A 288,358-nucleotide genomic window follows, 5' to 3' on the forward strand; every position below is an offset into this window, starting at 1 on the left:
GTCCTCCAATCATGCCACATGACCCTCTTAACATCTCTGATGCAATAACCAGAGAGGGGATAGTCATCCCCATTGTTAAGATGCAGATACAGAAATTCAGAGGGGCGTGCCGACTGTCTCCTATCACATGGCAGCAGCAGGGGGCAGAGCTGGACAGTCCCAGCTCCATCCTGGTTCTGCTGCCACGGGTCTGGGGTGCGTTACTCCCCGGCTCCTTTCTGCTGGCTCTTTTTAATGGCCGGACTCCTCTTGGGAGCCCTGTCCAGTCCAGGCCTATCCAGCTGAGAAGGTGCAGCACCTTGGCATTTTGAGGGACACGTACAGGATGCGGCATGGAATGTCTCTGAATTTGGTATCCTGCCGATGGTAAGCTTTAATTTCTAAAACACAAGAAAGAAGAAAGTTAAATGGCTAAAGATTGTCTTTAAGACTGTTGCTTCCCAATCTGTCCTCATTCATACCCTTGGGAGCTGGTTTTGAAGAAAGTCCTGCAGTGAACTGTAATATCTGTGCCAGAAGAAGACAGGGGTGACTTACTTGGCTAGTTAGGTGGAAGGTGGATTTTTATTTTCTGGCATCCATGGGCCTGAGCTTTTAAGGAAGGATCCAGGTAGCATTGATGGTGCTCTAAGGGGTCCAGTTGCACCAAGAATTAAAAAGTCCTCTTGAAACAAATGAATCAAAATGAAACCACCAGACAGGACTCCCCCAGACAAGATTGGGAGGAAATTTAAACTTGATCAGTTTCTCCTGCAACCTATCATGTCCTTCCCCTGCACACACCTTCTCCCCTTCCTTTGAAAATCTCAGTTCTCCCCCCTCCCAATCCCTGCCCTATCCCCACCCCAACCTCCAATTCCCTCATCTGTAGCATAACAGGAAGGAGAGTAAATGGGATTGGCTCAGGCACTTTAAAACATCAAGGGCCAATGGCTGTTCTTCCTTTGGTTCCACATCTCCCTTTTCCAATATTCTTTTTCCTTCCAGGGACTATGTGTTTGAAGTTTAAAAGAGCAGTGGATACACATCAACACAAAGAAATCAGGAATGGTGGCAGTGGGAAAGTAAGGGAATTTTCTATCTTCCAGATAATCTTGAAGATGAATACTGCATATTTCTCAGTAGCATGTAGGGGCTGTTATCAATTAGAAAGGGAAGGCAGAACGAGTACAAGAGAAATGCAATGACTCCACAGTCTAGAAAGGCAGTCAGGATAAACTGCAGTCAGCAACACCCAGGTACAGTTCCTGGATCTGCTCACAGGCAAAAACCCCTTTCTTGGCTTCTGAATTAATGCCTGGATCTTTGGGTCAGAGTAGTGTTTGGTAACCTTCAGAGGAGTTCAGAAGCTTATATTGACCACTTGGCCCCAGTGTATGTGGATCCTTTTTTTTTTTTTTTGAGACAGAGTCTCACACTGTTGCCAGGGCTGGAGTGCAATGGTGCAATCTCAGCTCACTGCAACCTCCACCTCCTGGGTTCAAGCGATTCTCCTGCCTCAGCCTCCCCAGTAGCTGGGATAACAGGTACCCGCCACCTTGCCCAGCTAATTTTTTTGTATTTTTAGTACAGACGGGGTTTCACTATATTGGCCAGGCTGGTCTCGAATTCCTGACCTCATGATCCGCCCACCTCAGCCTCCCAAAGGGCTGGGGTTACAGGTGTGAGCCACCACACCCAGCCCAGTGTGGATCTTTGGCAGAGAAAATGTACTATAGTTACCAGATTTTTGGACTGGGGCCCTGAAATCTTCTTTTCCACCATGCAATCTCCTATCCAGTCTTCAAAACCCAAGCCAAACACCACTTTCTTTGAGACACCATCCTGGCCTCCTTCATGTAGATTTACTCCATTCTACCTCTGTGATCCTATGGCCCTGTGTTCATATCTCAGGGCACACACTGTATTGCAAGTAGCACATAACATGCCGGCTTCATCCACTAATCTGTGAGCTTCTTAAGCTCAGGCTGAGGCCATTTTTGTAGCTCTTGAATTTAGCACAGTATACAGCACCCAGTAGATGCTCAATAAATAGAAAGTGAATGGGTCGGGCACGGTGGCTTTCACCTGTAATCCCAACATTTTGGGAGGCTGAGGTGGGCGGATCACGAGGTCAGGAGATCGAGACCACGGTGAAACCCCATCTCTACTAAAAATACAAAAAATTAGCCAGGCGTGGTGGCGGGCGCCTGTAGTCCCAGCTACTCGGGAGGCTGAGGCAGGAGAATGGTGTGAACCCAGGAGGTGGAGCTTGCAGTGAGCCGAGTTTGTGCCACTGCACTCCAGCCTGGGCGACAGAGCAAGACTCCGTCTCAAAAAAAAAAAAAAAAAAAAAAAAAAAGGTGAATGATGTGTACTTGCTCTGCTACTAACTAGTTATGTATCTTAGACAACTCACTCACTTGTCCTCACTGGGATTACTCATTTAGGGTAATGAGTAACAGGGATGGCACAATTTGTGTGACCAACAGGATTATTTCATAGTGCAGAAGAGGTAAGACACGTTCTTAATATAGATATGCTACACAATCACAAAATTCCCAGAGCTGGAAGAAATTTGGAAATCATCTAATACAATGGTTTTCAGAAATTTGAAGCCAAAGAACTGTTTCTTAAGGAAAGCTAACAGGAAAGTCCAATATTTTGGACTAATCTTTTTTCATAAAAGATAAATGTAAGCTTCTCCAGTTGAAGACCCAGCATACTCTCTCCTTCCTCTCCTCTCCTTTCATCTCCGTCCTGGGGATGCAAGAAGCACAGTTTGAAAACCAACCTCTCACTTTAGTGAGAATAAGCTGAAGCCCAGAGAAGGCAGTGAATTTCCTAAGGTCACAGGGCTAGTTAGAAAGAAAAGTAGACCAGGGAACAAATTAACCCGTGAAGACTGCAGTGATAATGCAGGACAATAGCTGGTCCTTGAAAAAACAACATACTTAGTGCATACCCATATAATATTAGGGGTGGTCTGTTGTTGTTGTTCTTTTGAGACAGGGTCTCGCTCTGTCTTCCAGGCTGGAGTGCAGTGGTGCAATCATAGCACACTGTAACCTTGAATTCCTGGGCTCAATTGATCCTCTTGCCTTGGCCTTCCGAAGTGCTGGGATTACAGGTGTGAGCCACTGTGCCCAGCACCACATATTATGTTTAATTCTTGTAATATTCTATGAGGAAGTTAGGGCTGTAACGATTTCTGAGATGAGGAAACTGAGGCTTTAAAAAATGGCTTGAATAACATTGCATGGTCAGTTGTAGTAGAAGTAAAAGTAACTAGTAGCTTTATGGAGCACCTAATATGTGCCAGTCACCTTTGTAAGCACGTTACACATATTACCTCATTTAATTATCCAACAACCAGCACCATCATTAGTCATAATTTTACAGAAAAGAAAACTGAGGCACAAATTGGTTGAAGGAGCTGTTTTGGAATCCCTGCACCAGTCTGATTCCATGCAAGCTCTTTTTGCTACATCATGCCGATCTGAGGTCCTGAACCCAGGTGCTCTGTCTCTTAGCCCAGTGCCTTCTCCAAATGCTACTTGATATGAAAGAATCCTGAAAGAGTCCTGAAAGAACATTCTGTTATTTGCACTTGGTGGTGGAAGAATGAAGAGCCTTATTTGTATTCAGGGTACTTGTCTCAGACTCCATCTAAGACGTTGATCTTTTTCCTTCTGGGTACTGATTTGCCCTGTTCAGGGCTGGTCAGTATGACTCACCTCCTTCTGGATGGACCGGGTGAGAAACAAGGAGACCTCCTCCAGGCTCTGGGGCTTCAGGCCATTCACTGCCAACAGATGATCTCCGTGGCAAAATATGCATCCCAGACGTGGGGGGCCTTGCCACTGGGACACACTGCAGTGGGAATACAACATCCAACACCAGTGTGAGGCTCAGCTGGCCAGGAAGGCAGGGCACGCATGGAGTCTACAGGGTCTCCTGATTCTAGGTCACGTGGCACCACCTCTGAAGTAGACTATCTCCTTCTTTTTAGAATATTGTTTCCTCTGTCACTGCAATAGGAGCCTAATCCTTCCTCCAAAGCCCAGCTCAAATTATAGCGCCCTTACAAAGGCCCATGAAATCCTACATCCCATTCCTCTGCTGTAATTCATCTCCCCTACCTCTGGACTTCTATTACATTGTGTGAGTACCTGATTTGTTACATTTTTAAATAAAATGCATTTTACATTTACTTGTTTGTGTGGCTGTCTTTTTTTTACCAGGTTACGTGACCCCAGAAGTATGATGTCACCTTTTTGTTTGTTTTGTTTTTTAATTTTTTAAACCCCATGGTTCCAAGTAAAGAAAGAGTGCTCAGCGTTTGTTGGAAGTGAGGGTGTAATGATTACACAATGAATATCTAATGAACAAATAAGTGAATTAAGGAATGAAGCAGCTCAGTTATGGAGAAGTCCACAGTTTCAGTCAAGTGTGTATTGACCCTTAGATGGTGGACTATTTAAAAAAAATGGAAGATGTGGTTCCTCCCTTCTTAGAACTAGTAAGACAACTAATGTGTAGTGTTTACATTAAAGAGCTTTCTTCCCTTATGAAGGTGAAATCTTCCATTAAAATAAATTACAAAGTCTTTTAAAAAAATGCCATATCAAATAGACAGTGATTGCTTTAACAACATTCTCTGCCACTCAGTCTTTTGTGTCTGTGTCCGTGACTAGCAGTTTTTGTTTTTTGTTTTTTTTTAACCTTGTATCTGGAAGTCTTAGAAGCTGATATGCTTTCTTCTTTTAGACCTCTGATTCTTGTTGACTTCACTAATTTCACTCATTCATCAAATACTCATTGTACAGTGATTGGAAATGATGTCCTTGGGCCATCTGTATCCCCGCCCATTCTTCCTCCCTTCGAGGAGTCACAAATGGCTGCTTCCTGAACTTTTGGGTCCTGTTATTCTCCCCTTCACCTCCCAGCTGACTTTCCTGCACAACAAGACCCTGATTTCTGCCTCAATCAAAGACTTTTTTGTAACAACAGCGAGACAACAGTCCAAGCTCCCCCGCCCCAACCCTAGTCAGTGTTGCCAAATACACTATTTCAAGATGTAATTGTTGTCTTCAAAGCTTCCAGCCCCATTTATAATCCACAACAGTCAAATCTCCAACCTACCATATCCGTCCTGCGGCTTCTGTGAGAGCAAGGTAGTTGATGACATCAGGAGGAGAAAGGAAAATGTTCAGTTTCTCCACTTGGCTTTCATCAGGGATATTACTATGAACAAGATATTTGTAAAAGTCACATCAGGCAACTGGCCCTGGCTCTCAAAGCTGTACTTTCTGAGTAGACTTTTGGCCTCTATTTCTGAGATGATATTATCCAGGTAAAGGTTGTCCAAAACATTTGGAGAATAATATAAATTTAAGTTACTGAAAAATCCTCTTGGGATTGGTAGTGGATGGTATGCTATGGGAACGGAGGGAAAAGTGGACTAAATTGGTTATATAACTGTCCACATCAGGCCAGTCTACATATTTCTCTGCTAGAAATGATTCCGTAGAAGAAGGCATGGAAAGGAGTTAAAATTACATCAATCGTACCAAATGCTCTTGGTATCACTTAAAACCTAAATAACCCCCTCCTGGTCTATAACTAAGCCTCAGGCAACTTGCATGCCCATAATTACACTCATGGGAAAACTGAGTGACATGCTACTCAGATTGGTGTGGATCCCGAGTCCTGGGACCTGAAAGAGTAGCCAAGGGGGAATTTTTTAAAATAGCTGAAAATGCCACCCCCAGCCCCGGGAACTGCTTTACTTCAGCTCTGTCATCCCCCCTCCTTGGCCACAACATCAATGACAGGGAGAAGATGGTCAAGTTTTTGGCTGACTTGGAGATTTTTAGCAACAGCTTTAAAATTTAAATTCTAAGTAAAAAAGTGGGAGGGAGACTGCCTTGCTCTTAGGGCCCATAAAGTTTTAGAAATTAGGGTTTTACTTGATTAATATAGACAATTGCACAACAGTTAGTGAGGACGACCCCTTTTGGTCATTTGTGGTCTGTGCTTCCATATCGGCAGGGGAAAGACACCAATCAATTCCTGAGCCTTGTTCTTGCAGGTGGAGGCCCCCATCCTGGGTCTCTGGAAGGGTCTGGGGTTCCTCTTTGCTGCTATCCACAGACTTATGGGACGTCTCTTTGAAAAAACTAGAGTATAAGAAGTTAAAACAAGCCCTATTTTAGCATGTGTTTTTACAGTGTTCCCCTGTGTGTGTCAGATTGAAGTAGCTAACAGCCATGTGAAGACTAGCAAGGTCTTGAAGTATGTCCAACTATCAGAATCACAGTCCCAGCTAGAATCAAATCCAACAAACTTTCCTTCTAAAAATAGATATGGAATAAAAATTACCCTTTACAGTGTTTGGAGGACGGAAGTGAGAGTGTGAGAGACATAATGCAAAGTAGAAGATAACTTCCTCAGGAGACAGAAAAGGTCCTGAGGATGTCATCGGTGGTTTTCTGTGGGTAGAGACATGACTCCCTTTGTGTGTTGAGATGACTGAATAATATGTGGAACCTGGTCTGTGGTAATGTTTGGCATCAGTTTATCAACTATTGAAATGAACTGACAATCATTGTTCCGTAACAGCAGATGAGCAAACATCAAATTTTTAAACGGCACTTTGACTTACTAGGATTCCATTGGCTCATAATGACACTCGATTCTTCCAGAGGCCTGGTCTGGACCATCAGTTTCAATGGATTCACCAGAATCACTGGAAGCAATGATATTATCCAACTGTAGATAAGAGGAATGGATGTAAGAATCCCAGTTTACCGATAAGTCAGGTACCTTCTTATTTCTAGTATTAACAGCTCTGGGCTCTAACATAGAGGTACAGTTTCCAGTGGATGAAAGTGGTTCTCATTTGAGAAATATCAACCAACCTTACCTCTGTGAGACTGAACCAGCAAAGCTTCTGGAGGACTCAAAGTCAATTTTCTTCTCCTGGATCCCTCATGCTCCTGTTACAAATGTTATTTCTATTGAACTAAATTGCTATTTATCTTTCTGTTTCACCATTAGGCACTTAATGACATGAAAGCATTTCCCCAATCAGTTCTACTATAGGATCATGGCACTTGGCTGGGACAAAGACTTTGACCCAGTGTGAAGCTGGTCTCAGGTTACTATGCTCACAGGCAGCCCAAGTGGCTCCAGGGACGCTACAATGTTCTAGAAAAATACTGCCCTTAGGAAGCTCTCAATAGCCCCCTTAGAACAAAGACAGTCACTTGTGGCAATGATTGCTCAAAAACCCTAAGGCCTACCTAAGTTCACTGTTAACCCATGATGGAAAACTTCCTTCCAGTCAAGCCAGTCTTCCCATTGGCCCCTTGCAAATGGTGCTGTTCCATCGCCATGTTCATGCTGTCTTCTTCACCTCGAGTGCCATCTTTCCTTTCGGCCTACTGAAATCATGTTCAGGCCTGGCTGAAGTCCCACAGCCCCCTCTGATCACCTCAGCTACGGCAGAGCTCTCCTTTCTCTCAATTTCCATTGCATAGTTTTTTACTTATGTATTTATTTATTTATTTTTGGTCTTTTTAGCTTAGTTTTGTCTGCTTTACTAGACTTTACTTATCATAAAGTACCTAGCAAAGGCGAGGCCTATAACTGATGCTCAGTACACATCTGATTGGTTGGCTGGACTATCATAAAAGACTGCATCCCAGGAAACACAAATATGAAAATATTTTGGTGAAAGAAGAACTCTGTGCTCAAAGGAGCTTGGGAAATGCCATGTGTTGTATCTGGCTTGACTATTTACAATGAACCACTCCATACTAAATGCTCTGAGAATTCTGCTAAGAAGCTTGTTTAACTTATTTTAACTGGGTGTTTCCAGAACTTATTTGACCCCACAATGTTTCTTTTATATAAACATACATCACCATCTTACAGAAAACCCCCAGTTTGGGAAATGACGCAGCATTCCCACCCTCCATTCTGTCTTCCTATCTCTCACTTCCATTCTCTTCCCTCTATAGTCCATGGCAGATATAGCTGCTTGGTTAATACTAATGGAGGATAATTCAGGTTTTGACACTTCCCACCTCAGAAGCCATCCCTTCCCCTATGCTGTCTACAGAATGAAGTCAACTTGGCATTCAAGACCCATCATGGGCTGGCTCTTTTCTTCTGTTTATCTCCCACTATGCCTTTCACGCACTCTAGGTTGCAGCCTCACTGAACTATTCCCCATATGTGTATCAAATGGCACTTCATCCCGGAAGCCTTCCTTGACTCTGATAGAGAAAATCTGTTCTTTTTCTATTGCTTCCGGAGCATACGGACCACGTCTTTTGTGCAGCATTATCCTGTGGTAAATGACAAGACTATGCACTCTGACAGCAGGTTGATGTCAGGCTCATTACTTTAGCCACTATGCCCAGTACAGTACAGTGACTACTGCTCAGAAGTCATTCAGTAAGGGCTTCCTACTGATCAATAGACTGATCGATACACAGCACACAACTGATCACCCAAGGACCTTGGCTCACATTATTCTTTCTGCTAAGAATGCAGAAAGACTCCTCAAGGCAATCCCCTACATCCAAATTTTACTCATCGTGTATGGTCTAATGTCCATCTTATCCCTGAAATCTTCCTGATCTTTTGTTTGAAAGTCATCTCCTCCTCCCATTGCCCATGCACCCCTGGTATTTTATAAGCATCTCCCTTCAGCATAGAACCCTTCTGTCTTGTATTACAGCTGTCTCCTAGTCAAGTGTCAGCGCCATGAGCACGTCATCTGTATTTGATTTACCTCTGTGTTCCCACTGACCATAGCCTAATATTGCACAAAAAGTGCATGGCAGGGTAAATATTTGTTAAAGAAACAAATGATGAATGGACAAGAAGGGGTTACCTCTAAAAGAACACTTCGAGGAGTAAGATAATGATTCTCTTCCTTCACATCTTGAGTGGTTTCTGATAAATCTTGTAGATGAGCTTGCCTAAATCCTGGAGAACTTTGTTCCATTAAATGCTGAAGAAAAGAGATAAAAATGCTTTGCTTTTTCTTTGCAAGAGATAGAATTAAATCACATACATTCTGGAAAAGCCATAATAAATTAGTTGGGTTAAAAAAGACAAGAGGAGCTTCCAAGATTACATCCAGAAGCTCACACAACTTGAACTTACCTCTTGAGTCTGAGTCACCACTGAGGGTGAAAACATATAAGCACATCACTCAGGCTTTTTTTCTCTACCATTTGGAACAGTCACTCAGAACAAGTGGTTTTCTCCCGTGGGTGGTATTCTTTTTTTTTTTGAGACGGAGTCTCACTCTGTCCTCCAGGCTGGAGTGCAGTGGTGTGATCTTGGCTCACTGCAACCTCCACCTCCTGGGTTCAAGTGATTCTCCTGCCTCAGCCTCCTGAGTAGCTGGGAATACAGGTGCACACCACCATGCTTAGCTAATTTTTGTATATTTTTTAGTAGAGATGGGGTTTCACCATATTGGCCAGGCTGGTCTCAAACTCCTGACCTTGTGATCCGCCCGCCTCGGCCTCCCAAAGTGCTGAGATTACAGGCGTGAGCCACTGTGACCAGCCCTGTGGGTAGTATTCTAAGTCACTAAGCTCTGGAGTTGCCACCCTCATCTTTTTCCTGTAATCATCCAGTGCCATTTAAGAATATAATTAACCCAGAATCAAGGCATTGCACCTTTCCTATTCCTGCTCCATATTTTTCTTTTGTGTTCTGTTCACACACTTCTATTGTTTCCATAGCAATGGAATTTGGTTGAGTTGATCATGTGATAGTATGAATTATAGGTTTCCAGTTGATCTAGATTCAACCACTATTGCCTCCCCTTCCCCATAGATACACAATATTCTACTAAAGTAGCTTCTTTGCATGGCAGAAAAATTCCAAGAACAATGCCTCAGAGCAGGGGGTTTGGAAAGACCCTGAATGTTCTCTAGAAAAAAAAGTCAAGTTATAAAATATAGGTATGTTTAAGTTCTGTCCATGTTTTAAGCTCCAAGCTCATGGAGCCAGATCATGCTGAGTTGGAGGTAAAGGAAGCCCGCTTAATTTAACCAAAAACACCACCACCACCCAGCAAGGCAAATGGTACTGTCAACTTGAGCTGGTTTAAAAATCACTGGATCTATAGTGTGAAAAGGCAAAATGACCAATAATGTTATCTCTAGGGGGAAGGAGATATCATGAGTGAAAAGCAAGAGGCACTTACAGAAAAGGGTGAAGCTTCCTAACTGCTACATACCACCGTTTCTACCCACTGAATGAAGAACTGAGGTGAGGTGTTTGGCATGGTGAATTTGATATGCTACAAAAAGCTTTCAGAATAGTTGGAGAGCTACCAACTAGATAAAATAAGGGACTAGAACTCATTAGATGTGCTTGGTATACATGGACAGGGCAAAGTCAATGGATAAGTCTCTAAGAGACAAAATAGTGTCCGTGCCAGAGAACAAAACCACTCGGCATGTTTATGACTAATATCCCAAGTTGGGAACACTGCAAATCCAAGAAAGCTGAAAGTCCAATTACAAGTCGCTTTCAAGAAGCAGGTACATTATATTTTATGTCTTCAAATGGATTTCATTAGAAATGAGGATGAAGTGATAGACAGCTATAATGAATGAGAAGCGAGATTGATCAGGGTAAAGGGAAGAAATTAACAAGAAACTCAGCCTTTGCCTGAGGAGTACAGACAGAATGGGCAGAAATCAGGTAGTGTCTGGGAAATCTTTTGGCAGAGGGATCTGTGCCCTCTGTGTGAAAGAAAGGAAGCAAGTTGCCAGCTAGGTTTTGGTTTAGCAAAGGGGTCTTACCCTAGCATACCCAAAGCATATCAAGAGCATTCAAAATGAATGAATACACTGAGAGGTATTCAGGGCAAGCCCTGAGTGAGGCTCATCTGTGGTATGGGATAAACATCAGGGCTAAGAATCATTCTTATAGTGCATCGGGCTTTGAGGGAGGTGGGCATGGTTAAATTCAATTGCTAATTGGTAGGATTTTTAAGCATTAGCTGACTCCCAGGTGTGGTGTCCTGAGAAAGAAGTGAGCCCCATTACCTTGTCTTGGAGACCATTTCTTGGTGAGCTGGAGCCAACAGCCTCCCATGTGCTGGAAGGGCCAAGGAGAGGGCTGGGGTAGAAGAGGGTTCTTTTATTACCCAATGAGAGTTCCTCCTGCTCACAAAAAAGGGAATCAGTCAGGGCACAGTTGATCTCTGGGATGAAACAGCAGCCTCTCTGCTGGGCTCCTTGCCTCCCATATTTCCCCACAGTGATCTAACATTCATGCCGCTGCCTGCCAGCATTATTTCACCAAGAAAAGAGCCAAACTTGTCTCTCTCCTGTTTCCAAACCCTTGAGGACATTTAGCCTGACCCTCAGAGATGACCAGCGTTTGCCTCAACCTGTCTTCTCAACTGTGTCTCTTTCTGACACCCTCCACCCCAGTTCCCTTTGCTCTAATCACTTCAGTCTACTTGAAGACATGCCTTGATTTCTCCTTCTCTTTGGCTTTTGCTGTAAGCATGGGACAACCTAGAAAACATGTCAAAAAGATACCTAGGGACCAAAGTTCCATCTATAAAGATCTGCCCTGAGAAATGACTTGGGAACATTAGCAGAGGCCTTTTTGAAATAAATTTAAAACTTAAAACTATTAAGCACGTACATGAAAGAGACATATTAAAAATGCAAGGTACATGTAAAACATTTTTATAGAAACTGCCCTAGATTTAGTCATTCAAAAGGGAGCTTGTCATGCACCTTGAATAACAATGATGGAAAATACTATATTCTAGCTACTACTTAAAAATGCCACAGTTAACTTTTCTTCCCTCTACCACAATAATAAAAATCTGAAGTGTCTGTACTTTAGCTCTCTCACAAAACACAAAAGAGTTTTTTTCTGTTGTTAATCATAAAAAGTAATAAGGATGTACATGTTCTCACTTATTTATTCCTTGTATTAAAGCCAGTTGCTAAGGAGGCAAAGGAAAGCTACCACTGTTTTCTGTTGAAAGAGGGTTGTGTTCAGGTGCCCTGTTATTTTATTAGTGATATGGAGTCACCTCTGTGTTCTGCTGTGTTGCTTTTATATCCTGGCGAAATGATGACATGAAGGAGACCCAGTCTTTAATCTTCTCCCTGTTGATAGGAATAAACTTTCAGCTGGCATGTGGCAACAATAGTGCCTGTACTCCTTTTGAACCAGAGAAGGATTCTTTTATGAATGTTAGAGTGGTGGTGAGAGCAGGTACCAGCGAAATAAGAATTTTTCGTAAGTGGCTTAAATGGCCTCACCACCTCCACGTTTGCACGCTAGAATTAATGCTCAGCCACCTCTGCAAGGAAAGCTCAGAGAAAGGGAAGAAAAGTAGAAAATAATAGTAGTAATCACAGGGTTTGGGGCTTTTGGCTTTGACACTGATTTCCTTTGTGTTCTCAAGCAAGCCCCCTAACCTGTCAGTGCCATTTTTGTGTAACTATGCAGGTGGGCCTTCCCTTAGGGAGTGCATGTGTTGATGAAGAATGTGCTTGAATGAATTTGTATAATCACATCTTTTCTATGGACTCACAGGACAACTTAAAAGAAAGCTTTGGTCAATCTGAAACAGATCAGGGTTTTTTGTATGTTGGCTTTGGCACTGTCCGCCTCCTCTGCACAGTCTCTCCCACACCAGCTTTGCCTCTCCCTCAAGCAGATAATCATCCATGAAGAGTCCACTAGGCACTTTGCTAGGACCAGAAGCCCCTCTTAAAAACTGCAGACTCCTTTGGGGGCAAGCCTAGTTTGTCCCTAATATATGTAGCTTGTGTAGATGTTTTTGTATTGGGTTCTTTTACATGGAATGCTTCTGGTGTGATGGTGACTGTTATTGGTTGAAATGTACCCTCCCCGCCAAATTTGTGTGTTTCTGTTCCATATCCCAATACCTCAGAATGTGACCTTATTTGGAAAGAGGGTCGTTGCAGATGTAATTGGTCAAGATGAGGTCATACTGGAATAGAGGGGGCTCCTAATCCAATATTACTGATGTTCTTATAAAAAGGGGAAATTTGGACACAGAGCTATGCACACAGGGAGAACACCATGTGAAGACTGGAGTTATGTTGCCTCAAACCAAGGGGACTACCAATAGTTAGGAGAAGCCCCTGGAACAGATCCTTCCCTGGAGTCTTCAGAGAGAGAACATGGCTCTACCAATACCTCGATTTCGGACTCCTAGCCCCTGGAACAGTGAGACAATAAATTTCTGTTGTTCAAAGTTACCCAGGATGAGGTACTTTGTTACGGCAGCCCTAGGAAACTAGCTCAGTAACTTTTCAAGATATTTTAACAAATAATGAAGATTGCCAAGATGGCATTTGAGGTTTGTAGCATGGGTTCAGAACATGTTTATTGGTATAAAATGTTTTGTTTTTTGGTTTGTTTTTATTTTGCATGTGGTAGACATTCTGCGTTGTCTTACTTCTCTCACCTGTCATGGCCGATGAGGAAGTATTCCCTGTTAGTGGTTCTGATGGACATGACCTCATCAGGGTGGCATTTAAACATCTTCTGCACAGATTGCATCTTTTCCTGGTTACTTATGCCAACTTCTACACTGGAATTTCTATTAGATATAGATACAAAGTATTAAACCAAGGTAAATACAGAAGTAGAAAACTGACTAATATTTTATATTTGGATTCAAATGGAGTAAAACTTTAGATGTGCTGGATTCATGTTTCTAAGATTGTTCAATAATTTTAGAAGATAAGTTTGGATTTTTTGATCTGGTTAATTGAAATTATTTTGTTTAGCCTAAGATTCAAAAATTTCTATTTTAATTGGATTCTTGATTTCACAAATTATGTTTTTCAATTTTGGGGTGCACAATTTATTAAAAAGAAGACCAAAAAAAGCTGAGCTAAATATTTTTTAAAACTCTATCTTGACTTTATAAAATGACAATTTCATCTGCTCCCTCTCATCCACAAATTACGTGAATCAAACTCCTTAACTGAATGCCTGTTAATTAAAGACTTACCAAGTATGACATACAATATGAAACAAATATTCAACTATCTTTTAACTCAAAGTGCTCACTAATTTAGCTCCTATTCAGTCACAAATATTATAATAAGCTTGAAGCAGTTTCCTTTGGTCAATTATGTAAATTTCAATTTGCATGCAACTTGTTACTGTTTGACTTTATAGTATTTGTTGTTAAAAAAGTTTTCTTGCTTGGATACACACTGATCAATTTCAATGGAACCTCGGTGATGATGGTCTTTATAATAGGAAAGACTAAAGCTCTTTTCCCCAGCCTTTGACAGGATGAAAAACCGCTTTTTCCAAGAGGTCTGAAAAATAAAAAGATTTTGTCTTAGTTAAATCTCAGAGGAAAAGAAAGGATTTTTAAAAATGCTCATGAGGCTGGTGGGAGGCTTGTTAAATCACAGCAAATACTTACCACAGAGAAGAATAGCTGAGAAGGTGGTGATTTAATAAAGTAATCTTGTTTGCAGACTTCATTTTCATAAGAAAATGTAAATTGCTTGCCTAATAAAAGTGAACAGAACTCAGTTTGTTCCTCATAAATTTCTGAAAAGAACTGCCTCAATTGGAAAACACTGTTTATCTCTGGAAAGACCTTCAGATTATTCAGTAGTTATGGAAAAGGACACCTATAATAACCCAAGTAAACAAAGGACCAAATGTATGATTCTTATTCCTCCACAGCCGAGACCTTCATTCAAACAACATTTGAAACCATGTTAATTCAGCTCACACCTGTCTGGCTTTCTGTTTCTAGAGTATGTCGTTGGCTCTCTATGTGTGAGCAAAGATTTGGCTCTATTTCCATTGCAGAAGCATGATAATTCTGCATTGCCCTTTGGCTTAGCAAACAAAAGCAAAAGCACCTGCTATTAAAAATGAAGTGGCAAAAACTATTTGGGGAAGGGGGACAGGTAGAGTTGCTGTAGAAGTTGGAAAAGGAGGGAAGGTAAACACCGTCACCTCCCCAGAATTACTGGATACTATCGTAATAGCCCCAGCTATTACCAAATACTGTATTACCAAATCTTGAGTCTGTTTTCACTTAATAAAGAGGCTCTAATTTTTTAGTAAAGACTGCCCTTTCCAAAACTGAGGACAAACTAAACCTATAGCCTGGATGTGAAAGCAAATCCAAGCTAAAACAAAAACAAACCCAAAATGAGAAAAACAAAAATAACAACACTGTGTTTAACAACATTGTGTTTTTCTAAGTAGTGAATGTAATACATATTTATTGTAGACATTTTAGAAAATATAGAAAATATTAAAACTGCCTATAATTTCATCACTTATAGAGAAGCAGTTAACATTGTAGAAACTTCTTTATTTAATCAATTCTGCCACTCCATTTTCAATAGTGAGTGGTTTTGCCTTTGTCTGCTATATACTGTCTCCCTCAAGTATTCAAGAGTGTTGATTAACACATGTGTGTGCTGAAACTACCTGAGGCCAGAGAAAGAACCATTAAAAAACATCAAAGTTTCAGAAAAAGTGCCTGTTACCTCCAGCCAGACTGGAAAAACTTATAGTTTACAGGGCTTTGGGTAGAATACTCAGGAATGTCTTGCCTCTACACTAATTACTAGCTCTACACTGAGCACTGCTCCAAACCCACCTAAAAAAATCATAAAAGACTTAGAAGAAAGTTGTTTCCAAAAAATTTAACTGCATCCCAGAACAGAGCTCAAGATTCATAGGAATACAAAGATATTCAGGACCCAACAAGGTAAAATTTGCAATGTTTGGCAGTCAATCAAAATTTACCAGCCATACAAAGAGGAAGGAAAACATGATCAATAATGAGAAGAAAAGTCAATCAATCAAAAGAGGCCTAGAACTGACACAGATGTTAGAATTGGCAGAGAAAGTAATTAAAGCAGTTATTATCACTGTATTTTCAAGAAGTTAGGGAGAGATATAAAAGATATAAAGAAGACCCAAAGTGAAATTTTAAAGATGAAAACTACAATGTCTCAAAAAAAAACAGCAACAACACTGGATGGGAGTAAGAGCAGATTAAATATTGTACAAGAAAAGATTAGTGCACTTAAAGGCATGGCAACTGTAACTAACAACGTAAACAAAGAGAACATAATTTAAAACTCAAAAAGGGCACCAGTACACTGCGGACAATTTCAAGTAGCCTAGTATATAAGTAATAGGAGTCCCTGAAGTGAGAGAGGGGGAAATAAAAAATATCTGAAGTAATAATGCTAACAATTTTATAAACCTAAAACTGTAATCCCAGAGATTCAAGCAGTTCAATGAGGCAGGGCACCAAGATACACAAAGAAAAGTACATCAAGACATGTCATAACTGAATTGTTCAAAACCAGCAATAAAGAAAAAAAAAAAGTAGCCAGAGGAAGAAAAGACCTATTGCATACAGAAGAAAGACAAGAAACAGAGAAATTGATTTCTCATCAGAAAAAAAATGCAAACAAGAAAAAGTAAAACAATATATTTAAGGGTTGGGTGTGGTGACTCAGGACTGTAATCCCAGCACTTTGGGAGGCTGAGGTGGTGGATTTCCTGAGATCAGGAGTTTGAGACTAGCTTGGCCAACATGGCGAAACCCTGTCTCTACAAAAATAAAAAATTAGCCGGGCGTGGTGGTGCAAGCCTGTAGTCCCAGCTACTTGGGAGGCTGAGGCAGGAGAATGGCTTGAACCTGGGAGGCAGAAGTTGCAGTGAGCCGAGATAGCACCACTGCACTCCAGCCTGGGCAATAGAGTGAGACTCCATCTCAAAACAAACAAACAAACTATATTTAAAGTACTGAAAAAATACTCTCATTCAAAATTCTACATTCAGCAAAAATGTCTTTTAAAAATGAAGGCAATTTAAAGACTTTTTAGATATACAAAGGCTGAAATATTTCATCATTAGGAGGCTTACAGCATAAAAAATGTGAAGGGAAGTCCTTCAGGAAGAAGGGAAATGATAACATAAAAATCTGAATTTAAATGGTAACTACTGGGGAAAATGTATAAAATTATTTTCTTATTATTGGAAACATTAAAACATTAATTGTTTAAACAAAAATAATGACAATGTATTGTACAGATTATAACATATGTATAAGTAAAATGCATTCCAACAGTAGCATAAAGACCAATAGGGAAAAATGGAAATACACTTTTGTCAAGTTCTTTTATTATATGTGAATTGGTATACTATCACTTGAAGTTAGACTGTGATGTGTATAAACCCTAAAGCAATCACTAAAATAACAAAACAGAAAGTAATGACTAATAAGCCAATAAAGGAGATAAAATGGATTCATAAAAAATTCAGTTATTCCAAAAGAAGGCAGAAAAGGGTGAAAGGGAGAACAAATAACAAATGAGACAAATAGAAAACAAATGATAATATGATACACTTAAACCTGATTGTATCAATAATCATGTTAAATGTAAATGGTCTAAACACCTCAATTAAAAAACAGAGATGACCAGATTGGATAAAAAAACAAGACTCAACTCTATGCTGCCTGTAAGAAACACACTTCAAAGATGAAGATACAAGTAGGTTACAAGGAAATAACTTGAAAAAAAGATATGATATGCCAACGCTAGTCAAAGAAAGCTGGAGTGCCTATATTAACATCAATGTAGATTTTACAGCAAATAATATTACCAAGGACAAAGAATATCATTTCATAATAATAAAGGGATGAATTAATCCTAAGAGGACATAAACATTTAAACATATATGCCCCTATAACAGAGCCTCAAAATGCATGAAGCAAAAACTGATAGAACTGCATGAATAAATGGACACATCCACAATTATAGTCAGAGATTTCAATATCCCTCTCTCAAGAATTGATAGAACAAATAGTGCTAAAATCGATTTTTTAAATTTTGGATGCATTTTTAATGTTTTAAATAATAAGTTTGCTAAGAGTTTTCAATCAAGAAGAGTAATGCTGGCCTTATAGAATGAGTCGAGAAATATTCCCTTCTCTTCAATTTTGTAGAAAATCAGCAAGAATACAGTAGACTTGAACAACACTACCAACCAAATTTACCTGATTGATATTTATAGAACACTCCACTCAATGACAACAGAGTGTACATTCTTCTTAAGGGCACATGCAACATTTATTAATATAGATTATATTCTGGGCCATAAAACAAGTCTCAATAAATTAAAAAGCATTCAAATCATATAAATCATGTTTTCAGAGCACTATGAAATCAAATTATAAATCAATAACAGAAAGACCTCTTAAAAGATCCTGAAACAAATAATCTCTAAATTTAAAAAATCCCAAAAATAGATTAGAAAGTTTTTTGAACTGGATGAAAATTAAAACACAAGATATCAGAATTTGTGGATGCCACTAAAGCAGTACTTAGGGAAAAAATTTTTTAATGCCTATGTTAGAAATGGCCATGTTTGAAAAGAAAAAAAGTCTCAAATTAATTCCTCAGCTTCCACCTGAAACTGAAATGTTTCAGGAAACTAAACTAAAAAAAAAACAAACAAAAAAGGAACAAATCTAAAGTAAATAGAGGAAGGGAGATAATAAAGATAAAAGTGGAATTCAATGAAAGAGAACACAGAAAAACAACAGAGACAACCAATGAAACCAAAGTTAATCCATTAAAAAGATTAAGTTAACAAACCTCTATGTAGGCAGATAGACCAGAAAAACTGGAGAGAAGACACAATTTGCCAATATTAGGAGGAGAGAGGGGACATATCTACAGAGTCTACTGATATTAAAAGGATAATAAATAAATATGGACAACTTTATTCCAATAAATTTGGCAACTTAGGTAAACTGAAAAATTCCTTGAACTACACCAACAAAGGTCACTGAAGAAGAAATAGATAACCTTAATAGCCTCCTATAGTTATTAAAGAAATTGGAGTTGTAGTTAAAAATTCTTCATATAGGCCCAAGTGGCTGTACTGTTCCCTTTGATCAAACATGTAAGCAAGAGATAATCAATTCTACACAAAGGCTCCCAAAAAAATTGAAGAGAAGGGAATATTTCTCAACTCATTCTGTGAGGCTAACATCACTCTTCTTGATTGAAAACTCTTAGCAAACTTATTTAAAACATTAAAAAATGCATCCAAAATAAGTAAAAATAAATAAAACATCCAAATTGAAAAGAATGAAGTGAAATCATTTGTTTGCAAGTGACATAATCTCATATGTTAAAAATCCCAAAGAATCCCCAAAAACTACTAGAGCTAATAAACAAATTCAGCAGTATTCAAGAACAACAGACAAAAATTAGCTGTATTTCTATAAACCAGCAATAAATAATCCAAAAATAAAATTATGTAAACTGTTCCATTTACAATAGCATCCAAAAAAAGTACCTAGGGATAAATTTAACTAGGCAGATAAAAAGACTGGTACACTGCAAACTAGAAAAATTGCTGCAGTAAATTAAAGGAGACATAAATTAACGGGAAAACATTCCATATTTATGAATTGGAAGACTTAATACTGTTAAGATATAAATACTACCTAAGGCAATCTATAAATTCAATGCAATCTCTATTAAAATCCCAATGGCATTTTTTTCTTGTAAAACTAGAAAAGCTAATCCTCAAAATCATCGAAAATACCAAGAGGCCCTGAATATCCAAAATAATCTTGAAGAAGAACAAAGATTACATACACTTCCCAATTTCAAAACTTACTACAAAGCTACAATAATCAAGAGTGTGGTTTTGGTATAAGGACAGATAAGACACATAGGCCAATGGAATAGAATTGAGAGTCCAGAAACAAACCCATACATTAGTGGTCATGGCCATTCAATGGGGAGAGAACAGTCTTTTCAGTAAATGGTGCTGGGCCAACTGAGTATTCACATGCAAAAGAATGAAGTTGGACCCCTATGTCATCCCAAATAATGAAGTTAACTCAAAATAAATAAATGACCTTAACATGAGAGCTAAAACCATAAAACTTTTAGTAGAAAACGTGTAAATTTTTATAATCTTGGATTTGACAATGTATTCTTAGATATGATACCAAAAGCACAAGCAACAAACAAAAAAAATAGATAAACTAGACTTCATCAAAATTAAAAACTTTTGTGCATCAAAGGATATTAAGAAAGTGAAAAGACTACCTACAGAATGGGATAAAATATTCAAAAATCATATATCTGGCCAGGGCCTACTATCCAGAATATATAAAGAACTCTTACAATGCAACACAAAAAGACAAACAACTCAACTAAAAAGTGAACAAAGAACTTGAACAGACGTTCTTCTAAAGAAAATAAGCAAATGGCCAATAAGCACAAGAAAAGCTGTGCAGTGCATTTAGTCATTAAGGAAATGTAGATCAAAATTACAATAAGAAACCACTTCACGCTCACTAGGATGGCTATAACTTTTTTCTTTTTTTTTTGAGATGGAGTCTCACTCTGTGGCCCAGGCTGGAGTGCAGTGGCTTGACCTTGGCTCACTGCAATCTCCGCCTTCCAGGTTCAAGTGATTCTCCTGTCTCAGCCTTCCGAGTAGCTGGGATTACAGGTGCCTGCCACCACGGCTGGCTAATTTTTGTATTTTTAGTAGAAATGGGGTTTTGCCATATTGGCCAGGCTGGTCTCGAACTCCTGACCTCAGGTGATCCATCACTTCAGCCTTCCAAAGTGCTGAGGTTACAGGAGTGAGCCACTGTGCCGGGGTCTACCTTTTTTTCAAAAAGGAAAATAACATGGAAAATAAAATGGTAAGGATGTGGAAAAACTGGAACTCTCATACACTGGTGGTGGAATGTGTAATGGTTCAGCCACTGCAGAAAACACTTTGGTGATTTCTAAAAAAGTTAAACACGGGCTTAGTATATGATCCTTCAGTTCTACTCTTAGGCATATACCGAAAAGAACTGAAACAGGTACTCAAACACGTACGTGTTCACACAAGTTCAAACAGCACTCTTCACAATAGCTAAACATGGAAACAGCACAAATGTCCGTCAATAAATGGATCAGCAAATTGTGGCATACATGGACAATGGGATATTTGTCAGCTGTAAAAAGGAATGAAGTAATGATACATTCTACAATGTGGGTGAACTTCAAAAATGTTATGCTGAGTGAAAGAAGCCAGCCACAAGAGGTCAAATATTGTATGATTTCATTGATGTGAAATATCCAGGCTACATAAATCCCTAGAGATGGAATGCAGATTAGCAGTTAACAGGGGCTGGGGGGAAAGGGAGAACAGGGAGAAACTGCTTTGTGGGTAAGCCTTTTTCTGGAGTGATGAATGTGCTAAATGCCACCAAACTGTTTGCTTTAAAATTGTTATTTTTATTTTTCTTTAAATTCTTTTAAAAGTTAAAGAACCATTGTACTCTTTTTGTTTGTTTATTTGTTTTTGAGACAGGGTCTTGCTCTGTCACCCAGGTGGGAGTGCAGTGGAATGATCATGGCTCACTGCAGCCTTGACCTCACCATGCAGCCCCAGGTTGGTCTGGAAGTCCTGGGCTCAAGTGATACTACTTCCTTGGCCTCCCAAAGTGCTGGGATTATAGGCGTGAGCCACCACACCTGGCCTCCTAGAAGGAGGTCAAAATATCAACGTCAACAGGAGTCTGGAGGAAGTAGATTCCAATACTCCTCGATGATTTTGAGGGGTTCAAAACTTCCTTCGGTGGAGGAAGTCACTGCAGATGTGGTGAAAATAGCAAGAGAACTAGAATTAGAGGTGAACCCTGAAGATGTGACTGAATTGCTGCAATCTCATGATGAAACTTCAACAGATGAGGAGCTGCTTCTTATGGAATATGAAAAGAAAGTGTTTTCTTGAGGTGGAATCTACAGCTGGTGAACATGCTGTGTTTATTTTTGAAATCACAATAAAGGATTTAAAATATTACATAAACTTAGTTGATAAATCAGTGTCAGGGTTTGAGAGGACTGATTTCAATTTTGAAAGAAGTTCCACTGTGGATAAAATGTTACCAAACAGCACCACTTGCTACAGAGAAATTTTTCATGAAAGTACAATCAATCGATGTGGTCAACTTCATTGTTGTCTTATTTTAAGAAATTGCCACAGCCACGCCCATCTTCAGCAACAACCTGCCTGATTACTCAGCAGCCATCAACATGGAGGCAAGACCCTCTGCCAGCAAGATTGTGACTCACTGAAGGCTCAGATAATTGTTAGCAAATCTTAGCAATAAAATATCTTTAATTAAGGTATGCAAATTATTTCCCTAGACATAATGCTATTACTCGACTACAGTATAGTGTACGCATAGCTTTTGTGGAATCCAATAAATTCATGTGACTAGCTTTATTGTGATATTTGCTTGGTTGTGGTGGCATGGAAACAAACTTAAAATATCTCTGAGGTATGCCTGTATATGTTTCATATCAAAACTTCTATCAAGTTGTACACTTTAGATATATAATAGCTTATTGTATGCCAATTACAATAAACTACAATAAAGCTGTTAAAAATATGACCAATCAGCCAACAGTGTGGTGCTCACGCCTGTAATCCCAGCACTTTGGGAGGCCAAGGCGGGTGGATCACGAGGTCAGGCGCTCAAGACCAGCCTGGCCAAGATGGTGAAACCCTGTCTCTACTAAAAATACAAAAAAACTGAGCCAGGCATGGTTGCGGGCACCTCCTAGCTACTCGGGAGGCTGAGGCAGAGGTTGCAGTGAGTTGAGATCGCACCACTGCACTCCAGCCTGGGCGACACAGTAAGACTCCATCTCAAAAAAAAAAAAAAAAAAAAGACCAATCTAAAATGCGGATCTGACCATGCCACTTCCATACTCAAAATGCTCAAAATGCTTCAGCGGTTACCTGTCATATGCGGTCAAGGTCTGGCACAATATGGCAACACCTTTCTGCAGCCTCATCCTCTATTTTCCCTTCTCCTACCTTATAAGTATATTCTGCTCTGACACATTCTGCTTCTATACCATTTCATTGCTTTGGCCATGCCATTCCTTCTGCTGGAATGTGCTCTTTTTTCTGATTTCTTTAAAATCCCTACTCCTCCTATAGGGTCTAGCTCAAATGCCTTTCCTATAAAACCTCTCTGGATTCTCATTACTACTTATATGCTTTTTCTTCTTCAGACTCCATAGCATTTGTACTTATTTCATGATTTCCATCACAGCCTAATCTTAATTTCCCAGCACAGTGACTTGCATGTGTTTAAGTTCTTGACAAGATTTTATTTTTTTTGAGACAGAGTCTCGCTCTGTTACCCAGGCTGGAGTGCAATGGTGCAATCTCGGCTCACTGCAACCTCTGCCTCCCAGGTTCAAGCAGTTCTCCTGCCTCAGCCTCTTGATTAGCTGGGATTACAGGTGCACACCACCACGCCCAGCAAATTTTTGTATTTTTAGTAGAGATGAGGTTTCACCATGTTGGCCAAGCTGGTCTCAAACTCCTGATCTCAAGTGATCCACCTGCCTCAGCCTCCCACCAACAACATTTTAAAACTCTGAGGGCAATGACTCTTATTTATTAATCTGTGTATCCCCTGCAACACAAAGCACAAAGACTCACTAGTAATAGGTGCTTTGTAAACATTTTTGAGTTGAATTGGATAATTTAACTTCTAAGTGACTTCATCCTAAACTTAGCTTTTCTATCCACTCACCTACAAAGAAGTGTATGAATAAGAGCAAGGATATTTGAATACCATACATTGAGCTACCCTCATAATAAGCCCTGGTGACAATGCAGGCACTTCTCTAAGTGTGAGTTTCATGTAAAATCAAGAAAATATTCTCCTATCTTTGCTGGCCCATAGTTTGCTATTAACATCATCTTTGGGCAATGAATGGAAAATTTGGCTCATGAAAATAAGAACATGCTAAACTTCTGGACAGGTAAACTCTTACACAGTAATTAATTGAATCCAACAGTTCCTGCTACACTCTCCAAACCAAGAATCATTGTCACAGAATGCCACCCATTATCCCCACCAAGACTAGGTTGTGGGGCTGGACATGGTGGCTTATGCCTGTAATCTCAGCACTTTGGGAGGCTGAGAGGTGGGGAATCACCTTAGGCCAGGAGTTTGAGACCAGCCTGATCAACATGGAGAAATCCCATCTCTACTAAAAATACGAAAATTAGGCAGGCATGGTGGCATATGCCTTTAGTGCCAGCTACTCGGGAGGCTGAGGTTAGAGGATCGCTTGAGCCTGGCGGGTTGCAGTGAGCTTAGATCGTGCCACTCTACTCCAGCCTAGGCCACAGAGCAAGACTCTGTCTCATACAAAACAAAACAAAAACATACACAAAAACCACCAAGTTCCGTATCCTGGTTAGCTTGAAGGAAACTGTGGGGCATTTTCAATAAAAAGATTTCTGCTTCTGCGATTATACCCCTCGGGTACCTGGACTCTTCTGAGGTTTGGGTTCCATGATGGCTGTGTGTCCTCCCCTGTCAAAAGGAAGGGTTAGTGTTAGTCCCCAAACAACACTATGTGTGTTTCATTGACCAGCCACCGCGTCGGTGAGTATCAGGATTGTGCTCACGAATGTTGCCGAGATGGGTTATGAGTCTCCCATTCCCATCCTTTCTTTAGTATTTCCTCCCCTGTCCCTGAGGCTGACGGTAGCTGCAGTAACGGGGACGCGTCTAAGCAGCTTGTCCTCACACAGTGGGTGGTTCTGCGGAGGTGTTGTTGAGATGACTGAAGGAGCTGTCTTCCTGGGACTTTCTCTGTTCTTACAGCTTTGGTAAGAGAGCTGGGGGATGGCAACACAAAGAGAGATAAGAACAGGGCAAAGGGCAGGATGCCATGGAGCCAACGCAGCCGAGAAAGCATCACTGGCTGAGGACCGCCAGGCATAGTGGCTTACGCCTGTAATCCCAGCACTTTGGGAGGCTGAGGTGGGCAGATCATGAAGTCAGGAGTTCGAGACCAGCCTGACCAACATGGTGAAACCCCATCTCTACTAAAAATACAAAAATTAGCCAGGCGTGGTGATGGGCACCTGTAATCCTAGCGCTCGCCTGTAATCACTCAGGAGGCTGAGGCAGGAGAGTCGCTTGAACCCGGGAGGTGGAGGTTGCAGTGAGCCGAGATCACTCCACTGCACTCCAGCCTGGGCGACAGAGCAAGACACCTGAGGCTAACCTGGAGAAACTGAATCTGAGAGGCAGCGTCCTTTCTTGGCCAGCTGCTGGCGATCCTATGACCATCACAGGATGGAGAGAAGGGACTCCCTCAGGGGAAGGGCTGCAGGGCAAGTGAGGTCTTTGAAACCAGGAATTTGTTATGACTAACTTTTACCTTAAGTTAGTAAGACTCTCAAAATAGAAGGCCCTGAAAAGGGAGGTGCCCAAGCAGCCCCAAGTAAGATGGGGGAGGAGGCAGAGGCCCTTGACCCTCCTGACCTTTCCCTTTCTTCAACATAAACTCATTCTTTCTTCCTAACATGTAGATGACCTATAGTGATTCTTTAATTACGTGTGTGTATATGCATACACAGACATGAAAAAATACATATATTCAGGCTGGGTGCAGTGGCTCACGCCTGTAATCCCAGTACTTTGGGAGGTTGAGGCAGGCGGATTGTTTGAGGTCAGGAGTTCGAGACCAGCCTTGCCAACAGGGCAAAACCCCATCTCTACTAAAAATACAAAAATTAGCCGAGCGTAGTGGCAGGCATCTGTAATCCCAGCTACTTGGGAGGCTGAGGCAGAAGAATCACTTGAAACCAGAAGGCAGAGGTTGTAGTGAGCTGAGATCACATCACTGCACTCCAGCCTGGGTGATAGAGCAAGACTTCATCTCAAATAAAAAATATATATAATACAAATATATATATATGTTCAGAGATGGAAATCCTAAGATTAAGACAAGTCCTAAAATATGCTTTTGGTGGTTTGTCAGAGCATTTGGGAGCTCTTTGAAGACCAGTGGGATGGCTTTCCTGGACCCTGGAATCATACCTACCCTGCCCCTAGGGAAAGATTTTCTCCCTTAAGGTATCCTATATAATCACAGTAGTGATCATTTGAACAAATTACAACTTTTCTGGGGCATCTGAAGGCATATGTTGAAGAACTGGTGCCCTTAGCCCTCGCCTGCTGTAGCAGGCACACTCAGCTCTGCAATGAGCTATAATGCCTGGGAAAGATGCCAAGCTATTGAGGCCAAAGGCTGTTGTTTCCTGGAAGCACAATTCTGTGTGAGAAAGAGAACGTAACCTCTTCAAAACCTTGCCCACTCCCCAAAAGGCATGGGTAATATTTAAAAAATTATCCCTGAGATTTTGTATCAAATCCATGAGGTTCTTTCCAATTTCAAGGATTTCACTGCCTGAAGAGCTGGGGACAAGTGGTTTTCAGCCCATCACCTTTCCCTCTGTCCATGTTTATAGGACTTGGCCACGCCCCCTATGCAGCTGTTAGCCTAATGAGTGATGGCACTCAACGATCCAATTGGAGAACTGTGCAGGAGAGATTAGCTGTGGGTGACATATTTTAAAGCAGTGTGTTTACTGCAAGCTGTTTTTGAGCTGCTCTTTGTCAAAAAGCCAAAAAATCATTTTTAAAAATAAAATATTTCTAAAGCCTTTGAAGTTTATAAAATGCATTTGCACACATTATTTTTTGTGTTTCAGAATGGCCTTATTCTGAGAGGGCTCATTTTACAAATGAAAAGCTGCATTTGAGAGAAGACTGAGGTGACTTGGACCTAGGTCCTCTGGCAGAACTCCACACAGCACCACATTCATGCTCACGGACACTCCCAAATAACTTTTGCCCTCCCTGTGCCCTGTGGATGTCAAAGTGTGCTTTGGAGGACATCTCTGTCCTTCCAACGTCTGCAAAGGGCCCCAGAGTCATGCGTTGCCACCATTCCTCCTCCATCTCCCCACCCACCATAAAATGAGAGGACAGATAAGGCAGTAGGGTGTGGTGGTTTAGAGTGTTAGCTCTGGCATCTGGGTTTAAATTTCATCTCCATGAATTATGAGGAATGTGATCTTGGATACTTTATAATGCTTCTCTACACCTCCATTTCTTCATCTGTAACATGAAGGTTATTACTACCCTCATCAGATTGCTGGGAGCCTCACTTGAGATACCCTGTTGATGGGCACTCCTCAGTACATAATAGAAGCTCAATAAATGCTAGTTCTTAGGTCCTTTCCAGCTCAGATATTCTATGAGTCTATGGTTGTTTAAAAATGGGTAGCAATTTTTGAGTACTTAATACATTCCAGGCACTTCTAAGCAATATGTATATGTTATGTATATGTATACATATAATAATTTCACATATACATATAAAATCTCATCCTATCCTCATAACCATACTCTAAAGCTTGCACTGTTTTTACAATGATACAATGCCCATTTACAGACGAGGAAATGGTTATCGGAGAGATTACACAACTTGACTTTGATCATGTAATTAAAAAGAAGCAGAACCAGAATTCTAACTTGAGAGCTGGCCTTAACTACTTTGCTTTTCCTCCTAAGAAAGTAGAATTAAGTCTTTTCATAGTTCTGCTTGTATTTCTTGTCGTTGCCCCCAAACAAAAAAGAAAACCTTTCTGATTTAGCTGTTTGATCTCATTCAGCAGAAGCTCCCCGCAGCCACTGCCTAACCTATTTATTATAACATTATTTTGGATTTGGTGAATACAGTATACCAAGAAGTCAGTCCTATTTCCCTCTGACTATAATATAGCCAAGAAGCTTATGAAGAAAGAGCCCATTGCAGAAAATATCTGCAAAATTTTCCATTTCCAATTTTGCAATTGCTCAATTGTGAAAAAGCTTCTAGATCATCCCAGCCTTGGGAGTCCAAACCAGATACACCAAGCAGTACTTACTGGAAGCCAAGAGGTCGCTGGTCCAGTGCTCAGTAAAGTGCCTTGTCCCGAGGATTCCTGAACTCACTCCTGCTGACTCTGAGCCTTGGTAAGGATTAAGCACAAGCTCTGCCTGAAATCTGAACCACCAGGAAGTTCCTAAACTAATATCCTTGAGCAGATTTTATTCTTGCCCCAAATTGAAATGGAAACTATGCCCTCAGGGGAAGTTCTGCGCCTTCATACCTGTGGCTTACCACAGAACTCTCCTTGGCGTCCCAGCTGCCTAGCACCAAAAATGAAAGCAAACACATTAATAATAATAAATTCCTGCCAGACTTTGGACCATGGTCACAATAACCCTTATTGAGAACAACACCAATTTACCCTCAACCGTCTGCGGTGACTACCATTGAAAAAAAATCTCTATGCCTCCCTCAGCCATATCTTAACCAGTGTCTTCCTGGGAAGGGTAGAAAGGGTTCCGTTGTACCAGATGAGGAAACAAAAGCCTGGCTTCTCTAACACACTTGTACATGCCAGTGGTTTCCAGGAAGAGCTGCTCATTCAGCCATAACAGAGTGTTATCATCAACAGGGTGGCGCTAGGCATGTTCCCCTGCACAGCCACCAACAGCAATTGAGCAAACCATCATTCTTAGACCTGGTGAGTGGTATCCAGCCACCAAAGGATCTTAGGTCTATTTTCATGTGTATTACAGATTTCTAGGGGAGAGGAAGAAGTGATAATGAACTTTATCCTATTCTATTACCTTTAGAAGTAAAAGTACATCATTTTAATCCTCATCCTCACGAGGGTAGCTGGGCTGGAATCAGCTCTGCCATGGATCCATTGTGTGGTTTTGGCAACTTAACTGGAGTTCTCTGAGTCTGTTTCCTCATCTGCAAAATGGAACAGATAATACTGACTTCACAGGATTTTTTTTTTAAGTTAAGTAAAATTTCACATATAAAAAGCATCTAGCACAGTGCTTTATCCACAGTTAGCATTCAGCAGAGGGTGTTTCTTTGTTTTTCTCTTTTGCATCCTATGGAGGGTAGATGTTATTGGTTTCTTCATTTAGCAAACCTAGCTGGACTTCAGGCATACAGAAATTATTGATATATTGTGTGCTTCCTGCACAGGACAAGTTTTGCTTGATTTAGGAAAAACAATTTCTTAAATCTGATATAGTTTGGATGTCCCCTCCAAATCTCATGTTGAGATGTAATCCCCAGTGATGGAGGTGGAATCTGGCTGGAGGTGTTGGGTCCTGGGGGTGGATCCCTCATGGCTTGGTTCTGTGTCTGAGATAGTGAGTTGTAGTGAGGTCTTTGTTTAAAAGTGTGTGGTGGCCAGGCGCAGTGGCTCACGCCTGTAATCCCAGCACTTTGGGAGGCTGAGGCGGGTGGATCATGAGGTCAGGAGATCGAGACCATCCTGGCTAACACGGTGAAACCCCGTCTCTACTAAAAAAATACAAAAAATTAGCCGGGTGCGGTAGCGGGTGCCTGTAGTCCCAGCTACTCGGGAGGCTGAGGCAGGAAAATGGCATGAACCCCCGGGAGGCGGAGCTTGCAGTGAGTCGAGATAGCGCCACTGTACTCCGGCCTGGGCAAAAGAGCGAGATTCTGTCTCAAAAAAAAAAAAAAAAAAAAAGTGTGTGGCATCTCCCCCAACTCTACTGCTCCCACTCTCACCAGGTGACATGGCTACTCCCGCCTCACCTTCCACCATGAGTAAAAGAAAGCTCCCTGAGGTCTTCTCAGAAGGTGAGAGATGCCAGGACTATGCTTCCTGCACAGCTTGCAGAACCATGGGCCAATTAAACCTCTTTTCTTTATAAATTATCAAATCTCAGGTATTTCTTTATAACAAGACAGAGATAGACCTAACAGTATTTCCTGGATGTTCTTTTAGGCTAACTTTTGATAATTCTGGAGATAGTCTTAATGTCTTTACATTAGAACTTTAATCAGATACTAGTTGTAGCTCTAAGTAGTTCTTAAAAATCTTGTGCTGATTTCCACTTACTTGGGAACTATAAAGTCCAGACAGCCCATTGTTATAATATAGAGACCTAACCAAAAAGGGGAAGAGGGAAAATTACTGTAAGACTTGTGTTCCTTTGGAAACGATACCGATGAAACAGTTAGATGGGCTTTCCATCAGCAACCTGTTCATCTGTCTGTCCCTCCACCTGTCCCTCCACCCCCACCCATCCAACCCACCCTATTCTAGACCTTTTTGTATTATTTTTCCAACAGTATTACAAAACTCTTTGGAGGAAGAAGCCTAACAAAGCTATTTGTACTGTAGATGAAACCATGAAATAAAAACAAAAAGCAAGCAAAAACTGGCACAGACACCAAATACCAAACTTGCAAAACAAACATACCTATGAAACACAAGCATAGGTTTTTTAAAGTTGTGTCCAATGACCTGTAAACAACGTATCAATTACCTGTGACAAAAAGCAATCACCTGTTCATCTGAAAGATCAGATGAGTTATTCCATGAATTTGTTAATTGCACTTTTCTTCATGAAGATGCTCTTGAGTTCTGCTGCCTCTTAACCAAAACACAATTGAACAGTTTATATGGCATGGCAATACCCACTACTTATTGGGGACTTTTGTTTTACATAGAATATCTCATTTAATTCTATGTTGTTGCAGGATAAATTTTATTAATCCTAATTTTAAAATAGGAAATTTAAATTTAGAGAGATTAAATACTAGCTGCATGATCCTTAGCTAGTTAAGTGACCCACAGAAATCAGACTGGTCTGTCTTGACTCCGAAGCCTGTGTGTGTCCTTTCATACGCTACACTATGTGAGTGCTGGGCTTGAGATCAGTTGGCCTCAGGTCTCGGCCTACTCTGACTGCGTGACGTTGCATAGGTTGCCAGATATTGGGCCTCATAATCCCATTACTGTCCTTCCCCAAAGAGCTCTAAGTACCCATTCATCTCTGATTATGATTATGCCTTTGAATCAAAGTCAAGGGCTTATTAGCGTGCAGGCCATTTCACTCCATGCTGCATGCACATTGTCCATGTGGATAGTAAATGTGTCTTTGTCAGTGACACTGGTAAAGGAGTGACATCAATGACATCACTTCAAAGCATCCTTACTATACCTCTTCTCTGGAAAAAAGAATTCAAGGAAAGCAAGGAGAAAGCTGTACACAGAACAAAGTAATGACAAAGGTATCTTTTAGATTATGTTAAAAATGGTATCAAACCAAGACCTATTTTCTATCATGTTTGGTAGTAGTCTGAATCATCTGATGTTTGTAAAGAGAAAGGAACTGATGATATAAAGCATTTTGTATAATTTTATATGATTCTCTTCCATGACTGATTTTGGAAATTGCTCTATAGTTAGGATTGCTTTTGGCTGTTAAAAAAAAAAAAAAAACCCAACACTCAACAATAGTGGCTTATAATTTATATATCATACATCATGCAAGAAGTCTGGAATGAAGGATTTCCAGACTTATTTTGATGATTCAGTGATGTTAGAACTAAGGTTATGTCTCTGATTTTCTTGGCCTTTTCCATATGGTCAGAAGTTGGCTGCCATAAGCATCATGTTTCCACAACACACTATCTCAAGCAGCAGGGAAGTGTTGGGGGAAAATGAGCATTCTCCTTATGTGCCTTTCACTTCAGGGAGAAAAATTTCTCCTACAAGGCCTGGATAAGACTTTCTCTTACATCTGATTGGACTGATCAGCTGTTACCTCAAGAAGACCAGTCATTGGCCAAGAGGAAATGAGATTTCATTGGCTTTCATCAATCATGATAATTCCCTTGCCATCTGAAGAAAATTGGGGTTCTGTTAGCCAAGAAGATGGAGCATGACTGTTGCAGACATTATCATCCCTCTCTCCCTCCATCGTCCCCTGCCTCCTCTCAAGATCATTTCCAAGAACTCTTACTCCTGGTCTCTGCACGCTGAGCACCTTGACCTTTGTACATGCTGCTCCCTCTCTCTGGCCCACTCTTCTCTTGTTTCTTCTGCTGGCTAACTACTACACATCCTTCAGCTCTCACTCTAACATCACTTCTCAGTGATTCCTTCTCTCCCCAGACAAGGCCAGATTCTTTATGACACATTATCATGGTGCAATGTTAACTTCAGTACACATTTTGCCATTTGTAGTTTTAGACGCATTTGTCTGATTATTTGGTTAATGTCTGTCTCTTCCCCTACAAGACTGTATAATCCATTAGTACTCTGTCTGTTTCTTCTGACCAGTGTATCCCCAGTAGCTAGCTTAAATGCCTATCCATTCTTTATTTATTTACAGTGTGCCTACTATATGCCAGGTGTTATAGATAATAGAAAAATGGAAAGATTAGTGTTTTTTGAGAGCTCATAATTTGACCAGGGAGATCCAGAGAAAACTAACTTTAATACTCCATTGGTAATCCCTCCTACTTCACTGTTGTACCTCACTTATTTTATTTATTTTTTTATTGTACTTTAAGTTCTAGGGTACATGTGCACAACGGGCAGGTTTGTTACATATGTATACATGTGCCATGTTGGTGTGCTGCACCGGTTAACTCGTCATTTACATTAGGTAGTTCTCCTAATGCTATCCCTCCCCCATCCCCCCATCCCACGACAGTCCCCGGTGTGTGGTGTTCCCCTTCCTGTGTCCAAGTGTTCTCATTGTTCAATTCTTATGATTACGCTCTGGACCTTGGAACTACCCATTCTTGCGTGACCTTCAATAAATTTGACTGTCATGCTCCACTTTGCAACTGCAATCTCCCTTCCTTCTGTGCTTTTCATTTCTTCACTTCAGCCTCTCCAAGACCTTAAGATTCTGGACCCTTCCTCATTCGTTCAATACGTCTGCTGAGATCAGTGTCCATTAGCAGCTGACACTGCCACTCTCTCAACCCCCTGCAAAAGGAGATGAGCTGGGTTGAACTTTGCACAAGAATAACCACTGATGGGATCAGGGTGAGCACCTTACCCTAGGACTCTATTGGCTGGCTGTTGACCCAGGGAGAGGCCTGACACAAAGAACTTTGCTCAGAAGAGGAAATGGCAGTGATCCAACCGTTGCTGAAATTTTCTCCTCTTTGCTTCCAAGTTACTCTCTCACTTGGTTCTCATCGATACTGATCTATTTCTTTGTTTTGTTTGCTGGGTTCTCTACCAGCATGCAGTTCTTACTTTTTGGAGTCCCCAGAGTTCCTTCCTTAGATACTATATTTCCTTACTTTGCAAGTATTTCTCAATGCTGGAAATACTGTGGGTCCATTGAGGTTGGTGACCATAAATTTGGCAAGGTTCCTGATGTGTGATTTTCTCCAGTGGCCTTCAGCTGTTCAGGAGCAGGCACGGGGGATCCAGGGCCTGGGGTTCATTTCAGCTTAGCATTTTTGCTAGGAAGATGCCACAGAAGGAAAAGGGAGCAAGGGAGTTTAGGATACTTGCTAAAGAATGCTCAAAATGTTGACTCATGGAATCAGAGGGTCATAAGGAGGAAATAACTAAAGAGATAAAGAGATAAAGGAGATAGGAGGATATTCTTGGGGAGGGGCATCCTGGGTAGTGATTCCTGGTAAGATGTGCCATCAAAGACAGATGGTACAAGCTGACTGAAGGATAGGAGGTAGTGCTTGGAGAGAATATGTTTGATCGATCTTAAAATAGAGAAATTACAAGGCGCAGGTGGCTTAGCTATGTAGCATAGAAGGTCATTGGTGACGAGGAGGTCAAGGAACTGAGGGGCTAAAGTGTTTGGCCATCCACATGGATGTCCAGTTGATGGAGCAAAGTCCTTTTAAAATTCTCTAAACATTTTAAAAACATGAGAAACAGAATAAAGGTAATTAACTCTACCTGCTTCCCCCAATACACATACATACCAGTGTCCATTTTTGTATTTGGATTCATTTGTTAGAGCAAAAGCAGATATAGATGCCAAAAGAGGACTTCGAGATCCACAGAAGATTGAAGTCAGAATCTTCCTTATTTAAAGAGAACACCTGGGTCCAGTTTCTGGGGATTAGGGAATGTATACAGGTGATAGAGGATGGCCCAAAGATTTCGGACTGCGAGTCAGCCAATGAGACCACCGCTGGGGCAGAGGGAGGGGTGATGAGTTCTTCCTCTTTTTTCTTTCCTTTCTTTCCCATTATGGCCCTGAATCTTAGTAGTTCCAACTTGGTTGGCACTGGGCCAAAAGGGTCAGTGTTGGTAAGGAAGGGGAGGCAGTGCAGTTGAAGAAAAAGTGGAGTAGGAAGGAAACCCCCAAATTGACGGTCCTGTGCTTGGCCTCTTTCCCACCAGCCCATCACATCTGTAGGGTGTGGTGTAACCCTGGAACCCTATGTTTCCTAGAACTCTTGTTGGTCAGTGATGGAGCTTCCCTGCTGCTCTGGATCTAGGAGCAGCCCAATTTTTTTTTTTTTTTTTTTTTTTTTTTTTGCACTTCAACTGCTCTCATAACAGAAGCAACCCCATTTCATTTCTGGGACCTGGAGAAGAAAGAACATATTCCATATGGATTCTATATGAATCATGAATTTGAAGAATCAGGTAAAGCCCATGAAATCAGACCACACATCCCACTTGGCATCGTGTTTTATTCTTCTAAAGTTTTTTATTCTTCTGAACTCAACTTCTAAACGTTTATTGTTCCAAGAGATGTATATATTTTTAAAACGTTTTCATTCCTTTCACCTTCTATTTAAGTTGAAGGCAGTTAATAAGAAAGAATATTTCCTTTCAGAATTTATTGGTACCACTTGCATAACAGGCACAGTTGGGAATTTTGAAAAAAGAATTAAACATAGACTTTGCTCTTGGGGACCTTATAAACTAATATGGCAGATAAATCTGTACAGAACTAATGTGTCAGTCAGGGTCCCAGCAGGAAACAGCATGCTCAAAGGATTTATGGAAGAGAGTTATTGCAGGGACTGTCTACAGAGGTGGAGGCAGGGTTAAAGGAGCAGCAAGGAATGGTGGTGGGATGGTGGTGTAGCAAGAGTGGGAAGACTTTACCTCCTCTAGGCTTGCAGGGATGAAAGAAGGGAGAAGTGTTACCCAATTTTGATGAAAGCGGAAGTCATGAGATAAACCTACACTATAGGGGTAGTGGCCGTCGTCAAGATATATGGTCACTTGTCCAGACCATGGCCCAACATGGAGGGAGCAGGGGGGCTGGGGTGGGGTAGGATGGGAAGAAGCCAGCAGAAGAGATTAACGAGAAGTGTTCAGAGGAGCATGTGAAAAACCAGGAGTGTGTGGCATCTAGCAGGAGAGACAAGGTTTGGGTGGGTGGGGGGCAGCCACCTCACATGCTGCCAAGAGGAAGGGTGAGATGGATTTGGTAGGGTAAGGACAATTGTGGCTTTGGCGAGAACCATTTGGTGAGTGGTGTGGAGCAAAAGTCTGATTGGAGCAGGTTAACTAGAGAAATGGCCCATCTGTTGAGGACCTCATGGCAACAAATGGTGGAGGACAGCGGAGAGGGTCTCTGGAGGGGCAAGTGGAGATAATCCAGAAGCAGTATAATATGAGGATATTAAGCGGCCAGTGCTGTCAGGGCAAGGCAGAGCAAGTGCATGGGATTCAGAGGAGAGAGCCATTCTCCCAAAGCGGGAAGAGAAAGAGACAGAGGGAGATCTCATGGAGAAGACGGTGTCTCGGCTGGGTCCTACAGGCTGGTGTGCCCAACAGTTTCCATTTAATGCTCCCCCCCGCCTCCACGTCTCAATTGCCCTGGGTACCCATGTAACTCGTGGACAGCAGACACACTCTTGACCCCAGCAATGGCCCAGTCATGGTTCAGAGGCAGAGGGAGCCTCAGATGGAAACTGGGTCAAAGGATCCCTCTCTTCCTCTGGGCAGGGGACTTGGGGATGGGAGAGCATTTTGCTTCCATGAGGGAAGCCAGCCTTGCAATGAAGATGACACAGGACAAGGGCAAAACTGAAAGTCACAGAGATACAGAGCAGCAGTCAAGATGACTTGGCAAACTGGGCCAAACTGTGCTTGAATTCCATCCTTCCTCTGCACTTTCTCATTATGGGAAACTAAAAATGTCCTAACTGTTTAAGTCAGTTTTCATTAAATTGTTTTGTGAAATGTAAAACATCCTGATTGAGAGCTATTATGGTTTGGACCTTAGGTAATTGGTCCAAGGATGAAGATGAGGGGAGGGAGTTTGGAGGCAGAGAAAATATAAGAAAAAGGAAGGTGACTCAACATAGCATAGTATTTACTAGCATAGAGTCAGGCTTCCTGGGTCCATTGCTATGTTCTGTGATTTGGAGAAGATACTCAACCTCTCTATGCCTCAGTTTCCTTGTCTGTAAAACGAGAATGATGATAGTATACTTGATAGAGATGTTATGAGAATTAAATGAGCTGATACTTGTAAAGAACTTAGAGCAGTGTTTGGCATAGAGAAAACACATTATAAGTGCTTGTCCAGTGAACGAAGGGCCTCATGTCTATACTTTACAACTGAACTAGTACATGAGTCCCACCTGTAAAGAGAGGGGCTGGGCTCCCCTCAGAGTTTGAAGACTCTCCAAGTACTTTATATAGTGACAATATGGGTGTCAGGTAATTCTTTCCATGTTTCATATGAGTAAATAGAGGTTTCAGGAAGATCAAAATCATTTAAGAGAGAATCTGATAATAAACATCATGATGGAGTTAAAGCCCAGCAGACCAAGAATTAGGACCTGAGTTTATGCTTCTGCTCTGCTTCAACTCACTGAAGACCTCAGGTCTGTCCCCTTCTTCTTAAGGGTATGGGGGTTGACCAGATGATCTTTAGGTACCTAACAGACCTAATAGTTTCATAATAACACCACCGTAATTGATTCTACAGTTTAGCATTTACAAAGCATTTGGACAGCGTCTTCTGCTCATACAAAAACCTTGTCAGACAGGCAGTATGGATATTATTTTCCCTGTTTTACAACCAAGAAGGGAAGCCAGCTGATGAAAGCTTTCATGTCAGGTAAGTTATCCCTGAGGGTAACAGGAGCTGAATCGCACTGGGAAACTCTGGGAGCTGGTGGGAAACACTTGCCTCAGGGTTATTCCATCCAGTGGGGAGGGAGCTGGGGTATTTATATACCAACCCTGCCGATTGTCAGAGGACATTAATTTATTGGCATTGCTAGACTGTCATACGTGTAGCAAAGTGGCCTCAAGGGACCAGAGGAATCCTTGGGGCAAAAACACATGGATTCTGGCAGTTGAGAAAAGGCCAGTGCACTGACATGATTAGTGTGAGGAGATATGGGCAGCCACCATCAGCATCTGCTACAGTCTTCTTGGGAAGGTGCTCTTGCCATCTTTACTTGAAAATAGATGTGTAAAATGTGATTTTAGTTGAGTACATTGCTATTCTGAACTCAGTTGCCTTACATGGCAAAACCGACTTTGCAAATGTAGTTAAGAATCTTGGGATGGGAAAATGAAACTGGTTCAGGTAGAATGGGGATGCCTGTAACCTCAAGGCAGGCCCGGCATAATCACAAGGGTCCTTACAAGAGGGAGGAGGAAGGCCAGAGGGGGAGAAAATGTTACTCTGATGGCTCTGAAGGTAAGAGAAGGAGCCAGGAGCCAAGGAATGTGGGCAGGTTCTAGAAACTGGAAAAGGAAAGGAAAATGTATTCTTTTCTAGAGCCTACAGAAGGAACCAGCTCTGTGGACATCTTGATTTTTTTTTTTTTTCTTTGAGACAAGTCTTGCTCTGTCACCCAGGCTGGAGTGCAGTGGTGTGATCGTGGCTCACTGCAACTTCTGCCTCCCAGGTTCAAGCAATTCTCATGCCTCAGCCTCCTGAGTAGCTGGGATTACAGGCGCCTGCCACCACGCCCAGCTAATTTTTGTATTTTTAGTAATGACAGGGTTTCATCATGTTGGCCAGGCTGGTCTTGAACTTCTGACCTCAGGCAATCCACCCACCTTGGCCTCCCAAAATGCTGGGATTACAGGCAAGAGTCACTGTGTCTGGCCCTTTTTTTTTTTTTTTTTTTGAGATAGGGTCTCTATTGCCCAGGCTGGAGTGCTGTGGTATGATCTTGGCTCACTGCAGCCTGAACCTCTGGGGCTCAAGCCATCTTCGCACCTGAGCCTCCCGAGTAACTGGGACTACAGGCTCATGCCACCATGCCTGGCTACTTTTTGTATTTTTTTTAGAAATACAAAAGGTTTCACTATGTTGCCCAGGCTGGTCTTGAACTCCTGAGTTCAAGCTATCCTCCTGCTTTGGCCTCCCAAAATACTGGGATTACAGGTGTGAGCCACTGTACCCAGCTATGCTGACATCTTGATTTTAAACTTCTGACCTCAGTAACTCAAAGAGGATCAATTCGTGTTGTTTTAAGTCACTAAATTTGTGATAGTCTGTTACAGTAGCAATTGGAAACTAATACAGAGAGAGTGGATATTGGGTGGGTTAATGGAAGAGTCTACCACAGATATCTAGCAGGTATCTTAAACAGCTTGCATAAAACAAATTTTGATTTTCATCATTCTTACCTCTTGCATCAAAGCTGTTCCCAATCTCAGGAAACAGCCCCATGTCTTCCACCTGCTTAAGCCATAAACCTTGAGGTCATCCTGGATTTCCAGCCTGTTTTTGTTTTGTTTTGAGATGGAGTCTCGCTCTGTCACCCAGGCTGGAGTGCAGTGGCTCGAGCTTGGCTCACTGCAACCTCCGCCTCCTGGGTTCAAGTGATTCTCATGCCTCAGCCTTACGAGTAGCTGGGACTAGAGGCTTATGCCACCACACCTGGCTAATGATTTTTAGCCTTTCCTCACATTCCCACCTCAAATTTATCAGCAAATCCTACTGGCTCTTCCTCAGTAGGTGTATACTTATCCCCAAACTCACTGAGTTGTATATATTAAATATGCACAGCTTTTTGCATGTCAGTCATACCTCAATAAGGTGGTTTTTATTAAAAAAGGCCATGCCCAAATCGGATGCCTTCTCACGACCCATTCCACCTGCCATCATTTCCACCTAGGTCATGACTGCAGCAGCCTCCCACCTGGCTGCCTGCTCCACTCATTCTCCCGCTAATCCATTCTCCAGAATGTCTTTCATAATTGTGCATCAGATCCTGTCACTCCTCTGCTCCAGTCCCTCCAGTGGTTTCCTGTTTCATTAGAAGGAATCCAATGTGCTTGCCACAGTTGAAAGCCTGACTGATCTGGCCCTACCTGCCTTTTTCCCCTGCTTCCAGCACCCTGCTCTGAAATACTGCCTTTTAAAAAATTATTATTTTATTTTATTTTTCCATAAGTTATTGGGGTACAGGAGGTATTTGGTTACATAAGTTCATTAGTGGTGATTTGTGAGATCCTGGTGCATCCCTCAGCTGAGCAGTACACATTGCACCATATATGTTGTCTTTTATCCCTCATCCCCCTCCCACTCTTCCCCCCAAGTCCCCAAAGTCCACTGCATCATTCTTGTGCCTTTGTGTCCTCATAGCTTAGCTCCCACGTATCAGTGAGAACATATGATGTTTGGTTTTCCATTCCTGAGTTACTTCACTTAGAATAAGAGTCTCCAATCTCATCCAGGTCACTGCAAATGCTGTTAATTCATTCCTTTTTATGGCTAAGTAGTATTCCATCACACACACGTATATATCTCACAGTTTCTTTATCCACTTGTTGATTGATGGGGATTTGGGTTGGTTCCACGATTTTGCAGTTGTGAATTGTGCTGCTATACACATGTGTGTGCAAGTATCTTTTTCGAATAATAACTTATTTTCCTCTGGGTAGATACCCAGTAGTGGGATTGCTGGATCAAATAGTAGTTCTACTTTTAGTTCTTTAAAGAATCTCCACACTGTTTTCCATGGCAGCTGTACTAGTTTACATTCCCAGCAGCAAACCCTGGCTCTCCTGATGCTTCTCAAAGAGGCCCAGGTGGTAGCTGCCCCAGGGACTTTGCATCACTGCTTGCTCCACTGAGAACCATGCTCTTACACACAGTCACGTGATCCACTCCCTCACTCCACTCCCATGCTGCCCAGCTGTATTCTCAAAGAGACCTTTCCCAGCCGCTCTGTCTGACGTGGACTCCTCTCTCCCACGTCACTGTTTCTGAGCTCCTTCTCCTACTTTATCTTTCTTCATAATGCTTCTCTGTCACTCTCTCTAGAACTGTCTGTCCTCCCCACTAAAAGATAAATCCTACGAGGACTAAGATTGTTTTGTTCAGTGCCAACAACAGTGCTTGGCACATAGTTCAATAAATATTTGTTAATTGAAACGCACACACACACACACATATGGTTATTTATATGATTACTTCCTTTTGGATGTCATGGACAGTTAAGGGTAAGTGGTGACTTCCCACGTAGCTGTGGTTTACCTAGAACACAGATTTGTGCATTTTTACAGAGCCACCCACATCTCTTATATCTTTATGCCTGAAAGAGAAATTGGTCTTCAGCTCCCACAAGTCCTGTCAAGCTAGAAGAGAAATTGTGAACCAACTGTAATTTCATTGAAAGTACAAATCCTCCAACACAGTCCCTTTCAATCACTAAAGGATCTTTTTGTGCTCTCAAATGAGCGGGATCATTGTCCCTATTGGGTATGTGGGACACTGTTAGGTGCTGGTTGATTAATTACAGCAAATTCTTACCTGGCATTCTTACTTAATCAACTATTTCTAGCACATACCCAAATTTCCTGGTTTTTAAAACGATCATGCTCTTTTGCCCTTGGTACTTATTTTAGTGTTTTAAAACATACATTTTTGAAAAAGCTGATAGGATATATCTATTTTTTTTTGCAAATTCTCTCCTTTTTGTTTTGTTTTTTTCTTTCCTCTTCCTCCTCTTTTAACCAGTCTCATAAAGGGTGTAGCTATCCCTTAGGACTCTCCTTATGCTCTAAAGTTTCTAAACTATTCAACTTACCCTTTTGGGACTATTCTACCACTGGTGATAAGCTTGGCTGCAAATGGGAATCGCCTGGAAAGGTTTAACAACACTGCTTCCCGGGTGCCAGACTGAGAGATCCTGATTTAGTTGGTCTGGGGTGCTGCCTGGGCATTGGGATTGGAAACCTCTCCAGGTGACTCTAAGGTGTTGCTGGTGTTGACAGTCATCACATCTAGTCCCTCTCATTAGAGTCTTTAGAACTCCTCTTAAGAATCAACTCCATTGGTTGGGCACGGTGGCTCATGCCTGTAATCTCAGCACTTTGGGAGGCCAAGGCAGGTGGATCGTCTGAGGTCAGTAGTTCGAGACCAGCCTGGCCAACATGGTGAAATCCCGTCTCTACTAAAACTACAAAAATTAGCTGGGCATGGTGGCCCATGCCTGTAATCCCAGATACTCGGGAGGTTGAGGCAGGAGAATCGCCTGAATCCGGGAGGTGGAGGTTGCAGTGAGCCGAAATCACTCCATTGTACTCCAGCCTGGGCTACAGAGCTGGGCTACTTTATCTAAAAACAAACAAACAAAAAACTAAACTCCATAGATTCCTTGAAATGTTCCATACTTCCTAAATTCACAAAGACTTGCCTTTTCCTTGATGACTCAGTTTTCATAAGAACACCCACCAAAGGAAATGTCTCCTTACTTGATTTTAGATTTTTTTGGGAGTTTGCAAAGCCATTTTTGTGTGTTATTTCCCTGGCTCCTCCCAGCATCACTGTGAGGTGGGCATTCAGAGTTAAGATGAGGCAATGGAGCTAGAGCAATGGTCTACAGAGTTAGGCTAGGGCTGCCAAACTTAGGGAAACAAACAAACACAACAAAAAATAACCCTAGCCAGGCATGGTGGTGCACGCCTGTAATCTCAGCTAGTCGGGCAGGCTGAGGCAGGAGAATCATTTGAACCTGGGAGGTGGAGGTTACAGTGAGCCGAGATTGTGCCACAGCACTTCAGCCTGGGCAACAGAGCTAGACTGTCTCAAAACAAAAAACAACAAAAAACCCACCCACACAGGACACCCATTTAAATTGAAATTTTAGATAACAAAAAAGTTTTTAGTATATTTTTTGCAATATTTGGGATATATATATTAAAAAATGGTTGTTCTAGCTGAAATTCCAATTTAACTGGGCATCTTCTATTTCATATGGCAACTCTACGTATGAAATGTGTTCCCTTCTAAAGCTCAGGCCAGCATCTTATGCGCTTCTCTTTCCTGCCTATGATCTTCAGCAGCTTGACTACACCCGCTTTTGGAAGACGTTCTTCCTCTCCACTGCATGGGTAGCCGTTATCCTCAGAAAGAATCTCTTCTGTATGTCAGCATCATCTGCATGTCCTTTTTTTCTTTTCTTCATCCTAATCTCCTTTCTGTGGCCTCAATTATTGATAAGATCAAGCTGGTTTAAGAAACACAACCCAACATTTACTTGACTTTTGCTTGATGACTCAGTTTTCATAACAACACCCAACAAAGGAAATGTCTCCTTATTTGATTTTAGATTTTTGGGGAGTTTGCAAAGCCATTTCTGTGTGTTATTTCCCTGGCTCCACCCAACATCCCTGTGAGGTGGGCACAAGACCTGTGGAGGTAGGTATTATTTCCTAGGTACTCACATAGGACTAATTCTATTTGAGGATGAAAGAAGAAAGGTTTGGAGAGATTAAGAGACTCCTCCAGGTCATATAGCTTGGAAGTGCCAAAGTTGGGATTTGAACCTGGGGCTGTCTGACACCAGGGCCTTTTTTTTTCTTAATTAGCATGCTAGGAAAACAAGAAGATGGTATTGAGGACCTTGTGGCTTAGCTATTCAAGTTTTCCAGACTTGCTCAGTTTGGCTTTCTGCAACTCCTGGGGTTTAGAACAATCATTGGATAAACCTTTTCCATTCCATGTGGGTGGCTCGAGAGATAAAAAGTGTTGACAATGTAGCAACCCATAAGATGCATACATATTCTTGGAAACCTTATTTTTAACCCTGATAAAAAAAAAGTGTCACCACAAGGCTCTTGAAGAAAGATTTCAGCAGTCATTGCCAGCAAAGTCAACACTAAATCAACCCAGGGACATGCTCTTTAAACACATTTGCTGAGGCTAAGGGGCAAATAGTTTATGCTGATTCTGGGTAGCTGGCCACAAATATGCGTCAGAGGCTTTTTTCCAAGTGTTCAGTATCTTTTTTGGTATAATCTTCTCCTGTGCTTTAGCCCTCTGTAAATATTTGTGCAATTAATGTATGCTGGCAAATGTCTCAAGAGGAAAGCAGGCTACATTATGCCAAGCAAAATTGTAATTAGCAACACAAAAGAAAAAGAATTTGTCTCTTTCATCTCAGTGCTTAAAAACTGTCAGCACTTAAGGCAGCTGGAAGCTTCAGAAAAGATAATTTGCAAAAGCTGATTTTCCTAAGCGTTTGAGAAGGGGTCCTATACCCTAATATATTTTTGAAAACCACATTCACTTGAAAATTCTGTGTTCCCTTTCCTACTTAACATTAATCTAGTTAATTACAAAAGGTGCTGTAGAGAAAAGTTCCTTTAAAAATGTCAACCTCAAAATGTTGTTAAGGGGAGCATTTTGCATTGTGGCACCTATGAGGCACTGGAGGAGAGGGAATACATGAGTGGCCCATCTTGTCTAGAAATGATTGCCTAAGTGATGCAATCGAGAGGAAGAGAAAGAGGTGTGCCTGCTGACACCAGCTGGAGAAGCCAGTGCACCTGGACCCATTCACTGAAAGCTGTCTGCTGATCCACCCCTCCCTCACACTTCACAGCCTTCCTCAAACCAGCCTGGCCAACATGGACTTGGCGTTCCTGTGCAACCTCTGGAAGTTTCTGTACAAGAATGCTCCAGTACTGAACTCATTTATGCCCTGAATCCTTTGCTATTCAATCTGGGGATAGGATGGCTAGCTGGGTCTGTGAACAGCCAATGCACTGCTGGTTCCTGGGTGATCTTTTACAGCTGTTTAATTTGGGCTCTGCTGCCACTCCTGCAGATTTGCAAGGAGTCTTTTGGTATCAGAATAAAGCATGTTGTCTGAGGACCACCTGCCTCAGAATATCTAGGCAGGTTGGTTAAACATGCAGATTCCTGGTCTCCACCCCAGACCTATTGATTTGCAATGAGGACGCAGTGGGGCATAGTGATTTCCTTCCTAAACAGATCTTCCAGGAATTATCAGGCCATCTTCTACCTGCTAACCTTAATTTCCTCTCCACCACTTTCCCTTCAGCCTTTCTGGGAGGCTGGAATGGAAGATGATGAAAATATTTCCTTTGGAACCCCTCTTGGAATCCTCAGGCAGGATACACCTCCTCTGTATTCCTGGGTAATGTACACATGACTCTGTTACAGCCACTAAGCCCTAGAGTGATTTGTTCACCTCATTTGGTATGAGCATCCTTTCTTGGTCATCTTTTTAGTCCCATCCTTATATGACATCTGGCATCTAGTAGGACTCTTTGAATGTTTGCTGAATAAAGCAATTGCTGATCTAATCTCTTCACTTCTGGGAGACCTCAGGTTGAAAGCATAGACTGAAGAGCACGACCAAGGAAGAAACTGGGAGGTAGAAAGAGCAAGTGAGGCATCCGGGGGGCATCTTCCATTCTTGCCCGTCCGTGAGCCTCATGTCATCGTCATCATCATCATCATCATTCATCATCATCATCTTTGATATCTACTACTCATTGATTACTTTGTAACTGAGTGGCTTAGCTTCAAACACTGTTTTAAGAACTTTTTTTCTTTCCTTTCTCACCTTATGCTCCCATGCCTATGCACATGTATTTACCTAGATTCTTGTTAAGCTCACAACATGCTCACTTATCTGGTCATGTATTTCCTTAGAAGCTTCAGGGGCCAAATCTTGATATGGACGAGGCATCTCTGGAATTCTCTCCCCAGCAGGAGATGACTTCAAGGACGGAGTTCACTCCCAGTGAGACATTAACTGCACGATCGACTGCAATTAATTTGTAACCTGGTTGGGCCCAAGATGGCACTGGCTAGAGCAATAATTCAATATAAGCCATAGGAGTGAAACATGCCACCTGGCACCTCCTAGCCCCTCCCACCTCTCTGTATTCCAAGTCTCTATTCTTAAACTGTTGCCCTCTCTCCAGAAATTGAAAACGTGGCAATTTTCAGAAAGGATTCTGACCTTTTCCCCTTGTTGGCAATGGATAATAAAATTCACTCTCTTTTGATCACTCCTTGTTCTTGTTATTTTGGCTTCTTGCCGTAAGTGGTGAGCAGCTAGACCCTCTTTCGGTTACAACTTTGTGCCAGGCATTGCACTAAGCATTTCATATACATTATCTCATTAATTTTCACACTACCATCTTCATACATAGATGAGGAAACTGAAGGACTGCTTAAGGTTATGTGAGTATTAAATGGTTAAATGAGAGTCAGGATTAGAACTTGGATCAGACTCAGAGCCTAATTTTGAAACATGAATGATTAAAAGCACCTCTGCTAAAAAGTTTGATGCTATACTAATTGAGATCTGCTTAAAATAACTGAAGCTAGAACTAGCAACGGAGACCAAACCTATCTCACCATTTACACTTTCCTCTTTCCCAACTCCTTCTTGAATCTTATTTACTTGGGTCAGACCCTTAAAGCTCGAGAAATACTCAGCCTTGTTTATTTGCAGCCATAATCCCATGTGCCTTCCAAATTTAAATTCTTTGACAGTTTGGCTTTAAATGATTACAACAAATTTGTTAGAAAACTGCAGTGCCATAAATATTCATAGTGCCATAAAAACCAAAACTTAACGCCGAAGCAAACTCATCGTATTTGACTTTTGCGTTTTCTGATGTTTGTTGCGTACTTTTAGAGAGCCGTTCATGCATGAACCTACAAGCTAATGGAGTTTCCATGTCTATATCAGTACTGTGGTGGTGGCTGGGCTTTCCAAATATGCCCTTGGTGTGTTTGTGTTAATGATTTATGAATCAAAAAGAATTATTTGCCACCTGACCCAAAACAAAGCCCTGAGGTCTATCAAAAAGGTGACCTATGGCCTGAGGGCACACTGTCAAGGAGAAATAGTAATTCTCCCAGTGTCCACTGGGCTCTAGGAATAGGACAGGTGGAAAAGACAAGCTCTGAAGCCTCAGTGCTCAGCAGTCCTGCCACCAACAAAAACATGCAAGACATGGCTCCTTTAATCCTATTATGTTTATGAAAACATTTTAAAGACTGCAATTCACATTCACAGACACTTTGAGATCATATAAATAATCCTTTTATGCCACTCAGCAAAGGCTTATTTAACATGGAGCTGGGCAAAGAATGTAAAACGTGTACTATGTACTTTAAGGGTATCGTGGAATTTTAAAAGAGGAGAGCTTGAAAACCTGTCTTCAATGAAAGCTCCAAAGTATTCTTTTATTAATCCTTTGTAGGCATGTACTATCAGCTCCATGTTCAGTGCAGAGGGGAGACCAAAAAAATGTATATATACATATGGTCCTTGCCCTCAAAACAGAGCTTCCTAAACTGTAATGTACACATGGACCACTGGGGAATCTGGTTAAAATGCAGATTCATGTTGAGTAGGTCTGGGGCGGGGTTGAGAGTCTGCGTTTCTGACAAGCTCCCAGGGGATGCTGATGTGGCCAGTCCAGGCACTCGCTCAGTGTTGCAAGACACTAAAATGTTTACAAGCAAACAGTGTAAAGTAGCTTTCTGATCTGCATGTCTTCGAAGAATTCTTCAGGATACCTGGGCTGCTGCTATTTGTCCAGTGGCTAATTAACACAGAAGAATTATTGCTATAAACTGATGACCAACACAGCCTCTTACCTGGCCAGATGTTTTCTGGAAAAGGGCCTGAAAGATGAAAAGCTGGCGAAAATGGCGTGCTTCGAGGAAGCCAAAAGCAATCAATCCTTGGTCACCAGAGTAGCTGGTAATAAAAGATTTCAGGTGACGCACTGCAAGACTGGGCAAAATAAGGGATTTGTCAGCCAGTGTCTAGGACATTTTGGTGGACGTTGTTTTCTTTCTCAGAGAGGCCTTGGTTTCCTCGAGGTTTTAAATCATGTAAATTCAGTGACTGCAGGACTTTCAGACCAATTTGTAGCAGTTCATATACACATTGGGCTGATGACGGCTTGTGGAAATTTGCTCAGAGAAAAAGCCCAGGGCAGAGCCCAAAGCTGTCTGTGAATGTATTAATAGTTAAAACATTTAAAAAATATATTTATTTTTTTCCTTTTTTTTTTTGAGATGGAGTCTTGCTCTGTTGCTGGAGTGCAGTGACAAGATCTCAGCTCAATGCAACCTCCGCCTCCTAGGTTCAAGCTATTCTCCTGTCTCAGCCTCCAGAGTAGCTGGGACTACAGGTGCCCACCACTGTGCCCGGCTAATTTTTGTATTTTTGGTAGAGACGGGGTTTCACCATGTTGGCCAGGCTGGTCTCAAACTCTTGACCTGAAGTAATCTGCCCGCCTTGGCCTCCCAAAGTGCTAGAATTACAGGCATGAGCCACCATGCCTGACCCAATAGCTAAAAATTTAAATAACCTAATGGCACCTTGAGGAAAATGAAAATCTGAACAGAAATCCAGCTTTGAGCTCATAAATCCAGTGGGGATGCTGTAGTCTGCACTGTCTTCCCATAGGACAAGGGCAGTGCCCTGTATGATACTCCGGGGAAGAGGAACTGGGGTTGTCAACAACGATGAGAATTGGGAATGTATATTCACCAGGACCGAGGTCTCCTTTACGGTAACTTGTCATCAGAATTACGGAATATAAAAAGTTTGGAAAGTTTAGAATGAAACTGGTATCACTGAACACATTCCCAGGTTGAACTCGGATTTCTGATCTCCATAAATAAGCATCTACCCATGGAAGTATTCAAGGACTAAAACTCTTTATTAAAAATCTAAGGGATATAAGGTAATATTCATTATCTGTAAGCTATAACTTCCCAGAGAATTCAGGAAAAATTCATCCTGACACTTGAGAGCATTTCCTTCCCTTTAATGAAGGTTACAAGGCAAATAAGTAGATTGTATGGTGTTTACTTCAAATTGCAATGCACTTAGGCCCTACGGGATAGAGACCTTTATTAGATAGCTTATTTTCCAAAGAACAGCCTGTGAATTCTGGGAATAGTAGTGTAGACGCTTGTTATGATCTCTAATTTTGAACATTTGGAATATTTTAGATGGCAGGAAACCAAGGACAAGTCTAGTAAACGCACCCAAAATTAGTTTTCTTACTTGAAAGAAGATGCTTTTATGTTATCTGATTTTATTGCCAAAATTAATAAATGGCAGCCCATCACAAACATCTTTCTAAATTGATTAACCCTTTATGTGAAGAGTCCTGGCTTCCCAAGTGATTATTTACTTACTAGTGTACTAACTTCAGAAAAATTATATACTATGTGTTGAGGTCAAGTCAATAGGGTCAATAATTCTTCTTCTTCTTCCTCTTCTTCTTCTTCTTCTTCTTCTTCTTCCTCTTCCTCTTCCTCTTCTTCTTTCTTCTTCTTCTTCTCCTCCCTCTCCTTCTTCTTCTTCCTCTTCTTCCTCTTCTTCTTCTTCTTCTTCTGTCAAGTCAATAGGGTCAATAATTCTTCTTCTTCTTCTTCTTCTTCGTGTTGAGGTCAAGTCAATAGGGTCAATAATTCTTCTTCTTTTTCCTCCTCTTCCTTTTCTTCTTCTTCTTCCTCTTCTCCTTCTTTCTTCTCCTCCTCCTCCTCCTCTCCTCCTCCTCTCCTCCTCCTCCCCCTCCCCCTCCTCCTCTCCTCCTCCTCCCCCTCCCCCTCCTCCTCCCCTTCTCCTCCTACTCCTCCTCCTACTCCTCCTCCTCCCCTCCTCCTACTCCTCCTCCTCCCCCTCCTCCCCTCCTCCTACTCCTCCTCCCCCTCCTCCCCTCCTCCTACTCCTCCTCCCCCTCCTCCCCTCCTCCTACTCCTCCTCCCCCTCCTCCCCTCCTCCTACTCCTCCTCCTCCTCTCCTCCTCCTCCTCCTCCTCTCCTCCTCCTCCTCTCCTCCTCCTCCTCCTCTCCTCCTCTCCTCCTCTCCTCCTCCTCTCCTCCTCTCCTCCTCCTCCTCCTCCTCTCCTCCTCTCCTCCTCCTCCTCTCCTCCTCTCCTCCTCTCCTCCTCCTCCTCTCCTCCTCTCCTCCTCTCCTCCTCCTCTCCTCCTCTCCTCCTCTCCTCCTCCTCCTCTCCTCCTCCTCTCCTCCTCTCCTCCTCCTCTCCTCCTCCTCTCCTCCTCTCCTCCTCCTCTCCTCCTCCTCTCCTCCTCTCCTCCTCCTCTCCTCCTCCTCTCCTCCTCCTCCTCCTCCTCCTCCTCCTCTCCTCCTCCTCCTCTCCTCCTCCTCCTCTCCTCCTCCTCCTCTCCTCCTCTCCTCCTCCTCCTCTCCTCCTCCTCCTCTCCTCCTCTCCTCCTCTCCTCCTCTCCTCCTCCTCCTCTCCTCCTCCCCTCCTCCTCCCCTCCTCCTCCTCTCCTCCTCCCCTCCTCCTCTCCTCCTCTCCTCCTCCTCTCCTCCTCCTCCTCCTCCTCCTCTCCTCCTCCTCCTCTCCTCCTCCTCCTCTCCTCCTCCTCCTCTCCTCCTCCTCTCCTCCTCCTCTCCTCCTCTCCTCCTCCTCTCCTCCTCTCCTCCTCCTCCTCCTCCTCCTCTCCTCCTCCTCCTCTCCTCCTCTCCTCCTCCTCATCTCCTCCTCCTCCCCTCCTCCCCTCCTCCTCCCCTCCTCCCCTCCTCCCCCCTCCTCCCCCCTCCCCTCCTCTCCTCCTCCCCTCCTCCTCCCCTCCTCCCCTCCTCCTCCCCCCCTCCTCTCCTCCCCTCCTCCTCCCCTCCTCTCCTCCTCCCCTCCTCTCCTCCTCCCCTCCTCTCCTCCTCCCCTCCTCTCCTCCTCCTCCTCCCCTCCTCTCCTCCTCCTCCTCCCCTCCTCTCCTCCTCCTCCCCGCCTCCTCCCCTCCTCCTCCCCCCCTTCTCTCCTCTTCCCCTCCTCCTCCCCCCCTCCTCCTCCCCTCCTCCCCCCTCCTCCTCCTCCCTTCCTCCTCCCCCCCTCCTCTCCTCCTCCCCCCCTCCTCCCCCCTCCTTTCCTCTTCCCCTCCCCCTCCCCCCTCCTCCTCCTCCCCTCCTCTCCTCCTCCCCTCCTCCCCCCTCCTCCTCCCCTCCTCTCCTCCTCCCCCCCCTCCTCCCCCCCTCCTCCCCCCCTCCTCTCCTCTTCCCCTCCTCCTCCTCCCCTCCCCTCCTCTCCTCCTCCCCCCCTCCTCCTCCCCCCCTCCTCCTCCCCTCCTCTCCTCCTCCCCCCCCTCCTCCCCCCTCCTCCTCCCCTCCTCTCCTCCTCCCCCCTCCTCCTCCTCCCCTCCTCTCCTCCCCTCCTCTCCTCCTCCTCCCCCCTCTCCTCCTCCTCCCCCCTCTCCTCCTCCTCCCTCTCCTCCTCTCCTCCTCCTCCCCGCTCTCCTCCTCCTCCCCCCTCTCCTCCTCTCCTCCTCCTCCCCACTCTCCTCCTCCTCCCCCCTCCTCCTCCCCCCTCCTCTCCTCCTCCCCCCCTCCTCCCCCCCTCCTCTCCTCTTCCCCTCCTCCTCCCCCCTCCTCCCCCCCTCCTCTCCTCTTCCCCTCCTCCTCCCCCCTCCTCTTCCCCTCCTCCTCCCCCCTCCTCCTCCTCCCCCCTCCTCCTCCTCCCCTCCTCCCCCCTCCTCCTCCTCCCCTCCTCTCCTCCTCCCCCCTCCTCCTCCTCCCTTCCTCTCCTCCTCCCCCCCTCCTCCCCCCCTCCTCTCCTCTTCCCCTCCTCCTCCCCCCTCTCCTCTTCCCCTCCTCCTCCCCCCTCCTCCTCCTCCCCTCCTCTCCTCCTCCCCTCCTCTCCTCCTCCCCTCCTCTCCTCCCCTCCTCTCCTCTCCTCCTCCCCTCCTCTCCTCTCCTCCTCCTCTCCTCCTCCTCTCCTCCTCCCCTCCTCCTCCCCTCCTCTCCTCCTCCTCCCCTCCTCTCCTCCTCATTCTCCTCTCCTCCTCATTCTCCTCTCCTCCTCCTCCTCTCCTCCTCCTTCTCTTCTTCTTTCCTCCTCCTCTTCTTCTTCTTCTTCCTCTTCCTCTCCTCCTCCTCCTCTTCTTCTTCTTCTTCTGCTTCTTCCTTTTTTTTTGAGACAAGCATCTCACTCTGTCACCTAGGCTGGAGTGAAGTGGCTCGATGGCTCACTGCAACCTCCACTTCCTAGGTTCAAGCGGTTATCCTGCCTCAGCCTCCTGAGCAGCTGAGACTAGAGGTGCCCACCACTACACCTGGCTAATTTTTTTGTATTTTTAGTAGAAGTGGGGTTTTATCATGTTGCCCAGGCTGGTCTCGAACTCCTGACCTCAAATGATCCACCCACCTCGGCCTCCCAAAGTGCTGGGATTACAGGCGTGAGCTACTGTGACCAGCAAATAGGGTCAATTCTTATCCTGTTTTCTCATTTCTCCATTGCCATAAATAACTTCAAAAGGAAAGCAAACCGGACTGGTTAGGAACTAAGCAACCACATTTTTAATCAATAAATATGAACACTTGTTTTTTAACCAGTTACTATTAGGCAGAAAAAAACAGTCATTTATCAAGAATTCAAAAGATAACACCATCTTGAAAACAAAGTGCCAAAAATCTTTGCCATAAACTCTTCATCACTTATAAAACTAAAAGTAACAAATATTTACTCAAAATAAGCCTTGGAATAATCTAAAAAGTTCCAGATATATTTTAAAGCTATAACAGATTTTGCACATAAAGCCAAAACAGATTGTTTTACACATACATAGACTATCTGACAACCCAATGAATAAAGGATTGAATGGATATATTGTTGAGCATTAGTGATTACTTATGTTCACATTATGGGCCAGGCTTACATCCACTTCTTGTTCTTCTCCTGCCTCACTGTCCCTTGCTCTTCCAAGGTCCTTGGTGAGGTGGCTTCCAGGTAGGCCTGGGCAGTAAGGTGCTGGTGGAAGATGTGAGGGCAGGATAGGTGAGACCAAGGTATTCTTTTATCTGACTCAGCTCACTCCATCTCAGTCAGTGGCTTTGTTCTTGTCATGGCTCCATTTTCCACAATCCATTGGTGGTCCTAACTCCCACTAGGCAGCCCCCACCATGGTTTCAGCTCCTCTGGATGATCCCACTACTGGACTCAGGAAACCAAACCTCTTCCCATTATCCTTGTAGCCCTGGGTGTGGTAACAGCTTCTTGCTGTTTGGCTTCTCTTTTATCATCTACGTAAGTTAATTACCTGTATTGAATTCCCTCTGTTGAAACACCTAGAATGGTTTCTGTTTTCCAGACTGGATCCTGATGGATACATATCAGAATCATTAAGCTTTTTCTCCTCTAACTCATCTGGGAATTTTTGCATGAAAATCTGCCCTAAGCCAATGAAAAATCATTCAAATCACACTCAATACCCACATTCTGCAATAAGGATCAGTAAACATCCCCTTGGCTGTGTTTTGTCAAACATTGGGATTCTTTTTGCCAAGTGCAAACATGACTCTACCACTGTTACCACCAATTACAGTACACACAGCCATGAGCTTTCTCCAGAGGTCACTTTTGTTGCATGTATTAAGTCTAATAACAAGGTAAAAGACATACAAAGAGAAAATTAATCTTGAGAAAGTTACACAGTCACCAAATGAATAACATTATAAAAAAAGTCTCTGAAAATTCAGAGAACAAAAGACAGCACCAGAAAGTTTCTTCCCTGTTGAATCAATACATTTTCCTGAAATTAAAATCCTGGAGAATTTCTGAATATTTCAAGAGCATTAAAAAATGTGATTCATTAACGAGTGATCCATTGCTTCTCAGCTAGAATGTACCCCTGATATGGCTATTGACTGAAGTAGAGTTCCTTGGTGAGCATGGAGACCACACAGGGGATCTGCTTCTTCTCATGGAAGCGTGGGTCATCAGACTGAGACTCAAAGTGCCTGGCAACTCTGTCATTCACCCTGGTGAGGATCTGCATGATCTCCAGGTCTTTTCCGTGCTCCTCCAGGATGGAGCAGAGGGCTTGCACAAACCAGGAGCCTCTTCCTGGGCTCCTCCATGAGTAATAGCCTTCAACAGGAAAGAAAGGAGACGATCAAGTCAGCTAATTCTGACAGCTGCTCCATTCACCAATGAGAATGGTATATGGTGCTTTCACACCTGCTTTTCAGAAATGATTTCACTCTACTCTGCACACAAGTCTTTAAGAGAATTATGCTGGTGTGCTCAGACAGCAAACATCTGAGATTTAAGGGCTGGCATGAAGATGCTAGAAAATGCTTTGGGTATTTCAGCATGGAAATCCCATGACAACATCACTAAGGGCCAGCATTGGTGGATGTTGCCAGGGTACTACTCCCCTGTATTAGCTTTGATGGAGGTACCCACCTGATAAATATCAGATATGTGGGTATGAGACAGATCTGCACATGCAGACTTCCAAAGGAAATGCTGGAGGTCTATTCCATAACTCTGGAACTCCTCACTACCCTTTAGGGGTCAGTGGTACTTCCTAATCCAAGCCTACTAGAGAAGGAATTTGCAGGGAACCTCAAGGAATTCTAAGATGTGTTCTGCTGCTGGCATACGTGGGAGTAGAGTTGGACCTTGCTGAAGAAATCTAGAGGCACAAGGAGGCTGAATGCCCAATTGTCTGAGGGGCAGGGCCAGGAGAGCCTGATATCCTGGGAGGGCAAATCTCATCCTATAACTCCCTAACCTAAAACCATTTCCTTGCACCACTTTATCTGAGTAAAGTTCAGGCTGCTTGACACAGCACACAGGTTCCACCATGACAGGGCCACTTGCCTATCTGTCCTGGTTTGACCCTGGCCATGCCCTGTCACATCCTGTGCTATGGACTGAACTATGTCTTCCTAAAATTCATTTATTGAAGCCGCATCCCATAATGTGACTGTGTTTAGAGGCAGGGTCTTTATGGAGGTAATTAAGGTACAATGAGGTCACTAGGGTAGGGCTCTAATCCAAGAGGATTGGTGTCCTTATAAGAAGAGACACGAGAGACCTCACTCAGTCTTGCTCTCAATCTCTGCCATATGAGGCTATAGCAAGAAGGTGACCGACCATTTATGAGCTGGAAAGGGAGCCCTCACCGGAAAGCGACTTAGCCGGCACCTTGATCTTGGACTTCCCAGCCTCCATAACTTAGAGAAATAAACATCTGTTGTTTAACCCACCTTGTCTAAGGTATTTTGCTATAGCAGCCCAAGAAGACTGATATACCCTGAGATCCAGCCCTGAGTTTTACCAAATGCACTGGGCTATCTGGCCCCTCAGCACTCCGTCTGACAAGCCATCCTTCTCTTACTCGTGTTGTTTGAAATTTTAGGCTCAGTTATAGCAGCTCCTTTTTTTTTTTTTTTTTGAGATGGAGTCTTGCTCTGCTGCCCAGGCTGGAGTGCAGTGGTGGGATCTTGGCTTACTGCAAGCTCCGCCTCCCAAGTTCACGCCATTCTCCTGCCTCAGCCTCCCGAGTAGCTGGGATTACAGGCACCCACCACCATGCCCAGCTATTTTTTTTTTTTTTTTTTTTTTTTTTTTTTGTATTTTTAGTAGAGACAGGGTTTTGCTGTGTTAGCCAGGATGGTCTCAATCTCCTGACCTTGAGATCCGCCTGCCTTGGCCTCCCAAAGTGTTGGGATTACAGGCATGAGCCACCGCGCCCAGCCCTGCAGCTCCTTTTTAACATAGCTTTTCTCATCTGCCTCCTCGCTCAGAGCAACTACAACTCTACCACTGGGTTTGTTTACACAGACATATGCCCCATTACACCACCTCCCTCTCAAGAGCAGAAAGACCAAATTATTTTCTATCTTATGCCATCCTTAAAACTTGTGAAGTTATCGCTCTCACAAAATCCCATCTGTAGATCCTGCCAGAGCTGGTTTTCCAAACACATCAACCTATTTACTGTAACCAGTACCCTTGTGCCAAATACTTGACACAACTACTATTACAGCTGGGAAAATTCGAACTTTTAGTGCTGGTTTGTACCCAAAACAAAGGAAGGACTTTCATTGAACAGACTCAGTCAAATGTGGTGCTTGGTAAATAGTGAGTAGGCTTGCCCATTGCTGGCGTCTGGTATCTGTGTACAGGCTGCAGTGTAAAGGAACCTTGGCTGACTCACACCTCTACTGTGCACTGAAATCTCTACCTGACTTTAGGCATATCACTTAGATTCATCCAAACTAAAAATTCTTTTATTTTACCTGTAAAATCAGGACAGGAATAACACCTTTCCTAAATACTTACAGTATTATTGTATTTGAGAAAAAACACATGAAAGACACTCTACATTGTAAAGTACTACAGAAATGTTTGTCCTTATAACTACTAAAATAATAATAATAATAAATGAGATAATTCAGCTTTCCTGGAGAAAAAAGTGAATGCATTTCTGTGGTAGGCAGAATAATGGTGCCCAAAGATGTCCACGCCCTAACCCTGGAACCTATGAACATGAAAGCTTATGTGGAAAAAAGGACTTTGCAGATGTGGTTAAGGGTATCGGATTGACATGGGGAGAGGATCCTGGAGTATCCAGGTGGGTCCCATCTAATTACAGGTGTCCTTTCTCAGCTGTGGTCAGAAAGAGAGCATGGTAACGACAGAAGGGTCAGAGAGATGCAAAGTTGCTGGCTTTGAAGATGGGGCCACAGCCAAGGAATGCAGGCAGTTCTAACACACCACATAAAGGCTGGGAAATGGATTTTCCCTTGAGCCTCTGGAAGGAATTTAGTCCTGCCAACCTATTTTGGAATTCTGACCTCCAGAACTGCAAGATAATACATTTGTGTATTTTAAGCCACTGTGTTTGCAGTAATACATTACTGCAGCAAGAGGAAATGAATACAGTCCCCAAATCTGTGTTTTGATGATGAAATGGACTGAAGTATGCTTGGCAGACAATGGATGTGATACCTGGAACCGTGGAATAGGCGAAGAGGAAGTCAGCTTCCACTGGGATCTTGTATCGAGGATTAGCATCTGTTTCATTGATGGGCCCCGAGTCGGCCTGGATGCCATCATCGAGCTCTGTCCCTCGGCAAGCCTAAGTATCAAAGCAGACATCATTCCATGCAGGTGGGAACAGAAATGTACGTGCTGTTCACTGCTGTGTCCCAGTACCTAGAATTGTGCCTGGCATACTTAGGAGCTCAATGATAATTTGATGAACAGATAAATGAATGAATGTGTTTCAAATTACTAAGCAAAGCAAATAAAAGTATTGCAATGTCTTAAAGAAACCTTCATAATTTGTGTCTGGGTGTGGAGGCTCACACCTGTAATCCCAGCACTTTGGGAGCCTCAGGTGGGTGGACCACTTGAGGCCAGGAGTTTGAGACCAGCCTGGCCAACATGGCGAAACCCCATCTCTTCTAAACACACAAAAATTATCCAGGCATGGTGGTGCGTGCCTGTAATCCCAGCTACTCAGGAGGCTGAGGCAGGAGAATTGCTTGAACCTGGGAGGTGGAGGTTGCAGTGTGCCGAGATCACACCACTGCATTCCAGCCTGGGTGACAGAGTGAGATTCCATCTCAAAGAAAAAAAAAAGAAAGCTTCATAATTTGTGATCCAGTGGAAACACATATGCTAACCATTCAGAGATAGAAAAATAAAACCCTAATTTGAATATGGAAACAGCATTTAGATTTGTAAAAATGATGCCATCCCCGTCACTCTGTAATCTTTTCCCATTTTCAAGCGTATTGGCATTGAAAAGAGATTACCTGAATGAAGAAGAGTTTGGGTTTCTCTAAAAGAGTTTTGCATCTATCTCCCCTAAAATGGGCTGTCAAATCCTTTATTGGTGTGACACCGTCTTTCCCATAAATTACATTTTCTTCTCCATGGCTTAAGAGGATGCAGGCGAAGCAGGCGGCATTTGTATGGTCCTCTTCAGAAGCTGCAAGCAAATAATATGAACATTGAAGAATTAAGGTCTAAGTTCTTGGAAGCCTCAGATGCAGCATTTCCAGCGGCAGCCTGGCAGCTGCCTCTGACTATTAGAGGGGTACAAGGGAGGGGAGGGTAGGAGCCGGGGACTGGGCTCCTTTCAAAGGATCAGACTTATCTAAGAAGTTAAGAGAGAGGGATAGGCACAGTGTATGGGGGCTGATGGGTGTGGCCCTGCTGTTGGCTAGTTCTATGACATCAGGAATGTTACTGAACTATTTTGTGCCTTGGTCTCCTTATCTGTACATTGAAGATCAATATTAACTCATTAAATGAGTTAGTATTTGTAAAACAGGCCACATAATAAGCATCATGCAAGTGTTTGTTAAAGACAATAAAATATTATACTAAGTGCAATAAGCCAGTCACTAAAGGGCAAGCATCGCATGATTCCACTTTCAGGAGGTACCGTGAGTAGTCAAGATCACAGAGAGAATATAGAACGGTGGTTGCCAGGGCCTGGAGGGAAGGGGAAATAGCCAGTTAGTGTTTAATAGAGATAACGTTTCAGTTATAGAAGATGAAAGAAACCCTGGAGATGGATGGTGATGATGGTGACACAACCATGTGAATGTCATTCTGATCTATACATTTAAAAATGGTTACGATGGTAATTTTACGTTATGTATATTTTACCACAATTAAACAAAATTAAAGGAAAATAAATAAAAATGCTAGATTGGCTGTCCATTTAGGATACTGAGGAGAGCAATCATAAACCATGTAGCTAGTTGGCCCAGCCAGAACTCACCAAAGGTTCTATGATACTAACTAACCAGCTATAGGTTAACTAACCATTACTTTTAATGCCAAAAACCGCAATTACTTTTGCACCAACCTATAACTAGCTAATACACATATCCTTTCTTCTTCTCTATGATTAATGAGCGGGAAGGAACAATATTTAGAATTTCCTGAGCAAATGCTACATGCAGACACTGATCTAGGTACTTTACATGAGTTATTTTTAATTCCTACAAGACTGGAAGTAGGCCTCATTTATCTTTATTTCACTGATTTAAAAAAATGGAATCTCGGAGAGGTCTCATAACCTTCCCCAAAGGTGGTACAACACGTTGGAGGCTTGGGGCTGTTTTTCAAGCCCAGGACACTGCAAAGTCCAGCTACCTCACCAGTTCCAGGCAGAGCAAGAGTGGCCTCTCCCATTCGAATTACCAAGACACTTTGCATTATCTTCCCAGTGATTCTTGTATTAGTTTTGACAGTAGAGGTGCAAGGCGATGGTGATGAAAGTTTGAGTTCTTAGCTTATTTTAAGATTACATAAATTAGGACAGTTAGAAAATGGGAGTTTTGTCTTCACTGGAACTGACTGCATGTAAAGTCAGAAAAAATAAATGCTTTACTAGTTTGATAGGACAATAAACAAGAATTCTCTGATTGTGACGTGCTCTGGACTTGGGCATAATGAATCATCTTTCAAAAGAACAGAAACGGCCGGGCTCAGTGGCTCACGCCTGTAATCCCAGCACTTTGGGAGGCCAAGGCAGGTGGATCATGAAGTCAGGAGTTTGAGACCAGCCTGGCCAGCATGGTAAAACCCCATCTCTACTAAAAAAATAAATAAATAAATTAGCCGGGCATGGTGGCACGCATCTGTAATGCCAGCTACTTGGGAGGCTGAGGCAGGAGAATTGCTTGAACCCAGGAGGTGGAGGTTGCAGTGAGCCAAGATTGCACCACTGCACTCCAGCCTGGGCGACAGAGTGAGACTCCGTCTCAAACAAAACAAAACAAACAAAAACCAAACAGAAACTACAATTGGGACAAGTTAATACGCCTATCTGGGCCATTATACTTCTCAAAGCATGCTCACAAAATTCCTCTTGGCTCACAAGCTTCCTCACTCCATCCCCAAGAAACAGCAGGAGCTGGTATCACAATCTGCCTTTCAGGAAAGCAAGAAAATCAGGATGATGTGGTTGCCTTGCCTGAGTCACCTGTTAGAACTTGGGCCAGACCCAGATCTCGGACTCCTGACTTCTAGTCTGGTCTAGGACATAACCTACTAGAGTATAAAAGGTCAGCTTGTAAGAGTCAAGTTGGAGGAAATTAGGAAAAACGCTTAGTTTTAAAAAAAAAAAAAAAGATGGTGGGGACTTTTTTTGTTTTAGCTGCGAGGTTAAGAAAAACAGCAGTGATTTAGATTGTGTTCCTATCTACTTCCTGTGGGTCTGTGCCTAGTGAATTGATAGGATGTTACTTTCAAACACTTGCCCTAAATGCCAGAATACCCTAGGTGGTATCCATTAGAGAGGGTGGTGTAATAGGAAACGCATTTGCCCTGGAGTCAGAAGACCAGAGCGTGGGTTTCGGTTCTGCCCCTACTAACTGCACCCTTCAGTGTATCTTTCATCCTCTCTGAAGCTCCACCCCTTCTTTTATTTTATTTTTTATTTCATTTTTATTATTTTTTGAGACAGAGTCCTGCTCTGTCACCCAGGCTGCAGTGTAGTGGTGCCATCTTGGCTCACTGCAACCTCTGCCTCCCCGGTTCCCAAGTTCAAGTGATTCTCATGCCTCAGCCTCCCGAGTAGCTGTGATTACAGGCGTGTGTCACCACACTTGGCTAATTTTTGTATTTTTAAGTAGAGATGGGGTTTCATCATGTTGGCCAGGCTGGTCTCGAACTCCTGGCCTCAAGCAATCCTCCTGCCTTGGCCTCCCAAACTGCTGGGATTACAGGTGTGAGACACCGCATGTGGCCCGCCCCTATATTTATAAAAAGAGCATAATATTCTGTTGCCCAACATTGCAGGCCTTCTGTTAAAGATCTAATGAAATAATTTTGTGAACATGCTATATAAAAAATAACAGTTCTAAAGTATACGGGAATTATTATTCTCTATCTGCCACAAGGGAAAAGTTTACACTTACACTTCATTCTGGAAAGGATGACACAGATTTGTTACTTCCCAGGAATGAATCTTTTGAAATTGTGACCATTCTGTATATGAATAATCTATTTCTCCTGCTGGACTTTAAGCTGATTTCATCTTTTTACGAAGAGATTGAAGGCTCCTCAAGGAAACCTGCCTACCCCAGGACAGGTACGGACGGTCAAGAGGGAGGGAGGTTTCTCACACTGAAATTCCTCTGCCCTGCACAGCCATTCTTCTGAGATGGGCCTGGCCACGGTGGGAGCATCGCCTCCCTTGGGTACAGGAAGAAGACAGATGGAGGGGCGGTAAGGGCTCAACTTTTCTTTTTTTGAGACAGGGTCTCACTCTGTCACCCAGGCTGGAGTGCAATGGTGTGATCATGGCTCACTGCACCCTTGACCTCCTAGGCTCAAGCAATGCTTCCACCTCAGCCTCCCAAGTAGCTGGGACTACAGGTGCATGCCATCATGCCTGGCTAATTAAAAAAAAACAAAACATTTTCGAGATAGGGTGTTGCCATTTTGCCCAGACTAGTCTTGAACTCCTGGGTTCAAGCGATCCTCCCACCTTGGCCTCCCAAAGTTCTAGGATTGCAGGCATGAGCCACTACTCCAGGCAGCACTCACCTTTTTTAAGCAGATCTTGCATCTTGGCACAAGAGCAGTCATTATAGACTATCACGTCAAAACCCAGGCTTCGGAAGCACTTGAAGAGCGCCTCGGCATCTTTGTCTGTTCCGTTTCGAACGCCCATACCTGTGGGAATCAAGCAACGAATCCACAGGTGAGCATCCCCTGGCTGAATACCACATGCGGGTGCCAGTGGGCCGGGCACTAAATGTACTGGCGCCAGCTGCAGCAGAAACACTCCAAGTACATACAATGCCTTCCAAGGCCACAATTTAAATGAATTGAAGCAAACTCAAAGGGGAGGCTAACAGTGCAGCCTGCCTACAACAGGTGAGCCTCCTGGTAACACTCAGCTCCCACCAAAGCCAAGGTTACCCTGGATTCTTAGCCCTTTGGTCAAAGCTCCGCATCAGCTAATACATGTGGTGGGGCCTTAGACTGAATGTTCTCGATTTCCGCATAACCCTTTCCCCTGGATACAGGAACCTTGCCTTCAGGGGGGCTGTCTGCCACAGTAGGGGGGTACAGCATTTCTCCCATAAATGTCTGATACAAATAGGAGAAGATGAAAGGGAACCGGAAAGATGAGCCCACGCCCTCACACCTACCTGTCACTTTATCAAAGTTTTTGTTGTTTATTATGATGCATTTGCCCAGCTTTTCAAAATTCATGTTGTACTGATATGTAGGTACTCGGTCCCGGGTGGTCTTGATGGATCGCATGGAGACATTTTTCTTCTTCTTACTGGGGAAATATAAAGTTCCCTAGTCAGGGGCTGTGGAAGAAGTGTGTATAGTAACGTCTCTTCATTTTACTACTAGCGTGAAAGCGTGGGATGCCTAAGAAAACTGCAGTATCCTTGAAGAAAAGACCTGGCGTGGACAGACGGCTCTGTTTAATTGTCATGCTTAAGTGGAACAGGGTCCCCCGGCAAATTTTATTAGACGCCAGAGAAATGCAAATTAAAATCACAATACGATACCAGTACACACTCACCAGAATGGCTACAGTGTAAAAGACGCAAAATGTTCAGCTCCCTGGATTATCAAACATTGCTGGTGGGAACCTACTTTGTACACCCATTGTGGAAAACCAGCAGAATCTACTGAAATGGAAATATACGTAACCTATGCCAGAGCAACTCCCCTGGGAAAAGCAAACACGTTCACTAAGACAGGTCCACACGTTACAGCAATACCATTCAGCGATGGCCTCCAACAGAAAATAATCTGTACGTCCATTCACAGTCAAATGCACACATTGTTGAACCTTCATCTAATGAAATACTGTAAATAAACCACCACAATGTGAAGCAACGTGAATAAACCTCACAAATATAACACTGAGTGAAAGAACTGACATACAAAAGGGTATATACAAAGTTAAACAGAACAAAACTAATACCTAGGATCAGAAATCTGGAGATAGTTTTCCCTACGGTGGAGATCAGAGACCAGAGGGACATGGGGTCTTTCTTGAGTGTGAGTCATACTTTGTTTCTTGGTGTGGCTGCTGCTTACATGTGTGTTTCTGTTGGTGAAAATTTATCAGTATGTGCACTTTCTATGTGGATGTTATGTTTTAATAACATTTACATTAAAAGGGGGAAAAAGGAACAGAAGGATTACAACAAAAAAGTAGGCTCTTTCCAATCTCCAGACAACTGGTGGTCCAGTTTGCCAAAAGTCTAGCAGGTAGGCACTGTGGTGGGGCATGAGGCACCACAGAGTGGGCAGAGCGACACATTTCCAATGAGGGTGGGAAGCCGTCTTGCCAGCCATCCATGCCAACGTGAGCTCCAGGAGGGAGACATTTCTCTGTTCTGAAAATCACTGAATCCCCGATAGGGAGAACAATGCCTGGCATGTAAGTTGCTCAATAAATATTTGTTACATAAATGAATGAACAGAATCCTATCCACTTCATTTTACAGATATGGAAACTGAGGTCCTAGGGGAGACAGGGATTGTCCCAGGTCATCCAGCTAGTGATGGGCGGGTCCGAGTCCGCAACACTGTCCCCTGGAGTATTCAGTAGAATGATCTGCCCGCCCTTCTCCCACGGCGCCCAGCCAGCGTTAGAAGCAGCAAAATAAAAGTCAAAACCCAGCTTGTTACCTGACAAACATGGGGTCAAGGGTACTGCACTTGAGTTGTCATGGACTTTTATGGTTGGAGTTTCTCAGAATCTCTGAAAGGACACGGCCCTCCCCCTCTCCGCCCCCACTCCTATCTTACTCCCAGTTACAGACGAGCTCTGTATGTCTAAGCTGCAGATGCTGTATTGCTGTTTTTCCCCTTGAACATGACTTTATCCTCCACTTTCGGAAGGTCAAATTTCTTCCACGATGCCATTTTACTTTTAAAAGAGAAATATCCTGAATCTTTTTGCCTTCTCTCGGCTCCTCCACTGTTTTGTGTTCTGTCTGTTTTACAGGGTGACACTGGGTTTTCTTCACATTTCCTTCCACAAAGCAGCAGCACAAAAGAGCGCTGGACTTGCGGCTAGTCGGAGCTCTGCATCCACCCGCCCCTGTGACCTGACCCAGTTGCAGAAAACCAACTTCCTCTCATGTGATGCAGTCAGTTGCATGCAGTAGGTGACGCATTTCATGACTGTCGCAAAATTAGATGGGAGGTGCAGTGGCAGCAGGTACTTCCTGTGGTGTATCCCCACTCCCTGCCCCTTAGAGATGTGAGTATCAGCAAAGGGAGTTTCTGCACTGTTCAAGGACACACCATTCAGGCAGCAATAGGATTTCCTTATTGCCACCCTGTTAATGACTGCTATTGACAGCGTCCTCTGTACTTTTTAAAATATGTGTGCACAGCCTTTCAAACACAAAATCTCTGGTCTTCAATAGGCACCTCAGAGGTAGGTAGAGGGGGGATAATCATGCCCATTTTACAAGTAACAATAATAATTAACATTTGTCAGTGCTTACTAGGGGCCCAGGTATTGTTAAAACTCTCATCTGCATGTCCTCACTGAATTCTGATAGCAACTCAAAGAGGGAGGCAGATATCATCGTAACCCCCTTTAAGGATGAGCTGCAGAGGCTTGGGGTTGGGAAGTAACTAGCTCAGCGTTGTGAGGGGGCACAGCAAGTCCAAATCCAAGCAGTTGGCATGTTAAAAATCTCCATACTGCTCAAAGCAATCTACAGATTCCATGCAATCCCTATCAAAATACCAATGACATTCTTCAGAGACAGAAGAAAAAATTCTAAAATTTATATGAAACCACGAAAGACCCAGAATAACCAAAGCCATCCTGAGCAAAAGGAACAAAACTGCAGAAATCACATTACCTGACTTCAGATTATACTACAAAGCTATAGTAACCAAAACAGCATAGGACTTGCATTAAAAACAGATGCACAGACCAATGGAAAAAAAAGAGAAAATCCAGAAATGAATCTATGCATTTACAGTAAACTCATTTTCGACAAAGGGGCTAAGAGCATACATTGGGGTAAGGACAATGTCTTCAATAAATGGTGCTGGGAAAACTAGATAACCATATGTAAAAGAATGAAACTGGACCCCTAACTCTTGCCATATACAAAAATTAAATCAAAATTGATGAGAGATTTAAAGCTAAGACCTGAAACTATGAAAATACTAGAAGAAAATGTTGGGGAAACTCTCCAGGACATTGGTCTGGGCAAAGATTTCTTGAGTAAGACCTCCAAAGCAGAGGTGACCAATGCAAAAATAGTACCCAAGTCCAAAAGAAGTATATTTACGTAGCTATTTCTTATTAATACCTGCCACCTATGGGCCAGGAGCTTTATAAAATCACTGCATGTTCTCACAGCCATGCTGCCTTTGTGTAGATAAGAAAATTCAAGTTCAGAGTTGGTATGTGATTCCTGGTGATCTGACCCCAAAGGGTGTGCTTTCTCTACTAGACTATTTTTTCTTTGAGCAAACACTGTTTTTGATACCAAAATTCAGGACAGGATTTACTCATCCTCCAGGTTACTTTTGTGGAGGGTGGAATATAATCTGTGACCTTTCTGAAATTAGGTCTCCTGGCCCAGTTAACCCCTCTACCAAGGTAGCTTCAGGATGGGCTTCAACCAGTGCTCTCTGCAATCCTTCAGAAAATGCCAGAATGGGATAAAAGAAAAGAACACTGAATACGTAAAGTAGAGTTTTTATTTATTTATTTATTTTTGAGATGGAGTCTCTCTCTGTTGCTCAGGCCGCAGTGCAGTGACACGATCTCGGCTCACTGCAACCTCCGCCTCCCAGGTTCAAGTGATTCTCATGCCTTGACCTCCTGAGTAGCTGTGATTACAGGTGTGCACCATCACGCCCGGCTAATTTTTGTATTTTTAGTAGACAGGTTTTCACCATGTTGCCAAGGCTGGTCTTGAACTCCTGACCTCAGGTGATCCACCCGCCTCGCCCTCCCAAAGTATTGGGATTACAGGCGTGAGCCACTGTGTCTGGCCTAAAGTAGGGTTCTCAACATGTCAACTGAATTTCAGAGCAAGCTTCCTGGGTCCTGCAGCTCATTTAAGGCTATTCAAAGATCCTAAGACTAGCATGAAGTCTAGCAGGCTGGAAGTCACCGTTTATGCACTAAAATCCTTTCAGAGATAAAGTCCTACTTCTTTCTTCTGTGGTATGGATCTCTATGATGATATCCAAGTAAAAAACAAGCTGGAATGTTTTAAAAGCTGTCATTAGCTAATCCTCAGTGATGAGCAAAACAAAACTAGCAAGCATCCTTTAAGAGAAAAACAGAATTAGATATGTTATGTAAAAAATAAAAGGACTCTGGTTCTATCAGAATAAAATTTGGAAAATTAACTGGTTACATAAAAAGAACACAATAGGGGAAGAAAGAGAAACACTTTAAGAAAACACTGTCCATGGTTATGAAAAGTACCTTAAAATTGAATATGAAATGTGGTCCTCACTCCTGGTAAATATCTCAAAAGGGTGATACCTAGCCTGCCCCTAAATTGAACTCTTGTTCTTCAAAATGAACTTAATATCTGCTTCCTCCTTCTGGATTTGAGTCCGCCAATATTAATGTCTCCTTCTAGGCAAAAGAGCTTAGCTAGTCTGCCCCTAAAATGAACTCTTATTTTTCAAAATGAACTTGGTATCTGCTTCCTCTTTCTGGATTTGAGTCAGTCAATATTAATTTTTCCTTCTAACCAAAATAGCTTTTTGTTAAACCCACATCTTCCCAGACCACAGATGTGTGTGTGAGTGACTATCAATTCAATCCCTTCTTAGGAGGATGAATTGAATTCATCCTCCTAAGAAGAGCTGGCCTTGGGAAAACTCCATCCATAGCTTAACTTTGAGGAAGCAAACCCCGATGATTAAAGCATGTAACTGGAGACAGACAAAGAAAAGGTGCAAATGATTGTCTAGAAGGCATCAGGAGGAAAGCACCAGAAAAAAAGGGGGAGAGGGACTAAAAGTCCACTGCTTATAGATATATTCTGCAAGAATGAGAGTCCAAGAGATTAGGCTTCCACCTAAGCTGTGATGTTTTGGGGCACCTTCTTTCCCCCGGGGATTAAATCCCTTTCATCCCTATTCTCCCTTTGAGGCTACAGTGAGAGCCACCATATTGGTAGAAAGTGATTTGCCATCCTGCCCCCTTGACCCTGCAGCCACCACTGATTGGTCCAGGGGGCACCTGATCCCCAGGCTGGGTCAATCAGCCCTCTTCCCTGGGAATTTGAGAACTGAAATTGAGAAAAAAGAGTCAGTCTCTGTCAAGGTGGTTAAAATGAGAGTTGGTGGCTGCCATGTTTTACCATGTGGCCTGAGAAGCCAAGAGCACAGACTGGCAAAGATTGGGCAGAACAAAGCCAATGGATAAGAGAAATGTGGGAATGGAGGAGGAGAGTGGGTAACATTCACCAAGATTCCTGTGAGCCTGAGTGTTCCTTTAAAAAGAGAAATCAAGCTGGGCACGGTGGCTCACGTCTGTATTCCCAGCACTTTGGGAGGCTGAGGCGGGCTGATCACCTGAGGTAGGGAGTTCAAGACCAGCCTGGCCAACGTCGTGAAACCCTGTCTCTACAAAAATTAGCTGGGCGTGGTGGCTTGTGCCTGTAATCCCAAGCTACTTGGGAGGCTGAGGCGGAAGAATCACTTGAACCCGGGAGGCGGAAGTTGCAGTGAGCCGAGATCGTGCCATTGCACTCCAGCCTGGGTGACAGAACAAGACTGTCTCAAAAAAAAAGAAATCAGATTCCACCATCACCACTTAAAGCCCTTCCAGGGCTCCCTGTGAAACTCCGTTCCAGGGTTTCCGAAGCCTTCAGGGTGTCCCTGCTGGCCTGTCGGCCCCAGTCCTGGTGCAGCTCTCCCCTGCACAGCTCAGACCTGCTTGCGGAAGATCACAGGGCATGGCAGGATCCAGAGCAGCCACGATGGCTCCCATTCAGTGGAGCTGGCCACTATCCCTGGGTCTCTTGACTCTGCACACAACAACCCTAGTTCATTGGGCATCATGCTGCTTGCTCCCTCAGGCCGGCACCCGGGAACGCTCAAGCTACATCATCTTCTGACCTGATGTCCACCATTGCCTCCTAACTGGCTTCTCTCCAAAGTGAGCTTTTAAATAAAATGGTAAGGCCAGGTGTGGTAGCTCATGCCTGTAATCTCAGCACTTTGCAAGGCCAGTGTGGGCAGATCACTTGAGTCCAGGAGTTCGAACAGCCTGGGTGACATGGAGAAACTTGGTCTCCACAAAAAATACAAACAAACAAATACATAAATAAATAAATTTAGCCAGGCGTGGTAGTGCACGCCTACAGTCCCAGCTGCTTGGGAGGCTGAGGTGGGAGCATCACTTGAGCCTGGGAGGCAGAGGCTGCAGTGAGCCGAGATCGTGCCACTGCATTCCAGCCTTGGCAACGGAGACCCTGTATTTAAAAAAAAAAAAAAAAAAGATAAATCCGGTCAGATTAGTTCCTTGCCCAGAGCCATCCAGTGGTTTTCTCATATGCTGGGAAGGAACTCCAGGGTCCTGACCACAGCCCACAGGGCCTACATGAGTTACTACCCCTATTATATACACTTTCTCCTTCCCACTCCTGCCTCAGCCTCAGGAGTAGCTGGGATTACAGGTGCACACACACCACCACGCCCGTGTAATTCTTTTTGTATTTTTAGTAGAAACGGGGTTTCGCCATGTTGGATAGGTTGGTCTTGAACTCCTGACCTCAGGTAATCTGCCCACCTCGGCCTCCCGAAGTGCTGGGACTACAGGCGTGAGCCACCACACCAGCCCCTGCTTTAACTTTTAAATTCATCACCTGACCTCAAATTACAAAGCTATGTTGTCTCCTGCTAGAGTGTAAACTCTATGAGGGCAGGACCTGGACTACTTCACTGCAGTTCCCCCAGCTTCTACAACAGTGCCCGACACATAGCAGGTACTCAACGGTGTTTTGTGAATGAGTGAAGAGCGTTTCATGCTGAAGAAACACCATAGTCAGAGGCCCTGGGCCACCTCTGTTTAGGTGCAGATCAGCTAAATGGAGCTGCCGTCCTGCCTGGTGACCAGCAGGACATGTCAGGGGCAGGTGAGGGAGGGGCACACTGGTACCCGCACTTCCATTTTGCCAATTCTTGTTGCAAGGCTGCTGCAGAGACATTCATTAGGTACAGCCTCATTAGGCTCAAAGCTCACATATAGGAAGAGAACAGATTTCTGAGAGGGAGCTAATTCAGGGCAGCCCCTGCCTGCTGATTCTGCAGGAACACAGGACAACTCTTTTGCTTGAGTATTTCTTTCAGGTGGGAGACCTAATACTACTTGGAAACATTTTTGGAGTAATAAGTTTTCTTCCCTCATTTCCCCTGACTCTCCTATTTCCAATGCTGAACCTTCATAGCACACCTCAATTACAAGAGCTATCTGGCAGACATAAGCTTATTCAATTAGTTGCTCGCTCCCATAATAACCGGGTTGGATCATAAAGGGAGGGTTCTTTAATCAAAATCACACAGTACAGTAAACAAGAATGAGGAAGCTCTTTATGTTCTGATATGGGACAGTCTCCAGTAGGTCGCGTTAAGTGCAGAACAAAACCAAATTGCAGAACAATGGCAGCAGTGTGCTACCTTTTGAAAAAAAACTGAGAAGAAAAGAAAATATGTTTAGATTTGCTCGTATCTGCATAAAGAGACACTTGAAGGATGGTGCAGTAGATAAATCCATGGATTCAGGGGCTGGGCTGCGAGGATTTGAATCCCTATTCTACTGCATAGCTGTGTGACTGTGGGCAAATTACTTAACCTCTCTGTGCTTGTGCTTCCTCATTTGTTAAAAGGACAAAATAACAGCATTTGCTCAGAGCCTGTAAACAAGTTAATCTTCACAAAGCATTTAGAACAGTGTGTGTCCTGTTGTAAGTGGTAAATAAACATCATGATTATTACTGTTATTGATACAGGAGATAGAAATTATTTAGGCAGATAGTAAGGGTATAAGAGTCCTCCACAGAATTTCCCTTTTAACAAAAAGCAGGCCCCAAATCATTTCTTTTTTTTAACAAAGAGCAGTCTGAAAAATCGAGCTGCAGACATAGATATAAGCAAGCTGGAAGCTTGCACGGGTGAGCGCCGGCAGCTATGCCAGTAGAAAAGGGCTACTTAAGGGTCAAGTATGTTTAACATGGAGGCTCCACTCTTCCCTTTTCTTTGTCACCACGTGTACAGCAAGGAAATGGGTAACATGGCACTGGCCAGGTAGAGAACCAGCTGCATAATAAAAGATGAGGGTGGGGTGGCCAGCTTTTTCATGCCCTATGCAAATGACACACCTAGCCCTAAACAGTTTTTGGTGCCCTATGCAAATGGCACACCTGGTTCAACCAATCTTTTGCACCCTATGTAAATCAGCCACCGCCTCCTCAAGCTCATCTATGAAACTCCTTGCATTCCACTGCGGAACCAGCAATCCATTTCTCTTGGACCCCTCTCTGCAGCAGAGAGAGCTCTTCTCTTTCTTTTGCTTATTCAACTTCCACTCTGAACCTCAGTATTTGTGTGTCTGTGTCTTAGTTTTCCGTGGCCGTGAGACAATGAATCTTGGGTATTTACTCCTGACAATGATGCCGGTTCATTATTATGTCTATCTTTCAGCGTGGTTATCTGTTTTACAGGGAGCTGGAAGCAGACAGTAGGCAAGAGTGGAAAGAACTCTGTGTAACTTTTTTATTATATGCAAATAAGTTATTCAAAACACTAAACTAATACTTGCCATTTAACAGTTAAAAGTCACTTGCTTGCTACAAACGGATTTCAAGATCTGGCTTATTTTGAAGATCACTGGATTCATACTTTTTTGTGCTAATTGAGGGGGCTCCCTAGGCACCCCATTTTTCTATTTTTCACTGTGACTTTATCCCTCTGCCTAGCCTTTTAAACTTCTTACTCCTCTGTGTCAGCAATAACAACAATAATAAATGCAGTTATAATACACATCATTTTTTGATCATTTACCACTTTACATATATTATCTCATTTAATCTTCAAGCGTTCTATGAGATATTAACTCCATTTCACAGAGAGGGATGAAATCAGCTTGTCCAAAATTACAAAGCTAGAGAGGAATAGCGCCTGGATTCATTCCAAGGTGTAACACCAAGAGTTTCTCATCTTTGTTAAAATTCAGATTCCTATGCTTTGCTCTAGACCTACAGAATGAGTCTCAGGTCAGGTGTGGGCATTTTCCTGGGATGATCTCCAGTAAGTAGCGTTAAGCACAGAACAAAAGCAACGTGCAGATCAATGGCAGCAATAGAGGGTCTGAGCATCTCGGACCCTCTGAAGCTTGAGGGTCATGACGACATGCCTGTCTGTCCACTGCATGGGCCCTCTTGGCTCTGACCTCTCATTGCTGTCTCTGATCTTCTTTCAAGCCCCTCGCCTACTTCCAGAGCCCGTGGAAGTGGAGAAGTTGATGGAAGATGTTGGCCCCACATTCCTGCATGGTGCCGATTCACACTCCCGTGTGGGGCGGAGAACACCAGCTCCCTCTACTGCATCAAACACCTCTCCAGCTGTGCACAGCCTTTTGGCTCCTTGGCTCTTGGCCAGAAGATGGAACCTGACATACCTCAGGAAGCACGGTCTCTGGAAGGTGCCCCTCTGCAGCAGTGAGGGTGTATTTAGGGCCACGGGGGCAATTTACAATTCTCCATGGAACCTGCAAGGTCTCCCAGCAGTGACAGCTGAGCTGAACATTAAACTGAAATTCCTTTAATGCCACCACCAAAATCCTTCCAGGAAATGCCCCAGCAGGCAGTGTCATCCTTAGAGTCTCCTTCCTTTGTAACAAACTGTGTAGAGTCCCCAGGGCAGCCTAGGTGTGAGCAGTAATTCACTCTCAGCACAGTCAGAGGTCCCAGCAGGGAATAAAGAGTTACTGTCTGTTTGGAAATCAGCTGCTGGAGTCGAGCAGGTCATCAGATAAACAACTGCTATTGGACAGAAGAAAGGGCCTCAAGGGCTCCCAGGAGATCGTGCTAATTAATTAGCCAATGGCACAAAGAAGGCAACAGTCCATAGCTCAGCCCAGCAGGTTCTCCCAGGGGTGGGAGCTGGGGAGGGAATAAGAAGGAAAATAAAATGCTTTCAAAGGTCCAGATTAGAAACTTCTTCAGCTGGCGATCATCCCCAAAGACATGATTTTCTAAAAGTGGCTGTTCTTATTTCTCCAGGTTCCTTGGACCTCACTGCAGAAGATGCTGAAGTATGTGAGAACTGCTGTATCCCACCAAAAGGAGGGGCAGGAGGAAAAGGCTGCTGAGATTCTTTCAAGTCCAGATCAATGGGTATGAGTCTTTCTTCCGAAGCTGATGAACGATACAAACGGTGGAGGAACCACTTCAGATATTTTTTAAGTCACCATGAAGAAGTGTGAATATTTTTTAGGCTTATGTTTTACAAACTGAATAAACAATCATTATCCCACTGATTCTGCAAAATACAGACGAGAGGCAAAGAAAGACAAGGCAAATAAAACTGGCCAGCGTATTTTTTCCTCCAGAGTTTATCACTTCCCATTCTATCCATCCTCCTCTTTTTCCTCTCTTTGCTAATTGCTGGTGCAACTACCTTTACTTTGGCCCTGTTTATATTCTGAAGACTTTTACTAAGATTACTTTGCAAAAAAACATAGGATTCTTGTTTTGGAACCTGCCATTAAGTGCAAAGTCCAAGATAAACCAGAGCAGTGAATTAAAAGTTCTAAATCCGCTTAAAAGCTTCTGTGTTCCACAATTCACTGCAGATTTAAAAAAAGAAACCTGACTACTAAATCACTATGCTTAGAGCCAGATGAGCAAGATCGATCACAATACACTACAATATCTTGGTAGAATGACTTATTAAGTGCATTTAAGTGTGCACTAAAACGCAAAGGAAAGTTAACACAGCAGGTTGAACCCAGTGCTTCCTAACCATCCCAAATCTTTATGTTGAGCTTTCTCGCAAATATGGGCAAGTACCATTATCTTCATTTCCAGATGTGTTCAGATAAGCATAAATCTCTGCTAGGAACACAAATAATGCCAGCATCAACTATCAGGAAGGAACCAGACTGTCCTAACTTCTTAGGTAGAAAGCCATTTCTTGCAACTTCTAATTTCACAGTGTGAGGTCAACTCAAGTCATTTTCACTACAACAAAGTCAAGAGTCAAAAAATTATAACCAAGCTCTCATGATTATTTAGATGAAAAGACCTCCTTGAAGCGCCTACAGCAACTTGTATCAGAAAACATTATAGGATAAAAATATTCTGCCTACTTTACAAAGTGTAAAACCTTAGAAAGAGTACAATGGATTTTTACAATCCACTCCGGGTGCAAGTATAATTTTCCCCATCATTGGAGTGGATAAATACAGGTTTTATCCTCTTATGGATCCCCTGGGCTACTCAAAATGTGAATTATGCCTTTCTATATTTGGAAAGGAATATAAGCATGCAAGAAGCCCACTGCGATTAATTTTCTAAAGCATCACCATGAATAGGATTCCCAGTAGCTCTATCTGCCTGCAGACATTCATCAGCATGAAAGTAAACACACCACCAGGCTCACATTACCCCAGAGCTGCTTCATTCGGAACTGGAGCTCTGGTTTTTGTAGCCACTTTGTCTAAATATTTTTGGGATGATTCATTCATGGTCTCAACATCTCAACAGAGGGCATCCCCACAGTCCTAACATATCAAGGCACAGGGCAAGACAGAGAAGAAAAGAAAGAGTGCAGGTAGTACCTAGTGTCTCCATCCGAAAACAGTTCCCTTTGCATCAGAACTAGGCTGTGCCCTGCGACGACAGGAAGTGAGTTTCCTTCTTCTCTGTAATAATAAAAACTCAACATGCTCGGAGCTCAGCAGGGGATAGAAGACTGGCACAGGCCGCCTGGCCCTGAAGGCCTGTGACTGAATCAGCAGTGAACTGCACGCTGGAGTTTTCCATAGGACCATTCAAACTCGGGCTGGGAAGGTCACACTGGCCTCTCCCTTCTCTGCTGACCGGCAGAAATGCCCCGGCTCCCCATTGTAGCATCCCCCAACCCTGGGATGGCTCCCTGTGGAAAAAAGCAACTGTCTGTGAGCATGGGGTCCAAAGGAAAAAAGACAAAAAAATTTCCATCAACATGCAGCCAGGAGCACAATCTTTAAGAGCGAAAAATTGGAAACAGGGGAATAGCTAAGCAAGAGACAGAGTATCAACAGAACAAACCATCACACAGTTAAAGTTGATGAGCATCACACATGGTTAACCCACCGAAGTGCCAGATCTACAACAGGCTGCAAAACAGCACTCACATGATGGCAAAACATGTCAAACTATATGTAAGTTAATCAACAAAAACAGGAAGTGAGTGTGTGGTGAATTAAAGAGTTCAAGTTCATTAGGTTATGTTTTTCCTTTAAAGGTACTCAAGTGAACAAAAATAATAGGAGACCACGGAAGCACACCAAAGCCCTTCATTTTCAAATGGGGCATACAAACATTTTTCAATGATCTTGCATAAAGTGAACGATCCAGGAGTTGCTGTATTTCCCCATCTCAACCCTCCAAATGCAACAAGGAAAATGTGAACACATAAAAACCAAACACTTATAAAGTGAACTGCTCAGCAATGCTTTTCTCAATTTGTTGGTTCAGGACCACAGTCTAGAAAGGGTGTGACGCTGATAGAATGGGGTTAGGACACCTGCTACCCTGCATAAGCCTCTCGATCATGTGCCATCCTCAGGTCTGTGAATAAGAGAGAAAATTCGCTCTATATATTTTTTCTCTGAAATTCAGTTGCAAAAATACAGACATGGGGAAGCAAACTCAGTTTAAAAGAGGCTAAGGAGAATAGATCCCCCTCCCCAAAACATACCAACCTCCACATTTCCCTTTCCCCTAAAAACAAAACAAACAAAAACAACAAAAACCAGTAGGGTCCCTAACAATAAAAACTGACAAATGACTTTAAAACAAATCATCCAGAAGGAATAAAAGGCTGAATTGTCTTTAAATAGCCTAATAGACTGAATGGAAGATACGATAGGTCTGTGTTACGGCTGCAGGGTCCAGCATTAGAACAGCTAACATACTTCAGTCCTTAATCACTCCACCCATCTTTTCCCCTTAAAACTGACCACTGGTGGGCAGGGTGGCTCAGGCCCATAATCCCAGCACTTTGGGAGGCCGAGGCAGGCAGATTACCTGAGGTCAGGAATTTGAGACCAGCCTAGCCAACATGGTGAAACCCCGTCTCTACTAAAAATAAAAAAAAATTAGCCAGAAGTGGTGGCACACGCCTGTAAGCCCAGCTACTCGGGAGACTGAGGCACGAGAATTGCTTGAACCTGGGAGGTGGAGGTTGCAGGGAGGCGAGATCACACCACTGCACTCCAGCCTTGGCAACAGAGTGAGACTCCGTCTCAAAACAAAACAAACAAAATTCTCATCATCACAGATCCTTAAGAGAACACCAGAAGCTCAGGGGTTAAACATGCAACGCCACGCTCACATTTCCTATCTGTGATCACGTTTATGTGAGAAGCAACTGGTTATGTTTTCATAGTACTTTTCTATTACTAGGCTTAATTTTTCTCTGCTAATAGTGTTCTAGGTTTCTATTACTGTGAAAAGCTGATGATTGACCTTACCTTTTCACTTTAGAGTTAATTTTTCCCCTCTAGAAGAGCAATAACTGAAAAGAATGGGAGGTATCCCACACATGCAGAAGCTACAGCTTTGCAGTTCCTAGACCTCCGCCCACGTTTTGGTGTCCTGCACTTGCTGCTCCTGAAACGTGCACTTGGCCCTCTTCACTGGAAAGTCCATTGCTTGCCCTGCTGGGACAGCTGTCCCTATACCATCCCTCCGCCACCGGAAAGCCCACTGCTTGCCCTGCTGGGACAGCTGTCCTTATACCATCCCTCCGCCAAAGTGAAGCAGAGAGGAAGCCGTGTACATGAAGAAAATTTGCTGACCCACTTGGGTGGAAGGAAAAAAGCACTCTGTGGGTGGATGAATGTGGATGAACAGCCTGGTGCCACCACAGTCGTGGGTGCCACCTGACTCTGGGGGGAAGCACTAGACCACAAGTTAGGCCTGTGTCTCGGTCCTGGTCCTGCTGGGTGGCTACGCATCACCCCTCTGGTCTTCCTTTCCTTGATCATAATGAAGGGAACTAGGTAAGTTCTCCCAGTGTTAAAATCATGATTCTATGATTTCTTCCTCAGCAGGCACATTCAGGTAATTCAGGAAGCTGACAGTTACTCTGATTCTCATAACAATCCTGTGGGCAGAGATCAATATCTCTATTATGCAGATAAGGAAGCCGAGGCACAGGAAGGTCATGTGACTTGCTATAGTCCCTCAAATAGTAAGTGGGAGGAAGGGCCAGGATCTGAACCCCGGTTGTCTGACTCAACATTGCTACTTCTATTATTTTACATAGTGTCATCACTGCTTCAAATACAGCATTAAATCTTTATCATTCTCTATGTACAAATTTGGGAGACAGGCATCCAATTTTCTGGCAGCTGAATTTGAATCCTTCCTTTATTGAAAAGTAAATGCCCTGCATAAATTTCAATGTTCGCATTTTTTTTAGTGGGCCCAGATCTGGCCCCTTTCAATCAATGGGCATCACGGCACAATTTTTGCTTAACTTGGAACATATTCTTTGGAACGAATTAAGGTCTGCCTTCTTTGTTCTTGTCTCTGATTTGAAAGCATTGCGTCTTCTAAAACAGTTTTTTAACCCCTCTCCAAATGAAAAAGCATGCCACTTGAATCTTCCTTATAATTATACAAATAACATATTTTTTATAGGGATGTGTTTACATATAACACTCACTGGTGAAGAAGCCCAAGATGCCTCCAGGAGAGAGAATTATAACCAAGTGGCATTTATTAACCACCTCCAGGGGGCAAAGGCTGGAAAACACAGATGATGCCAAGGGTAAAACCCATGTGATCCGAGCCAGTGCCTGGAAAATAGGGAGTTTAGCGAATGTTGAGAATAGATCTTTTCTCCTGCTCTCTTCCACTGGGAAACCAGAAGGGTAAACAAACTCCTCAGCAGAGAAACACGAGATTCCACGGAAGCACAGGGGAAATCTGAGACTGCGTGAAATCTGTCTTCCCCTTTTTTTCCTTTTCTTGAATTCTGACCTTGAGCAGAGCTCAGAAGGGAGCCTCTGATTTCTCAGGTTCCTAGGAGAGAACATCTTCTAGGCTGCTGGCCAGGGCTTGGTCTTGGACCTACAATGGCTCCTTGTGGCCTATGCTATTAAAACCAAACTCATCCTGTCCAGCAGATTTTGCCCACTTTCCTAGGCAGAAGCCACATCGGTGGCCTTGCCTGACCATCATCTCCACCCTGGCCCTGAGGCTCCACTGGTCCCCTGATACCCACCCTGCTTTTCCTGACAACTCAAGTTTCAGCTCCTCCTCCAGTCCTTCCTTATCCTTCCCTCCTCAACCTCCCACGTGTCCTGCAATTCAGCAATTAGTTATTATTTTCAGTAGCTGTGCCTAGGCATTTGGTTAAAACTTTGACTTTATATCCAGGGCAAGGACTATAGGGTTATATTTACATCAAGAGAGAACCCTCTTCAAGTGCAAGGAGGATCCTAGACCCTGTTCTATAAACTATGGTTCATAATGAATATGGACTGGCCCCATAATGATTTCCTCTAAATAACTAAAAACCTGAATGCTTTACTAATTTTAAAATATTTGAATTTTTTGTGCTTTTCTGTGTTTTCCAAATGTTCTTCAATAATCAGAAAATTATAAAATCACTAAATTTATTATAAAGAACAGGTTGGATTTTTAGTGCCTATGGACTGGAAATAAAACGATGCTGTCCTGCCATCTAGTGGCTGTGAGGCAAAAAAAGGCCAAGACAAGTCTAGGGGCTTGAAACTATTAGTATTTGAAACCTGTGAGTCCCATCCTGGCTTTTTGGGGAAGGGGATATTTCTTTCTGCAACCCTGGATCCTTCATGTCTCCAGGGGAGGGCAGGTGGGCAGTCTGGTCCTTGATCAGAGTCAGGTCAGAGATGCTACTGCCTCCTCCACTGCCTAACAGTGATTCTGAGCTGCTTAGAGAAGGGAGCTGGAATGGGGTGGGATGGGATGGGAAGGAAGGTTGTAGGGGTGCGGGGGGGCGGGGCACCATCAGCTGCAAGGAACATCCAGAGGAGCCAGTGGCACACCCATGCATCGCACCCCACCATCGGTCAGTGGGTCACATGGTGCTCCTGAAACTGCAGAGAGGACCTCGGGATACTGTTTATTTTAATGACGTCAACATCAGTCATGCTATGAAAAAGGTAGAGGGACCAGAATGTAGACCCTCCAGGCTTATTTATCTTTCCAGAGAACTTAAAGCTGAGGGGTGGGGGGGACATACCACAGATCACATCTGTTTTTGCAAAATAAAAGGTCTTTTAGGCAGAAGTCTTCTAGCAAGGTACTCAAAAACTTTCCCAGGGGTGCACAGTCTTAAGGGAAGAATAAATAGCCAGGTCCTAAACTGCCGCTTGTATTTTTTTCTAAAACTGGTCTGTCAGAGATACCACTTTTCCCTTGCCCATTCTCCCATCTCCCACCATGTAAAAGAAAGGCAGACTTTCTCACCCACCCTGAACCTCACTTACAGGGTGATGAAACCTCCAGGTCATCCACAAAGAGACAAATAAGATGTGTCTGTGAGTCTCCTTGAATCAGGCACTGTGGTGGGGCTTCTTACTTATACATGAGTCTGATAAAGGTGAAGTATGTGACTAGTAACGGGGGTATGTGGGACCACATTGGGCTGTTCCAAATTCAAATATAGGCACAACTCAGACATACTGTCGGCTCAGTTTCAGACCACCACAGGAAAGCAAATATTGCAATAAATGGAGTCGCCTGACTTTTTTGGTTTCCCAGTGGGTAGAAAAGTTATGTTCACACTATACTCCAGTCTGAGTATACGCAACAGCATGATGTCCAAAAAATACATAATTAAAACATACTTTATTGCTAAAAAATGCTAACAATCATTTGAGCCTTCAGTGGATTGTAATTGTTCGGCTGATGGAGGCTCTGGCCTCAGCACTGATGCTTGCTGACTAATCTGGTGGTGGTTGCCAAAAATTAGGGTGGCTGTGACAATTTCTTAAAATAAGACAGCAATGAAGTTCGCTGCATCAAATGATTCTTCCTTTTATGAACAATTTCTCTGTCGCATACCATTCTGTTTGATAGCATTTTATTCACAGTACAACTTCATTCGAAATTCAAGTCAACAGAAAGGTGATTGTCCCCTAGCCCGTCACACAATGCACGTTCGTGGCAAACCTGACACTAAACCATTCAAAGATGGCCTGCTTCTGGGTTGGGGTTTCGTATGCAGCAGAGCAGCTCCCTCACTGTGATCTATTGAAAGTCAAGCCCTCAACACAAGTGTTCGTTAAAAAAAAAAAAAAAAGGAAAAAATTTAAAAGAACACAAACAAAAAAAGAGTTAACACACACACAAAATTCAAGTCAATCCTCTCAAACTCTGTGGCTGCTTTACCAACTAAGTTTATGTAATATTCTAAATGTACATTTCAAAAATGTATCAGCACATTCACCAGCAGTAGATTCCATCTCAAGAAACCACTTACTTGGCTTATTCATAAGAAGAAACTCCTTATCTGTTCAAGTTTTATCATGAGATTGCAGCAATTCAGCCACATCTTCAGGTCTACTTCTAATTCTAGTTCTCTTGCTATTTCTACCACAATGCGCACATCTGCAGTTACTTCCTCCATTGAAGGAAGTCTTGAAACCATGAAAGTCATCCATGAGGGTTGGAATCAACTTCTTCCAAACTCCTATTAATGTTCTGACATCCTCCCATAAATCACAAATGTTCTTACTGGCATCTAGAATGCTGCATCCTTTCCAGAAGGTTTTCAATTAACTGCCCAGATCCATCAGCGGTAACACTAGAACTATAATGTTATTCCCAGCATTATTTATGGCAACTATAGCCTTATAAAATGTATTTCTGAAATAATATTTCTCAAATAGTAAGACATTATTTCTCAAGTAATAAGACTTGGAAGTTGAAATTAGTCCTTGATCTATGAGCTGCAGAATGGATGTTTTAGCAGGCATAAAAACATTAATCTGCATCTTCACCAGAGCTCCTGGGTGACCAGGTGCAATGTCAGTGAAAGGAATCTTATTTTAATGAGCAGTAGGTCTCAACAGTGTGCTTAAAATATCCAGTAAACCATGCTATAAACAGGTGTCATCCAGGCTTTGTTCTTCTATTTATAGGGCACAAACAGAGTAGATTTAGCATAATTCTTAAGAGCCCTAAGATTTTCAGACTGGTCAATGAGCATAGGCTTCAACTTAAAGTGACCAGTCTGCCTAACAAGAGAGTCAAGCGTCCTTATAAAGCACTGAAGCCAGGCACTGACTTCTCTAGCTAGGACAATCTTAGATGGCATCTTCTTCCTATAGAAGGCTGTTTTGTCTACACTGAGAATCTGTTGTTTAGTGTGGCCACTCTCACCAATGATCTTAGCTAGATCTTCTGGATAACTTGCTGTAGCTTCTACATCAGCACTTGCTGTTTCATGTTGAACTTTTATTTTATGGAGAAGGCTTCTTTCCTTAAACCTCACGGATCAACCATCACTAGCTTCAAACTTTTCTTTTGCAGCTTTCTCACCTCTCTCAGCCTTCAAAGAATTGCAGAGTTAGGGCCTTGCTCTGGCTTGGGCTTTAGTTTAAGAAAAAGTTGGGGCTGGTTTGATCTTCTATCCAGACCACTCAAACTTTCTCCAAGTCAGCAATAATAAGCAATAATGTTATTATCCATGTGTTCACTGGAATAGCACTTTCAATTTCCTTCAATAACTTTTCCTTTGCATTCACAGCTTGGCTGTGTGGCACAGGAGGCCTAGCTTTCAGCCTGTCTTGGCTTCAACATGCCTTCACTAAGTTGAATCACTTCTAGCTTTTGATTTAAAGTGACAGACATATCACTCTTCCTTTCACTTGACACTTAGAGGCCATTGGAGGGTTATTAATTGGCCCAATTTCAATATTGTCTCAGAGAACAGGGAGGCCCAAGGAGAAGGAGAGAGACAGGAATGGCCAGTGGGTGGAGCAGTCAGAACACACTTAACATGTATCATTTAAGTCCGCTGTCTTATACAGGTGTGGTTTGTGGCACCCCAAAGCAATTACAATAGTAACATCAAAGATCACTCATCACATTTACAGAGATTATCCTGGGCTTGAACAACAACAACAACAAAAAAGATTGCTGATCACAGATCATAGTAACAGATATAGCACTAATTAAAAAACTTAAAATATTGTGAGAATTACCAAAATGTAACACAGAGACACAAAGTGAGCATATGCTGTTGGAAAAATGGAGCCAATAGGTTTGCAGGGTTGCCACAAACCTTCCATTTATTAAAAATGCAGTATCTGGGCCAGGTGTGGTGTGGCTCATGCCTGTAATCCCAGGACTTTGGGAGGCTAAGGGGGTGGGTCACTTAAGGTCAGGAGTTCAAGACCAGCCTGGGAAACATGGCAACATCCTGTCTTTACTAAAATACATATAAAAAGTAGCCAGGCGTGGGCCAGGTGTGGTGGCTCACGCCTGTAATCCCAGCACTTTGGGAGGCCGAGGCGGGTGGATCACGAGGTCAGGAGATAGAGACCATCCTGGCTAACATGGTGAAACCCCGTCTCTACTAAAAATACAAAAAAAATTAGCCGGGCGTGGTGGCAGGCGCCTGTAGTCCCAGCTACTTGGGAGGCTGAGGCAGGAGAATGGCGTGAACCTGGGAGGCGGAGCTTGCAGTGAGCTGAGATCGCGCCACTGCATTCCAGCCTGGGAGACTGAGCAAGACTCTGTCTCAAATAAATAAATAAATAAATAAATAAATAAATAAAAATTTGCCAGGCGTGGAGGCGTACACTTGTAGTCTGGCTACTTGGGAGGCTGAGGCAGGAGAATTGCTTGTACCTGGGAGGCGGAGGCTGCAGTGAGCCAAGATCGCACCACTGCACTCCAGCCTGGGCAACAGAGTGAGACTTTGTCTCAAAAAAAAAAAAAAAAAAAAAAAAAAAGAAAGAAAAAAGAAAAGCAGTATCTGCAAAGTACAATAAAACAAAGTATCCTTGTATATACTGAAAAATGTATTAAAAATATATATAATAGAATGAAATGGAAGTGATGATGGTTCTTGTTTAATGTCTTTGCCTTTTTCATCCCCTTATTATTTCCAAAGTTTTTTATTGTTGAGCTGGAGTCCTGTGTATTAATCTGTTCTCAAACTGCTATGAAAATGCTACCCGAGACCGGGTAATTTATAAAGAAAAGAGGTTTAACTGACTCACAGTTCCACATGGCTGGGGAATCATGGTGGAAGGGGAAGCATGGTGGAAGGGGAAGCATGGCGGAATGGGAAGCAGACACGTCTTACATGGCAGCAGGAGAGACAGAGTGTGTGTAGGAGGAACCGTCAAACACTTATAAAACCATCAGATCTCGTGAGAACTCACTATCACCAGAACAGCATGGGGGAACCACCCCCATGATCCAGTCACCTCCCAGCGGGTCTCTCCCTCAACACATAGGGATTATGGTGATTACAATTCGGGATGAGATTTAGGTGGAGACACAGAGCCAAACCATATCAGTCCTGTGAGAATAAAACAAACACTGATTCCAGGAGGTAAACATGGGGCTGGGCTTGGTACCCTTTCTTTCTTCCTTTCATCCTTCTTCCCTTCTATCCATCCATCCATTCATCTATCCAAGAATAAAAATTTAGAATTCAGAAACAAGATGACTGTCACAAGGATACCTAATAACATATTTATTGAACTGAAAAATGGTATCAGACCTTTACTGACAGCAAACAAGCGTGGTATGGCTAACTGGTTTGACAGGGACTGGCTCTGTCAACTAGATTATAGAGCAGACAATTTTCATACATGAATGAGCTGCATTAGCAGCTCCAACGTCTTGACAAAAATACGTTTAAAAAAGCATATGGTTTAAAAGCATTTTATCAAAAAAAGGATACTGACAAATATTTATTAATGCTTAATTATCTTTTCTGGAACATTTTGAGTTAAACAGACTGCCTCTAAATAAAAGAAGAGCAAATTTAATTTACGACTGTTTGAGAAGTTTGGGTACAAGTTTTTTGGTGTACTTCCCAGAAACTAAAAAAATTAAATACCTTTAAGGCTGAATAATAATTCGTTTTGTAAGTTAGATAATTGCCAATTCTTTACTTCCAACATAATTAAGGAAAGACCTAATCAAATTGTCATTTTTTGGTCCAGAACTCAGAAGGAATTCAAAGAATTAAGTGACATGACTATAACAAAACTCCTACCATCTCATGTATTTATTCATGATTTCTCAGTGCTTCTTATCTCTAAAAATGAAAATCAGGAAAAAGAGGTAATATCAAATTCTTTCTTATTCCAGCAATAAGTATTATTTGTCCATTTCTTTAGAAACTAACTTATTAAGAGCCCCTTCATTCCATTATAAGTTGAAACTTCAATGCAATTTCTATTTAATAATGATTTTGATGAATGACAATTTAATAATATTAATGATATATTAACATTTATTTTTTAGATCAACTGTGAATTCATTAAAGCTGAAACAGTAACTTAGTCTAGGAGAACTTTCTTTTAATACTCATGATATCTAGAAAACTGTCTTAAAATTTATATGGATACACATATGCATACGTGTATATGTTACATAGGTATACGATGTGGTGTGATGAGCAAGACTTTCAAGCAACTAAATCTATTACATCAGAAGAAAATGTGGAGAAAAAGAGAATGAAAAAACCAAGCTTGAGGGGAAAAAAGACATATAAAAGTTCTAGCTGTTACAGGAGAGCTGTTCATGTATTCTTTTAATGGATAAAGGTGGTTATAAAATCACTATGGATGTAGATTCCACTGGGTACATTTAAAGAAACGACTTTGAAATGTCAGTATTTACAACACACCATTTATTTTAATAATTTCTGGGAAGTACATCAAAAGGCTTTGCTGAGCTGGAGTCCTGTGTATTAGTCTGTTCTCAAACTGACTTTCAAAATGATTATTAAATGATTCCCGTTTCTCTTTCACTTGTAGACAACTTGCTGAAGTCAAATACTCAAAAAGGGTTGGGAAGAGTGAAATATTATTACATTTTTTGCAACTATCTTGACAAAAATGTGTATGTTACCTTAAAATATACACATAGCTTTACATTATTTTGAGCACATATAAGCAAAGGCATTTGAAGACCATTGCTCTAAGGGGCTTTCCCTGGGGAGTAAGTTGGCCTGCACCAATTTCTAATGGTTTTAGAAAGTTCCAGGAGTCAGAACTGTATTTTCTGGTCATTTCATTGGATATTCTTGACTCTATCTGGCAAACAACAGAATCTGGGTCCATAGTGTTGGGGTTCTCCCACTTTTCCAAGTCCTATGTTGGATGATATGACCTAAGGTCTGCTCTGGGGTGTTGGGAGCCTGGCTGCCCACCCACCACCAGCTCCTCCCCTCCTGAGTACTGCCTGGGAACACTCCCTAACCTCGGCCTTTATCCCCCTCTCTATCTTTCCCAGTAGGACTTGGCTTAGGGAATCCAAAGAAGTGTGATGTGTCTGACTCCTGCTGCCTTCTGTCTGTCAGGAAGCTCCACTCACTGTCCATCCATGATCAAGGTTAAGGGAGGGTTTGGGGTTCCTCCATGTCCTTACAGCCCTACTTTTATTTTTTATTAAAAAAAAACAAAAAAAAAAACTTGTTTTTTTGAGACAGAGTCTCACTCTGTTGCCCAGGCTGGAGTGCAGTGGTGCAATCATGGCTCATTGCAGCCTCGATCTCCTGGGCTCAAGTGATCCTCCTGCCTCAGCTTCCCGAGTAGACAGACTACCAGCATGCGAGACCACACCCAGCTAATTTTCTTATCTTTTTTTGTAGAGACGGGGCTCTCACTATGTTGTCCAGTCTGGTCTCAAACTCCTGGGCTCAAGCGATCCTCCCTCCTTCGCCTCCCACAGTGCTGAGATTACAGGTGTAAGCCACTGCACCACACTAGCCCTACTTTTAAATGGGAAGCACACAGCAGAACCTTTAAGTGAGTGGTGCTGGCATTGTTTAGTTTCTCATCTTAGCTTTACTATTTACTAACTATCAGCAAAAAGGCAAGCTATTAAACCTCACAGCACCTGTTTCCCTACCTGACAAATGGTGATAACAATAAAACTAAATGTGCAATTATGTAGACTAAATGCAATAATACCAAGCAGGCATACAAAAGTTTAATCAATGAAGCTATTATATTATTAAATGCAAAATTTAGAATTTTAAAAGTGAGCTCAAGAAAGGGAAAGGTAGGAACTAACGAACAGGATGCAATCTCCCTTCCATCAGTGGAATGCCTCAGGAGACACAGGGTGGGCGTGAGTCACCCTAAAACCTCCTGTCCCTCAGCCCTTGGATTCTGTGTTGTCAAACTTGGTCCCACTGGCAGCAGAAGCCCAGGCTCTGTTCTGAAGATGCCTGCAAATCACCTCTAATGAGAACAGCCCCTGATACCTGGGAACTGCTACCAGATACTCAGCCGCTGAGCAGGAGACTCCCAGTGGTTGCTTTTGTCCATTCCTGGGCTTGGCCCACAGACAAGAGGGTGCACATGAGGACACTAGTGTTGCTGCATACAGCTAGCAAGAACCTGTGCAAACCTCATGCTCAGCATGAACCTCCTTCCCTGAATGTCCCCCTCCCCGTGGGTGGGTGGAGATGGCAGAGGCATGGCAGGCTGACGTGGTCCAGGGTCCCTGATTAAGCAAACTTACCTGAAGAGGGACGGTACAAACGAGGACCGGTCTGGCTTAGCATCCACTGAATCTTCATTTGCTGAATCCCCAACCCCCTGCTCTTCAACACAGCCCTGATCGTCTGCCATCTGGGAAGAGAGAAAATAAGCCACAAGGTCAGTGGCATCACTGATACTGCGATTTTTTAAATGACACTCATTAGGTGATACAGTTTTCCATTATGCCTAGGGGTGAGAAGTTTTGCATATTTAAGCTTCAAGGTTACTGCCCCATTAATGCATTCAAATATGTGAATAGGCTTACATTCCAGAGACTACATATATGGTAGCAAAGAAAACAAAGTCCTTGCCCTCAGGGAGCTTCTAATCCAGTAACCACAATGGAAGGTCTGTCAAGGTTTACAAAAATGAAAATTTCCCCCTAAATTTCTAGCAGGTCACAAAGTGCTCATACACAGTTCAAAAGCAGTGACAACCTGGGGTATTAGGCTCTCTTTCTATGTCAGATGCTTTTACACGGTTCTACACAAAATAGATTTCCATCAAATTACATTCCAGCTTGAGAATTTTCAGGAGATCCCCATTAACTATAAGTTCAAATCTGAAGCCATCTCCTCGGATTTTAAGGCCCTTTCTGATCTAGTCTGGGAGTCAGCATACTATGGCCCAATACTTGTTTCAGTAAATAGAGTTATACTGGAAAACAGCCATGTCCATTCATTTATGTATTGCCTATGGCTGTTTCCTCTCTATGAGCAGAGTGATGGCCACAAAGCCAAAAATATTTATTACCTGGCCCTTTCCACCCCCACCCTCTGCCTTCATTTCCCACATAGCCTTCGTATGTGGCTTGTTTATTTGCACTCTGCTGTTTGGCTCCTATAAGACAATATAAGTTCATCATGGCAGAGGTAGCTGGAACACAGAAGGTGCTTACTAAAATATTTAATTGAATGGAAGGCTGGATGAAACACACACCCTAAGGGGAAAGAATTAGCTAAAGGTGATTTGGCTGGCCCAAGGCAGAGCCAGTATTAGAATCATTTTTTTTTTTTGTCTTTGAGATGGAGTTTTGCTCTTGTTGCCCAGGCTGGAGTGCGATGGTGTGATCTCTGCTCATTGCAGCCTCCGCCTGCCAGGTTCAAGTGATTCTCCTGCCTCAGCCTCCCAAGTAGCTGGGATTACAGGTGCCCACCACCATGTCTGGCTAATTTTTTTTTGTATTTTTAGTAGAGACAGGGCCAGGCTGCTGGCCAGGCTGGTCTCAAACTCTGGCCTCCCAAAGTGCTGGGCTTACAGGTGTGAGCCACTGCACCTGGCCAGTATTAGAATCATTTCTCCTAAATTAAGTCCTGTTTTCTTCCCTATGAAGGGATCAGAGATCAACTTTCAGAAATAAAGAGAAACTTTAGACTCCAATCTCTACCTGGTCCCAACTGTTACTAGAAAAGGGTCCTGATTCAGACCCCAAGAGAGGGTTTGGACCTCGCGCAAGAAAGAATTAAGGGCGAGTCCATAGAGTAAAGTGAAAGCAAGTTTATTAATAAAGTAAAGGAATAAAAGAATGGCTACTCCATAGGCAGAACAGCAGCGTGGGCTGCTGGATTAGGGATACTCATAGTTATTTCTTGATTATATGCTAAACAAGGGGTGGACTATTCACAAGTTTTCCAAGGAAGGGGTGGGAAATTCCAAGTACTGAGGAAGTGCCTCTTTTCAGACCATATAGGGTAGCTTCCAGACGTTGCTATAGCATTTGCAAACTGTCATGGTGCTGGGGGGAGTGTCTTTTAGCATGCTAATGGATTATAATTAGTGTATAATGAGCAGTGAGGGTGACCAGAGGTCACTCTTGTCACCATCTTGGTTTTGCTGGATTTTGGCTGGCTTCTTTACTGCAACCTGTCTTATCAACAAGGTCTTTATGACCTCTATCTTGTGCTAACCTCCTACCTCATCCTGTGACTAAGAATGCCTTAACCTCCTGGGAATGCAGCCCAGTAGATCTCAGTCTTATTTTACCCAGCCCCTATTAAATATGGAGTTGCTCTGGTTCAAATGCCTCTGATACAATCTCTGAGCAACTTCACTGAGCAGGCCACGGTTGTCAGGTGCAGTTCTGTATTCCAGTTAGGGCTCACCCAGGGATGCTGTCATTAAGTTGGAAAACAAGAAGGCGCCTACTTTACAGAATATTTTGTGCCGCTGAGCACAACAAGTAATGACTTCTGGAGGTGGGGAGAAGAAGGAATGCAGTTCAGAAGGAGGTGCCCAAGGAGGCAAAGTGACGACCTAGTGGCCTTGCACTCTGAATGGCATTATGGTGTCACCTTCCAGCTTATCTGAGGGTGAACTGGGAAGAGGGGAGGGAGCTAAGAAGGGAAAGTCCTACTGCCAGGTCTCTATAATGACCATGGGAAGTCAGATGGTCACCTTGTTTCTCAACTCATCATGAGCCTCCCTTCATCATCACCAATGTGTTTCTGGTTGGGAGGCAGATTTTTCAGATTAGAACCCAAAGTTTCTCAAAAATGGAGATAACCCACAGAGGAGATAAGCATAAGGCCACACATGCAGGAAACACCTGATAGCTTCTCTTGTCTCCTTTACATAGACTTAGTTACTTGCCAATATAGACTGTTATTAACACAAAACACACATATTTTCAAAACTAGTGAGTCAAAGTTTAAAAAAAAAAAAAAAATCCACCAGACAAAGACACTAACTTTGATATGTGGTGTTAACCAAGTTGGCCCTTTTGCTAAAGTTAATCTTAAAGGCTCAATCTAGGGTATATGATGACAACACAATATAACCACTATTTTTAAAAGAAAGAAGAAATGTCAGTGTGATAGCAGAATAAGAGGTTCCAGCTTTCATTCTTATATAGAAATACTGATTTCGGCAACTACATCTATGGACAAGAATACTTTTGTGAGGCCACAGGAGTCCACTGAGAAGTTTCAGCACAACGGTGGAGCAAAAAATCTAAGAGTGGATGCATCAAAGAGTATAATAAGAGCAGTTCACTTTACCCACAACACCCCTCCCCTAAGGTGGCACAGCTCAGTTCCAAGAGAGGTCCCTCCAGCTCACAATTCTCCCATGGGGGAAGTGAGAGTGAAGTGAGCACCCAGCTTTCCCAGCCCAACAGGATGTTGTCTAGGAGACGCACTTCTGTTTCATCCCACCCAGAACACTGAGGGGAATAGCATGGCTGAATCGTCTGGGGCAGCTAGGAGCAAGGAGAAGCAGCAGCAGGAGTGCAAATAGTGTATGGTATCAAAAGCCGGCTATAGATTCTGCTACCCAGCTCATGGATTCTACCCTAAGACCCTCCCATAAACCCTGCAAGACAACTGGCCTATGTACCCCTTCAATCAGCTGATATGTACCTCAGTGCACAACAGTCTGTACACAACCACAGAAAATGCTTGGACCTCAACAGAAGGTAGGGATATTAGCAGCCAGCTCAACTTTGATGGATTGAGAGAAGACATATAACTTTGAACATTTCAGGGTACTACCCTATGGAATAAACAGGAGGCTTTTAGCACAAGATCTGGCTTTGCAGGACTGAGAGAATACATACAAGCCCAAAGAGGGAACAAGAGGTGTGGAGCAGGTATATCTAAAGAAAAAGTGTGAGAGATCCCCAGAATCTCTAGCTAAGCTCACTGGCAAAGGTCTTTCTCTCCTAAAGCCAGTCGATAAAGACGGGAAGAGGTGACTGCTTCTTCAAGTGTGGACACACAATGTGAGGCTTCAAAGAACACAAATAATCAAGGAAATATCACACCACCAAAGGAACAAAATAAAGCTCCAGTGGCTGACCCCAAAAAAATGGAAATCTAAGAATTATCTGACAAAGAATCCAAAATAATCATCTTAAAAAAGCCCAGTGAGGAACAAGAGAGCAGACAGACAATTAAATGAAATCAGAAAAACAACAAATAAACAAAATGAGAAGTTCAACAAAGAAATAAAAACCAATAAATGAACGAAACAGAAATTATGGAGCTGAAGAATACAAAGTCTGAAATAAAAAATTCAACTGAGAGTTTCAACAGCAGACTTGATCAAGCAGAAGAAAGAGTCAGTGAACTTGAAAACAGAACATTTGAAATTAATCGGTCAGAGGAACAAAAAGAAAAAGGAATGAAAAAGAGTGAAGAAACCTATGGAACTTATGGGACACCATCAAATGAACCAATATATGCAGTATGGGTGTCTCAGAAGGAGCAAAGAGAAAAGGGTAGAAAGTTTATTTAAAGAAATTATGACAGAAAACTTCCCAAATCTGGAAAGGGAAATGAACATCTAGATTCATGAAGCCCAAAGAACCCTAAACAGATTGAGCATAAACAGGTCTTCACTGAGACACATTACAATCACTGGTAAGAGTCAAAACAGATAAGGAGAAAATTTTGAAAGCAGCAAAAGAAAAGCAACTGATCTTTTTCCAAGATGGCAGATTGGAGGCGTTAGCATGCCTCTCTCACTTAGGAAGATAAAATAGTGCATAGAGATTCATGCTGTGTACTTTTTTCCAAGAAGCAACACAGGAACTTAATAGGAAAACTGAAAGAAACCACAGAGCCTTTGAAAGAAGTGGTGGGCTGCAGCCTATACTGTGAACCAGGTGGAAAATTCTAAGTCTCTGGAGTGTGAGGGGGATAAATTGTCTCTGGGACATACACTCCCACTGGAGAACTTGGCAATCCAGGCCACAGGGAAAGGTCTTAACCCTATCCAGCACTGAAGCTGATTTAGTGAGCACTGGGGAATACATGAGAAGGAACAGCATTGGGATGTACATTGCATGTGCTCTTGGTCTCCAGCAGGGATAGAGGGAAGTCATTCCAGGTCCTACCTCACAGGTGACCATGTGGACATCTTCCAGCTAATTCAGTAGTCTGTCATAGGTTGAGAGAGGTTCCCAGTTGACATTTGTGATATAATCTCGAGTGACGATGAACTCCCTTGGCCAGAACCGAGGGGTGACTGGGCAGTGGGTTATACTCACGAGCACAAGAGCTGGGTACCTTTGCTTCTCAGGCAGACCAGAAGGGGCGTGGTCTGAAAGCCATGGTATGTCTCAACTGGGAAGACTTATGGCCTGAGGCAGTTTTGAGTTCTGAGAGCAGAATGCCTGGAACCTAGCTGGCTGCTACTAGTGGAACACTACGGGTGTGAGTCCTACCTTGCCAAGTGCATAGGAACTGGGCAGAGCTTACTGTCACCTGCTACTCCCCACTCCCTGTGTGGACTTTCTGTGCAGTACAGGCAGCTGCGCTCCTCCCTGGAACATTACCCCTACGGCAAGAGGACTGCCCTCTTATCCCCACTGGGGCCTCTGCTTAAGCCCATGCATGGAGAGCCACAGCATGTACTTACGTGACCCAGCCCCCACCTGGCTTTGTCCCTTTACCCCCTACTCCATAGCTTAACACAAAGGACAGAAACTTTGGGAAGCTCTATGGCCTCGCCCATTGTCTGAGACACCAGAGTACCTTACCTGAGTAACATAAGAAGCACAAATCCCACTGCTACCACCGCAGCTGGTGTTCTTTTCCAAGTGCCAACTCCTGCCTGGAGGCCAACCAACACAGTCCATTATAGCATCTGCTGGCAGAATAACATAGCACCCAGGAAGGAGAAAACTTATGCATGACCCCATCTGTCACCACTGCCTGCATTACAACCAGCTAATCAGGAGGTCCTGAGTCTGTCCACATGACCAGTTCATTCCTACTATACCTAGTGTTTGAGAAAGCCAACACACTAAGGCTATTTATAAAGAATCTCACAGAGTCTATGTCACTTCCCTGCCACCCCCATCAGAACAGGTGCTGGTACCTACTGCTGGAAATTTGAGGGCAGGTCGCATCACTGGACCCCTTGCAGACATTCCCCGGCAATTTCCTGGAGTGTAGCAGCCCCACTGGGTAGCTAGACCCAGAGGAGCAGCAGCATTCACAATAGTCTGGCCCTCAGGGCTCCTACTCCTAGGGGAAGGAGGAGTGCACCACATCAAGGGAGTAACCCATGGGACAAAAGAATACAGATGGCAAAGCTTGAGTCCCATAGCTTTCTGCTTGTGGGAAGTTTTTTTCAGCAGAGGCACAGGTGCAATGCTGAACTCAGCAGGGAAAATCTGTGGCTCTACTACAACAGTCAAGCAGCCCTGGTGCTTGTGACAGGTCTTGGAGAAGGAGACTTTTCCTCCTCACCCACCACTGCAGCTACAGCTTGGGCTTCTCCCACAAGAGCATGGCATGGGTGCATCTGTAGACAGCCTTTCTAGAACACTTCAGGGTGACTGCATCCTCATAGAACAAGTGCTCTCAAGGTTCAGCCTTGCATAAGGGGTAGTTATAATCCCTCTCTACATGGAACATCAGCATTTCTGCAGCTGGAAAGTGGTGTCTGCCTGGTTTGAATGGACAGAACACTGGGTCAGGAGTGTGAATGCAAGGCAGTTTTTTCTCCTGCTGGCCTGGGAGGGGAGCTGGGGTAGCCCCTTCCTTCCCCCTGAAAAGACCTCAGTGTTTTTCACTGACAGCTTCTCCAGCCGCCTACTCAAGGCTGGGACCTCTGCTCACCATTAGGTATTATATTTATCTACCTGTTTTAGGCACACCCAGTTTTTACCCAGGGACAACTCCCATACTGACCTGAAGCCTGAACTGTTCAACCCAGTAAGTAAAATACTGGAGGAATGAATGAATGAATGAATGAACAAATGAATAAATAAATAAGTGCACACCACTGGGGATGAGCTTCAAGAGACTTTTGCCATTCCAACCCCACAAGAGACAGTAAACCTACTCACACACCAAGCACATTGCTACTACATCTGAGAAAACCATCATACAAAGACTCTCTATAACCAAAGAACTTATACAGAGTCTTCACCGCCGAAAGCACCCAGAGCCAAATTAGGTTACAATAAGCTATAATCATGGAAGTCACATCCATAAGGTGGAAAAAAGGAAATTAAAAAGAAACAGTTGAATCAAAAATAAATTCAAAAATAATTAGAAGAAACAGTCTACCCAAATGAGAAGGAACCAGAAAAATAATTCTGGCAATATGACAAAACAGGGTTCTATAACACCCCCAAAAAATCACATTAACTTCCAGCAATGGATCCAAACTTAGATGAAATCTTGGAAATACCAAATAAAGAATCCAAATGGTTAATTATTAAGTTACCCAAGGAGACACAAGAAAAAGGTGAAAACCAATACAAAGAAAGTTTTTTAAAAATTCAGGGTATGAATGAAAATTTTTCTATAGAGACAGATACTTCAGAGGAAAAAAAAAACAATCAGAACTTCTAGAAATGAAAGACACATTTAGGGAGTTACAAAACAAGTAGAAAGTTTTAACAACAGACTAGACGAAGTAGAATAAAGAATTTCAGAGCTCGAAGACAAGGCTTTCGAATAAACCCAGTCAGACAAAAATAAAGAAAAAATAACTAAAAGAAATGAATAAAGTCTCTAAGAAATATGAGATTATGTAAAATGGCCAAAGCTAAGAATCACTGGTGTTCCTGAGGGAGAAGAAAAAGTAAACATTTTGGAAAATTTATTTGAGGGAATAATTAAGGAAGACTACCCTAGCTTTGCCAGAGATTTAGACATCCAAATACAAGAAGGCCAAAGCCCTACGGGGAGATTCATGACAAAATGGACATCTCCAAGGCATACAGTCAATAGGCTATTACTAACATCAACATGAAGGAAAGAATTCTAAGAGCAGTAAGACAAAAGTATCAGATAACCTACAAAGGAAAAGCTATCAGACTAACAGTAGACTTCTCAGCAGAAACCTTATAAGCCAGAAAGGACTGGGGCCCTATTTTTAGCCTCCTTAAACAGAATAACTCTCAGCCAAAAATGTTGTATACAGCAAAACTAAGTTTCATAAATGAAGGGGAAATAGTCTTTCTCAGACAAGCACATGCTGAAGGAATTTGCCACTACCAGATCAGCCCAACAAGAAATGCTTAAAGGAATTCTAAATGCTGAAATAAAAGGTCAATATGCAACAGAATAGAACCTCTCAAAAACATAAAACTCACAGGGCTTATAAAACAATAACACAATGAAAAAAACAAAGTATCCAGGTAACAATCAGCATGATGACTGGGTCACACCTCAATGTTAATGTTGAATGTACATGGCCTAATGCTCCACTTAAAAGATACAGATTGGCAGAATGCATGAAAAAAAAAAATCACAAACCAAATGTCTGCTGTCTTCAAGAAGCTCAGCTAATACAAAGGATTCTTACAGAATCAAGGTAAAGGTGTGGAAGAAGATACTCCACACAAATGGAAACCAAAAGCAAGCACAAGTTGCTATTCTTATATCAGATAAAACAAACTTTAAAGAAAAACAGTTTAAAAACAAAAAGACAAAGAAAGTATGATAAAAGGATTGACCCAACAGGAAGATATTACAACCCTAAATATATATGCACATAACTCTGAAGCTCCTAGGTTCATAAAACAATTACCACTAGACCTAAGAAAAGAGATAGACAGCAACATAATGATATTGGAGAACTTCAATACTCCACTGACAGCACTAGACAGATCACTGAGGCAGAAAGTCAACACAGAAACACTGAATTTAAACTACACTCCAGAACAAATGGACCTAACAGATATTTATAGAACATTCTACCCAAGAACTGCAGAATATACATTCTTCTCATTAGCACATGGAACATTCTCTAAGATAGACCACGTGATAGGCCACAAAATAAATCTCAATTAATTTTTAAAAATGAAAATCATATCAAGTATCTTCTCAGACCACACCAGAATCAAACTAGAAATCGACTCCAAAAGAAACCCTCAAAACTGGATAAAAACAAGGAAATTAAACAGTCTGCTCCTGACTGATTTTTGGGTTAACAATGAAATCAAGATGGAAATCTGAAAATTCTTCAAAACGAATGATAACAGTGACACACGTTATCAAAACCTTTGGGATACAACAGAAGCAGTGCTAAGAGGAAAGTTTGTGGTGCTAAATATCTACATCAAAAATTCTGAAAGATCACAAATTGATAACCTAAAGTCACACCTCCTGGAACTAGAGAAGCAAGAACAAACTAAACCTAAAGCTAGCAGAAGAAAATAACAAAGATCAAGGCAGAATAAATGAAATTGAAACAAAAAATACAGAAGATCAATGAAACAAAAAGTTGCTTCCTTGAAAAGATAAACTCAGGGGACCATTAGCTAGATTTACCAATAAAAGAAGAGAGAAGATTCAAATAAGCTAAATCAGAAATGAAGATGGAGGGCCAGGCACAGTGGCTCACACCCATAATCCCAGCACTTTGGGAGGCCAAGGCAGGTGGATCATAGGTCAAGAGATTGAGACCATCCTGGCCAACATGGTGAAACCCTGTCTCTACTAAAAATACAAAAATTAGCTAGGCATGGTAGCACGCAGCTGTAGTCCCAGCTACAGGAGGCTGAGGCAGGAGAATCGCTTGAACCTGGGAGGTGGAGGTTGCAGTGAGCCAAGATCATGCCACTGCACTCCAGCCTGGGCGACAGAGCGGGACTTTGTCTCAAAAAAAAAAAAAAAAAAAAAAAAAAAAGAAGGAAAGAAAGAAATGAAGATGGAGACATTACAATAATGTCTTTGTAGTAACTTGGATGGAACTGGAGGCCATTATTCTAAGTGAAGTAAGTCAGCAATAGAAAACCAAATATCTATGTTTTCACTTGTAAGTGGAAGCTAAGCTATGAGCACACAAAGGCATTCAGATTGGTATAATGGATACTGGAGACTCATAAGAGGGGAGAGTGGGAGGAGGATGTGAGATTTTTAAAAACTACATATTGGGTGCAATGTACACTACTTGGGTTACAGGTGCACTAAAATCTCAGACTTCACCACTACACAATTAATCCATGCAACCAAAATCTACTTGTACTCCAAAAGCTATTGATATATACATGTGTGTATATACACATATATATGTACGTACACACACACATGCACACACACACACACACACGGAAAAGCAACTCATTACATACAAAGAAACGTCCATAAGACCATCTGGTGGATTTCTCACCAGAAACCTTGCAGGCCTGGAAAGTGGGATAATATAATCAAAGTGCTAAAAGAAAGAAACTGCCAACCACAAATATTATATCCAGTAAAGCTGTCCTTCAGAAGAAAAGATAAATACTTTTCTGAGACACATGAAAATGAGGGTGTTCATCACTACTAGACCTGCCTTACAAGAAATGCTAAAAGGAATACTTCAGGTTGAAATGAAAGGACATTCTTTAAACTCACTGGTAAAGGTAACTGTATAGTCAAATCCAAAATATGCAAATAATTTACAGGTGGTCTTTGACTTACAGTGGTTTTACTTAAGATCTTTTGTCTTTCTAATGCTGCAAAAGCAAAACACATCATGTAGAAACCATACTTCAAGTAACCATACACCCATTCTGTTTTTACTTTTAGTACAGTATTGATAAATTATATGAGATATTCAACACTTTATTATGAAATAAGCTTTGTATTAGATTCTCATGCCCAGCTGTAGGCTAATGTGATATAAGCATGTTTAAGACAGGCTAGGCTAAGCTCTGAAATTCAATAGATTAGTTGCATTAAAGGCATTTTTAGCTTATGATATTTTCAACTTACATTGGGTTTAGAGGGATGTAAACCCATCATAGGTTAAGGAGCATCTGTATTAGTTGTGCATAAATCACTTTGAACTCTACTAAAGTTAAAAGACTAAAGTATTAAAAACAACTCTAGCTTCAATAACTATAGCTATATACTTGTTGATGGATATACAATATAAAGAGATGTAAACTGTGACATCAATAACATAAAACATGGAAGGAGAGAATAAAACTGTAGAATTTTTGAATGTGCGTGAAGTTAAGTTGTTGTTACGGTCTGAATGTTTACGTACCCTCTAAAATTTATACATTGAAATCTATTCACCAATGTCATAGTATTAGGAGGTCGGGCATTTGGGGTATGGTTAGGTCAAAAGGGTAAAGCTCCATAAATGGGATTAGTACCTTTATATAAAGAGAGCTGCCCTGCCCTATCTACCATGTGATAAGATATAATAAATGAACAAGGAAATGAAACTTCACTATACACTGATGCTGTTAGCACTTTGATCTTGAACATGCCAGCCTCCAGAACTACAAGAAATATATCTGTTGTTTATAAGCTACCCAGCTTATGGTATTTTGTAATAGCATCCCAAATGGACTAAGTTGTTATCAACTTAGAATAGAAAGTTATAAGATGTTTTGTGTAAGCCTCATGGTAATAACAAAGCAAAAACCTGTAGTAGATATGCAAAATATATACAGAAAAGAAACAAAGCATATCACTACAAAAAATGATCAAATCACAAGGGAGGGACGCAAGAGAGAAAGAGAGAAACAGATGAACTATAAAACAGTCAGAAAACAATCAAAAAATGGCAACAGTGAGCCCTTTACCTATCAATAATTTCTTTAAATGTAAATTGATTAAATTATCCAATCAAAATACATACAGTGACTAAATAGAGTAAAAAAATAAGATCCAACTACATGATATTTACAAGAGACTCACTTTAGATTTAAGGACACACATAGGCTAAAAGTGAAGGGATAGAAAAAGATAATCCATATGAATGGTAACCAAAAGAGAGTGGGGGGGGGGGGCTATACTTATATCAGACCAAATAGACTATAAGTAAAAAACTTTCCAGATAAAGAAGGTCATTATATTATAATTATAGATATCAATTTACCAAAGATATAAAAACTGTAAATATATATGCACCAACATTAGCACACCTAAATATATAAAACAAGTATTAACAGAACTACAGAAAGAAACAGCAATAGATAATAGTAAGGGACTTCAAAACCTCACTTGCAACCATGGATATTTCATCCAAACGGAAAATCAATTAGGAAACAGTGGATCTGAACAACACTAGTCCAAATGGACCTAACAGACATATATACAACATTTCATCCAACAGCAGCAAAATACACATTCTTCTCAAGTGTACACAACATTCTCCAAGATGGATCATATGCTAGGCTACAAAACAAGTCTTGATTAATTTAGGAGGATTAAAGTCATATCATGTATCTTTTCTGAACACAATGGTAGAAATCAGTAACAGGAGAGAAATTAGAGAATTCACAAATATGTGGAAATTAAGCAACACACTGCTCTTCTTTGAGCCAGAACAACAAAACTAGAAAACACTGATGAAAGAAATTAGACATAAATAAATGGAAAGATATTCCATGTTCACAGATTGGAAGAATTAATATGTTAAAATGTCCATGCTGCTCAAATTGATCATTGAACGGATTCAATGCAATCCCTATCTAAATTCCAAAGGCATTTTCACAGACATATAAAAAACTTATAAAATTCATATGTAGCTACAAAAGACCCCAAATAGCCAAAGCAAACTTGAGCAAGAACAAAGCTAGAGGCATCACATTTCCTCACTTCAAATTATATTACAAAGCTATAGTAATCAAAACCGTATGATACTGGAATAAAGCAGACACACGGACCAACGGAACAGAATAGAGAGTCTGGAAATAAACCCACACATCACGGTCAACTAGTTTTTGACAAGGGTGCCAAAAAATATTCAATATGGAAAGGATAGTCTCTTCAATAAATGGTGCTGGGAAAATTGGATATCCACATGCAAAACAATAAAACTAGACTCTTATCTTACACACAAGAAAATCAACTCAAAATGGATTAAAGACTTCAAAATAAGACCTGAGACCTTAAAACTGCTAGAAGAAAACATAGGGAGAAAGCTCTTTGACATTGGTCTTGACAATGAGTTTTTGCATATGATGCTAATGCACAGGCAACAAAGGCAAAAATAAACAAGTGGGATTACACCAAACTAAAAAGCTCTGCACAGCAAGGACACAATACAAAAAATGAAAAAGCAACCTATGGAATGGGAGAAAATATTTACAAACCATATATCTGAAAAGGGGTTAATATCCAAAATACACAGGGAACTCACACAACAGAATAGTAAAAAAATAAATTACCTAATTAAAAAAATGGGCAAAGAACCTGAATAGACATTTCTCTAAAGGCAAACAAATGGGCAACAGGTATATGAAAAGGTGCTCAATGTTCCTAATGATCAGGGAAATGCAAAGCAAAACCACAATAAGATATCATCTCACAACTGTTAGGATAGCTATTTTATATGTGTGTGTGTGTGTGTGTGTATGTATATGTGTGTGTGTATAAAGGTAAGTGTTAGCAAGGATGTGAAAACAAGGGAACTCTTCTATACTATTGGTGGGAATATAAACTGGTACAGCCATTATGGAAAACAGTCTAGAGGTTTCTCAAAAAATTAAAACCAGAAATCGCTTTATGATCCAATAACCTCACTTCTGGCTATATTTCCAGAGAAACTGAAATCAGGATCTCAAAAATATACCTGCACTCCCACATTCACTGTAACATTATGGAAACAATCTAAATGTCCATCAATGAATGAATAGATAAAGAATATGTGGTATACACATACAATGGAATATTATTCTGCCATAAAAAGAAGGAAATCCTGCCATCTGTGACAAGACGGATGAAGCTAGAGAGCATTATGCTAAGTGAGATAAGCCAGACACAGAAAGACAATTACTGTATGATCTCACATCTATGTGGAATCTAACAGAGTCAAACTCATACAAGTGGAGAATAGAATGGAGGTTGCCGGAGGTTGGGGGTGGGGGCAGCAAGGAAGAAATGGGGAAGTGATAGTCAAAGGGTACACAGTTTCAGTTGTGCACGATGAATAAATTCTAGAGATCTCCTATACAGCATAGTGCCTATAGCTAACAATACTATGTGGTATACTTACAATTTGCTAAAAGGGTAGATCTTATGGTGAATGTTCTTACCACACAAAAAATACTAGTTTTGGCCAGGCGTGGTGGCTCACGCCTGTGATGCCAGCACTTTGGGAGGCCCAGGCAGGCAGATCACAAGGTCAAGAGATCGAGACTATCCTGGCCAACATGGTGAAACCCCATCTCTACTAAAAACACAAACATTAGCTGGGCATGGTGGTGCACGCCTGTAGTCCCAGCTATTCGGGAGGCTGAGGCAGGGGAATCGCTTGAACCCAGGAGGCGGAAGTTGCAGTTAGCCGAGATTGCGCCATTGCACTCCAGCCTGGTGACAGAGCGAGACTCCATCTCAAAAAATAGTAGTAATAAAAAAAATAATAATAATAGTATTAAAGGGTGTGGGAGGAAACTTGAGCAGGTGGTAGCTTTGTTGAGGTGGTGGTGATTTCATGGGTGTATCTATCCTTATCTCCAAACTTGGTAGGTATGCATACACTAAATATGCCTAGCTTTTTATATTTCAACTATACCTTATAAAGTGGTTTTGAAAAAGGGGAAGATCCTAAGCAAGATGGCTCCTAAGGAAGCCAAGCCTTTGTTTTGATATTATTGGGACTGCTGAAACTTTTGGAAACTCTCCTTCATTCATTCAATGGATATTTACCAGAAGTTAGGAATTAGAGATATACTTGTGAGCAAATTGACCTGGGCCTGCCATGTTGAGAAACAGACATGAAAAAAAGGATGGCGTCTAGTTTGAAATGCAACTGTGGTGGGTGCCTTAAGGGTGAACAATCTGTAGCCATACCAGGGAAACTCAAGAGCCTCATAGAAATTAGGGAAAGTTCTCAGGGGAGGAAATGTCTGAGACCTGAGAACTGAAAAGTGGGAAGCAGAGAGGGTAAGTGGGAGCAATGCAGGCAGAGAGAACTGTGCACTCATTAAACATTTGAAATGTTCCACCAAACGATGGGTATAGCTTAAACTCCTCACCCTTCTCAGACACTAAGAGAGGGCTTTGGACTTAGCTACTGAGATGTAAAATTCAGGCTGATTTCTGTGGCTCAATGATGGGACGCTTTCTAGAACTTTCCCTCCAAACAGTAGGCCATGAGGTCTTCTGTCTGAAACCTACAGAATCCTTCTGGGTTGATGCTGAACACTGTCTGCAGTGACAGAAAGTGTCTCTTCTAACAACCCAAGTCAGCAGTGGTGGGACTTGGCTCTTTCAAATCTGTAAAGCTAAATGTTAGTTACTTTCTTATTCCTATGAGACTGGGCTTGACTTTTGGAACCTCCAAAGAGCAATCATAGCCCAGGGTGGTAACCAAGTTGGGATGCCTGATCTCAGACACATCATTTCAGTCAAACCAAGACCTGGTTTTGACCTCTTATTTCCTCCTTTCATCATCACAGTGCACCAAGAAAATCCAGACCTATCTCAGTTCTGCCAAGCTGCCCGGAGAGGGTACGCCTGGCATTATTTTCTCATATCTGTTCCCTTTTTAGGGTCCAGGCTGCAAAGAGCAGTCATTTGAGGGAGATTGCTTATCCCACTGTTAAATATGTCTAAATTCTCTTTAAATGAATTAATATATGAGACAGTCAATGCACTAACAATGCCAGGCACATAGTAAATCTCAGTTAGTCACTGTAACTCTTACTCTTACTATTCGCCACCAAGATTGTCACTTTGCAGACTGAGACCTCATCTTAATCATTTTTTTTTTTTTTTTGGATCATAGAAAAGTGTCAGGTACATGGCAGGCACCAAATCCATTTTTCTTTATAAACCTAAATTAAATGTATTTTCAAATCCTTCAGCCCCTTGAATAAACTGCTGCCCAAACAACAGAACCAAGGAGACCCAAGAGGGTGGTTGAGAACCCTGAGATCTGGGGCTGAATCAGTTCTTCCACATATTAGCCATGGGACCTCAGAAAAAGTGCTCAACCTCTCTAAGCCTCAGTTTCCTCATCTGTAAAATGGGAAAACAATGATACCTATGTCACAGGTGGTTTGGAGGATCAATGAAACAATGCATGTAAAATGCTAGGCACTGGGTGGCACATTCTAAATAGTCAAGAAATATTCCCATTATCACCACTGTCCACGAGACTAAGATGATATGCAACTGTCAACCTTCACCGATATTTAAAAACCACTTCCATATTTTAGAAAGATTCTGCAGAGACTGAAAAAAAATTCCTGCAGTGATTATTTCTAAACATGTTGAACAGGGGCCCACATGTTGGGGCAACTGGTACACAGCTGAGTAGGAAATCACTGCCCAGCTATTGTCTGAACTTTTTACTTTCATGAAGGGGGAAATGGACTGCAGCTGCTTCCACTGAAAAGTGACATCATACAATTTGTAACTCACTTCTTGCCCAAATAAAAAGAATCTTCCTAAAGGGCACACAGAGAAGACCTGAAAACCTCCCCCTCTTGCCTCTAGCAGCTGGGAGGGGGAAAGGGAGGCTCTGCCGGGCACTCAAGCGCTCCGCTGTGTCACCCGAGGCTCATGGCACTGCTAGACCAGGGCCTTTACTTTGGTATTGCAGAAACTTTAGCTTCTTCAGAGACGTTAAGTAACCTGCCCAAAGCCACACAGTTTACAGATGGCAGAAGGTGGACTGTGAATCTAGGCAATGGCGGTACCAACGATGAAGGTCAGGCCGGCGAGACCCAAAAGGAGGAAATAGCCTGTAAGTTGAGACAACAGGGAGGGCCACGTCAACTAGCCCAGGAGCCCAGAAGTTCAAGAGTAAAGATCTGGAAATGATACACCCACAATCACCCACAAGTAATTTTACTGCTCCATAAACCGCAAAGCTGTCACCTGGAGCCTAACACTCCACACGTCTAAATGTCTCCTGCCTTGCTTCCACCTCCTCAAGGTCCCTCTAAGAGCCCTGCAGCAAGGACGCTCAGCTCCAGTGTACTCAGCCTTGACAGAGCCACTGCCGCGAACCGCGTACCGTAATCAACTCTGTCCACCCCGCAACAGTCAGCGGGGATCACCGTGGTTCCCATTTAACAGAGAGAAGGTTGAGGTCCCACTGCCGGCAGGCAAGAGGCGGGGCCCGGAACCCAGGCAAAGGAGCCCTCGCTGTTAGCCGCGGTGCCAGATCACGAACCCTCCTCTCCTAAATCTCGAATAGTCCCCCAGCCCCCGCCCCCGCGGCTAGGAGGGAAGGGAGGACAAGCTAGCAAGAAAGGGATGGAGACAGTGGAAAGGGCCCTCTTCCCAAAGTTTCAGCGCAGGCTGTCGGGGCCACTCTGTCCCACTCAACCAGTCTCCCCTAGACCACGCTGGAGGCGGAAGGGGGACTAGGAAGCCGGCAGGAAAGCGGCGAGGCAAGGCGCGCACGGCCGGCGGGCTGCAGTTACCGTTCCTATGGCGGTGGGGCGCCTGGGGCTGGCACAGTCTCTCTCTGTCGCTCCGCGGCGAGGGTCTGGGGCCTCTTTAGCGAAAGCGAAACTAAATACCCCGGCGCCACGGAGGGAGGAGCCGCCCCGGACAGGGCCGGGCGGGGCTTGCGCCGCCCCTGGCTCCGGACAGTGCGCTCGGCAGGCGTGGAAGAGCCCAAAGCGACCCGTGCCGCCGTACGCATAGTCCTTGGAGGGCGCTCTCTGCAAAGCTGGCGGCGCGCTGTGCAAAGGTGGCCCCTCGCTCTACAAAGTTGAGCCCGTGCACGGGAGAGCGCCCACAGCAAAGTTTGCTGTTTTCCGGAACAGCCGAGCCGCCGCGGGCTGTTCCGGGAAAAAAAAATCTGCCAAACTGACCGCGCTCCAAGTGACTCAAAGAGCGCAGATTTTGCGGCGGCGCTCAGTGATGGGGCGCTCCTGTGGTCACCTCCACTTCCCCGCCCCCAGTGTAGAACTCGACCTGGGCCTTCGCATCAACTCGCAGGCCCCTTTCCCATAGCCAGAGGTTCTTGCCTAGCGAAACCTGGATCCCAGCTGGAACTGCTCGCGTCCACCCAGGGGACTCCACGCCTGCATCTGCATGCGTACCCCACAAGGCTGATACGCTTCGGGCCCGCTGTGGTCTCCTAGACGTTGCTTTGCGGGGGGCGCACTCCTACGCGCGTGGGCGTAGGATGCTCTCTCAGCTTTGAAAGAAGTACCCACCTGGCAGCCCAGCTAGCTGGTGGAAATGGCTGCTCCTGGATCTTTCGGGAAATGTTTGTTGTGCGCCCCCATGTGTCAGGGACTGGGTATGCAGCCGGGAGTCAGTCAAACACGGGAGAGACCGAGCGCTTCCACGGATTCTAGTTCACCCCAACCCCACAGCGCGCGCGCGCACACACACACACACATGGATTCCAGTTCACCCTGACCCCACAAAACACACACACACTCATGCATTCCAGTTCACCCTGACCCCACAACACGCACACACACACACGGATTCCAGTTCACCCCGACCCCACAACACACCCACACACAAACACAAATTCCAGTTCACCAAATCCACCACACACACGGATTCACACACATACACACATATGGATTCCAGTTCACCCTGACCCCAACACACACACACACACACACACACACACACACGTCTTTCTTGACCCTGGCTCAGGGAAGCAACTAAACTCAATCACACTGAGGTGTAAAATATCTGAGAAGAAATTGTGGTTTTATTCGTATCAGAGACACGGTATTTACTTTTAGGAACCAACAAATCCTTGCGTGAATGGACTACGTGCTTAGTGGTCTTATATCGGTCAAGAACGCCATCTTCTCTTTTTGTTTGCTTGCTTTCCCGTGGACCTGAGACTTCAGTATTTGTCCCTCAAATCTCTCCAGGTGAGGACGCTTTCTTGGTTTGAAAAAAAAGACTGACCCCTGGCAAGTATAAGGGAATAATTATAATTGATTAACTTATGGGAAAATCCTGAATCCCTGAATATTTTTAACCAGCAGTGACACAATTTCTAATGTGGCTGCCCTAGTCTTTTTTTAATACCCATGTTCCAGAAACGTTGGAGGTAAACTAAGCCATTTAGACACTAAGATAATTTGCTTTGTAAAGAAATTCGAGGCAGGGCATGGTGGCTCATGCCTGTAATCCCAGCACTTTGGGAGGCCGAGAGGGGTGGATCACGAGGTCAGGAGATTGAGACCATCCTGGCTAACATGGTGAAACCCTGTCTCTACTAAAAATACAAAAAATTAGCCAGGCATGGTGGCGGGCGCCTATTGTCCCAGCTACTTGGGAGGCTGAGGCAGGAGAATGGCGGGAACCCAGGAGGCAGTGCTTGCAGTGAGCCAAGATTGCGCCACTGCACTCCAGCCTGGGTGACAGAGGGATACTCTGTCTTAAAAAAAAAAAAAAAAAAAAAGAAATTCGATTGTGAGTCATCTGAGAAACAAAGAATACTATTAATAACGCAATTAAGTTACTCTCTATCTAATTTGTAAATCTCGGATCTTGCAGGTTATTTGTGAAATATAGTGAATCAGTGTTAGAGCTAAAAGAGGCTTTTACAACTAATCTCTGTTCATTTCGTAAAGAATCTGAGGCTCAGCGAAGTTGCCCTATCACAGATTTGCTAGTGGCAGAAGTAGAATCAAATTGCCTTTAAAAAATGAATTTTCCATCCACAATAATGCTCTATCATAAATTATGTCATGTGAATGTCACAATGTGTTGGCATGCTAGAATTCACAGCTGGCTCAAATGGAGAGGTGGTTCCAAAGGAAACTTTTTTCAGTTCCTTATTGTTGCAGGAAGTCAGGGACCCCGAACAGAGGGACAGACTGGAGCCACGGCAGAGGAACATAAATTGTGAAGATTTCATGGACATTTATCACTTCCCTAATAATACTTTCATAATTTCTTACACCTGTTTTTATTTTAATCTCTTAATCCTGTTATCTTCGTAAGCTGAGGATGTACGTCACTTCAGGACTACCGTGATGATTGCGTTAACTGTACAAATTGATAGTAAAATGTGTGTTTGAACAATATGAAATCAGTGCACCTTGAAAAAGAACAGAATAACAGCCATTTTAGGGAACAAGGGAAGACAACCATAAGGTCTGACTGCATGTGGGGTCAGACAAAAAGAGCCATATTTTTCTTCTTGCAGAGAGCCTATAAACAGACGTGCAAGTAGGAGAGAGATTGCTAAATTCTTTTCCTAGCAAGGAATATTACTATTAAGACCCTAGGAAAAGAATTGCATTCCTGCCGGGGAGGTCAATAAACGGCCGCTCTGGGAGTGTCTGTCCTATGCAGTTGAGATAAGGACTGAAATACTCCCTGGTCTCCTGCAGTACCCTCAGGCTCACTAGGATTGGGAAACCCCAGCCCTGGTAAATTTGAGGTCAGACCGGTTCTCTGTTCTCGAACCCTGTTTTCTGTTAAGATGTTTATCAAGACAATATGTACACCACTGAACACTGACCCTTATCAGGAGTTCTGATTTTGTCCTTGCCCTGTTTCCTCAGAAGCATGTGATCTTTGCTCTGCTTTTTGCCCCTTAAAGCATGTGACCTACTCCCTGTTCATACACCCCCCCCCCCTTTTGAAATCCTTAATAAAAACTTGCTGGTTTTGCGGCTCAGGTGGGCAACACGGTCCTATCAATATGTGATGTCACCCTCAGTGGCCCAGCTGTAAAATTCCTCTCTTTGTACTCTCTCTTTATTTCTCAGACTGGCTGACACTTAGGGAAAATAGAAAGAACCTATGTTGAAATATTGGGGGTGGGTTCCCCCGATACTTATTGTGGGCTGGCATGAGAAATTCCAAAGTTATTGCTCTAAGGCTGGATTATCACAGTATCAACAAGAAGGATATACAGAAGGGACGAAACCATTGTGAACTTTTCCCTCTGTAATAATTGCACTGACACTTTGGATCCAAATGATGTTTTCTTCTAAATATACCTCCTTTGTCTCTCCAGCCTTGGGCCATGCCATTGTTTTATGTTTCCTTTCTATATTCACATGATTGTAGCATGAGCCTTCCCCCTTATTCCAGAAAAGTCCCCCAGCCTCCCCTGTTGGGATGGTTTCCAAAGGGGATCATAGGTGCTCTTGGGCCAGCCCCTCCGAATCTTCCCTCCAGCCCTCCCCTCTGGTTGCTGGTGAATTCCCCATCCACACCCTGTTGGGCATAGCATCCCTGAAGGGATGCCACCAGTGATTGCTTCTCCAATTCTCCACTGGATAGCTCAGGCCAGGCTATGACTTTATACAGGACTCCATGAAGGACATTGCAAGATTAACAGAAATGCCATTCTCACCACCCACAGGCCGAACCCAAACCCTGGCCCCTGCTGAGGTCCCAGCAGGCTTCTGCCAGGTGGAGAGAGTAGGAAGCTCAGGGCCCAAGAGGAATTCCTTTCTTCCCTGGAAGAAGGAATTCATGTTGTACCTGTTATTGAATGATTGCCGCACAACTTCAAATCCACCCTTTTTGTCTGCTGTGTGAAAATTGAACTGGGACATTTAAGTAGTTTTCCTTTGCCTGTGGCCTCATGTTAAGCTTGGTGGGTAAAGGGCATTGGAGATTCATTATAGGATGGAAAGAGTTTTGCTTCCTGGTTCTGGCATGTCTGGTGTGCTCCTTCAGAAGGCATGGTTTCTCAGCACCAGGTTCTTGGAATGTAGCTGGTAGCCAGAACACACAGCAGCCATCAGATTTCCCTGGCACCTGCTTCAGGTGGTTTTGTAGAGAGTTCATCTGTTACCAGTGGAGGGTCTTGACTAGGAGTTGTCCAGGGTCTTGGTGTTTTGAACAAAGAATTGGACAAAATGCATAAACAAAGGAATGAAAGAATGAAGCTACGAAAGAACAGATTTGTGAAATGAAAGTATACTCCACAGAGTGGGAGCTGGCTGGAGCAAGTGGCTCAAGAGCACTGGTTACAAAATCTTCTGGGGTTTAAAGTACCTTCTAGAGGTTTCCCATTGGTTACTCAGTTACACCCTATGCACACGAAGACTTAGCCCCCAACCAGTCTGACTGGTTGCAGTAAGGACGCAGATACAGAGGGAAGACCATGGGAGGATACAGAGAGAAGGTGGCCATCTACAAGCAGAGAGAGGTCTCTGAAGAAATCAACCCTGCTGATATTGTGATCTTGGATTTCTAGCCCCTGGAACTGTGAGAAAATAAATTTCTGTTGTTTAAGCCACCAAGCCTGTGGCACTTTGTTATGGCAGCCCTAGCAAACTAACACATACGTTATTTGCAAGGATATCTGCTATTGCTACAGTTTTCAGAGTTCTCTTTACTTCTTACTAGCCAAACTCTTGATATTCCAACTCGCTGTTACAGTGTATAATTTGTTATACAGTTGATCCTCCATATCCCCAGGTTATGCATCTGAGGATTCAACCAACTGCAGATCAGATATACTTAAAAAAAAAGCAAAAAATAACAATACAATAATACAAATGACATAAATAAAAAAATACGAGGTAACAGCTACTTACATAGCATTTACATTGTATTAGGTACTTTAAGTAATCTAGAGATGATTTAATGCCTATGGGAGATTATATGTAGGTTACATACAAATACTATGCCATTTTATATAAGGAACTTGAGCATGCATGGATTTTGGTATCCTCAGGGGCCCTGGAACCAATACCCCCATGGATACTGAGGGATGCCTGTGTTAATTCAGCTTACTGTATGGTTTCTCACTCCTGAGTGGACCCAGATGGATATCAATCAAGCCTGCCTCATTTCTGATTCTGTTGCCTTCAGCAGTGTGACTATCCATTTCTTTTTCTTTCTTTCTTTCTTTTTTTTTTTTTTTTTTTGGAGATGGAGTCTCGCTCTGTCACCCAGGCTGGAGTGCAGTGGCATGATCTCGGCTCACTGCAACCTCTGCCTCCTGGGTTCCCACCATTCTCCTGCCTCAGCCTCCTGAGTAGCTGGGACTACAGGCACCTGCCACCACGCCTGGCTAATTTTTTGTATTTTTAGTAGAGATGGGGTTTCATTGCGTTAGCCAGGATGGTCTCGATCTCCTGACCTCGTGATCCACCCACCTCGGCCTCCCAAAGTGCTGGGATTACAGGCGTGAGCCACTGTGCCCGGCTGACTATCCATTTCTTGATGCAGAGGGGAACTTCCACCCCACACACAGGGTGTGTCATTGTCTCCTGGCCCAGAAAAAGGTAACCGCAGCAGTTGAGTATTATTATTCACACCTGAATAAGAGTCTACTGCAATCAAAGCCCAGGCCATATAGGGCTGAACTGATTCCTAATCCTTTCCTCTGCCTTCCTCTCCACTCCCTCTCCCCAAGAGCATCAGACACAGTTGCTCCTGATGCCCTGTGATTGCAAACTACCACCTGCAGGTCACCTGTGGTCTGTTTTTGTACCGCACACAAGCTAAGAATGGTTTTTACATTTTTAAAGGGTTGTAAAAAAAGAAGAATAAGAAAAAGATGATGCAACAGAGATTGACTGTATATGGCCTGCAAAGCCTAAAATATTTAGTCTGACTTCTTACAGAAAAGTTTGTGGATCCCTATCTTACACCAAGTGACACAATCCCATCTTCAAAGCAAACAATGACTGTGATGGTTAATATTAGGTGTCAACTTGATTGAATTGATGGATGCCTAGATAGCTGATGAAGCATTGTTCCTGGATGTGTCTGTGAGGGTGCTGCCAGAGGAGACTGACATTTAAGTTGATGGTCTGAGAGAGGAAGACCCACCCTCAATGTAAGTGGGCACCATCCAATGGGCTGCCAGCTTGGCTAGAACAAAGCAGGTGGAAGAAAGGGGATAAGCTTGTCTGCTGAGTCTTCTCCCTCTTTCTCTCTTCCCATGCTTTTCAGCACACTAGGCTTCTTCTCCTGCCCTTGGACGTCAGACTCCAGGTTCTTCAGCCTTTGGACTCTGGGACTTTCACCAGTGACCTCCCAGGGGCTCAGACTGAGGGCTGCACTGTCAGCTTCCTTGGTTTTGGGGCTTTCAGACTTGGACTGAGCCAAACTACTGGCTTTTCCCTTTTCCCAACTTGTGGCCTATCATGGGACTTTGCCTTGTAATCGTGTGAACCGATTATCCCTAATAATCTCATATATATATATAATATATATATATTATATATATATATAATATATATATTATCTCATATATATATATGATATATACATGTATATATCCCCTATTGGTTCTGTCCCTCTTAAGAACTCTGACTAATATATAACTTTAAACAAGAGTGGTTTCAAGCCAGATTTAGGTTTGATGAGATGTAGAATTTCTCTAATTTTCCTGGACACAGTACAGTTTCTATAAACCAACAGATAACTTGCTCAACCTCTCAGAATGAAGCTTGGGCATTACGTAACCTCACCAATGTTTAGGTTTCCCTAGGGTGGTAAGAGCTCCTTGCCTAATTAAGGTCACCACCATCTAGTGCTCAGGCCTTAATGACTGCACAGAAGAACTTCAGTCTGAGGTTGCTGAACCCCCATCAGCCAGGACCCGTGGGACTTTTCCCCAGGAGAATAGCCCCAGTAACTTCTCCCAGGGCACTTGGAAGCCCCCAAGGATAGGGGTGAGGGTGGTGGGCAAGGGCAGATCTGACCTGAGAAAGCATGAGAGCTTGAGACAAGGCCCTGCTTCCTGAATTCTCCACCCCAAGTGTGTCGACACAGCATTGTACAGTGCAGAGGAGTGGATGGATGGAACAGGGTTGACACCATCAGCCTGGAAGAGCAGGACAGTGAAAGTTCATGGTGCATCTCATATAAGTACTTTCTCTTACCCTGTCCACTGCCAGTTTCCTTGAGTGACCCACTCTGGGGGTACCTGGTATCACATCCCCTCTGCTCACCCGTATTATCTCCATGCATGTCACCAGTCCCTCCTTACACCCCCGCAGCAGCGGCCCTCCACTTCCCTGCCTCTTGGCTTTCTTCAAGCTGCCTAAGTCCATTAAGCTTGTGGAGAGAGGTCTCCCTTAAAGGTATAGGGGAGTTAATGACCCTGACAGTTGCCCTCAACCAATGGGGGATGAGAGTTGGGTGGATGTGTCCTAGCCACCATCCTTCAGTGGGACCATTCTGAAGCACATTCTACACAAATCTTCAGAGTGTCCCCAGCAAGATTGTGCTCCAGCTGTCCACAGTGGTATAATATCTAGTTTAGAATATGCTCTTTACTGACTCTTCTCTTCTCCCTGGCTCATTTGCCTTAAACCCTCACTCCTGCCTCATGGGACCTCCTCCCAAATAACTTCCCTGTGCCTATTGCTGAGGGGGGATCCTAAATTAAAACAGGAACAAACCCCCAGCATGGGAGGAACACCTTCCGTCTAATTTGAGCGACAGTGACAGAATGAAGGGTCAGAAGCTGTCCCTTGATTTCACATCTCTTATCATCTCTCTGTAGTTTCAAAACTAGTTCATATGTACAGCCCTGGAGGGCCCTGGAAATGGTGCAGAGTTAGAAAGGATTACCTCATATCCTGGATGACTCAATCCAAGTCCAAAAAGACCTCAACCGCCTAAAGCAAGGCGACCACCATCAACAGGATGAAACTGAAAAGAGGTAAATAAGGGGGACTACAATTAACTTTCAAAAGGAAACCACTTGCCCACATACTGAACATAAAAGTCATTAATGTGAAACAAAAAGCTCCCTATGAGTCAAGACTTAAAAAAAGCCAGAGCAATGTTGGATGGTGTGGGCCGAAGCTCCCAGATCAAGGCTCCACAAGGCTCTGCAAGATCTGGCTCCAGCTCACCGCCACCAAGCCCAAGTCCAGGACTCTGCTGAGAGCACAGTGCATCAGACACCTGGAAGGGCTGCTTTAGATTCACTCAGCCTCACCTTCCGTAGGCCCTTTGCCTACTTGAGCCGGTTCAGCCTCGGTAGTGGCCACTATCTCTGTGAGGGCTCTGGCCATAACCAACAGTGTCTTTGGCCTTCTACTTCCCTTGGTGTTTTCCTGTTGATATTGAGGTGTGAGATGCCATTGGACTCCCTGTGTACATACACAGCATGGAATTAACAGCCAATGGGGCAAAACTTTCACCAATGGGAGACAGGCCCCTTCCTTCCTCTGGTAGATGTTCCTGAGTAGCAGTTGTTTATATGGCCCCTTGGAAGATGGTCAAGCCATTCAATACACTTTATACCAGCTGGTGGCTTCCTTGAGAACAACCCTTATACCGACTGTTCCCTGCCCTGCATTTCCTGCCTTCTAACTCTTGCTCCCTGGATTATACTTCCAAATAAAGTCCTTGCATATAAGCCGTTGACACAGGTTCTGTTTTCTGGAGAACCCAGGGTAAGACTGATGTTGTGTGAATCAACTCCTAAGGCCAAAGGAATGTGGTGTGCTCACTGGCTTGGCTTGGATGGCCTGCTGTAATCCCTGCGTCAAGTGGGAGGGACTTAGGCCAAGGAGCAGGAGGGGCTATACATAACATGAGAAGGGTGGTGTGAACCAACCAAGGCTCCACTACGCAGTGAAGGCTGTGTTTGCCTTGCCCCAGAAATGGGTGTTTACTTCTAGTTCCTTAAACTGTCCCATTTCTAGTTCTATGGGGTTGTTTCTCCTAGCAATTTCTGATGTCTAATAAATCAGAAGTAATGGTACAAATCCAGTTTAGCATCTTGCATTTTGTAATTCTTGTGTTCACAAATGTGACCAACCCGTTGTAACGGCTACAGATTGCAATGACAAGCTTAGGCAGAGAAGGAATGTTGCAAGCTTCTTTTTTAAGTGAAATGCCCCTGATTCCTCAGCCCTTTCACTGGGGTACAGTTCATTTTCAGTGATTATTGGAGCTTCCACCCCACCCACTAGGTAAGGCTTGAGAAGCCTGGTGCAGAGCAAAACAACTGGGGAACCCTGCAGATCTTTTTGCTGTGCCCGTTGCTGTTCTCATTTGCTCAGGCTGGTGGCAGCCCTCCTGCCCGATCATGTTTCAGTGTGGGAGTCTTTGCTGAGCCTGGAGTCCCTGCTTTGAGTCCTCTCCCCATGCTGAGAGAGCCCTAGCCCCATGTGGGAAAACCTGAGACTCCTCTTTCCCCTTATACTCATGTGGACTTGAACGCTACTCTTCTTCATTGGCTTTAGAGCTTCTTCCTACCCCCTGGCTATCTCAGCACAATCCCAGAATACTACTGATCTTGCTCCACCCTACCTGGGGACACCAACCTAACCTCAGAGCATTTAGGGCCAACGTCACAAATTGGTAACCTGCTGGCCAAATACTGCCCACGACTCTGTTATATTGTTTTATATACAAAAGGGGGAATTTCATGTGTAAATGCAGACTTCTGGTGTGCTCAGAATGTTTGGAAAATATTCTGGAAAAATCAGAATATTTGGCAACCGGGAATGTTGATTCTTTCATGATGACAGTTGGCTGGGACTGAGGAGCAGTTGCCTGCTTCAGATGGGATGAGTGCTCATCTGTTTTGAAAAGTTCCTACCATTATCTAGACTTCATACCTGGCCTCTATAGGCATTTTGGTATGAGTATTAAATTTATTTCATTAATCCAATAAATCTTTATTAAGCACCTTTTATTGGCAGGCCTTTTTCTAGGCATGGGGGATATAGAAGTGGCAAAAAGGACCAAGGATCCTGTTTAGATAGAACTCGTATTTTGATGTGAGAGACACGATTTTTAAAAATAAAAACATTAACATGTAATATGTCCCGTTGTGATTACCACTATGAAGACCATCAAGAACGCTAAGAGTAATGGAAGATAATGAGATAGGATTGGGGACAGGTGAGGTGCCATTTTGTATCTGGTATTTCTATAAGGTGATAAGGTGACATTTCAGCAGAGACTGAAGGCAATGAGAGGCTTCCCAAAGCCAGGAAGAGAGATTCTGTCTTCATATCACCCCTTTTAAGGCCTGTGAGGCAAGGGAACAAGCACAAAGGCCTTCTTGGAACATTCTAGAATAAAATACAGAGGCCAAAACACCAAGAGTTCTCATTTGTTTTTAGTTTTGCGTTCCAGTAGAAGCTAAACACAAATTAACACCTTATTAAGTTTTTAGTTTCACTGTTGTAAACGCTTTGGGTAAGTAAAGTTAAAATTCAAGTGTGATATTTATCCATTTAAAGGAGTGAATCAATCCTATTTTATTTTCTATATTTTTGGGAGCTGGCCTTTCTGCTTTAGTCATAGGACGCATAGAGCAAGCTTTTCTAATTTGATTGTTGGATGACGGTGTGGCATCTTCCTTTAGGTTCTTTTCTTGGGTCATGATCACAGCTAGTGCTAAACCACTCCATGCTGCCTGATCATACACCAGGATTTGGTTATCCACATAAACATGATGCTGTTGTGAGTTCATTTTTCTATTTAGAGAAGCATGTCAGCTAGAAATACTTCCACCTTATTTCCCAGACGCATGCGTGCTGAGTGAGTGGCCAAAATAGCCCCTTGAGTAAGTGGCAGCTTTAAAAGCCATCCAACTGCTGACTTCAAACTAGAAGGTCAGCAAAGGAAAGTAGAAGTTGGATTCTGAACGATCGAGGTGCCCACAGGAATTTTATAGTGGTCGGATTTTGAAGACTTGAACTAGACTGGGGGTTCTCCTTGCATTTCTTGCCTGTTGCCTATCTTTGTCGTCTCTCTTCCGGCTTCGAGATGAATGTGCAGGCTTGCTCTAGGTGTGGGTATGGGGTTTATCCTGCTGAGAAGATCAGCTGTATAGATCAGGTCAGTAGACGTTTCTTGGCTTTTGTGAATAATAACAAACAGGAAATTGACCTTCTCACATATGGACATAGGTAAATATGGAAATTTAATTTTCAGTTAAATTGTTTTGAACCACAAGAAAAAGTTACATTTTCTCACCTTTATGTAGTTCTACCCATTTCTATTTCTTCTATGTTGTCTCAAAAAAAAAAAACAAAAACAAAAACAAAAAGGTATCCATTTATTTAACCATGAATGTTGTTATAGCTGTGTGTGTGGTTTTTAATTTTTTTAAAATCACCATTTTATCCTCGAAGTTCATTTTTTTACCCTAAAATATATAAGAACCTTGAGTCTGGGGGGAAAAGGTAATTGCTAAATCTTCTGTATATGATTTCTAGATATGGCATAAAGCCTGTTTTCACTGTGAAGTTTGCAAGATGATGCTGTCTGTTAATAACTTTGTGAGTCATCAGAAAAAGCCATACTGTCACGCGTAAGTGTTTGATGCCCCCACCACTACCTCTTGAGTTTTATTTGTTTTTCAACAAGGAGCCAACTAAACGTTCAAATCATATACCCCGGAGTTAAATCCAAGAAATATCTTCTCCCAAACTGTTCCCTTGTATCCTGTCATTAAAGAGACCTAAGGTGGGGTTTTATGCAATGGACACAAAATTTCAAATTTCTTCCAGTAAAAGATCAAATATATCCGCTATAACCTCATGTCAAATTATTAAATACTGTGCAGAACAATATAATGGCCATAAATATGCATATAGAGCTTTGAAGTATTTTCTTTTAATTAATTTCAGAATCCTTTTTTACTTTCTTCAGAAAGTTTTCAAGTGATCATTTCCAGTTAAATTTAGGCTTTCAGTTATATATGTTGATTTTATTTTATTTGCTTTTTTTTCTGTAAGATGCATTGCCTGGAAAATCATGAACTTAATTTTTAAGTTTTATATTTATTGATTTTTTAAAAATAACTGTTATTATTTAAAAATAATTTTAAGAATAGTCCCTCAATCATTTGGATAAAGTACATTTCTAATTTTGATTTATACCTATTTGTTATAGCCATAACCCTAAGAACAACACTTTCACCAGTGTCTATCACGCTCCATTAAACCTAAATGTGAGGACATTTCCAGAGGCCATCAGTGGGGTAAGTTATTTAATTTTCAGTGGGATGGAGGGTGTGGAGAATGGTTGGTTACTGGGTAGAAACATACAAACAGATAGAAGGAATATGTTCTAGCCAGGAACAGTGGCTCACACCTACAATCCCAACACTTTGGGAGGCCAAAGCAGGCAGATGGTTTCAGCTTGGGAGTTAGAGACTAGCCTGGGCAACATAGTGAGACCCTGTCTTTATTTCTTAAAAAATTAAATAAATAAAAGAAGGAACATGTTGTAATGTCCTACAGCAGAGTGGGATGACCACAATTAACAACAATGTATCATATATTTCAAACTAGCTAGAATAGAAATGATAAATACTCAAGCTGATAAACACCTTAAATGCCCTGTCTTTATCATTACACATTCTAATATGTAACAAAATATTATATGTACTCCATACATATGTGCAAATATTATATATTGATTAACAATGCTAGGCACATGTTAAGTTTTTAAGTGTCTCTGTCTGCATGTGAACCTGCCCATTTCCTCCACATATGCATGTAAAGTGCATTTGAGTAACAAATGTGACTGTTTGTTCTCCCACAATATTAGGAGCCAATATACAGGATAATCTAGATTGAATAATTGAGGTCCTTGATTTCAGTATAATCTTTGTGTCTTGACCAGCTCAAGACTGTCTCATAAAATGATGATAGTTTATAGAGTAGGCTCTGCATATACTAGGTGCTTAATACGTAAACAATGCGTACATAGTTGGAACATATTACAAGGATCTTGACTTTTCCCTGTGACATTCTGGTACATAAAATTAAAACCTTTAGTTTCACACTCTTAAATCTCTCTGAATTCAGTCATTGCTTACGATTATTGACAGCCCGTTTTCCCCTAGGGGAGGGGATAGGTCAAAGATGTTTTCCTTTGGAAAGGAAGTTTAGTTTAGGAGGTGTGGGATTGAGATGGGGAGATAAACATGGAGGCCACGTTGCCAAATCCAGCCTCTTGAAAATCTAGTAGTGGAGTTTTGTCAAATAACCAGTTATTGACGGAACTCTTGCACCTATTAAAATGATGAATCATTGAGCTTCTATAACCCATGCCTACAAGAAGTTGCTCTGTGGGATGAAGTTTTAGTGGCTTTCTAAAATTAGAAAATTACCCATGAGGTGAAAGACTCTCTAGTAATCCCTCTTTACCCAAGATTCCCTTCCTAATGTTGCTCCACCTCATACTGACTCCCTTCCCTGCCCAGCTGTCCTCCTCCCAAGAAACTGTGTATGAGATAGAGGTAGTGACCTTGCTGTGTGGCTCTCTACACATGCTGCCAAGATACCTTATTTTCACTAAGTGCTTTGAACTAATTGTGAGTTTATTATTTCCTTTATTTAACAAGCATATATAGCATTTACTGTAGAAGCACTTAGTTCATTTAACGTATATCGCAACCCAATGAAGTTGATACTACTATTATCCCATTTTATGGTGAGGAAACGGAGGCTTGAATTGTTGCTCAGACATCATTGCTTCCTAGGGATTCACAAGTCTTAAGAATTCACAAGCAATCCTAGGTTACTAAGAAGCCTAATTCTTTTAGGACTTTGTTTTCATCTCTTGGTGTCTGAGGACAGCTACGTTAAATTACAATAAGTATTGAATCTAGCTCTTACTTAAACAGAGTGCTAAATACTCTGCTAAGTACTTTATATTATCTCATGTGGTGTTGACAAGAACCTTCTGTAATATTCTCATGTTATAGTTGAGGAAACTGAAGCTCAGAGAGGTTAAGTAACCTGCCTAGTTTACCCAGCTGGTTGGGCACAAATCCAGATCTGTTTAACTTTAGGATATTTATTAGTAGCTCTCTTTCATATATACCCAGAGGGTGGCAAACTCTCCAGAAGACAAAAAGCACTTGTTTATGTTTTCAAATATCCATGTTTCTGCAGTTGTGTAGTGAGGATTTGACAGATAAAACATGACGAGATGTACTTTACCTCAGAATGCTGTATGCCTTTATTACACTGTCTACAGAAAGTTCCACAATGTCTGTATTTTTCCTCTAACTGGGCCGCAGCGGGCATGTCTCCACCTTATAATCACACAACAGGTCACACACTATTTTCCTTTTTTTGAGATGGGAGTGGACTCACATTATTTTAACTGTGTATGACAGGCTCAACCTGGAGCAAGGCTAGGATTGTTGCTGGTTCTATTTCCAGCCACAGACAGTGATGTGAGCTTCCCAGGAGGCCTGCGTGTGTGTATTTGTTTGTGTCTATGTGACAGTGTATATGTGTGTATATATATGTGTGTGTGCATCTGGGGAGTGTGTATATGTGTGTATGTAGGTGCGAATGTGTGTGCACACGCATCTATATGTGTGTATGTGACGTGTGTGCATGTGTATGTGTGTGCACATGTTCATGTGTATTGTGTGCATGTATTTGGTGTGTATGTATTTATGTGTATGCATGTATATGTACATGCATGTGGGATACGTATATGCATATGTGGTATGTATATATGTTTATATAGTGAGTGTATATATGTGTGTATGGTGTTTATGTACGTATGTATGTCTGTATGTGTAGATGGTGTGTGTGTGTGTGTGTGTGTGTGTGTGTATGTGTGTGCGTTGTCTACTGAGATCACTTTCTCCTTGCCCACCAGGGACAAAGTAAAATGGACAACCATATCCCTTACAGGGCCCAGCTCTTACAACTGCCCTAGGGTGTGTTATGAATTACCTTTTCACCTCCTTGTGATCTCTGAGAGACTTTGACAATTGAATAAAAAACAAATTCATTGTGAAAGTGCTAAAATCAAAAAAGGAAAGAGATTTTTCAGTGATGGTGATGAAGGAGAAAAGTAAAGATTTTAAGCTGGCATTCAAAGCAGATTTGCAGGTTTTTGTTTCCTAAATGTCACCCTTTGAAAAATAAATAAATACTTGCAAAGACAGAATTTCCTGTTTGATAGGTGTGAATGGAATTTTTAGAAAAATAAAACATCTAGGGTTTTCTTCTATTCGGAGAACGAAATTTAGCCCTTCATGCTTCCTTATCCCACTGGTAAGATTTATGGCATTTTTTCCTCTTTCTATTTCCTTGATGTAATCATGAATCTCACAAAAGGTCCCTGAGGGAGGCAAACCCTCCCCAGTGGTAGATTTGCACTGGGGAAGGAGGACAGCAAATATAACTTTCTAGAAGTGGACAGAATATCTATTTTGGTCATGTGTTTCTGATTCCTAAAGTACATTGTTCTGAAGGAGGGCAGTTCCCCCCAACCCCTACCCGGGGGACATTTGTTAATGTCTGGGGACATACTGATTGTTGTGACTGGTGTTGATGGGGTATTATTGCATCTGGTGGGTGGAGACCTGGGATGCTGTTAAACATCTTGCCATGCTCGAGGCAGTCCTCCGCAACAAATAATTAACTGGCCCAAAATATTGGCGGTATTATTGGTAGGTAAAAACAAAAAACAAACAAACAAAGCCCACTTTAAGTTTATGTAATGTTCATTTAATTGTTTCTTAAAAATACAAGGAAAAAGCATGTAAAGATCTCTCAATGTATATTTTAAAAATATACACATCAAGTAGCCTTAAGCAGTAGGAACCCTGGAAAGTCAATGTCAGAACGTGCCCTTGATAGGGAACAAGAATTCTTTGGGTTTAAACTTTCCTCTGAGTTTGTTTTCTCATTATGTTTAAAATTAAGAATTTAAACTTCAGCTTGTAAAAATTTCAGATTTCTTTCTTTCTTTCTTTTTTTTTTTTTTTTTTTGAGACAGGGTCTCACTCTGTTGCCCAGGCTGGAGTGCAGTGGCATGATGTTGACTCACTGCAACCTCCGACTCCTGGGTTCAAGTGATTCTCATATCTCAGCCTCCTGAGTAGTTGGGACTACAGGCGTGCGCCACCATGCTCAGCTAATTTTTTCTATTTTTAGTAGAGATGGGGTTTCACTGTGTTGGCCAGGCTTGTCTCGAACTCCTGACCTCAAGTGATCCGCCTGCCTCAGCCTCCCAAAGTGCTGAGAGTGCAGGCGTGAGGTACTGTGCCCGGCCAAAATGGCCAATTTCTGGGCCTCACTTCCTACCTAACAAATTTTGATATCTTAGTTTGGACCTAAGACTTTCTGATGTTTTTTCTTTTATAATTAGTCCTTTTTACATTTAAGAAATCTTTGTCTATCTCAAGGTTATGAAGATGTTACTGAGAGGTCAGTTTTCCCCCAATTAATCTATACATTCAAGGCAGTCCCATTCAAAATCCTGGTGTTTTTTTGTGGAAATGGACAGACTGATTCTGAAACAAATATAAAAACACAAAGCTTCTAAAATAGCCAAGAAATCTTGAAGAACAAAATTGAAGGACTCACCAGATTTCAAGACTTACTCTATAAAAGCAGACTTACTCTATTAACTCAGCATAGAATTGGCACAAGAAGAGAGAAATAGACTAGCGGACTCCAACACGGTCCAGAAATAGGGCTGCACGTATACGGTCACTTGACTTACGAGAAAGGCATCACTGCAATTTAACATAGCAAGAATGAGCTTTCAATAAACAGTACTGTAGTAAATGGGTATTTATATAGAAAAAAATGAACCTTGACCCTTATCTATACATAAAAATTAACTCAAGGTGTATTATAAATCAGGATGTTAAAGGTAAAATTGTGAGGCATAAGAAGAATACCTTCATAAAATTGAGGAACCAGCATTTTAACAAGCTCCCTGGGTGATGGTTACACGACTAAAATTAAGAACCACTACTCTAATGCCCAGTGTTTCCTGAGGTTACTCTAATTTGTATTGTGTGATAGGTTTATAAAGACTTTATCTCAGTCGCTTTAATCGCACTGCTTCAAAGAGCTTCGCACACAGCAGGTGCTCTATATGTGCCACCTGGTTTGTGGTGCAGATGAAACCACAGGAAGACTGACAGCACAGTGTGCCTTGTAGCACAGTGAAGATGCTTTGCAGTTGAGACTTAGCAAAATCCCCCAATTTTAGTTAGGAATTGTTTGTCTATTTTTTTCCCTCTTTTCTGATGGAAATGTTACTGACAACATCTTCCTTGTGCAGATCCATGACCAAGAAGATGGTGAACAATTTAAATCAGCTTTTCACTGGGACATGAAATCCAAGGATAAGGAAGGTGCACCTAACAGGCAGCCACTGGCAAATGAGGTGAGAGAAAAGTGATAAGTGGGTTGGAAAAAGAAAGAGTGACATACTATGTCAATTGAATGTATTATTATTATTACTTCTAGAGAAAACCAAGTAGGTTTCCTTTCATCCAGTTTGTAATTCCAACTGTCTGTGGAAGACCCCAATCAGCATGTCCTAACATCACCTGAACTCTATCTGCCCCAGACCAGGTTCATTGTCATCCCCTTCCAACCACTGCATCTCTATCACCCAGGTTTGAAACCAAGGCTACCCTTTCTTTCTCTGACACTTCACTCAGCTCCACCCTTTTCTCTCCACTCTCCCCATTCTGATCTACATCATTTCCTGCCTGGACCTTTACAAGGCCTCCCAAGGTGGCTGCTTTCCCTCCTCTAGGCTGGCCTCTCTCCAGCCTGTTGTGCTCACATGGGTCAGGAGGCTCCCAGCTTCCTAGGTGTCCCTGACTTACTCTTCCCACCTCCGCTGTCTGTTGACAGACTCATTATTTCAGAATTCCTTAACCATTTATTTTATTTACACACATAATATACACATAAGAATTTGCATTATTCTTATTATAAAAAAGAAATCCAAACAGTACAAAGCTAACCCTTTATCCACCACCTCCAATTCCAGTTTTCTTTGTAGAAGTACCCGCTTTCATCAATCTCGTGGGTAGCATCCTTCCAGACTTTTCTCTATAGATTTGCAAATAAAACTATCTATATCCATCTTTCTAGAATTTACATTTGGACATGCTTACTACCATTTATTGAAGGATCTTGAATGAGTTATTTAACCATTCTTTACTTCAACTTTCTCATCTGTAAGGTGAACTTCAAACACTTCCTAACATAATGATATTGTGGTGATCAAAAGATCTTAGAACAATGGTAGGCACAATAAATATCAGCTAGTATTATTTGTTATTGAAAATTATATATGTATATGTGTTATATAAACCCAAAAGTATCTGAGACAGGTCTCAACCCATTTAGAAAGTTTATTTTGCCAAGGTTAAGGACATGCCCACGACACAGCCTCAGGAGGTCCTGATAACCTGTGCCAGAGGTGGTCAGAGTACAGCTTGCTTTTATACATTTTAGGGAGACATGAGACATCAATCGGTACATGTGAGGTGTACATTGGTTCCATCTGGAAAGGCAGGACAACTCGAAGTGGGGGCTTTCACGTTATAGGTAGATTTAAAGTTTTCTGATTGGCAGTTGGTTGAGTTATTAACTAAAGACCTGAAATCAATAGAAAGAAATGTCTGGGTTACAATAAGGGGTTGTGGAGACCAAAGTTTTATCATGCAGATGAAGCCTCCAAGTAGCAGGTTTCAGAGAGAATAGATTGTAAATATTTCTTATCAGACTTAAAGTATGTGTTGGTGTTAATACTGGTCGGTAGGCTTTTCCTGAATTCCAAAAGGGAGGCGGGTATAATGAGATATGTCCGACCTCCCCCTTCCCATCATGGCCTGAACCAGTTTTGCAGGTTAACTTTCAAATGTCCTTGGCTGAGAGGAGGGGTCTGTTCAGATAGTTAGGGGGCTTAGAATTTTATTTTTGGTTTACAGTATATTTCTATTAAAATGTATACTTTTTTTCATGAAACAATATGCATTGTTGTAAGTGTGTATTTTTCACTCAACAAATATCTTGGAAATATTTCTACATCAGCACCCTTTTAAGCTATCATGAACAGGTGTATCATAGGTGCACCATTAAGAATGGATGTACAAGGCCGGGTGGCATGGCTCACACCTGTAATCCCAGCACTTTGGGAGGCCAAGGTGGGTGGATCACCTGAGGTCAGGAGTTTGAGACTAACCTGGCCAACATGGCCCATCTCTACTCAAAATACAAAAATTAGCCAGGCATGGTGGCACGTGCCTATAATCCCAGCTACTCGGGAGGCTGAGGCAGGAGAATTGCTTGAACCCAGGAGGTGGAGGTTGCAGTGAGCCAAGATAGTGCCACTGCACTCCATCCTAGGTGACAGAGCAAGACTCTGTCTCAAGGGAAAAAAAAAAAAGAATGGATGTACAATACCATACTATCCTATTGATAGACAGGATTATTCCAAAATTTTTTTGCTATTGCAAAGTTGCTAGGGACACTCTTGTTCAAGACCTCTTTTGTACACAAGTGAGTGTTTTTCCAGACTAGATAATGAAGAAACAAAGTTGCTAAGTCAAAGGGTATGTCCCTTTTAAATTTTAATGGAGGCTCAAATTGCATTCTAAAATAGCTGTACATTTTATACTCCCAAAGGCAGTGTGTGAGAATGCCTGTTTCCCAACATTCTAACCAGCACTTGGTATTGTCAGATAAGTGTTTGGACAATCTGCATCTTGTTTCAATTTAGATGTCCCTGATTGCTAGTCAGGTTGAGTGTAATTTCACATATGAATAATCTGTCTTTCCGGATCTCCAAAGGCTAGCTCTACCCAACCTGTCCAACTTGCCCCCCTCCAGCCCACCTGGCTCCCCATCTCTTTCCCTTGGGTCCAATCAAACCCAGCTCCTCACGGTCCTAATTGCTGAGCCCATCACTGCCTTCATGCTTTTATTCATGGCAGCCTACATTCCTGGAATTTATTCAACAAATAATTATTGAGTCTATGAGTTGCTACACCCTGTTCCAAGCTTTTAGGATGCATTAGTGAACCAAACATGAAAATCCCCGCCTTCATGGAACTGATCTTCTAGAGTGGATGCCATTCTTTCTCCCTTGGCCTCTGCTAACTGCCCTCAGCCCTGGAAGTACAGCTCAAATTCTATCTTCCCCCCCCAAATGGGACCCATCTCTTACACACTGCTTTTTAAAGATTCTTATTGTACTTATCACTCAGACAATACACTTAAACACATATCTTTTTTCTAATTGCTATTTGTTTCATGTTAGTTTTATCTCACAAGGTGGTAGGTCATGAGTATCTTAAAAGAGAAACTGCCTTTCCTTTTTTTTTTTTTTTTTTTTTTGCTTTTATTTCCATTGTCAGTTGTCAAGTACATAACAGGTAGTAGGTTTTTGACATTTGTCTGAATAATGTTGATTAATCTCAGATTACCTGTCCACAGTGATTTCCCCTCCTCCTCGCCCAATCCTGATGCAATGGTATGCAAGAAAACGTTGTTACATTCAAAATTTTCCTGTGACATAAGTGGCTCTCAGAAAGTTCAATTATTTAGAATCTTAGGTCATTTTCTAGCCTGAAATAAATGAACATTTCAGTTAGCTGAGACCCAGGATTTACCAATAGGAGTTTATAATGTTTAAGAATATCTCCTTTTGGCAATGTATGTAAGTGTTGCTGGGAATCTGGGGCATGTGTTTATATCCCTTCATGTGCTTCCTTTGTAGAGAGCCTATTGGGCTGGATATGGGGAAGGGAATGCTTGGTGCCCAGGAGCTCTGCCAGACCCCGAAATTGTAAGGATGGTTGAGGCTCGAAAGTCTCTTGGTGAGGTAAGCACCCTAGAAATTGCTTTAGGAATTGGTTTAGCAATTACTTAGCAATGAGTTTGACTGTTCCTTGGCTTTTACAATTGTGGTAGACAGAATGATGCTATCATCCCCAAAGATACCCATGTCCTAATCCCTGGAACCAGGAGGGTCAGAGTCAGAGGAAAGGTGATGTGGTGACAGAAGCAGAGGCCAAATCCATGTAGGGCAGGAACTAGAAATGTGGGGGCCTCTAGAAGCTGGAAAAGGCAGAGAAACAGATTATGTTCTAGAAACTCCAGAAGGAACCATCCCTGATGGCCCATTTTAAAGTACTGACCTCCAGAATCGTAAGAGACTTTAGCAGGCTTTCACATAGGGAAGACAGTTTTAGCCCGGATTGTGGAAATCCTCAACCATTTTCACAGGTTACGCTCCAGGTAACTAGGTCCCTCCTGGTTACCTCTAGGTTCACTTACTGTCTGAAGAATCTACTTTGGAAAACACTGTTAGTCCTCATGACTTTTCCTTTAGAAAATGGAAAGAAAATGCTAGAAACACAAATGCTAAGGTGATAAGTCTCATTAGGAAAACTAATCATCAGAGATATTAAAAAAGTCAGAAGGAAAGAATAAGAGACATTTTACTTCCAATGCTGTAGGACTCTTGCTAGCAGACGAGTTACAGGAAAGTCACCCATGTATTAATTAATGGCTGTGTTACCTACAGGCCTTAGAGTCAAAGGGCAGCCCTTGAGTTGTGCCAGGTCCCCATATTTTGATATGAACATTGAAGAGGAGCCCCTTTGACGTGGGAAATATGAGTTCTTCAGTGCTGATGGTTTTATTCAAATGGCCAATTATAAACCATTTTAAAATTTATTACAGATGATTGAAATATTTCCCAAGAACTTTATGAATCTAGTTTCATTGGTTTTATTGCAGTTTTCTTAGTTGTCATTCAATATCATCTCAGTTCTCATTCTGACATTGGTTCTGACCAACAGGAATATACGGAAGACTATGAGCAACCCAGGGGCAAGGGGAGCTTTCCAGCCATGATCACACCTGCTTATCAAAGGGCCAAGAAAGCCAACCAGCTGGCCAGCCAAGTGAGTGTCTAGGTGCTTTTTCACCATTGATTATGCTAATTTTTGTCATTAATGAACCCCCGTGATTTAGGGAAAAAACAGTAAGAGAGTGCTTTGGGCAAGTAGGTATCACTAGTGTCATATTACAGAGAAAACTGTGTTCTTACCTTTTCCCCATCAAGTATTCTCTGTGCAGTGATTGGACCATGTCTATAAAATACAGAGAAGACTGTGTAGTTCACCCAAAGTCTGGACCACATGATTTCTTGAGTTTGCTTTAGCACTGAAGACATTATTATTTTTTATTTTTATTTATTTTTATTTTATTTTTATTTTTATTCTCGACTCACTGCAACCTCCACCTCCTGGGTTCAAGTGATTCTCCTGCCTCAGCCTCCTGAGTAGCTGGACTACAGGCGCGTGCCACCACATCCAGCTAATTTTTGTATTTTTAGTAGAGATGGGGTTTCACCATGTTGGCCAGGATGGTCTCAATTTCTTGACCTTGTGATCCACCCACCATGGCCTCCCGAAGTGCTGGGATTACTCGCATGAGCCACCACATCCAGCCGAAGACACTAATTTTTAACTGGATGTCAGGTTCACCAGAAGAGTAGCAAAGTTTATTTGTTAAAAGCTCAGATTTTGGAGCCAGAATGCTGAAATTTGAATCCTGGCTCTATCCCTTAGTGCTGTGTGACCGTGGACAAATTATTTAATTTCTCTCTTCCTTGGCTTCTCATTTGTAAAGTGAGGACAACATTAGTCCTGCCAAATGTGATTATTATGGAGATTAAGCAAGTTAATATTTGTTGGAGTGTGGCAGTCCCTGGCACACTCCTGGACTTAGCACATTGGCATGGATGCTTTTTGAGGAGGAGCCTGTGAAACAAGCCACAGAAGACTTGCCACAGGTTTGCATCGAGTGTAGCCTGATGGTGCAGCTTTAGGAGAGCCACAGGGAGAGGTCATTGCAGAGGCTGTGAGGTGGGTGCGCCCTTGGCAATACTGTCTTCTCATCAGGTGGAGTATAAGAGAGGGCACGATGAACGCATCTCCAGGTTCTCCACGGTGGCAGATACTCCTGAGCTGCTACGGAGCAAGGCTGGGGCACAGCTTCAAAGTGATGTAAGAAAGGAGGGAGGCCAGTCCATCACTGATGGGCATTTGGGTTGATTCCTCATCTTTGCTGTTGTGAATAGTGCTGCAATGAACATACACGTGCATGTATCTTTATAATAGAATGATAAAAAGGAAAAAGATCATGTCCTTTGCTGGGACATGGATGGAGCTGGAGGCCATTATCCTCAGCAGACTGATACAGGAACAGAAAACCAAACACCCCATGTTCTCACTTATAAGTGGGAGCTGAGCAATGAGAACGCATGGACACAGGGAGGGGAGCAACACACACTGGGGCCCACAGTGGGGAGCTGAGGGGGAGGGAGAGCATCAGGATAAATAGCTAATGCATGCTGGGCTTAATACCTAGGTGATGGGCTGATACGTACAGCAAACCACCATGGCACACATTTACCTATGTAACAAACCTGCACAACCTGCACATGTATTCTGGAGCTTAAAATTAAATTAAATTAAATTAATAAAAAAGAGAGAGAAATGAGGTAGGCCAAGATGTAGTGGTTTGCACTTAAGATCCCTCATTCTTTCCTTGCTTGGAGGTGGAGGGAGGGAGAATATATGAGATAGTCTAGCCCTGCATGGGTAACAAGAAGAAATTCCTGAGGTCAAGGATGGTTGGGTTTGATAAGTCAGTTAGCAGAGACCTTGCAAAAACACTTCTTTAAAGTGAAAACTTTAGATTGGATTAGTACCAAATTAGATGTAGCTGAGTAATCTGAGAGAAATCTCTCTTGCCACTACAAATTAGAGAACATAATTTCTAAACAACTTTTACCACTTGCCTTTACATAATCCAAATGTTCCATAGCATAATAAGATCAAGAACTTAGTGTTGTTCTGAATGGGACATTGAAGCACAAATCCAGCTTCTGCTTAATACATGGTTTCCTCTTGCCTTAGCCTTGATCTGGGGTTGGGAAGACTCTTGTGTCTCCCAAACATGGCTGACAACTCCTTGAGGGCTGAAGACTTATTACTCTGCCCAGGCCCAGTGCCTGGCCTGCACCAGGTGCTTAGCAAGCTTGTGTTGAACTCCACATTGGGTGTCTCCATGTGCCAGGCACTGTGCTGGGTATTGGGAATAAGAAGGTGAATAAGATGCACATGGCCCATCAAACTGTAAGCCAATTATATGCCATATGAGCTATGACAGGAGATGGGCAGGATGTCATGGAACCCTTAGCAGAGCATCTCACTAAGATCATCTGATAAACAGTGGAATTGGGGCATGTGATTCACATTTTCTTTCATTTCAGGTGAGATACACAGAGGACTATGAACAACAAAGAGGGAAAGGCAGTTTCCCTGCGATGATCACACCCGCCTATCAGATAGCCAAAAGAGCCAATGAGCTGGCAAGTGATGTAAGCGTCCTTGACAATGTGGTCATGTTAGGGAGAAAGAGGAATGTGAACCTGGGTCTGGGGAGTCCAACTTCCTGTCGACTTCTGCATTTACCCTTAAGCCAGGGAGTAGTTTTCCTTCATAGTTTTAAGTCAATTTTACCAATGACAATGACCTGGCACTTTTATGTCTGAGACATACCTACTCCCTAGATCCAAGCAGAAAAAGAACATTCCATTAAGACATTCACTTTTGGCTCCTGTGCATGAGAGTCAAATTCACCGAGTTTGTCCTTTGCCTTCCAATAGGTGAGGTACCATCAACAATATCAAAAAGAAATGAGGGGAATGGCTGGTCCAGCCATTGGAGCTGAGGGCACCTTGACAAGGGAATGTGCAGACCAATATGGCCAGGTATGTGATAAAATGATCTCCTGACCTGCTCTTTTCCATGTTTGGCCCCTTCTAGGCTGTGACACAGCTATGACCATTTAATCAGGGGTGGGTCTGTGGTTTATCTTTACCTTATTTATGAAAGGTAGATTTTCCAGGATAGAAAGTAGTGGACAAACAATTGCACAGGGCTCAACTTAACCCACTTAGGAAAACAGATTGAGGCACTTTCATTTTTAAGTTAATAAATGACTTATACCAATATGGTGGCTTGGCCAAGAAGAAAGCATTCTTATCTGTCCATTGAAGAACAGTCCCTAGGACTAAGATTGGCTAAGCTTAGCTGGTCTCTATCATAAGCAACATAGAGATCAAAATGCATCTTGAAAAATATTGAGCATTTCACTGAGTAGTGGGGCTCATTTTCTTAGAAAGTGAATTTTTTTTATCTAGGTTGGTATATAAATCAGTATGCCAGAGAATGCAAACGCTTTTTCCAATTTCACTTCTCAGATGAACTACATCTTGACAGGGAGTAAAAAAAGATTAAGATGACAATCACAAGCTAATTATTATTTGCACATCCCTCTGTCTTTTCTGGTACTAGCCAGGTGTTGTAGGGTAGAAAGGAAGCATTATTGTTCACAGCTGCAAGTAAAGAACATTGGAAGAGCAAGTGTGTGTATTGGAAGAATATATTCCATGGATTTAAGTGATTTTTATTCATAATTGGACAGTTGTTTGAATTATTTGTCAGTAAGTAGACTCTCTACAACATATATGATTTAGAAAACCACAATGAATTTGTTTCTCTTCTTTAGAAAAACACATTGCCATAGTTAGGCATATGCTCATATGAGTCTTAGGATGTGTGTGAAGGTTGGTTGGGACTCCTTTGAAAATGTCTGCCAGAGCAAAAATGCTTGGTTTTGAATTTAAAAAGCCATTTAGTCAAATTCTCTAAGTTAATTAAGTGGTCTTTTAGTGCTTTAAACCAGTGAAAAATGTTTTCACTGGTTTTGTATTTTAAATATATTGTTTGGAAAGCTCAGGACAACTTTTAAAACTCAGCTTAAAAAAAATATCTGGCTTCTATATTTGGCAAAAACTATTTTGTCCTGTATTTGGCCAAACCTATCTACCAGTAGTTATAAGACACATGTATCATTTCATATGTGTACCTAGACATGTCTGTAGGTACAGATGAAATGTAACTTCATAGTATCATAGCTGGTTCTTGATTAGTAGGACGCTTTGATTGAAGTTTTCAGTCCTGAAAATAACAAATGCAAGAATCAGAGTGGGTGTTGTTTGATAGCACTGTCAGCAGCTGTTGAGAGGACTCAGTCTAGCATGGCATTTCACTGTTGTGATTTAGCATGACTCGCCAGGGCATGAGAAGGAGGGAGCGAGAGAGAAGCCAGCAGGCAGATAACTATAAATATCTGTAGTGCCTTAAATGCCAACCAATTCATTCTTCTTTTTAACAAGTAACTCGACTTGTTAAAAGGATTATACCATGTAATCAACAGGATTAGGTGTCTTGAAAAAAGATTAACACTTACAACATACGTACATATATATATATATATATAGAGAGAGAGAGAGAGAGAGAGAGACAGAGAGAGAGAAACTAAAATAAAGTTACAAACAAAACTATAGAGCAGAGTGGGCAAAGCCATAGAGCAGGTTACCAAAGAATTTGAGAACCTTTTAAAAAAACTTAACCTTTTTTTGCTTATTACATTTAGCCGGAACCTTCTGGCAGCCAGGCAAAAAGGAGAACTCTGGCTAAATGGTTTTCATTGTTGGATAACAGGGAGCCCGGACTTTCTAATCTGACCCAACTATTTTATTTTAGAAAATGTGTGTGCCACAGTCCAAGCCCTGGTGCTGGAGCTGGGCAGGCCCCTGGCTTGGAGGAGGCCACAGAGAGATGGAGTTGTGAGCCTAATGGGGGCACCATATGGGCTGTTTCCGATTTATGCAAAAAGTACAGTGAAAACACAGAGGACTCTGCCTGGGGCAGGTCCAGGGGTGAAGGAGGACTCAGGGACTTCTAAGAGGAGACTGTCTCTAAGCTGGGTCTTAAAGTACACCTGGCTGCCAGGAGGGGTTGTCCATCATGTGATGACAGTGTCATGAAAGAGAAGGTTTTCCTTTCTGGGAGTGGATGGATGGTGTGGGGAAGATAAAAGAAAGGATTGAGACAAAGATTATAATCCTTAGTCTAAAATATACGTTTAGTCCCATTTCAGATAATCGTATGGTAATTCGAAGTTTTTTCTCCCATATTACAAACATTATATAATACTCCTTTTCTGGTTACATGACACATACCGTTGGGGAAGGCAGTAGCACTGGGGGAGACAGTACCACTAGGGGAGACAGTACCACCAGGGGAGGCAGTACCCCCAGGGGAGCTCTCTTCATAGATCTGCCACTGGGTGTGAGTAAGGTAGTATTCGAGACCTACTGGAAGACAAAGGACTTCCCTGGTTGTCAGTTAAAAAATGAATATTTCATAACACATGAGCCTGGGAGAGTGGTAGAGTGTCTGATTTATCCAGTGGAAGTAATGATGATGAGCATGATATCAGCTGCCATTATTTAGTGCTGACTATGTGCTGGGCACCAGTAAGTGGGCCTGACTCCAGGGTCTGCCATCTTAAAAGGAATGTTTAAACCACCACATGGATATCACTGGAATACCCAAGGTGGATGAAACTCTGTGAGAATAGGCTCTATGAGTGACCGTTGCTGAACCCTGCCTATCTGGGGAGGGAAGCATTACTCACTGAAGTTTTTGACGCATCCAGCAGGGTTACCCGGAGGAGTATGAGGAGCACAGGGGAAAGGGCAGCTTCCCGGCTATGATCACTCCAGCATATCAGAACGCCAAGAAAGCCCACGAACTTGCTAGTGACGTAAGTATCATGTAGGTGTGACCACAGAGCCAGAGGCAGAGAAGTGAGACTTTGAAGGCTGTGCTTACTGAAACCTACACACAGGTACATTTATTATAGCTGAGCCAAAGTAGAATGTTAGCCCTCAAGTCCCATCCAAATTTATGATGCCTGCTTTGGCCTCATTTGTCTGCTTCCAAGGAGATGGACGTGGACAACCAGCATAGCTCGCTTGAGGCCATTTGAAGCAAGTACAGAGGCTGGCCAGCCAGAGTGGGGTGTTAGGAGAGTTTGCCAAATGGCCCAATTAGAAATTGAGTAATTTAGGGGAAGAGCTGATTAAAATAAGTCATATGATTATCAAACTGGGTGTAACCCGGTGATGAAATGATTTATATTGGCAGAATGTTAGCCTGCTGGCAGTCCTTGAAAGGCAGGCTATAATTAAACTTGGAAAAGTGACATGCTCACTGCAGATCTTAACATGCCAACTGGAACTTGGTCTCATCAGAACCTAACATTCATTTCATGCCCCTTGCCATTTTCTTTTTCCTTCCTTTTCCTTCACTGTCTTTTCTTTCCTTTACCAAAGAACTATTCACCTATTACCCATTGACCCATAACAGCACCATCCTTGCCTGACGAAGGAAGTTAAAAGACATTACTCTGCCCCTCATTAGCAGAGAAATGATGTTTAAACTAAGGGCAGAATGGGTTTGGACTGACAACTTTTGTTATGATTATTTTAAGACTTTTTTTTTCCATGCAGAATTAGAGTATAAAGTGTAAAAAGTGTGAAAAGGGCCAGGAAAATTTTAATAACAAAAAAGGACAAAGTAGTTTATAGATTTAATGAAGAGAAAAGGCCATGTGAATTTTTTTTTTCCTTCAGAAAATTGTATTAAGTAAATGTTGACATTAAGTCCAGGATAACTTTGGAGTAATTCCTCTCCCAGAGCATGGAAACATCAACTCCAGCCCCGTTTTGTGTGTGTTTTTTTTTTTCAGATAAAATACAGGCAGGACTTCAATAAGATGAAAGGCGCTGCACATTATCACTCGCTTCCAGCTCAAGACAACTTGGTTCTCAAACGGGCTCAGAGCGTAAACAAACTCGTGAGTGAGGTGCGTATGGGGGAAGAGTCACACCCATGAGCATCACCTCTTTTATCTCCTATAGTCAGTGAATGAGGTGACCCTATAATAAAAAGCTCTGGTTAAAAGTGTGACACTGGCTGGCCAGGTGCGGTGGCTCACGCCTGTGATCCCAGCACTTTGGGAGGCTGAGGCAGGTGGATCACCTGAGGTGGGGAGTTCAAGATCAGACTGACCAACATAGAGAAACCCCATCTCTACTAAAAATACAAAATTAGCTGGGCGTGGTGGCGCATGACTGTAATCCCAGCTACTAAGGAATCTGAGGCAGGAGAATTGCTTGAACCCAGGAGGCAGAGATCGCGGTGAGCTGAGATAGTGCCATTACTCTCCAGCCTGGGCAAATAAAGCGAAACTCCATCTCAAAAAAAAAAAAAGAAAAAAAAAGTAACACCACCTATTCTACCCATTGATTACCAGTTTCCAAGAACAGATATACATTAAAATGCAATTTACAAGAGAGCCTAGAATCAAACCAATTACATCTTCCTCTGGTGGTTCAAAAGTTACTTCTTAAATCCTTCCAGGGCTGTCAATATTCAAAAGTGCCAGGCAACAGGCTTCTAGTTGCCAGAAAGAATACTGGAGGATCCATCTTTAAAAAAAAATCAGACATCTGAAAGATGTTTCAAATGTCAAACCCCTCTCATTCTCTTATTATTGAAGTCTGAGTTCCGAGAAGCTGTGTATTCCATGTGAATTTCCCTTACCTTACATGCCGCACTGGCTGCCAGAGGGGTGTGTTTTGTTTGACTTGCCCGCCATTTAAGATGTTCTTATTGTGAGGACTGTTTGGCAAGGAAATATCCCCTCTAGATCCTCATATCCTTCTCACGCCCTAGTGTGTTCTTCAGGGCATATTCCCTCATTTGCATCTCTTATCTGGACTCTGAAGGCATTTGACTTGGCAGCCTCTGGCAACGGGAACAATTATGGCGATTCAAAGCACTCACATAACAACTTATCTGCAACTCACAAACAGATATGCAAATATCCAAAAATATTTTCCATCTCTAACCTCTAAAAGCCGGTCCTTTACCCTAAACTGTTAGTTAACCCGTGATCCTCTAACTTGGGGCTGCTCTGAGTCACCAGCAGTGATATTTTCCTAAGCCTCATCAGGAGCCTCAGATACTTTGAAGTGGTAGATGGCTGCTGAGGCTTTGGAATCTGCATTTTAAACAACTGTTCCAGATGATTCTGGTGCTCTAGACCAGAGGTCAACACACTACAACCTCAGTGACAAATCCAGCCCACAGGCTGCTTTTTAAAATAAGTCACATCACATTGTTTCTGGATTATCTGTGGCTGCTTTGGAGCTACAAGGGCAGAGTTGAGTATAATAATTGACAAAGAATATGTAGCCTGCTAAACCTAAAATATTTACTGTCCGGTCATTTATAGAAAAAGTTTGCTGGCCTTTGCTCTCACTCACAGAACACTAGACCTAGATGGGATCTTTTCCAGCATTAGGCTATCACTTTGTCACATGCCTGGAAAAGTGAAGTGTCTAGTTCTGGGTGGTAGAGACTTTCAGGGACAGAACTGGATCCACACCACTCAGAGTGCAGTTCTACCACCCAGGAATAACACTGTTAACATTTTGGCCTTTTTTTTTTTTTTTTTTTTTTGAGAGGGAGTTTCACTCTTGTTGCCCAGGCTGGAGTGCAATGGTGCAGTCTTGGCTCACTGCAACCTCCGCCTCCCACATCAAGTGATTCCCCTTCCTCAGCCTTCTGAGTAGCTGGGATTACAGGCGCCCACCACCACACCCACTAATTTTTTGTGTTTTTAGTAGAGACGGGGTTTCACCATGCTGGCCAGGCTGGTCTTGAACTCTTGTTTTAGCCTTTTTCTATATGAATATACTGTAACTGAAGGGATGAATATAAAAATGTGTTTATAGAATTAGACATACCCCCACCATATAGTTTTATAAGATATAACAAACTGAGGGGTATTTCCTTTGGTAAAGAAGTTGCAAGGGAACCTTCCATTTCTTTACGTCCTTATGTTTAGTCAGTAAGACAAACCAGCCATCTATTAGTGGTAGTTGGCCTTAACTGCCTCTTACTAATTACCTGAGGTGACTTGGAGTCTATTTAATAAATGTAGCCTCACATCCCACATCCATGCACCCAGGAGAGCTCAAATAGCCAACTGATTTTAAATTAGAAGACACTGCATCTGAGTGGTCTCATTTATTATACTGCTTGTAAAGTAACTTTCCTCGTTGAATTGCATTGAAGTATATCTATAAAGATGTGCATACATCGTAAATGTATAGTGGGAAGGATTTCCTTAAGTGGGACACATCTGTGTGACTAGCAATCAGATCAAGAAACAGAACATGCCCAGACATCCTCCTAAGACATTTCCGTTATAGGAAATATGATTTATCCCCCTAATACATTTCCCCTCAAGAGTAACTACCTGGGTCGTAAAACCCGTTTTTCCATTTTTTGAGTTATGAAATCTTATAGTATTTGTTCTTGAAAGCGACTATATACTTTTAATTTTCTGAATGAAACCAGTTATTTACTATTTATTATGATTTGTTTTTATAAAGGAAAATATGTCCTGCTAACTTAGCATATTCTATGCTTGATATGTTAAAATCTTGGGTTGAAAGTTTTCTAAAAATATCTTAGTCAAGTCCTGGGACATTTTCAAGAGTGACTTCAGATTTGGTTCTATTGTGTGTCTGGTGTTTTGATTTCCAAGGTGGAGTATAAGAAGGATCTGGAAAGTAGTAGAGGTCACAGTATCAACTACTGTGAAACACCTCAATTCAGGAACGTGAGCAAGATCTCAAAATTTACCAGTGATGTGAGTTGTTAACGCTAAGCTTTTGTTTGGGCACTTTTGGTGAGCTTAGTCTTTAGGTCTCCTAAGAGGGACAGTCTGTGGGAATGGATCTATGTGTCTGGGAGAAGCATGGCCTTTTAGGCATAAATGCCTGGGTTTTGGTTAAGGTTGCCTGCTGGGATTTGTCATCATAGTGTTCAATTCTGTCACATCCCCGATCATGACTGTGAGTCCTCTGGGCAGAACCTGTCCTCTCTGTCCCCTTGCTTCCCTTGTGTGCAACACAGTGCCCGGCTCCTAGTGATGAATGCTGGTGAGGGGGCCTGGCTGAGCATGTGACGTCCCCTCTCAATGTGACTTTGTGCTTCTGAGTTAATATGACCTCATTTCACCCTCAGAGTCACCTGGAGAGCAAGATGTTATTTCCCTATCTTACAGATGAGCAAATATGTACTAGAGGGGCATTCGCAAATTTGGAGAGTCTCAGAGCAGGTCTGAAGATGTATCCTCATGGACATCAAAGAACTATACTAGATAGTGTGCTTTACTTTTGCTTAGTTGCACAAAATAGTAGAATTTAAAATTGCAAGGGACTGTGTAAGGCACAGTGAGGAATTTATTTTGCATAAATGTAGTGGTTTAAGAGCCAACATACCTGATTTCACAGTTATTAATAGCAAAGTGGCCAATTTTGGGCAGTTGTTTAAGCTCCCTGAGCCACTCTGCCCAACTCTAAAATGGCGATGATAATAGTTCCTTCCTCCTCGTAGAGATTAACTCAGATAAGTAGAATCATGTCTGATATATAGTCATAAGTAGTATTCTGTTTAAATACTAGCAGTACCTAGAAATGCAATGGCCTCCCAGGTTAGGTGATTTTGATACCCTAAATTTCTTATTTATGACCTCTTGTCATCCTGTTTTGGTCTTCTCTTTATTTAATAAGTGGCATTTGGCACATAACATTATTATTTCACATAGTTGCACTAGTGACCAATTTTTACATCACAGAATTTGGCAAAGCTCAGGTTTTGTCCTTCATATATTTAGAAATGGAGGTAATGGCATACGGTGATTTGTACCAGCCTCAGCATGGGGCTTTGCATGTGACGCCCGCATAGTCAGTGCCTGCCACTGTCTCATGGTAAATTTTCACATTGGAAAAATCTGGTAAATTTAAAACTAAAAATGTAAAAATGAACACAGAAAGTAAAGTCCGTTTTGTACTGTCTATGCTCATCTGATCCCGTGTTTCCTTGTCTTTCTGTCTTACTCCAACTTCTTGTGCTGGGTTGAAATTTACGTTATTAAAAAAAAGTTTGCCTTATTTTTTATTCCATGATACATTGACTATTTAAATGGGTTATATTTAATCATTTATGCTTTGGATTTAACGCATTAAGATGAGCAGTTTATCTTCAACTACTTGTGAAGGGAATGCTTTGGTTGAAAACTTTGTGTTTCCATGTAGAATAAATACAAAGAAAACTACCAGAACCACATGAGAGGCCACTATGAAGGAGTTTGTATGGACAGACGCACTCTGCATGCTATGAAAGTTGGCAGCCTGGCAAGCAACGTGAGTCCTTTTATGCCAGGGCCTGTCGGGATGAAGTGGGGCGGGGCATGAAGAATTCAGCCAATTCTTTTAAAATTCCTCTTAAAAAAAAAATCTGTCTTCTATTTTAAAGACTGCGTAATGACTGACCCAAAAGAGTTTCTAAATGTTAGCGGATACAACCAAGGCTAGGCAAAATCCCTGAAAATTTTCAAAGGCTTCAATTTGTTTATCTTAGCTTTCTCTAATTTGAAGAGTACTTCAGTCTATTATAATGAATCCAGTGTGGTTAACACTTTCAATTTCTGAGAGAGAAAGAGAAATGAATAATTATGATTCTTATTCCAAATTCCCCAGGGTTCCAAAGCTTTTGTGATTTATTTGGAGTTGGTTGGTTGGTAAGCTGGTTTGTTCCTTCATTCATTTTTTTGATCATTGTATTCATTGAAAACCTACTGTGCTCTGGCAATGGTCAGGGTAGTGGGATAACAGAGTAGATCAGGTCCTTGTTTTCCCCTGTAGCATACAATCTATTAATCTCTCTTTGGCTTTGTCAATCCAGTTTATAGATTTACAAATGCCAGATTGTAAATCTTGAAGGGAAAGAACACTTAAAGGAAACTGATTTCATTATTAAAACATTCGAATGTCAGATTTTCTCTGCTTAAGAATGTCGATTTGATCTTTAGAAAAATAATTAAGTACTCTGAAGACTCTTGACCTTTCCATCTATTTTCTTGGGGTTAGCCAAGGAGCTCTTCCATTGCCTATCCATGTGCAAATGCTTCTTTTCAACAAAAATGACAAGCAGCTTCATAATTAATAAGAAATATAAAGTAAATGTGCTACAGATGGAAGTTAACTAATTTGGGACTAATTAAGAGGAATTCAGATTCATTAAAGACAAAAGTGTGAACATAATTTAATTTTCCTTGAAGGTGATGAAACTGAATTCATTTGTTTCTGGATGTTTAAAAATATTTCTTATGGCATTCAAACAAAGCCAAAAGAAAGTAGAAACTGATTTCTCCATTCTTATTCTTTTCTTCGTGTTTTAGGTTGCCTACAAAGCTGATTATAAACATGATATTGTCGACTACAACTACCCAGCCACTCTCACACCTTCCTATCAAACAACAATGAAACTGGTGCCCTTGAAAGATGTAAGTTCTTTTCCAACAGCTCTTTCTGCCTCATCACTTGTCACTTCCTTCCTGAGGAGTGATTTGTAGGTAGCAAGATGGAAAGAAACATGATACAACAGTTCATAGGAGGTTGAAGGGATTGAGGAAAGGGAAATCCTTTTCCATTTTCCACTAGGAAGTTCATTTATGCATGTTTGCACACCCTTAGATTTTCAATGTGAACTAGGGACAACTCTAGTTTTGTCTTAAAAATAACCTGAGGTTCAGTTTTTCCTCTTAGCATTCAGTGAGCTTTGTCTGCTGGGCACATTTCAAATGCTTGTTCCTTAGCAAGGATGACTTATTTTCTTTCTTTAAAAAAAGGTTTGTTATGTGGTATGTTGAGTTGAAGGAAGTAAAATAAAATGTCTACATACAAGTTGAGAGGAAGTGGTAATATTGACTCCATTTTTTCTCAGGATCACATGGAAAAGTATATGTGTCCCTTAATTATTACAGCAGCGATTTTATTTATGGTTTGGCTTGTTCCAAGCAAAATGTGTACAATCAATTAAATTTCTTGTTTCCTGATTGCAAGAATTTTACTACATGTTTATTATAGAAAATTTAGAAAATACGGAAAAGTACAAAGAAAAAGATAAAAGTCACCTACTAGCTTAAAAAGTACTTAAGGTGGCTCAGAAGTAGGTTGTATTGTGGTTGCCAGTGAAGGTTATCTCCAATCAATCAATAATTTAACAAATAATTCAACGTATATTTATGAATGTCAAGTGCTACTTTCCTTTCCTTTGGGATCAGTGCAACTTTAGAAATTGATTGAGGTTTTGCTACTGGTAGATAAGTCTTTGAATCTCTCTCTCTCTCTCGCTCAGAGTTGGGGCAGTAGGATCCAGTTGGGTATCTCCAGTGTCCAACCCAGTGCCCACACATCAAAGGACAATCATTGGCAAATTATATTTATTGAATGAAAGGGGCTTTCCAAATGTGTAATAAAACAGGAGGTAGGAAGCAGAGGAATTTATCAGGGGCCTAAACTTTGCTTCTCTTTTTCTCAGAAAGTTTGGTTGGATTGACTTGACTTACTCATTTCACAAAGTTAAACTTGACCACTACCAAAGCTACATTTTTTTTTTTTTTTTTTGGCTATATACATTACCTGGGAAACTTGCAGATCAAGGGCACCTTATTAAAATTTGAATATGTGCTTTTGCAGTAGGATTCTAGAAATCATGCCTAATAAGTAGCACAAAGAATGCAAGATACACTCCCATTATGACATGACTTGCTACTACATTTATCTAGATAAAACTCTGAGTCAAACCAGGCACCTGGAAGCCCACTCAGGGAAGTCTGATACAGACTTAAACCAGACTGAATTAGAAATATTAATTGAGTTTAGAGGTGGGTTCTAAACTGGCAGCCCATGAGCCACATTCACGCTATGGAAGTGCTTTGTTTGGCTACACAGTGGGTTTTGTTGCTGTTGTTGTTGTTTTAATTGAACCAACATGTGGAAGTTCTGATTTTAGACAAAAACTAATATGCCCACCTTTTCTTGAAAACTCTGAGACATTCTGCCCTAGTTCCTGCAAGGCAGCAATTGGCTGGGACTAGGTGGTGGCTGCTCTCTGTTGCTGTGCCTCCTTTAGCTTACCTTTCTGGTTCTGATGTGAATTTGAGTTTATCACCCATAATGTAGGGATTTTAGTAATCAGGAAGCTTGGGGAATCCATTTACAAGAAGAATTGTGGTCTCTCTGTCTGGTAATCTTAAAGGTGGTGAAATAGCCATGAAATTAAATAAGCAAGCATGGGTTCTTAATTTGAGAGCATTCCCTTTAGATAGAGTTTATAAACACTAATAGAATTAAAATGAGACTCTATCTTTAGCAAAAGGAAAAAAAAAAAAGCCTTCAAAATGTAGACTGAAGCAATGGCCAAGCATTTGTGATGTTGCAAAGATGTGATTAATCATGGAGACTTTTAATTGTGTCCCACAGAGTAAAGTAATTGTGCTCGGTAATATACTTAATGCAGAATTATCAGGAAGGAATAGCCATTTAAAAATATAGTTCTTGTGACATTTTATCATGCATAATTCTGAATTCTGATAGACTCTATTATGAGATGATAATTTTGCCTTCCGAATTAATGCATTAGGAAGTCACTGCACTCTAATCTAATTAATAGTTGACATTGAAATGACTTTATATTTCCTAATTTTCTCTACACACCCCATGTCCAAAACTCAGAACATGCAAAAACTTTTCTCCTTGAATCATTAACTAAAAAGCACAAAATGATTTTTTTTTTTTTTTTTTTTTTTGAGATGGAGTTTCACTCTTGTTGCCCAAGCTGGAGTGCAATGGTGCGATCTCGGCTCACGGCAACCTCAATTCTCCTGCCTCAGCCTCCCGAGTAGCTGGGATTATAGGCATGCGCCGCCACACCCGGCTAATTTTGTATTTTTAGTAAAGACGGGGTTTCTCCATGTTGGTCAGGCTGGTCTCAAACTCCTGACCTCAGGTGATCCGCCTGCCTCGGCCTCCCAAAGTGCTGGGATTACAGGCGTGAGCCACCGTGCCAAGCCTAATGATGTTTTTTAATCTCCAAATCCAACAAAGCACTCCATGGCCCATTGTCAGGATCACTTCGTCATTTCTAGGTCCTGTTCTAGAAGTTCACTTGTTAGTCATTTGCTTGTTTCTGGAATGCATTTCCCTGTCTAAAAAATGCTAACTCTGGCTAAGGGGAACCCCTTGCCCATCTGTAAAATAGCAAGTAATAGCTCTAAGCACACTAGCTTTGGCAAACCAGGTTTATAGAGTACAGGTATAGAGCCATCTTGCGAGGCAGACTCCTGGGATTTGAATCATAGCTCTGATACTTACTGCCTGGATGACCTGGAGCAAGCCACTTTCGGTCTCTGTGCCTCAGTTTCCACATTGTAAGGTAGGGATAATAACAGTGCATAACCATTGGGTGGTGGGAAGGATTAAATGAGTTAACATGTGTGATGTACTTGGAATGGTGCTGGGTGCGTAGTAAGTATCATGTGTTAGTCATAATTATGATGAGCTGGTATTAGGACAGGCAAAAATGAAATGAGTACAAGACCCAGACTCAGGGAAGTCATGCAGTATACAAGTTAGTAGCCAGTGGGCCCAAAGTGGCTATTAGACCTAGTTCTCTTGGGTCACTGGATTTTTTTTATTATTTTTATTTTATTTTATTTTTTTTTGAGATGAAGTCTTGCTCTGTCACCCAGGCTGGAGTGCAGTGGCATGATCTTGGCTCACTGCAACTACCACCTTCCAGGTTCAAGTGATTCTCCTGCCTCAGCCTCCTGAGTAGCTCGGGTTACAGGCACGAGCCACCACGCCCGGCTAATTTTTGTATTTTTAGTAGAGACAGGGTTTCACCATGTTGGTGAGGCTGGTCTTGAACTCCCTACCTCGTGATCCTCCTGCCTTGGCCTCCCAAAGTGCTGGGATTACAGGCATGAGCCACTGCCCCTGTCCCAGGTCACTGGTTTTAAAAATATTGAATTATTTGTTAGCATTTAAAAATTGCAAGATTTTGCATCATAATATGGATTTCTGGTTTCTTTGGAATAACTGGAAAATCTGGCTTCTGTACACCCTATCGGTTGCATGACAACCATCTCCTAGAGCTGGGCAGCAGCTGCCTCCCTTTGCCATAGTCCTTTCAACTCCTTACTTCCCCAACAGTAAGGCCAAGCATTGGGCTTGTACCCAGCTAGTGGTCTATCTGGCTCCCAGAGACATTTGTGACTTTTGGGCTGCAAAGACTCCCTGAGGTGGGCTGTCATCTCAGGGAGGTGGCCATAGGAAGTAGCAGCAGACAGGAGGAAGACAGAAGAGCAAAGACATCAGGCTGTAGTCTAGACAGACAGGACATGATAGAACAGTACAAGAGTGGCCAAGGTGTGGGCCCCTGGGGAGAGCAGAGCCAGCTGCCAGAGGAGGATGGCCAAGGCCATAGGTGAGGTCCAGGCAGAGATAGCAGTAGATAGTGGTGACGCAGAAAAGGGGTGTTGTTCTTAGGCAAAAACCAGGCCTGAAGAAGTTGCCACACTGTATGGGATTCTGGGTGGGGCCCTTGGCCTTGGGCAAGAAAAGAGAGACATGAAGGCTGTGAATGAGGTGTTCAATGGTGATCATGTCACTTTGAGCCAAGCCAGGGGAGCTCAGCTGGCAAACAGGCCCAATCTGGAGCCGATGGGCACAGAGATTCAGATGTCCAGAGGCACTGGGTCCGTTTGGGATCCTGGGAGTGAGGACCCATCTGAGATATCTATATGGGCAGGGAATGTCTGAGTTTGCTCACTCTGCAGAGTAGAAACCCCACGACAGTTTGTTGAAGAAATAAATGGATGGGCAAGTGGATGAATGAAAGGACCCAGGTGAACATAAGGGAAGGAGAGCACGGTTAGGGATAAGTTTCCTTCTTCCTCTTTTACCTGGATTTCAGATAACCTTGGTTAAATTCTAAAAGAGGGCCAGGTGTGGTGGCTTACGCCTGTAATCTCAGCACTTTGGGAGGCTGAGGCGGAAGGATCCCTTGAGGCCAAGGGTTCCAGACCAGCCTAGCCAACATGGGGAAACCCTGTCTCTATTAAAAATACAAAAATTAGCCAGGCATAGTGGCGCACACCTGTAGTTCCAGCTACCAGGGAGGCTGAGGCACGAGAATCACCTGAACCCAGGAGGAGGAGGTTGCAGTGAGCTGAGATCATGCCACTGCACTCCCACCTAGGTGACATAGCGAGACTCTGTCTCAAAATAATAAATAAATCAAAATAAATTGTGAAAGAGGTTATCTGCTATCCACAATCTCTCCCTCTTTTCTTTATCCTAGCTCTACTTCTACCTGCATAGGTTTCTGGGGCTCTCACTCAGCTCACCTTAGTGCCTCACCCCTTGTTGCCTACTATCCAGCCTCAAACCTGTTCCTTTACTTCTCTGCCCAAGTTCCCATTCCCTCTGCAGTGGATCTTGGTCAGGTGTGTTTGGAGAAAAATAAGATGATTGGATGCATATATTCTTGTGTGCAAATGGCTAATAATTCTTAATACTTGAAAGGGCAATTTGTATTTTCAAAGGGGAAAATTTACTAGTCCTTGATGTCTTGAGGTGGGAACCAGGCAGTCAATGCATCCAGCTGCACTGGGGATTCTGCCTCCTCCTCCTTTGAACCTGCATCTCCTATGAAAGAGCTATGCTTATGGCAATTTCCTTGGGGAGTCTGGCAAGGTGGAGGTGAGGGCCAGGCAGGGGCTGGTGTACAGGGTGGGGACATGTTGGGGCCACCTACAGGGAGTCGCTGATGCTCCATTGCCTCCCACTTGAAGATGCATGTTTAACTTGGTTGGACTTTTTGTTTTTCTTTCATTTTACTTTTTTAACACCTCTTTTTTGGTGAAGTATAAGATGTATATAGGAAAGTATACTATGTGTGGATATATGGCTTGAATTATTTATAAAATGACCTCCAGCATATATTTTCATTGGGAATGAGCCCTAGGCACAGAATTGTTGAGACATAGGATATGTATATGTGCCCAAATGCCATACTGTTTTCCAAAGTGGTTGTACCAATCTGCACTTCTGCTAGCACCATTGTGAGAGTTTTCATAAGTCCTCATCCTTTGCCAACACTTTGTGTTACCAGCAGTTTTAACTTTGGCTCTTCAGGTGGTGCGGAGGGGTATTTTGTGGTTTTGGTATGCCTTTCTCTCATTGATAGTGTGGCTGAGCATCTTTCTCTATGTTCACTGGCCAGTTAGTTCACCTCTTTTATGAGTTGCCTGTTAGGTGTCTCACTCTCCAAGGTACTGTTTTTCTATCTGTGGGCTTGGAGTGTCTGTCAGTATCCAGTTGGAATATTGGACTCTTTTTCTACGTAGTCATGTGAGAATTGCCACTTTATTGGGCTTGGTAAAGGGAGCTAAGCAAATCTTCGAGAAAAGAGCAAATGACATCTTTTTGTGCCTGTTTTTACCTAGGCCAATTATAGGCAGAGCATCAACAAGTTGAAATACAGCTCAGTGACTGACACTCCACAGATTGTTCAAGCCAAAATCAATGCCCAGCAGCTGAGTCATGTAAGTAACCATCCCCTGCCCAGCTGGATGTGGGATCTTGGAATTGCTGCTTTGAGGTCTCTGGACATCTGACCTCCAAGGATTTGACTTTCATAAATGGTGACACATGTCTTATTATAGCCAGAAAATGACCCCCACTTCTTTTAAACTTTTTATTATGGAAAATTTTGAATGCATGCAAAAGTAGAGAGCATAGCATAATGAATCCCCATGTACCTGTCACCCATCTTCAACAGCCATCAACTCATGGCCACCTTGCTTCATCTATATGCCTGTCCAATTCTCCTCTTCCATATTATTTTGAAGCCAATTTCAAGTATTGCATAATGTAATCTGTAAATATTTCAGTATGAATCTCAAAAAGGTAAAAAATAAAAAACATATTTATACAATTTTAGCATATCACATAAAAAACTAACAATAATTCTTAGTATCACCAATCATCCAAAGTTCAAGTTTAATTTCTGGTCAAGACTGCTTCTCGGATGATGCTGTATTCATCCAACAGGAGTCACATGTCTGATTGGCTCTCTTTTGTGTGTGTGATTTAAGATGGCTTTTTGTCATTGTGGGCAGGCATTTAATAATTACCCTGCCTATAACAAGATATTCAGCACTGCAGCAAATGTTTTTTAAAAAGTTCAATATTCTCAAGTGCGTGTAAGCGGAGTTGGTGAAGCAGTCATAGGGAACTCTTTTGCAAACTCACAACTTCAAGTGCGCCTTTGAGTTTCTTTACTTTTCGTTTGACACCTTCAGTTCATTAATTTAAAACATTCACAAAAAGTACAGGCTGCCTTGTAAAATGCCTTTTCTGGAAACTTCTTCTCAGCTATGGGTCTAAGGGGGAAAAAGCTATGGGTCCCTAAAGTTCTCTGTCTGCCCATATAAAAACCCTACAGATTTATTTTAAATCCAACAGGTGAATTACCGTGCTGACTATGAGAAAAATAAGTTGAATTACACATTGCCCCAGGATGTTCCTCAGCTGGTGAAGGCCAAAACCAATGCCAAACTCTTCAGTGAGGTAAGAGAGTGATGTGAGGAGAAGGTAGAGGGGGTTATGGAGCGATGTGAAAATGAAGATACTAGGATGGTCCAGCAAGTGGGAAGTGTCTGTCCCTGAGAGAAAGGCTCATCAGAGGCATCCATCAAGTTGTAACTTTGAATTTTGCTATGTCATGGCATGTGGTAGTTTACTAGTGATAAATTGGTCATGGCCATTTGTTCCCATTATATGAGCATGTGTACAATCTATGTGTGAACACACACACACATACACCCCTACATCCTCATCCTCATCACCCTGGTGAACTGGTGATTTGCTCTGTGGAGGAAATTTAAGTTTTAAGAAGATCAGTCTGCATCATCAGATTCTCCCTGGAGTCACAAGTGGCCTATGATTTGGCTTCTAACTCTAGATGGAAGTTTTTGGGGCAGGAGAAGAAAATAAAAGGAACTAACATTGTTTAAATGCCTGTTCTATCCTGGGGCAGGCACTGCATATGTGGAATTATCATAAGTCCCAGGAGGTATTGTAGGGGCACAGTTGGTGGCATAGGCTTTGGTGTCAGAGAGACCTAGGTTCAGATGTTGGCATTGCCATTTTTAAAATTCATGTAACTGTAGGTGAGCTCTTTAATTTCTCTGAGCCTCACAGGCCTAATGTGAAGATTTGTGGTTAATGAGTAGAAATCATTTAGGAAAAGGCCAATATTTTTATTGCCAGGGCAATGACAATACCCCACATTTATGTTACACTTCACCAGTTTAAGATCTCTTTACATAGATTCTATCCAATTTATTCTCACAGCAATCCTGAGAAAGAGAATATGATATTCTCTTTGCAAATAGGAGATTGAGGCACCAAGAGGTTATTGGCCAAAGTCACATGATCAGAAAACAACAGAGCAAGGAGCAACACATGGGGCTTCTCTTTGTCCTATTCCATTACCACTGGCCTGCACGGCTCTACAGCAAAGGAATCAATTAACTGTCTTAATAATTACTGTTATCATTTTGATAACAACAGCCGAGACTCTGGTCTGTAAATAGAGGAAAAATCCAACTTTGCTTTAAAAAAAATCTTTGATGTTTGGCAGGAATATGGGTAGCAACTCCTATTCACTTGTGGTTTTGTTTGTCAGGTTAAGTATAAAGAAGGCTGGGAGAAGACAAAGGGGAAAGGATTTGAGATGAAGCTGGATGCCATGTCTCTGCTGGCCGCCAAAGCCTCTGGGGAGCTTGCTAGCAATGTAGGTTTCCTCTCATTAGCTCAGGAATGCATAAGAAATTGTTCCAATAAAATGTCAGTGGTCCTGCCGAAAAAAATAATGACTCTTAACATTGTAAACATCGCAATACTTTAATCTTCTTCTGGATTTGTGAAAGACTGGGAGGTGTTTTTTTCAGAATTTCTCCCCTTGCACTTGTTAAAACCAGGGCCCCTTAGACGGCAAAGTTTCTCTCTCACTCACAGTAGACCTTCTTCTTTCTCTCAAGATTAAATATAAAGAAGAATATGAAAAGACAAAAGGCAAAGCCATGGGAACAGCCGACTCTAGGCTTCTGCACTCCCTGCAGATTGCTAAGATGAGCAGTGAGGTAAACTCTTTTCTAACCCCCAACCTCTCACTTACAGTTGTGTTATTTTAAAAGTTTTTCCTGGGCCTACTTCACCTGGGGCTGTAACCTTTTTATTGATTTCTACCTGCAACTCCTTTCTTTCCTGGCTTGCATAAGAAGTTTGTTTGGTTTATTTATTTTGCCAAAGCATACTATTTTTTTTTAAATAGATGAGGAGTGTGGCCCTAAGGGTGACAGCATCTGATGATCAAGGTACAAAGGTGTTCAATTGCATTTATTCATGTCACAAATGTTTGCCAAGTGACTACTATGGGCAAAACACTGTACGAGACCCTGGGGCTATAAGAATGAACAGCACGTAGTAAGTTTCTTCCTCATGGAGCAAAAGTGTCCTGCTTATTGTGGCGCTGTCTTGGTCCTGTGGTTACAACACTTATGGTATTCAAATATTTAGCAAGCTGGGGCCTCCCAGGCTCCAGCCAATCAGAATGATGATGCTTGTAAACAACTGTAATAGCTGGAGAGGAACCTTGGTAAATGTCACTTACCAAGAGGCTTTGGGGAAGGAGAGTTCTGCTAGAAGAGACAGACCTGGTTTCTAATCAAGTCTTCCCTGCTGATGCTGAATAGGGAAAAAGACACAAAAGATTGCCTGCTCCAAGCTGTGAGGCCAACTTATGCTGCTGTGATGGTACAGTTGTATGTAATTATCCAATAAGTCATTAAAGAGCCATAACTTTAATAGAATAAGAGAGCTGGCATCTGGGTTGCCATTTTGGCTGTGTCTACAGAACAAGCCGAGTGAAGTGCATAGTCATGAAGCATAAAGGGGCATTGAGAATTTGGCTTCAGTTTAGACAGAACACATTGGTGTTTCATATTTGCAGTTGGAGCAGCTGGGGGTCAAAAAGATTGGGTCTTTCCCAAAGCAATATGGTAGTCAGCAGTAGTGGTAGAGGGGTAGCAAATTAGAGCCTAGAACTCTTATTACCTGGCATCACACTCCTTCTACTATAGCACACTATCTTCCCCCATCATCACCACCATCGTCACCACTATCACTATCACCTTCAGCATCACCATTGTCATCGCCACCATACCATAATTACCATCACCATTGTCATCACCACCATCATCAATCACCATCATCGCTGCCATCATCAACATCATCACTATCATCACCACCACCACTATCACTACCATCATCATCACCACCGAACCACCATTGTTATTGTCATGCTAATATTTATGAAGTGTTTGCTATGTGACAGTCCCTGTACTAAGCATGTTTCAGCTATTATTCATTTACTTATCACAACAGTCTCCCAGAGGGAAACAAGTCCTTAGAAAGGTGACATAACTTTCCAGAGGTCACCCTGCTGTTAGAGGGAAGATCAGGTTTGAACTCAGGCTTGTCTGGCTCTGCAGCCCAAGCTTCTTTATTCTATCTCTTAAAGCATCTATGAGAATTAGGAATAGAGTTTTCTCCTGGAGAAGCCTGGTAAAAAGGTTTAGCATTGGCAAGAGACAGTCCTCCCAGAAACAAAGCAGGGTGGAACCTCAGCTCCCTCATGATGCTGCCTTTCAGAGCCAGGACTTGGGCATTTCTGACAGAAGGGTGGCAGTGCCCAGAGTGCCGATTCTCCTGCTCCCGAAAGCCTGGAAATCTTTCCTGCATTTTCACATCACTCCTGCAAATGGTGGGCTGCAACTAACAAAACGGGCCTTGTTTTGGTATATTCAAGGTTGAATATAAGAAAGGCTTTGAAGAGAGTAAGACCCAGTTTCACCTGCCCATGGATATGGTAAACATCAGGCATGCTAAGAAGGCCCAAGCTCTCGCCAGTGACCTGGACTACAGGAAGAAACTGCATGAATACACTGTGCTGCCTGAAGATATGAAGACTCAGTGGGCCAAGAAGGCCTATGGGCTTCAGAGCGAGGTGAGCCTGCACATTGCCAGTTCTCTTCATGCATCTCTTGCAGTTGGACATGCTTTCAGAGTGATTTCAAACCTGTGCATGAGTCCATTACATAACTTGGAAGACTAGGAAGAACTGCAGGAAATGTACTGGGGCCAGAAAGGGCAGATGGGGAGGTAGGTATATAGTTGACACAATGGAGACTGGAGGGCTCACAGCTAATGCTAAAGTCAAGATGTGTTGGTGATGGGGATGAGCCAAGGAGAAGAAAATGTTGAAAATGGTAAATAAATCTTGGAAATTTAGCAGGTTGGCAAAAAAAGGCCCTTGGTCAACATATATGAGAAACCTTCTTTTTGCTAAGGTTGTGGTGTCTCAGCAGTAAGGTAGAGCATGCTACTCTAGTTACAAGGTGGGCCCAGGTACCTCCCAAGTGGAGATCTGCCTGACCATAAAGGAGCAGGGAGCAGTTCTTCTAGGAAGGCAAATGCAGGATCAAGATCTTCCTAACTCTCCCATCAACTTTGTCCTGTCTCTGTCCATGTGCCCAATGAGAGCTTTGTGGTTTTTCTCTTGTAGCTGCAGTACAAGGCCGACCTGGCATGGATGAAGGGAGTCGGGTGGCTGGCAGAGGGGAGTCTCAACTTGGAACAAGCCAAGAAGGCTGGACAGCTGGTCAGCGAGGTAACCTGTGCTTGGGCCTCTGGCCTCCAGTAGTCCTCAGCCCCTGACTCATGCAGGGTGATCTTTGCCTCTAATTCCCTTTCTCTACCCCAAGATTTATTTTGGGTGTGATTCAAAGTGGTAGTACTTCATTTCACACCTGTAGCACATTCTCAACTAACTTTCCACACGCTTAAACTTCCTGAGATGGTGTCATTAAAGAAGCCTACTGATTTACTTTAAGTAGCAGTTACATCCAAAGAATAATTTGGTTTAGAAAGGCGTAACATATAGCACCTGGGAAAACAGCACGTCTTAGGTGAGCAGCATGTGATTCCTTTTGAATCAGAAAGTCCAGTATTTGGAGGATACCGTTTTCATTATGCCTGTGCCTTAAATTCACCACAGATTTCAGGCAAGTCACTTAACCTTCCTGATCCTGTTTTCCCTCATATAAAAATGAAGAGGTTGGCCTGTAATCCCAGTACTTTAAGAGGCCTAGGTGGGCAGATCATGAGGTCAGGAGATCAAGACCATCCTGGCTAACACGGTGAAACCCCATCTCTACTAAAAGCACAAAAAAATTTGCCGGGCGTGGTGGCACTTGCCTGTAATCCCAGCTACTCAAGAGGCTGAGGCAGGAGAATTGCTTGAACCTGGGAGGCAGAGGTTGCAGTGAACCGAGATCGTGCCACTGCACTCCAGCCTGGGCAACAGATCGATACTCCATCGAGTATAAAATAAAATAAAAATGAAGAGGTTGGATCAGATACTCCCCCAGGTCCCTGCAGCTGTAAGCCTTTGCCTCTCTTTACACCATAGAAAGCTGGCTCTGGCAGCAGGCAGAGGAGGACGTTTGAAGGACATTTCATTTGGAAGTGTCACTATTTCAGGAACTTTGTTTGGAATCTTCAAAGGGGATTCTTGTTTCAGGGCCAAGAAGGCTGAGTCGGTGTATCTCTTGCAAATGATAATAATGGTGATAATAATAGCTGCCATTTATGGGCTGATAATCATTATTGAATCACCACTTTGGGCGTATTATATACATACTGTCATGTACAGATCACCACAGTCCTATGTGATTAGATGGTATGATTATCCTATTAATATTCCCATTTTACTGATGAAGAAATTGAGGTTGAAGTTACACTTTAAGTAAGTAGAAGAGCTGGGATCTGTACCCAGTGTGTTTGATCTGCTGCCCCAGCTCTTGACCATGAGACAGTATTGTATCTCAAAAGCATATCTTGTAATTTACTCTTATATTTCCACTGTACTCACCCTCCTCTGAGACAGAGACATATTTAGGATTAGAATATAGAATGAGGTAGAGAGAAAGGCATAACCCTTTAGCACTTTTATTATCTAGCTTCTTGGAGACCAACTAAAGTTCACGCGGCATGGGGAGTTTTGCCAGAACCAGACTGTGAGCTCATCTCTGATCTCCCTGCCATGTGAAGCTTTTGCTTCCACACGCCGTTTTCAGCGGCCACCTTTCCCAGCAACTTTGGCAGTTTCAATGGAAAAGCCAGAGGAGCTAATCTTCAGGAAAGACAAGAAGTCTCTGAGGGGGGACAGAATTAGCACATTGAAAATTTGCCAATTAATTTGTGACTGTGAGATGGGGACACTATGAGGACAAGACCTCAGTGATCTGGAAAATCAGAAACTGTGAAGGCAAATCCCACCTGACCGCAGGCTTCTGTCTGCGGCTCTGTGGCTCCTTCCTTAAAGCTGCTGCTTCCTAGACAATCATGATAACCCCATGGCGATGGCTATGTCCTAACACTGTCCCAGGGACCTGACTCACACGTAAAACATGGTGATGAAGCCTCTGCTCCCCGCTAGACTGAAGTAGCTTCTACTGTTGTCCCCACTGTACTCTCTAAGCAAGGGTAGCTCAGGTTGGATTGAGTGATGTGCTGGAGGTAATGAAGCCGGAAGGATGTACAGGCAAGATTCGGACCTCAGTCTTCATCATTGTAAAGTCCAAGTTTCCTCCACCTCACCCTCCTATGTCAGGTCTATATTTATAAAATGTATACCTCCCCAGGGCACACGGTGAAATACAGGGCTACTGAAGAGGAAAATTACATTTCCCATTCAGTAATAGCAACTAAATCAAGTGCACTGGAGCAGGCTGTCTCAGGGCTGTGTGGTTCTGTTCAAGCTGCAGGACCAACTAGAACATTCCTCCCAAGGAAATGCTTGGACCACAGAAAGAATGTGTGTGTGTGTGTGAGCACATGTGTAGGGCAGTAGGGGCAACCCAATCCTAACGCTGTGGGGTCCCTTTCCTTTGGAAACAGAAAAACTACCGGCAGAGGGTCGACGAGCTGAAGTTCACCAGCGTGACCGACAGTTCGCAGATGGAGCATGCCAAGAAGAGCCAGGAGCTACAGAGCGGGGTGAGTCCTGGGCTGCCCTTTCTCCACCAAGCTGCTGTGTCATGGGCCTGGGGGACCTCCAGGGACAACAGCAGGTGCTGCCCAGGCACGATCCAGAAGCCAAAGAGCCTTCCCTTTAAACAGGCTGGACCCAGCTTTCCTCAGGCTTCCAGGCTGTTTCTGGAACTGGACACCAGGCCCCTTGCTTCATCTACCACCGTCTCCCCCGATTTTATTAGGGATAGATGCAGGGCTGACTTTATTCCTTTTCAGCTTCCAGTATTCTCTAGTTCCTTTTTCCTTCTGACTCCTGTCTCTCATCAAAGACTGTCTAATTCTGGAGCCAGGAGAGAATTATCTTGGAGGAGGAAAACATTTGCGTTTGGGGTGTGTGCAGGTCACACCCACATGAGCTTATTTATGGGGACAGAACAAAGAAACACCACATACATTATTTACAGATTAGTTCTCTACACCACGCAGGACCATAGTTGCTGCAATCTGTCCAGGACCTTCCTAGCTTTCCTTCCTGAAGGTCCAGGTAAGATATACCTGCCAGAAAGGATACTATCAGCATAACTCAGAGTCAGCAGAAAGCCACTGTCAGGAAATCAAGTTAGCGATTGAGGGGAAGCAAGGAGAGAAAGAGAAGAGTGATAAGTTTGTCATGGAGGAGATGTCCACGCATGCTCACTTTCCTGGTGTCAGTACCCGTGAATGGATTAAGGTTGATTATGGAGGGGCAGGAGGCAGAGTATGCTTCTTATTTTTCCCACCGGGGGAGTCTGTACTAATCTGAACCCCCTGGTGGGGTATTTTTATGGCCAGAGACAGTGTAAATAGCAACAGCTTGCAGAGGTTGATACCATCCCAAAGGAAAGGTGTGAAAACAGAAAGCTTGGCGGGGTTTTCAGATTGGCTCCCTGCCGCATTTTTCTTCCAGCTCCTCCCCACTGCTTCTCCTTCTCTCATCGTCTCTCCTTGACTGTATCCTGCCACTCAGAGTCTGATCTGGTGGGTTTTGTAATGGACTTTCTGTGCAAGTCAGAGAAGTGCCAACCAGACAGAGACACTATGAGGGATGCCACCCTGCCCACCTCGCCCTTGCCACCTGCTCCTGACTCAATGCTCTTTCCCAACAGGTGGCCTACAAGGCAGGAAATGAGCAGTCTGTCCATCAGTATACCATCAGCAAAGACGAGCCTCTCTTCTTGCAGGCCCAAGCCAATGCTGCAAATCTCAGCGAGGTACAGAGAGAGGAAGTGGGCAGCAAGAACTCTGCTCCCCTTTGTGTATAGCCACCTGGTAAACCAAGCCCATCAGCCATGGTATAGTGTCTGTATCAACTGAGATTACATATATCTGGTTGTAAAAACAGCTCACCCAGCACATCTGGCTCTTGATCAGTGTTTTAGGGGGAGAGGAGGACAGCTTTCACAGGAATGAGCTAGTGGAGGACTTGAGCTGCTGAATGTGTCCTGGGGTTAGAGGTAGGGGTTATTCTAGGTGCCAGAGTTGAAACAGCATAATCGTGGTAGAGGGGAGTAAGAGCTCAGACATTTGCTGCAGATGGTCAGGGTTTGATCCTTGGTTGCCACTTACTAGGTGTGTGACCTTGGGCAAATTCTTTGTTTCCAGGTGTCCCATTGGTAAAATGATACCAACATTAGTCCCGTCCTTACTGGGTTGGCATCAGGTTTCAATGAGTCTCTAGACATCAGGCACTCAGAGGCAAGTGCACAGTGGTAGCTGTTAGTCATGAAAGCATCCATAGTAGGAGAAACAGAGGTTAAATTGATTCACATGTAGAAAGGGAAAGGAGGCTTCCAGAAGAAAGATCTTGACATTTGGAGATAGGAGCAGGAGAGAGAACAGGAGGCACAAGGAAAAGACCCAGGTGGACTAGAGGCTGGGGAAAGGCAGGAGGAAAGAGAAAGAGGTGCAGCTGGAGCTGCTGCTGGCAGGGTGGAGTGTGTGGACAGAGATGGAGAATAGACTTTTCAGAAATGTCGCTGTGTTGTGCGATGTTGTCCTGCCTTTGGCATGTTTTTGAGACTTCCACGACAACTCCTAGTATTTGTTAAGGCTTCTGGAGTTTAATTTCTGCTTTTTTGGATTCAAGCCCTATGTGTTAAGAGGCCTTAAGGCAGGAAGAAGGCCTGCCTGTATTCAGACTACATGATTTCTGTGGCTCTCAGAGAAGGATGTAATAATCAGTATTGCTTTCCTAGAATCGTCGTTAGAATCTAGAGAAATGCTCTCACGTGAGAACCCTCTCACATGAAAACCCACTCACCTTCTCTCCTAAATCCCCTTAGAAACTGTATAAGAGCAGCTGGGAAAACCAGAAAGCAAAAGGGTTTGAGCTACGTCTTGACTCCTTGACCTTCCTGGCAGCCAAAGCCAAGAGGGACCTGGCTAGCGAGGTGAGTCTGTCCCCAACTTGTACGAGAGACTGCAGGATCCTGCCTTTTTATACCTGGGAGATTCTCTGAGTGTCTGGGCAGGTTCTTAATCTCTCTGAATCTCAGGATTCTTATCTGTAAAATGGAGATGATAGCAATCACCGTGCAATGAGATAATCACATCCGTGCCTATCTATTCAATAACTGCTTGCCACGCATTGATTTTCAGTAAGTGAGGACTTATTATTTGTAGTAGTAGCAAGAGTAAGAATCCAGATTTCTCACTTTACAGATAAATTGATGCCCAGAGACATTCCACGACTTTCTAAAGATGTTGTGGTCTGTTAATGGTTAATACAGGCTCTGGTGTCAGATAGACCTTGTATAAAATCCCACCTCTATCATCCATTAGCATTGTTACTTCAGGCAGTTTAAAAATCTCAGTTAACTTGCTGGTAAATTGGTAATTGCAAAATAATGACAACGAAATGGAATGAATTGATGTACATGAAGTGTTGTATAGCCTAATGCAAACTGTTGGGAGTTGGATGTGAGAGAAGGAGCTTGAGCCAGGATGTACGTCAAACTCTGCTTCCTTCATCGAGAAAGTCTTGCTTCAAAAAAAGATCAGCTGAACCAAAAACAACTGGCTTGGTGATGTGGTTGGTTTACATTCTGACACAAGCTCTTTATCTTGTTCTTAGTTGGTAACATTTTACAAATCAGCACTGGTCTGTGGATGCACTTGAGTTACACAGGCTTGTCCCGTGCTTGGTTTATACCAAGTGTTCGATAAGTGGTGGCAGATATTGATACTGTTGTTGTTGTCAGAGCTGAGAGTAGAACCTGAATCTACCACTGGCCGGAGCGATGATAATGTTGAAAATCATGCCCCACACTGGTGCCTTCTGACAGTTTTCACAGCTTTTTCATATTTATTCTTGCTTCTGGTCCTTGTCACTCTCGACCTAGTGTTATTTTTCAAACAATGTGCTCCTTTTTGCCCCTCATACTCCCCCAAATATATATGTACTCCAGTTATCTTTTAATTTGAGTTCCTTTCATAAGCAGCAGTTGTAGTTTGGCTATTCTGTATGTTTTTCATTTCATGGCTACTTTTATTTATAACCCTGAGTTTTCTGGCAGCTGAGGTGAAAAGGGAAATAATGGGTAATAATATTTTCTTTCACTGATGAAAGAAAATATATCGGATGTTCAAAAAAGGCAAACTTTCATATGACTCTCATTCTAATAGGATTCTGTCCAATGGCTTTGTTTTAGCTCTCATGCATGGAGTCTGAAGCCTAACAATTCCTTTAGGAGATTCTAATGTATCTCTGCTCTATTCCTCTTCTTTAGGTGAAGTACAAGGAGGATTATGAGAGATCCAGAGGGAAGCTCATTGGGGCAAAAGATGTACATGGAGATTCACAAATGAGCCACTCACTGCAAATGTCTAAGCTGCAGAGTGAACTGGAGTACAAGAAGGGATTCGAGGACACCAAATCCCAATGCCACGTCTCCCTGGACATGATCCACCTCGTGCATGCCCGCAAAGCTCAGCATTTAGCCACAGACATAGGCTACAAGACAGTGGCACATCACTTTACGGCTTTGCCCACAGACATGAAGGTGGAATGGGCCAAGAAGGCTTATGGCTTACAGAGTGATGTAAGCTCTGTGTGAGTGTGTGCAAGTGTGTGTATGTGTGTGTGTTGTGTGTGTGCTAGTGCAAGTGTTTCCCTAAGCCATTCAACGCAAAAATTTATGCTATGGGACACCTGTTTCTGGATCCCTAAGTGGCAACACTTTACTTTGCTAATGGTTTAACTTTTATTCAAACTAGGCCGATTTTAGATTCTGTGCTAACACAGAGAAGAAATCATAGAGTTACTTTTTCCTTCTTGGAATCTGGCCTACATATGTTTTCCAAGTTTTTTTTATTGCCAGCGGGGAGGTAGCTTTGTGTCATTCCTAGCGGTGGCCTGCTAGGGGAGAGCATCACTGATAACTCACTCCGACTTTGATAGTCCCCATTTTTGGAATGGGTGGGTTGCTAATTTTCAATAACCCTTTCCCTGTACCCCTTATCCTCCCCTCCCGGTTCTGCTTTCTGTCTTCAGGTAACTCTTGCACGAGAATGGGGGTGAACTGAAAAGGCAGGTCAGCTGCAGCCAGACTATTACACAGGAAGGTTGTGTGTGTGTGTGTGTGTGTGTGCGTGTAGACACACCCTTCCTGGTAGAGCTGTTTCATGATAGATGGTGATATACTAGTTTTAGAGAAGTGTCCATTGAAATGACTTTCCATTAAAACTACTCATTCAATGGCAACTAAAGAAATGAGAAGAAATACACCCTGCCCCCCACCGAGGTGGCTAGGAAGGAATTGGCACTGTGGGAAGCCTCCGCTGTCTTGTGAAATTCCCTCAAATAGCACCCGCCTGGGTTCTGTTGTGAATTCTCATTTTCTTGTCCCCCGTGTGTCATTTTAAACAAGAAAACTGGTAATGCAGACAATGAGGATGTGCTTCTTTCCGAGTAGACTCGTCCGTAATGAGGGGCAAGTTTGGTTTGGCCCCTCCTGCGTCACCCCCAATAGTGTTGGGCGGGGCCTAAAGCCACTGTCCCAAGGGATGACTCCAATTAAAGGGGAAATTAATTGACTTTTGGGAGCCCTACCTGTGACTGTGCAGAAATGCATAAGACAAAAGTGGCATCTAATTTGACTCAGCTGGCACCAAGGCTGCGTTGGGAGCTGCTAATAGCCCTTTAAATGTCTGTGCACCAACAATGGCCTGCTTTTTTTTTTTTTCTTTCTCCTTTGTCAGAACCAATACAGGGCCGATGTGAAGTGGATGAAAGGCACAGGCTGGGTCGCCACCGGGTCATTAAATGTGGAGCAGGCGAAGAAGGCAGGAGAACTCATTAGCGAGGTGAGATTTCCTGACAGCCTGTAACAGGCCTGGCTGCATTAGGCGTGCGGCGTCTCTGTATAAAATTAAAATAATTTCCACTCAAAAGGCAAAGAAAAAGGCAAAGCCACATGAAAGACCTCAAAACCCAGACTAGGGCTGGTAATTAGAGGGAAACCACATACGAAACACACACCAGTAGGGGCCCTGGCAAAAACAAAGTGGGTGACAAATGATATTATGAATAATAATGACAATCAAACAGAGCTCAATTGCTACCCACCAACTTACCTTTTTAATGAAGCAACACAGGAGAGATGATGAAAAGATACATTTATGGCACCCAAAAAGCCCTTTGGTGACTTTAGGCACATTTTCTTCCTCTCCCTTTCTGCCACAGTCAACAGTTTTTGAATATTCACGTGGTGGCCACCATGTGACATGGTTCTTTTTTGAGGGAGGGTCTCACTTCAGTTTACTCAGTTCTGCCTACTTATAGCCACCTTGGCTATACCCTACAGCACCACTGCTTGCGAAAAGAGTCGTTTCTTCATATTTCAGGACGGTGTCATTGAGCAGCTCTTTCTGAGTTTCTCAACCTCGGCACTATTGACATTTTGATTTTTCTTTGTCATGGGGTTATCCTGTGCCCCGCAGGACATTTAGCAGGACGTCCTACAAGGATGTCAGTAGTGCCCTCTGTGACAACCAAAAATGGTTCGAGACATTGCCGAATGCCCCCCCAGGGAGCAGAATTGTCCCTGGTGGAGAGGCACAGGACAAGGCTCCCAGGAAGCTGGACACCATCAGACCACTCACACCCGTGCTCTTTATGTTTGCTTGCGGGGAGACTTGATCAGAAGACAAGTGAGCATTTGCCTAGTTGTCTTCAGAGTAGCCTGGTCTTTCTGGACTTTTCTGGGTGGGGAGCAGACCATAATGGCCATAGTCCCACAGGATGTTCGCTTTGGCAATGAGCCTCCTGGATTTTTTTTTTTTTTTCGAGGAGGAGGCTTTGTTTCTGAACCTATAGTTACAACAGAAAGACACCCTTGTTGGTTTTTCAAACACACCTGTCCAGCATTAGTATTTTTCCACGGAACAGCATTCTCACTACCTGGCACAATGCAGAGTTGACTTCAAAAAGTGGCCTTATGCTGATCGGCCTGATTTTTAGGGACCTTGGTCAACACTCAAGTTTCAGAAGACCCTGGGAACTCCGTGGGGATAGCACTGCTCTAATTTGTTCATTCTAGTTCAGGAGAGGCCCTCTGGGAGGATGAATGTGAAGAACTTACAGGAATAAGTTTAGGCTTGAGGATTCATGATCCCAAACTCTCAATATTGGGCTCACTCATAAAAGGAAATGAAGACTAAAGACCATATTTGCATAATTTAGATTTCAGGATGATTTCCTTCATGTGTCTAAATCTGGCAGCCAAGGGATCTTCAGGGGACCGTGTATCCCACAGTTGTTAGTTAGCCACCTCATTTTGCATACTTTCTCAACAATTTGCTTATCCTCTTTGATGGGCTTGTCTCATACTAGTCCTCAAACTTTAGTGAGTAAGGCAAGACGTCTTTCAGCAACTTACCCCCCCATCTCATGTCAGGCTGTCACATTTACAAGTTAGTGTCGAATTGGGCCACCTTCTTTTATTTTATTTACTTATTTTTGAGATGGAGTCTTGTTCTGTTAACCAGGCTGGAGTGCAGTGGAGCAATCTCAGCTTATTGCAACCTCCGCCTCCTGGGTTCAAGAGATTCTCCTGCCTCAGCCTCTTGAGTAGCTGAGATTACAGGCACCCACCACCACACCCAGCTAATTCTGGTATTTTTAGTAGAGACGGGGTTTCACCATGTTGCCCAGGCTGGTCTCGAACTCCTGATTTCAGGTGATTCGCCCCCCTCAGCCTCTCAAAGTGCTGGGCTACGGGCGTGAGCCCCTGCACCCGGCCTGGGCCACCTTCTTAACTTCCAGAAAGAATGCCCAGCACTGTTGAAAGAGCCACAAAGCACACGCACACCTATGATCCAAAGCAGAGGTCAGAAAGCCTTTTCTGTGAAGGACCAGATAGTAAATAGTTTTGGCTTTGTAGGTCATATGGCCTCTGTCACAGCTAGCTGGAAAATGGCCATAGGCAACACGTAAGTGAATGAGCATGGCCATGTTCCAATAAAACTTTATTTAGTGAAACAGGTGGTGAGCTAGATTTAGCTGGCTATTGATCTCTGTTGTCTTAAGACAACCCAGTGTACAAAAATCCAACCAGATAAAGAAGAGTGTGTTTAAGACAATTATTCTGCTTTGGAAAGCATAAACTCTATGACCTCATTGAAGTAATTATGGTTTCAGTCTCCTAAAAATGTACCTTGATTTTTAAAAAAGAAATTAATTTAAACAGATTTTCAGAATACTTCAAAATTGGGTATCTAGGTCTTTGCCAGCATTTTTGTGATTTTTTTTTTTTTTTGCTTCAGTGTCTTTCAAACTGTGTGTTGACTCCTTTCAGTAATAGCACAGTTTTTCCTGTTATTGTAATATTTTAAAAAATTATTTCCTATGTTAACTGAACTAGGCTTTAACGTGACTGGACGGCATACACTCGCGAGCTGCTAAATGTGAGGGTTTTGACTGCGATAATGTCTGTCAGTATTTTTTCGTGGAAGGAAAATAGAAAGCTTAAATGGATAAATGTAACTCTGAATGCTCTTTCTTGCTTAGAAGACCCAAACTAAGATATGTAAACAACTGCGACAAAGTATTTGAAGTCTATAAAAAGAATCCTTTTCTAAGTGTGTATCCTACAGTATTTTACTAGTATAACCTAATTTTGAGATGTTTTCTTTGCACCAGGTAGAAATACTTTAATGTTAATTGACATGAGGTTATTCTTAAATTGAAACAAATATTAACCTGAAGGCACCTAGGATATAAAGATGGAGGAAGCAGAATAATAATTATGTTCACAAATTCACTCTAATCTCAAGCAACCTATGATTTTCTCTTTCAAATGGCATGAAAGAGCAGCACAAAATTCACAGCTTTGATCTTTTTCTGCTCAACAGAAGAAGTACCGTCAGCATCCAGATGCTTTGAAGTTTACCAGTATTAAAGACACTCCGGAGATGGTCCAGGCCAGAATTAGTTATACCCAAGCAGTGGATGTAAGTGATAATGTATATACATTATGACTCTAAGAGTGGGCTCTTCTTTCAACACAGCGATTGAAGCGGAGGGGTTCTTGGATTTGCTCCTTCTGTTGTCCTAAGGATGAAGGCGCTCCCTGTCCTTTGCAGAGCCTCCCTTAGCGGGGGTGCTTCCTCATTAGGATGCAAATGGGGGTGTTACTGCACTTAGAATGCCAAGTGGGGCTCCACCACCCTACTGCCCCAAGATGCTCTCCCTCCTTCCCATTTGCATGTCTCACCGATTCATTCGTGGTGAGGCCGTTTTCCCCTCTCCTTTTGTCTGAAAGTGTTGTTTTCAGAACTGGGTGAAATTCTTGGTAATTGGAATCCTGACGCTGTGCTCAGAGCTCTTTAGGACCCAAGGGCAGCAATTGTTGCTCTATGAATTTTCCAGGGACTTTGAACATGATTTGGGTCTGATTTATATACATAACTTTCAAGCCATTTCCCATACTCCTTTATGATGTGAAACCAAGATTTGACCCTTTTCCCTCTGTGGGAAAGGTTGGCTGGGGTGCAGGGTTGCAGGGTCGGCTAGAGACTAAAGTGAACGATGAGGTGCTGAAAAAAATCACTTTGTGATGTAGATTAACCCTGTTTGGCTGATTCTGCTAAGAGATACCCATGGATCTTTGTGCAGGGCAAACCTGGCTTTTAAATACCTTTAAACCATTCAACTTTCCATGGGGAAAATTTACAAATCTTGGGGGCATAGGTTTCAAAATTCTCTTCCTTGTTTCCCAATTGAGCAAATGATTCTGGTTGTGCTTTATTTGACAGGCATTCTGAAACAGCCTGAGTGCCTGTCAGAATCTGGGATGGGATGATTTACAAGCTTATGGATTTAGGAATTTATAACTTCTTCATAATCAGCCCATCAGAATCAAACTGAATTCTGAGAAACACAGATGGTCAAACAAGAACCTTTGTATGAAGAAAAACAATACCTGTTTCTTCCTTACCCTAGCCAACTCTAGGGGGCACTGCTGTGATACGTAGAAACTTGGATACATCTGATAAGATTTGGGATGGAAAAACCCTGTTTGGAAACTTTCTCTGGTGGCTGATGCCAACTGTATGTGTCATTATTAACTACCAGGATATCCAAAGCTTGGGTCAGAGTTCTGGGTAAATAGAGTCCCAGACCCACCCAGGAGACATGTCTTAGGGGAAGAATATTTGAGACGGGGGACCGGAGGAATATTGAGATAGGGAGGAGAAAACCTCGCCTGTGCAAGAGCCATCTTCTTGCTCACCTTCTGTATCTTGATGCCCTCTCATAGCTGACAGTTAATGACCAAATTATTACTAGGTGTTAAGTAAACCTCTTTTTCTCATTTGACACCCATCTGAGCAGTTTACTATGAGTGGAGCGTTCACTGAGGGGAACGCTTCAGCTTGTCATGTTCTGAGCTAGGAAGCAGAGCTTGGAAATGACATGCCTGTCACCATGCTAGATGTAAAATCTGGGTGGAGGCAGGGTGCCTGAGATCACGTCTCTGTGAGGAGATGGCAGCTGCAGCAGCTTGGACTCTTGAAGCGTAACCTGGCTGATGGCTGCATGGAATGGGGTCTAGGTTTCATGCAAAACCTCCCTCCATCCACAGAGATTATACAGGGAACAAGGAGAAAACATAAAGCATCATTACACGCCGACTGCTGACCTCCCTGAAGTCCTGCTGGCCAGGCTGAATGCCATGAATATCAGTGAGGTGAGGCTGACCCAAGGGGCACGGGTTTTAATGACGGGAGAGCGGGGCTAGTCATGGGCAGGCACACAGTGCCCTGTGCTCAGAAGCCCCCGAGCTGGTTTCATGTTCTGCCATCACCACCTTGAAATATGTGATATTTTTGAACAAGGGGCCCCACATTTTCATCTGCACTAGGCCCTGCACATTATGTAGCTGGTCCTGCAGAAGAGTCCAGCTCATTTGAAAGAATGATCTGGGGACATTCTCTGCCTACTTCAAAGAGCATTGGTTTGGAGGAGCTGGAAAGTGGGAACATCAGAATATAGCTGAGTATATCCAGTGGCTATACCAAGGGAAGACTTGGGGCTTAACTCCTCCTCTCCAAAATCTGTCAGCTCCCCTGCCCACCATTTCTGTTCTTTGATAGAGACGTCTGACTTTTCTTTATCTGATATAAAGCACTATGCATATGCAATCTCATGCGTCCTTCCAATCAAATTGCTGCTTAGAAAAATCTGTGCCTGTTTGACTCTAAAGCCTTTGCTTCCTCTCCCCTCTATGCCTCAACCCATTCCCCTCAACCCCATCCCCTGCCCACCTCCAAAGGTGTGCACGAGGCAGGATCCAACTCACATGGGTTTAGCTAAGCCACCATGATCTCTAACTCCAACTGGCCAGGGAGGGAGGGGACCCACCACAAACCAGATTCCCAATTTGGTAAGCCAGAGTTTAGGAAACCACCAGGTCACTCAAAGATCTTTCCTTGTGCACCTCTTCCCGACAGACGCGTTATAAGGAATCCTGGAGCAAACTTCGAGACGGTGGCTATAAACTGAGGTTGGATGCCCTTCCATTCCAAGCAGCAAAGGCTTCTGGTGAAATCATAAGTGATGTGAGCATTCGCCCCCATTCCTCTGAGAATGTTCAACACTAACCGGTTTTCACTCCTTTTGCCCGTAACCCATGCCTTCTTTTGCCTGTGGATAATTCCCTGTCCTCTCTGAACTGACTGTGTCAGGGCAGTCAGATAATGACCAGTGAGAAAGAACATATCTTGCAACAAAAAATTCCCCAGCCTGGGATACAAAGCCAAATGCTGGACTGTAAACATAGGCCCTGGGCAGATGAAATGCACCCTCCACCAAGGTGTTCATAAAGACAGTCCACGTGAAGAGATGGCTAACAATGCACCCACCTTCCTCCAGCGCAGGGCCGCCCACGTGCTAATGCGTCCTGCCATTTCACAGCCGAGCCCTTTAGTCATTGGGAGTCTTGCATATGAAAGAATAGCCCTTTTGACGACTCCCGAGCATTTTCTTTTAACTCACCCAGTTACTGTCAAAAGAACAAAACATTTTCACCCAATGCCCACCTCTTCCATTCTGTGTCCCTTATCCCTGAGCTGTTCCTCTCTCCCGCTCTCTTTCCCTTTAGTACAAATACAAAGAGGCATTTGAGAAAATGAAAGGACAGATGCTTGGTTCCCGGAGCTTGGAAGATGATATCAGCCTTGCACATTCAGTGTATGCGACCTCACTGCAGAGTGATGTAAGTGGGGGGAGAGGCATCAGCCGCTGCGGGCCCCCCACCTGACAATGCTCACTGCACAGCAACCTAACCTCATTTGTCCTTCTGGACGTGGGTATTGGTTCTGTTGCTAACTTGCTATGTGACACTGTTAAATCACTTGTACCCTCTGGGCTACACCTTCCTCCTCTGTAAAAATGAGGTGCCGGACTGGTTGACCCCTTAGTTCCCTTCTGGGCTGGGCATTCTATAATTTTCACCAGTGGCCACTGGCCACTGGTCTGGACTTGACCCTGGGCTGGATTTGGCCTCCAGGGGTGTTTCATTTGGTCTGCAGAGTGGATTAATTGCAAATTTTTAAAAATGGAAAATTTTATATAAAAGTGTTAGGCTTCTGGCCAGAAGCTGGACCTGGATTCCTTAAGGCTACAGTTGGTTGAAGTGGCTTCCTGACCAACAGCTCCATTTAGAAGGGATCCATGCAGTGGGCCAGGCAGCCACCCTCCTCTTCACTTCCTGCTTTACTCCTTTATGCTACCTGCCTGGCCCCTGTAGGCATCTGAGTTTGCAATGACCTTGTCATTGTTGGTTGTGACCCTCTGGAGGCTGGCAAATGTGTGTAGGCACTGTCTCCTTGCACATATATGAGTTGGCTAACGTTGGTGATGAAATCTGTATCCAGCATGTTACAGAGGCTAAGCGGTTTTATGTACAGTGTCTCAGTTAACTGTCAGACTATCTCTAGGAACTCCATCTTGTTATTCTTCCTTATTTTCTCACAGGGAAGTAGAAACTCTGAGTGATTCAGTCCCTTGTCCAGGGTCAGCTAGATAGGGGCGGAGCCAGGCCATGGAGCCAGCTCTACCTCTCATGGTCTTTCCACAGCTTCACATGTTCTCTGCCATTTTGTATTCTGCCTCAGTTTCCCCATTCATAACTTTTTTTTTCCTTTCCATCTTGAGTTGCTGACCTAAGAATATGAGGTGGGATATGAACTGTCCTTGGCATTATGCTAGGGGTGAGGACAGAATGAATGGAAGTGGGGGTAGGAGGTCAGGGAGGGGTGGCCAGAGCAATGAAAGACAATGGAAGGACAAAGGAGGATGAGGAAGAGGTGGTAATTCTGCATCTGATTATTCTCAGAGTTTCCCAGACCTTTAAACACAGCTCCTCCAAGGACTATAGTCGCACCTATGGTCTGGAATGGGTCTTCCCCTCCCTCTCCTAGGGTGTGTGTTGGGTTTTGGGGAATGCCTATCCCTGAGGCCTAACTCTCCAAGCATCCTCCCCACTGCTCCTGGCTCCCACGTTGACTAGGAAAATCACTGAATGCTTTGAAGAAGCTCTTCCTAAGCTAGTGTGAGAGGAGAATCCCTTGTGTCTGAACTCGAGTGGGTGATGGGAAAAAATATGGTGGGCAGGGAGCGATGCATCATCTTGCCTCTGAAAAATAGAAAGATCTAAAGATTTGAGCAAGGGAATCACTGACATTATTTACTGTTCCTTGAACTTTTGTATGTTCCTCAAATGAGGGGACCATGGGCCTTCCTCATCCAGATCAATGACCTCCAGGAGCTGGGGGTGGTAAGTGTCAGGGCCTAGAGACAAGCCCTGGTTATTAGGCCAGTCTCTGCAAGAAAGGAGCACTGGCCGTGCCAAGAACTTCCCCCGGGCTTACCTCCAGACAACTGCATTGCAGTTGCCCTCCCTGATGGTCCTGTTGCAAATAGTGGCTTTGAAATAGCCGCTGTTGCTCTGTCTGCCCCTCCAGGTGAATTACAAGAAAGGCTTTGAACACTCAAAGGCGCAGTTCCATCTGCCGTTGGACATGGCTGCCTTGGTGCATGCCAAGAAGGCTCAGACCCTGGCCAGCGACCAGGACTACAAACATCCACTGCCCCAGTACACTTCCTTGGCAGAAGACCTGAGGCTGAGCTGTGCCAAGAAAGCTCACAAATTGCAGAGCGAGGTAAGGAGACCTGGCCTCTTTCTCGGGGGCCCTTCTTCTCTTAGGACCCCAGGGTGGTGACCTCCAAGCTCCTGTTGGCTCAGTGAAATCTCTGGAAGTGAGAAATCCTAAACCCAAGTCTTATTTTGAAACCCAGTCTGAGTTCCTGCACAGCCCTTAAGCACAGTTACGCAAATCTAATCATAACCACCATTTATTATTTTTTGCTGCACTCTAAGCATTGTTTTATGCATTATCTCACAATCAGCCCATATCATTAGTTTATCCTCACTTTACAGAGAAATTACAGTGAAATGCAGAGAAGTTAGATATCTTGCCCAAGATCACACAGCTATAGTGAGAAAGAGAGTGCTGGGATTTGAACTTGAGGTTCAAATGACAAAGATGCCCTCAAGGTTCATGGCCGTGCATGTTTAAGATTTGCCAATGGTATTGCCTCTGGCCTCAAGTCTCAGGATTCCTCTTGGTGCTTCATGCATTCCTGTGCCACCTGCCTTCTGAGGAGGGCTAAAATCTGTTAGGAGAGGCTGCTCAGAACCTGTCAGGACTGACGCACTTCAGGGAGCAGAGAGGGAAATCAGGGCCCTGGAGACCCTCCCTGGGTCCCTTTGAGGAGTCTTTGTACTCCTCGGACATGCATTTCTCACTCCTGATCCCGATTTCTGAAGCAGACAGGCCCAGGAGGGTCAGGAAGCATTGGAGACTTCTTCACTCCCAAGGAGAGCCAGAACGTTCTTCCCAACAGGCATCCACATCCTGTTCACTACTCACCTTATTTCCCAGCTTGCTAGGTTTCCATGCTATGAGATTTGCAGGTAATGGGCCCACTTAGGAAAAGAAAACTCCGCACAAAACCTCTTTCCTGGTTTGGCAGTGCCTGCTATCTGAGCGGCACTCAGATCTGGGTGTCTGTCGTCTGTTTGGATTTTACGCCTGTGTACAGCGTTTACTGAATGACATAAACTGTCAGGAACCTGAGAGCAGCTGTAGGAACAAGGGAGCTGCCATGCTTATCTCGGGGGCCCGTTTGTCACTTGAGCGGAGCCCTCGCTTGCCCTACCTCTGGTTGTGATAGCGATTGGAAGGCAGCACGCCCAGGGGGCGCCTCACTGGCTGAAGGGGAGTGAATCTGGGGACTCTTTAAGCTGTCAGCCCAAATCACTCAGGTACACACACTGGCCCCCACCCACACGAACTCAGGCAGTCCTTTGCCAGATTCTTTTGGATTTATTTATTAGTTCTTTCTTAACCCATGATTAATTAATACCACCCGCTGCTGCTGAGTTTTGTTTTAGAAGACCTGTTAGACCATTTCCACATTTGCCCCAAGACAACTGACTTTCTAACCACAATCCACTTCAGTGTTTATTTTTTGATAGCCCGCATTAAAATAAAAATCTGTCTCGCTTCCGTGGAACAGCTACTCTGAGACAAGTGACAGCAGAATTATTTTCTTCTGACCTACATTGCTTCCCCCCTAGTGAGCATTTACCAAGAAGCGTTTGTGCGTTGGCTGAGTTTAATATATCCGGAGGGACGGGTTCAGCCTTGAGTTCCAATTATGACGCTGTCAGATGCTGTGTCATGAGACCTCTGGTTTTGCTTTGCTTCCTTGTTCTGAGAGCTTGGCTTTTCTGATTCTTTGTACTTATTATTCCTTCTAGAATTTGTACCGGTCAGACCTGAACTTTATGCGAGGCGTTGCCTGTGTCATTCCAGGCACGTTAGAGATTGAAGGGAGGAAGAAAGCGTCGGAACTCATCAGTGAGGTAACTGCGGATGCTGGTGTTGAGTGTCCAGGACATATCCACAGCAGAGGAGAATCAGTTTGTTTCTTTCCTTTTTCTTTCTTTCTTTTCTTTTTTTTTTTTTTTCTAATTTGAGATGGAGTCTCGCTCTGTCACCCAGGCTGGAGTACAGTGGCGCGATCTCTGCTCACTGCAACCTCTGTCTCCTGGGTTCAAGCGATTCTCCTGCCTCAGCCTCCTAGGTAGCTGAGATTACAGGTGAGTGCAACCATGCCTGGCTAATTTTTATATTTTTAGTAGAGACGGGGTTTCACCATGTTGGCCAGGCTGGTCTTGAACTCCTGACCTCAAGTGATCTACCTGTCGTGGCCTCCCAAAGTTTTGGGATTACAGGTGTGAGCCACTGCGCCCAGCCAATCAGTTTGTTTCTTACCACTAAAGCCAGCTGGATGTTAAACTCTTAGCAGCAGTGACTCACTGCCTAACCCCTGGGCTGGACTTTTTTTTTTTTTTTTTTCTTATTGGATTCTCCATTCAGACTGCATGCCATTTAAGACAGCTTTGAGGATATGGAGTCAGTTCCTCTATTAACATATAAGGATTATTCACTGGCCCATGAGATATTCTTTCCCTATGTCCCTTTGAAGAGTGACCCTGTGGTACAATGCAAACAAAGCAGGCTTTGAAGACCAACAGAGAGAGACTGACATTCCAGGCCAGCACTGATTTGCTGTGTGACCTCAAGCCAGTGACCTACAACTCTCTGAGCCTCCACTTCTTATTTAGTCAAATGGGTATACTCAGACCCCTCTCTTTTAATTTTTGTGAGGATTAGCAGTAATATAAGCACTGTGCTTTTCTGGCCGCTGTATATGAAATGGTTACTATAAGCTTGAAATGGTGATAATTTCTTGTTAAAAATACAGAAGTCTTAGAATTCTAAGCTTTCTGATTTCCTGGGGAATCTTGCTCACCCCTGGGAGGGTGACGGGACTTTTATTCATGGTAGATGCAGGGACAAGAGGGGATAATGGAAGGTACTGGAAGTAATAGGTGTTCGGCAGTCAGCCTGAGTGCTCAGATAAGCTTATGTTCTGCCTGCTAGGGGAGTTTAGATTTAACCTCATGCTTTGCTTTTCCAGTGAAATCTCTAAAGCAAGTGGTCTCTGTACCTCATGGTGCATCAGAACCTTAAAAAACCTTAAGAAATGCAGAGGCCTGGGCCCCAGTGACTAATTTACTGAATCCCAGTCTCTCAGGGTGGGGTGTGGGCACACCTATTTTAAAGTTTTATTTTTTTATTTATTTTTATTTTAGTTTATTTATTTATTTATTTTGAGACAGTCTCACTCTGTCACCCAGGCTGGAGTGCAATGGTGCAATCTCAGCCCACTGCAACCTCCACCTCCCAGGTTCAAGCGATTCTCCTGCCTCAGCCTCCCAAGTAGCTGGAATTACAGATATGCACCACCATGCCCAGCTAATTTTTGTATTTTTTAGTAGAGACAGGGTTTCGCCATGTTGGCCAGGATGGTCTCGAACTCCTGACCTTAGGGGATCCCACCGCCTTGGCCTCCTAAAGTGCTGGGATTACAGGCATGAGCCACCATGCCTGGCATGTCTGTTTTTTTAAAGCTGCAGTTTGTGGTATGCCATCAAGGTAGAAGAGCACTGGTTCTCTGTCCAGCAAAGATCTGGAACAAACACAAATTTAAATAGCCATGTTCACATTTGTGGCAAAGGACTAAATCTCCCTTTCCCATTTAGAAGGTTCTGATTCGGTCCATCCTATCCTCCTCTCTGCTTCCTCATCCCAGTGAGTTTTGGGGTCACAAAGGCAGGTGACAACCTGGATTCTGGAGTGATAGATTTTCAGCCTTTGCAAAACAAGGCTTTATGGCTAATACTTAAAGAACTGGTTCTGCTTCTGGTTTTTATCCCTTACGGAGCCGTCTTCTTCCCTTCTTGTGTGTGAATTCAGAGTAAATATCGGCAGCATCCCCACTCATTCAAGTACACAGCTGTGACAGACACTCCCAACCTCCTTCATGCGAAATTCAGCAACCAGATAACGAATGAGGTAAAATCTCCTGATGGCTTCGGAATGGTCTTTTTAAAAATTGCTAGATTGTTAAAAATACACCTGAATGTGTGTGGGGTGAGAAAGAGCATGGGTGTTTATGTGGAGGTTTGGAAAGAAAAGAATGTCATCATATGGAACCTAAACATTTTCCAGAGGAAATGAAAGCCCAGTTGGGAATCTGGGATTATCTAGTCTCGCTTTCCAAGTGCAATCCCAGACCAGCTACATAAGCATTGCCTGGGAGCATACTGGCAAGGCACAACCTCAGATCTACTGACTCCAAATGGTCATTTGACAGGATCACAAGATGATTCTTTGGCACATGAAGGTCTGAGAAGTACTGGTCTATATTTCATTTGTTCTATCTAGGCAAATATTGGCTAACCAATTTTACATTGTCAATCTGATGTGGGAGGATTTGTGATTATCCAAGTACAGTTAAATTGGAAGATGTTTGTCAGGCTTCTCAATTCTCTACCTTCTCCTCTTCTCACTCACCATTTACCCAATTTACACTTTCGTGTATCCAGCAGAGGGCAGATGCAAGGGAAGGAATCTCATTAAAATTATCATTCCAGCCTCATTGATTCTACTTCTTCTTAGTGGCTCTCTTACAGGTTCGAAATAGGCGAGCTTGGCAGAGAATTACATTTTGAACCACCTTTAGGTTTTAGGATTCTCCTTCTGACTCTATCTTTAGTTTTTAAGATTCTCCTTCTGACTCTAACTTATAGAAGTCAGCTGAGATTTGGTTATTTACACTATTAGTTCTTACTTGCTCCAACTGAAAAGCAAGAAATGGCAGCTTGGGATAAAGGATGGAGTTCATGACCTTTTAGAGTGACAGTATCACTTTTCAATTCCTATTTAATCTTTTCTGCCTACTTTATGAGCTTCGTGCTGTGGGATAACAGTGCCTTCTCTGATGGCCTCTGGCATTAGCCAACTCGGCAACCACAGACCCATTTCTTTTTTCTTTTTCTTTTTCTTTTCTTTCTTTTTTTTTGAGATGGAGTTTCGCTCTTTCACCCAGGCTGGAGTGTAGTGGTGCTATCTCGGCTCACTGCAACCTCCGCCTTCCGGGTTCAAGCAATTTTCCTGTCTCAGCCTCCTGAGTAGCTAGAATTACAGGCGCCTGCCACCATGCCCAGCTAATTTTTTTGTTTGTTTGTTTTGTTTGTTTGTTTGAGACAGAGTCCCGCTTTGTCTCCCACGCTGGAGTGCAGTGGTGCGATCTTCGCTCACTGCAACCTCTGCCTCCTCGGTTCAAGCAATTCTCCTGCCTCAGACTCCCAAATAGCTGGGATTACAGACGCCCGCCACCACGCCAGGCTAATTCTGTATTTTAGTAGAGATGGGTTTTCTCCATCTTGGTCAGGCTGGTCTTGAACTCCCGACCTCAGGTGATGTGTCCACCTCAGCCTCCCAAAGTGCTGGGATTACAGGCATGAACCACCACGCCCGGCCCTAAGTTTTGTATTTTTAGTAAAGAAGAGGTTTCAACATGTTGGCCAGGCTGGTCTCGAACCCCTGACCTCGTGATCCACTGGCCTCATTCACCCAAAGTGCTGAGATTATAGGCATCAGCCACCACGCCCGGCTCATAGACCCATTTCTAATCACAAGAATGGATGTTTTTGTACAAGATGAGGCCATCCAGGGCAGCACTGGTGTGATTCACCTGTGGAAAGGATCCTGCAGCTTTAGTAAAGGGTACAGGCCTGGGTTTGGAGATGTCCCTTCCACCTCCCTTCTCCTAAATTTCCCAGGTCTTTGTATGATCTTTATACTCTGTCCTCAAGGACAAAGTCTACAATATAAGGAACCTCAGGAGTAATCTTAAATTTATTTTTCTTTCCCTGGCCTATTATTCAGCAAAGCACATTGCCATTCCTTACATATTCCTTTTACATCACTCGATTTGACTCATGAATGATTGTCTTTATTGAAATAAACATCTTCCCCAAGACTGGAGATGTCTCCATGACACAATGAATGGTTTTTTGCTATTGTGTCTCCTCAACTGCCATTGAGGGACTTCCAGCACTGCAGAAATGCACAGCACTTATCTCTCGCATTATTATTATTATTATTATTTTTGGCCCAGCGCCTCTATAAAGCAGCTGGAGAGGATGCAAGACACCAGTATACAATGACCCTGGGTCTGCCCGAGTTCATCCGAGCAAAAACGAATGCAGCCAACCTGAGTGACGTAAGCCCTTTTGTTGCTTAAGTTCAAGCATGCTCCAAAGCCATATATGTCTGCATCTGTGAAGTAACCCAACACTGACCTTTCTGGCCTTCACAGAAGCTTTTTAAAATGTGTAGCTTAGATGCCCATGTTAAATATACCTTCTCACAAATGTGAGTCCATGAGTGTACCCAGGGTGTGTACTAATGAGATTTGCTGCACAAAACAGAAATTGATTCTGGAACACTGTGCTATAAATGAAAGGGGTGGCCTTTGCTCGTTGATTCATGTAATTTTTTTTTTAAAGATTTACATGTGTTCCCACTTTAGGCAAAATACAAAGAGTCCTGGCATAATCTTCGTGCTCAAGGCTACAGGCTGACAATAGAAGCGCTCCCCTTCCAGGCTGCCCGGGCCTCTGGAGATATAGCCAGTGATGTGAGTTGAATGATATGACCTTCCATCTTGCCTAATTTCTGTTAACTTCATGTAAAACAATGTCTACGGTGGATTTTCCTGAATTAAAGCAAATCTATAACCATGCGAGACAGGATGTCACCTGCAGAATATATTAGTTATGAATGAGATTCTTTGAGGGGGGAAAAGAAAGGCTCTGTTAATCAGAAGCTAAATTCAGGCAAAGGTCTCTAGCAGGAAGGAGTTGATGATTTATTTCTAATTGCAACATCTAGGCGACAGTCCCCTTGTAATGCATGAACTGCCTGTCTTCTAACTCCACCCAGGCTTAGAACGAGAACTCTTGATAAAAATTGCAATATAGCCGGAACACATCTCCCTCTTGGCTCTCTGTAGTTTCACGCATTGGTGTTAGGATTTGATGGCTGTGTTTCACTCTGTTGATAACGTCCATAGCTTTGGGACATGAAGGTGACTTTCTCTTTCCCACAAACAAATCACAGAAAAATGTGGACTTCAAATAAATGGATCCTGTCTTTTGGGTTTAATGTTTTGCCAAGTGCGAACGGATAAAGCACAAGTTTCTCTTTCACCCTTTTTGATAAATTCCTTTTGGCCATAGGACATGTAAGGGGAGTGAAGCCCTTCCTTTGGTTCTGAGGATCTGATTTTAATTAGATAGGAAGAATGGAGCGATGTTTTAATTGTTCATCCCCCAGGGAGGAAGGCACACTCTCAGGCCAACCCCACTGTGGTTTTTCTTATAATTATCACCTCCTAGTGTAAGAACAAGTGATTTTTCTAGACTCTGCAATGAAAATGCACAGATAGAATTTGACCAGCCAGCCCTTTCTTGCAGTTTCTCTACAGACATGACTTTGTGAAGGAGCGAGGGAAACTCATAGGGCCCCAGAGTGTAAGAGACGACCCCCAGATCCAGCACTGCCGGCGCATGGGCCAGCTGCAGAGCGAGCTTCAGTACAGGAGAGGGGCGACCAGCAGCCAAGCCCAGTTCCATCTGCCCATGGACATGGTGCACCTGGTCCATGCCAAGAATGCCCAGGCTCTGGCCAGCGACCACGACTACAGGACGCAGTATCACGAGTTCACAGCACTGCCCGAGGACCTGAAGATGGCCTGGGCCAAGAAAGCCCATGCCCTGCAGAGTGAGGTAGGGGTGGCCTTGTGGAAGGCAAACCAGCCCCCAGCCTTTCTCCTTTCACCAAACCTGGGTGTCAGTCTCTGCTTCTTCCTTAGTCTTTTGGGCTCTCCTACCCCTATGTGCCTTCCCCAAATAATGATTTGCTGGGTCTGTGTCATTTAGGTTGGAATCATTCATTGACTCATTCAACAAATCTTTATTGAGGGCTAGCACAGGGGCTCACACCTTCAATCCCACCACTTTGGGAGGCCGAGCTGGGCGGATCATGAGGTCAGGAGTTTGAGACTAGCTTGACCAACATGGTGAAACCCTGTCTCTATTAAAAATACAAAAATTAGCCAGGCATGGTGGCATGCACCTGTAGTCCCAGCTATTTGGGAGGCTGAGGCAGGAGAATCGCTTGAACCCGGGAGGCAGAGGTTGCTGTGAGCTGAGATTGCGCCATTGCACTCCAGCCTGGGTGACAGAGCAAGACTTCATCTCAGAAAAAAAAAAATCTTTATTGAGCACCTTCTGTACACTAGCCACCATTCTAAGCCCTGAGAGTGCATCAGTTAACAAAAGAGTCAAGAAATTCCTGTGCTCAGGAAACTCCTGTTATACTGGAGGGAGATTAGCCATGGTGAATACATGAAATATGTAATATGTCAATGTTTATACATGCTATGGAGACATATAGAACAGGGAAGTGGGGCAGGAGGTGTGTGTGTGTGTGTGTATGTGTGCACATACACATGTGCCATTTAAAATAGGGCATTAGGGTAGTTCTCATTGAAAAGCTGATATTTGAGCAAAAGCCTTAAGGAAAAGACAGAAGGGGATAGGGAACTCCAGGAAAACTGAATAGCAAGTTCAAAGGCCAAGGACTTGAGTAGGAGCAGCCTTGGCCTGTTTGAGGCTGAAGTGATGGAGCAGCCTTGGCCTGATTGAGGCCGAGTGAGTGGGGATGGAATCACAGGGTCTGAGCAGGGCCTAGGCTCTGCAGAGTAAGGATGAGGGTGGCGATAAGACTGTAACCACCGCCGACTCTCCCTGACTGCTTATCTTCGCTTTTAAACTTGTGAAAGCAGTCTGACGTGGGGACAGCTGTTACTCCTGTTTTAGAGATGAGGTCATGTGGGAAGTGCCGAGGGAGGGTAGGCTCCAGAACCCATTCTTAACCATGCTGCTCTCTTGGGGGGAGCTCAGAGCAGGGAGCCATGCCCCTCACAGCACAGGCATAGACCCTGAGCAGGGGCACCAAGCAGGCTGGTGGGGAGCGCTGGCCCCTCCCACATCATGGTGCAAGATTCTGGAGTCAGACTTCTGAGATTCCAACCATAGCTCCCCCACTACTGGCTGGGTGACCTTGGACAAGTTCACGCCCTCTCCAAGCCGCAGACATGGTAACAATGGCATGGGACATGACAATAATGACAATGGGACTGCGTTGCACAGTGTGGCAGGCACTGCGCCTCACATCCTCTCTCTAGGCCATCAGCATCCCTAGGAAGAAGGTGCTCTCATTTTAGAACATAACCAGCCATCTGTGTCAGGGTTTCTCAACGTCTGCACCTTTGACATTTTTGCAGGCTGATTGTTTTAGGGGCCTGTCCCGTGCATTTCAGGATATTTAGTAACATCCGTGGTCTTTATCCTCTAGGTGCCCATAGCACCCTACCCCCCAGTGTGACAACGAATGCCTCTAAATCTTGCCAAACAAATGTCCCTGAGAGACGAAGTTATCCCCCGTTGAGAATCTGGTTCTCAGCAGAGAACTGGTCTATATGAATCGGCATGATACCTGATCCATAGAAACACTAGAATAAGTATTAGCTGTTTGAATACGTTCCTTGCACCAAGCCCCTCAATTCTGGTTGCCTTCAGGGCAATGACTACTGCTAGATTAATTGTAGATAGCAATAAGTGGGGTATTCTAAACACAAAATCAATTATTATTAATTGCAGTAATGATTTTGTTAATTTAATTATCATTGCATTATTAATCACAGTTTGCTGGAACTGCAATATCATGTCATTCACCATCAAGCAGAGTGTAGAGTAGGGTGCCTTCATCTGGGTCCCACATAGGGGATTTAGTTACTAAAGTGCCAGCCCAAGTTCCACTTACAAAGTCCTTCCATTTGCTAAGCAATCCTGAGGGCCCCCAAAACAGCTGATAGCATGACTCTCTGGTGCCCAACAAGGGACCCTCTTGTCAATGGCTTATTTCTTGGGAGAACAGAAACCTTCTGGGACAGAACAGGCCCCCCAGGAAGGTAGAGAGGCCACCTGGGAGAGGTATGGGAGGTGGAGCTGGAAGTCAGAGGATGTGTGTGGGAAGCCCAGCTCTGTCACTGTGTGTCCATGAGCAGTCACTTCCCTTTCTAGGCCTCCACCTCTCCATCAGAAAAGCAAAAAGGGGCCGGGTGTGGTGGCTCACACTTGTAATTCCAGCACTTTGGGAGGCCAGGGCAAGTGAATTGCTTGAGTTCAGAAGTTCGAGACCAGCCTGAGCAACATGATGAAACCCTGTCTCTACAAAAAATTAGCTGGGTGTGGTGGTGCACACCTGTAGTCCCAGCTACTTAGGAGGCTGACGTGGGGGGATGCTTGAGCCCAGGAGGCAGAGGTTGCAGTGAGCCACGATTGTGCTACTGCACTTCAGCCTGGGTGACAGAAAACCAGAGACCCTGTCTCAAAAAAATAAAAAGAAAGAAAAAAAGAAAGTAAAAGAAAAGCAAAGAGGTTCGATTTGATCCGCGATCTTAGACTTTGGGATTCATGGGACAATGGCTTTTAAATGGTGGGATCCACATAATGTCAAATTTTTTTTACTAACTGAGGAAGAAGGAAAAATACAAACACTACCTTAAGCTACCATTTATGTCACTGTTATTTCTGAAAAGAAAGGACATTTTCACACTAAAAAATGAAAGTAGAGAGAACATAATCTAAAAAGGAGAATCCCTCCCATGAAATTGTAGTTGGCAATCTTATGCTGACATTTTAAAGGCAGGATATTACATTTTTAAATGCTAAGAAGTGATTGCTTAAATTTTAAATGATCATATTATGCTGTACGCATTGTTTTTAAGCTGCAAATTGGTTAATGAGGGAGTCTGGATTCAAAGAAGCTGTGAACAGGAGTCCCTGAAATGTTCAGCTGGTTCTGCGGCTTCAGCTTGATAGCAGCCATTATCAAAACTCCGAATTCACGTGTTTCTATTATGCAGAAAAGGAAACAGGTGCTAAATAGGCATTATGTCAACGGAGCAGCCCCGGCTTTCATCTGCTTTCCTGACCTTGCCCTCCCCAGGCCAGAGAGAAAGCTTTGGGTAGGGCCAGAGGGGACCCAGAGATGCTGAGCTCCTCAGGGCCGTGGTTCATTCCCATGTCTGCCCAGTCCGGACCAGCCCGGCCCAATTGCTTGACTCAGAAATTCACCTGAGATGCGTGCCTGGTCCAGGCAACGTGCATTATGGGCAGGTGCTGATTTCATCACCTCTTCCGTGCTTCTCAAGTCGGCTGTTGCCTGCTCCCTCCATGGTCTCAGACCAGGCTGCCGGGAGTCCGGAAAGGCACGGGCAGGAAATGTCATGGAGACAGTCCCAGCCTCTCTGCTTACAGCTGTGTGACCTAAGGTAGGCTCCTTAAGCTCTCGGGACTCAGTTTCTCCCTCAGAAATAACAACAACAGCAATAACTAAAATCTATGGAACTCTTACCCTGGGCTAGGCATTGGCATAAGTATTTTGTGTGAACTATCTCATTTAATATCTAGGTGGGTACCAGTATGACTCCTTTCTTTACAGGATGCGGCAATAAGGCACCAATAATCTAAGTAGCTTGCCGAAGGCCACAGCTGGTAGGGAAATGATTTGCTCAAGACTGTACAGCTAGTACAAGGCATAGCGAGGCTTCTAGCTCTTGCCTCTTAACTCCTGGTTCAGTCTCTTTGGCTTCCCCGGGTGGCTGGATTCTGAACCTAGGTGCTCTGTGTCTGTCCTCTTAACCACTACCTCGTGTGGCTTACCCACAGTACAGCAGCTGGTGGCTCTGCTGAGAGTCTGAACAATCATTTGAAAACCAAAATAGTTCTGTGAATGGGAATAACTGTTCCTTAGGCTGGGCATGGTGGCTCACACCTGTAATCCCACATTTTGGGAAGCTGAGACCGGAAGATTACTTGAGCCCAGGAGTTAGAGAACAGCTTGGGCAACATAGGGAGACTCCATCTCTACAAAAATAGAAAATAAAAAAAAAATTAGTTGTGGTGGTGCACACCTGTGGTCCCAGCTACTCTGAGAGTCTGAGGTGGGAGGATCACTTGAGCCTGGGAGATCAAGACTGCAGTGAACCATGATCACACCACTGCACTCCAGCCTGGATAACAAGAGAGACCCCATCTCGAGAGAGAGAGAGAGAGAGAGAATATAACCCCTTCTTTGCAGGATGGTGTGAGGACTGAATGAAATAATGGGTCTAAAACAAACCCCACTCTACACAAGGTCGTAATTGTAATGTTTCTTATTAATATGACAAAGATATACTTTACCCCAGCCACTTGCTGGGCACAATGGCTTACATCATTCCTTCTGCATTAGAACTCAAGGACTGAAAGCTGCAGCTTGAGCATTTGCAACACAGTGCTCCAAAATGGGGGTGCCGGGTAACCCCATGTGTGAATCCGAAGAGGTCTTCTAGACCTTAGTATGTAAGAGGGGAAAAAAAGTGAGGCTGCCATTTGGGGAAGCCAGATTCAGCTGTGCAGCTTTGAAAGGTCTCTCATTATCTTAGAATACTTCTTCGAAACCATCTTTGGGTAGCAGATTCTTCTTGACTCCCCTCCCCTGGCCCCCTCTTTTATCATGAAGTCTGGGGCAAGTGTGTTGTTTTTAGGGTCTGCGTGAATAGTCAAAGCTGGGCTGGGAGCTGAGATATCAATAGACAATCCATTTATAAGAGAGTTGGAGGCACAGTCAGATCTTTGGGGAACCTGCATCTTGCTTTCTGACTTACCTGGGATCGTACTGTTCAGCTCAACAAAAGGCAAGTTGAAAGAGCGCTCCCCACTTCATCTCGCTTATGAAAGGAGCAAGGCCCGGCTGTGAAGAGGCCCTGTAGGATTATTCTCTCCAACTTAGAAATTTATCCAATTTTCTCTGTTCTTTATCAGAGTGCAAGGCAAAAGCTTTGCCGGTGTAGACTGAAAGATCGTGGTATAAAAAGCAATCTTACTGACATGGGGTTTTGAAACCTGCTCCTGAGCCTGAGTGATGTCTCCCTTCACCAGTTGGAAGGCACAGTCGAATTTGCACAGGGGCATTAACCAGCAGACAGTAGATCAGAAACGGACCCTCTTTGAGGCCAGCTGTGAGGAATGCTGTGAATCCTGAAATGAAAGAGAACTAAAAAGGCTGAGAGGCTGATTTCTGGAGTGATATTTTGCGTTACAGCAGAGCTTATATCTAAATTAGAGAAATGCCATCAGCTTCGTTTAGATCCAAATTTTAGATTTTCTTAGAGAGGCTTTTTCCACCTTTAAAAAATGCCTAATTTCCATAAAGAGAAGAAGAGAAGCATTCAGGCGACTGTCTCATTGTAGGTAATGGTGGGCAGATCAAGGAATAGTAATGAGATTCAACATTTGGGAAGGCTACCAGTCAGACCCACTGTCTTAAAGCACCATTTATTATTTTCTCCAAGGACTGATGCCATAGCCTAACCTTCCGAGCTCTTAAAATGAGGAAAGAAAATAAGGCTTAGCCTATTTTTGGAATATAAACAAATCATAATGAGTAACAGTGGGAGGAGGTGGTAAACTGAGGCATGAAGCGGTTAAAATGGTTTACTCACTATTAGCTTGTGGCATCTAAATTTGTTTCCGTTTTTAAAGTCCTACTATAATTGACTTCTTTCCCCCTCCACTGCCACTATCACAAGAACAAAAAATCTAACTTAAAGAGTGGCTCTTAGCCCTGAGTACTAGCAGGTGTTTTTATGAGAACAGAGGGGTTGTTAGGAACTTCGAGTATCACAGAGAGAAACTGAGTCACATTTTGGTTAAAGTGATTTGCTCCCAGTTGTAGCAGGTTGAACCCAGAGTTCAAAGCCTGAACAGTGTGCAGAATGTTTCTATTTAGTCAGGCGGGTAATGGCCTCACTGGCAGAATGAAACAAAATAATCCCAGCTGGTGCTTAGATATGAGCATATACCTCAGCTCTTTCTTTATGCGATCGTCCACATAGGTCGTTACTCTCTGCTTTAAATCCTGCCAATTCACTGGTGGGACCTTCTTGTATCTCGTATGTGATGCATTAATTAATTCCTGGCAGAATGTACAAATTCAAACAGTTTGACTTGACGACATGCAGAATGCACTCCCAGTGAAGATGTTGAAGTGTTGTGATGAAGCATTATTATAAATGCTATTACAAATCAAGGATCTTCTTGAAATGCTGTAGTAGTCTTAGGCACTCTCCTGATAAAGCCCATGATTTTTTTCCCTGCAGTTGCGCTACAAGTCAGACCTGATTGGCATGAAGGGCATAGGATGGCTGGCGCTGAGATCCCCACAGATAGAGAGTGCAAAGAAGGCTGGAGAACTCATCAGCGAGGTACCATCAACCTGTCCCCACCACAAGTGACAAGGGCAAGCTAGCATTTCCTTTTGAAGAGGGTATCTGTTTATGGAGTGGAGAACCCACTGGACTCCCAGTATTTTTGGAGGGCCATGTGCAACCAAATCCCAAGACAGAATGAGGTTTCCCTCCAAATGAATTCACTGCTGAGGAACTGAAGGCATGATTTATTAGAAAGTTCTCAACAAATACATTACGTACAATCGTTATCTAAACTGGCCTATTCTTTGTATGGAGAGGAGGAGGAATTTGCCACCCATCTACTGAGTTGACTCTGTGTCCAGAGGTTTTCTGATTTCTGATAGTGTTAAAATTTGCCCATGAATAGTTACATTAACTGAACTCCTTACTATACTAATAGCCTAGGGATCCCTGCCCTGGAATTCCCTCAAAGGTGACACTGCCTTCTTCAGTTTCTTAATAACAGAATGTATTTGGACAGGGTCCAAGCAGGGCCACATTGATGCTGAATACTGCCCTTTACTGAATTCTTTTATTGTGGGGAGCCATAGTGCTTTGTGGCCTCTCTCTTCAAGAGAGTAAATACCTGTAAAATGTTCCATATCACAGAGGCAGCTGAATCTTTTTATACTCTTGATTGTTAGGTACCTACCAAGAAGAAAGGCTTGTTTTCCAACAATATGATTGGCATGTTAGGTACTGAGAAGGTGGAGTGAAGCTGTATCCTGAAAAATGCATGCAGTTTGACTGTGTTTCATGAGAATCTTTGTCTTTATCTTATAGACCAAGTACCGTAAAAAACCAGACAGTATCAAGTTCACCTCAGTGGTTGACTCCCCAGACCTGGTTCATGCCAAGAACAGCTATATGCACTGCAATGAGGTGGGTCCTTTCTTGTCATTCATCCCGGCATGCAGTGTAGCACTGCTGCTCAGTGGTCCGGGTCTAAGAACAGGCTCTGGACAGATGGGGGTGCAAACCTTCTTTCTACTACCTGGATGGTCTTGGGCCAGTTACTGAATCCCTTCTAACCTTGGTTCCTTTATTTGAAGGAGGTTGGGGTTGCGGGGAGGATAATAATAGCAACCATTTCGTAAGATTAAATGAATTAAATGAGGACTAAATAAAGGCTCAGAAAGCTTTTAGCAAGTACATAGAACACAGTAAGTTCTCAATAAGTGCTCCTTATCATGGTTTGATTCATAATCACAATGACAATAATACCAAGTATTATTGATGATCCCTTGCCAAACGCTAGGTCAGATACATGTTACTTGTTGATAGATGGCAATGGAATTAAAAGCTAAATATAACCCAGTTAAGAAAAAAAATAGGAACAGCTGTATTTAAAGCTTCTTTCTGATTTTACTCTCTGTATAATTTAGCCCTATTTCCTCATTCCTGTCTTTATTTCAAGGAATAGGAAGTTAATGTTTTTCCCCTGAAATTAAGGGATTCGGTTCTACATGAACAGTGACAGTGCTGCTGCGTTTCGCAGACAGCCCGACTACTGTACTGACCAGTTCATATTTGTAAAGCCTGAGTTATCTGGTAATTGATCAGAATATTACAGTTTCACCTCTAAAAATACGTAAGACTCAAACACTTCCTAAAATTGTTTGTAATTCTTAAATCACTGCTTTAAAAATAGAAACCAGATAAGTCTTTGAGTTTTAAAATTGTGTCTTCCTGTGATCCAGGTGGTCTATGAAAATACTTATTTCTTGAACATGTATTAAGATATTTTATAACAAAAAGAACTTATTAACTATGCATATTATAATTATTACCATTAATGTTAAACAACAAAGGCATTGAGGTTGTATCTTGTTACTAGTAAAAAGCATGTCCAATGCTCAATTGCAAAGATTCTCTGAAATATCTACACATCTTCTACTGTGTAAAACACCCAGGTATGGCCAACCATGATGTTGGTTTGTGGCCTATTTCGAGCACATCTTGATGAATATTTTTAACAGTCTATTTAAAACCAGCTGCCCCATCTGACCCTGGCTATAAAGGCATCCTCCATCAAATTGTGGGTTCTGGAGGGACAGTGTCCATGGGCAGGACTGGGTTCTGTTCTATGCGGTGGGCACTCAGGTGGCGGGGGCGGGGGCAGGGAAGGGAGTCAGTTGCTTTTCCCCTACGGTTTCAGCCCACACAGTTCTCCATTTACCATGAGCCCATCTTATCCACAGCGCATGTATAGATCCGGAGATGCAGAATCCCTGCACAGATACACCCTGATCCCCGACCACCCCGATTTCACCCGAGCCCGCCTCAATGCGCTGCATCTGAGTGATGTAAGTGATCTGGTGGTTCATGGAGTGTGTGCCTACTTTTGTAAAATGATCTGTGCCCAATGTGGATTTCGTTTTTTTTAAAAAAAAGTTCTAGGAAGGAGGACTTGGAACAGAAAGCACACTGAACTGAGAAACTGTGTGACTTTCAGTCACTTTCCTTAGTGGTCCTCGTTTTTGTTTTTTGTTTTTATCTGCAAAATGGTAATGGGGCTGAGCTAAACTGAGATTCTTTCCAGCTCTAAAATTCTGACTTGGGTATGGCTCCAAAGATCTCAGTGATGTGCTGGGTAACCATGAGGGGAGTGGTCCCCTGGCCTAGCGGGTGTAGACACCTGCTGTTTTTGTTTCCTGGACCCTTCTCTGTAGCCATTCAGAGTAGTGTCACTGGGGATAGAGTGGCTCTATCTCACCCCACAGTTTGGAAAGATGCTGCAATGGTAGCCCATCCCGTCCAAATGCAGCTCACTCCTTTGTGCATGGGACTGTGGCCTCCAACACTTTCGTTTCCCTTGGACATGTGCCCTTTGCGTGCATAACCAAGCTACTGTTTCCTAAACCCAGGCTTGTTGTTAGCAGGGGTTGGAGGCCCCTGGTTGTAATAGAATAGGCGGCTGCTCGGCCAGCAAAGCTGTGATCCTTGGATAACAGGTAGAGAGACGGCGGAATCAAAAGACACTGTCAGATCAGAATAACACAGGCTGAGTGTGTTGGCCTGGGGCAGCGTAGGGCCTCCCAGAGTCCGGCCATTCTTCCCTCCCTGGCCTGGCCATTGTGTCCTGGGGCTCCGTGCAGATCAACAGCTGCTACCGTTCACCCCAGAGGTGGCTGCCTTGCAGGGGTTGGCGAGAGGCGCCTTCTAGTTAGCGTGTGTATTAGTTTGTTGCGTTTGTAAAGCCCTGTGGGATCCCATGCAGTGAATGCGATGGTGCTTTGTAAATATGAGTTATTATGACCATTTGATGCTTTTGAAGGATGTGCAAGGGATAATTTTAGAACAGCAGCTCTGGTGGGCTGACCTCCATCTGGGGAAGCAGGACCTCCCCCTCAGCAGAGCCTGCACAAAACATCCATCTCATTAATGCTTCAAGGATGGGGGAAGGCAAGGCCTCCATTTGAGGAACTATTGGAGACCCATCGCTGTAGAAAGTGGTATAAAGCTGCCAGTGCATTTGGGCCTGGCTTGAGGAGGAGAGCCACCCCAGGCCGGTGATAGAAGCATCTTCCCTCTCACAAGGGATGCCGGTCTGCAGAGTCCTGGAGCTGAAATTAGCCACCAGGGTATGCGGATATGGATAACTCATGAACCTCTTTTGAAAGAGCACTTCTTCAGGGGCGTGTAGAATACGCACAATTGGATCAAGTGCTCTGTGAGGAAGATGTGGAGGGAAAGTGACCTTCCTGGGCAAAGAAAGCCATTGAGATGTGTAAGGCAGCCGAAATAACTAAAAATCAAATGACTCTAATGTGTGAGGATGAGGACAAAACTGTGCCCACTGTGATAAAGAAGAGGAACGCCCAGGGTTCCAAATCAAAGCGCCTACGGAATCTAAAGACTCCCAGTGGCAAGGCAAAAACCTCAACAGAATAAAAAACTCAGGGAGGAAGTGATCACAACCAAGCAAATAGTACACAGGGAGAAGTCACCCAGAGAAAGGGGGCCTGCACACTCAGGAGACCCCCAATCTGGGCCATGCTTTCTAGTCGGCCCCGAGTTACAGAGACTCAGAAGCTGGGGTGCATTGGACACCAAAGTGGGGTGACATTGGACTTCGATGTTGCATCAAGTTTGGTGTCAATAACCAGCCCAGATCTGGTGCGGGCGTTCTTACTAGGAAGGCATGGTGTGCCCCTTGGAGAGAGTGATCAGGGTTTTGACTCTATTTGCTACTCTAACCTTTGTGGGGCCACCAAAACAGAAAGCAGAATGCTACAGAGGATCATCAGTCTGTCATCATCTGAACATTCCTACATGTCTTTCAGTCCTAACTGCTAAACTCAGTGATGACCCAGTAAATCTAATCATTTTGGCTCTGTGATTCATCAGTTAGGTGATTATCCCAGGAATGAACGGTTCTGCATTTCCAGGGCCTAGAACACAGTAGACATTTGGCTCAGGGTTTATGGCATCGGGTGTTGGAGTCAGAGGTGAGGATGGAGGTGAAGGTGGTGTGATCTGCAGTACAGAGAAATGATGAGATCTGCCATGCTTGGCCCAAGCACTTTGTGGTCCTCTCTAGTTCCAGGCCCAGTTGTGGGATGGGGTGGGGTACTTTGCTTTCCATCTGCCACTCCTCCTTTGCTTAATCCCCCGTAGAACAGAGTGCCAGCCTTGACCTCCATTTCCAGGAGACAAAAGGATGGTTCTTAAGGGCCCCCTGACCTGCTGTAGCTCGTGGAACGAGTGAGCAACCGACACGGTCTGGGGCTGTCACTTTGTCATCTGTTGGTGATGCGCCTCTCCTGCTGTCTCCCTTCTCTGTGGCTGAATAAAGAACAGCCCTCCACTGGGATCTCCAGATGCCTCCTTTTATAGAGCCATTCCCTTATCTTGAAAAAAAAATATTAGCTACATGAAGGCACAGAAGATTTTGATGCCTCTATCGGTGATGTGGGTCTACCTGAGGACTAAGAGGATATGATTACAGACTCCCAGAGGGCGTGTGAGAACAACTTGAAAAGGGAAAAAATGAAAGAGGAAGATATGAAACACATGGGTCAGGTACTCGGTCAGGTGCTTGACAATAAATTTAATTCAGGTGAAGGCTCTTCCCTTCGTGCAGGCACCAGGGGTGTATATGAGATGCAGCATGCCTCATAGTGATGGTGCAGGGCATGGCATCAAAGCCAGGCTGAGGCCCCTCCAGATGTCAGTGGAGCTAACAAACACATGAGTGCCAAGGCCCAAGGAACAGCACTTTCAGCATGTGGGAAGAAACTGGATTCTGGAAGCTTGAATTCAGGCACCTAGAAGCTGCAAACCCGAAGCACTGAAAGTGAATGCAAAGACAGGAAGGAGTGGGGTGAAGGCTTCTGATACCAAGAGGTTGTCGCAAATGAGCCATACCCAAAGATCACAAGCCCCACAAGAGCAGAGCCTAATGGGTGAGCGGGTTGGGGGCTTAGAGCTGAAGCCTTTTACGGCCAACCCCACCAATCCCAGTGCTAAGGAGCCCCAAGGTGGACATGGGGCTATAGGCTCTGCTGTCCTGGGAACCAACAAAGGTTAGGAACCACTCCTGCTGAGTACCAGCAACATGGAAGACAGTGGAGTGACTGCCTGCTTACTCATGCTTTTGTTTTTCCAATCTAGAAAGTCTACAGAAACTCCTGGGAGCAGACCCGGGCTGGCAGTTATGACTTCAGGCTGGACGCCATCCCCTTCCAGACTGCCCGGGCATCCAGGGAGATCGCCAGTGATGTAAGACCCCATGTCCTCTCCCGCAGTCACTGATGAGTTTTTCTCTGGTTTTCCCAGTTCTGTGGAAAGGCAAACCACCAGGACCTGTCAAGAGTATCTCTCTCTCTGCACCAAAACTGAACACGTACTGTATTTTAAATGAAAGAAAAAAAATGGGCTTTACTTTCTAGTATCTTAGGCAGAAATTGTGGTCGAGGAGGGCTGTATTTCCATTCTCTCTCTTTTTAGAGAGGCACTCTTAAAAGACGATGGATGAGTACCAAGAGGTCCATGAATATGAGCTTGGGTTGTTGATTTGCAATAAAAGGACTTCTTGTAGCTGAAGTTCAGTGTGGTAGAGTAGAAAGAGATGGCGCTTTTGCCCTAGATGGACAAGTTCAAATCCTGGCTCAGTCACTTAGGAAAATTGGCTGTTTGTCTTGGGCAAGTTGCTCAAATTCTCTGAACTTGATTTTCTACATCTATGAAACAGGGATCTTGTCTCCTGGATTAATGTAGGAATGAAAACAAAATCATATATGGTGTCAGGAACATAGCAGATATTCTGCAGAGAGGGCACCATTGGCTAGACAAGTGTCCACAGTGCTAGATGGAGGCTCACCTGGGAACAGTTTCCTGCTGGTCCACAATTGGATAAGTACAGAAATTAAGAGCATGTGATTTTTGAAATTTTTTTTTTAGCAATTAGACGTTGTAACATCTAAGCATGTGATCACTGGACTCATCTCATTGAAAAGGGTGAAGGCCAGGTTGAGTGTTACCAAATACAGGTGGTACTACTACATACTAGCCACATGCAGTAGTACCATACGTGGGTCTTTGATGCGTTGGAAATGTAAAAAGCAAATCAAAATGGGACTGGCCCTTCACTGTAGATGGTTTGAGGAGCACTGGACTAGGTCCCTGAAAGCTGGAAAGAATCAAAGGCAGAGTGGCCTATGTGAGAATGGGCACATTTATCTTCCTGTTGGAGTATTAATTACAATAGCGACAATACCAGTAGCCACCACTCAGTGGGCCAGAGCTGATGCCAGACATGAAGCTCAGTCCCTATCTGGCTGAATCCTTGCAACCTCCTATGGGGTGGAGATCAGTCTCCAATTTTATCAGATGGGGAAACTGAGGCTCACGGAGAAACTCAGTAACAGGCCCATGGCCACACAGATAGGTCTACTTGAATCCAAAGCCTGTGCCTTTAACCCACTCTTGAGCCTCCTGCTGAGAATGCCCTGGGATGGCTCCAGATGTGAGGCTGGCCCTGGGGGAGGTAGGCACCCATGACCCACCTCTGCTCCTCTGACTTGCAGTTCCGGTACAAAGAGGCTTTCCTGCGGGACCGAGGCCTGCAGATCGGGTACCGCAGCGTCGACGATGACCCAAGGATGAAGCATTTCCTCAACGTGGGCAGGCTCCAGAGTGACAATGAGTACAAGAAGGACTTTGCCAAGAGTCGGTCCCAGTTTCACAGCAGCACGGACCAGCCCGGCCTCCTTCAGGCCAAGAGGAGCCAGCAGCTGGCCAGTGATGTGCACTACAGGCAGCCCCTGCCCCAGCCCACCTGCGACCCGGAGCAGCTGGGCCTCAGGCACGCTCAGAAGGCCCACCAGCTGCAGAGTGAGGTAAGCCACCTCCACCCACTCCCTTGAGGCCCTTCCCCTGGTGCCTCTTCCTAAGAGATAGCCATAATGCCACATTCCATTGTTAGCTTCCGGGGGAGCTGGGCTGAGAGAGAATCCAAGATACCTAACACTTCAGTGCCAGAAAGAATAACAACAATAACCACCACTTCTCGAGTGTCTCCTGTTGGCCAGGCTCTGTGTCAAATGCTTTCCAAGCCTCGTGCCACTGGCACTTATGCCAACCCCAGGGCTGTTTCATTTTACAGATGAGGAACTTGAGGCTCAGAGAGGTTCAGTGACTTACTCAAGATCCCATAACAAATAAATGACAGGCCTGGGATACCAAACCCTTTTGGTTTGCTGTGAGGGCCCAAGCTCTTGATAGCTATGCTAAACTGTTTCCAAGGGATCTTAGCTATTAACCCAGCCTTTGCACTTTCCCTGGGAAGAAACTGAAGCCCAGAGAAGGGAAGTGGCTTCCCTAAGGCCACAGAGTGTGTGGAGCAGGTGTCACTGCCCCACCCACTCTCAACTGCAACTTTTGTCACTTGAATGGGAAGATGCAAGAGACAGCAACATGCCGGCTGGACTCACAGCACATTGGGGCCCCTGTGCCAGGGAGATGCTGCTTATGATAAATTTGCTCCCCTTGTTCTGGCTTTACTGATGACAGAAAACATAGTCTCATATTGTGGCTGCCTTTTTAATCTTCTTTACTTAATGGTCAAACCGCTCCAAACCCTGCTGACATATTCCTCTTGCTTCCCTCTTACCCTCAAGGTCAAGTATAAATCAGACTTGAACCTGACCAGAGGTGTTGGCTGGACCCCTCCTGGCTCCTACAAAGTGGAAATGGCTCGGCGGGCTGCGGAACTGGCCAACGCAAGGGGCCTGGGTCTCCAGGGAGCTTACGTGAGTAGCAAGCTGCAAAGCCACCCTGGCTTGCAAGGCCATGGGGAAAGACAAACTCATTGTTTCTTTTCAAAGTTTATTTTTGGCCAAAGGTCAGCTAGCTCTAAAGAAGTGTGAAATGCAGCTCAAACAAGGCGCCTAATTTCATGGGTCTGAGATGACCAGGCAGATGACACGCAGGTTAAACTTCCTGCAGGGCTTTCTCTGAAGTCACAGCCATTAGTTCTGCAGAGGCAAACCTACCGGGGCTACATCAATCCCGGGCCAGGGCAGCCCAGGCTGTGCTGACTGCTTGCTCGTTACATTCGCAGAAAGGGTCAGGGACTCGCTGGATACGACAGTCTGCATTTTGAACCCTACTTTGTTCAGAAGAAAGACGCCAGGTCTAAATGAGAGATTGGCTTTGCTTCTTTCTCATTCTTGCCTTGAGGGCCCTTTTTCTTGGGGAGGGTAGAAGAGGGGAAAAGGAAGGGGAGGGTGGGCCTGTTAAATGCTCCCTGCGCTTCTTAGCGTGTCCTATGGGAACCGGGGCCGGGGGTGGGGGCGGGGGAGCTTCATTTTAACTTGGGGTATGTTTGATTTCAGCAGCGGGGGGCAGCAGCAGTGGAGGCTGGAGATCATCAGAGTGGGGAGGTGAACCCAGATGCCACTGAGATTCTGCACGTCAAAAGGAAGAAGGCCCTGCTGTTGTGAGCCATGTCCACCCTGATTCCTGAGAGGCCAGAGAGGAAGTTTGCTTACCAGAGACATGCTTCAGATGGCTTTGATTTTGGCGAGCTGGAAAAATGGCCCACCAGCCCATCGCAGATCTGCCTTTATTTAAAATAACTCTGAAAGCAAATGGAGAATGTTGTATTTGTGGTCCTCTCTGATACCTAGACGTGGATGGCTGATTCTGTCAAGTGCCTCAAGTGTCTCGGCTGAGGAATAAAGATGTGATGGTGGTTTTCGCTGATGCTGGGCATTCTGGAGTCTGCATTTGCAGATGCCTGTGGTGGAGGCAGTCTCTGTGAACACTGATTTTATAGAAGGTACAGTTGGTTGAGGAAAGCAAACATACTATGTTGTGTTGATTCCATCATTCCTTGTGTTACCAAGGGAGGCAGAAGAAGCCTGGTGATATTGTGCAAATGCTGGTCTGGGAAGGCCCAGGCTGGGTGGCAATTGTCTCTGCTTAGAGTAGGGACAGTCCACTGTGTGGTCCCCTGGAGGCGCTGGGGGTGTCCATTGTCGGCCATGAGGCCTCCCGGTGTCAGGGTGCCAAGGAGAGTGGGCTCTGAGGTCCAGAAGACAGTACCTTAGAAGCCACTTTCACTTTTGATGGTGGCTTTGATCCATTTCAGGAATTTGGTAACTTGGGTGTAGACCCCTGGCCTCTTCCCACACTCCAGGCCCCAGCTCACTATCCCATAGACGTAGTAGGTGCCATCCTTCTCACAGGTCAGGGGGCCTCCAGAGTCACCCTAAGGGAAACAGAGGCATAAACTCATCCTCGTGAACCAGAGACATTTGGAGATGCCCCCACCTCTCTCCAGGGGGGTGTCAGGGAGGGATGGGGTGGAGTCCCTTGCCAGCCTCTGTGGGCTTCTCTGGAAAGCAGTGACAAGGCTCTCCCCACATCTCACATGATACAAGGCTCTCCCCACATCTCCCATGATACAAGACTCTAAGGGAGAGAAGATAACAGTGTCCTCCGTCCCTGAGTCCACGCCGGCTTGACAGAGGAGCCGCACAGCTGCACTTCCCAACTCTTAGTGATGCAGATGTTATGACCGTGAGTTCTCGGGGGCCCTCAGCACACACAGGGGAGGAGGATGGGGACTCCAAGGCAGTGTAGCCTAGGTGCTCAGCATGGTCTATGGGGTTAGAGCTCCTGGGTTTCAAGCCAGGCCCTACCACCTGCCAGGCATGTGACCTTGGACCTCAGTTTCTCACACTGTAAACCATAGATAGCAATAGATCCCCATCCCCCAGGGTTCTTGTGAAGTATATAGAACAGTGCCTGGTTCATATTAAACCCTCATGGAAGGTGGCGAGGATGATGGTGAGGAGAAGACGACATTGAGGATGATAGCTCTCGAAAACTTAATACTGCTTAAGCACTACAACTGACAGGTTTTTAAAAAATGAATTCTCTCTTTTAAACTTAGCCATGACCTTGTGATCTTATGGATAGATTTCCATTTTATAGCTTAGGCATCTGAGATTGAAGAATTGCTTTCATCACTGATAAAAGTCATACAGTAAGAGAGAGAAACAGGTTTCGAATTCACAACTATTTGTTTCCAAAGCCTGCAAGTGAAATCCTTCAATTATCTAGGGAATTGAACGAGGTTTTTTGTTTGTTTGTTTGTTTTTGTTTTTTTGAGACAGGGTCTCACTTTGTTGCCCAGGCTGGAGTGCAGTGGCACTCTCTTAGCTCACTGCAACCTCCGTTTCCCGGGTCCAAGCGATTCTCCTGCCTCAGCCCCAGTAGCTGGGACTACAGGCATGTGCCACCATGTCCCCTAATTTTTATATTTTTCTTTCAGTAGAGACGGGGTTTCACCATGTTGGCTAGGCTGATCTTGAACTCCTGACCTCAGGTGATCTGCCCACCTCAGCCTCCCAAAGTGCTGGGATTACAGGCTTGAGCCACCATGCCCAACCTGAATGAGCTGTTTTCTTAACCATCTTCTGGGAAGGAGTTTAGGGCAAATTGCACCCATCTGCCCCTCCTCTGAGTATGTGAACATCCTTGGCTCATTGGGAAGAGACAAAGAGTCACAGAAGAGCCACAAACCCTGGAGAGAGGAACCTCGATGTCCCATCCCAAAGTGAGTTCGAGGCCAGCAAATCACTGTGGGTTCCTTTGTACGGGGAGGCTCCCTCAAGGAGTTGGGATTTGAATGTTGGCATGCTGTTTTGCAGGACAGTTAGAAGGCTTATGGGGACAACAGTCAGAAAATTCTAAATGGAGGTGTTCCTGGGATTCTAGAAAGGACCCTGTGTGATGCGATCTCCACAGAGAAAGGGACTATGGGGAATGGGCTTTGACTTGGGGCAGGGCCCGAAGTCACTTTGGCATTGGTTGATGGAGCCACCACCTTCTCCCTCTGCAACAGTGTCTTTGAGTCACAAGCCTCAGCAACCTGGGGTTCCGAAAGGCCCTAGGCTATAGATATACTTAGTTTTCTAGGGCTAAAACACCCCCCCCAACACACACACACATGCACACATGAGTCCTAATGATGAGTTAATATTACTGTGAAATCTCTAGCTCTAGGCCTTCTTCTTTCTCCTAGCCACTGGTCTTCTGGACAGTTCCCTGTTCACTGGGTTCTCAGAAATGCTGCCCAACACTGAGGCCACAATCCCCTTTGGTATCCTGCAGACTGTATTGTTCAAATCCCAGCCCTGCCACTGGCTACCCAATTGCTATAGGCCAATATAACTTCTCTAAGCATCTGTAAAATGGTGATCACGACATCGCCTTCACCAGTATGTTCTGAGAGTTAAATTAGACAATGCAGGCAACGTGACCTCTGTGGTCATTATGCTGAGTCATCCTGGGTTGATGTGGATGCAGATGCACCAGGGGACCAGGGGGCAGACACAGCTCACCTGTGTCTTAGCTTTACCACAGGTGGACCTCTGAACCTGGCTCCCAGCCCAGGGCTCTAAGGGGCCTCTGCCTAGTGAAACATCCTGCCAGCCTCTCCTTCTGCAAGCACCACTTGGAGTCTCTCACCTGGCAGGTGTCTCGCCCAGGTTTCTGAAGATTTCCCGCACAGATCATACTGTCATCAATCATGTGGTCATAGAGTTGGTGGGAGTTGCATAAAGTGTTGGCGATCAGCTTGACTTTGGCATCCAGGAGCTGGCGGGACCCTTTTCCTGTGGGGGAGGGGCAGAGAAAAGAGTCACTACTGTGGGGACCAGGGTGGCACCAACCCCACCAGAAACCAGATTGTCAGGGAGAAGACCACCAACTCTCAGCTCAGAAGGGAAGGGTTTTTCCAGGATATGGGCAGAAAACCCTCACCTTTAGCCTTCACCATGCCAGTGCAGACCTACAATCCTGTGCTGGTCATGATAGATGGACCAGATAGTATATTCCCTCCTCTCTTTCCCCAACTAGGCCATGAGGTTCAGGAGGAAATAGATGCTATCTTAACCATTTTAAAATTCCCAAGGCCTAACAAAAGGGCTGGCACAATTCTTAGTGAATGAATGGATGGGTGGATGGATGGATGGATGGATGGATGAAGTGCCCTGCGCAGTAGGCTACCTGCTTCCTAGAGCAGGCATTTTCCCCTGTAAAGATAATGACATCAATCAAAACATGTCATTGGCTTTGAACATAAAGTCTTAGAGGCCTGTTTATGAAAAGCAAAATAATTCTAACCTGAGGCTCCAAAATATTCCCATCTGAGACATCATCATGCTGACCAGACCATATTGAGCAGAACAGAGGTTGGCAAGTTCAGATGGACTACAGTGAAAATGGCTGTAAAATGAGTTTACTGGCTGACCCTAAATCCAACTAGCCAGACATCTTTCTCAAAAGACTCAAAGTTGTATATTACATTTCACTTTGTTCAAATATGTGGAATTTCTGCAGACTTATTTATTGTGATTCTCGCTATTCATTATTAAGGACAAGATTTGGGAAGGAAGAGAAATATATTTTGAGTATTTGGGAAAGACATGAAACACCCTTCTGAATTTTTTTTTTGTAGTAGAGGGTATAATGTTGCCAGTACTATGAGGAAAGTAATCTTTTGGTTACTTTTAAAAATAAGACCAAATCCTAAAGACAAATCAACAGCTGGATTTAACACAATTTTATAGAATGTCTACTGTGTGGAGAACCCCGACCAAAGTACTGTGAGACAGACAGAGATGAATGGAACCTGACCCCCATCTTCTAAGGGCTGACTTAATGAATGTCTCTGTAGAATTCTATCATCCCCTGTGATCATGCTTGCAAACATAGGAAGTAAGTATGATTATTGAGAAACTAAAACTCAGTTGTTCAAGTGACAAAGTCAAGAATTGAATACCAGTCTGTCTGACTCAAAAATCCATGATCTTTCCTCTTTCCAACCTACTGAGGGAAGGAGCAAGATCTCCATAAATGCAGGGTCAATGCTTGGTAAAATTCAAGTATTTAGGGGTAGGGCCAGGGACAGATATGGAGATCAGAGAAACTCAGGGAAGGCTCCCTGCAGGTGGAGGAATTTAACTAGAGCTTGATCAGTGAGGCAGATGCTTTCTTTGGTTGATGCATTTTGAATATGACACTCATTTCAACTTCAAAAGGGCAGTTGAGTTTGGCCTTTCTTCTCTGGTTGATGTAGTTCACCTAAGTCATTGGAGAGTGCATGGCCAACTCACCTGTTTCTGTAACACCCCAGCCAGAGATGTGGCACTCACTCCCAGAGGGAAAGGACCCATCAGGCAAGCACACAGTCTTCACGTATTTGGATTCCAGAGCACAGTGACCATCCACTGGCTTTAACTTGAGCAATGCTAGGTGGAGAGAGAGGTAGAAAATGGGTGTAATGTCACCTCTTTGTCAGAGAAGCACCAGCTTCAACTTGCTCGGGAAAGTGGCCACAGCAAAGCCACCCGCCCCCACCATGCCTGAAAATCTTCCACGGTCATTTCATATTTTGAACTTCCATCCAGGAAGGAGTAGCACTTCAGGGCAAGAGTCATGTCAAGAAATAATAATTGACTTTGAAATCATTTCTAATCCATTTTTTAAGAAACAGGCCTTTAGAGGGGAAAAAAGCTATTGAGGAAGGAGAGAGAGGTGGGAGGGGGGTGTCTCATGAAAAGGGAAACGGGGTACAAAACTGAGCAGCTGGTAGCTAGGAATGTCATTGCATTTGCACTGGAGCACCTGCCAGGGGCTAGGGGCCGGGCATGCCTGCAAGCACATTGTGTAACCTGACACATAGGAAGCTGAGAGTTGTGCATCAGTGTTTCCATTTCATAGAAGAGAAAAGAGGGCACAGGGAGGTGAGCTGGCTCCTGGTGAGAAAGTTGGGAAGCTGGGATTCCAGGCCAAGCCCATTCCATAGCACAATGTTCCTAGCATTGCTTCCCCTCAGTTTAAGAGCATATGCCCATTTATCTACATTTACACATACCCTCAAAAATTAAAAAGCCCTGGAATACATTCCCTACCTCACAGGGTCCACAGGGACCAAAAACAGTCAACAGCACCTTCTAGAACCAAACTTCAGCTTTCCAGTCATAGAGAAATCCACCCAGGACAGGACCCTCAGGAGAGCCATGAAAGAGGAACTTGCCAATATCATTGTGGGGAATCTCATCTCTTTCATTGTAGTGGCTGTACTTGAATATCTTCTCCACTCTAAAGCTCTGCTCATGAAATTCTTCTTTCTCCAGATCCTGGTCCCCTAGCACCACCTTTAGATGTCTGGTTTTTATGCTGCAAGGGAAAATGAGATGGTCAGGAAGGCTCTGCTCCTGCTCAGCTGTGTGGCCTTTGGCAAATCTGACCTGCAGACTCAGCCTCCTCATCTCTAACCCTTGTTTCACTCACAGAACTCTGCTGTGGTGGGGTCCAAATAAGATTATATAAGGGAAGTGCTTTATTAACAGAAGAAAGCTCCAAATGCAAGCTATAACTTTTACCCACTTCTCATGGGAGATCTCCCATTCTCCCTAGGCCTTCCAAAGAAACAGCCATTGCCATCTTGAACTAATCTTCTAAAATCCATTGGCAGGTGCTAATGTTCGCCTGCTTGACCACTCTTGAGGAGCACCTCCTAGAATCCCAGAGAAATCATTCACTATATGAACTGGAAGACCTCATGGCCACTTCCAAAACCCAGACTTTGTTGGACCAGCCTTGACCATGAACATAGGGAGCTCAGAAGAGGAGGTGACTCTTCAGCTCCCCAGAAGTTACTTGCTTCCCTAAGGTGCACAGGAGGCATGGATGAAGACACCTGACTCAGAAGGGTCATTAGTGATGGCGTCAGACAGAGGAGCAAGCTTTCCTCTGTTCAGGGCAGGACAAAAGAAGTCAAAGAAGCAGATAGAATGGGGTTTCCATCTTACTTGTCCACTTAACTTTCCATACGACTTCAGGCAAGGTAAAGGAAGAATCCTGAGAATCAAGATCCTCACTTACAAAAAGGGAATAACAATAAACTCTTTTCCTCCACAAATATTTACTCAGCACTTGCTACATACAGAGGTGTGCTCAAGACACTGGAGATCCCACAATTAATAAAACAGATAAAAATCCCTGACCTTCCTCAGCTTGTCTTCCAGCAGACAGCTTTGAGGATTAAATGTCATATAATAAATGCAGTGCCCATGGTAAACATTCCAGACATGGTAGCTATTTTCCCTCTGGCTTTCGGGAGCCCTTCTTTTGACCTTGAACAGATCAGACCCCCTAATCCTGACAGAGCTACCAAGATGCCGCTCAGAGGGGAAGGAGAGAGCACCCCCAGGAACTCAAACCACCCTGATCCCTGCTCCCAGCCGGCACCTACTCGGTGCAGTGGGCAGCAGTGAGCACCCAGCAGGGGTGGATCAGTGCCCCCCCACAGAAGTGGCCCTGGGGCATGGAGACGGTCAGAGGTAGTGAGGACTGGAGGGACGCCTGCCACGGGTGCTTGCCCGCCGTGCTCTTAAAGCCTCCATAGATTCTCTTGATCTTCCTCTCTGCTATCTCAGTCTTTCCACAGGAGTCAAACCCTGGAAGCTTGGTTGGTGGCTCAGTGGGCCTTTCCTCCGGGTAGGCAATGTCTGTGGGACACAAGAAAGATAAATCGTGCTATTCAGCCTCCCTCCAGTTCCCCAGCAGGGCTCAGGCAGAGGTTTGACTCTGAACCCAACAGCCGAGCAGGTGTCCAGAGCTGAGAGACTGCACTGGTGCAGACAGGGTGGGCATGCAATAGGTGCACAGTTGATATTTGTTGAATACATTACATAACATAAAGCAAATCTATAGAATTAACAATGAAGATTTTTTTTCTTCCATTTCAAAGTATGTGACTCCTAAGATTGACATGTACACACACACATTATGTTTATGTAAATATACAAATCCATCACTGGGTATGTACTGTACCTTGACAAAGTCCCCACAATTATAAGTGTGCATCATCAATGCACCTTTCATTATTAGTGCACACTTACAATTGTGGAGGCTTTTTCAGCGTAGAGGGGAGGATATTCAGATGAACTAGAATAGGTGAGATAAGACATTTGCACAGATGACTGTGATACAGAAGGAGAGAGCAGTAAATGTTGTATAGGTGGTGACTTGTCCCGTTCCTTAGGGTTTGTAAGGAGGCAGAGATAACATTTTACTTGAGAAATCAAGGAGGACTTCCTGGAGGAGGGGATATTTGAGTTGGTTCTCAAAGAATAGTTGTATATAGAGAAGAACAGATATGGGATGCAGTGTTATAGACAGAAGTGACCATAAGATCAAAGGCACATATGTGAAACTGCTCAGGGAGGGAATCCCACTGGTCAGGGTGAAAGGGCACATCATTCCAGATGTGGGCACAGAGTGAGGCCAGGACAGATGGCCAGGACTACTGTGAGGCTGGAATTTGAATGCTTTGCATCCTGAAAGGCTATGGGAGCCCAGCCAGTTTGATTACCATTTGTACACCCAGGGCCCAGCATAGTGGCTGGCAAACAGCAAGAGATGGGTAAATATCTGTTGAGGGCACTGATTTGGAGTCAGAAACCATGAGTTTAGAGTTGGACTACCTGATCTAAACCCACAAAGGTATCCAGACCCACTTGGCATCCTGGTGGGTGCAGACAGTTGGGCAGTTAGGCTGGCACTGGGATGGGAATTGGTAAAGCAGGTGTGGAGGAAGAACGGGGTGAGGGAGGGACCAGGTGCCAGGGACATCTCCCTACAAATCTCCATCCCCCCAATCCCCTGGGCTTCTGGACAGCCATGGCCTTTACCTTGGGCTGAGCAGGCTGAGACATCACAGTATTCCCATTTCACCTTGTCATTGTTAACTTTAATAAAGCACCAGGGTTTTTCATCTGCATCTGGGTTTCTAAAATACAAAACAAAACAACTCAGAGTGAAGGCTTGGTGAACCCACTGGATCTTATTAAAGAACCTTTGGATAAGAAGGTGCCAGACTCTTGTGCTCCTCCTGGGACCACATTTCTTTGAATCCTCCAACAGGTTAGAAAACCTTAGCACAGAAGGGTGTTTATAGTATTTTTTTTGGCAAAACCTTGACTTCTAGAGGAAAATCTTAAGGATGAGGAAGCAGTCCCAAGTCTCATGCCAGATCCACAGGGCATATCAAATTATGTGTAGGAAAAGAAATGAGATCCCTGTTGAAGACCTTTCTATATCAGGAGAGTAAAATCATTACATAAGCATGGTGAGAGTTGGGTTCCTCTGCCTGAGCCTTTGAATTCTATGCATGGGAATCCTCTGAGAAAGGCTGCTAAGAGGCCCCCCTCCCCGCCACCCCCGAAGACAGCTCCACAAAGGGAACAGCTCAAAGTGAGTGCAAGTGGAAGGTACTCGTGTTTTGTGGGGGAAAAAAAAAAAAAAAATTCGTGGCCTGGTGCAGTGGCTCACGCCTGTAATCCCAGCACTTTGGGAGGCCGAGGTAGGTGGATCATGAGGCCAGGAGTTCAAGACCAGGCTGGCCAAGATGGTGAAACCCATCTCTACTAAAAACACAAAAATTAGCCGGGTGTGGTGGTGCGCACCTGTAATCCCAGCTACTTGGAAGGCTGAGGCAGGAGAATCGCTTGAATCTGAGAGGCAGAGGTTGCAGTGAGCTGAGATGGTGCCACTGCACTCTAGCCTGGGTGACAGAGTGAGACTCTGTCTCAAAAAAACAAACAAACAAACAAACAAAAAAACAAAACAAGAAAAAGTCCTCATTTATGAAGCCAGTTCAAAGCCATACAAAGACCCCCTCACCCTAATCTGCAACTCATCTGACTCATTGGCCTTGGCTAGACAAAGGGTAGTGGCAGGAAGCCAACAGAGTGGCCTGGAGGCAGCAGAAAAGGGAGAAGGAAACTAGATCACCACCAGGGAGGGTGGTGGCATTACCCTCACATGGGAAAGCCTGAACATCCTTGGGCCAGAGACCGTCACCTTCAACAGACATTCCACTTGCCCTTCTCCATCTCTGCCTGGAAGTTATGTGGCTCATGTGATTATTTCTGACCAACAAAGTATGTGTGGGGAGAGGATGTGTCCCTTCTAGGTTGAGGTAGAGAAAAACTCATGCTTCATTTCCCAGTCTCTTCTTGCCGATCCTGAGTATTTGAGTACATCTGTGGAGCTGAATCCCCTACCATCATCACCACCAACCCACATGACACATGGAACATTAGTAAGAAATAGACTTTTTTCTTTTTTCTTTTTTTTTTGAGACAGGGTCTCAGTCTGTCACCCAGGCTGGAGTGCAGTGGCTCACTGCAGCCTCGATCTCCTGGGTTCAGATGATCCTCCCATCTCAGCCTCCTGATTAGCTGGGGCCGCAGGTGCTGACCACCACATTGAGCTTTTTTTTTTTTTTTTTTTTTTTTTTTTTTTTTTTGGTAGAGACAGAGTTTTGCCATTTTGCCCAGGCTGGCCTCGAACTCTTGGGCTCAAGCAATCTGCCTGCCTCAGCCTCTGAAAGTGCTAGGATTATAGGCATGAACCACAGCGACCGGCCCAGAAATAGACTTTGATGTATTTGAGCCACTGAGATTTGGCAGTTGTTTACTACAGCAGCATAACATCACCTTCCTGAGTAAGAAAAGCTTCCTAGAAAGGAGGCTGATGAGTTTCAATGATCCGTTTTAAAATAAGTGATCAAAATCAACTGAGCATAAATAAGGTAAATGTTACCTGCAGAAATTGTGCTCCCCAATCCCATGGGTTTCAGCATCCTCCATAAACATGTTGTAATTCTCCTGCAAGAGGAGATGGGAGTTCCAGTAAAGGCATGCGTGCTGGTTGACTGTCCTATTCATTTTCCCTCGGTAAGAGTAGCCATCGCCAACATAGCAGTCATCAGAACCTCCGAGAGAGCAGGTAGCAATGTGAGAACCAACAGCCACTGGCATGCTGCTCCCAGAAAGGGCTTGGTGGGTATGTCAAGTGGTGAGAGAACTGGACCTGCATATTTATCGCCCTGAGATTTCACCACAAATTTCAGGAAAAAAAGGGTTGGATGTCCCACATTTAATCCTGCTTAAAACATGAAATATAGTGGTTGTAGGGTGTGGGAGCTTAGTTATTTAATTCTGGCTCACACAAGAACTGATGGAAGGTGGGCTAAGGCCTAGGGATGCCCAGGTGGTTTGACTTGCCTGCACTACACCCCAGTTTATTACTTTCCTTACACGAAGCCAGACACGCCCTATCCCCTCAGGCGAGAAGGCTGAGGCAATAGTAGAGTTGGGAAACTTGATTTGAACCACATTCTGGCAAGAAAACCCAGAGAGAAAAGGGTTCCAGAGGCCTCACTTGTGGCCCTGATGGTGGCAGAGACCCATACCTATTTCACAGAATCTCCCCTTGAACTGGTCAGGACAGGCACAGGTGAACTTGGATCTCCGCTTATGCCGGGAGCAGGTAGCCCCATTCTGGCAGGGGTTTGGCCTGCATACAGGAACCACTGTGAAGACAGGAATGGGGCCGGGAAGGCTCTTCAGAAGGAGTTGCAGCCCATGTCTGAGATGACAAGGAGACATTGGTGGCATTCTAATGGTGTCTATCCTTTCACGAAAGATGGGTCACCAGAGGGGAAAGACAGATCCACTGACACTCTAGGAAGTGTACACAGAAGCCTTAAGAACATAAGCAAATGTGGATGAAGCAATCTGGCTGGAGGCCATGCCTAAGTGCATGAGGAGATGGGTCACTCAGTAAGGAAACGAAGAAGCACGGACGGAGCAGGAGTGCTGGGCCCCGTCTGAGCTAGGTAGAGATCTGCCTGCTGATACCCATGTGGCCATGAGCAAATGAGTTAGCCTGTCTACATTTCAGGTTCTTCATCTGTAAAGCTCTTCCTTGAGGTGTTTTTGGAGAAAGCAAAAGAGAACGTAAATTTCCTGAGACAATGCCTTCCTCATAGCAGGGACTCGATATGTATTCATTCCCCTACTTGGTCCCTCTCAGGAATAGATCAGGGTCTACTTCCTGGAAGAAGTGAGTTTCAAGATGATTCTTTTTGGATGGGAAGGGACACAGACCAGTCAATTCCCATTGGATGGTGTCAATCCAAGGATAATGAATCTTTAGAAAGCCTAGGGAAAAGGACCATCTTGGGTGCCTGCCACAAAAACATCAGATACATCTGGCCTTCCATGCAGAAGGGTGCAGGTACAAGATAGGGCACAGAGAGTCTAGCGTCAAAGGGGCCTCCACCACTTACCTTGGGAGCAGCTGGGACCTGTGTAAGGGTGTTTACAGACACAGCGGTAGTAGGGAGGACTCTGGGTAATGAGACATTGGCCCCGGCCACATGGGTTGTCCTTGCACGTATTTTGCACTGTAGGAGATCCATAACATAAGACATTATTTGGGGCACATTTTCCTTAGAGGGATACATGTACAATACAATGTTTGGGGGTGGGGTGACTGACAGTGTCTGTGGCCTTGTCCGTGGTCCTGAAACACTAGGCTATGCCAGGACAAGGCTTCTGTCTAATTTTTGGGTCATGGCGGATTGTCTCCCACATTGCTTCGCATGCCCACAGTCTTAATTTTTCTATCTTAATAAAAAAACTTTGATAATTGTTACACCTTCACCAAACAGAGCTGCAATTTTAGTCTCTCCATTTTCTAGCTAACTTCAGAGTGCATTTACAGTTTTGTCACTTTTCTGAGAAGTTGAGGAGTGAGCCCAGACACTGTGTTTATACTCGATATTCTCAACCATCCTGCAAAGTTTATTGAAGAAATTGCAGGATTGAAAATGAAAAGAATAAGTGAAGAGGGCACCGAAGGAAGAAGTCAACCACAAAGCTGTACATATACCTAAGACCCCCCTTGCCCTCCACCCAGTAAGATGGTTGCTAGAGCAGCCTGAATCCAGGTTTTCTCTAGGGGTAAAACTAGCCCTTAGGAGTCCTATTCCTGATGCTTCATTCCACGGCCTCATGTTATGCCCACAAGAGTTCAATAACAGCAGACACAGTGAGAATGGTAGAATGAAAGAGCATGGACCAGAAGTCAGACGCGAGGGCTCTAATTTCTGCTCTACACCTAGCTAGCTGTGCGACCTTGATCAAATGCCCTCACTCTCTGGGTTCCCTTTCTCTAACTGGGTTTGCTCTCATGTGCCCTGAGATCCTCCCTGCTCTCCCATTTGAGGACAACACTGCTCTGTTGCAGTTAGACTAAACACTCTAAGCACAAAGTCCTGAGTTTGGAATACATCTTGGTTGCCGTCCAGCCCTTATCCCCTCTCAGCCTCAATCTTCCCATCTGGAGAATGGAGGTACTAGTTCCATCTCACAGTGCAGGGGTGAGGATCCAGTGAGAGGCTGCCCGGGACCCTGCAGAGGAATCCACTATGCATGATACAGTATTGGTAGTTATAATCCTTCCCATGGCATCACGCAGTGCTTTCTCACACAGAAAAGACTGCCTTTTGTTTAACTCAGAGGGAAGAATGGACTAGTGATGATGGACTCACCTTTCTGACACTTATTCCCAGAGAAAGGGGCCAGGCAGCTGCACGTGAAAGTGCTCCCATGGACGAGGCAGTCCCCACCATGTTCACAGGGGTTGGGCTGGCACGGATCTAAGACACACAGGAAGAAGGCAATGTTGGTAAGGAAAGGCAGGTGAGAAGCCCCCCACTTTTTCACCTAATTTCAGTCTCCTGCCCCACATGAGAGAGTAAATACCGAGCCAGAAACTGGGGAAAGGAGGAAAACATATGTTGTCCTTAAACAGCAAGGAAAACTGCAGTCACCTGACCAGAGAGAGGGATTCAGGTTAGTGAGAGGAGAGGCGAGAAGGAACCATGACTGTCTCCCCTCGGCCTGGCTTTGGACGGGGCCTTTCTCATTGAGAAACTCCCCTTTTCCCTCATCAGTGTTTTTCTCCTCCCAGTCTTGCTGGGAGTGCCACAGGGTCTGTCTCTGATGCTGAAGGTATTTCACAAGCCTAAAGACCTCCCCTACTTCCAGTGCCCAGGGGTGGAGGTCAGGAGTGGGGAAAGAAAACCCACCCCTAATGAAACGCAGGCTTTCTGAACATCAGGAGAGAAGACCAAAGGCAAGAGGGTGACAGAAGAATTGGCGGCGAGGAGGAAATGACCCAGTGGCCTTCATCTTTCTTCAACTACTTGTTCAGTTAGATTTTGTCATATTTCATCTGTGCCTGTGGCTTTTCATGGTTGTCTGAATGGATCTTCCCTTGGGGAATTCTTTATCCTTCTGTTCACACACATTGTTCTTTGGTTCAGGAACTAGGATCCCTGGGCCCTGCTCTTGTTTTGATGGTCCCTTCTGATGTTCCCCCATGCCCTGTATCTTGGCCCTGCCTTCCAGGCCACTTTGCACAGTTACACAGCTTTTATTCCGGCTGCTAAGTGCTTTCCATTCCTTCTCCTGGATTAGTCACATGGCGTTGCTTGGACCCAGCTTCTTATTTTCTTTTCTGTCCCATTGCTTGGGTTAAGAAGCCACGAAAACAAAAACAAGTGTGGTAGGAGCACATGTGTGTGAATACACACACACACATACGCACACACACACATACAATCTAACAACTGTGGAAAGCTTCTAAAGAGTGAAGGGAGAAAGAAAAAGGTGAAAGGGAAGGAAAAGTCCTGGCAAAGGCAGGAGGGAAGGAAAGTCCCAAAGCTGAATGTGTACATGCTACAGTCTGGTGCTCAAAGCTGACATGGGCTTCCTGCATCCTTAGGGTCTGTAATCTAAGCTACGGGAATGATTTTGAACACAGCTGCTATTCACAGCATCAGGAAACCTGGACAGTACTGCATTAACTTGCTGCATGACCTTGGCCAAGTCAGCTCCTCTCTTAGCCTCACTTACCTCATCTGTCATTTGAGGGTAGGGGAGTTGGTCTCTAAGAACCTCCCCAGTCCTCATAACATATAAGTCAAACAGAAAAAAAAGCCGGTCCAAATAATTTCTTCCATAGCTATTTCACAACGCTGGCCAGAGAGGAGGAGAGAGAGGCCCTTGCATGTGGTCCCACATATACTCCCCTCTGACCTTCTCCCAGGAGAGTCCCTGAAAGAGATTTGGTACCTACCAGCTTGGTCCTCAGTGTAGTACCAGTCAGGATTCTCAGGGTGGGTAAGTGTGCTACTGGTGTTCTCTTCCTGATTATAATCCTCGTAGCTGTAGTCATACTGGTCAGGGGTCCAGTCTGCAGGGGTGGTAACAGGACAGAAGAAATCCTAATCATTACACTCAAATAGGTCAGCATTTTATTTAGCTAGACACCTTTTCCCCAAAGAATTCAAAGTCTTGCAGGAGGAATTATGTGTCTCTCCAGCTCTGCACATGAGGGGAGTGGAAACGAGGGCTCAGGCTTTGCATCTTTTCACTTGGGGGATGCTATGACCTGGCAAGGTAGTGTTGACATTTAGCAGGGTCATGAGCACCTGATTGGAAGTGAAGAGAAGAAGCCAAGTCCCAGCTTTCTACTCCCTTGACGTTGGGTAAGCCAACTGTATTATCGAGTCTTGGTTTTCTCATCTTTGAACAGCAGGAAGAGGATTGGGACTTGGCACATCTATAGGGTCCTACATGGAGTCTGCCCGGGGTCAGATCGCACTATACTTGAGTGCCTGGTTGGCTTATCCTGTGAATAATATTTCTTGATGGGACTTCACTAGTCACCAAGCTGAATGAAATCAAAGAAAACTCATCATTTTCCTTTTGATCATGGCATCAAACTACTCCCAAGCAGTATCTACAGAGTCATTTTAAGAGATAACATTTATTGAGACTTTACTATGTACCATGCCCTGTGCTAAGCACTTTACATGTACTGTCCAACTTCATCTTCATAAAAATCTAGGAGGTGTATTATTCACTCTAAGTTGAGAAACCTGAGGCTGACAGAGATTGAGTAACTTGGCCAAGGTCACATAGCTACTAAAGGGCAGGATATGAACTATGGCAGTTTGTCTCCATACAACTCCTAAATCTCACTAGCTCAACTGCAGCACTCAACTGTTTCAACTGGTGCCCTTACATTGCCTCGGATACTCCCACACTTACCCTTGGGAAAATGTGTCCCACCATCCCCATTGACTATCCAGCCTGCTCATTAGGAATTTACCAAGGATAACCTTATAAAATTTCATGGATCTTGCCTACAGTTGTAAACCTCACACTAGACTAGTCATTGGGAAAAAAACAGGTATGTGTAAGATTGGCTGGACTCAAGCTCTTTGCTCTCTGGGGCCTTTCTGGGGAGATCCTGGTAGCTCTGTGGCTGGTAGGTCTGTGGAAGTTTGGGATTTGAAAAAAGTCAGGTTGACTTTGCTCTCTCCAGCCGGCGGGAGTATGGCAAGTCGGCAAGTTGAAGCTGCAAGGAAGCTGTCCAGAGATGCATATGATAATGATGCGGGAGCAAATGCAGATAGCTGACTTGAAAAGGCACTCCTACGGAGCCAGCTGATGGCTTGGAGGATGGCACTTTACCTAAGCCTGATTATCAACCACATTATCTTACTCGTCTCTCAGTCATTCTGTTAGAGTCTTTATCTCTCTGGCTTTTGAAAAATCGACTTTTGCACAATGGCTGTTTTATATTTCCCATTAAAATGGAACTAGCTTTTTATTTCTTTTTTGAATACGCCAACTCTGGTTTCTTGCCAAAGTTTCACCTCGTTTATCACAGTGTCAAGTCAAGACTCCCTTGGCTTGCTCATTATTTCTCTCGAACTGCTTTTCCCCACTATGAAAATGCTCCCGGGGGAGGCCACCTTTTTAGGGCTGAGGATCCAGGTTGAAGATAAGGCCATTGTCTTCCTGGAGCAAATAAAGTTTTCCTCCATCTAGCGTGATAAAGCAGAGAAAGAGAGGGAGAAAGTGAGAAAAAGATGTTTTTCTGAGTTTGACATGAAAGATTTTTCAAACTGACATTTAGGAGAGACAAAGGGGTTTGGTAATGAGCTGATTGCATTGCTTAGTTATTTCTTTTTCTTTGGAGAATTTATTTTTGTTTTTCCAACAGGTGTTTATAGATAAGTGCCCTTCAGGTTGCTTCTGTAATTTCTCCCATCTCTCCCACAGGTTGGCAGTCAGACCAGCTTATCTTGGCAAGGCCATTAAGAATTACTTCTTTTGCAGATATTTAGAAATGGGGAAGATTCTGATGTAGATGGTGTGGTGTGACTTTTCCAGGTGACGAGGGATGAATGAAATGTCTGTTAGAGGATTTTAACTTGAATCCAGACCTATTAACGAGGCCTGCTTACCTCTCAGTGAAGCCAAAGAAGAAATAAAATACATAGGCTTTGAATCATCTTCCTGCTAAGAAAGGCTTCCTATTCTCTAGGGCCCGTGGGCCTCAGGCAAGATGGATAGAACGAGCAGAGCTCAGTGGCCCCAGGTAGCCAGGGTGGAAGAAGCCATCCAACTGGTGGCTGTGCAAGGAAAGTCACCAAGATCCTTTCCATCTGCCATGGAATTTGAAGGTGCTTTATAGGAGCATCATCTGGGAGGGTTTCTCCACTTCCAGGCTTAAATCTTATTTTGTCTTTCCCATTATGTTGGCACTTAATCCTATTGTCTGCGTAAGTAACTTGTCTTGTGAACCTACAATGGACCAAGTATTATGCCAGGTGCAGGATGGCATTAGGGATGGTGGGGAGTTATACAAATAAGAGTAGGATGTGGCCTTGTCGTCAAGGAAGCCTCCAGCCAAGGTTGGGTGGGGGATGAAAGCCAGCTAAGGAAGGAGATTAAAGAGTTGTGAAGAGGTGAGGGAGCTAGAAGTGACCAAGGCTAGGCCTGGTGCCCTCAAGTTCCACAGTGAAACTCTGCTTCAGTATGAGCCAATCTGATGACAAAAATAGCCCTTGATTCTCCACCCCTCCCTGCACCCACACGCTTTGCAATGTGACTTTTCAGTTTCTCCCACCAAGAGATGGAGTCAGTTTCCCTGCCCCTTGGTTCTGGGTTGGCCTTAGGACATGCTTTGGCCAATAGCTTGTGTGATGGAAGGATGGTGTGCCAGCTCAGAGCCTGAGCCTCAAAGAAGTCTTGTTCTCTCTCGACTCTCTCTATCTCTCCCACTCCTGGACCCATGTGACTGCCATGTGAACAATTTGGCCTATTCTGCAAGAGCGTATGAGAACATGTGGACAACAGCTGGCCTAGTGGTCCTAGCTGAGGCCTCAGACATATAAGAAAGTCCAGCCAATATTCAGCAAGATAAGATGCCAGCTTCTGCGGACACATGAGCAAGCCCAGTCAGGATCAACTGAGCCCGATGCAGCCCAGAAGAACTGCCCAGCTGAACCCAGCCAAAATTGTCAACCCAAAGAATTGTGACCTAAATACATGGTCAGTGGTTTAAGCTACTAAGTTTGGGGTAGTATATTATGCAATAATGACAAACCGACACATAGGGCTTGATTGATATTAGATTGCTAATGGAATAAGAATTTTAGATACAAGAGCATTCCTCTGTGGCCCAGTTGGCTGGAGAGTTTTAAGTGTCATAGCTAGATCTCAGATGGCACCTCTATCTTGGGTATTTGGTCTATCTTATTTGTTTCCTCCAACTAGATAGTTAGTTTCTTAAGAGGAAGGGCCATTTCCATTCCTCTTTTAACCCCAGAGTGCCCAACACAAAGCCCTACCTGTAGTTAATGTATATGATTGACAGATTTATTTTTCCCTTAGTGGCTAAGCCTTCCTGCTTTCTGATTGGCCTGCATGCAGCTTTGCTGGTTAAAAAAATGATGTCTGCTTAAAGCAGAGCAAATAGGTAATTTCAGTAAGAAACTGTGTGAGAAATGGGTCAAATGTGCTTGGCAAAGAAAATACCTGATGAGCTCTGTAGAGATCTAGAAACTCGTCCACATATTTTCCTGGGTAGAGAGGCACAGCAGCCTGACATAAATTTCGGTTCCACTGGTAGATTGTAGAAAAACAGTTCAGGTTTAAACATAGATTATTTGTGACTTTCTCTAGGCTATAGAAAAGGGAGGAGCTTTGGGAAAGAAAGGGGCAGCTGTTCAAGCATTTTCTATCAGGAATGAAAAGCAATTCTTGTGGGTTTGTCTAGTTTTCAGAGTCTGTTTCTAGAAATTATCAGGAAGGATCATGAAAGTATCCTGAGTTAAGCAAATTATCCTAATAATAGGTTATAATGTATTGATTATTTTCTATGTATCAGACACTAAACTAAATAAATGCGGTTGCCCACAATCTTACTTCACCTTAAAGCAACCCTATGGTGTAGGTATTATTATTCCTATTTTGCAGATAAGGAAAAATGAAGGCCAAGGAGATGACATCATAACCCAAGTCTACCTAACTCCAAGTCTTATTTGCCTTTTTACGATCCTGGAATCTCTTATAGGTTTGGGTTTCATGAAACTCCATGGGTTTTAGCTTTCAGGAAGTAGCATGCATTGGGAAACCTTCTTAAGCACATGCTCCGGGTCCCTTGACCAGGATTAACTCGGTCCATGTTTGGGGTCTCTCAGAAAACGCTCAGAGTTCCTGCGATGGGAGCTTTGCAGCTGCTCTGGTTAAGGAGCTTGCCAGATGTGTGGAACGGAATCAAAATCCCCGGAATGTCGTCCCTGTTGGTGTCATCCATCACTGTGGCACAGACGGCTCCTCCAAGGGCCTCCTCCAACCCCCAGCCCTGTCTGCCTGCATTTGACGCTTCCAATCTGGCTGGCGGGGCAAGCCCAGCAGAGACTCTCGCTGGCAGGCAGTAGGACAGCTGATGGATGGGCTCAGCCTGCATTGCTGGGCAGAGCCAAGCCAGCTTTGAAGAGGCATTTCCACAGGCCTGCTGGCTGTCATGGCACCTGCTTTGGGGAGATGGGCAGAGTCTGTGCTGTTTGCTGGCTACCTCCTCCACCACCCATTGGGGACTGTGGACTGGGCACCTTCTGCTCCAGCAAGGCCCTCACCATGCGCTGTCTCCAGCAAGACCAACCAAAGAAGCAGCTTGCCCATGGGCACGAGCACGGGGTCTCCTTCTGTTGTCTAGAGCCACACTGCAGACACACTGTTGTCTAGAGCCAGCAGGCAGCTGACAAATACCATCAAAGCACAACCCCTGTGAGAGGTTAAGTCAGACACTGAACAAGGATGTTTTTAAACTGAATCTACTCTTTGCAAAAAGGCCCACACTCTACATCTCAGCCCACTCCCTGGAGGCTATGACACCTCGAGATGGACTCTGGATCCCACGAGAAGTCTGCTTCGGGGTCCCTTCATTTATATACCAAACTGTCTGAAGCTGTTGGCAGAGTTCTTGTACGGCCCAGTTTCCTGAGGGTTAAATTAAATACTCTTCACTCCCTATAAGTGGTTTTTCAGCCTGTGCTTAAAAAGCCTCCAGTGATGGGAAACTCATTACCTCCTGAGAGCCCAATGGCCCATTCAGATTTCTGGACAACTCTGATAGTGAGAAAGTTCTTCCTGTTTGCAGATCAAATCTGACCCTGTAGCTCCCAGTCTGTTTGATTAAAGCTATAAATCTACGGCACATGGGCTAACTCCACTCCCTTTCCGTGGTCTCTGTTCAGAAGGGCCACTGCTTACAGTTGCTCAAGTTGTTCACTGCACATTTCCAGGGTGTCATGAACCCACTGCAGATGTCTCTTACAACTTTCTGGCAGCCGGCAGTAAAGTCAAGGGTCCTTGAGTCTTCCGCACTTCTTTTTCTTCCACTGTGTCACCCCATAGCTCCTACAGCCCTGTATCTCTGAAAATCAGACCCAAGGATCCCCTTCAGCGGTGCCTGAGCAATTTGTGCTCAAGGCTGGGGAAGAGGCCACCTTTCCAGACCCTTGGTCTTGGCTCCTCCCTGGACTCCAAGTATGGGTGGTGGTGTGGCCGTCAGCTAGGGGATAACCCTGAAATATGCACCTTCGGAGGAACTAACTATGTGTCGTTGAATATCCTTCGTGTTGGGGAAAGACACAGATTTTCTTAAAACCCCACAAACCATGCCCACATACATTTCTCTTCAACTCCACAAATATCCTCTGAGCACCTGGGACAGAACGAAGACCTGGCCTTATCTTTCTGCCCATCCAGGGGTTTGCTGCTGGACAATATTGACTGTCAAACTGAATTTGGCCCAGTTACTGCCATCTTTGTGCCAAATAAATCCTTGATTCAAGGTTCAGATGTGGCCACAGTCTCCATGTGTTATCTGCCTGGCTATGGCGCTCTGTGGGTGACCAGCATAGATCTCTACCAGTGGGGATGTTGGCCTTTGGCCAAATGGAGTGGTGAGCAGAATTTTCCCCACTGGGGCTCAGAGCTGCAAAGGGAGACTCGAACCCAGAGCCAAAGGACCAGGAGTGCATGATGTGGAAGGGGTGGCCCTGCTTAGCCTGAGCACGCTGTGGGCACAAGGCCGAGGACACAGGAAAGGGAGAAAATGAGAGAGCGAGTCTGTGAGACAGAGAGAGCCTTTGTGAAGACACAGGATCCACCGGGTGGTGGATGCGTTGAGCCTGAGGAAGCAAACCATTTGGGCAGAGGGGACAGTGGCAGAGGTGCTGGTGGGAGGGTATCACCAGGGCAGGTCAGCCCGGAGGCCGCCCTCCCACAGAAAGAGGTGGAGCGGATGAGTGTGGCACAGGGCTGGCCTGCCTGGAACCAGGCATTTTTTCGTCTAGCCCTCACTTTGCCTCGGCCTTTCACCTCATCTCAGCCTCCAACTCGCTGTGTGGCCAGGAGTAAATTGCTTCCCCTCTCTAGGCCTCAGTTCTTTATAAAATCAAGGGTTTTAGCTACGTAGGCAGTATTTCCCTCGGGATCCTGAGGCTGAGCTCAGCGGTGTCCACAGGAAACTCAAAATTGTGTAAAGCATTGTGGGTGCACAAATTTTGAGGGCAAGTTCTCAAAGGTGCCTGTGACACCCTGGAACCTGAACCCTGAGGTCCCTCCAACACTTCCATACTTAGGCCTCCTTTTCACCAGCCCAGAACCAGCCTGGGATTGGTGGGAAGCCCCAGGGAGATCAGCACACTTACCTGGGTCCAAGCTTTCCAATAAAGACATCAGGGAGAACTGAAAAACAAAACAACACGGCAGATCAGCGTTGAGATGGAGCTCTGCCGGGCGCGCTCCTTAGCTGTTAGCCTGAGGAGATCGTATGGGGTGCAGGTGCACTGCGTGCTTTCTGATGGCTGTGGTTGGGATGGAGGTTGAAGGGAGGGGGGATGGGGTCTGTTTGAAGATAACACCCTCCACCACCACCACCTGTGCCCGCTGAGCACTGAAGCATTGTCCTTCTCCACAGCAGGGGGTCGTGTTGCTTGTCTGCACCTGTCCTTGCTTTGGAAACATGGCTGCCCAGGTACTGGCGTGCTCATCAGTTGCAGTCAGTTTCATCTGCTCCCTGCCTGATCACGCATTGCTGCATTTCATCCTTATAACAGCCCTATGAAGAGGCTTGCATCAGCCTTGTTTACAGATGAGAAAATTTGGACTCATAGCTGTGATAGGATTCAGAATTCATGCTGAAATCTAGGTGATTTCTTCAGGTGACAGTTCCTGGGGATTGGGGATGGACAGATGCTTAAAACTCTTCAGTGGCTTCCCGTTGTTCTTAGAATAAAATGCAAACACCTGCCATGACCTACAAACCTCCTCCCTTACTCCTCCCTCCCATTGCCCGTTACTAAGCTTCAGCCACACCTGGATTCAAAATGGCGCAAGATAAATTCCTCCCACCTCAGGGCCTTGGCAATTATTGTTGCCTCCACCTGGAAGCTCTCCTCTATGACCTTCGCTAGGTCTCAGTTTAAATGTCATCTTCCCTGAAATATCCCATCAATATGACATTTCCCTATCCCCATTGTTTTGTCACTGCACCCATTTATTCCCTCCATGATCCTTATTGCAGTGCATAGATATACATTTGTTTATTTGCACGTCACCTGTCTCTCACATCAGACTCTGTCCTCCAGAAAGGCAGGGATTTTGTCTGTTTTGTCATTGATGTATTACCTAATACCTAGCATAGAGCTTGGCACATGGCATTCCTCAAAAAGATTTGCTGAATAAATAAGTAATGATATAAATAGCTCCTTTAATATGCAGTACTTAACCCGAAAAAGAAAGTTTTACTCATTTAATACCTGGAGTATGCTCTTCCACTTTAATCAGGGGTCAGCAAATAAGGGCCCTTGGGCCAAGCCTAGGAGTTGTGTTTTTGCAAATAAAGTTTTATTGGAAAACAACCATGCCTGTTTGTTTATGGCTGCTTTTGTAGGGATAAAGTATAACCCCAAATATTTACTATCTGACATTTTACAAACAAAGTTTGCTGAACCCTGATTTAAAGAAATGAGAGTTCTACCACTAAACAGCTTTCCCTTTGGGTCTTGGCTGCCAGAAAGCTGAGATCAATGAGATACATCAAGCTAGGCAGTTTGGTGTATTCGCTCCTTCTACCCTCTGCAGAATTTCTAATTTTCTGTTTTACTGTAGGCTTACTTACATGATTTTGGGAAGTAGGTAGATGATAAGTTAGGAAAGAAAAATAAAAAGAAATAATGCATCCTGATATGTACTGAGGATGTACAATATCAACAGATAGTATTCTTGGCAAAAATAGTTAACCTGAATTTACTCATGAGGAATATGACAGATCCAAATTGTGAGATTCAAATTGCAGGGCATTCTACAAAACACCTAGCCTAGCCTCCAGAAAAATGTCAACACCATAAAAGACAAAAAAAGATGGGAGGACTGTATTTTTGGTAAAGAACGTGGCAATGAAATGCAGTGTGTGACTCTTAATTGGATTCCATTTAAAAACAATGGCAAAAAGGACATTGAGTGCTGTGGTTTGTGCTGACTTGGATATTTGTTCTCTCCAAACCTCATGCTGAAATTTGATCCCCAGTGTTGGAGGTGGGGCCTCAATGTTGGGGCATAGGGGTGGATCCATTACGAATGGATTAGTGCTCTCCCTCAGGGTAAGCAAGATTTCACTCTATTAGTTCCTAGGAGAGCTGGTTGTTAAAAAGAGCCTGGCACCTCCACCCCTCCCTCTTGCTTCCCCTCTTGTCATGTGATCTCTGCACACTGGCTCCCCTTTCCCTTCTGCCATGAGTGGCGGCAGCTTGAGGCCCTTGCCAAAAGCAGCTGCCTAATCCTGGACTTTCCAGCCCTCAGAAATCCAAGCCAAATAAACCTCTTTTAAAAAAAAAATATGTCACCTAGCCTCAGGTATTCCTTTGTAGCAACACAAAATGGACTAAGACACTGAAACAAGTGGGAAATTTGAATATAGATATATTAGACAATATTATTGTGTCAATGTTGACTTTCTTGAGAGTAAACAATGGTATTGTAGTTCTGTAGGAAAATGTACCTATTCTTAAGAGATGCTGGTCAGGCGTGGTGGCTCACGCCTGTAATCCCAGCACTTTGGGAGGCTGAGGCAGGCGGATCACGAGGTCAGGAGATCAAGACCATCCTGGCTCACAGTGAAACCCCATCTCCACTAAAAATACAAAAAATTAGCCGGACGTGGTGGCGGGCGCCTGTAGTCCCAGCTACTCGGGAGGCTGAGGCAGGAGAATGGTGTGAGCCCAGGAGGCAGAGCTTACAGTGAGCCGAGATCGCACCACTGCACTCCAGCCTGGGCTACAGAGCGAGACCTCGTCTAAGAAAAAAAAAAAAAGAGGGAGAGAGAGAGATGCATGGTGAAATATTTAGAGTGATGTCTGCAATTTACTAGCAAATGATTCAGCAAACAAACAAACAAAACAACTATACACACACGCAGGAGAATGAGAAGCACAGCAGCTATAACGACATGTTGACAATTGCGGCATCTTTCTGGATGAAGCATATTCATTGCATTATTCTTCCCACTTTTCTGTGGGTTTAAAAAATTACAAAATAACATGTTGGTGAGGGGAAAGGAATGCAAAAAAAGGAAGACAGGCCATTTGTTGTCTGGGACTGTGCCTCTGTCTAATGACTTCCTGGCTAACCACCTCCCCCGCACCCTGTTTCTGCAGGCGGTGAAATGGGACAGGTGTTCCGTCTGGGGCTGAGGGTGGGGGTTGGTAGTGGGGAGGCCTGGCAGAGGAGGGGCAGCTTAGGCCTTAGGGGTGCTTCTGGGCCTAGGGTGCTTGAACAAGGATTGCCAGAATTGGGTACCTCTGGGGTTGAGTGCCAGAGAGGTGCCATGAGGGGACCCTAATATGGTTTGGCTGTGTCCCCACCCAAATCTCATCTTGGATTGTAGCTCCCATAATTCCCATGTGTCATAGGAGGGACCATGTGGCAGGCAATTGAATCATGGGAGCGTGTTTTTCCCGTGCTGTTCCCGTGATAGTGATTAAGTCTCATGAGATCTGATGGTTTTACAACGCACAGTTCCCCTGCACACACTGTCTTGCCTGCCACCATGTAAGAAGTGTCTTTCACCTTCTGCTGTGATTGGGAGGCCTCCGCAGCCATGTGGAACTGTGAGTCTATTAAACCTCTTTTTCTTTATAAATTACCCAGTCTCGGGTATGTCTTTATAGCAGCATGAGAATGGACTAATACACTAAGACCTCAAGGACAAAGGTTACCCCTCCTTCAGTCTCACCCTCATCACCCCTAATCATCTGGGCCTTGGTCCTGGGCTTTGCTACTTGCCTTGCCTTTCTCAGGGCAGGGCCTGTCTGTCTGGACCTGTCTCCACCCAGTCCTGAGGAGATTCCCTACGAATTCTTCTCTTTGAGCTGAACAGGGTGGGCCATGTCCTAAGAAGTGGACAGAAGACTTTGAGGGACATCCTTCCTCGGGGTCCAGCACGGAAGGGCCCTCCAAGACCTATGCCTTGGCCAGCATTGCACATCCTGGCTCCAGCTGGAGCCTGAGGGTCAGCCGGGTGCCATGCTGCCTACAGCCAGCAGGTGGCAGACGTGCCCTTCCTAGGAGCTGGCTCTCGGAGGGAAACCAAACAAAAAGAAAGCCGAGACTTCCTGGGCTGGGCTCTCAGGGAGCCTGAAGCTGATGTGCAGCTTGGGCTGCCTGTCAGGGGGTCGCCGGAATCTGAAGCAAGTCACTCATTTTGTGACTCACAGTGTCCACCCACAGAGAGGGCCCGTGGTGCAATGTGGAAACTGGTAGCCCCAGCACCGGGCTGGATATTTGGGGACCATATGGGAAAGTCCAGGCTGATAGTGGATTACTTATGCCTATATCCGGATCCCTGAAACTAACCTGGATGATGGTAGGTGGGAAGGGTGGACACAGTATTTGCCTCCTTTCATTCCATCATTCCATTAACTCTTTCCCCAGAGACAAGGAAATGGTAGAAGAACCCTTAATCCTGGGACTTGCACATCCAAAGAGAAAGATCAATGGAAGAGTAGGAGGAAGAGATAACTAACAAGGAGAAAATTGTGATCTCAGTTCACATTCCTTTAGAGCTGACAATGTGCCATCAACGGTGCTAAATATTTTACGTGCATTTTGTCTTGGTTGTTGCAAACAATACTTCATAATTTAGATATTATGATTATGTCCATTTTTTTTTTTTTATTTTATCTATTTTTTTTTTTTTTTTGAGACGGAGTCTCGCTCTGTCGCCCAGGCTGGAGTGCAGTGGCGCAGTCTCGGCTCACTGCAAGCTCCGCCTCCCAGGTTCACGCCATTCTCCTGCGTCAGCCTCTCCGAGTAGCTGGGACTACAGGCGCCCGCCACCACGCCCGGCTAATTTTTTGTATTTTTCAGTAGAGACGGGGTTTCACCGTGGTCTCGATATCCCGACCTGGTGATCCGCCCGCCTCGGCCTCCCAAAGTGCTGGGATTACAAGCGTGAGCCACCGCACCCGGCCAATTATGTCCATTTTAGAGGTGAGAAAACTGAGGTTTTCAGATATTAAGTTGTCTAAAGTAACTTAACTAGGAAATGCTGGAGCCAGGACAGGAGAGCGTCAGTCTCATATCAGAGTCCTTGCTCTTGGTCACCATCGTCGTGAGGGACCAGGAAGCTGCCGCGTGTACACAGTAATAAAGCGAGGATGGAGGAGAAAGAAACAGAAAAGCTCGTTAACCTTAAGAGAGGCAGGTGTTGAGCTAGGTTCAAAATCAGGGGCACTGTTCTTGGAATGCTTTATAAAAAAGCTTATCTGTGGGCCGGGTGTGGTGGCTCACGCCTGTAATCCCAACACTTTGGGAGGCCAAGGTGGGCAGATCACTTGAGGCCAGGAGTTGGAGACCAGCTTGGCCAACATGGCAAAACCCCATCTCTACTAAAAATACAAAAATTAGCCAGGCGTGATGGTGGGAGCCTGTAATCCCAGCTACTCAGGTGGCTGAGGCACAAGAATCGCTTGAACCTGGGAAGTGGAGGTTGCAGTGAGCAGAGATCGTGCCACGGCACTCCAGCCTGGGTGAGAGAGTGAGACTCTGTCTAAAAAAAAAAAAAAAAAAAGAAAAAAAGCTTATCCAATCTGGCCTAGGCCTGGCAAGCCACAGAGAGGGCCTACTTGGCCCTAATGACAGATGGAGAAAGTACAAAAGTCAAATTGAGCCTCAGCCAGCCTACTGCGGTAAATACATCTTAACAAACATCTCCACCCAGATCAAAAGGCATGTAAGCCACTGCCCACTTCTCCCACCACATCCATTCCTAGTTTCAACAGGGCTAAAATAGCACATGGTCCCAGCTGAGCCATCTTCTCTTAAAGGGTGGACACTGCTGCTTCTGCACAGGGTAAGGTAGCTGCTTTGTAGTATATTTAGAAAGACCATTCTAGATCCAACTACCATTTCTTCTACTCCACACTTGGGCTTTCTCAATGGATCCCTGGCTCAGGACACTGACTTCAAGGTTAGGAGCAGGCCCTTAGCAATGTTAAACTCCCTAAACCACCAGAGTCTCAAAGTCTGGTGTCCTCCCAGGTTAAGGTTGGTTAGTGAGGAAGGCAGGGAGAGAAGGATGCCGTGTCTCTGAGTCTTACTGATTTACAGTGTAATCTCCTTGTGGGTGGGGTGCACATACATCAAATCTATTTTGTCCTATCTTTAATCCAGTGATTATTTCAACTAAGATTCTTCCTCTGCCTTCCAGAATTCCAAAACTTCTGGAAGACAAAACAAAAAGCCTAAAAGTCTGAGTTGATGTGTTCCAGAAATTCGTTGGTAGAAAATGTTCTCAGAGGGATTAGGAGGCAGTGACGGGGGAGATAGGGCCAGATTTGTCTTTTGGGGACAGAGGCTCAGCTCAGAATGAATTAAGAGCAGAGAAATCTTCTGCTTGCTGGGTAAAAGGTTGGGACCTTAATCACACCATCCCTTCCTCCTTGCATGTTCTACCCTATGCCTGGTGGTAGGCCACATGTTGCCAACCACCAGGGAGGGACTGCGTTACTCCCAAGGGCAGCTGGGGAGGAGAGACCTCTGCACCATGGCCATGGTTGAGGCTGCAACCACTGGACTGGAAGGTGGACAGGGACAAGTGTGCACAGTTCAGCAGGGCTAGTCCCCTTGCTGGGCAAAGAGCTCAAGGCCAGAGTGAGTAGTGGAGGTGGCAGAGGGCAGTGGCTGCCAGTGCCCAGACCAAATCCTGCCTCATGTTGTTCTCTTCTCTGGCTCCTGTTACAAAGATAAGCGATGTCATTTCAGCCTGAGTTGAAATCATCACTGGATTAAAGATAGGACAAAATAGACTAGACGTATACACTCCCCACCCCCAAGAAGATTACACTGCAAATCAGTAGTATTCAGAGACACGGGCTCCTTCTCACTCTGCCCCTCCTTGACTTTCTGTCTAACCAACTTTATCCTAGAAGACACCAAGATGAGCAGTTGTGCCAAGCCACTCAGTCCTTTTATTTGAAAATTGTGATAACATATACAGAACATCACATTTGTCATTCTGACCATTTGTAAGTGTACCATTCAGTGATACTAATTACATTCACAATGCTGTGTACCCATCACCACTCTCTAATCCCCAAACTTTTTCATCATCCCCAACATAGACTGTACTCATTGAACAGAAATGCCTCCTCCTTCTTCTCCCTCAGCCCTGATAATCTCTAGCCTACTTTCTGTCTGTGCATTTGGCAATTCTAAGTATCTCGTGGAAGCGGAATCCTACAATATTTGTCCTTCTGGGACTGCCTTTATTTCACTGTGCATCATGTTTCCAAGGTCTTCTAGGTAGCATGTATCAAACTTTCCTCCCTTTTTACAGCTAAATAGTATTCCACTGTCTCTATCTAAACACATGTTGTTTATGCATTCATCTCTTGATGGACATGGGTCATTTACACCTTTTGGCTATTGTGAATAATGCTGCCATGAACATTGATATACAGATTTCTGTTCAAGTCTCTGCTTTTGGTTCTTTCAGATATGTACTTAGATGTGGAATTACTGGGTCCTAGGGTGGTTCTATGTTTAACTTTGTCAGGGACCATCGTACTGTTTTCCACAGTGGCCACACCATTTTACATACCTACCAGTGAGGCCTGAGGGTTCCAATTACTCCACATTCTCACCCACACTTGTTATTCCCCATTCTCAAAAATGATAGCCATCCTAATAGGTATGAAGTGAGCCATCCTAATAGGTGTGAAGTGGTGCCACTCCGTCCCTTCTCAGGCAAACGAATCTTGCCCTTCTTGCTTTTGCACGGATTGCTCAATGCCGTCTCAAGACTGGCAGGTTCACTGAAGGTTTGCTTTCACCTGAAGCTCAGGGTAAGGGGGCAAAGGATCTCACGGGAAAATGTGGAAGCCAAAGGTGAAGGTGCTGGCCAGCAGTGTCCGTGGGTGGTTTCCTTCCTGGACACCTGGGTGAAGCTGTTCACCAGACCACAGTGATGAGCCAGGAGCCACTGTAGAGAGGAACTGGCTTAGACCCTTCATCTGCAGAGGAGGAAGCTGAGGCCCAGCATGGTGAAGTGGTTTGTGTAAGGACATGGATGCATTGGGGCAGGGGAGGGACTCAGGCTCAGGTCTCCCGGCTCTGACACCAATCACCTATGCCTGGCTCAGAGGGACTCTGTGCAGCTTCCCTGCTCTAAAGCCCAGAGCTGGCCACTCAGACCCTACCCAGCTAAGGGCTGAGCTGTAGCTTCCTGTGATGGTGGCAGGCAGAGATGGGACAGGGGCAATGGGCAGAAAGAGAAGAGTCCCATTTGTACATCCGGAGAATTTCCATTTTAAAGACATTGGTTATTAAACCTCAATGTGCATAAGAATTGTCTGGGGAACTTGATAAAAACACAGATCCCTGGAGCCCACCCACAGAGGTTGTGCGTCCATGGGTCTGAGGTGGGCGGGGAACACAACACACATCTTCCTCCAGTGCCCAGGCGACTCTGCCCTGGCCACACTTTGGTTATACCAAGCTCTCTTGGGTGTGAAGCTTCTGGCTGAGAAGACTCAGGGCCTATCTTTGCTCCTGTGCAAGTTGTTGAGTCTCTCTGTGCCTCAGTTTCCCCAATTATAAAAGTAAGACTTCCCTTTCCCAATTCCAGTGTTTTCTTCAAGGAACTGTGGCTGCTCAGGAGGCGTATGGCATTTGCAATGATTACTCTGCAGGTGAGACTTGGTGAGAAATATCTGTACAAATGGCTCATCCCAGGGACTTGGTGCAAACAGATGGTGGTGGAGGGGAGTTTGAAGGTTAGGGAGTGAGGCCATCCAAGACAAGGAGACTGGGTAAAAATTCTGCATATGATAATGCTCTTGGAAGCTCTTTTAAAAGGCAAGCGAAGGCTGGGCACGGTGGCTCACGCCTTTAATCCCAGCACTTTGGGAGGTCAGGGCGGGTGGATCACTTAAGGTCAGGAGTTTGAGACCAGCTTGGCCAACATGGTGAAACCCTGTCTTTACTAAGAATACAAAAATTAGCTAGGCATGGTGGCGGGTGCCTGTAATCTCAGCTACTCGGGAGGCTGAGTCAGGAGAATCGCTTTAACCTGGGAGGTGAAGTTTGCATTGAGCCAAGATCGCACCATTGCACTCCAGCCTGGGCAACAGAGTGAGACTTTATCTCAAAAAAATAGAAAAAAAGAATTAAGACAAGCAAGTGGACAAAACGAAAGCGCAGCTGAGCGTGGGGCTGCCTCATAAGCACAAGCCCCCACGTTTCCCTTTTTGGTCAGTCAGCCCCAGCAAATAGCCCAGGGCTTCAGGAAGGTAACTCCCCAGCTGGGCATCAGCACCACCTCTGCTGAAGCTGTGCTCACTCCTGCGCTTTCCATGGCATCAGATGTGAGCCACATCAGATGTGAGCCATTACCTGAGTTGATGAGGTGGTGCCTAGCCAGGACGTGAAATAACAGCATTAGAATAAAACAGAAACAGCGTGAGAAAGTCTTTCTTTTCTCAGGTTGACTGTCAAGCCTTCCAATCCCACCAGGGGGACGGACTGGGGGGTGCTGGTGTCTCTATCCTCTGCCTCCTGCTGATCTTTCCTCTAAGGAGGATAAAACTGCTTCAGGCTCAGAGCTTTAGCATGTCAACAGCAGCCAGCTAGAATTCAATGACATCACTTCGCTTTCTTTGTAGTAATGACAATTTCCTTTAGAACTAAATCAATTTAGGTAGAGAAAAGGTGAGTCTTTAACAAAAGTGTTAAGAAACTAATTTGGGCTTTGGCAGAATTTCTAAAGATGGCTTCATTCATGACCGAAGTTTTGAAAACACTGAACAAACTAGTTGGCTAGCCGGCAAGACTCCATCCTCGTGGTGTCAGAAAGCAAAGGGAAAGCAAAGCTTCAGGGCTACTGAGGGAACGTCCAGATGGGAGCAACTTTGTCTCCTGCTGGAAGCTGGAGTCTCAGGCTGCTGCCCATTTTGACACCTTTGATACCACACAAAACGGTCTTGTTTGTCTTTGGGCAGTGCCAGGCATGATGATCTCAACCACAGTGCTTGTGAGCATAGAACTTGGCGTTGGAGAGACCTTGAATCCCAGAGCTGTAACCTCCCGGAGGTGCCATCTTGGGTAGATGATTTAACTGCTCTATGCTTAGTTTCTTGTCTGTAAATGAGAATGACATTGGTCCCTACCTCGTAGGGTTTGGGAGAAGCTTAAATGAGATAATAAACATAAAGCATGCCTCATCTGGCATATGTAAAGACTTCATATGTGGTTGCTGCTACTATTAATTATTACAATTACTCTTACTACTACTGTTATTAATAGCCACTGTTGTCAGTGAGTTCGTTTTGTTTTCTCAGAGTGCCGGAAGAGCCGACTAAGGAGAACTTACTCAGCATCAACTTTTCCTGGAACTTGTTTGCGGGTCACAGGCATGGCGCACCAACTCCCTCCCCCATCCATTTTTCCTGGGATTGTTGCCAAGTCCTAAGCCAGGAAACCTTGTTATATTAATTACGAAGAAAAAGCATGTTTTATTTAAAATCCCGGCTGCCGAATATTCTGCCATGCTGTTTCTCTGTGACAGCAGAATTGCTCTTGCATTTAGGAAACTCTAATGAATTGAAAACATAAATATACCCGTGCCTATATACACGTGATTTCCTGCGACCTGATTTCCCTAAATATCAGTGTACGCCGCTAAAGGTAATGAGTTGCATTTGTGCTTCAGACCAGTTAAAAAAAAAATCTATGAGAATTTGCAGTGAAAATCAGTCCCTCCCCTTTCCCTAAGACCGTGTAGATGGCAGTAAGAGGGAGGAATGCCTCTTCAGTCTCTCCTAGGCCCGAAAGAGACTCTGGCATTCTGGAGGCTTTGAAAAGAGTGGCTCCCATCTTCCTGTCCAAGACCTTCTTTGGTCTTGGAGCCCATGCAGGTGTGGATGCTTGAATTAATCAGATGCTGAGCCTGGCCACTTGCCCATCTCAAACTGGCTCTGATAAGTCAATATCCACAGCATTTCTGAGCAATAACTAGGGAAGTGCACTAAGGCAGAATCAGGCAGACAATGCACATTGGTCAAGAGGAAGAGTTCTAGATAGTATGGGGGCCAGGCATGATGTCTCACACCTGTCATCTCAGCACTTTGAGAGGCCAAGGCTAGAGGATCACTTAAGGTCAGGAGTTTGATACCAGCTTTGTGGAGCATAGCAAAAACCAGTCTCTACAAAAAAAAAAAAAAAAAAAAAAAAAAAAAAGAATCAAAGAGAGAGAGAGGACTAGCAGGATCTGGGAAACTCAAGCTTGCTTGCTTTCTTGCTTTCTTTCTTTTCTTTCTTTCTTTTTTTTTTTAAACTTTTTTTGAGATGGAGTCTTGCTCTGTTGCCAAGGCAGGATGCAATGGCACCTTCTCTGCTCATTGCAATCTCCACCTCCTGGGCTCAAGTGATGCTTCTGCCTCAGCCTCCCAAGTAGCTGAGACTACAGACATGTACCACCACACCTGCTTAATTAAAAAAAAAATTTTTTTTTTGATAGAGACACGGTCTTGCTATGTTGCTAGTCTCAAACTCCTGGCCTCAAGCCATCCTCCCACCTTGGACTCCCAAAGTGCTAGAATTACAGGCATGAGCTACCACACCTGTCCTCAAACTTCATCTAATAACGACAGCAGTGGCTACCCCTCTTCGTGGTGCCAGCCAAGAATGTGAACCCAGTGCTACTCAAATGTCTCATTTTCAAGAAAAGCTGGGAATCTGTATCTTTATGGGAAATGTTCTGTGTTCCTATTTTCAAGTGTGGCCAAGCAATTAAAATAAAACTAAAATACTCTTCGAGTCAGTCTTCTACCCACCAAGTTAAACTTGAGCTGTGAGCAAAGTGTATTTCAAGCTGCCAATTTGCAACTTCTGACCTATGCAAACTTTTTTGTGGCTCTATACCTGGGAAGATTCTAGAGTTCTAGGGTTTTAAAAGCCCAGAAATGTAAACATTGTTTTAATTGAAAGCACCTTCTTTGCAGGGGAGAGGAGAAGGCTTTGTCTTTCTTCTTTCTAGGGATGGGCTGAGATAAGCAGGCAAGCTTGACAAACATTGTCCTCTGGTTTCTGGGCTTGGAGAGGCCAAATTCTATTATGGCTGAGCCCAGCTAGGCCCCAAATCACTCTAAGAATCCTAGCAAGAAGAGATTTCTAAGACAAGTCCATGCCTTATTTACAGTTAAGCAGGCCTCCTGTGATGAACGTGGAGTCAGACAGACCTGGCCCCAATCCTGGCTGGAAAGTTAGTTTAACATCTCTGGGTTTGCATCTCATCCATAAAACAGGGATAATGATATGAGGCTGTGATGGACAGGTGCTCAAAAATGATATGTTAGAAAAATCAAACCTCAAGTAGAACAGGAAGGCACAATGAATGATGCCCTGGAGTTCACAGCAATGATTTTTGACCCATATCTCTTGGACTAGTGGTTATCAGAATAAAAATCTCCATGACAGATGATCCCAAAGAACAGTCCTCATTTGCTACATGATCTGAATTCACGGGAGAGTACCTGGGTGTCTTTCCAATGAATAGTGACCACAGATCTTATAGCTGCCTTTCTTTGGCGTTTCAGAGACACGTGGAGTCAATCACACTCCACCCAGCAAACATGTGCCTGGTATAAGAGCCTCCTTTCCCTACAGGAAAAGCCATGCCCCGAAGCTGTACGAAACAAAGAAAGCTCATCCTCACCCAGGGCCCCAGACAGCAGACTGGCTACACGGAAACCAGTCTGTAGTCCAGAGCTCAGCTCTGCCACTCATCAGTTGTATGACTTGGGACGGGCCCAGTTTTCCAGCTTCGTTTCTGTAAAATGGGAGCATAGTAGGAATGACTTCTTGGGGTCCTTCCAGAGATGAACAAATTCATGGAAAGTTCAGGGGCTAGCACTCAGGACTCCTCATTAAATGGTAGCAGTTAGTTATGACTTTTAGCTGTGTGGGGCTGGAGAGGCCACCCAGCCCAGCTGGCTATGTGGCTTCTTTACCCCCCATGACACCCCAAACTCTCCAAAGCATCTGAACGACTTGGCCACTTTCCCCTGATGTCTGTGTGCCAGCCTGTGGAACACAAGCTGCCTTCCCGACCACCTGTCTGGCACACATCTGGGGTAAGAAAGCATTCCAAAGCCCCGAATCCTCTCTTTGGAATTGACTAAGCTCATTGCCTGAAGGCTAACTCTTATATTTTCTCTTTTATCCATTATTGACTTATAATTTCATTGCTAACCCTAAAAATTCACTGGGGTTTGCAAAAAAGGGATTTTTCGGGACCATTATCCTTTTGTGAACTTCAAACAGACTGTGTCAACGTTTCTCCTTGCCTGCAAAGTTTAGGATCTAATTCTTTCCGACTGGTACGTTCTCTGGGCCCTGCGTGGGCCTCTGATGATTTCTCCTGCCTTTCTGTAGACCTGTGGTATTTCTGCTGTGTCTCGGCCTCAGACACCCAACAAGCCATCAAATGATGTAGGAGCTTGACAACAATTTGTAATTACAGCCACCACACACACACAAGTCACGATTTGAAAAGAAAACCCTTTCAGAAGTGAGTCACTTGGCAACTTAATACAGAGCTAAGATAGGTGTCTGAGCACAGTTGGCGGAAAAGAAAGGAGAAGCTATTGTTTTAAAAACATGCTAATCAGAAAACCTGTAACTTAATCTGCTTCCTTCAGGAAATGCTCTACGGAGTGAAATGGGGAACAAAATGCAAAGGTACTTAATAAGATAGAGAGGTTATGACTGTTATTTTAGTTCTCATCCTCTGCCCACTTTCTACCACCCCTCCCCAACAAGGCGGAGCATTCTCTGATTTTTATGGAGAAGTTGTGTTCATTCTTGACATTTTAAGGGAGTAGAGTTCACATTTATTTGCAAGCCACATACATGACCTCATTTAATTGTGGCCCTCCCCAAATCTATGAGAGGTTAGCAATCGACTTGCAGAAGACAACACTGAGGCTCAGAGAGATTATGTTCCTTGCCCAACGTTCCACAGCTGGAATGTGGCAAAGCTGAGATTCAAACCCTGGCTCCAAAGCCCACATTCGTGCCTCAGACCACAAACAGCACGGAACTCCAAGGAGACTCCATTTCTGTGCAAGGCCCTCTTTCACATGCCCACAGAGATCCATCTGACACTCTTGGGCCACGGCATGCAGAAGGAACTAACATCTTGACAAGTCATCTGCTCTGTAAGGTCCTGAGTCCCCCATTCAAGACTCTCTGACGGGACTTCCCTTCCCTGCTCACTGCAACCTCCCTTGGGCCTCTGCTCACCCTCTCTGCCTCATCCGCTGCTGTCACGGGAAAAAGGAGACAAAGTATAAACACAAAGCTTCTCCCCAAATCCAAACTATTTATGCAGACCCACTGCCAGGATCATTTGCAGTCAGCAGGCTTCCCCTCTAAGGCCATAGCACGTTGGTTCTTACCCTAGTGTCAGCCCCAAATCACTGGAAAACTGTGTGTGTCAGCACCAATAGATGGGTATATTTTCCTGGGGAGAGAGTTTATAGCTTTCCATGGCTTCTCAAAGGGGTCTATGAGATCCATGACATCTTACAATCCACGCCCTGGGGCACATTTTCTTGCCCCAGTCTCCTTTGCTGGAATGCATTCATGGAGGCTCCGCTCCAAGATGGCTCAAGGCAGACACCTGTTCCCATGGGAGTGGCTGCTCAGAAGAAACCAAGCCACAGGCCTGCATTGGTTCTTGTAGTTAGAACATCTCCAACTTGGCAACTCCAGCCTGTCACTCTAAAGTTTCTCATCACTCCCAGCCTAGCTTGGTCCTCCTAGTAAACTTTAGAGTCTCTCAACTACAGATATTAGAAAAGAACACTTACCCCACAGGCTGTCTTTCCCACCAGAGCCATTAACAGCAGAACATGGAGATCAGACATCCTGGCAAACATCTTTGCAGTTTAAGGACTTGTGTTTTGCTCTCAATAAAATTTCTTTTGTTGTCTATGCCTTTAGGGGGGAAAATGTCAGTCTCCAAGGATTCAGGAACAAATGAAGAGGATGCAAATTATTAACTAGGCATCAAATACTGTTTAATGTTTAATGTTTTGCAAACCAACTATCTTGATTAAACAAATGGCAACTTTGGGGCTGGGCTGAGTCATGAGGTGGTTTCTCTTCTGGGGATAAACTCTCCAAAGAAAGTAGCTGACATAGCCCCCTGGCTCCACGGTGCACATGGCAGCTGCTCGGTGTTCCGAGCAGAAAGCCTGACAGCGTAACTAGCACCCCAGCCTCAGGATAAAAGATCAGGTGAAGCCTGTGCCACAGGACTCTGCCAGTGCTGATTTGTATAGAATGTTAATAGACTTCTGGTTCATCAAATCTCAAACAGAATTAAGGCATGGATGGGCTCCTAATAACATCACATTTTATATTCATGAGACATAAATTAAAGGATGCAAAACTGCTATTGACAAACATTGATTCTGGGCCCTTTGAAGTGTTGCCCACAGTTGCTTGTTGGCTTCAAAAGTTTTCTTTTAAACCTCATTACGTAAGGATTTTACTTTTTAATTATTTTTTCCCCTTTCGTTGGAGTCTTTCTTTGATCAAGCGCAGGAAACAAAAACATGGTGTTCGTATTTCAGGACAATTGTTTCCTATGTTCCTTATTTAGCTATGCTGGTCGCAGGTAGAGTTCTACTAAGCAGCAATTACCTATTAAGTGTGGGTTCTTGTGGACACAATTGATTTCTTTAATAGGCATGATCTTAATCTCCTGTAAACAACTATGCCTGGGTTCCAGGAATCCTCCTGACCTGAGTCATAAATCCAGGTTTTGAAATACTGCTGCCAGCGGAGGCATGTGCTCTCCTGTGCCCCGTTGCTCAGCCCTTCACCCACCTGCCATCCCTGTTTGGCACGCATACTGCATGAGTGGCTGCATCTACTTCTGAAAGCCAAGTTGCTAGCCGGGGAGGGCCCCACAGATCCCAGCCCAAAAGAATGCCCCAGTCACCAGATGAGCCTTAAAGGACTAGCCAAGTCCTGGTAATGCCATTTTACCTCCTAAATAACTTTCACATTATTTTCTTTTATCCACATATTTTTGTCTCCATCCTATTTTAGGCAGCCATCAACTCCCCCCACCCTGCCCCCCCGCACCATCAACATCCACCTGATCAACATAATACATGCCCATGTTAGTAGTCCCTTTTTCTTTTTATTATTATTATTATTTTGAGACAGAGTCTCGCTCTGTAATCCAGGCTGGAGTGCAGTGGCGTGATCTTGGCTCACTGCAATCTCCGCCTCCTGGGTTCAAGCGATTCTCCTGCCTCAGCCTCGTGAATAACTGGGAATACAGGTGCATGCCACCATGCCTGGCTAATTTTTGTATTTTTAGTAGAGACGGGATTTCGCCATCTTGGCCAGGCTGGTCTCAAACTCCTGACCTCAGGTGATCCACCCGCCTCAGGCTCCCAAAGTGCTAGGATTATAAGCATGAGCCACCGCGCCTGGCTGTAGTCCCTTTTCCTAGAAAGTTCTTCTCTAGCCCTACTCTCTCTTTCCCCTAATTCTTATGACAACCACAAATCTGTTAACTGGAACCCTGCTCACTCCTGAGCAAGTTAATTTAGTTAACTCTCCTAGTTAATGCTTCTTTCATCTCTTAGCCCAAACATTACTTCCTCAGAAGCCCTGCATGCATTTCTTCTTTACAGCATTTATCGAAGTTGTAATGTCACAGCCATATTGCTGTTTCATTAATATTTGTTTCCCATTGTCCCCATTAGACTGAAAACTCAGGAGAGCAGGCACTCTGTTTTGATCACCATTGAATCCTTGGCATAGATGCCCAGCACTGAATAAGTGCTCAATAAGTTTATGTTGGATGAAATGAACAAATGAATGACCACTTTATCCATGTGACAGTTGGACATGTTATCACCAGGATGCCTTAGATAGCATAGCCAACTCAATATGAAAGGAAAAACTGGATGTGAAAAACTAAAAGTATTTGTGAAATTTTAAGCACACTTCAACTTATTCGTGAACACTCCATTAATATTCATCAAATACTTACAGAGGCTCTGCTGTGAGCCAGGCGTTGGTGATGTGGGGATGAAGGAGACAGATGTGAACTGGTTGAGGAGGAGACGGGCAGACAGTGAAAAGGTAAACAGTTAATTTTTGTTAGTGATTTCTATGAAAAAGAGCGAAACAAAGTGATGGAATAGAAATCCTCATGGGTGGGAGGATGGGAGGTGGCTACCATGACATGGTGGCCACAGTGACATGGTAGCTAAAAAGGACATCGGTGCAGTGCTGAGGATTTTGTTGGTGGTTACCTGATCCCAGAGCAAGGGCCAAGGAGGCAGCACACATGAGGACTTTGCTGGAGTCTTCGCAGTGTTTGTACAGACGGTAAAAAGCAAAAACAGAAATGTTCGGACAAGCCAATCCATGAAATCACTCATGTGACTCAGGCGTCTCTTTTCCCCTCCACTGCCTCGTGTGAATTACTGACCTTCTGACTTTGTGGAGAGATTCCCAGAAAACAAGCCAGAAGCTTTTCTTTCCTGTGTCAACAGGAAGTGACCTGGTGAGTTTGCTATTCATCTTTGTAATCAGATTAATTTCCCTGACATGTAATCTTCTCTTTATTTCAAACAAAAAGGGAACACTTTTGCTCTTTTTGTAATAACTGCAGGCCTTCCACATATTTGTCTCTTATTTCACTAAAGTTTTGTTATCATGACAAAGTGAAATTAAATAAATTTCTACAGTTAGTCCTAAAGGAGAGAATTCTCTAAAATATACTTAATCTTTTTAATTTAGAAGGACAAAAGAGGCTGGCTAATCATGTAATATGTCTTTATCTGGGGAGCTGGAACTAACCTACCTGGGATCTCTGGTTTTTAAATCCAAACACAAAGGCTTTAGTGCTCATCCAGATGGGGGTTTCAGATGTTATCAAGTTAATCTGGTCTCTCTGTTCCCTGGGTGACATTTTCTCACGTGTTGGGTTATGTACCGCTGGAGAGAGTCCCTGCCCTGCATGGGAGGCCTTGGGAGTCTGGTTCTCTAGTTGGCTGATTCTTTACCAAATGGAAAGGCTTCTTCACAAGGCCCTTGCCAGAGACCCACCCTTTGATGTTCTAGGCAAGGGACTGGTTTTTGTTTTTGTTTTAAGAGACAGGGTCTTACTTTGCTGCCCAGGCTGGAGTGCAGTGGTCCAACTGTGGCTCACTGCAACCTCAACCTCCCAGGCTCAAGTGATCCTCCTGCCTCAGCCTCCTAAGTAGTTGGGACTACAGACACTTGCCACCGTGCCCAGTTAATTTTTAAATTTTTTGTAGAGACGGGGGTCTCACTATGTTGCCCAGGCAGGTCTTGAACTCCTGAGGTCAAGTGATCCTCCTGCCTTAGCCGCCCAAAGCCCTGGGATCACAGATGTGAGCCACCATGACCAACTGAGGGATTGTTTTTATGCAGCAGTCACTTGTTGGGCCTGAACAAACGTGTTTCATGTTTGTTTTCCTGAAGTACCTTGAGGCTTCTTCCCGCTAAGCCTTCAGGAAAGGGAGGCAGCCTAGAGAAGCACCTAAAACAGCAGCTCGGACTCAGAACCTGGGGTTGAGCCCCAGCTCTGCCACCTCCCCACTGTGTGACCTCAGGCCAGTCATTTATCCTTTCTGGGCCTCCGTTTCCTCATCTATAAAATAGGGATAATGTAGCTCTTTCTTCGTGGTGTTACTGAGAGGTGTATATGGGAACATAAAGGTAAGGTGCTTAGTGCCACAGCGGGCATAGAACAGACCTTTGCACAACACCCTGGCTTTGGAATCAGTGGTCTTTCCATGGGATGAGACTTGCTGAGCCCCTCAGAGATGAAAGGGCCTGGTGCTCAGTAAGTCTAGTCTGCAACCCAGGGAAGGAATGACCACCTTCTGGGGATGAACCCTTGTCTAATTTGATCTCTTTAGGATGGGATCAATAAACACTTTCTGAAAGGGCCAGAGAGTAATTTTCTGTTGCAACTACTCAATCCTGCAGTGGTAGCACAAAAGCAGCCCCAAGTGACACTTATGCTAATGGACATGATTCTGTTCCTATAAAACTGTATTTACAAAAAGAGGGCCCTGGTTTGCAGACACTGCTTTGGGAGAAAGTGATGCAGCCAAAGCATTGCACAGCTAGAGGGGACACTGGAAAACAATGGAGGCATGGCTGAGACATGGGAGGGGCCCCTGGGCTGTTGCCACAATGCTGCCCTCAGAGCATTTACCCAGAAATTATGCACACACGCCACATCCGGAAATCATCAGACTTTTTTGTGGGGTAGGGAACTAAAGATCATTCAGTCATTCATTCCACAAGTGTTTACTGAGCACCTACTATGTGCCCAGCAGTGCTCTAGGGAGTAAAGAAGACAGATCGGGTTCCAGCCTTGTGGAGTTACATTTTCACAATGAAATTGCTCAGTCAAGTGGCTGGTCTTCAGACAAATTCCTAAAATCTTCGTTGATCAGAGAAGACATCCTGCAGGGAAGTCCCTGCTCTTTCTTGTGGTCTCACAGCCCCGCTGCCTGTTCCATTAACTTCCACTTTTGGGAGGAAGGAGCAATGGAAATACCTTGTTAACTGGGCATGAGCCCTTCCCAGCTCTGCTGCAAGGCCCCAAGCTCAGTTCAGTATGTTCATATCCACTGGAAATTCATTGGTACTGCACATCCCATTCTCTGACCTGGAAGGCACTAGGATGCCCCCGCATTTGTGAAAGGAATGTGTTTTTGAGAATATGTATTTAGCAGCTCCTGTGTTTCAAGTGCTTTTACAATCCTGAGCTCCTACAAGTCTTTATAACTACTATGTAAGGTAATTTGGCCCATTTTGCAGTTAAAGAAAGTGAGGCTCAGAGAGGTTAGATATAATAAATTGCCCAGGGGCACATAGCTTAAAACAGGGCCAGGATTTGAAGTCTTCTGACTTCAAGCCAGTTGCTTTTCCCACTCTACTGCATAGACTCCAGGGCCTGGAGTAGGGCTACCTGAGCACTTACTGAAGAAAACAATATATCGAAAAGCTAAGACTTCCCATTGCCTGGCGAGTTTTCATTTTCTCTTCTTCCTTACTATTACTCTTTAGCTGTGGCAATGGGCCCAGTGTTTATTAAAGAAATGATGCCTTCCCTGTGCCCTTCCAGCAACTGCAGCCACTACCATCTTAGGCTGGGTTTGCTGAGAAATAGAGCCACTGAGATTGTGTGCAGAAAGTTTGACAGGGGAGTAGTCTTGGGTTCCATACACATGGGGGAGGGAGGAAAGCAGGACTGCGCAGAAGAAGAAGGGGTTGCAATGCAGTTGCAACAGAGGCCCATCCACAGAAAGTTCTGGAGCTAGGATGGCCTCAGTGTTGTCCTGTGATGACCCAAGAGGACTGGACCTTTGTACTGGGATGGTCCTACCATTGGATAGGAGCTGCCCTCCTGGAAGAGGTGTGACTTTGGGCAATTCTCTTTGGTTAAGAACAGTTCTCAGAAAACAACTGGATGAAATTATTCTATATACTATATAACCAAATTATATTATAATAATAATTTGGTTAAGGGTAATCCTCAGCTGAGAGCCTTCTGCAGCTTATACCTGGCAGCTAAAAGAAAGGGTTCCTCGATTGTGAAGAGGGGACCTGTGGTCACACACAGCACCCACTCCAACTATTAGCTGGAAATTCATTCCACATCCCTTAGCCCAAGTACTCAAATCAGGAAACCTGAATGGCTCAGCCAGATGTTGGATGAACATCACAATCTATATTTGGTCTACTCAGAGATGGCTGGGGCCACAAACATGGCTAGGCTGATCCACGGGGCAGACAGGCATGGATATCTAGTTGTATTAATCAATATCAAGGAGAAAACCAGAATGCCATTGTGGAAACCATCAGCTCTCCACAGTCATTAATCTGAGCTACAAATTTATAACTAATCTTGTTGGCCAAAGAAAAAAGAAAAATTTGATCATTTGGCATGATTTACATCATCATGTAAGTGAATTTTATAGGAAAAATAACATTTTATCCCCCCATGGTCAATTCCAGGTCAGTTTTCATTTTTACAAAAACCTTATGAGGTGGTGAGCACAGGTTGGAGTTGGTTAAGCAGGAGAAGGAAGCCCCTAGGACACAGTGACAATTGTGAATTTCAGGTGGCCCCTCAGCACGGCCAGATGAAGTGTGCCTGTCTATGAGGCTGAGCATGAGTCTGGATGAACCCGCGATACTGATTCTCTTCTTTTTGCAGAAGCAGGTGTTGAGTGTCCAGCACACAGGTCGGTGCTCAAGCAGTGCCAGCTGGGAAGCAGGAGGAATGAACAGCCACTTCCTCTGCTCCCTTAGACAAGGGCTCTAGTACACACACAGCTTTTCAAGTCAGAAACCTGAGAAATCGTCATTGGGCTCTTCATTTCCCCCCCCTTCCCAAATCCAAATTATTGGCATGTTTCTACCTCCAAAATGCATCTCAAATCCTTCCAGCATCTTCCACTTCTGCTGCCTCCAACCTAGTCTAAGCCCATGCCATCTACTGCCTTACCTGCTGATGTAGCCTGCTCCTGGCTCTGTCTGTTTCCGCTTCTGCCTCTTGTTAAATCCATCCTCCCATCTAGTTGCATTTATCTTATAAAAACCTCATCAGAGGCCGGGTGCAGCGGCTCACGCCTTTAATCCCAGCACTTTGGGAGGCCGAGGCGGGCGGATCACCTGAGGTGATTAACTTCCTCACCTGGAGTTTGAGACCAGCCTGACCAACATGGAGAAACTCCGTCTCTACTAAAAATACAAAATTAGCCGGGTGTGGTGGCACATGCCTGTAATCCCAGCTACTCGGGAGGCTGAGGCAGGAGAATCACTTGAACACGGGAGGCAGAGGTTGCAATGAGCCAGGATTGTGCCATTGCACTCCAGCCTGGGCAACAAGAGCAAAACTCTGTCAAAAAAAAAAAAAAAAAGCAAAAAACAAAAAAGAAACCTTATCAGATTATATCACACCCCTGCTTAAAACTCTTCAAGACCTGGCCAGGCGCAGTGCCTCACACCTGTAATCCCAGCACTTTGGGAGGCTGAGGCAGGCAGATCACGAGGTCAGGAGATCCAGACCATCCTGGCTAACACGGTGAAACCCCATCTCTACTAAAAATACAAAAAATTAGCCAGGCATGGTGAGGGGCACCTGTAGTCCCAGCTACTCGAGAGGCTGAGGCAGGAGAATGGCATGAACCTGGGAGGCAGAGCATGCAGTGAGCCGAAATTGTGCCAGTGCACTCCAGCCTGGGTGACAGAGTGAGAATCCGTCTCAAAAAATAAAAATAAAAATAAAAAAAGACCTCTTCAAGACCTTTCCTTTGCACTTTGTTTTTTTGTTTGTTTTGAGATGGAGTTTGGCTCTTGTTGCCCAGGCTGGAGTGCAATGGCATGATCTCGGCTGACTGCAACCTCTGCCTCCCAGATTCAAACGATTCTTGTGCCTCAGCCTCTCGAGAAGCTAGGACTACAGGTGCGTGCCACCACACCTGGCTAATTTTTGTATTTTTAGTAGAGATAGGGTTTCACCATGTTGGCCAGGCTGGTCTCGTACTCTTGACCTCAGGTGTTCCACCCACCTCAGCCTCCCAAAGTGCTGGGATTACAGGCGTGAGCCACCATGCCCGGCCTCCTTTGCACTTTGAATAAAATCCCCATTTCTTATGGATACCCAGCTTGATCTGACCTCTGTCTACTTCTCCAGCCTCATTTTGTGCCCTCATCACTCACGTGCTATTCTTCATAAGGCCAGGGACCACATCAGTCATGTTCATTGCCCGATTTTTATGTCCTCACTCAGGACCTGGTGCAGAGTAAGCATCAGTAGCTGGGATTACAGGCATGCTCCACCACGTCTGGCTAATTTTGTATTTTTAGTAGAGACGGAGTTTTTCCATGTTGGTCAGGCTGGTCTCAAACTCCTGACCTCAGGTGATCTGCCTGCCTTGGCCTCCCAAAGTGCTGGGATTACAGGCATGAGCCACTGCACCCAGCCTCTGATGAGGTTTTTATAACATAAATGCAACTAGATGGGAGGATGGATTTAATAAGAGGCAGAAGCAGAAACATACAGAGCCGGGAGAGGGCTACCTCAGCAGGTAAGGCAGGAGATGGCATGGGCTTGGACTAGGTGAGAGGCAGCATCCGGGAAGGACAAATGGGCAACCAGGTTTGATCAAAAGATAGTAGGCCCAGCACTTTGGAAGGCTGAGGCAGGAGGATAGCCTAAGGCCAGGAATTTGAGACCAGCCTGGGCAACATAGCAAGACCCCATCTCTATGTCAAAAAATTAAAAATTAGCTAGGTGTGGTGGTGCACATCTGTAGTCCCAGCTGCTTACAAAACTCCTAGCTGTCCCAAGCAGGACAAGGTGAGGAAAGAGGATTGCTCGAGCCCAGGAGTTGGAGGTTACACCTCAGTTGGAGGTTACAGTAAGCTATGATCATATTACTACATTCCAGCCTGGGTGACAGAGTCAGACTCTGTCTCTTAGGAAAAACAAATGAATAAAGACAGACAGAAATCCCTCTCTTGGCTACAGCTCATGGCCAAGCCATGGACTCCAAATTCAGAGGTGCCTCTCGCTTTCCATAAGGACCCCTAGCTTTAAGTCATTGGTGGTTCGGACTCCTGTGATCTACGAAGTTTGGAAAGATAAGAGCCATTGATGCAGTACAACTTGCAACCTCCAAATGCGGCACAGCCCAGTGTGAATTAAACACCTCAAAATCATTGACCTGCCCATTTGTACTTCCTTCCTTTCTTTAATCTTTCAGTGGGGCTTCAATCTTCCCTCTCACATTTTAAATTTCCTCTGTTGAGTGGTTGTCTATGGAGGAGAGTTTATCACCCCCGCACATCTCTCCCATCCCATAATCAGCTCTATGGAAACACAAGTCGGCCTCCTTGGATCTCAGCCTCACAAACAGCCAGCACCTGGGCCATGTGATGCTTCTTGTTCTAAGTGCATCATTGATTTATTAAACATTTTTGCATAAAATTCTGCATGCGTTTTGCATGTTGGAAAGCTACCCTCTTCCCTTTTGTGTAATAGAAAACCTGAAAGAAAGCAGGGATCTTGAGATTTGGGTGTCCCTTTCTGTCTTATTTGTTGGCTTTCTGAATAGAGTATGCTGTGATAGTTTCAAAAGCCTTTTTACTTTGAGGAAGGCAGACCTGTGAGCATCTCTCTAAAATGTACTTCTAGACACTTCCTGGCATTGCCATCTTCCCTAAGCACATTTGTATGCTAGCTCTGTAGTGTCCTAGCAAGAGCCTGGGTTGGCATCAGACAGAGTCAGCAGAAAAGCCATTTACTAGCTGTGTGATCTTAGGCAAGTCACTTAACCTCTCTGAGCCTATCTTGAATAAGTTTCGTGTGATGATATATTTCCGATGATATATTTTTGAGATGATATATGTGAAAATGCCTGGCACACAGTAGGTTCTGGATTCATATTCATTTATCTTCCTCTCTTTTCCTATTTCGTTGCTTGATTTATTTCAAATTTATTACGAGAGCCATACATTTTCCTCCAAATTGGCATGATAATCAAAAGAGCAAATTTTCATAAAAGGAGTCAAACAAAAATGGAAACAACACCACACACATAGCTGTGTGGTTCCTCTCCCTGAGTCATGTATTTATTCACTCATTTTAGAAGAATTGATTGAGTGCTGGGTACTATAGAATCCTAAGATGCATAATAGACTTCTGTCTCTGTTGGTGAAAGCCCAAATAGGCAACTCTGCAGACACAGGCAACCAGGCCCTGGCCAAGGCCAACTCCTACCCATGAAGGATGCAAGAGAATTGGAGGCAGGCACATGGGAAGCATGATAAGTGTGAAACGGGTTCAATCAGTCATGACAGGCTAGCTCTCAGCTGCTACCCATCCTCTACCACACAGTCCAATCTCAGGCCATTCAGTGGAACCAATCGCCATTTTGGTGATTATTACCTATTACGAACATGTATTTATTTATTGTGTTCCCAGTATCCAGTTTGGCTCTGTGGATAGAGAGGGGAGAACAGACCTCAGCCATGGTCATCTTCTCCATGCCTCAGTTTCCTCACCTGTGACATGAAGATAAGAATAGTACATACCTTATGGGATTGTTGTGACAATGACATGGATTGGGATGTGTAAAGTTCAAAGTGCTTGGAACCATGCCATCACCTAGGGAGTGCTCTGAGAGCATTTGTTAAATGATCCACCTTCTGGAGTATCTATGGCAGGGGCTTCAAGTATTACTATTTAAATGGGCATCCATAGTGCAGTTCATTAGCATAAAGAATGTTAAAAAATGCATTTCATTGATGAAGTGAGCAATACTCAAGACAGATGGTTAGGGCCAGGTGAGGTGGCTTGTGCCTGTAATACCAGCACTTTGGGAGGCCGAAGTGGGCAGATCACTTCAGGTCAAGAGTTCAAGACCAGCCTGGCCAACATGGCAAAACCCCGTCTCTACTAAAAATACAAACATTAGCCAGGTGTGGTGGCGGGTGCCTGCAATCCCAGCTCCTTGCGGGGCTGACGCAAGAGAATCTCTGGAACCTGGGAGGCGAAGATTGCAGTGAGCCAAGATCATTCCACTGCACTCCAGCCTGGGTGACAGAGCAGGACTCCATCTCAAAAAAAAAAAAAAAAAAAAAAAAAAAGATAGGTGGTTGGCTAAAATGACTGAACAGACACTTTTGCCCTGGAAAGTACAAGATAAAACAATCTGGCAAAGCTGGCTGCCTGACACATTCAGAGGAAATTGCTAGGTCTAGACCTCCATTTGGTCTTTCTTCTGACTTCTGGTCCAACCAGAAGGCCAGCTGACCCTGCTGTTGAGCTATGACTGCAAAATGATTCTTTCCTGCAAAATGTGTGTCAGAGTGCTGCAGAAGCAGAGTGGGACTTACTGGGACCCATATGTGGGTGATTTTCTGCCTCTTTGTACATGTGGCAGAACGACTTTCATTGTAAAACCACCAGGTAGCAAGGTTGAGAGGGGGAGATGTATAGCTCCCACCTTCCTCTAATTATCAGAGACCCCTATTATTTCCAAAAAGAGCCTGACAGCTTTGAATGGGCAAATTGGCTTAGGTCAGTTCACAACAGCTGAAGTGTTTAGAACAGTTCCTGCCACATAGCATAGATCTCCCATGTTCAGCCATTACTACCCAGTAGCATATTAGAGGATGGTCAAGTGTTAGATCACATGGAACAGATGACATTTGAGAAGCCCCAGAATTTGCGAAGAGCAAGGTCAGGAGAGTGTAGCCAGAGCTAAACTTGGCCTCCAGGGACTGGGATTTAGTGCTAGTTCCCTTTCGTAGCAGCTTTGCATTCCTGGGAAAATCAGAAATTCCCCTAAGCCTCAGTTTTCTCAACCGTAAAATGTAGTTCATTTGATCCATTTTTGCCAATGCAGTAATTAGAGAGCTGGAATGCTTCCTGAACACAATGCCTGCCCCAAATGTAGGCGTTTCTTATGTCCTTGCCCCTACTGATCTCCCTCTCTCTCAATGTTGATTATTGATCCGTGTGCTGTCACGGTGCTTTGTGTTGAGCAGCCATCCCTGCAATTGTTTGCACAGTCAGTTTGTGCAGTGCTTATCAGTTGGCTTGGAGACAGGTGATTTTGCCCTGAATAGTCCCCTTTCTCCAGAGTTCGTTTTCTCCTCCAACCCGCCCAGTCTGCAGGATGTCAATCTTCCAGCTCTCAGGCCTGGCTCACCCCCAGGCAGGGATCTCTGCAGAGGACATCTGCGGGACAGCTGTTTGGGCACCCACAACATATGCCTTGCATCTGTCCTCTCAGCACTCTCTCACTGCTCTGCCTGTGGCTCAGGGTCTCAACATCTCTGCCTGGACCTTTGCAGTAGCCTCCAATTTCTCAGACCTGCCCTCAAACCCAGTCTTCACAGTGCCAGAAGAGTCACCTTCTAAAATACCAATCTGGTTGTGTCACTCATCTGCCTAAAACTCATCCTCCGTGCCTCATTGCCTATAGGGCTAAGTCCAGACCGATTAGGGTGACACAGAATGCCCTGCTAATCTGGCTCCTGGCAACTTTTGCTTCTTCTTCTCTCCACCCAGCTTTATTCCTCACCGTCTCCGCTCCCCTGATACATATCCTAAACTCTAGCCTTGTCTGATACCTTCATTTATTTGCACTCTAGAAGAGTCTTCTTCCACCTCTGATCCTTGGAGAGCTCTACCCTTTTCTGTTTAAAAACACAGCCTGAGGCATGGCGCTGTGGCTCACAACTGTAATCCCAGCACTTTGGAAGGCTGAGGCAGGTGGATCACTCGAGGTCAGGAGTTCGGGACCAGCCTGGCCAACATGGTGAAACCCCCCTCTCTACTGAAAATATAAAAATTAGCCGGGCGTAGTGGTGCATGCCTGTAATCCTAGCTACTCGGGAGGCTGAGGCAGGAGGCACTTGAACCCACGAGGCAGAAGCTGTAGTGAGCCGAGATTGTGCCACTGCAGTCCAGCCTGGGCAAGAGTGAAACCGTGTCTCACAAAAACCAAAACAAAACACAGCTTGAGGGGCCCCTGTGTGAAGCTTTCTTCCCCTAGAATCAGAGTCAGCTCTCTTCTCTGAGGACTCCTCTGGCATCTTGTGAATTTATGGTCTTGAGACCCTGGTGTGTCACTTCTGAAGACACTTTGAGGCCTTGACTGTGGTTCTCTCATCTTTGGATGCCCAGCACATGTGGCATACAGTAGGTGCTCAATCATTGCTGAATGAAATGGATGTGTCGATATCACCTTAGGGGTGTGTGAGATAACAGGGATCTCAGAGGGGCATTTGGAAGAACAAAAACGGAAGGAGAAAGAGGGGCATGGGGAGGCAGCCTTAGAAGCCAGCCGTGGCACCCTCTGGAAATGATGGGCCCACAGATCCAGTTTATCTTTCACCTCTTTAGCCTCGGGGCTAAGTCAATAGAAAAGGCAATGACAGCACATAAGTAAGGGACACATTTGTCAATAGGCTCCTGGGAATTGATTCTTGCAGAAACAGAGGCCTCCCTGGGCTGTCAATACTCTGGTTCCTGCGGGTTCTGGCTCCAGTCTGACTCATCCCCTGGCTCCCACGCAGATCTTTGCTGTGAGCTCAGCTCAAGGGCTGGTATTATAGGCAGGAATGACGGAGCTGGGGAGTTCAGGCTTTGGATTTTTGTACCCCCATGTTCTAGCCCAATGATCCAGGACTGGCTATTCAACCAGTGAGGACAAATAAGACCCATCAAATTAGATAATACGTGTGAAAATCTTTGCACATAACCCTTGCGAATGTAGTAAGCACTCAATAAATGTAGCTATTCTTTTCGTGGGCAGCCTGAAAGCAAGAAATTCAACAACCACACAGAAATGCACCTATTGCAGGAGAAAACTAATCATGTATTTTATATGACATCTTAATGTCTCTTTTATGATGCTGACTATCTTCATTTGATTCCTCCTTCTGTGTATCTGGAGAAATCACAATAAAAACCATTATACACCAGAATTATTTCCTAGAGAGAAACTATCTGTTTTCTTTTTTTGAGGGTAAGCTCGTTTTGTGGCTAGATCTGGGACTTTGTGATCACATAGAAGCCAACAGATCCCAGGGGTCTCTGGGTTACTTTTTAGGCAGTTTCTTCCACTTCTTCTTCATGAAACCAGTTCTCTGAAATGTTCTCTATACATATAGCTTTGAAATATTTGCACTGGAGGTAGCACCAGCCCCAGAGAGGGATACACTTACAAGGAGAGCTATCAGAAGTTTCCCAGTTTTTAAGAAATCATTAGTTCACCAGTGATTCTCCGATCAGCTAGCCAATTCCTCATTTTTCACACAAGCAGTAGGGTGCGGGACCTGGCTCAGACTGTCAACCTCTCTTCCCAACTCTACATTCAGTAGCATCACGCCATTGCTGGAAATCAGCCACATGGGAATATTTCCATCACAGAAATGGACAAGCTGTATAGGTCAGAGCTTCTCCCGCACCCTGGAGAGCCATCTGCTTCATGCTCATCAGCCCACCACTGTATCCAGTGGAGATGAGGAACAGAGATGGAGTGGCTCTTTCAGTGGCACACAGTACAGTAGTTTAGAAGATAAATGGTTACGCAGAACGTTTTAGAAGATATGAGACTTGCATTGGGCTTCTAAGTGAGTGTGATAGAATAGATGATAGATAGGCAGATAGATAACAGAATGCCCTCCCCCGCTTCAAAGATGCTCATGCTCTAATCCCCCGGAACCTGTGAATATGTAACCTTCTATGGCAAAAGGGACTTTGCAGATGCGACTAAAAATATAGACTTGAAATGGAAACAATATTTTGGATTATCTGGGTGGGCCCAATTTTTTAAAGACCTGAGTCCTTAAAACAAAGCAAAGAGCCTTTTCTAGCTGAGTCAGAGAGAAGAGAACAGAAGAGAAGAGAAGAGAAGAAAGAAGATAAGAGAAAAGAAGGAGAGATTCCAAGTATGAGAAAGACTAGACTTTGGAAGTGGAGAAAGGAGTTCACGAGCCAAGGACATAGGTGGCCTCTAGAAGCTGACAGCCAGCAAGAAAATAGGAGTCAGCAACACAGCCTTGCTGACACATGTGTCTGACCTACAGAACTATAAAAGAACAAATATGTGTTGCTTAAGCCACTAAGTATGATCATTTGTTATGGTAACAATAAAGAACAACTAATAGTGAGGCTAAAATTAGTTGCTAAAGGAGAAATAGGGAAAACAGGCAAGGGTAACGACATGAGCAAAGGCTTGGAGGTAGGAGGGAAGTGCATGTTTAAAGAATGGAGAGGAAACTCCTCCACACGGAGGTCTCATGAGGAAGCAGAGTGGGAGGGAACTTGGGGAGGGCAGGTCTGGGGCTCTGTGTGGTGCCAGGGGAGCTGGTGGCAAGTGGCAAGGACAGAAACAAGACAGTAGGTGAATAAGACTGGGACCTGCAAATGCAGATGCCTACAGGGCAGGTCATCTGAAATGAGTAGAATGAGGGAGGCAGAGGAACACAGCCTGAGAAATGGGACAAATGGCAATTAACGGGAGGGTTAGGGGAATCACTAGGGAGTGGTGCAGACTACAGCTAGCTGGGGATCTCAGGCCTGAGGTAAGGAGGCAGCCCCATCCAGTGTCAGCATCCTTGCCCTGCAGGAATGTGAGCCTCATGTGGCCAGACAGCTCATTTTTCTTTCTCTCTTTTTCTCTTTCTTTCTTTCTCTCTCTTTCCTTCCTCCCTTCCTTCCTTCCTTCCTTCCTTCCTTCCTTCCTTCCTTCCTTCCTTCCTTCTTTCCTCTTTCTTTCCTCTTTCTTTCCTTCCTTCCTTCCTTCCTTCCTTCCTTCCTTCCTTCCTTCCTTCCTTCCTTCTCTTCTCTTCTCTTCTCTCTTCTCTTCTTTCTCTTCTCTTCTCTTCTCTTCTCTTCTCTTCTCTTCTCTTCTCTTCTCTTCTCTTCTTTCTCTTCTCTTTCTTCTCTTCTCTTCTCTTCTCTTCTCTTCTCTTCTCTTCTCTTCTCTTCTCTCACTTCTCTTCTTCTCTTTACTTTTCTGGCAGAGCCTCACACTGTTGCCCAGGATGGAGTTCAATGGTGTGATCTTGGCTCACTGCAACCTCTGCTTCCTGGGTTGAAGCAATTCTCTTGCCTCAGCCTTCCTGAGTAGCTGGGATTACAGGCATCTGCCACCACGCCCAGCTAATTTTTTGTATTTTTAGTAGAGATGGGGTTTCACTATGTTGGCCAGGCTGGTCTCAAACTCCTGACCTCAAGTGATCCACCGCCTTGCCTCCTCAAAGTGCTGGGATTACAGGCGTGAGCCACCGTGCGCGGCTTGACAGTTCACTTTTCAAAAGAAGCCAGAAATTCAAAATGCTCCTGACACCCAAAAGTTGGTAACAATTCATTGATGTTTAACCTGTGTGGGGCGACATGGTGTCTGTCACCTGAAGCATATCTGCAGGCCAGCTTCTGACCTGTGTTTTCCAATCCCAGCTTTCTCTCTTCCTGTTTTCTGGATTCTAGGCTGATTCTCCGTTTGGACTGAGTAAGCCCTCAGGGTGATTACATAATTCAGGAGTGGGAGGCTTCAGGGGTGCAGAGTCTGGACTTCTCACTAGCAAGGGCCCCAGTGATTCATTATAAAAATAAGAGACGAGATCATCCTTCCTCTTCCCAACCCCTCTCTCCATGCATCCCCCAAAGAAAAGGAAAAGAAAAAAGAAAAACACTTGCTGGCATGCTTGCTCTTAACTTTTGGGGCGGAATGGTGACAGTCAGGGGTGCAGGTGCTGGGTAAGGATGACTGGGCTGCCATTCTCGCAACATGCTTAAGGCTCACATGGCCTTGGATAAAGCAGTCCCTCTGAGCCTTAGTTTCTTTACCATATAGGGTTTTGGTGAGCATCACATGGGGTAGACCATGCAATATGCTTTGCTGTTGTTTCTTGATGTGTTGTATTTATGAACATGCAACCTAGACTGCATGCCCCCAAAGTGAAACATGCACATGCATGCGTTACTTATTAAAAGGAATGCAAAAACCGCAATTACTTTTGCACCGTCCTAGTAAGTACCTGCCGACTTGCCTTTAGACCCTGGCCTTTGGTGCTGAGGAAAAACAGGCCCGGGTGGGGGCTTGCTGCCTGGGTTGAGGGAGGGCAGGGACAGGACAGGCAGCCACAGTCCTGCCTCCTGGTCCCGCCCAGACTTACCTGGAGCCTTTGGGAGGGGTGACAGAAAGGGAGGGCAACTGTTTGGATTTCTTGTCGGCAATTTATGCTGCATTTTAATCTGAACTGAATTAAATATTCTTCTTCCCCAAAGCTACTATCTATCCAACTCTTTATCTATTGTAATTAATTCTTTTTACCTTTTGCTTTTGAAATTTTTTTTTTTTTTTTTTTTTTTTTGAAACGGAGTCTCACTCTGCCACCCAGGCTGGAGTGCAGTGGTGTAATCTCAGCTCTCTGCAACATCCGCCTCCCGGGTTCAAGTGATTCTCCTGCCTCAGCCTCCCAAGTAGCTGGGATTACAGGTGCTCACCACTATGCCTGGCTAATTCTTGTCATTTTAGTAGAGACGGAATTTCACCTTATTGGCCAGGCTGGTCTTGACCTCCTGACCGCAAGTGATCTGTCCACCTCAGCCTCCCAAAGTACTGGGATTATCGGCGTGAGCCACCACTCCTGGCCTTCTTTTTACCTTTTCTATGTTACTAGGCTGAGTGTCACCGGGGAAGCAAGTCTAAGTGCTAAAGCCTATATATGAGAAAAATTCAAGTGGGAGAGGCTGCCCTGGGGTATTTGTCTCAGAGTTTGCCCTCCTGAAGGAGCAGATCTGCGTTACTGAGAGTATAGTCACCTTCAGCCACTTCACAATGTGGCAACACCACAGTGTCATTTTTCTTTTTCAACTTTTATTGTAGATTCGGGGGTACATGTGCAGGTTTGTTACATGGGTATATTGTGTGATGCTGAGATTTGGGGTACAAATGATCCTGTCACCCAGGTACCGAGCATAGTACCCAACATGCAACCTAGACTGCATCCCACCATTTTCAACCCTTGCCCCCCTCATTCCCTCTCTCTTCTAGCAGTTCCCAGTGTCTATTGTTCCTCTCTTTATGTCCATGAGTACCCATTGTTTAACTTCGAGACTGCAGTTTGACCAAAAGTCTCACTTGAGCTAACTTTCACGGCCGAATGGTGTCAGTCAGGAGCGCAGGTGCCGGGTAAAACTGGCTGGACTTCACCCTGTGTCACGTGGCAGCCTCTGGAAACAGGCTTAAAGGCTTGTGTGGCCTCTGATAAAGGATAAAGCAGTCCCTCTGAGCCTTAGTTTCCCTACCTTACAGGGTTTTGGTGAAGATCATATAGGGTAGACCCCCCCTTTTTTTTTTTTTTTTGAGACAGAGTCTCGCTCTGTTGCCCAGGCTGGAGTGCAGTGGCACAAACTCTGCTCACTGCAACCTCCACCTCCTGGGCTCAAGTAATTCTCCTGCCTCAGCCTCTCGAGTAGCTGGGTTTACAGGTGTGCACCACCATGCCTGGCTAATTTTTGTACTTTTAGAAGAGACAGGGTTTCACTGTGTTGGCCAGGCTGGTTTTGAACTCCTGACCTCAAATGATCTGCCTGCCTCAGCTTCCCAAAGTGCTGGGATTACAGGCGTGAGCCACCATGCCTGCCCTTGATGTGTTATATCTATGAACGTGCAACCTAGACTGCATCCCCACAAAGTGAAACGTGCACTGTTACAGCAAACTAAATATGGCCTGAGAAGGACTCCGTACTTCTATATTTGAGTCCTTGCGGATGAACTGTAGCCTAGTTTAATAGTCAGACAAAATTGAAAACCTAACTTAATAGTATGCACCCCTAGCAACAGCTGAGTGTTGGGCAATCCTAACGGCCATACTTCAACTACTCATAGGCTGCTGAGCGTTCAAACTGCGTTCAAATAAGGCAAACGCTGAGCTGTAACCAATCTCCCTGTTTTGTAGCTCACTTCTGATTCCTGTATGTCACTTTACCTTTTTTGTCTATAAATTTATTCTGACTATGAGGCACACCCAGAGCCTCTGTGAATCTGTGATTCTGGGGTCTGCCGATTTGCGATTCATTCACTGCTCAATTAAACTCCTTTAAATTTAATTCGGCTGAGGTTTATCTTTTGTCAACACGCACGCACACTGTATGTGATGTCTGCTTGTTCCTGGATCCACTCCCCATTCTTGCCTGTTCCTCTGCTGCCTTACTTTGCACTGGAAGGAGCTATTGGGTTGGTGCAAAAGTAATTGTGGTTTTTGTCATTGAAAGTAATGGCAAAAGATCAGACTCTATACCCAAAGGAATATAAATCATTCTACTATAAAGACACATGCACCTGTATGTTTACTGGAGCACTGTTTACAATAGCAAAGACTTGGAACCAACCCAAATGCCCATCAATGATAGACTAGATAAAGAAAATGTGGCACATATACACCGTGGAATACTATGCAGCCATAAAAAAGAATGAGTTCAGATTCTTTGCAGGACATGGATGAAGCTAGAAGCCATCATTCTCAGCAAACTAACACAGGAACAGAAAGCCAAACACCACATATTCTCACTCATAAGTGGGAGTTGAACAATAAGAACACATGGACACAGGGAGGGGAACATCACATACCAGGGACTGTTGGTGGGTGAGGGACAAGGGGAGGCAGAGCATTAGGACAAATACCTAATGCATGTGGGGCTTAAAACCTAGATGACAGGTTGATAGGTACAGCAAACCACCACTATGGCACATGTAGCAGACCTGTACGTTCTGCACCTGTATCCCAGAACTTAAAAAATAAAGAAAAGATGAGGTTCTCTTGTCTGGCTTCCAGGTGGGTTTGGCCACCGAGGGGTGCTAATGAAAGACCGGTGGACAGAAGGAGGTGCAAAGTTAGGGTATCCTTCCCCTTCCCTTTGCTTCCTGTGGCATCTCTGGAAACTTCTATGTTTCCATGATCTCAGCTCCCCTAGAATCTGGTGGAATTTTACTGGTTGCTATGACAGGGAACTTCCTTGAAAATATCCACATGCTAAGTGCTTCACATGCCTCTTAATATTTTTAATCCCCTTAATAGCCCTATGAAGACGATGCTACAATCCATATCCCCATTTTACAGATGGGGACACTGAGTCTCAGAGAGGTTAACTTGCCCGCTGCTGTCCCACTGCCAGTCAACAGTGTAGCCAGGTGGTGAACTGAAGCAGTGTGACTCCAGGGCCCTGGCTCATTTTACTCACCGAGGGTGTCTGTGTTACAGGCAGTCTGTGCAGCCAGCTCAGGCCTCGCTGTAATCAGCAAACCACATCACTAACCACCACGCTGAGCCACCCCCAAAGGCTGTGGCAGTTAAAGTTTTAACAGACACAACTAGCTGGGCCAGAGAAAGACTCTGCAGCTTTGATGGGAGACAGGATCCCATCCAGGCAGTTCCAGGAGATGGCTTTGCTTTGAACAGATAACTCAATATAAAGGAGAAGAGAAAATGGAGGGGTGGAGAGAAGGGAGAGGCAGGGAGGGGGTGTGGAGAGAAAGTCCCCTGTTTCACAGAGCCCAGCCCCGAGGAGACACTCTCTGATGACCAGGGGGAAGGCTTTGAAAAGTGGAGGGGCAGCACCTCAAACCCCGCTCCCTGAAAGTGGGGGTGGATCCTGGCAGAAATCACATGAGGACCCCTGCTGTGGAGCCGGGAGACCGGAAAAGAGTTCAGGTGATAAAAAAAAAAAAAAAAAAAAAAAAAGATGTTAATAGAGTCATAGAGGACTGAAATGCATCTGTCTGTAATTCCAGTCTTCTAATTCCAGTTTTGAAATCCTGGAGAGAGAGCGTTGGCGAGCTGCTGCATCCTCCAGCCCAGCCAGGCTCTGCTCAGCCCAAGATGCTGCTCGAAGCCGGGCCCATCTTTTGCTGGTTTATGATGGGAGAGTCGCCATGTTAAATATGGCCAAGCAGGCATCTGGGTTTGAGCGACTCTCTCCCTCCCTCTCCCAGGTCCCTGAACCCTTTGCTGGCCACAGATGATAACATCTGGAGAGGACCCCTCTTCCCACAAAAATGGGTTCACAAAAAAGGAACCCCAGCTGGGTGTGATAGCTCATGCCTGTAATCCCAGCACTTTGGTAGGCTAAGGTGGGCGGATCGCTTGAGGCCAGGAGTTCGAGACCAGCCTGGCCAACATTGTGAAACCCTGTCTCTACTAAAACTTAACTGGTGGCGCACACTTGCCATCCCAACTACTTGGGAGGCTGAGGCATGAGAATTGCTTGAATCCAGGAGGTGGAGAGATTGCAATGAGTCGAGATCGTGCCACTGCACTCCAGCCAGGGCAAGAGTGAGACTCAAATGAAAAAAAAAAAAAAAAAGGAACCCCCAAGGATGCCTCCAGTCCACTCTCCAGAAAGAGCATGTTTAAGCACAAAAATTGGTCCTGTCTCTCCCCTGCTGGAATTCTTTGGTGCCTTCCTATTCCGCTTAAAAAAAAAATTCAAACTCCTTACTAAGCCAACTAAGCCCTGTGTGATCTTGCCCTTGCCTTCTGGAAACCTCACCTTGGACCACTCTCCCCTTTGTCTACCAAGCTTCAGTTGATCAGCCCCCTCTCCATTCCTTAAACACACCCCACTCCCCGTCTTTACCACAGGGCCTTTGCACACCCAGCTTCCTCTTCTTGTGCCTCCCTTCCAGCTGCTCCCTGGAAGCCTGGCTCCTTTGCATTCTCCAGCCTCAGCTTACACGCCTGGCGGCATTTCTCTTCAGAGAGGAGGTCTATTCTTTTCTATCTCAACATCCTTTTTAGTAATCCCCCATTATGTGGTTAATTTATGTATTGCCTGTCCCTTTCCCTGGCCTTGCAGGATTCAGGGAACGTCAGGCTTGTCTGACTTGCACAAGCCCCTCCCTCAGTGCTCAGTGTCTAAGCACAAGGTGGGTGCTCAGTGGATGTCTGATGATTCCATGACTGGCTGAAGGAGGACAGGCAGCAGGAAGCAGAGCTGGAAGCTGCTGCAAGAGGAGTGGGACCTGCCAGAGGTGACCATTCCTGGAGGGGCAGGGACGCAGAGTCAGTAGCAAGGGGCTAGCTGGCAGAGAGGGGACTAGGCAAGAGGCAGCCTCTGCAGATCTGCTTCCAGGGTGCCCAGCCTTTCTGTTGGCATCTTACCCTCCACTGGCAAACCCTGTGTGGGGTTAGAGTGGGTGGATGTGGGCTTTGATGCCTTCATTTTATTTGGGTTGGTTGGGCTGGGGACACCAGCTTCTTACGCATTTCGCTCTTTCCTTCTTTTTGCACATCTATGCAACAGCAATAAAGCTATGCGTGGTTATTCCCCAGCCCGCCACATTTTTTCAACTATTCTGAGATCATGTCAGGAAAGCATGATAAGAGACATGATGAGGCCAGGCGTGGTGGCTCACGCCTATAATCCCAGCACTTTGGGAGGCCGAGGCAGGTGGATTGTCCGAGCTCAAGAGTTCGAGACCAGCCTGGGCAACACAGTGAAACCCAGTCTCTATTAAAATACAAAAATTAGTCAGGCATGGCAGCATGTGCCTGTAATCCCTGCTACTCGAGAGGCTGAGACAGGAGAATCACTTGAACCTGGGAGGCAGAGGTTACAGTGAGCTGAGATGGTGCCACTGCACTCCAGCCTGGGTGAGAGAGCAAGATTCCATCTCAAAAAAAAAAGATATGATGAAACACAGAAAAGAAAGATATTACAGCATGCACATACAGACATATAAACGTGTGCAAATCATACATGTTCAAAATAATACATATTATTATTTAATATGTATGCTTTATTTACACAAAGGTGACCAGTAGAAGAATTAAGAACTGATTTAGCTGTCTTGGGAAGAAGGATGGAGGAGAGGCGGGTGAGTTTTTGAGTGAGCTGAGTCTTCATTTATCCCGGTAGAAGGTCAGTAGATAAAGTGCATAGTTGGTAAAGCAAGAAGTGGTGGTAGAAGCACATTATTTGGAGATGTGGAGGTGATCACCAGAACTAAAAACAGAAACAATTTTAACATTTAAAAAGAAGTTACCTCTGGGTTTGAGAGAGGAGGATTATTTTTCATTATGAGCCAGTTAGTGCTACTTATTTTTAAAATTATGTGTACATATAACTTTGGTACAAAATTTACACTTAAAAAGTATGCAATTCTGTGGTTTTGATAAATTTTTAAAATATTTTATATTTTCTAAAATATTAATACACGTATTTTGTTTCCTCCAAAAGATAAGGACAAGTGAAACTGCAGCAGGAAGAAGGGGACAAGTTAGAAGGAATAAATGCCACTTAAAAATCTGGAAAACAGGCTGGATACAGTGGCTTACGCCTGTAATCCCAGCATTTTGGAAGACCGAGGCGGGTGGATCACGATGTCAGGATATTGAGACCAGCCCGGCCAACATGGTGAAACCCCGTCTCTACTAAAAATACAAAAATTAGCTGGGTGTGGTGGCACACGCCTGTAGTCCCAGCTACTCGGGAGGCTGAGGCAGGAGAATCGCTTGAACCTGGGAGGCAGAGTTTACAGTAAGCTGAGATCGTACCACTGCACTCCAGCCTGGCGACAGAGCAAGACTCTGTCTCAAAAAAAAAAAAAAAAAAAAAAAAAAAAAAAAAAAAATCTAGAAAACAGGCCAGATACAGTGGCTTACACCTAAAATTCCAGCACTTTGGTAGGTCAAAGTGGGTGGAGCACTTGAGCCCAAGAGTTTGAGACCAGCCTGGGCAACACAGTGAGCCCTCATCTCTCTATATATAAAAAAAAAATCTGGAAAACTAGTTAAGACTGTGTAACTATGCATGCTGTGCCTCTCCCAGGCTTTTCGGGCTAGCTGCATGGACTGTTGCTTTTTCTGGCATGTTCTCTCCAGTTCCACTCCATTCTGTGTTTCTAGGAGTAACTCAGATCCTGGTCAGCCATGCAACCCCAGCATCTTTCTTCACCATGCAATTGTGGGTAGACAGAATTAATCACAGAGAAACCCACATTGCCCTGAGCAGCGTCAGTAAACAGGACATGAAAATCAAAAGGTCCCGGAGATGTCCAAGTCCCTTCAGCAGAGTGTCCTTCCTTGCAGAGCTGAGGGCGGTGCAGATGGGGAGCTCAGGGTCTTCCTTGGGGCACCTTCTCCATGTAGCCCCACGTTGTCATCTTCCTGCAGTCTCTCTGAGTCCTGCAGACATCGCTGCCATTTCTCTGCATTCTTGCTTGGCTCCTGGACTGTCTGAATTCCACATGGCACTCCTCGAAGCTTTAGACAGAAGGGAGAAGGAGCGACTCCAGTTTCTCCTTTAGCCGGGAGCCATCTCCCCCTCCGCTACTGCCCTTTCCCTCTTCTCCCGCGGGTCACTCAGCTCTGGGAGCTCCGCTTCTCTGTCAGCCCCTCCCTGCAAGGCCCTTCCTGGGCACTGGGTTCTGCCACATCCCCGCTCCTGACTGCTGGGCCTTGCAAGGCCATGTCTGCAGACATTGTAATTCAGTCTTTACAGGTGTGACTATAAAATCATGTGACTGTTAATTTCATTTTTTGAAATAGGGTCTTACTTTGTCACCCCACTGGAGTGCAGTGGCGCAATCTCTGCTCACTGTAGTCTCGACGTCCTGGGGTCAAGTGCTATGCCTGCCTCAGCCCTCTGAGTAGCCAGGACTATAGGCATGCACCACCATGCCTGGCTAAGTTTTGTATTTTTTTGTAGAGAGGGGGTCTTACCATGTTACCCAGGCTGGTCTTGAACTTCTGAGCTCAAGTGATCCGCCTCGCAAAGTGCTAGGATTACAGGTGTGAGCCACCACACCCGGCCTGACTTCCAATGTCCCCTTGGAAGCTCTCAGGCCCTTTGGAAAACTCAGGAATTCCAGTCACGCTGCCATGAATCCTGTGGGGATCCACTTTCAGATCCCATGTACCAGTAGCTCCTTGGTGCCAATCTTCAGGCTTCAAGCACAAACATGAGTCCTTTGGGGGCTACAGCCTGCTTCTCTCATAAAGGCCACAGCTTGGAAACCACGCATGCTCAAGAAGGGGGGTTAGCTTGCTCGTGTGGGTGTGATGGTCCTCTGTGAGTGTCCTTGCCTGAGACTGGAAGCAAGGCCGGCCTTCCCAGCACTCGGTCTTTGCATAACCCAATGTGTGTGCTTTCTGTGGTGTGAGCCCGGGCGGGTCAGTGGTCCCAAGGCTCAGTGGGGAAGAGGCCATGGTGCTTTGACAAAACATGGAGTCATCACCCCTGTGGCCCCTGCTCCTTTCCTTTTCCCTCTCCTGTTTCCTTGACTGTCCTTAAGGAAACTCTCACCCTCTATTTGTCCTCCGCAGTCTTGTCTTTCTGTCCTTCGGCGGCAGGGAAAGGACGCAGTCGGCATTTCCACAAACAGCTCAATGCCCGGGCTTTGCCAAGGGGCTTTCTCTTATCTCTCGGCTCTCCTTTCTCAGAATGACGTTCAGGGCCGGTTTCAATTTGGGGATTAATCTAACCAAAGTACAGAATCTACTTCTCTGCATGGAGAATGCGCTCCAGTCTTGTTTATCTGTCCTCCTCTCAACCCCTCCCTGTTGCACCCTAATCTTTGGAGCTTAAAAGGCTTAAAATGCTTCTTAGGCATGGGATAGTTCTTATACAGCAACTATTGATGAGCTAAACAGAAATGACTTCGAAACTTAGTGTGTGAATTTTCCTCTGTGACCGTGTTGCTGCAAGTCAAGCAAAAGGGGAAGGAAAGAGTCGTCCTGTTGTCTCATTTTGTCAGATATCTTCTTCCTGGGAAAAGGGTGATCATCAGGATGTTCAAATCTGGAACCTTGACTCTGCCTTTGAGGCAGCCATGCAGAGCCAGTCCCCTCCCTTCACTCGCTCAGCTGATAAGATGGTGACAATCAGCACAGTGGCCTCACCCCAGCACAGCCTAAGCCCAGGGACTCTGAGCTTACCCTTACAGGAGGAGTTATTTCCTTCCACATCATCCCACTGTTTCCACTGATTCACAGCAAAATGTCATAATATAATGTAAATGTCAGGTATTATTATTATTGGAGCAGAATCTTTTTTTTTTCAAGACAGGGTCTCACTCTGTTGCCCAGGCCAGCGTTCAGTGGGGGTGATCACAGCTCACTGCAATCTCGACCTCCTGCCTCAGCCTCCTGAGTAGCTGGGACTACAGGCACACACCACCATATCCACCTAACTTTTTTGATTTTTAGTAGAGATGGGGTCTCACTCTGTTGCCCAGGCTAGTCTTGAACTCCTGAGCTCAAGCAATGCTTCTGCCTCAGCCTTCCTAAGTGTTGGGATTACAGATGTGAGCCACTGCATTTGGCCCCAAGTTGCCCCTTACAGTTTGAAAACTGCTTTCACATACATTATTTCATTTGCTGCTCAGCACAGCCCAGTCAGGTAGGTACAAAGATTCCCATTTGCCAGATGAGGAAACTGAGGCTGATAGAGGGGAAATGACTTGCCCAAGGGATCTAGTTACCAAGCTATTGTGTTAGGATTTGACCCCAAGGTTTTGAATCCTCAGCCCTCCTGTGACCCATTCCCGGTCCAGCTGCTTCTGGTAGTGATGGGCAAAGTTGCAAGGTAGAGGTGAGTGGTGATGGTGGGCAACCGTGGGCAAGGTGCAAGCACTTGGCAGTATCAAGAAAAGTAACCTCCATGATTCATTCTCAAATCAAATTAGTTGCAGGCTCCATTCAATAGGATGGGAAGGGAAAGGACCCAAAAGGTATCTGAGTTGAAATGCACATGTGAAGAACATCTACCTTGTGAGTTGGGGAATTAGAATCCAGTGACATTCAAATCATGTTGGGTATGTTAAGCTTACCATGCACATGGGAAGGGGGCTGGAGAATGAAGGACAAAGCTAGATGATTGAGAGAGTGTGGATCCTTCTTCGGGAAACAGAGGTTGGGCCTCTCTTGATAATTCCATGCCTTTCCCCTCACTCTGCATTTAGACAGGCTGAGCTGGACAAAGAAGGAGAATCTATGAAATGCTATCTTGTCCTGGTAGCCTTCATCAAAGCTGATTTCAGAGAGAAGATGCAGAAGCACAAGTTTTGAGGCTGGAAACCTTTGAGGCTGACATTAGCTTCTGAAACTATTGCTTGCATTGTTGAGGAAACAGTACATATCCCATGCTTTCTTTTGAAATGTTTGTATATTGTACTTACGTGGAAAGACAAAATTGGCATGAGGTGAAAAGAAAGGAATTTAGTAATCGGAAGAGAGGCCAGGACATATTTATGGAAATCTGTGGATAATTTTCCTGAGTTTTGGAGGAACGAGGCCCCAGGCTGTCTCCTCTAAATCACCCGAGGAACATGTGATATCTACTCAGGGACTCCTGGAATACCCAGTGGTGTCCTAATGAAATAATAATGGGCACATTCCCCCCTCCTCAGCATGTCTAGAGGGAAGACTTACCATTCCCCCAGACAGGGATTAGACCTAATAAATTACACTTCAGGACGTAGGATACACACACAACGTCAGGGCTGCGTACACACATGGATGGCCCTGAGCACAGAAAATCCATCATCCTCAGCTTAGACACACAGCAGGCGCCAAGCAGCAGGAAGTGGCCTGGAATATGTCCCAGTGAAGTAGTTCATGGAGTAGAGAAGGAAATGCCAGCAGTAATGTGGAGGATATTTACCTCTGGGGGATTCCGTGGCCAGAGAGACTTGGGCACTGCATCTGGGAACCGCTGCCATCTTCCTAAGAGCCTTTTGGCCATCCTTGGGTCTACACAAGGGCTTCTCAACCTTGGCACTGTTGACACTTTAGGCCAAACAATTCTTCCACCAGGGCCCAACTCTGTATGGGACTAAGAGCTTGGCTTGGGGTCTAACTGATCTGTGTTCAAATTCCTGCTGTGGGTCCTGGTGAAAAAGTCACACACACACACTGGCTGTTAGATCTTTGGTAAGTTGCTTACTTCTCTAAGTCTCAGTTTTTGCATGGAGGAAATGGAGACAACAGTGATCCTTTCCTGGAAGAGTTGCTTGGAGGAAAACATGAGATGATGCCTACAAAATGCTTAGCACGTCCCAGGTGCAATGAATAGTGACCCTTGGTTATATATCAAGGTGTGAGACACAGGGCTGATCTGCAGGGAACTTTGAGTCTCATTTCATTAGACACTAGGAGAAGTCAAAGATAGAACCATTTGCAAATCTTCAATGCCAAAGAGGGGCTAGAAGGCCTCAGAGGAGAGGAGGAAGCATTGGGTGGCAGGTGGTGCTCACCACAGAGGTGGGACGGAGGAAGCTGCGGGAACAATTGGCTCATAATCATCTCCATTTACACTGCACTTGATCTACAAAACTCTTCCTCATCTGTTGCCTCATTTGATCCTTACAGCACAGTAGGGCAGACCCCAAGAGACCCCTTTCTTTTCCCTATGACCAGGAAAAAGAGGCTCTCGAATTCTAAGCCGGGTTTTCTAACTCCAAATTCACTCCAGTTTTCAAAGAATTAGAGTATGGTTAAAAAAAAAAAGTACTTAATACTATTATGATAATAGCTACCATTTGTTGCAGGCTGCAATGTACCAGGCGCTATTCTAAAAGCCTTGAAGACATCACTGCATTTCACTGTCTGCAGGGCCCTACCAGGGAGGCCCTCTTACCATCTGCTCTTTGCAGTTAGGGAAGCGGAAGCTCAGAAAGATTAAGACACTTGCTCAAGGGGGCAAAGCTGGGATTTGAATCAAGATGGATCTGGCTTCAAATCTGAATGTCTGACCTCTGATATTCTACCTGCCCCTCCAAAGAGAATCACCTCAGAGCTCCCTGTCCCCTTTCTCCCCATGGCCCAGTGCTGTTTGTATAGGTTGGGTGATGGTGGGAACAGAGGAGAGAGGAATGAGTGTCTTTATGCCTTCAACTCGGACAAGACCTGCCAACTCCAAGGCTTCCTGAGGATGAACCAAGAAGTAGGTGTTAGCCGAGTGTGGGGTCCAGGGTCAGTGAGCACCCCATTCAGTGGGGAACCCCGAGGGGTGCCTGCTGCCACCTACCTCCTCCTAGCCCTACATAAGGTCACTTTGCTAATGTGTCTTCCCAGTGGGGTCAGAAGTAAAAGCTCCCATGGGTCTCTGAGCTTCCAAACAGCAACTTGGGGCTGTGTGATCCTCCAGCTAGGTCTGGGTCTCTCTAACTAAGAGCAGGCTCCTTGGGGAGCATGTCCATTTGGGCTTTGCACCCCCAGCTCGCAGCAGTGTTCTAGGCCCAGAGAAAGCTCTCAGTGAATGTTCCTGGAATAAATGAGTGAATCCCTGAATGAATGAATGGTGGTCTTTTATTTCATAGCATTCCTGGCCTCACTTGTGCTCAGGATCCAGGGATAGAACAGCATCAGAGGTCCCTGTGCACCATCCTCCAAAGGCCTGTGTGACCTGAGATACCTCTTCATAGTACTCTTTATACTACTGCTACCTGAGATTTGTCCTGAGACGCTAAGACGCATCATCGTACCTTCATGCCAATGGCTTCAAGAGACCACTGTGCAAATCTCATGTCCCCTCCCCTGCCATGAACCCTTTAAGCTCCTACTCCTGGAGCAGGGGATCCTGGGAGCAGAAGTCCCTTCCTGCCACTCCACCCTTGCCCTCTCTCTCTCAGGGGCTTCTTTAGAGTGGGTGGGGAGGTGGGGACAAGTGGGCATGTCCCTCAGTTACACTTTCAACAAGGAGAGCCACTCACCTCCACTGGGGCCATCTCCAGCTCCTCATCAGTTGGGAGGAGAATGATGTCACAGGGGTGTTTTTACCTTTCCTATTAAGATGTTTTGGGATGAGAAGAATATCTGAGTAAATATAGGAATCAGAGAAATTCTCTCCATATCCTATTTATTCCCAGGAAGGGGACAAGGAGATGAAAGGACAGGAGCCCTGAGAAGAGTCAGTGGCTTCCTGAGGATGACTCATCTCTGGGAACAGCTAAGGGAACAGCTCTTTATCTGGGATCAGGCTCTGGGAACTCAGGACTTACGGGCAACTCCTTTACCCGCAGAGCCTCTCCTCAGAAGCTCAGGACCCACACGACAGCCCTTCCCCTTCGAGTCTGAAGCCCAGCCCTGGCATGGGGCTACAGCACAGTAGTTAAGAGTGCAGGCTCTGCAGTCAGACTCCCTGGGTTCAAATGTTGCATCTGCCCCTTAGTAACTGTGAAAGCTGAGGCAAGCTATTTAACGTCTCTGAGCATCAGTCACCCATCTGTAAAATGGGGATGGTTATTCCCTGATAGGTCTTAGTGAGGATGGAGTAAAGTTGGAACATACCTAGAACAGTTCCTGGCACATAATAATTGCTCAGTAAAAGTTAGGTATTATTATGTAGCGCACTTAACTCTTCCACAACACATTGTCTTTCTAGCCTAAACTGGAACCTTCCAGAACCTTCCAGATTTTTAATCTGCTGTTGGCCATCAGTGGTAAAAATTCTCCAAAGATCTCCTCAAAAATAGGCCTGAGGCAAGAAGTCCTTCTCTGTTTACTGGCCATGGCTCAGAGATGTCTCCTTTGGTTTGGTAGAGCATCCCCACCTACAGGTCAAGGGGCCCATAGCACAGGTCCATGTGACCCCTCAGGAATGCCTGCATCATGTAAACTGGTGGAAATGGCAAAGACACAGGAGATCAGACAATGGAACCCTCCAGCCCCTCCCAGAAGAACACACTGATGGACCATGGCCAGCTGCTGTTAATCTATGGATTCCTGAAGCCTCTCCTACTTCATCCCTTACTGGAGGACTTAGACAAAAGAAATGCACCTTGTTGGTTCATATCAGGGTGGATTTTCTCTGTGTCCCTCAGAGGACTTCCCAGAAATCATGTCATTGATGAAAACATGCACTGCCTGTTTAAAATCTTTAAAATGTTAGGTATTGGATAAAAGACAATTCTCATGCACTCAATGCTTGTTATGTGTCCAGTACTAGACTAGACTTTTATATGCATTATTTCATTTGGTTACCACCACAGCCGTGTGAATTAGGTATTCTATTACCTCCACTTTATGGATGAAGGAACCAAGGTTCAGAGAGGTTAAGTATCTTGCCCAAGGTCACGCAGCAAGGAAGTAGTGGAGCTGAGGTTCAAATCCAGGTCTGTTTGACCTTAGAGTCCAAGTGACTTTATTACCCATTAGGAAATGGAGACTTCTAATAAAGGAATTGTCCCTCTGACCTCCCTTCTGATTGTTCGGGTATTTCAGTGAAATATGTACTTTCTTTCTTAGCAACAGGGACATTAGGAGTCCTGTGCATGAGACTTACTGTTCCCTATTACCAAAAAAAATTTTTCCTACTCATTTTAGGTGTTATTGTGAAAAGGATACTTGACCCAGATATGCAGTGTCTTTTGGAATAACCATATCGCAGTGAATGCCTCTTAATTAAGCCATGACCTTCACCCAGTTCGTCTTTTTCCTGAATGTGCTCTTTCTTTTCCTACCCAAACTGCTTTGAGTAAAAGCGAGGCTGGGCCCAGAAAGCATGAACTTTTTTTCTCTCTTTTCTTGCTAATATCTGTAGCTCTAGCTCTGGCTCCAGTCTCCCATTTACAGCTGCCCACAGGAAATTGCATAGATGTCCCAAAGGCTCTCCAACTCCACATGCCTGAAACAAAGCACATTCTCTCCTCGGTGCCCGACTCCACTTCCTGGTGGAGGTGCTGTTATTCTCCCAGCCTGTGGAGCTCAAGGTCAGAGAAACCATTTGGATGGCACCACTTTCTTCAATCTTAATGTGCCAGGAGTCAGCGCGTCCACCAAGCTTTCCTTTCCAGCATCCCTCAGCACCCTGTCCTGAGTTCCAGCCCTCCTACTCAGTCCCTTTGCAATCCACCTGGCACTGGCTGCCAGAGAGATCTTGCCCCCAAAGGACCGTTACCACAGTTATTGCCCAGCAGCCTTTGGCGATTCCCTGTTGCCTACTGCTTTAAGTCAGCCTGAAGTCAAGGGGCTCCATAACCCAGCCTGTCTTTAATTTCCTTCCTTTTCCTATCAGATCTATCTCTCACTCATAATTCAACTTCCTTTACTGCCTCCAGCTAAAATGCTCTCCTCCTTCCTCTATACATCTTTAACCTACCCATGTGCCAAGAGCTGGAAAGGTAAATTAGATCGTATGCCATTTTCCCATTCTGCTTAACTGTTATAACTCCCTGGAGCTGTATTATGAGAATAATTCTGAAATTATATTCATGATCTATGTGAAAGACATCTGTAATTGATTAGTGATGTCTGCCATGTGTAAGGAGGGAAAGAGTGAAGTAAATAGACTCTGGCTAGAGCCAAGTGATAGCAGCCTGCCTCCTCCATGCAGCCTGGGACAATGGCAGCCCTATGGATCACCTTGCCCATGACCAATTTATCATATTAATAATAAACACATGATTGCAATGGGCTCTGAGAAGAAAAATACCTGAGATATCTGCCTTTCAAAAAGCCATGGTGGGGCTGGGCTGGGTGGCTAATGCCTGTAATTCTAGCACTTTGGGAAGCTGAGGCAGGTGGATCGCTTGAGGCCAGGAGTTCAAAACCAGCCTGGCAAACATGGCAAAACCCTGTCTCTACTAAAAATACAAAAATCAGCCGGGCATGATGGCACATGCCTATAGTCCCAGCTACTCAGGAGCCTGAGGCAGGATAATTGCTTGAACCCAGGAGGTGGAGGCTGTAGTGAGCCAAGATTGTGCCACTGCACTCCAGCCTGGGTGACAGAGCAAAACACTGTCTCAAAAAAACAAAACAAAACAAAAAACAAACAAACAAAAAAACAAACCATGGTGAGGAGTCTATTTACCCAGGTTTTTATCACATCTCACCCTGTTCTCTCTCTGCACCAGACAATTAAAAACTTTACTTCTAACAATAATGGCTAGCTTTTATGAGAACTTACTCTGTGCTGGCACCATGCTAAGGCTTGACACATATCATCTCAGTTAATCATTATAGTTTTGCGAAGGAGGAAGGAGGTACACCTAAAAGGCCATTTTGCAGATGAGGAAACCACATTCAGAGCAACGAAGTGACTCCTTCGAGGTCACCTAGGCACTCAATGGTGGGGCCAGGATACACATCCAGGGCCGTTTGATTCCAAACCTTGGCTACTAGACGAATGGGTATTTTTGTTTAGTAGTGTATGGTATTGTTCACTTTTGATGAAGGTGCTAGAAATAGACAGCAAAGTCTCCGAGTGCATAAATTTGTCACACACTTTGTTGTATTTTTCCCTTCCACACCCAAGTACCTAACACAGGCCTGAGTCAGAGTTGATGGAGTCTCTAATGCTCTTTTTGCGGCTGCTCAGGTCCTATCAATTGCTCTTTATTATTTATTTTAACATATTTTCAAGGCTCGAGAAGGAGGATCACATTACATACAGTCTATGGGGAACTGGGCTCAAAATGACTCAGGGATCCCAAAAAGATTGTGTTCCAGCAGGTAAAAATATCCCCCTCTGTGGCTTCATTGAAATTGCCAGCTTTTCCAGATGCAGCAGCAACTTTTGGCCACAAGAGGACAGTAAAGACAAGGCTACCAGGACCAAGTCCGCCCAGCCTCTCCATCCAGGCTTCACAAGCGAGCAGACCTTGCTTTTGACATTGCTGCACACCTTGGCAGCAATTATTGTTTCTTTTATTATGGCCACTGTCATACAATCTTCAGACGAAACGCACCTCAACAGGCTGATGCAAAGATCTAATGACTTCCCTGCAACTTCCAGCATAAACGAAGCTAAAATGGCCATTTATTCATGCATGCATTTGTTCCGCCTGCATTTATTGAGCACCTACTGTATTACAAGCACTGTATTATCTAGGGGAGATGATGGGCAAGTACACCGAGAGCCCTAATACAGGTTTCCAAGAGGCATCGGAAGCACCAGAGGAGGCCCTGTGCTCTAAGAGAGTCAGGAGGGCATCTCTGAGGAGGTGACGTTTGCACAGGGTCTTGGAGAAGGTCTGAGAGCTCACTAAATAGAGATGGCAGGGGCCGGTGTGGGGGCTGAGGCAGGAATCTCAGACAAAGGGAGGGGGGAATGGCAGCCACAGACATCACTGGAGCGGATATGAATCTTTGTACTGCTTGCTGTGGGCTGGAATTTGAAATTTGATGGCTATTTTTGGAATGAGATTCCTGAAACTCTCCCCTGTCTTCTTTGGTCAGGTTTATAACCATCCATGGGAGTGGAGCTCTAGGCTCTGGCTAAAAGGGAGCAATGGGGACCTCCTTTTCTGGAAAGTTCTTGTGATGATAGCCTTCCTGAGCAGATTTGTGGGAGTTTCCAGCCAGGCCATTCAGGATCTTCCTCTGGAGCAAGCCCAAAGAGGCCTGCACAAGGCTGGGCAGCAACATGAGGGGCCCTCCCAGCCCCCTCCTGCACTGGGCTGGAGGCGGGCTGAGGGCCCAGCTCTGTCCTCAGAAAAGCAGCCACAGTCCCCAAGCAGGTAGGTTTCCAGCCCTGCTTCTTCTCCCTGAGCTCTTTTCCCCAAATGGCCCTTTCCCCTTTTCTGCTGCTTAAGCCTTGCCCAGATTCTATGGCGAACAACAGCCATCCTGCCAGCTGACCTGAGTCACTGGGTATAGGAAAGGGCCAGAGCTCACATGGCCATTCAAATCTAGGCTCTGTCTGCATCTTGGCGGTGTGAACTTGGACTTGACACTTAACCTCTCTGGGCCTCTGTTGGCTTGTGGTGAGGTTGACAGAATACAGAGGTAACTGTCTGTATACCTGGGTCCCAAGTGAGGGCCTAAGTTGTGGACTCCAACTTGCATGAGTGTCTTGGGGGCACATTAGGTATGTCGGGGCGCTGGGAGCACCTGGGCAAAGGGCTACAACTTAACCTCCCAAGGACCCCACGGGGGAAGGTGAGTGCCCTCCATCCCTCAGTAGGAAACCCCAGTGGGTGAACAACACCCAGACACTAGTGGGCAAGGCTGTCACTGCTGTTTCCTCTGGTGCTGCCCTTTAACCCACAAAAGCTGGGAGCTGAGAGGCCTGAAATGAACAAAGGAGGAAGTGCCACGTGGGAGCCGGCCCCTGGGGGTGTGAAAGGGACCGTCATGGCCCCTCTCAGCCACCTCTTCACAGAAGGGGCCATTCTCAAAGGGATCCAGAGCCTGGGCGTGCTGGGCCGGTAGAGGGTTTGCCTGGATCGCAGTCAGGGCTGCACCTCTGGCCAGGAGGGTGAGAGAGAGGACATCCACCCAGCAACTGGGGAGCAACTGGGGAGCAAAGTGGACTGGGGTGGCCGAGCCCCAGGAGGAGAGAGTGTCAGAGATGTGTGACAACTGAGAGAAGGCCCTGCTGGGTCCATTCATCATCATCATCATTATCTTCATCATCATCCTCATCATCATCCTCAGGATAAGAGATAAGAATAATAATGAAATAGTAACTTTGATTAACAAGCACCTACCATGCCGCAGACATTTTCCACACACATCTTCACAGCAGTACTTCCAGGTAGGTGGCATCATTGTTACCATCTTACAGATGAAAACACCGAGGCTCAGAGAGTCTCGGCAACTTGCCAGCTTGCTTTCAGCAGCAAGAATCAGGATTCAAATCCGGACGTATCAAACTTCAATCTTTGGCCTCTTTCCAGTTCCACGTTGCCTCCCTGAAAGAATTAGTCACTTTTGATCCAAAAGATTCCCATTATTTTTTTCTTTGACAATGTGGTTACTCTGAGTTAAAGTGACTCTAACTCAGAGGCAGATTCTGAAAACGAACTGATGCTTAAGAGCTAAGCAGTGACAAAAACAGAATCCTGTGTGCAGGAAATAGAGACCAGCCCTGTGCTGTCAGCGTCCCACCACCGCACCTCCCATTCAGTAGCCCAGCAGGCTGGGCCAGATTTGCAAGACCCCCTGTCCCTCCTCATGCTTGCCTGGACAGTGGACATTCCCTTCCCTGCAAGGATGGGACCTCCAGCTCCAGTCCCACTAAAAGCCAGTGACTGAGAGCCAGATACACCTCGTTTCAAGTCCTGATAGTGGCTGTGCGGCCTTGGGCAGGTCTCCTAACCTCTCCAGGTCTCATATGTAAGATAGGGTATAGCCTGGCTTGCAGAAATCTAAGATGCCACAGGTGATAAAATGCACTATTATTTTAAATACCACTGGAAAAAGTAAAAAAAAAAAAAATGTTGTGAATTAAACTAGGATTTAATGCTGACGTGCCATGAATTGTAAGAGTCATCCAAATGTTGGTGATATCAAAATATGAAGTGGAGGCTTGTTTTAGAATTGATAACAAAGCATAATGTTCCCCACATTCAGCCTCAGCACAGGGCCTGGCTCAGAGCCATTGGGTGCCAGGGTGGCGTATTGTCATCTGCATCATCCCGTGTTTATAGGATCCTCATCAGAATTCCCTCTGTCCTTGGGGGCATCTTCCCAAGTACACGCTCTCTCTGCACTCCCTGAGCTCTCCGGAGCAATTTTTCTCTGGGCAAGAACTTGGACCTAAGTCCCTTCAGAAATGGAGAGGAGAAAGTAACTTTAAAAGTTCTCAGGGAAGATTTGATTTTTCTGTCTCTTTTCTCCGTGAGCATGTCAGACTCCTACCTGGTTCTTTGAAAGTTAGAACATTAGCTGGGTCAGCGGGGGAGCCAAGTAAACTACAGAACTTCGGCAGTTCAGCAAAAGTTTTCTTTCTGCCGAGGCTTGATTGAGCTTGCTTGCTCTTCTATCCCTAGCTCTCTCGGCCGCTCGCTTTCTGAATAGTGAAGCTTTTTTACCTTCTTGAAAGGCAGTCACGAGCTGTCTGAAGAGCCAGAAGTCAAATTTGCTGGTTCCCCTACTCTCTGCAGCCCCACAGAGCCACCAGCAAGGGCCCACAAATCCCTGTTAGCTGGTAATTGGTGATTCATTGAGGAACCAGCAGTCATCCATCACCGTGAGGAACAGCATCCCAGCCAGAGCAGGGAGTGCCACCATGCCCAGCCCCACACACCCACCTAATTCCTCAATAGCTTTGACCTCCTGGTTCTGGACCACTCACTTCCCCTTGGCTAGAAATTAGGAAAGAGAGGGCATCAACAATCACAGATGCTTCTGGTTTTGAGCTGATGTGGACTCTGCCATCCCCTACTCTCAGCCACCCACACTGCCTCCCATGGGTGAAGGGACCCAACTCACCATCTTACCACCTGCTGCCTGCATGCAGGGTTCACCTGGGCCTCACCTGCAACTACTTCTGCCCTGTGTGTACCTGTGTGCAACTCACAGTCACGGCAAGGCCCACCCGCCTCTGTTACGACCATTTGACTCCTTTATTCTCTGAACCACCTGCAAGACAGTGTTTCTTATGTATGTGTGCATTTGGACAGAGTGCCTTCCCTGCTCCTTCAAAACATTTACTGTCTGACAGATGCAGAATGTTCTGGAGACACCAGTAACAGCTCCCAACCCATGGTGGGAGTCCCAGGCAGAAGAGTCCATAAGTGTTTCATTTTAGTAAAATTGAAACATATTTTTGCCTTTTGTTTGCTCAGCGATATTCCTTTTTGAGGAGACAAGGAGAAAGAACCAAGTTTAGATCAGGGGAGAGAGGAGGGCAAGTCCCCACGTTGATGGGTGGGGAACCCAGCTGGGCACTGGAGACTCAGCCACAGCCGCCAGCTGGTGAGTCCAGGGAGAAGGACTGGCAGGGGCTGGGCCAAAGCCTGGAGTGGCTAAACTCAGATTCAAAAAAGACATGAGTATTGGCCCAAAAGAGATGGAGTAAATCTTGAAACAGTTGCTGAAAATTAGAAGACAGCGAGATATAGCAAATGGACACATTCAACCTCAGTTTCCTTATCTGTTGACTGGGCATTAATGATAATACAGGTTCAAAATTCCTACCTGTCATTCTGAAATTCAAAAAGTTCTGAAAATAGAAAAGGCCTTCTTCTTCTTTTTTTTTCAAAAGTTTGGCACTAAAACTCATTTAGTGGTGAAGCCTGACCTGAATTGATATAGTGCAAATTAGAATTATTTGTCACACCAAATGTAAATATTCATAGTTTTCATGCAAAATACGAATGTGTTTAATCCAAGGGTGCTACTGCAGACCCTGTGGGTGGCTGGTGGTACATAATGTATGGTCCATGCCCCGTATTGTTCCTTTTCTAAAATCTGAAGGGGAAAAACGTCCATTTTTTTAACCTTTATTTTTATGTCAATGGTTTTTGGGGTACATGTGGCTTTTGGTTACATGGATACGTTCTTTAGTGGTGATTTCTGAGATTCTAGTGCCCCCATTACCTGAGTAGTGTACACTGTACCCAATATGCAGTCTTTTATCCCTCACCCTTCCCAACACCCCCCACCTGAGTCCCCAAAGTCTATTATATCATTTGTATGCCAAAAGATCAATTTTATTATTTTATTTATAGAGCTGGGATTTCGTCAGGTTGCCCAGGCTGGTCTCAAACTCCTGAGCTCAAGTGATCTGCCGGCCTTGGCCTCCCAAAGTACTGGGATTGTAGGTGGGAGCTACCACACCCAGCCTAAAAGGTCAATTTTAAAACACATGAGGCCCCAAGCATTTTTGAATAAGGGCCTAGGACCTGCAAAATCTTCCTTAAAAGATCATTCTGAAAATCAAACGACATAACACATATAAAGCATAGCACAGGACTTGGCACCTAGTAATCCTATGTGCAGATTCTACCTCCAAATTGTGTTCCTGCCAGGTTTGGGTCCCTGACAAAAAACACAGCTGGGCACTAATTTAAAGAGGGACCTCTTCTGTCAGGGACCAAAAGGGACTTCTAACACCAGGAGAAACTCCAAGATGTCCCCACCTTACACCCCCAAACCATATTTCTCCCAGTGAATCAAAATATACACCCTCGATGGCTCCCAGTTTGCCTATTAAAATAAGAGTCAGTTTCTAGAAAGAACGTTGTATTATACACAGCTTTCTTCCCCAGCTGCTTAGGTTGCAATACTCCCTGTTGGTTATGAAGTTGAAAATACATTCACATCTGTCCTTGATCTGGTAAGTCAAGAACATAAAAACTCCGCAGCACAAAGGCATTCTTCCATACCCCTTCCAAAAGGGCAGTTCCCATCAACTGCGTGGGTTAGTAACAGCTTCTTTACATATGTTTTTGATGCCGAAACTGCAACATTTGACTTTTTTCCTGCTGCTCCAAAGTGTTATCCAAATAAATAAGAATTAGATGATGTTTGTTTAAACTTAGATACATGACCTAAGATTCTTGTTTTTCTTCTGACTTCAGCATAAGGCTTAGCTACTTAATCCCTACACTTTAAAGCATGTGATCTATTTATTTATTTATTTATTTATTTTTATCAAATTCATTTATGCTGTGAATCTCCTCTTCTTGGCAAATATACAAGCGAGGATGTTATGTATTCTCAGCAAGGTGGAATGAAATCTACATTGAAGTCTTATGACTAAGTGTGGACCACTTTACTTCCTTATCTGGAGCAGTGTATATTCTTTTTGTAACTCCTAACCCTGGCCACCTGACTTCCAGCCACCGGCCACAGGAAGAATAGGTGTTGAGAGACCAAGAAATTTGAATAGCCTGACCCCAAAGGGCTCTCCAGGCATGGAACTTCCACTTTTAAAACTGGAAATTCCTGGGCAGACTGGAACAAAGTAGTTATCCTAGCATGGGCGTGAGCATGGGGTGCATCAAAGCAACCCATCCGAATGACTGGATCGGTATGCAGGGACCACTGTCTGATGGTTCAACCTTAACTCCAAAGAGTTTGGCTTATCACATGGTCAGGGAGGGAAGGCAGAGAAAGGAGGCTAGAGGGTGTGAGGACTGGCAGGAACCAGGGGGCCGAGCTTCACCTCAGCAGGTACCAGCCACCAGGGACCAGGGATTGGAAACATCTCTGGAGAGGTTGGTGAGAGCAAGGAGTGACATAAGGAGGAGAAGCCCATTGGACGTGCCTGTCCCATCATGCCAGGGTGAAACAGAGCCCTGCCACAACAAACAAACAAACAACTACCACAGCAATGACTAGCTAGGCTGTTGCAGGGAGAGGGGCTGAAGATGGGCTGAGAAAAACCCAGAATTAACTGAGATTACATTCTGAAAAGACCAAATATTTGCCTCAAAGAATTAACCTTAAAGAGATTATTTTAAATTGAATTTAAATTAAGAACGTCAAGTATGAGTTTTTTTTTTTTTTTTAATTCCCCTGCAGTGGAGGGACAAGGTAAGCTGACATTAGTTATAGGAAAAAAGTTACATTCTGAGACACGTTGGAGTCTCAGAGTATTGGTGTGGACAGCCTTTCCCACTGGGGATTATGATTCTTACAGCTTCCATTGCTTTTAGGGTAAAGTCCAAATCTGTAACTCAAGACCCCAGATGGGGGCTGGGTGTGGTGGCTCAGGTCTGTAATCCCAGCACTTTGGGAGGCTGAGGTGGGTGGATCACCTGAGGTCAGGAGTTCGAGACCAGCCCGGCCAACATGGAAAAACCCCATCTCTACTAAAAATATGAAAATTAGCCGGGCGTGATGGCACGTGCCTGTACTCCTAGCTACTCGGGAGGCTGAGACAGGAGAATTGCTTGAACCTGGGAAGTGGAGGTTGCAGTGAGCCAAGATCATGCCACTGCTCTCCAGCCCAGGAACCAGAGCAAGAATCCATCTCAAAAAAAAAAAAAAGACCCTGGATGGCACAGGCCTGCTCGGTTCCTTTTTAACTCCCGCCGTGTTCCATTGCCTCCCTTCCCTCTCAGCGCCCAGTGCACTGGCCTGCTTTCCATGGCCCACTCTCACGTTTACTCCTCCCCCATGGCCTTTGCATATCTCCCAGTCCTTCCTCCTGAACGCTCCCCTTACTTCTCTTGAATCAGTCTTATTTCCCTTTCTTAATCCACATTAAATGTTTCTGTTTGCTTGTTTGTTTGTTTGTTTGAGACAGAGTCTTTTTTTGTCACCCAGGCTGGAGTGCAGTGGCGCAATCTTGGCTCACTGCAACCTCCGCCTCCTGGGTTCAAGCGATTCTCCTGCCTGAGCCTCCCAAGTAGCTGGGATTACAGGCATGCACCACCACGCCTGGCTAATGTTTGTATTTTTAATAGAGACGGGGTTTCACCATGTTGGCCAGGCTGGTCTTGAACTCCTGACCTCGGGTCATCCACCCACCTCAGCTTCCCAAAGTGCTGGGATTACAGGCGTGAGCCGCCGTGCCTGGCCAAGTGTTTTTTTTTTTTTTCTTTAAGGATACAATTCATGACCTCTGAGTTTAGATCATAAGCCTCTGTTATTACCTAGATTCAATGGTAATTCATCATTTGTGAATGCTTTTGAATTTTTGACTCAGCCACCAGATTGTAAGTCTCTTAAGAGTAAAAACCAAGTCTGTTTTGTTTAGTGCTTTATTTTCATTGTGTAGCAGTGCCTAGCACATCTTACATTTGTGGAAGGAGAGAAGGAAGTCGGGGAGGGAGGATGGGGGAAGGAAGAGAGAGGAGGGCAGAAAGTCTGAAAGGTGGAAGGAAGGGTGTAATATTTTACTGTTATGTAGAAGCAGAATATTTTGTTAAGAATTTCCATTCATCTTAAGTATTGTGACCTCCTTAGGGCAAAGGACCTTCTCTTATACTTATATATTTTGTCGCTGCTATCAGTTGGGGCAAACAATAGACTAAACAAAACCAAGCTGGGCAATAAAATGCTTTGGTAAATAAGGGGTTTGGAAAGTTCTGAGACTTTCTTGAGAATCTAGAAGACCATATGCATGTCCAAGGCTAGTCATACGCTCAGGAAAGACCTGAGGAAGTCCTAAGCTCCCACCTCTGGCTGACCTTCAGATGGGGCATAAGTAGGGAGTAAAGGCTGAGGTAGAGTTGTCAGCTGCCTGGCTGAGTGCTGAGGGTATCCTCCAACACACACACAAAGCTCATTTTCAAAGACCAGAAGATTTATTTTGTTTATTCATTTGTTTGTTTCAGACATTTCTCTCTCTCTCTCTTGAGATAAGGCTCACTCTTTTGCTCAGGCTTGAGTGCTGTGGAGCAATCATAGCTCACTGCAACCTCAACTTCCAGGCTCAAGTGATTCTCTCACCTCAGCCTCCTGCATAGCTGGGACTGCAGGTGTGTGCCCCATTCCTGGCTATTTTGGGTTTTGCTTGTTTGTTTGTTTGTTTTGTAGAGACAGGGTCTCACTATGTTGCCCAGGCTGGTCTTGAACACCTGGACTCAAGCAATCTTCCCACCGTGGCCTCCAAAGTGTTGAGATTACAGGCATAAACCACTCCACCTGGCCTGTTCCAGACATTTAAGAAAACCTCTGCTCAATCACTAGCTGACTACTAAGCTAATAGAGCAGAGACTTCAGTAGTCAGAAATGACAGAAAATGCAGACTTTACAAAATTAGTTCAGAGACATCATTAAACAAACAAGTAGTACACCAAGCAACAATTAAAAAAAAAAAAAAAACCAAATAAAAAACACCTCTGGAAGGGAGGGGAATCTGATTTCCAGAGTTGTCACATTGTAATGTCCAAAATGTCCAGTTTTCAACAACAAAAGCAAAAATTATGAGGCATGCAAAGAAACAAGAAAGTATGGCCCATACACAGGAAGAAGAGCAATCAGCAGTTCCTGAGGACACCTAAATGTTGGACTTACTGGACCAAGACTTTAAATCAACTATTGTAAACATGCTCAAAGAGCTAAAGGAAATCATGTACAGAAAACACACACACACACACACACACACACACACACACACAAACATCAGAATGACATATTACCAAAGAGAGAATGTCAGTAAGGGATAGAAATTTTAGAAAGGAGTCAGATCTAAATTCTGGAGTTTAAAACTACAATAATCTAGATGAAAAATTCACTAGATGCATTCAAAAGTATATGTGAGCAGACAAAAGAAAGAATCAACAAATTTAAAAATAGGCTAATTAAGACAATCCAGCCTGAGGTACAGAAAGGAAAAAAGAAGAAGAAGAAAAGTGAACCACCTAAGAAAACTGTGGAATGCCATCAAGCAAACTAACATATGCATAATGGGAATCCCAGGAGAGAAGAGAGGGATAGAAGGAATATTTAAAGAAATAATGACTGAGAATTTCCCAATTTTGATGATAATATTAATCTATACACCCAAGAAGTTCAGCAAACTCCAGGTAGGATAAATTCAAAGAGATCCACTCTGAGACAGAGTAGTCAAATTGTATATTCAATGATGAGAATATTGAAAGCAACAAGAGAGAAGCAACTCACAATGTGCAATTGTTAATAAGATTAACAGCTGATTTTTTTTGTCAGAAACAATGGAGGCCAGAAGGCAGTGGGAAGATACATGTAAAATACTGAAAGAGAAAAAAAAGCTATCCCAAGAATTCTATATCTGGCAAAACTATCCTCCAAAAATGAAGGAGAAATCAAGATATTCCCATATAAACAAAAATGAAAAGAATTAGTCACTAGTAGATCTTCCCTAGAAGAAATACTAAATAGAGCCTGTTGAGCTGAAATGTCTTTCAGATAATAACTCAAATCCATTCAGTGAAATAAAGAAAACTGTTAGAGGTAACTTCATAGGTAAATATAAAACATATTAATAGTATCAATCTATTTTTGGTTTGTAATTCCTCTTTTTCCTATATAATTTAAAAAACAAACAATTGCACAAAATAATAACTACAAACCTATGTTGATAGGCACACAATGTACAAAGATGTAATTTGTGACAATAACAACATAAAAAAGGAGCAGACCAATATAGAATCAAAGACTTTGAATACTGTTGAAGCTAAGTTGGTATGAATCTGAACTAGAATGTTATAAATTAAGATGTTAATTATAAAATCCATGGCAACCACTAAGAAAAAATATATACCAAAAGAAACAAGGGGATGAAAACAGTATCCTGGAAAATATCTACTTAACACAAAAGAAGGCAGTGATGATAGAACTGAGGAACAAAAGAGATATAAGACATAGAGAACAAATAGCAAAATGAAAGCCTTTCTGTAACAATAACTTTGAAAGAAAATTGGTTTAACTCTCCATTTAGAAGACAAGGTTTGGTAGAACTATATGCTGTTTATGAGATTTACTTGACATTAAAAGAAGCAAACAGGGTGAAAGTGGGAAGACAGAAAAAGATATTATAGAAAACAGTAACCAAAAGAGAACTGGAATAGCTACACTAACATCAGATAAAATAGACTTTAAGGCAAAAATTGTTGTAAGAGACAAAGAAGGAGATTATATAATGATAAAAGGGTCAATCTTATGAGAAGATTGTAACAGCTATAAATAATATACATCTAACAGAGCCCCCAAAATATAGAAAGCAAAAGCTGACAGAATAGAGGGGAGAAATGTACAGTTCAATGAACTAGAAATACGAGAGAACTTCCTCAACCTTAAGGGCATGTATGGAAATCCATAGTTAACAATATAGTCAGTGGTGAAAGACTAAAATCTTCCTCCCAAATCAGAAACTAGATAAGAATGCCTGCTGTCAGTACTTCCATCTAACATGGTACTAGAAGTTCTAGCCAGGGCAATTAGGCAAGAAAAAGAAATAAAAGCCATGCAGATTGTAAAAGAAGGCATAAAACTTCCTCTATTTGAAAATGACATGATCTTAATATATAGAAAACCCCAAAGAAGCCATGCACAAAATAAACTATTAGAGCTAATAAACAAGTTTAGCAAAGTTGCAGAATATATATTATATAAGATATATATATATATATATATATATATATATATATATATATATATGTTGGTACAAAAGTAATTGTGGTTTTGGACTGTGAATTTTAAATTATTATAACTAGGCTCAAACACATCTTCATTAATCAAAATAGGAATCATTACACATTTTTGCCAATGAGAAATGTTTGTTTGTTCCTGCAGCATAAAAATTCATGCTTTGGGATTAAACGAACTCTTAGAAAGCATTTTCTGCATCCTGCTGGCTGTGCAAGTGTTTTCCCGCAAAAAATTGTCAAGATGCTTGAAGAAGTAGTAGTGGGTTGGTGAGAGGTCAGGTGAATATGGCAGATGAGGCAAAACTTCGTAGCCCAGTTCATTCAACTTTTGAACGTTGGTTGTACAACGTGTGGTCAGGCATTGCCATGGAGAATAATTGGGCCCTTTCTGTGGACCAATGCTGGCTTGCAGGCGTTGCAGTTTTCAATGCATGCTTCTCAGATGCAATGGTTTTGCCAGGATTCAGAAAGCCATAGTAGATGAAACCAGCAGCAGACCACCAAACAGTGACCACAACCTTTTTTTTGGTGCAATTTGGCTTTGGGAAGTGCTTTGGAACTTCTTCTCAGTCCGACCACTGAGCTGGTCATTGCCAGTTTTTGCATAAAATCCACTTTTCTTTTAACTTTCTTTCTTTTTTTTTTTTTTTGAGATGGAGTCTTGCTCTGTCTTCCAGGTTGGAGTGCAATGGTGCGATTTCCACTCACTGCAACCTCCACTTCCCGAATTCAAGTGAATCTCCTGCCTCAGCCTCCTGAGTAGCTGGAATTACAAGTGTGCACCACCACGCCTGGCTCATTTTTGTATTTTTAGTAGAGACGGGGTTTCACCATGTTGGCCAGGCTGGTCTCAAACTCCTGACCTTAGGTGATCTGTCCCCGTCAGCCTCCCAAAGTGCTGGGATTATAGGCATGAGCCACTGCGCCCGGCCTAAAATCCACTTTTCATTGCACATCACAACTGGATCAAGAAATGGTTCTTTGTTTTTGCATGGAGTAAGAGAAGATGACACTCCAAAATGACAATTTTTAAAATTTTCACTCAGCTCATGTGGCACCCACTTATCAAGCTTTTTCTCCTTTCCAATTTGCTTCAAATGCCCAGCAACCATAGAATGGTTGATGTTGAGTTCTTCAGCAATCTCTCATGCAGTTGTAAGAGGATCAGCTTCCACGATTGCCCTCAATTGGATGTTGTCAACTTCCGATGGCTGGCCACTACACTTCTCATCTTCAAGGCTCTCCTCTCCTTTGCAAAACTTCTTGAACCACCACTGCATGGTACATTTGTTAGCAGTTCCTGGGCTGAATGCGTCATTGATGTTGTGAGTTGTCTCTGCTGCTTTACGACCCATTTTGAACTCAAATAAGATCACTCAAATTTGTTTTTTGTCTAACATCATTTCCACAGTCTAAAATAAATATAAAATAAATAGCAAGTAATAAGTAATTAGCAAAAAACATAAAGTGAGAAATGTGCATTAAAATGATGTACAACATAACCACATTTATTTAAGAATAGTATTCCAATATCAAAAGGCAAATTTCAACAATGCAAAAACTGCAACTACTTTTGCACCAATATACAAAATCAGTAGTATTTCTATACTCTAGCAATGAACAATCTGGAAATAAAATTAAGAAAATAATTTCATTTACAATAACATCAAAAAGAATGAGATACTTAGGAATAAATTTAATTAAGGAAATCTAAGACTTGTACACTAAAACTATAAAGCATTGTTTAAAGAAATTAAAAATGCCTAAATAAATGGAAAGACATCCTGTGTTCATAGATTGGAAGACAATGTTGTTAACATGGAAATACTACTCAAACCAATCTACAGATTTAATGCAATGCCTATTTTCTTAGTTCATCTGAGCTGCTATAACAAAATACCATAAACTGGGTCACTAATAAACAACAGAAATTTCTTTCTCACAGTTCTGGAGACTGGGAAGTCCAAAATCAAGGCACATTCAATGTCTGGTGAGGGCTCACTTTCTGGCTCATAGATGATGCCTTCTTGCAGTGTCCTCAGTGGAAAGGAAGAGCTAGCTCTGGGAGTTATCTTTTATAAGAGTGCTAATACCAGTCATGAGGACAGAGGCTTCATGGCCTAATCAGCTCCCAAAGGCCCCATCTCTGAATACCATCATTTGGAGGTTAGAATTTCAATAAATGAACGGCAAGGGAGGTGGGGTAGAGGGTGAGTGAAGGGGAGGACAGAAACATTCAGATCATAGCACCTATCAAAATTCCAGTGAGATTGTTTTCTTTGCAGAAATGAACAAGCTGATCTTAAAATTTATGTGGAATTTTAAGGGACACAAAATAGCTAAAACAATATTGGGAGGAAAACCTCATATTTTCTGATTTCAAAACTTACTACAGAGCTATAGTCTGAAAACAGTGAGGTATGGGTATAATGCTAGCCCCATGGATAAATGGGATGGGATTGAGAGTCCAGAATTATACCCATACATCTCTAGTGAATTGATTTTCAAAAAAGGTGCCAAGACTATTCAATGGGGAAGAATAGTCTTTTCAACAAATGGGCTTGGGTACAGTGGCTCACATCTGTAATCTCAACACTTTGGGAGGCCAAGGTGGGAGGACTGCTTTAGCCCGGGAGGTTGAAGCTACAGTGTCACACTACTACCTTCCAGCCTAGGCAACAGAGCAAGACCTTGTTTCAAAGAAAACAAAGCAAAACAAATCAAAGACAAATGGCACCGAGGAAACTGAATATCCACATGAAAAAGAATTAATTTGTCTCTCGACCTTATACCATATACAAAAAGTAACTCAAAATAGATCAAAGACCTACATATAAAAGTTAAAATTATAAAACTCTTAGAAAAAAAAGGTATAAAACCTCATGACCTTGGATTTCTTAAATGTGACATCAAACGTACAAGTCAAAAAAGAAAAAAATAGAAAATTGGATGAACTTCATCAAAATTAAAAACTTCCATGCACCAAAAGAAAATATTAAGAAAGTGAAAAGACAAAAAACAGAATGAGACAAAACACTGGCAAATCATATATTGGATTGAATATCCAGAATATAAAAAGAACCCCTAAAACTCAATTAGAAAAAGACAACCCAATTTAAAATTCAGCAAATGACTAGAATTGACATCTCTCCAAAGAAAATATGCAAATGTCCATATTGCACTTGAGAACAATGTTCAACATCATTAGACATAGGGAAAGGCCAACCAAAACTACAATGAGATACCACTTCACACCCACTAGGATGGCTAAAATTTAAAAAGAGAAATAACAAGTGTTGGTGAGGATGTGAAGCAATTGGAACCTTCATACATTGTTGTTAGGATTGTAAGATAATGCAACTGCTGCAGAAAATAGCTTGGCTGTTCCTCAAAAAAATTAAACATAGCATTGCTATACAACCCAGCAATTACATTCCTAGATTCCCAAGATCATTGAAAACATACGTTCAAACAAAAACTTGTACACAAGGGCTCATAGCTGCCTCCATTTTAATACCTCCACAGTGGAAACAACCCATATGCCCATCAACTGATGAATGACTCAACCTGATCCGATATGTCCATACAATAGATTCTTCAGCCCTAAAAAGGACAAACACAGATGCTTCTCGACTTATGGTAGAGCTACCTCCTGATAAACTCATCGTAAATGAAAATATCTTAAGTCCAAAAGGCATTTAATATACCTAACCTACAGAATATTATAGCTTAGCCTACCTTACCTTGAAGTACAGTTTCTACTGAATGCATACCACTTTCCCACCATTGTAAAGTGAAAAATCATATGCCAAATCATTGTAAGTTGAGTAGATGTGACATCATGGATAAACTTTGGAAACATTATGCTAATTGTAAAAAGCTAGACACAAAAGGTCCCATATTACATGATTCCATTTATATGCAATGTCCAGAATAGGCAAGCCTATAAAGGACAGGGAAATTAGTGGCTGCCAAGGGCTGGGTTGGGTGTGGGGAAATAGGATGTGACTGCTTAATGGATTTGGGTTTCTTTTTGGAATGATGAAAATGTTCTGCAATTACATAGTGGTAATGGATGTACAGCATTGTGAATGTACTAAAAACCACAGAATTGTACATTTTAAAATGGGTAAAATGATGAATTTACTGTTATGTGAATTTTATCTGAAAAAATATTTACCTATTTATTGATCAAATCTGTACAATGTTCCTACTGTCCTGGTAACAGTTAATGTATTAAGAGCTTAATAGGACAAGTATCCCTAAAAGAACCTTTATCAGTTGGGAATGCTTATGGCTGCATGTAAGAGAAATCCAACCAATAATGTCATAACCATAAGGACATTTACTACAGGTTGAGTATCCCTAATCCAAAAGTCCAAAATCCAAAATTCTAAAAAAAATTTGAAACTTTTGGAGCTCTGACCTGATACTCAAAGAAAATGCTTATTGGAGCATTTTGCACTTTAGATTTTAGGATTAGGGATACTCAATCAATAAGTATAATGCAAATACTTCAAAATCTGAAAATGTTCAAAAAGAACATTTCTGGTCCGAAGGATTTTGGGTAAGGGATACTCAACCTCTATTTACTTTACAAGCGATCTGAAGGTAAGTGATCTTAGAACTGGTCTGAAAGCATGATACTGTCATCAAATAGCAACTTAGTTTTTTGTCTTCGTGCTTATTACCTTAGAGTTAAAAGATTAAGAGGGTCATCCACACAAAGAGGGAAAGTTGATCACTTTACTTTCTTCATGGTGAAGTCTCATGGAAGACTCTTCTCTTGTTTTGAGGCCCAAGGTTTTGTAATAATGGAAGACCTGGCCTTCTTCTGGTGTGGAAGATAAGATTAATTTTTCCATCACTTTCTGTGTGACTTTGACCTAGTTATTTCCCTTCTCTAGATGTCGGTTATCACCCTCTCCCAAAGAAAAGATGGTGTTGGACTATAAGGCCTCCGAGGCCACTTTGAGCCATACTGTTATTACTTCTTTAACTTTTGTTTCAAAGGCAATAAGAATAAACCTCATTAAAGGCTTCTGGCTTATTCTATATGGAAGAATGCCTGGTTATTCCTTTGGAAACAGTCTCCCCTTGTGTGGCAGAAACCTCTGCAAGTTCTTCCTGCTTTCCACTTCTACTGAGCTTTTCAGCTTCTGGGAACTCTGCATTGGGCTAACCAATTACCCAGAATGGAGCCCCTAATCATTTCTTCTATTCATCCTCACACTTAACAATGTTTGTAAATGCTTTATTTTTTAATACCTCATTGCCTGTATTCTCCCACTAGATTGTAAGCTTCTTAAGGGCTGGGGGCCATTTAAGGGCTGGGGGCCATTCCCACCAGAGGCTGCATCCTCAGCCTTGACACATACACACATAGTAGGCACCTACCAAATAGTCACCAATAGATAAGTGAGTGAACAGTGCTAAATGTAGCTATTGGCACCCAAGCTGCACAAGGCCAGATGGCTCAAAGTTCAGGACCACTTGCAAGATGTGTGAGGTCAGCCAGGCACTGATGTTGGAGAGCTCCACTGGCCCTCAGCGGGATGATAGCTCTGAAATGGGGAATACTTATTTGCATTAGGAGCTCAGGGCCCTCTGGGAAGGATGGTATTAGAACCTTACATATTGCTCCCTGAGATTCGAAGCCCTGGCCAAAGTTCTCCAGCAAGAAAGAAAGCAAGGGGCTCCATAAAAGAATTTCTTGGTGGTAGAGATCAGGAAAGGGAATGTTATCCTGAGCTGATGACCCAGGCTCATCCCAAGGTCCCAGGAGTTTTGCTGTGGTAGGGAGACTGGCCCAGCATGGTGTGCGCTGATGACTGGTACCCTGGCTTTTGTCATGCTTTGAGAATGAGTTGGCAATTCATGATAGTGAATTAAAAGAACAAACCTAAGGTCTTTGGTGGAACACGCCGAGATCCTGGCAGGGATCTTGAACACAGCAGTTTTCTGTGAAGGACCAGGAGGGACACCCCATGGCAGTGGCCACAACAACAACTCAGCATACCACTCAGCCACCACAATTCTCTGTTTATTCAGCAATTAGAGGAAGGATTAAAAATGCTCACTTCTTCATTTAAATGCTAAGGATTCAGGAATGAGGAAGCCGTCAAGATGGACATTCTGCTAGTAGTAAGTGGATGGTGTTCAAATAATGAACTGAAAAAATAGAAGAGATGATACCATATCTATGCCTATGCCCTAAGCTGGAGAAGCATACAATTACACAAATCATACATGTATTCCTATATAATATAGCAAGGACAAATAAAAACAGGTGAAAAAAGGAAGGCAATGAAAACTAAAGCTAGAAGACTTCTCTGTGACTGGAAAGGGAGGTTAACTCACAAATTTGGGGATGTGGCACTCTTGCCATGTGCTAGAGGTGGGAAAGACATTTGTCTCTAAATTCCTGAGAGTTGATGTGAAGTGGCAAAGACTACAGGTGTCCATAAGGTGCATCCATACCTATTGGTTGGATATTATACCTGAAAGCACCTTCTCCCATGAATCATCATGCAGTAGTCACTGGGTTACCTCAAGGACAAAGCCCCAGTGACATATTTACTATACCAAGTGGCAAAATGATACAGCTACTTTACCCTCAGCTACAGCATCCTCAGTGAAAGTTGATGGCCCACCTGCCCCAAGTGCAGTTCAGTAAAACAACCAGGAAAAACCAAGGTCCATGCTTTTCTGATGATCCAAGCCATTTCCTTAACTGAAGCACAGATTTTGTGTGTGTGTGTGTGCGTGTGTGTGTGTGTGTGTGTGTGTGTGTGAATGAATGAAGGGACCAGGCATCCTTTGGAGCTCAGCTGGCCTTTTGGTAGCTGGCAAGGAGCCAGGGGCTGTAGATAATACTTTTTGTCAGGAACTCAGAGGGAAGCTTCTGGTACCCAGTGGTTCAGAGCACCAACTCAGGAGCAGACTGCCTGAGTCTGAATCTGGCTCCCTGACTCACCAGCTGTGTGATCTTGGGGGGCTTAACGTTTCTGTATCTGCTCTCTCATGAGTAAAATGAAGTCAATAATGGTACCTCTTATACAGGGCTATTGCAAATGAGGTACTGCACATGACATGCTCATCATGCACCCAGCACTTAGTAGACACTCAACTGATGCTAGTATTATTGCTGGATGGAGCCAGAAAATGTAAGGGTCACGTGCGTTACAATGTTCAGCCATGGAGAAGGTTGGCATTGTCCTCCAGCAGAAGCGGATGAGACTCTGGGGTCTTATTTTAGAAGTGAGCACCACTCTGTGTCTGTATAAAAGTGCCCAAGAGAATCTTCTAAAATCTGAAAGGAAGTCATGATCCCAATTTATCTTCCAGCAAATCTGTCCCACTCCCTCCCTCCCTTACAGAGTTCCTGCTGCTCGGTGGCAAGGACAACCCAAAGCCTTGTTGTTCAAACAAGATGAGGATTAAATAAGAAAACAGTCACATGATGAAAGCTTTTATTCTGATGAAGCCTTTTTTTTCTTTATCCAGGAAAACTTAGATCATTAATTAGAGAGTGTTTGAGTTCACCAAAGTAGTCAATAATTTAGAGGCTTGCTTTTGAAATATAGGACAAAAGGCAAGCAAAGCCAATCTATCTTAGTAATGACAGCTCAAAAGTCAAAATGTATCAGTCATTATCTCAGTCATCTCCTGCATAATCTATGTTTTACCTTTCTTTGTTTGCCTTGTACCTTCCAGTTACTCCAGTTACTCTTACGTAATGCCTTTTTCTTTATCTAACATTGATAACTGTACCAAAAGTGCATTTGACAGAGATACATTTGGTACCTGTCCCTTTCAAGGCTAGTCACTTGGAAGAAAAGGGTGGAGAGAGGTATAGTGAAATCTTGGACAGTCTTGATCACTAGAAAGCTCTTAAGGCGTGGATTAGTCAGCTATTACTGCAATAATGCTGAGTAACAAACAATACAAAATCTCAACAACAAATATGTTTTTTTCACTCCTGGTTTTTGGGTTGGCTGGGGCAGTTCTGCTTCAAGCTGTGGACTAGATTCAGGTCTCCTCCTTGGGGCTTTCATTCTTGATTTGATGGCTCTTCAGGCTCTTCTCATGTTGGGTGTTAGAACCTCAAGAAGGGAAGGTAGAAATAAAAAATTGCTTCTTCTGAAGGCCTAGGGTCAGAGCTGGCACACTGTCACTTCTGTCCCTATTATATGGCCAAAGCAAGTCCCACAGCCAAGTATAACATCAATGGTATGGGAACTCACAGTGAACAATGAAAGAGCAGGAGGAGAGAAAGTATTGTGAGTAACACAATCTATCCCAGCGAGCCTGAGTTGGAAGCCCAGAGTGTGGTTGGGAGGTACTGCTACTATTCACTGCAAAGGGAAAGACAGGAACTGAGGCTGCCTATTTTAGTCTACTTCTATTGAACAACATAACAATATCCCTTTTCCTTCTCTGACAACTTAGACTAGTAGAATCTAGTGAAATGATCGATATTCTGGCAAAAAGTCTAGATACCACTTTCTGCTAAAATAGATCAAAAGTGAGAAGGACCCACACAAGGCAACTTTGAAGGTTCTACTCAGCCAGCTGCTAGAGGGCAAGGTCTGTGTTATCCACATCTACTTTTAGTTTATAATCACATCCTTTCAGTATGATACGTGGGCCATATTCGTGTTTCAGTTATAGCAAAGAAAGGGCTGGTCCCCTTAAATATCCCCCAAGAGCACATGTCTTCAGAAGCTGCCTTAGAATGTGATCTGAGAAGAGTTCCAGCTAAACTGGTGTATGTGGGGATTTTCATTCAAATTCAGTTAAATAAACTTTTTTTTTTTTTTTTGAGAAAGAGTTTCACTCTTGTTGCCCAGGCAACAGGAGTGCAATGGAGTGCAATGGAGTGATCTTGGCTCACTGCACCCTCCACCTCACGGGTTCAAGCAATTCTGCCTCAACCTCCCAAGTACCTGGGATTATAGGTGCCTGCCACCACACCTGGCTAATTTTTGTATTTTTTAGTAGAGATGGGGTTTCACCATGTTGGCCAGGCTGGTCATGAACTCCTGACCTCAGGTGATCTGCCCGCCTCAGCCTCCCAAAGTACTGGGGTTACAGAAGTGAGCCACCACGCCTGGCCCAAACTTTTTTTTTTTTTTGACAACAGCTACAGACCAAGCACTGTGCTAAGTTCTGGTACTGCTGCATGAACAAAATAAAGTGTTCTCTCTCATAAAGATTCATTTAGTGGAGAAGGTAGACAATAAACACATAAACAAGTGAACAGAATGGGAACAGAATGTTTACATAGTGATAAACACTTTGCAGAAAAATCTCTAGGGGGTCGGGAGGAGGGAGTGAGGCCTTGGGGAGAGGAGGCTGTTGCATTTTGTACAGGATGCTCAGGGACATCTTGACAACGAACATGCCTTTGAGCAGAGACCTGAAGGAAGCGAGTGGGGAGCTATAAAGCTCTCTGGGGGATGAGTGTTCCAGGTAGTGAGAAGAACAAGTGGGAAGGTCTTGGGGCAGGAGCAAGGCTTGTGTGCAGAACAGCAAGAAGGCCAGTGGCTGGATCAGAGTGAACAGATGGTAGAACCATAGGAATCAAGGCCAGTGAAGTGGCAGGGTTGGACAACATGAGGCCTGTGGACAAGTCTAAGAACATTGAACTTGGGCTCCTGGACTCACTGGCTCAGTGATTGAACCAAATGAACTAGTCTGCCACAAAATTGTTTTCTTCCTGGATGTAAAACATCTAGGTGTGCAGAGGGTCTATTGGAGATTAGGCCTGGGGGTGTCCTGGTCCATGTGGCCAGATGCTTCAATGAGCAGCACAGTACTAAGCTACCACAGCCCTGCCTAATTGGGTCATTCCAAAATCATGAAGAAGCAAGCCAGTTGCTGGAAGGAAATCAATGGAAAGTCCACATAGGTGTGCTGAACACTGGCATCAGCTCTCCTCTGGAAACAGCAAGTCTCAATCCTCCCTTAGCTGTATGGCTTCCTCCTGCTCCCCATCACCTATGCTCAGAACCCATCCTTCCAGGAAGTTCCTTCTGGAACTCATGTGGCCTTTGTTGCCTCTCTGTGCACAAGCTCCCTCTTCTGCATGCTCTCCTACAGTCATCCTGGCCTTGCTGAACATCGTGGTTGATAAATTCTAGGGGGAAGAGCTACAGGCTAAAGATCAGCCTCATGGTCTGGGGCATAGCTGCTCGTGAATCATTCAGAAGAAAAAAAAAGCCTTACTAAGGGCCTTTGTATCTGGGCGCAGATTGGGGCTATTTCTTGGCTTCAATGTACATATTTAGGGTCTAGAAAGAAGGGCTGTATTTGGCTTTCACACTTGAGAATTCCCTTTATTGAGAGTCACTGTGTCATCAGAACATTCTTGGTATCCATCCAGGATAAGATGATGACTGCTCTCAATTGAGTCCACTGCAGTCCACACAGGGTTAATCCAAATTTGCCTCTTCTCTCCTCATTGGTAAAAAGCTGGAAGCATTTCTGTTTCATTTCTCTTTCCTCTGTTTAACTGTTTTCTTAAGTTGCTCATTTTTCAATAAGTAATTCTTTTGTCCTTTTGGACAGATAAAGTGATTTTCGTCTCATTGTGTTTACCAAAATCCTTATCACCAAGGGCTTTGTAAGTGAGGCCTGCTATACCTTAGCTTCCAGGTATAATTAGTGCCCATTATAATCGTCCAACTGACCAATCACGGGAGGCTCCCAAGGGGACCAGGACTGGGAGAGAGACTATTAACAAAATCATACTTCATAGAGTCTTATCTTGCCAGGGGTTAAAAAAAAGCCATCCGTCTGGCATTGCACAATCCAACACCATACAGGTACTCCAGCCCTCCTTGAGGTGCAACTCTCACCAACGGGTGCAGCAAACAAGCTTCAAAAGGAAAAAAACCACACACAGGAAATGCCTGCACTGCAACGTTTATGAACACTGCCAAAGAGGAGTTGCCATGTGCTTAAGTGGACAAATGCACCTCCCAGCCCCGAAAACAGAAAAGGATGGAAAGAGGAAGAAGGACCGGCTCTTTTGCATCTCTCTGCCATTGCAGCTTTGAACAGAGGCGGCTGTTTTTCCCTCTCCTAAAGGTTTTCCTTAAAACTGCTGCAAAAAAAGCATTGCCAGCAAGTTAATGAGTCCCATCCCATCTGTTTCTCCTATCCTCTCCCAAAGAGGCATAACAGGCCTGTTTACATAGGTCGGCATCTGAAGGTAATTAAAAATGTAATCTTATATTTGCAGCAGGCTCTCTCTCATCTATAGTAAATTCCCGCCACCCAGTAATGCTCCTACTTTACATCTGTGGTGCACTTTAAGCTTCTTTTTTTCCCTCCCCTCACTTATGCACTGGGTTTAGATCCTCATAGCAATCTGCCCCAACTGGGTGTGGAGAAAAGAAATCAGTTTCCCCATCAAACAGATGAGGAAACGGAGGTGCAGACAGATTCCATGGCACACCCAAGTTCAACAGCTCTCTTTGTTCTAGTGAAGCCACGTTTTTGTTGTTGTCGTTGTTATTTTGTTTTGTTTTTTGGTTTCTGTGAAGATTTATTTCTACTATATCATGAAGATGATAAGAAATGGTTTATTCTGGTGCATCAATGGCTTTGGTCAACTCAGTTTCCATAAGCGCCATCCTAGGTAGCAAAATGTTCAAAAAATAAATTGAATGGAAAATACCACTGAATAGGATTTTATATAGAATTTTATGCAGAAGTTTGGACTTAGAAGTTGACTTGAAGGATGTGTAGATTGTCAACGAGAATCAGAACTGGACAGTAGTTCAAGTGGTAAAAACGAATTTTATTCAGAACTCTGTTGCTGTAGGGGAAAAGAGACCTCAGCACGGAACCGGAGCCATACCGAATACAACAAGAGCAACAAAGCAAGTGGAGATTGATAGTCAGGGAGTAGGTTTGTGGAGTGGAGGTGTGGAGTCAGTGGATGGAAAATTGCTAAGGAGATTCATCAAATGTTGGGACAGATTTCTGCTAAATGGACTAAGAGGATTCTTGCTGAAGCCGGCCTATGATGAACACATATCAAGGGTGGGAGATTTTCTCTAAACCAACTCAGCAGGGTTTTCTCTAAAACTGGGATGTGCAGGCCCAGCAAGGACTGGGGCTGAGGTGGATGCACATTTGAGCAGAGGGCAAGGAGCCTGGCTGAAATCTGGTCAAGGACTTTGTCACGACCACTCCTCACCTCCTGGACAGAAGCCCAGAAGGGGCAGCTTCCGCCAAGCTCATCACACCAGAGAAGTGGTAGTACAGAGCTGGGAGCAAGGGCCCCCGATTCCCAGAAGACAGGTTCAGTTGTTTTCTTACGGATTCAGAAGTTACTTCCAAATCCTCATCCTGTAATACCCTTGCCTACTCATTGTCAGGGGTCAACATTGTGAAAGCACATGTGATTGAGTGAGAGTTCTGGTTGGGTTCTAAATGAAGTTAGTATGTTAAAACCAAATGAATGCTTGCTGGAATATTCCACCAGCAGGCAGCAGAATGTGGGAGATAGAGCACTCTACAAGGAATCAAATCGCCTCTTTTCTGATCTAAGCTCTGTTAATGGTGTCTGGCTCGACCTCAGGGAAGGGGTTGGAGGCCCCAGGTCTGGTCCCCTATCTGCTGCTAACTGGATATCTGATTCCAATTTCTCTGACTTTTAGTTTTCTCATCTATGAAATGGGGGGACGGATTAATTCTGAAGGGCCCTTTGGCCTTGAGAAACCTTTGGTTCTAGAGTATACACGTAGCACTGTCGCTCCCCACCCCAGCAACTAGGAGATCATCTTGTAATTAGTGAATAATTTAGGAGTGCAAGTCAAATCTTCACTGAACTTCCAAGGAGCTTCGATTTTACTTACATTGTACTTGAGTTCAGGAAGTACCAGTGGGGGCGGGGAGGGAGGGGAAGTTAGGAATCTTTAGTTCCATGGCTGTTTTTGTTCCATTTTAATGGTACTTGTTCTCTAGGATTGGATCTGTCTGTGTGCACATTTAAGTTCCCTTAACAAAACATCTCCTCTTCCTTTAGACCTGGGGGCTTTTTCTTCCAGCAAATCCAGGAGCAACCCCCTCCTTATGGTGGAGGTGACAACCAGGTGACAATGCGGCATCTGGGAGAGTTTCCAGTCCAACTCCTCACTGTTCGGAAGAGGGGGTCGGTGGCAGCTTTAAGATCTCAGCTTGCCACGACCTCCCCAGCTAGTGACCCAGAAAACAGAAAAGAGAGAAGCACACGGAAAGGAGTGGTCAGCAGTTTTCTGACTGCTGCTCTTCCTTCCCCTAAACCCATTAGAGAAGTTCAATCGCAGGTCCGTAGGGAAGACACCTCCATTGCAGATGCCCTGCCAGCTCAGGGGCCTGGCGGAAGTATGGCAGGAGAGCATCTTCTCCCACCTCTGAAAACAAGAGGAACTCAAAGCTGGCCTCCCCCACGCCAGCTTCTTCAGGCTGCGTTTGCACATCGCCTCCCCCTGCCCCCGCCCCAACACACAATATTGAATAAATATGCCTGGCCCCGGCCCATGTGGGAATGCTGGAGAGCTACGATTGTTATTTCCAGGAATGCACAGACACCAGCAAAAATTCATTTCCCAAACGCATGGCTATTTTGAGAACCAAATCTCCTGCTCTGTAGCAATCAAATTGGGGGCTTTTCAAGTGTTGCTTTGCAATAGAAACCTGTTCTGCCTTCAGCTGCCTTTTACCTACAAGAATTCAATAACAGAGAGAGAGGCCATTAGAGTTTCCTCTCCTCATCTCTGCTTTGGCGCAACGTACGTCCCTCGCCAACTTTCCTGACTCTACATCTTAGTAAATCCTTCCTGACAATAGTTAGTGACAAGCGTGTCAGAAACAACAAACTCCGTCATCTATATGGCTTATCAATAATTTAGTCTTTTCCCCCTCGTGAGAGCCTGTGTGTTTTGCAATAATGAAATATATGATTTTAAAAATAAATAATAGGCTGTTGTCAGCTCGATTGTAGCTGCAAGTTATGAACGTGATTGATTGATTGAACATTTGACTTCATCCGCTCAAGCAGGATCAAAGGGAGACTCTTCCACCCGCCTAAGGCCACTAGCAATTTATTTAGAGACTGTGTTCGTATCCCAGCAGGTAGCAATATTGGACTGAGGTACACAGAAAATCAGCTCTTTGAGGTTTTTTCCAAGTCCAAGGGAAGCAACAAATGAGATTTTTTTTTTAGTTCATTAAATCATTAACCACTTAATCACTAAAAACAAGACATTATAAGCGGTCTCCTTGGCTGGGATACCTAGGAAAGAGAAGGACGCCACTCTGCTGAGATCTGGCATTGGGAGGTGGGCCCTTTTTAAACAATGTGACAGTCTCTAATTTTTTATTTATATGGCACTGCACTTTTTTCATCTTAACTAATCAGTGTGGCAACAGCCACAGTGACATCCGAAAGTGACAGGTGTCTGAATTGCAATGAGGTGTCTATACAACAGCCAATGTGGGAGAAGGAAAAAACAAAGGTATGGAGGAAATGTTTGGAGAACGAATATTGCAACTGCCAAGCTGGTTGAATGGAGAAAGCAAAAGAGAGCGAGAGAGACAGAGAAAAGAAAATGGGGTTTAGAAAAGAGCTGGTTCGTGCAGAATGCAATCCCCCAAATTCAGCCACAGCAAAGCTCCTCCTTTGTTTTGGTGTCCAGCTGGCACAGGAGAAACTGCCTCTTCTTTCTCAAGAAGGGTCTCATGGTCAAGTGAAAATGTCTGTCTCTCACACGACAGTTTCCCTGAGCTTCTAAAAACCCAGCAAACCAGAGCTCTCCCCAAGAGCGAGGGAGCTGTCTGGCATTCCAATGAGCAGGCTGGTGAGGAGCCAGAGCCTGGTCCTAACCAGGGTGCTGGGAATAAAGGAGACAGGATGTGCGGCCCGAGGACATCCACCCACAGAGGGACAGCCCATCTTAACAAGAACAGGTTACGGTCTTAGTTGTTCTAGCAGGGGAATGGAAGAAAGGGAACGAGTCTCCCCTTTCTAGCTCCCCTAGTCCTGCGCTGTCTGACCTCAGGCAAGGCAATTTAATAATCATCCCAACGCTTTTGACTTCATAGGGCCTTTCATCCACGGATCTCAAAGCACTTCACAAATACCAATTCATTAACCTTCACAACCCACCCTGGGGGACAAGGGGTGGGCATGTTTCCCTTGTGGTGGAAACACTCTGCTGGAGGCACGGGAAATGCAGTTCTCCCTTCAAGGTCACTTGAAAGTTGACCAGGAAACTCAAGAGTGAGATCCAGAGGAGCTGGTAGCAAAACCGGGTGCTGCTGACTACTGGCATCTCAGTTTACCTTCTTTTTTGTCATTGGGCTAGGCCTGCACCTCCAGCTCTGCTCACATAAAGCAAAGGAGCCACGAGTTCAGAAAGGGCAGAAAAAACATTGCTTACTGCTGGGTATATGCAAACTACATTCACATATCACATCTCATTTACTCCCCACCAGAATCCTGAGAAGGTCAATAAACCCCATTTTACAAGGCAGGAAATTGAGGCTAAGGGATGGTGAAGAATTTACCCAAGATTGCCTAACTCACAAGCAGTGGAGATGACAATCTATTTGTGATCCAAAAACAGGTAATGATAAGAATGTGTAAATAGTTATAGCCACTCCCTCAACACACCCCTAAGAAGAATCTGTTTTCATTTTTGGACCTTTCTGGGTCTATGATCAACTCACGAATTAAGTCTATGAGTCGTAACAGGAAATGGTAAGTCCAGGTAGGCCAGAAAGTCCGGCTTGATTTGCAGAGGAGAAGGTGGAGAGTTATTTACTGGGACAAAAGAGTAGTTGGGAAAAGGCAGGAAGAGGTGGAGGAGTTTAGAATAACAGCTTGGAATGGGTTTAGGGAGAGGTTTTATGGGGGTGGGTTTGGCATAGGGGAGAAGAGAGGCTTGGGAAGCAGCCGAGGGTGTGCACTATATCTCAGAAGAAGGGGAAAAGAATTGTAAATTTTGCTTTGCATTATGATGAGACTGCAATACAGATTCCAACTGCTTCTGGGTTGCTAATGGATGCCAGGCTGATGCTTCCTTAAGTGCAAAGATAGTCCAAAAGTTAGTCTGGGGTTCTATGGGTTGCACATCTGATTGGAGTCACTACCCTCTTCATGCCATGTGGCCTCTCATCCCTGTGGTCACAGTTGAACTGAACACTTCCACTCCTGTGCACCCACGATATTGAGAACATGCTTTGATCACATGCTGTTTGCATGCCCTTCTGGCTGTTTTGTGACTGAAGGATCCTTCATGCAAATAACTTTGGTGAGCTTCGTGGGACAAACAGCAGAATTGACTCTGCCATGTAGGTGAACTCATACACACGCCAAGAGGCAACCGATACTTGCAATATGTATGAGTCAGAGTAGATTCATTGCAATAACAAATAACTCCAAAAGTCAATGCCTTCACATGATGAAAGACTATTTCTCAGTCATGTGATGTCTCGTGTTGATGTCTCCGGCCAGGAGTTCTCTTACGTGGGTCACTCCTGTGCCATGACTTAAGGATAAGGCTTTTGCCGTCGTTTTCCCTCATCCCATGTGGCCTGGGAGTGCTGCACAGCCAGTTGTAAGAGTGGTGGAAAGACAGAGTGTGAAGAGGTGGAGAAGACAGAGCCAGGGCTGGAAATGACATAGATCTCCCCTCTGCCAATCACGTGGTCCACGGAACGGTGATGAAGGCTGGGATGCATTGTCTAGCTGTGCATCCCAGAAGGAAAAAGAAGTCAAGTTTGGTAAACATGAAGCCATCGCTGCCACATAGGCTCCTCCACCACAACACGGGGTGCTCCCACATCAGCCCAACCTAGAACTCTGCTGGAGTTGTTCCTGCAGGCAGCCAAGCATCCAGTTTGTGGGTGTGGTGTGATTCCCTTCCCCCACAAAATGGATGTATGAGTAAGCTAGAATTTTCAAGAGTGGGGAAGAGCTTGGGGAAGTTTTAGAAAGGATGCATGGACCCAAGACAATTGGGAGGCATCTGACATTTTCCATTTTCTGGTTGGAGGAAGGACACGTCTAAGTTAACAACTGACTTTAAGCTGACCTTGACCAAGGCATCCTTCTCTTCATTCTGTAAACAACAAAAACAAAAGAAAAAATCACCATCACATGTAATGTGCAAAAACTGGATAGATAAGGATTCCGCACCTGGACACAAAAGGTAAGTGCTCAACCTTCTATTTTCCATGTCCATCCAGCAAAGATTGACCAGGCTTTCTTGGAATGTCCAGGCAACCTTAGGAAAAAGGGTAATTTGTCTCTCATTTGTGGGAAAACAGGCTCAGTCCTTTTTCTGTGTGCAGCCATGGCTTTAGCGGTAAAGCTGTTAGGAAACTTCGTTCCTATGTTTCCCTGGAGAAACTGTGATTTCTGGGTCACTATGACAATCCCCAAACACACAGCTTTATTTTGGAACACAACAGTGCATACTCTTCGTAGATTGCAAAGGCTTAATGATGACAAAAACCTGTTTATAGCACAGTCTATTTCTTTCATTTTCCTTGAAAATACCAAACTGGTTGTTACAGAGACCCAAGGCTGAAATATTCCAAAGCAACGTTTCACTCATCCTTCCTCCCAGATTCTTTTCTCTGCTGCAGTCAATTCCCCCTCTTTCCATTTGTAGAGACAAAAGGGAACATTCTATAACCACTGGCCTCTGTCCAGGAACACAGGAGAAAATGAAGCAAGGCAAACAACAGAGAAAAGTGAACAACAAGAGAACAAACTCAAACGAAACTGCTTAACGATCCTATAGTGCAGACCTGGCAGGTAAGTGCTTTGACTTCTTTTCCTCCTCTTCCCGAGGGTCTAGTTCAGGGTCTAGATTCTTTGAGTATAATTAGAGATTAGTAAAAGAGCTCTGAAAACCCCCATATGGAAATTACTTGCCAATCTATATGTGTCCTGAATCTTTAAGGAATCCATCTGGTTTAACTTAATAATTCTGCTTCTGAGACTCTATCCAATGTTAATAATATTTAGTTGGGGGTCTCCTAAAGTAGAGACTGAGACAAGGGTTTGGTGCAAGCAGTTTCTTTGGGAGGTGATCCCGGAAGCATGGTGAGGGAATGGAGAATGTGGAAAGCAAGGATCAGAGGAAAGCCAATATATGGACATGCTAATGAGTTGGACACTATGACTAGTTGGGGGTTACACCTTTCTAGAACCACTTGACAGACTGTGTAGAACACACCTTACAGTTGTCACCCTGAGAAGCAAGGAAGCTGGGATGTTTACCCAGTAACTCCCACTCCCATTGGCCGAGGGTTGCTCAGGGACATTAACATGAGCACATTCAGGCTATTCCACGTGTCCATAGACCAAGTATGCTTCAACCGACAGAGAACAAACTCAAACAGGTGACACAGGAAGCCAGCAGACTGCCCATGGACTGTCTGCAGGTGCCCCTCAGAAAGGTTGAGGGAAAACAGCTAGATGCTGACAGTATCTGCTCTAGATAATAATCTCAACATAGAAAAAGAAAATAAGCATAACAAAATTTAAGCATTGCCTAACACAGCAAACAACTGGAGGCAGTTTCATGTCTGCATTGGAAGCCAGGTTACACAAATTCTGGTATATCCACTTCATGACCTACTCTTCATTGTTATTTTGTTCAACAACATTTACCGTGTGCCAAGGTCTGTACTAGGTCCTGGTGTCACCATGATGAGCAAGAGCTGGCCCTGTCCTTGCCTTCAAGAGTATATGGTGTCATTTGTTAATGTGGGGTTTGAAAAGAAACATGGGCATATGCCTAGGTTGTACCACAATACCCTGGAATCAGGATTGCACATACAGTGTGACTGTAATCCTGTTTTTTAAAATGCATAGAAAAAAGACTGGAGGGAAATACATCAAATTGTTAATAGTGATTCTCTTTGGATCATAGGAGTTTCTTTGCTTCTTGCATTTCTATTTTTGCCAAATTTTCTATAATAAGAATATATTCTTCTCATAGAGGAGGAAATAATAAACTTTGTTTGAAAATAAGAGAAAAAGAAGACACCTGCCAAGTAGAAGGGAACTCAAAGCTGGCCCTTGTCACCTCCTCCCTATGCCCAACTTTTATGTGCATCTAACATTTCTGGTTCCCTGCTGAACTTGGAACCAGCGTCTAATGCAAAGTAATTTGGGGCACTTCTCAGGCATGAGTGGGGCCTGGAGGTAGCAGGCATCTCATGATTAAATGTGAAGTTCTTAGAGCACCACAAAGAGAACAAGAAATAACTATTCCTTTTATTTTTCTTAAATTAATTCACAGAAATATAAAGCCCACAGTCATGTTGTCCAGACTGGCTCTTCTGTCTGCTGATTAGCTTTGATACCATCTTCAATAGTTAGCCAGTGACTCCGGTGTCAGCGAATTTCCTTCTTCTGTTAGAGACTCACCATTCCACTAGAGGAGGGACCTCCACATTGGGGAATTTACTTGCCAATCATCTCTCAAGTAGATCCTGGAGACTTGGGGATGAAAGATGTTACCTAAATACAAAGTGTTCTCCTCAAATGCTTTTATAATGTAAAATTAGCTAGGCTCAAAGGAGCAGGAATATGACTACATTTAATGTAATTGTATTTATTGGCTTAGTTATAATTGGCAAAGTTCATCCTGAAATATTTTCCATGAAGTTAAAAGAGTTAAATATCTTGGAAACCCTCTCCTTAGACTCCCCCACACCGCTGGATTCTAAATTATTTCTGATAGATGGAAACATTTAAGTTCCTTTGGCTTTCATTAATCCAATATTTGATGATAGGTCCACACTTCAGGGTTGCCCAACTCCAGGGGACCCTGTTCACATGGCTGTCCCATGGAATTGTGCAACACAGGGTTCTGTATGGATCCAAAAGTGACTTTTTAAAACAATTCTGTATGATGTTTCTCAATTTCTGATTTGGCTCTTGGAATTTAATTCTGATTAAACATGCTCAAGCTATAGGGTCATCTACAGTTGAGGATCATAGTGATCAACACTTCAAAGTGTGCTAGACATTACTAGTTGCTTGGGATATCAACAGGTATTTTGTAAAAGAAAAGATCCATGATGTCAGCCTTGGCAAATAATTTATGGCTAAGTCCTCAAAAGCAATTGCAATGAAACCAAAAATTGATAAGTGGGACCTAATTAAACTAAAGAGCTTCTGCACAGCAAAAGAAACTATCAACAGAGTAAACAGACAACCCACAGAATGGGAGGAAACGTTCTCAAACTATGCATCCAACAAAGGTCTAACATCCAGAATCTATAAATAACTTAAACAATTCAACAAGCAAAAAAATAATCCCATTAAAAAGTGGGCAAAGGACATAAACAGACACTCCTCAAAAGAAGACACACAAGTGGGCAACAAACATTTGAAAAAATCCTCAGCA

The 288,358-nt window shown here is 44.1% G+C and overlaps 4 protein-coding genes and 1 long non-coding RNA gene across 16 annotated transcripts; 1 reads left to right on the top strand and 4 right to left on the bottom strand.

Annotated features, from left to right (window-relative positions):
• Positions 1 to 200: 200 nt before the first annotated feature.
• Positions 201 to 24,447, bottom strand: PLEKHS1 (pleckstrin homology domain containing S1). Of its 3 annotated transcripts, XM_055248675.2 has the most exons (12): positions 24,420 to 24,447; positions 14,468 to 14,556; positions 14,251 to 14,357; positions 13,490 to 13,624; positions 12,080 to 12,155; positions 11,070 to 11,186; positions 8,888 to 9,007; positions 6,647 to 6,753; positions 5,952 to 6,161; positions 5,125 to 5,226; positions 3,717 to 3,852; positions 201 to 380 (listed from the first exon to the last, which is right to left on the bottom strand). In XM_055248675.2, the coding sequence occupies exons 1-12, from the start codon at positions 24,445 to 24,447 to the stop codon at positions 201 to 203; spliced, it is 1,407 nt and encodes a 468-aa protein (XP_055104650.2). The 3 variants fall into 3 exon arrangements, with proteins under 3 accessions (XP_055104650.2, XP_063473680.1, XP_055104669.2); XM_063617610.1 differs by lacking the exons at positions 14,251 to 14,357; positions 14,468 to 14,556; positions 24,420 to 24,447 and having other exon boundaries at positions 5,994 to 6,161; positions 13,490 to 13,584; XM_055248694.2 differs by lacking the exons at positions 201 to 380; positions 14,251 to 14,357; positions 14,468 to 14,556; positions 24,420 to 24,447 and adding an exon at positions 3,230 to 3,563 and having other exon boundaries at positions 5,994 to 6,161; positions 13,490 to 13,599.
• A 26,868-nt stretch (positions 24,448 to 51,315) lies between these two features.
• Positions 51,316 to 102,879, bottom strand: CASP7 (caspase 7). Of its 7 annotated transcripts, none has more exons than XM_063617631.1 (8): positions 102,816 to 102,869; positions 90,267 to 90,373; positions 84,768 to 84,877; positions 60,960 to 61,096; positions 60,349 to 60,477; positions 56,595 to 56,770; positions 55,783 to 55,912; positions 51,316 to 52,908 (listed from the first exon to the last, which is right to left on the bottom strand). In XM_063617631.1, the coding sequence occupies exons 2-8, from the start codon at positions 90,363 to 90,365 to the stop codon at positions 52,679 to 52,681; spliced, it is 1,011 nt and encodes a 336-aa protein (XP_063473701.1). In that variant the 5' UTR covers positions 90,366 to 90,373; positions 102,816 to 102,869; the 3' UTR covers positions 51,316 to 52,678. The 7 variants fall into 7 exon arrangements, with proteins under 7 accessions (XP_063473701.1, XP_055104674.1, XP_063473706.1 ...); XM_055248699.2 differs by lacking the exon at positions 102,816 to 102,869 and adding an exon at positions 102,072 to 102,344; XM_063617636.1 differs by lacking the exon at positions 102,816 to 102,869 and adding an exon at positions 102,072 to 102,334 and having other exon boundaries at positions 90,267 to 90,340.
• Positions 102,880 to 113,142: 10,263 nt separating this feature from the next.
• NRAP (nebulin related anchoring protein) lies at positions 113,143 to 187,194 on the top strand. Of its 4 annotated transcripts, none has more exons than XM_055248755.2 (42): positions 113,143 to 113,373; positions 113,754 to 113,848; positions 114,433 to 114,520; positions 119,596 to 119,700; positions 123,055 to 123,159; positions 124,142 to 124,246; positions 125,249 to 125,353; positions 126,625 to 126,732; positions 127,021 to 127,125; positions 129,927 to 130,031; positions 131,019 to 131,135; positions 133,890 to 133,994; positions 135,445 to 135,552; positions 136,590 to 136,694; positions 142,704 to 142,802; positions 143,725 to 143,829; positions 144,950 to 145,057; positions 145,305 to 145,406; positions 147,134 to 147,331; positions 147,890 to 147,994; positions 150,286 to 150,384; positions 151,506 to 151,610; positions 152,682 to 152,789; positions 154,128 to 154,439; positions 155,599 to 155,703; positions 158,752 to 158,850; positions 160,482 to 160,586; positions 161,350 to 161,457; positions 162,000 to 162,113; positions 163,864 to 164,061; positions 165,726 to 165,830; positions 167,791 to 167,889; positions 170,000 to 170,104; positions 170,414 to 170,521; positions 171,360 to 171,671; positions 178,157 to 178,261; positions 179,030 to 179,128; positions 180,448 to 180,552; positions 183,863 to 183,970; positions 185,278 to 185,589; positions 186,370 to 186,501; positions 187,087 to 187,194. In XM_055248755.2, the coding sequence occupies exons 1-42, from the start codon at positions 113,302 to 113,304 to the stop codon at positions 187,192 to 187,194; spliced, it is 5,196 nt and encodes a 1,731-aa protein (XP_055104730.2). In that variant the 5' UTR covers positions 113,143 to 113,301. The 4 variants fall into 4 exon arrangements, with proteins under 4 accessions (XP_055104730.2, XP_055104737.2, XP_055104754.2 ...); XM_055248762.2 differs by having other exon boundaries at positions 187,090 to 187,194; XM_055248779.2 differs by lacking the exon at positions 152,682 to 152,789 and having other exon boundaries at positions 187,090 to 187,194.
• HABP2 (hyaluronan binding protein 2) lies at positions 186,564 to 223,571 on the bottom strand. The gene is made up of 13 exons (XM_055248788.2): positions 223,434 to 223,571; positions 208,713 to 208,749; positions 201,770 to 201,886; positions 200,178 to 200,285; positions 198,912 to 199,028; positions 198,033 to 198,152; positions 197,381 to 197,552; positions 195,466 to 195,563; positions 194,025 to 194,280; positions 192,804 to 192,946; positions 191,881 to 192,015; positions 190,232 to 190,377; positions 186,564 to 187,964 (listed from the first exon to the last, which is right to left on the bottom strand). The coding sequence occupies exons 1-13, from the start codon at positions 223,500 to 223,502 to the stop codon at positions 187,800 to 187,802; spliced, it is 1,683 nt and encodes a 560-aa protein (XP_055104763.1). The 5' UTR covers positions 223,503 to 223,571; the 3' UTR covers positions 186,564 to 187,799.
• A 22,423-nt stretch (positions 223,572 to 245,994) lies between these two features.
• Positions 245,995 to 255,345, bottom strand: LOC129462645 (uncharacterized). Its single transcript, XR_008650909.2, has 3 exons — positions 255,275 to 255,345; positions 252,888 to 252,959; positions 245,995 to 246,178 (listed from the first exon to the last, which is right to left on the bottom strand). It is a non-coding gene; the product is annotated as an uncharacterized lncRNA (long non-coding RNA).
• Positions 255,346 to 288,358: the final 33,013 nt, after the last annotated feature.

Source organism: Symphalangus syndactylus, chromosome 2, assembly GCF_028878055.3.
Source record: "Symphalangus syndactylus isolate Jambi chromosome 2, NHGRI_mSymSyn1-v2.1_pri, whole genome shotgun sequence".
Lineage (NCBI taxonomy): Eukaryota > Metazoa > Chordata > Mammalia > Primates > Hylobatidae > Symphalangus > Symphalangus syndactylus.

Bases quoted from the DNA above. Each gene is read 5' to 3' on its own strand.
- PLEKHS1 (XM_055248675.2), bottom strand. From the start codon at position 24,447: ATGGAACCCAAACCTCAGAAGAGTCCAG. The intron at 13,625-14,250 runs GTGTGTATCCAA...TATATCTAATAG, and splicing joins GGTTCCATTGAAATTGATCA to AAATTCCAGTGTAGAAGTTG. The intron at 3,853-5,124 runs GTAGGTTGGAGA...TTCCCACTGCAG, and splicing joins GAAGCCGCAGGACGGATATG to TGTGTCCCAGTGGCAAGGCC.
- CASP7 (XM_063617617.1), bottom strand. From the start codon at position 101,714: ATGGGAACCACGGTGATCCCCGCTGACTGTTGCGGGGTGGACAGAGTT. The intron at 61,097-84,767 runs GTAAGTTTGCTT...ATATTTCCCCAG, and splicing joins TTTGTACCGTCCCTCTTCAG to TAAGAAGAAGAAAAATGTCT. The intron at 55,913-56,594 runs GTAATCTCTTTT...TTTGATACTTAG, and splicing joins CCAAACTCTTCTTCATTCAG to GCTTGCCGAGGGACAGAGCT.
- NRAP (XM_055248755.2), top strand. From the start codon at position 113,302: ATGAATGTGCAGGCTTGCTCTAGGTGTGGGTATGGGGTTTATCCTGCT. The intron at 152,790-154,127 runs GTGAGTCTGTCC...CCTCTTCTTTAG, and splicing joins AGAGGGACCTGGCTAGCGAG to GTGAAGTACAAGGAGGATTA. The intron at 165,831-167,790 runs GTAACTGCGGAT...GTGTGAATTCAG, and splicing joins CGTCGGAACTCATCAGTGAG to AGTAAATATCGGCAGCATCC.
- HABP2 (XM_055248788.2), bottom strand. From the start codon at position 223,502: ATGTTTGCCAGGATGTCTGATCTCCATGTTCTGCTGTTAATGGCTCTG. The intron at 197,553-198,032 runs GTATGGGTCTCT...GCTCTCTCGGAG, and splicing joins GGGGAGATTCTGTGAAATAG to GTTCTGATGACTGCTATGTT. The intron at 187,965-190,231 runs GTGAGAGACTCC...TGTTTCCCTTAG, and splicing joins CTGGGCGAGACACCTGCCAG to GGTGACTCTGGAGGCCCCCT.